Genomic DNA, 287134 nt, shown 5'->3' with positions numbered 1-287134 from the left:
TTCACAGACAAGATGGCATCCCCCACGAAGAGGGCCTCGGTCTGGTCAGCTGCCAGGCCCTTGAAGATCTTGGAAATGAGAATAGGCATCTTGTTCTCCCGGCCCCCTGCACAGGCACAGAAAGAGGAAGACACTGAGGCAGACACTCCAATGCTTGAGAGTACATGAAGGCAAAATTATTTCTGAAGGCCTGTCTCGGTGCCCAGCCCAGTACCAGGAGAGCAGGGATGAGAGAGGAAAGAGGATCTCAGAAATGAGTCTTAGGAGTCTGGAACACTAATAAGTGTTCTAAATTCATAATGGAGTTTGGTCACTGGATCTTTGGCTAAACGCTTTGGGTGTTCGTCCATATTTGAGCAACTTACAAGTGCTTCAGTCACTTTTTCTTAAATATTTTGTATTTTAGGCAACTTTCCCACAATGGGGGAACCCACTGATCCCTTTATCCTGGAGTAAAGATAGAAGTCCGTTATTGCAATGCCCCCCACCCAAGGATCTCTTCAGCAATTGGAAAGCTTTACAATCCAGAACCCAGCTGAAAATCAAGGCCTGAAAGTCTAGATTTCAAAAGCCTATCCAAATTGCATCTCTGATACAAAAAAAAAAAAAAAAAGCTAGTAGATCTTACTGAATCACTTTATTGCTAAGTGCTAAGCTCTTGAATATCCTTTTAAAATATGAAATAGACATAATAATTCGCATTAGTTTCATACACTAAGTGCCAAGCACCATGCTAAATGCTCTCAATGTCATCTCACTGTATCTTCACAACATCCCAATCATACAAGCATGCTCAGTCTCCTCTCAGGAAAAATGAAGTGCAGAGAGAAGCCCCTTGCCCAAGGTCATTCAGCTAGCTGGTGGCAGGAAAGCAGCATTTGAACCTAGGTCTCCTGGCTCCAGAACCAACACTCTTAACCCTATGCTTGACTGTAACTAAGGCTCTCAGATACCACATTACTGGTCGAACCCAGATTACTGAAGATGAGGAACTAGTGGTCCATAAAGAGGAGGTCATTATTTCAAGGTCACATAACAAACTGGTAGCAAAGGTCGGACTGGAACACCTCCCCTGGCCCCCACACAGGCCCAACTCACCGCACCACACAGGATTTGAAGCCTAGAAAGGAATGGGTTATTTCTCTCTCTCTCTCTTTTTTTTTAAGATTTTTATTTACTTATTTGAACAGAGCAAGAGAGGGAGAGAGAGCATAAGCAGGGAGAGGGGCAGAGAGAGAGGGAGTAGTAGGCTCTCCACTGAGCAGGGAGCCTAATGAGGGGTTCCATCCCTGGAACCTGAGATCATGACCTCTGTGGAAGGCAGACACTTAACCCACTGAGCCACCCTGGTGCCCCAGGGAATGGGTTTCTATTTATATCTGCTCTCTCCCATCAGAAACTAGGGACTTCAGTTCAGTTTGAAGCTATGATCATTCCAGGCTGCCTCAGCTGGGCTGGACCCTCAGAGGGCGGTCACCATGGAAACAAGAGCCCAGGCTTTATCCATGAAGAACAGAATGGAGCTGGTACTTCCCCTGACCCCTCGTAAAAGTACCTTCACTCCCAAATGGCAGTATGGAACTAAGGAGTAACTTTATGCGACCTTGGAAAGTCCGTCTCCTCTCCAAGTCTCAGCTTGTCCATCTGTAAAATGGAACTCTATATTAACTCTAAGTTCCTTTCTGCTTTAACACATTGAGTGTATAATTTCTGGATTGATCTGCTGCCCTCTCCCATTCTGGAGTTTAGGGGCGAGACTGGTGTCCATTCTCTGTCTTCCCCCTTTCTCCCTTTTCGATTCCTTTGGTCGGCTATCTGGGAATGTGCCCTTCCATGGGGAAGAACCAAATCCGTGGCTACTCTCTTAAGGCCTGATAATCGAGGTTGAAATCTCAGCACTGTCATTCACTGTTTGAGCCTGGGAAAATGGTTTTATTTTTCTGAGTTTCGGTTTTTCCACCTGCAAAATGGATATTATGCTCCCCACTTTTTACCACTTGTTGCCTGGATGAAATGGATCATAAGCCTAGAGCAACAGACACAGCATTCAGCACACAGTGGTGGCTCAGTCCTCACCATCCCTACCCTCTCACCCAGGCCAAAGGGTCTGGAGACACCAATGAATAGACGCAGCACTGGGGAGAGAGAAGAGTGCATATCCAAGGTGATACCAGAGCCGACGCCCTTTCCCAAGGCAGACAGCACCCCGAGAAGCAGATGGGTAGGCATGGTGAACCCAGCTGCTGGGAGTATACTGGGATTTTAAGCACTATGGTTAGTTGCTTTGGGAGTCTCTCCCGGCCTCCTTTTTTCCTCTCATCTAACAGCAACAATTAATCAAGCACCTACTGTGTGTTTGCAGGGTGAGTACTTCAGACTCCAGTTCTCACAGAAACCTTACAACTCTATCATTAGCCTCAACATACAGTGAGGAAACTCGAGTCCAGAGACGGGAAGTGATTTGTCTAAGTTCACACAGATCCAGGACTCAAACACAATCCTGGTGCTTCCTAAAGAAATCGCTCAGTATTGGGGGCTGAGATTTCTCAGAGAGGAGTAACAACTCTATGTGCACTCCTCTCAATTATGTGCAAGGTGATGATGGCCAGATCAGGAAATTCAAGCCCAGGACCCTTCACCTAAGTACACAGGGTCCTGGGTCCTCAGTACACAGGGTCCTGGGTCCTCAGATTTCTAGGTCCTTCCTGGACCCCTGTCTGTGAACCCAGCCTGTGCCTCTACCCAAGTCTCCAAACCTGGGCTCCCAACTCCAGGCCTTACCCCTCCCTTCCACCTTGGTTGTGTCTCAGGGACTTCCTCCTTCCTGCCCAGTAGCTTCCCAGGCCTCAATCCCCTTTCTCCATCCTTTGCTCTCCTACCTTCCCTCTTGTCCTTGATGTCCAGGCAACTCTGACATCTCAATGCCTCCTCACAGAACTTCCCACCCACCTGTCCTTGGTGCGCCCCCACCCGCTCCACCTGTGCCTTCGACTTAGGCCTCCCTCTCCCGAAACCCCTCCGACCTTGGTGCTCCCGGTGTCCTCAGTCCCTCTGTCCACTCAGACACCCTCCCTGACCCTAGACAGAAGTCTTCCAACTCCGCGTCCTCCGTAGGCTGCCAGGCTCCGCGACCCCTGCGCCCTCGGCGGCCCCACAGACACCGCGACCCCCATGCCCTCGGTGCCCCCCGCGCCCACCTTTGATGCTGATGCCCAGCCCGCCGGCGTCGGCCTTGCGCACCGTCACGCGGCGCCGCTGGAGCAGCAGAGCCTCGGGCAGCTGCGGGGGCGCCGCGCCAGGCTCGGCGGCGCCGTTGAGCTGCGCGGGCTCCGGCTCCCGCGAGGCGCCAGGCTCCGGGCCGATCTCGCCGTCGGCGGGGCTCACGGTCAGAGCGTCCTCCGCCAGACTGAGCAGCACCCGCTGCCACCGCTCGCCGCCAGCCCCCGAGCCAGCCCCGGCGCGGAGTTCCAGCAGCCCGGTGCGCGGGGAGCGTCTGCCTGACGCCATCTTCGCCTCCGAGCCCCCGGGCCGCCGCGCTCGCCCTGCCCCGCAGTACCCGGCCGGCTCCTACCAAGCGCCCAGGGCAGAGGGCAGCGGGGGCCCGACTGGGCCAGCGGCTACACTAACCCGGGCCGCTGGGGGTGGAGCCTCGGGGGCGGGGCTGTCCAGGGGGTGTGGCTACGGAGAGGGGCGGGGTCGCAGGCAAACTGTGGATGCGACGCCGCGGTGCCCAGGACCAGAAGGATGCATCGTGAGAGTACTTAGAGGTTGCGGGCGTTGTGGGTAGGAGGTAGGGGTCAAGAGATAAGGAGAGAGGCGGGTAAGTGAGGAGCTGGGCGGGGCCATAAAGGGGCGGGGCTTCGCATCGGAAGCAGGTTCCTGCGACAGAAACTCTGAGCTCCCAAGGCCGTCGAGGGCAGGGACCGTAGCTCACAGGCGTAGGAGCCCAGGAGAAAGAGAATCATGGATCCTGGTGCAAGGCTTTGGGCGTCGGGGCAGAGCTCTGTCTGGCGGAGAGCTGCCCTCCAGGGACGGGACTTGTGTAGATACCGGGCCCCCAGGGACTTCGCAGGCGGGGTTTGGAAGGAGCTGGTTTCCCGAGGTGGGGCCGAGCCTTGGGTCTGTGGGCGTGGCTTATCTAGGGGCGTGGCTTCTAAAGCGGACAGGTCCCGCCCACCAAGATGAGCACGCTACGAGCTGTTAAGGGCTTGGGGGTGGGTGGACACGGTCCTCACCTCGAAATTGGATGGGAGTTTAAGCAATTAACCACCTGTTCTGTTAACAGTCGAACAGAGAAAAGCCTGAAGTCCCATACTCTCAGGGAGAACTGGCTGAAGGAGAGCCCAGAGCTCCTGGTGTAAGGAAAGAGAACCGGAAGATGGGGCTCTGGGTTTGGGTGTCACTCTGTTACCCCCTTGTCGACCTTGATCCCATCACTTCACTTCTCTCGGCTTCAATTTCCTTACCTATGAAATGGGGATGGCAAGAATCGCTACCTCACAGGGTTTGTGTCAGGATTAAATCGTGAAAATACATTTTATGAGACTGACTTGTGCTGCCTACTGCGCTAAGAGGGCGGCTTGTGAAAATGCATTTTAAACTGTGACCCCTGTGCAATCAATATGTTGCTTTTATTTTTTTTTAAGATTTTATTTATTTATTTGACAGAGAGTGTGCACCAGCAGGGGGAGGAGTGGAGGGAGAGGGAGAAGCAGGCTCCCGGCTGGGGCTCCATCCCAGGACCCCTGGAACACGACCTGAGCCACCCAGGCACCCCTAGTCGCTTTTATTTATTGAATGCTTACTATTGGCCGGGACTAGATCTGAGGATGTCCCTGTTTTATCTTTTATCCTCGTGGAGTAGCTGCAGTTCACAACACTCCCATTATACAGTAGGGAAAACTTGGACTTAGAAGGTCGAATTGACCCATCACACATTTGTGAGTAGGACAGAGTGTGGACTCAAAACGAGTCTTGTTTGACCCCAGTGCCTAGGCATTGAACCACTTCCAGACGGCTGCCAAATACAAAATTGAGGTGGGATCATTACCAGAAAATTCCCACCAAATCGCACACTTCGCCCAGCCTTCATATCTGCCCCTCCTCTCCAGCTCCCACTCCTAGCAGGGATGTGTTAGGCAATAAATAGTTAGGACCACATCCCTATGTAGACTCCCTGCACCCTCAGGTAGAACAAGGGAAAAGGAAACTCATAGGAAAGCAGGTACATATACCAATTGTCCACAGCAAACTTAAGTTTGCAAATAACTAGAGACCAGCCCAACTATCCAACTGCAAGGGAACGACTCCACTCTATACCAGGGAAAATCCACTGAGGCCACATACAGAATACGTATGTATTACATACACATGTACATATAATACACAGATGCCATTTATTCAGCTTGCTATACGTTGGCACACGAGCTGGCGATTTACAGACATTGTCATTTAAACCTCACACACCCTGCACAGCCTATTATCCCCATTTTACAGATGGGGAAATTGAGACAGCACTAGTAAGAACCAACTTCTAACCTGGCTCTGTCTGGTTTCCAAGCCCATTCACTCCTACTCCTCCTTTCTGCAGCCCACCTAGCAGCAAAGGATGAGTTTGTAATTAATTCATTCAGCAATACGTATTAAATATCCCCTCTATGCCAGACACAGTGCTAGGTAGACAAGCACTAGGTTACAACAAGATAGTTGTAAACAAATAGTTGTAAACAAGATGGATGGGAGCTCACCTCACAGGACACACAGCCCACTGAGAGGCAGGATCCCCATGGTGGTTAAGAAGATGGGTTTTGTATCCTGATTTTCTGTGTTCAAATGCTCACTGTGCCCTTTCTTCCCACCGCCCCTACTGAGATGTAACTGACACATTACACTATGCCATTTTCTATCTCTGTGGTTCTGGGTGACTTATTTAACACCCTAAGCTTTCCATTTCACAATCAATAAAATGAGAATATTGAAATTACCATCCCTGGAATTATTATAAGAAATAAATAAAATAATGCTGGTAAACTGCTTGGCACAATTCCTGCACATAGTAAGCACTGAAAAAAAATACGAGTTATAATTATCTTGAAAAACAGGCATCAGTCAAATAGCTTTAATTTAGAGTGATAAGTATCAAAACAGAAAAGACACAACTAAAACACAAATACACAAACGGGGTCTGACGTGTATATATATATGATATTCAGTAAGTAAGAGAGAAAGAGACAGAAAGTGAGAGAGGAAGGAGGGAGGGGAAGAAGAAATATAGCATTATGCATTGACTTTTTTTTAAGGTGGTTTTTTGTTTGTTTGTTTGTTTGTTTGTTTAGCAATCTCTACACCCAATGCGGGGCTTGAACTCATAACCCTGAGATCAAGAGTCACATGCTCTTCTGACTGAACCAGCCAGGTGTCCCTATGCATTGATATTTTAAAAGTATGAGTTTTGGGACACCTGGGTGGCTCAGTTGTTAAGCATCTGCCTTCAGCTCAGGTCATGATCCCAGGACCCTAGGATTGAGCCCCACATCTGGCTCCCTACTCTGCTAGGAAGCCTACTTGTCTCTCTCGCTCTCCACCTGCTTGTGTTCCCTCTCTCGCTCTCTATCAAATAAATAAATAAAATCTTTATTAAAAAAAAAAGTATGAGTTTTATGCTCTAAAGATGGTAGAGCATGGGGTGCCTGGGTGGCTCAGTGGGTTAAGCCTCTGCCTTTGGCTCAGGTCATAGTCTCAGGGTCCTGGGATCAAGCCCGCATCCTGGCTCTCTGCTCAGCGGGGAGTCTGCTTCCCCCTCTCTCTCTGCCTGCCCCTCTGCCTACTTGTGATCTCTGTCTGTCAAGTAAATAAATAAGATCTTTAAAAAAAAAAAGATGGTAGAGCAAACCTGAGAAAAGTAAGGGTAAGCACTCGTGATAAATGAGAATTACATTCTGTTTGGCTTTTGCAAGCTTCATTCTAAAGGTAAAGAGGGAGGGCAGGAGGGATCGAGCAAGAGGCGAGAAACGAGGGGAGGGCAAGAGATCAGACTCCTTTCCCAGGACCAAAGCCTGGAGCCAGATCCTTAAAAGTCCCCCCACGTATTGCCCTGCTTAAAAAAGACTTAATGAGCCTAGACAAACTTGATGAGAAAGAGCCCTGATACAGAATTCCTCCCCTGGGGGACTGTTTTCTATGGTTATAATGGGAAGGGAGGAAGAAGAGAGGCGATGTGTGTGGAATAAGAGGAGGCTAGCAGAGAAGGGCAAAGGAGGTACAGCGAGAAAAGAAGAGTGATGTGTGCATATGTGTATGTACATGCGTATGTGTGCATATATATGAGTGTGGGTGTATTTTATGTGTGTGTTGGTGATCACACAGTATGGGCAATGCCCATCAGCTGTGCCCGTCAGCCCACCCCCAGGACCCCAGTAGCTGGTGGAACACTCTACCCCTCCACTGTGGTCAGCTGATGCGTCTCTGCTGTAGCTCAGGAATTGGCCTTCCAGACACACACACACACACACGCGCGCGCGCGCGCACGCACGCATGCACACACCTGGCTCCCCACCAAACCCCACAGCACAGCTCCCAGAGGAAACCAGTTCAGTCCCAAGGAATGAGAGGGGGAAGGGCAAAGGGAAGAGGAAAGGGAGCCACCCAGCTAACTATTCTCAAATTCCCACTGCAGGCCCGGCAGGCTCAACCCCTTGGACCTAGAGTCTGGTGCCCTAGTCAAAGGGGGAGCCCTCTAAGCACGGGCTCCAAGGCAGGAAGCAGAAATTCCTACATCCCTGGCCTCCCAGACCCAATGATGGCAGCCATAATGTGAGTTTACATGCTCCACTGCTTAACATAACTGCTTTCCAGAGGTCATCTCATTTACTCTTCAAGACAACCTAGGAAGCAGGTCCTGTTAATATCCCCATTAGACAGATGAGGAAACTGAGGCTCAGGGACATGAAGTGATAAGTCCAGTCAGTCTGGCACCAGGACTCACTGGGACATCATACTGCACTCCAGGAGAGGTTTGGAGCTTACTGTGGGTTTTCAAATTTTTTTTTAAAGATTTATTTATTTATGTGACACAGAGAGAGAGAGAGAGAGAGAGAGAGCGCACAACCAGGGGGAGTGACAGGCAGAGGGAGAAGGAGGCTCCCGCTGAGCAAGGAGCCTGATGTGGGGCTCGATCCCAGGACACTGGGATCATGATCTGAGCCAAAGGCAGACACTTAACTGACTGAGCCACCCAGGAGCCCCTGGATCTTATTGGAGGTTGACAGGCTTCCAAAGCCTAAGAGTCCATGGTGCCCTATGGGATTAGAAACCAAACCAAGTACTTCCCTTATGCAGCATCTTTCAATCTGCAGTGCAGCCTGATAAGGCAGGCTTTATCATCTCCATTTTGTGGATGAAGAAAACAAGGCTTAGAGAGGGAAAGGAATTTGTCCAAAGTCATACAGCTAATAAATGGCAGAGCCTGGATATGAACCAAGTTATTTCTGATTACAGCGCTTTGCCTACCTTAGCATCCTAGTCAAGGTCAGATTCACAGCATGTAGGCATGTGGAACTTAAAGGAATGTTAGTATCCTAAAGTCTTGGTGGTTAGAAGATGAACCCATTAAATATCACCAACTCCAAATCCCCACCCAACTCCAAGCAAGAAGCCCCTCTGTAGCATCCCTGAGAGCTCCCCCTCCAGCCTAAGCTTGGATGCCTCCAGTAACGGGGCTCTCACCTCTCCACAAGACAGCCCATTCCATTTAAGAGGCCACTCCCCACCTAATCCAAGGTGGGGAGAGGAAGTCACACTCACACTTTTTAATCTTGCTGTCCCGGTGCGGGGGATTCAGGCTGCCCCCTTTTTTTTTTTTTTAAGATTTTTTTATTTATTTAGCAGACAAACCATAAGAGACTCTTTTTTTTTTTTTTTTTTTTTAAGATTTTATTTATTTGACAGAGAGAGATCACAAGTAGACAGAGAGGCAGGCAGAGAGAGAGGGAGGGAAGCAGACTCCCCGCTGAGCAGAGAGCCCGACGCGGGACTCGATCCCAGGACCCTGAGACCATGACCCGAGCCGAAGGCAGCGACCTAACCCACTGAGCCACCCAGGCGCCCCCATAAGAGACTCTTAATCTTAGGAAACAAACTGAGGGCTGCTGGACAGAAGGGGGTTGGGGCGATAGGGTGACTGGGTGATGGACATTGGGGAGGGTATGTATTGTGGTGAGCACTGGGTGTTATGTAAGGCTGATGAATCACAGATCTGTATCCCTGAAACAAATAATACATTATATGTTAATTACAAATTAAAATAATTTTTTAAAAAGATTTTTATTTATTTATTTGAGAGAGAGAGCATGCAAACGGGGCGGGGGTTGGGGGAAGAGCAGAGGGAGAAGCAGGCTCCCCGCTGAGCAAGGAGACTGATGTGGGACTCCATCCCAGGACCCTGGGATCATGACGTGAGCCAAAGGCAGATGCTTAACCAACTGAGCCACCCAGATGCCCTCAGGCTGCCTCCTTAAAATTCTTGTTCAAATTGGGGCACCTGGGTGGCTCAGTAAGTTGAGCATCTGACCCTCGATGACTGATCCCCACATTAGACTGAGCTCAGCAGGGAGTCTGCTTGAGATTCTCTCTCTCTCCCTCTCCCTCTGCCACGCCATCCCTCACTCTCTCTCTCAAATAAATAAATACATCTTTAAAGAAAAAAAAGCTTGTTTAAATTAAAGTTGAGAAAAAATACATTCTCCCATGACCATCCTAAGCACTACCTTCACAGCACTCATCACAACTTGTACTTCATGCTTTCCATGTTTGTTTACCTATCACCTGTCTCCCCACTAGACAGGACACCCCCTGAGGGCAGGAACTCTATCTATCTAGCATAGTGCCTGGCATTAATGAATGAATGAATGAATAAGTGAATGAATGAATGCTTGCTGAGGGAGAGCAATAGGAGCTTAGGTCCCTGAAAGATTACCAGGGAGATGGTCTTCCAGGCTGAAGGCTGGGGGAGGGACTAAGCTCAGCACCTCATCCCTTCAGGCAGGACCCAGCACCCTCCCACTGTTAGGGCAGGCACTGTACTGCCCACTATTAAAGCCCTGCAATGAGACCTGGTAAACAGTAAAAGTCCAGTAATGTTTGATGAATGAGTGGTGAATAGCAGAAAAGGGTTCTGGTTTCCACTTAAAAGGATGCCGTCCATGGCTGCCATTCTTTTCTTCTTACTTTATTTAATAAATTTTGTTTAGTGGGGCTGGGATAGGTAGGGAAAATCACATCCTTTCTGATCAAACAGACACTTCCTGGGCCTCCTCTCTCAATCTGACATCAATTCATTTATTTATTCATTCAAAAATATTTGCTAAGGCCCAGCTCTGACGTAGACACTGTGGTATGTACCGGGGATAGACCTTGGACAGCTGTATACAGTACTGGGGTGCCTGGCTGGCTCAGTCGGTAGAGTATGGGACTCTTGATGTCAGGGTCACAAGTTCAAGCCTCACGCTGGATGTGGAGTCTACTTAAAAATGACTGAAGGAAGGAAGATGTATACAGTCCTGCCTTAATGGAATCTATAGTCTAATGGGGGAGTCTTTCTTAAACAAACAAACACACAAAAAAAACAATTAAAATAATTACCAAACCTAATGTGTGCCTGAAAAAAAAAAATGAATAGGCGACAATGATAGAGGACAACAAGGGCCAGGAGGACCTTCTGGACAGTGGTCAGGGAAGGACGTATATTCAACGTAAGACCTAAAAGTTAACAAGGAGCCAATTATGCCCAGAGGAAAGAGTCTGTGCAAAGCTCTTGAGGTGGGAAAGACCTTTGCTTCTTTGGATGGTTCTAGTTCAATGACCAAAGGAGAAGGTGCAGAGAGGTCAGAGGAGCCAGACAATGCTGATTCTTTGAGACAAGGAAATACACCCAGATTTTATTCCAAGCTGGAGGATACTGGCAGGGATTCAGCGGAGAACTGACATGGTTTGTTTGATAGGGTTACATTCAATTTTTATTAACTATTAAAAATATTTAAGGGGCAGGGGCGCCTGGGTGGCTCAGTCGGGTAAAGCCTCTGCCTTCGGCTCAGGTCATGACCCCAGGGTCCTGGGATCGAGCCCTGCATCAGACTCTCTGCTCAGCAGGGAGCCTGCTTCCTTTTCTCTCTCTCTCTGCCTGCCTCTCTGCCTACTTGTAATCTCTGTCAAGTAAAATAAATAAAATCTTAAAAAAAAATAAAAAATTTAAGGGGCACCGGGTTTGCTCAATTAAATGTTTGACTCTTGTTTTCGGCTCAGGTCTCAATCTCAGGGTTGTGAGTTCAAGCCCTACTTGGGCTCCACGCTGGGCTGGGAGCCCACATTCATATAAATGAAAATATATATATTATATATATTATATAATATAAATATAAATATAAATATAAATTCATATATATGAATATATATTATATATTATATATAATTCCATATTATATATAATTATACATATGATTATATATTATATATTTTATATATTATATATGCTTTATATATTATATATAATTATATATATTTTATATAAATATATATTTTATACATTCATATATTTATATACATTTATATAATATATAAATAATTATATATATCATATATAATTACACACACACACATAAAATAATTACAACATATAGGGGCACCTGGGTAGCTCAGTTGGCTAAGCATTTTCCTTTGGTTTAGGTCGAGATCCTGGGGTCCTGGAATCAAGCCCCACATTGGGCTCCCTGCTCAGCAGGGAGCTTGCTTCTCCCTCTCTTCCCCATTTGTGCTCTTTCTCACTATCTCTGTCTCTCTCTCAAACAAATAAAATATATTTTTTTAAATGTCTTACTACGGGTTGCCTGGGTGGCTCAGTCCTTAAGCGTCTGCCTTCAGCTCAGTTCCTGATCCCAGGATTCTGGGATCAAGCCCCGCATCGGGCTCCCTGCTCGGCAGGAAGCCTGCTTCTCCCTCTCCCACTCCCCCTGCTTGTGTTCCCTCTCTCGCGCTCTCTCTCTCTCTCTCTGTCAAATAAATTAAAAAAAAAATCTTTAAAAAGAAAAAAAAAAGGTCTTACCAGTGGTCACCTCCCTTCTCCAATTTGGAAGTTATGTTCTCTAATTGTATTAACTCTATTACCTTCAATTACTCTTTCCCAAATTATTTGCTCTCTTTATCTACTACTTTGGTGCTCATTGTTTTCCTAATCCCACAAATCAGATATCATCCTTGATTACACCGTGAATGTTCCCTCAGAGTTGCCTACATGTTTAATTTGCCCTTTGGTGTTTCTTGCATCTCAGAACTTTCTTCTGAGATTATTTTCCTTCTTGGAATTATATCCTCTAGAATTTCCCATGGTGAGTGAGGGTGCACTCATGGTAAACTCTCTGTGTTTCTTTCTTTCTTTCCACTTTGCCTTAAAGAATTTTCTTTCTTCCTCCAGATAGGAAGGAGGATACAAGTTAGAAATTTTACCAAAGATTCACAATAATCTTTGATTCTTCAAAAGGGGTGCAGGCCTCTAGACTGTCCTCAGGTTACACAAAAGCCTTGTGAGACTAATTCAATGAGAACTATTAAGTACCCTTTTTTTTTTTTAAGATTTTTATTTATTTGACAGACAGATCACAAGTAGGCAGAGAGGCAGGCAGAGAGAGAGGAGGAGGAGGAGGCAGGCTCCCTGCTGAGCAGAGAGCCCGATGTGAGGCTTGATCCCAGGACCCTGGGATCATGACCTGAGCCGAAGGCAGAGGCTTTAACCACTGAGCCACCCAGGTGCCCCTTAAGTACCCTTTCTTAGGAAAGCACAGGGACAATGGTTTTCAAGAAATCTTCTATTCCAGGGGCATCCAGGTGGTTCAGTCAGTTGAGGGATTGACTCCTGATTTTGGCTCATGTGATGATCTCTGGGTCCTGGGATGGAGCCCCACCCCCACCTCGTCGGGCTCCAAACTCATTGCAGAATCTGCTAGGGGATTCTTTCCCTTTCCTCTCCCTCTCCCCCACCCCTCTCATAAATAGATAAATCTTTTAGAAGAAGGAGGAGGAGGAAGAGGAGGTGGAGGGGGAGGAGGAGAAGGAGAAGAAGGAGGAGGAGGGGAAGAAAAAGGAGAAGAAGTCGCCTCATATTCCAACTCCATAGTTGAGAAACTCCTGTTACAGAACAGACTGAACCAAGCAGATCAAGCTACAATCTACTTACTGCCCTGTAGCTCACAGGGCTCTCAACCAACACCTTCCCACCCCTAGTCCACTTGAAGTCTGCTTTCTGCCACCTGTAAATCCTAAAGATCAAGAGACCCAAGGCTGTAGATGTCTACATAGCTTCTCTTGGAAGCCCAGCAGGGACGTCCTCCCCCAAGATCCACCCTGTACCCTCTGATTGTGCAAACCACACACAGGAGCAAACCCAGGTTCCCAGACCAGCCAACATCGGAATGAGGCACAGCCCGAGGGGAAGAGAAGAAAGGAAAGCGCCAAAGACACAAAAAATCTGTTTCTCTTTATCTGAAAATGTCTTAATTTTATGCTGTTCTTAAAAGATAATCTCACTGAGTGGAAATTCTAGGTTGGCAGGTTTTCCCTCAGCCTGTTCCCTTAGCCCTGTCTTCCGGCTTCCGCTGAAGCTATTGACAAGTTTGCTGTCACGCAAATACTCCTTCCTTTTGTAGATAATCTGTCTTTTGGTCTTTCTTTCAAAAACCTGTAACCCAAGTCTAATCATGAGAAAAAACATCAGACAAATCCCAACAGAGAGACATTCTACAAAATACCCAACCAGTTGCCAAAACTGTCAAAGTCATCAAAAATAAGGAAAGTTGGAGAAACTGTCACAGCCAAGAGGAGCCTAAAGGAGACATGATGACTAAATGAAATGTGGGGTGCCGCTGAGCTGGCTCAGTTGGTACAGCATCCAACTCTCAGTCGTGAGTTCGAGACCCACTTGGAGGCTACTTAAAATAAATAAACAAAATGTGGTGTCTTGGAGAATGATGAACAGGAAAAGGGAATTAGGCAAAAACTAAGGAAATCTGAAAAAGTGTGAACTTTTTTTTTAAGATTTTATTTATTTATTTGACAGAAAGAGACAACAAGAGAGGGAACACAAGCAGGGGGAGTGGTAGAGGGAGAAGCAGGCTTCTCACTGAGCAAGGAGCCCCATGTGGGGCTTGATCCCAGGGCCCTAGGATCATGACCTGAGCTGAAAGCAGACGCTCAACGACTGAGCTCCTAAAGTATGAACTTCAAGTAATAATAATATATCAATATTGGCTAATTGTGGCAAATGTACCATAATAATGTAGGAGATTAGTAATAAGGAAGACCTGATGTGGAATATGGAAACTTTCTGTACCATTCTCAAAATTTTTTGGTAAATCTAAAACTGTCTGGGGGCGCGTGGGTGGCTCAGTTAGGTGTCCAACTCCTGGTTTCAGCTCAGGTTGTGATCTGAGGGTTATGAGCTCAAGCCCCACGTCGGGCTCTGTGCTCAGTGCAGAATCTTTTTGTCCCTCTCCCTTTGCTCCTCCCCCTGCTCTCTTTCCCTCCCTCCAGTAAACAGGTAAAATCCTTTAAAAAAAATTTTTAACAAATTATTCTAGTTTTACAGTTAGACAGTTCCTTAAATGTTTTTCTTTTTAAGATTTTTATTTATTTATTTGACAGACAGAGATCACAAGTAGGCAGAGAGGTAAGCAGAGAGAGAGAGGAGGAAGCAGGCTCCCCTCTTGAGCAGAGAGCCCGATGCAGGGTTGGATCCCAGGACCCTGAAATCATGACCTGAGCGGAAGGCAGAGGCTTTAACCCACTGAGCCACCCAGGCGCCCCAACAGTTCCTTAAATGTTAAACATAGGATTATCATATGACCCAGCCGTGTATATACCTGAGAGAAATGAAAACACTGACCACACAAAAATTTGTACACAAATGTTCACATTATTATTATTATTGCCAAAACATGGAAACAACCCAAATGTCCATCAACTGATGAATAGATAACCAAAATGTGGTCTATCCATACAAAAGATTATTATTAAGTGAGAAAGAATGAAGTACTGAGTCATGCTACAACATGGGTAACCTCAAAACATGCTAAATGAAAGAGGTCAATCACAAAACACCACATTCTGTACGATTTCATTTATATGAAAGGAATAGGCAAATCTATAGAGACAGAAGATAGATCAGGGGTCACCCACGGCTAGAGTAGGAGGAGGATAGAAGGGCTGCCAAGGGGTAAAGGGTTTCTTTTAGGAGTGATAAAAATATAAAACGAGGGGCACTTGTTAGCTGCGCCCATGGATGATGTCACTCCTGATCTTGGGGTCATGAATTCAAGCCCCACATTGGAAGTAGACATTATTTAAAAATAAAGTCTTTTCAAAAAGAAAATAGGGGCACCTGGGTGGCTCAGTTGGTTAAGCATCTGCCTTCAGCTCAGTCGTGATTTCAGGGTCCTGGGATTGAGTCCTGCCTTGGGCTCCCTGCTCAGTGGGAAGCCTGCTTCTCCCTCTGCCCCCTCCCCCATCTCTATTTCTGCTCTCTCTCTCTCCATAAATAAATTTTAAAATATAAATAAATAAATAACCCCTGAAACAAATAATGCATTATATGTTAATAAGAAAGGAAGGGGGTACCTGGGTGGCTCAGAGGGTTAAGCCTTTGCCATCAGCTCAGGTCATGGTCCCAGGGTCCTGGGATTGAGCTCTGAGTCTAGCATTCTGCTCAGTGGGGAGCCTGCTTCCCCCTCTCTCTCTGCCTGCTTCTCTGCCTACTTGTGATCTCTCTCTGTCAAATAAATAAATAAAATCTTTAAAAAAAATAAAAAGGAAGGAAGGAGATAAAATGGAAATCTGACTGGATTATGGTGGTGGTCACACAACTCTATAAATATACTAAAACCACTGTATACTTTAAATGAATAAACTTGGGGGCACCTGGCTGGCTTAGTCAGTTAAGCATCTGCCTTTAGCTCTGGTCATGATCCTGGGGTCCTGGGATCGAGCCCTGCATCAGGCTCCCTGCTCAGCCGGAAGTCTGCTTCTCCCTCTCCCTCTGCCTGCCGCTCCCCCTAGCATGTTCTCTCTCTCTGACAAATAAATAAATAAATAAATAAATAAATAAATAAAATCTTAGGGGCGCCTGGGTGGCTCAATCAGTTGAGCGGCTGCCTTCAGTTCAGGTCATGATCCCAGAGTCCTGGGATGGAGCCCCTAATCAGGTTCCCAACTCAGCTGGGAGCCTGCTTCCCCCTCTCCCTCTACCTGCCACTCTGCCTCCTTGTGCTTGATCTCTCTGTCAAATAAATAAGTAAAATCTTTTTTTAAATAAATAAAGTCTTAAAACATAATAAATAAAATAAATGAGTAAACTTTATGGTACATGTATTATATTTCAACACAACAGCGTATTTATGTGACTCTGGTTTATTCCAATGAAAGAAAAATTTGCAACTTTAAGAACCAAAGATTCCATTGTCATACTTGACTCATGTCCCCAAATATGAGAGAGAGGATCTGGAATGGATGATAGTTACTCCTGTCCAGTGCGTTTGAGATTTACATGGGGCAAACCTTAGCAAAGTGGTAATTTCCTTTACTTCCATATTATAAGTTATATGATTCAGATGTTGCAGAAATACTTGTGTATCAAAATAGGCTTCACCATATCCATGGCACTCTTAGAAGCTCAGTTATGTATTTTTAGATTTTTATCCAGAACCTATAGGTTTTTTTGAGCAAGAGAGTTGTTCAGAGTATCTAATCCTCCAAATTGTTAACTGACTTATGTTTTTAAAAGATCCCTCTGTCCACCAAATAGAATATGGACAATGTGGGGGGGGGTGGGCTGGAAGCAAGGAGACTATTTAAAAGAGTATACAGGGGTGCCTAGGTGGCTCAGTCGGTTAAGTGTCTGCCTTTGGCTCAGGTCATGATCCCAGGTTCCTGGGATCCAGTCCTGCATCGGGCTCTCTGCTCAGCAGAGACCCTGCTTCTCCCTCTCCCTCTGCCTGCAGCTGCCCTTGCTTGTGCACTCTCTCTCTCTGTCAAATAAACAAATTAAATCTTAAAAAAAAAAAAAAAAGGAAGAGTATTCGGGTTATATATTACTGTGTAAAAAACAACCCCACTCAGGCTTAGCTCATCTCTGTCCCACATGGTATTAAATGCAATGGCTTGACTGGAAGATGAAGATCTGTTTTTCAAGCCAGCTCACTCATTTGCCTAGAAAACTGGCATGGGAACGAAGGTGAGACTGGGGACTGGGGGCTTCTGCTCCTGCCCGTGAGCTGCTGGGCTTCCCCACAGAATGGTGGCCGAAGCACAAGATCAAGTGTGCCAGGAAAGCAAGGTGGAAGGACACGGTGTGCTTACAATCTAGGCTGGGAAGTCACATAACATCATTTCTATTGTGCTCTGTGGATCAAGACAGTCACAAAAGTCCCCCCATATTCAAGAGGAGCAGAATGTTATTCCACCTCCTTGATGGAAGAATGAGAGGGTCCCAGAAGGTTATATGGAAGGGGAGCTATTGTTACGGACTTCTCTGGAAAATACAGCCTGCACAGAGGCTGTTGAAGTTGTCCATATGGCAGATGGTGGCCGGGACTAGGGAGTGGCTGTAGCGGGGATGGAGAGGAGTAAATATAATTAAGGGGTATGGAGGAGGGAAGATGGATAAGACTTGCTATAGGCTTGGGTGCAGAAGGTTCTGGAGAGTCAACAGCAGTTGGGAGACGTTGAAAGTGCGTGACCACCGAAGATAATCTAGGAAGAGTGCAGAGAAGGAAGAAAAATGAACCAAGGGCTGAGCCCTGGGGTAGAAGTCAAGCCAAAGGAAAGAGAGCAAGGCTAAACAACCATCTCAGGAAGCAGGACATTTGCTCCTGGGTGTTGAGCAAGGGTTTAAGAGAGGGTTTTTCTCTTTCAACCAATCATCCCAGGGCTCTGATTCTAACCCCTCAGCAAGAAAATAAACCTTGTGGGTGGATGCTACTGGTTCAGACTGGCTTTTGATAATGCTCAGGTAAGAAGCAAGAAGGTTTCAGAAGCTAGAAGTAAGGGGACAAGAGGCAGGGCAATGGATTTCCCTTTCTTCCTAGAGATAACAAGAAGCCAGAAAGGTGTCAACTTTGGCAGAGACAGATTCACATGGTCTAAAAGCTTTTGGTCCCAAATCCAACATTTCACAAAGGAGGAACAGAGGCCCTAGAGGGGACCAATATTGGTCCCCGCCCTCTCCCCTCCCTGTCCCCGCCCCAGCCCAATATTGGTCACTGGAAAAAGACACTGTAAATCAGTGGGAGACCAGTTTATGTCGCTGGGGCCATATGGTTTCCACAGCCTAGCGTCACCTCGGATGGCTGCCAGCAGAGGGCAGCAGAGAGCCAGAGCAGCAGGGTCCTAAGCTGGCAGGCCGCTCAGTCCTAGTGGAAGAAAGATGGGAGTCTAGAATGGGTGAGGCACTTTCTTCCCTTCCTCGTGTAAGAATTATACATCCACTTAGCAGATGGTGATAATAATAATAATGATTGTTACCATTAATATACCAGCCACCCTTTCGTGGGCCCATCCCATCTCTGCACCCCTACCACCCCGTCGCTGACTCAGCCAATGGAAAAAGAACCAGTTTGGGAGGGGGCGGGGGTCAGGCAGACTTGGCCTCACACCCCAGCTCTTTCACCAACACCATATGACCTCAAGCACATCACTTCTTCTCTGAGTCCTCCTTTCCTCATCTGTGAAATGGAGATAATATAACAAAAGGCTGAAGGGCTCTGAGAGAATTAAATGGCCTTATATGGAAGAAACCCCTTCAATTTTAATTCCTTCTTCTGGCTTCTACAGACTGTTCTGTTTAGACAAATGTTATTAATGTCACTTAACAGACATTCACTCTGTGCCTGCACCTATCCTGGGTGCTCGAGGACATAGGATGGGCACCTCAAATGGACAGGAAACCTGGAAAGCACCTCTGTGTAAGGGGGGTACCCACCAAGTCTAGGGTCTGCCTATCTGGATTAACAGCCAGGATTCCAAATTCCTGTTTCCTTTGAAATTTTACTTGCGCCCCTCACTGTGTGACCTTGGGCAGCTGACCCTGTTTTCTTTCTTTTTTTTTTTTTTTTCTTATTTAAAGGTTTTATTTATTCATTTGATAGAGACAGAGAGAAATAAGTAGGCATAGTGGCAGGCAGAGGGAGAGGGAGAAGCAAGCTTCTCACTAAGCAGGGACCCCAATGCTGGGCTCCATCCCAGGACCCTGGGATCATGACCCCAGCTCAAGACAAATGTTTAACTGACTGAGCCACCCAGGTGCCCATGACTCTGTTTTCTGAGCCTCAATTGCATCACCTATAAAATGGGGACAGTTGTAGAACCTAGAGGATCCAAGTGACATTTTTTTTCATGATTTCACTTATTTATTTGAGAGAGAGAGAGAATGAGAGAGAGAGAGCATGAGAGGAGAGAGGTCAGTGGGAGAAGCAGACTCTCTGCCAAGCAGGGAGCCTGATGTGGGACTAGATCCCGGGACTCCAGGATCATGATCTGAGCCCAAGGCAGTCGCTTAAGCAACTGAGCCACCCAGGTGCCCTAAGTGACATTTCTTTAAAGTTGTATTTATTTAAGTAATCTCTCCATCCTATGTGAGGCTTGCACTCACAACCCCAAGATCAAGAGTCAAATGCCCTTCTGACTGAGCCAGCCAGGCACCCCCAGAGTGACATTTAAAAGTGACAGAAAGGGGCACCTGCGTGGCTCAGTGGGTTAAGCCTCTGCCTTCAGCTCAAGTCATGGTCTCAGGGCTCTGGGATCGAGCCCCACATTGGGCTCTCCACTCAGTGGCAAGTCTGCCTCTCGATCTGCCTCTGTGATCTGTCTTGCTTATACTCTCTCCCAAATAAATAAATAAAATCTCCAAAGATAATAACAACAGGGTGCCTGGGTAGCTCAGTTGGTTAAGCATCTGCCTTTGGCTCGGGCCATGATCCCAAAGTCCTGCTCACTCAGGTCACCAACCACCTCAGATATACCAAAGGAGGCTGGTATCAGAGAGGAGGCAAAACCCCAGATCTGAAGATTGGCTCTGTGGGGCCTTAGGCATCTACCATTTCTGTTCTTCAGTTTCCTATCCAAAATATTGGGTCCACAGTCATTCCTACTTATGAGGGCTCCCGTAAGGTGAAATGAAGGTCATACTGAGAAAGTGCTTAGCACCGTGTCCCACTGAATGAGTACACAGCATAGATTTGCTGCTTCTTCTTACTTCTGTGACTACTATTACCATGCTGTCTCCCACATCCATCCTGCTGTCAGTTCCTACGGAGTCAATCTCCAAAAACTTTTCAAAGCGGGCTTCATGCCCCGTTTCCCAGGCCTGGCCCTGCCTTTCATGCCACACCTCTACTCTGGGCTGCTTCAAACACAGATTGCCAGGCCGCATCCGAGAGCTCGCCATTCAGCGGCTTGGCCAGTTCCTAGGTGATGACGATGTTGTGGTCCAAGAGTCACACGTTGCCACCCTCTGTTTCTAAGCTCTTCACAGCCTCTCTGACTCAGGGGACTTCCTTCTAACCCTACTCCGGGCAGGGGCTTGGAACTGGGGTGACTGCGGCAGGAGATCACTCACTCACAGAGGCAGAGGTTACAGGCTATCTGCGAGGGTAATTTTAGGGCCTAAAAATCCCACATGGCCCCCCCTCTCTGTTCCTCTCCCAAGCCCCACCCCAACACACAAACACCCTCCCACCCACAACCAGAGCAGCTCTGGGAGCTCTCCTCTCCTCACTCGTACTGCAGGAGGAGTCCCAAGTCATTGAGTGCAGAGGGAGCTCCCCCTGGGCCCAGAGCCTACCACCCTCATGCTGCTTCCAGAACTGTCCTTCGTCCTTTTCTCACAGATGTTTCACTCATCCTACTCTCTGCTCTGAAATTCTCTCAAAATCATTCACTAGTAATTTTTCCAAATCACAGTAATTACCTTATTAATTTGATATTAATAGACTTCACTTGGCATCAAGGAGCCAGTTGGAACATGCCTGGACCCAGTGTGTGGGGAGGGATTCCTGGAGGCAGCTGGGCATGAAGGCTGGTCTGGCTGCAGCTCCATGGCTAGCCCCCGTTGCCACCCCCCCCAGCCTCCCTCTCCATCCATCTTCCCTTCCTCATGCCCTAGCCCAGGTCAGAGAATCCTGGAACCAGCGGAGGTCATATCATCCACTCTCCAGAGGCCTCGAGTCACCCAGCAAAACAGAGGCAGCACCCAGAAGGGTACCCAGGACCCCTAGCCCCCCAGGGCAGCCTTTCCCCCTTCCTCCCCTTTGCTATGCCCCCAAGACAGATCTGACTCGGAGACCCTCCAAACCCTAGCCTGCATGAGGAGAGTCAAAAATGACTCCTTGCCTCCCAATAATAACTAATTCTGATTGACTATGGTCCATAAGCTCTCCAGGTAAAAACTGACTTAATCCTGGCAGATAGCCTCTCCTCTGCTGTCCTGCCTGTCGCTTCCTTGTGCTGTATTCAATAAACTTCTATCTCTTTTTTTTAAAAAGGGGCGGGGAGGGGCATCTGGGTGGCTGTCCTTTGAACCTCTCCCTTTGGCTCAGGTCATGATCCCAGGGTTCTGGGATGGAGCCCCACATCAGGCTTCCTGCTCAGTGGGGAGTCTGCTTCTCCCTCTCCTTCTGCCTCTCCCCCTGCTTGTGCGATCACTCTCTCTCTCTCTGTCAAATAAATAAATAAAATAAAATCTTTTTTTTTTTTAAACTGACTTAATCCTTACAGCCTCCTATCAGGTACCCGCTATCATTTAACCCATTTTACAGATGCGGAAACAGTCCCGGTCAAGAAGAAGGTTACATATGGTAACTTGGAAAGTCCTCCCGGTGGATCCTTGGCCTGAACCAGTCAACTACTAAAGCCCTAGGATCCTCCCCCCCTCGCTCTGAGGCTCTCCTGTCTCTAGCAGCACCTGCACCCTCTCTCTAGGTCCCAGGATAATAATGAGATGGAGCTCATATGTACTCGGGGCTAGCTCTGTACCAGATGCTTTCCAGGCATTATCTTACTTCTCCCTCAGGACTGTCTTCAGTGATAAAGATTTAATTAGCTCCATTTCAGATGAGGAATGAATGAGCGCTTAGGTGATCCCAAGAACTCAGTCTCAGTAGCAGATCTGGAATTCAGGTGGGCCGGACTCTCAAGTCTATTCCAACCTTGAGACTCCTGGGCCAGCGGCCTCCTCTCTGGGCTTCAGCATCTCCATTACAGTAATCGCAGGGACCACTGATGACGGCTCACCGAGTGCCAGGCACCAGTTTGCCACAATCCCCACCTGGCCCATTGCACTTGATCTTATCAGTGCATTTGAATCTATGACCCTTCTGAACCAACCGGGCGGCACTGCCTTGGTCGTACTTGCCCATTCTCAGGTGGAGGACAAGTGGGTTTCCAAGTCTCAGGCTCTCTAGGAACATTGCTTGGGGAAACTTCTCCCATAAATGGGATGGGGGAAGGGAACTTCTAGGCAGAAACGCTGCCCAGGGCAAGGCAGGCCAGGGCTGAGAGTGATTGGCAGTCAGACTAGGCCAGCCACGCCAGTCAGGGTGGGGGAGCAGTACAGAGGAGCCTTTGTCAGGCCCGAAGCTGCAAGGCCGCCCCATCCCCACCATCTGGCTCCAGCTCCAGCCCAGTGATGCATGATGGGGGAACGAGGGTGGGGGTCCTGGGGGCTGCCCACCTGCTCTGCCTCCTGGGATAAGCCAAACCAAGACCTCCCAGGCCCATCTGGCTGACATATCCCCAAGCCCTAACCACCCCCGGGGACTCCTTTCGACAGGCTGAAATTGGCCGGGAGTGTGGCCAGCCTGTCAGGGTCAGAGGTCACCGTTAATCTGCCAGAACAAGGGAAGGCGGGCGGGTAGGCAGGCAGCCGGCGTGGGCAAAGCCCTGGCAGTTCCTGCCGTCTGTTCTGGTGGCTGTGGAGGGAGATTTTCCTCTTCTGGGAGTCAGGGAGGGGGGCCAGTAAGAATACAGGGCCCCGGGAAAATTGCAGATACCCACATCTTGCTACCCAGCAATCGCGCTTCTCTGTGGGGACCCCAGGGAAGCTCTCACAATGTTGCAGTACTGGATATGATAGCAAAATACTGGCAATAACCTAAATGCCCATCAGTAGGGGACTGGATAAACATAACAACCTAGACAACCGTCTTCCGTGTTACCCAACCACCAGGCCTGAGAGGGGAGACCCCCCACCCCACCCCATGTCAACATGACTCGACTATCTGATCCAGGAAATTCTTGCCTGGAAAGACAGGACTGGAAACCAATAAATAACTTCACTATCGGGCACCTGGGTGGCTCAGTAGGTTAAGCCTCTGCCTTTGGCTCAGGTCATGATCTCAGGGTCCTAGGATCGAGCCCCGCATCAGGCTCTCTGCCCAGCGGGGAGCCTGCTTCCCCCTCTCTCTCTATGCCTACTTGCCTCTTTGCCTACTTGTGATCTCTGTCAAATAAATAAATAAATAAATAAATAATAACTTCACTATTTGCCCCAGGAAATTCTTGCAGACCAATTTGTTTGGGCAAACGTTTTGCTTACCTTGGCAGATACCTCTCTTTGACAATAAACAAATGAAATGTGGTCTATTCATACAGTGGAAAACTCTACAGCAGGGAAAGGGAATGAACTCAAAATGGATGCACCTTGGGCTGTCTGGGGGGCTCAGTGGGTTAAGCCGCTGCCTTTGGCTCAGGATCCCAGGGTCCTCAGATCAAGTACCATATCAGCTCCTTGCTTGGCAGGGAGCCCACTTCTCTCCCCGCCTCTGCCTGCTTGTGCGCTCGCTCGTGCGCTCTCTCTCTCTCTCTCTCTGACAAATAAATAAATAAAATATTTTTTTAAAAAATGGTTGCACCTTGAAAACATAAGGTGAAGTGGGAAAAAATCAAGTTGCAGAAAGATGTGGGGAAAATAGGAAGATACATGGGAACTTTTTAAAAAACACACAAATAATATCACGTGTGATTTTACTGCAATGGAAGCACATTTCTATCAACACAAGTCTGGGTGTAAAACCATGCATGCAATGTATGGAAACCCCAAACCTGAAGCCTTTATGGGAACCACCAAACCCCCCCGGATGGAGAGGGGGGAAGAGCAGTGGGGCAGAGGAAGAGTAAATAAAGGCTTTCACTTGAAGCTGTAACATTTTATCATTTTTTAAAAAGATTTTATTTATTTATTTGACAGAGAGAGATCACCAGTAGGGAGAGAGAGGTGGGGGGGGGGAAGCAGGCACCCCGCTGAGCAGAGAGCAGAGAGCAGAGATTCCTGGCTTGATCCCAGGACCCTGGGATCATGACCTGAGCTGAAAGCAGAGGCTTTAACCCACTGAGCCACCCAGGCACCCCTGTTTTGTTTTGTTTTTTAATTTCCTTTTTTGTTTGTTTCTTTGTTTTCATTTGTTTTTATTTTTTTTTTTAAGATTTCATTTATTTATTTGTCAGAGAGAGAGAGAGCACACAAGCAGGCAGAGGCAGAGAGAGAAGCAGGCTCCCTGCTGAGCAAGGAGCCCGATGGGGGACTCCATCCCAGGACTCTGGGATCATGACCTGAGCCAAAGGCAGGGCCCAACCAACTGAGCCACCAGGCATCCCTGTTTCTTTGTTTTTAAAGATTTATTTATTTATTTGACTGACAGAGCTTAAGCACCCCACCCATTGACCTCTGGCCAAATTTTTTTCTTTGTACACACATCTAAACAGTTGTTATTTCCTTAATTCTGGGAATGGGGTTACTCTTCCCTCTCCTTAGGTGGCAAAACTGGGGGCTCAAAGAGGTACAGAGACAGACAGACCTAACTCCCAGACCACTGACTTGAGTCTGACCAGCCCTTCTTCCTTTAGCCCTGGGAATGTTTTCTTTTTTTAAATACAGAAAACCAGGGCGCCTGGGTGGCTCAGTGGGTTAAGCCGCTGCCTTCGGCTCAGGTCATGATCCCAGGTCCTGGGTTCAAACCCCACATCGGGCTTTCTGCTCAGCAGGGAGCCTGCTTCCTCCTCTCTCTCTGCCTGTCTCTCTGCCTACTTGTGATTTCTCTCTGTCAAATAAATAAATAAAATCTTTTTAAATAAATAAATAAATAAATACAGAAAACCAAGGGCACCTGGGTGGCTCGGTCGTTAGGCATCTGTCTTCCACTTGGGTCATGATCTCAGGGTTCTGGGATGGAGCCCTGCATCAGGCTTCCTGCTCAGTAGGGAGCCGGCTTCTCCCTCTCCCTCTGCTGCTCCCCTGCTTGTGTTTCCTGTCTCTTTGTGTCTCTCTCTGTCAAATAAATAAAATATTTTAAAATAAATAAAAAATAAATGCAGAAAACCATATAAGATGATTTGCATTAAGGTATTTGCATTAAAAAAAATTTATTTTAAAAGCCCAGGGGTGCCTGGGTGGCTCAGTCCGGTCTATGGTCTATGGTCCATTAGTCAGTTGAGCCTCTGACTCTTGGTTTTGGTTCAAGTCTGTGATCTTGTGCATTGTGAGATCAAGCCCTGCATTCAGTGGGGGGTCTGCTTGAGATACCCTCTCTTCCTCTGCCCTACTCTCTGCTCCTGCACTCTCTTTCTCTCTCTCAGATAAATATTTTTTTTGAAGATTTTATTTATTTATTTGTCAGAGAGAGAGAGCACAAGCAGGGGGAGTGGCAGGCAGAGATAGAAGCAGGCTCCTCACTGAGCAGGGAGCCCAATGTGGGACTTGATCCTAGGACCCTGGGATCATGACCCCAGCTGAAGGCAGATGCTTAACCGATGAGCAACCCAGGCAACCTTCAAATAAATAAAACTTGGGAAAAAATTTTAAAAGCCCACTGCACATACCTATTATCTTGGCTTGGCTATTACCCAGAAAAACAGAGACTAACAAGAGTTGGTGAGGATGTGGAATAGAAACCCTTGAATACTGCTAAGGGGAATGGAAAATGGCGCTATGGAAAATGCTGTGGCAATTTCTTGAAAAATTCAACATAGAATTCCCATATGATCTAGAAATTTCACTTTTGGGTATATATTCAAAACAACTAAAGTAGGAACTCAGGGGTGCCTGTCTGGCTCAGTTGGTGACTCTGAATCTTGGGGTCATGAGTTTGAGCCCCATGTTGGGCACAGAGCTTACTTAAAAACAAACAAAGAGGGGCGCCTGGGTGGCTCAGTGGGTTGAAGCCTCTGCCTTCGGCTCAGGTCGTGTTCCCAGGGTCCTGGGATCGAGCCCCGCGTCGGGCTCTCTGCTCGGCGGGGAGCCTGCTTCCCCCTCTCTCTCTGCCTGCTTCTCTGTGATTTCCGTCTGTCAAATAAATAAATAAAATCTTTAAAAAAAAAAAAAAAACAAAAAAAAACAAACAAACAAAGAGAGGCACCTGGGTGGCTTAGTTGGTTAAGCCTCTGCCTTCGGCTCAGATCATGGTCCCGGGGTCGTGGGACCGAGCCCCACATCAGGCTCCCTGATCAGTAGAGAGCCTGCTTCTCCCTCTCCCTCTGCTGCTTCCCCTACTTGTGTGCTCACTCTCTCTCTCTCTCTGTCAAATAAGTAAATAAAATCTTGGGGGGGGGGGATTAAAAAGGTCAGTTGGTCAGCCTACAAAAAGTTGGGAAGCAGAAGCTGGGTGAAGAAAATGGGAGGCCCACTAACCCTCTAGCAAGGATCAGGCATTTCCAAACTTTAAAGGCCCTCCCCACTTTACAAAAAAGAAGTGGAGGCGCAGAGGGTAGGGGGACCTGCCCATAGGCACACGGGCAGAGATGAGATCTGATCCCAGAGCTGAAACTCTAAGCCCTACAATTCACTGCCTTGCCCGTGACCTTATGCCAATCTCAACAGTTCAATAGATTAGAGCCCCGCAGATCAGAAAGTCTGAGTAACTCGATGATAACAGTAACTAATATTTCATGAATATCTGCCATGCATCAGGCACCACGCTACACTCGGGCCCTCATACCCCAGTGAGCAGGTATATTCTTGCTCACTGATTGGGAAATGGAGTCTCACTCAGGGCTTTTGCCCAAAGTCACAAAGCCAATAATGCCAACCAAATAATGGCGTTTGTTCTGTGTGGCTACAGACTCAGAACTCCCCATCTATGAATGGAAAACACAGAATTCAAAACCAGAACACACCGGGACTCTACGCCCGTGCACATTCTTGGCCCCCTCTGCCTCCCAGGGAATAAAGGAATTCCTCAGACCACTTTTCTGCTGCCCTTCCTTGTGCCCCTTCTCCCTCCCAGCCGTGGGCACAGCTCATGTGACTTCCCATGGAATTTTGAGGCTGACCTGCCACAGGTCCTTGGCGGTCCATGAGCAGGAGCCTGCAGGGTTGTGGTTTCCTCTGCATCTCTGAACTTGGTCAGTGGCACCTTCCTCTCAGGCTGCAGATGCTTCTGCAGCTGTGTGAACTGCATCTTGTTTCCTGGGACCCCAAAGCCTCCTCCCAGGACCAGCTAGCTCTAAGCCAGGCTTGTGCTTTCTCTCTTACTCTTTCTCTATCAAATAAATAAATAAAATATTTAAAAAAAAAAAGAATTGTTGAAACACTATATTGTGTACTTGAAACTAATATAACACTGTACGTTAACTCTACTGGATTTAAAATTTTTAAAAAGGGGGGGCACCTGGCTGGCTCAGTCCATAGAATGTGCAACTCTTGATCTTGGGGTTACAAGATCAAGACCCATGTTGGGTATAGATATTACTTAAAAATAATAATAATTTTTTTAAAGATTTTATTTCTTTTGGGGGCACCTGGGTGGCTTAGTCGTTAAGTCATGGCTCAAGTCATGGTCCCAGGATCCTGGGTTTGAGCCCCGCATCTGTCTCCCTGCTCAAAGGGAAGCCTGCTTCTCCCTCTCCCACTTCCCCTGCTTGTGTTCCCTCTCTAGTTGTGTCTCTCTCTGTCAAATAAATAAAATCTTTAAAAAAAAAAAAAAAGGTTTTATTTATTTTTATTTGAGAGAGAGAGAGAGGAAGCATGAGGGGTGGCGGGGAGGGGCAGAGTGACAAGGAGACTCCCTGCTAAGTGGGGATCTTGAAGCTGGGCTCCATCCCAGGACCCTGAAATCATGACCTGGGCCAAAATCAGATGCTTAACCAACTGAGCCACCCAGGCACCCCTAAAAATAAAATCTTAAAAAAAGACAAAAAGAGGTAGCTTTGTATCATCTTCGCCTCTACTGCCAGCACTCCCTCCTGTGCCCTGCCTTTTATCACCACCTCCTTCCAGTACTCAGCTTAGACTTCTGACCTTCAGAGAGAAGAGTAGAAACCAGTTTCCCTTTTAGAATCAGGGCTCAGGCCACAAACTTTTTTTTTTTTTTTAATTAAGATTTTATTTGTTTATTTGACAGAGAGAGAGAGAGAGAGATCACAAGTAGGCAGAGAGGGAGAGGGAAGCAGGCCCCCACCAAGCAGAGAGCTGGATGTGGGGCTTGATCCGAGGACCCTGGGATCATGATCTGAACCAAAGGCAGAGGCTTAACCCACTGAGCCACTTAGGCTCCCCAGGGCATGCAATTCTTGATCTCAGGGTGGTGAGTTCAAGCCCCACATTGGGTGGGGAGCCTACTTATAAATAAATAGATAATTTTTTTAAAAAAGATTTTATTTAGTGGGGCACCTGGGTGGCTCAGTGGGTTAAGCCTCTGCCTTCAGCTCAGGTCATGATCTCAGGGTCCTGGGATAGAGCCCCACATCGGGCTCTCTGCTCAGCGGGGAGCCTGCTTCCCCCTCTCTCTCTGCCTGCCTCTCTGCCTCCTTGTGATCTCTGTCTGTCAAATAAATAAATAAAATCTTTAAAAAAAAAAAGATTTTATTTAGTTATTTGAGAAAGAGAGAGAATGAGAGTGAGCATGAGAGAGGGAAGGTCAGAGGGAGAAGCAGAACCCCCTGCTGAGCAGGGAGCTTGATGAGGACTCAATCCGGGGACTCTAGGATCAATGTCCTGAGCTGAAGGCAGTCGCTCAACCAACTGAGCCACCCAGGCGCCCAATAAATAAATAAATCTTTTTTTTTTTTTAAAGATTTTATTTATTTATTTGTCAGAGAGAGAGAGAGGGAGAGAGAGCAAGCACAGGCAGACAGAATGGCAGGCAGAGGCAGAGGGAGAAGCAGGCTCCCCGCTGAGCAAGGAGCCCGATGTGGGACTCGATCCCAGGACGCTGGGATCATGACCTGAGCCGAAGGCAGCTGCTTAACCAACTGAGCCACCCAGGCGTCCCTAAATAAATAAATCTTTAAAAAAAAAAAAAAAAAGGAAAAAGAAAAAATTAAATAAAGGCCGGGGAAAGAGACCGGGGCTGGAATAATTATGAATAATAATTATTATTATAGTTAAACTAATTACGGTACTGAGCAACAACAGCAATTGCTGACCTTGAGAGCTTATCAGTACGCTAAACACACATTTTCTCATTTAATCACTGAATTCTCTTAAGAATGCTGTGATGTGGGGCGCCTGGGTGGCTCAGTCATTAAGCGTCTACCTTCAGCCCAGGTCATGATCTTCAGGGTCCTGGGATCGAGACCCGCATCAGGCTCTCTGCTCACCGGGGAGCCTGCTGCTCTGCCTACTTGTGATCTCTCTCTCTCTCTCTGACAAATAAATTAAAAAAAAAAAATTCTGTGATGTAAGACTGATGTCTTTATATTTTGAAAAAGGGAAAACCAAGATCAGAGAGGTTAAAGAACTTGCCCAAGGTCACACAGCTGCCAGGTGTAGAACCTAAAGAGTGGGGAGACCTGGTAACCTAGACCTTACCCTGCCTGAGGCTTCCTGAGGGACTCTGGGAAAGTTAAACCCCTTCAGAGCCTCAGTTTGCACAGATGCAGAGGGGAGAAAAAGACAGAGGACAGATAGGAACCCAGAAGCATGGAGCTGAGGCTACGAAGGCCAGGACCCTGACTATCTTTCCACAATGTCAGATTCAATCATAAAGCAAGATCAACATAACTGTAAAGCACATTCAGAATTCCAAAGTCAATGACATCGCATGTAACTTGGCTTCATACCTGTCCCACAAAACAAAGTACAATACAAAGTCATGCAACAAACAAGATACCAGAAGGGTAAGACATTAACAAACCCAACCCAAAGTCAGTCTGTGAGCTCAAGATGGGGACCCTGCTCATTATGTTCAGGCCATGGAGGATCTCTGTTATGTTCAGAGATCATTTGGGCCTTGGGCAATTACCTTTCTAATGGGGTCCAACGTGGAAGAGTCAGCATCTGGAAAATGTGACAGTTTACTACAGAAATCCTCCCTTTCTAAAGGAATTCGATCAGTGTTTAGACCTTCCAGATCTCTTCTGGTTCCAGGGATTATCACTTCTTGGTTCTTCCAGATTCTCTTGGCTTTGCTAGTTAGTTATCAGGTCTGGGGGCTGCCAGTGTGTTCTGGTTCTAGCGATATCTATTCTCAGCTCATCACCCTTGGCTGCCTTCATGATTCATTACATCACTCCTTGGCATGAGGGACTGCTTGACATGAGTGACTCCATCTTGCTGTCTATAAGCAGCACAATTTTGTATGCAGTGGAAGCAGTATCCCAAGGACTGTAACTAAAATTTGATTAAGCCTAGAAGGTAGGAATCCTTAGTCCCATTTCACAGATGGAACTTGATGGCACAGAGAGGCTAAGTAACTTACCCAGTGCCACACAGCTTGTGGATACAGATTTGCATCCAGATCTATTAGACTCCAAAGCCCTCTCTTTGTGACTGTTAGCCCAGAGGTCAGTCAGCAATTTCACGGTCCAAAAACAAAGGCCTTGAGTGCTGTGTGAGGTTTGTACTTTTTCCTCTCTGGGTCTGCCACGATCTAATACAACAGCCACCAGCCACATGTAGTTATCTAAAATGACACTTAACAATTCAGTCTCCCTGTCACATTAATCACCTTTCAAGTGCTCAACCGCCACATGTAGCCAATGCCTGCCACAGCAGACAGGCAGATATAGAATGTCTCTATTATCTCAGAAACTTCTGCGGAAGGGTGCTAACCTACAGGCCAGCGAGGGAAAACACTGAAGGGTAGAAGCGCAGGAATAGGAAGAGGGCAGGTATTTGGGCTGGAACCAGCAGGGGAGGAAGATGTGGGTACCTGCTGAGTTAAAGCAAACAGATTATGGTAAAGAGACAGAACCCAGATGGCAGGTGAGGGAGCACAGAGGTGTGCCCAACATTTCAGCCTCCTGCTTCCGACAGACCTAGAATCCCCTCCTCGCCCCTTGCTATATCTGGACCTCAGTCCTACCTCTTGTCCTTATGAATATTAGCTATAATATGGTATCACCTAAGACTTCTCCCACCCCCCAGACTTCTCCCACCCCCCACCTTCAACCAGAAGGTGGAAATAATAAAAGTACCAGCTGCACAAGGCTTTTTGTGAGTTTTAAAGGGATAACCTGAATAAAGTGAGCTTTTCCCGCTCTCTGTGATGAGGGACAAGTTTACTGGGTGGTTGTTGTTTTTTCTTTCTCTCTCTCTCTCTCTCTCTTTTCTTTTCACTTTACTGTTTCCAGTCCACTGTGGACTTATACTTTTTGTTACATATGTGGAAAATGAAATGTTGGGAAAATAGTCACGTGCTGGATGTCCTGGCAATATCAAATTATCATAAAAGTTTCTTTTTTTTTTTTTTTGAAGATTTCATTTATTTATTCGGCAGACAGAGATCACAAGTAGCAGAGAGGCAGGCAGAGAGAGAGGGGAAAGCAGGCTCCCTGCAGAGCAGAGAGCTGGATGCTGGGCTCCATCCCAGGATCCTGAGATCATGACCTGAGCCTGAGGAAGAGGCTTTAACCCACTGGGTCACCCAGGTGCCCCATCACAGAAGTTTCTTTTTTCTTTTTTTTTTTTTTTTAAAGATTTTATTTATTTATTTGACAGACAGAGATCACAAGTAGGCAGAGAGGCAGACAGAGAGGAGAGAGGAGGAAGCAGGCTCTCTGCTGAGCAGAGAGCCCGAGAGCCCGATGCGGGGCTCGATCCCAGGACCCTGGGATCATGACCTGAGCTGAAGGCAGAGGCTTTAACCCACTGAGCCACCCAGGCGCCCTGCCATCACAGAAGTTTCTAAACACTCTCATTTCTTTCAAATTTTGTGGAGACAGTTTGGGAACAAGCACTATCCAGGAACCATACTTCGAGGAGCAATGATTGTAGATCACTTGGTTCCATGGCTGACACAGTCGGTAGTAGCCATTGCTATTATTCATAATGATATTGATGGAGGAATGAATAACAAATGTGGGGGGTGGGAGAAGTCTTAGGTGATACCATATTATAGCTGATATTCATAAGGACAAGAGGTAGGACTGAGGTCCAGATATAGTCATCCCAGAGTCCTCTGATTCAATGCAGGAGGAAGAGAGCTACATAGGCCATAGGTCTGATTGGAAGCAGACCTGGAATTGGGTCCTGACTAGCCCAGATGTGCCTCTATGCATATTATTATTATTATTATTTAAAGATGTATTCTTTACATAGGCAAGCAGGGGTGGGGGGAGGCAAGCAGAGAGGGAGAGAAGCACACTTCCTGCCGAGCAGGGAACCTGATACCGGGCTTGAGCTCAGGACCCCAAGATCATGACCTGAGCCAAAATTAAGAGTCATCAGATGCTTCACTTACTGAGCCACCCAGGTGCCCTAGGCATATTATTATTATTATTTTTTTAAGATTTTATTTATTTATTTGACAGAGAGAGATCACAAGTAGACAGAGAGGCAGGCAGAGAGAGAGAGAGAGAGGGAAGCAGGCTCCCTGCTGAGCAGAGAGCCCAATGCGGGACTCGATCCCAGGACCCTGAGATCATGACCTGAGCCGAAGGCAGAGGCTTTAACCCACTGAGCCACCCAGGCGCCCCGGCATATTATTTTTTTACCAACTTCTCTTCTGCTGAAACTCTGGTGTCATGGCTCAAAGGTAGAGAAACAGATCCTTCTGGAACAGTTTGTCTTACCAATGGAATGGCTGGGTAGAGGACAGGTTCCAGCTCCCAATCTTTCTACCCTCCTGCCACAGGACCATTGTACATGCCATTTGTACTCCTCTCCTGGGCATTATTCCTCCCTTCACTTAGTTAACTACTACTGATCACTGAGAAGTTTGCTCCTCACCTGCTTTCACATGTAGGTTTCCTGATTGATTGATTTTTAGGTAAGCCCTGCACCCAATATGGGGCTTGAACTCATGACCCTGGGCTCATGAGTCACATGCTCTACTGACAAAGCCAGCCAGGCGCCCTAAGGAGGTTTCCTGATTGATTAGAATTTCATGGCTCCAGGGCGCCTGGGTGGCTCAGTGGGTTAAGCCGCTGCCTTCGGCTCAGGTCATGATCTCAGGGTCCTGGGATCGAGTCCCGCATCGGGCTCTCTGCTCGGCAGGGAGCCTGCTTCCCTCTCTCTCTCTCTCTCTCTCTGCCTGCCTCTCTCTCTACTTGTGATCTCTCTCTGTCAAATAAATAAATAAAATCTTTAAAAAAAAAAAAAGAATTTCATGGCTTCAGAGTTTTTTTTTTTTAAAGATTTTATTTATTTATTTGACAGACGGAGATCACAAGTAGGCAGAGAAGCAGGCAGAGAGAGAGGAGGAAGCAGGCTCCATGCTGAGCAGAGAGCCTGATGTGGGGCTCGATCCCAGGACTCTGAGATCATGACCTGAGTTGAAGGCAGAGGCTTTAACCCACTGAGCCACCCAGGTGCCCTGGCTTCAGAGTTTTATTAGTTAGAATTTCACAACCAGAAAATTCTATAGATTAGAATTTTATGGCACCCGAGAAGTATTGATTAGCATTCCATAGCCCCAGAATTCTATTACTTAGAATTTCATGACTTAAGAATGCTATTGATTAGAATTTTACGGCGTCTTAGCATTCCATCAATGTATGCTTCCCCTCAGAAACCCACACAGCTCTCTGCCCGAACTGTTACCTTCTTCTTCTTCTTTTTTTTAATTTAAGATTTTATTTATTTATTTGTCAGAGAGAGAGAGCACAAGCAAGGGGAGGAGCAGGCAGAGGGAGAAGCAGGCTCCCTGGAGAGCAAGAAGCCCAAGATGGGACTGAATCTGATGACCCTGGGATCGTGACCTGAGCTGAAGGCAGATGCTTAACAGACTGAGCCACATCGGCATTCCCAAACTGTTATCTTTTCTTACCTCCCTATTTCAAAGGGTCTGTCTGCCACCTGCTCCTGTTTTATTTTCCTCCATAGTGGTGGTCACCACTTAACATATCCAATGCATTATTTACCACCTCCTGTACCAGAATGTGAGAAGCTCCACCAGGGTGGAGATATTTTTTCCTATCTTGTTCACTTGTATCCCCAAGGTCTAGAACAGTGCCTGGCACACAGTAGATGTTCTTGTTTTTGTTTTTGTTAAAGATTTTATTTATTTATTTGACAGACAGAGATCTCAAGTAGGCAGAGAGGCAGGCAGAGAGAGAGGAGGAAGCAGGCTCCCTGCTAAGCAGAGAGCCCAATGCAGGGCTCGATCCCAGCACCTGAGCTGAAGGCAGAGGCTTTAACCCACCGAGCCACCCAGGTGCCCCACAGTAGATGTTCAGTAAATATTTGCTCAATGTTTACAACTGAATCAATTGCATAATGAATAAACTGCTGTAATTACTACATAAAGGTACCATCCAATCTTTTTTTTTTTTTTTTGACAGGCAGAGATCACAAGTAGGCAGAGAGGCAGGCAGAGAGAGGAGAAAGCAGGCTCCCCTCTGAGCAGAGAGCCAGATGTGGGGCTTGATCCCAGGACTCTGGGATCATGACCTGAGCCAAGGCAGAGGCTTTAATCCACTGAGCCACCCAGGCACCCCAAATCCAGTCATTTTTTTAAGAGTGACTGCCAATTCATCCACCTACCTTCTGGGCCTGACTCAATGTTCCCACTCATGATGGGGAAGGGAATGCCTCTCTCTAGCTGTGTCCCTCACCCTAAGTCAGGGGTCTCATCTGTGTCAAGATCTAGGCTCCAAGGAGGGGAAAGGGAACTGAAATGGGGAAGTAAGTCTAAAAGGGGATACCTACGATTTGGAACCCTACTAATTTTTCAGACCTTGAATATTACCGTTAGCTGTGGAGGCGGAGAAAAGTCAAGGCCATCCCACCTCAGGTTTAGCCTTAGCATAAGTACCTTTTTCAGGAATTTCTCCCTGATGGCCAGATTAACTTGGCTCTCTTGTTAGATGCTCTCCAACTTCCACACAGCACTCTGTACTGTTTGTATTTAGAGATATGCTGAGTGACTACGGATATCCGTAGGTGAGGACCACATCTGCTTTGTCCCTTATGCCTAGACCAGTGCCTGGCACATAGCAGGCGCTCCAGAACTGTTTGTGGAATGAATGCATGAACCCGGTGGCACACTCCGGCTGGCAGGATGGAAAGGGATCTGCTAGGGTCAGTAGCAGCCAAGGGTCAGGGAATGTCAGGAGGAGGACCCTCAGGGGACTGTGAGCTTGGGTCCCCAGTCTCCCTATGGAGCCAGGGGTAGGGTAGGAGTGGGCAAGCCTTTCCTATAAATGGACAGTAAAACATAGGCTGCCCGCTGTTGTAGCAATTAGTCATAAACAATATGTAAACGATAAAGTTGGCTGCATTAAAAAAACCTGCACTTACAGACCTAAAATTTGAATTTAATGTAAGTATCACATCACAAACAACATTCTTACTTCCTCTCAGTAGTTAAGGTGTAAACACTTTATAAACAGTACAAAACAGTGGGGCAGGCGAGGGCTATCATTTGCAAAACCCAAAAATAAGACTTTAAGTAGAAAGTAAGTGTGGGAGACTAAGGTGAAGATGAGACGTTTTGTAAGCCGGAATTCCATGTGGGGCAAGTCTCTTAACCACTCGGAGCCTCAGGCTCCCGCTTTGGAAAAGGTAGAGAATAAAAGTCCTTGGTTCCCTAGGTGGTCCTGAGGATTAACTGAGATAACACCTTCCATTCCAGACAGGTGGGCTGAGCCACTGGGTTACTAATGTTAATAATAATCATTATTATTATTAACATCACCAGGGGGACTGTGGGAGGAGCAAGTGCAAGGACGTTTGCAAAGCGCTCACCCCTCCCCCCGCCCGGGGCAAAAAGTCTGGCACTAAGACCTCCACAAAAGCTCCTACCTTCCTGTTTTCCAGCCCCACCACCGCTCCCCCCTCACTCCTCTAGGTCATTCAAGATAGACCTCCTCCTAGTCCTGCACTGGGTCCACAGTTCTTCTGCATCCCAGGCCTTGCTCAAGACAGGAAAAGGTGCCCATGGCAGCTGGCCAGGGTAGGGGGGAGGACCGGGTGTGGAAGGAGGAGGTTTCTGACCAGGTCCCCCGCCCATTGTCTCAGACCTCCAGCCCGCCAGCCAGCTGATGTCCTGGGTCTCCGACACCAGCTGGCTTGCCCCACCCCCACCCCAACTCCCCCTCCTCCCAGCTCCCTCCGCGTCACTCAGCCTCCGCCCCCACTCACTCACAGCCCAGGACGATGCCGGGTGTGACCAGAGCTGAGCTTTGTCCCCCAAATTGTAGGCTGATTTGCATTCCTTTAGCAATTTGCACACTCCATTCATTTGCAGAGAGCTAGAAGTTGCAAAGCAACTTTGCTTTATTTTATCTGAGTCTCGTTTTGAAAATGGGATTTTGGGTGTTCCCTTTCAGCCTTCAGCGCTTCCTTATTGCGGAACGGTGACCAAACGAGTTTGCCACTCTGACCCTCAGTTTCCTCATCTGTAAAATGGGGACGATAACACCTTTCCTACAGAGTAGCATGGGGAGTAAGTAAGAGAACGTATGCAACGTACTTGGCACAAAGTGTGTGCGTAACAAATGTTAACTTGCTGTTATTTAAACATATTATCATCCTGATGTCCTCCAGGGCCAAATGTTAAACCTACGCTGGCCATCACTAGGGCACCTGGGTGGCTCAGTGGATTAAGCCTCTGCCTTCAGCTCAGGTCATGATCTCAGAGTTCTGGGATCGAGTCCCACATCGGGCTCTCTGCTTGGCGGGGAGCCTGCTTCCTCCTCTCTCTCTCCCTCTCTCTGTGTGCCTACTCGTGATCTCTCTCTGTCAAATAAATAAAATCTTAAAAAAAAAAAAAGGCAATCACTAGGCACAAGTGGCTATTTAAATTTAAATTAAATTGGAACTTTAGATCCTCAGTCACACCAGCCACACTTCAAGTGCTCTATAGCCACGTGCTCTTGCGGCGCAGATACAGAACATTCTCCTTACCTTATAAAGTTGTATTAAATGGGGCTGATGCAAACCCTCTCATTCCCCAGAGCTTTTCTCCCTTTCCCAGAGAGGTCTCTCTCTATTGCAGTCTTTCTCCCTGCCCCCCTCAAGGCAATGACCTTGGTGAGTGGGTGTTCTTTTGTTCTCTGCACCTGGGCAGGAGGGTGGAGAACAGGTGTGGAGCTGTGCCCTGGAGCACCGAGGGGGTGGGCGCAATCATCCACGTTGTAAAGCAAACAGCTGCACCCAGTTCTGCCCTCGCCACCAGCAGGAGCCTCCTTGGGCCCGGATGCGGATGAGGGAGGGGATACACTGGGAGTTTCGGGCCCTGTCCCCACCGCCTCCCATAGGCGGTTTAAGGTCACATAACTTGTCTGAGCCTGGGATGAGCAGTTTCCAGCACAGCTGACACCTGGGGAAGGTGCACCAGATGGGAGGCCCAGAGTGGAGGGGAGGAGAGGATTAGCAACCTCTCAATACCAAAGCTCGGCTGCACCAGAGGCTGAAAGGCGTAAATAGGTCATATGCAGGCTATTTCAAATGATATGCATCCGCTGTGGTCCCACCTCACTAATAGAGTTGAACAACCACAGCAAGCCATGTACACCCTCCATGTGACTGTCTACTGGCATCCCAAAGTTAACATCCTGGAACCAGAATCTTTGCTTTTGCTTCCAGGATGTGCCTGTTCGTCCCACAGCTGTCTCCACCTCATGGGATGGCTGCCCCATCGTTCCAATGGTCTGGCCCCAAATCTTAGAATATCCTTTACCCTTCTCTTTCCCACACCCTACAAAGAAGCCATTGGCAAATCCTACTGGCTCCATCCTAAATATATCTTGAGGGGTGCCTGTCTGGGTCAGTTGGTGGAGGGTGTTAACTCTTGATCTCTTGATCTCAGGGGTGTGAATTTGAGCCCCAAGTTGGGTGTAGAGATTACTTTAAAAAATTGGCGCGAGGGGTGGGGTAGCGCGCCTGTGTGGCTCAGTCAGTTAAATGTCTGCCTTCGGTTCAGGTCATGTTCTCAGGGTCCAGGGATTGAGCCCCACGTTGGTCTCCTTGCTCAGCAAGGGGGTCTGCTCGTCTCTCTTCCTCTGCCCCACCCTTGCTTGTATGCAAGAGCGCACTCTCTCAAATACATAAAATCTTTTTTAAAGACTTTTTTTTATTCTTAAAATCAATCAATCAATCAATCAATCAGTCTCGAATCTAGTCCCTCCTCATCATGGGCCTGCTGTCACCTTGGTCTGAGCCACCAATTGTCTCCCTCCAGGATCACTGTGGCAGCCTTTTACCATTGCCTCCTCCAGTATACTCTTCACCCTGGAGGCATGAAGATCATGTCACTCCTTTATTCCAAACTGTTTACTCACTCTGAAATTCACTCAGAACAAAGTCAATTTCCTTACTTCGGTCTATTGAGCCCCATTTATCTGGCTCTGGACTCCTTGCCCAGGACATACGTCCTTTCTGTGCGTGCACACACCTGCCTCAGGGCCTTTGCTCCTGCTACCCTCCACCAAGAGCCACTCCTAACTCACACAGCCTCTAGCAACTTTATTTTTTCCCTTCTTCTTACTAAGGTCTTAGGAATGGAAATACCCTTTTCAGAGAAGGCTTTCTTTTCCACCTTACATAAAATAGGACTCCCTGTGGTGCCTGGGCAGCTCAGTCCTTAAGTGCCTGCCATCAGCTCAGGGTAGTGATCCTGGGGTCTTGGGATCTAGCCCCTTGGGCTCCCTGCTCAGTTGGAAGCCTGCTTCTCCCTCTCCCACTCCTCCTGCTTGTATTCCCTCTCTATCTCTCTCTGTCAAATAAATAAAAATCTTTTTTTTCTTTTTTAGATTTTGTTTATTTATTTGACAGAGAGAGAGATCACAAGTAGGCAGAGAGAGAGAAAGGAGGAAGCAGGCGCCCCTCCAAGCAGAGAGCCCGATGCGGGACTCGATCCCAGGACCCCAAGATCATGACCTGAGCTGAAGGCAGAGGCCCAACCCAATGAGCCACCCAGGCACCCCAAATAAATAAAAATCTTAAAAACAAACAAACAAAAAACTCCCTGAGCTCCCATGCCTTTGTCTTATTTCTCCTCAGGGCACATATCACAGTATTTATTTACTTGCTGTCAGTCCATTGTCTGTGTCCCCTCACAAGAATGGCGGCTCCATAGCGCAGGGATTTTGGCCATCTTGTTCATTGCTTTATCCCCAGTACTCTGCACATAGTAGGTGCTCAGTAAAGGAAGGAACCACAAGCCTTGTGCCAGGAACCACACTTAGTACCTATTACCGTTATCTCATTGAATCCCCATGGCCGCTAAGGCAGGCTGCTATTATCTGACTTTGCAGATGGGGAAATGAGGCTCAAAAACACTGACTGGCCCCAAATTAGCAACAGAGTTAAAGTGTGTCTCTTATACCACTCCCCCACATGCAATCAGAATTGACAAGGAGCTGGAGGAGACTGAATTCTGAGAGCCCCAGGGCGTTCAGTCGCTTAAGCATGACGTCTGAGACCCTCTGGTCTAGGGGTGGGCAAATCTTACACATTCTCAGAGGAAACTCTAAATCTCTAGATTTCTCTTCTCTTTTAGTGTGGCTTGTGGCCAATTGTTTAAGGGGGGGAAAAAAAAAAGCAAATCAGAGCCCTGTAGGGAGTACTTTCTTTTCTTTTTTAAGATTTATTTATTTATTTGACAGACAGAGATCACAAGTAGGCAGAGGCAGGCAGAGAGAGAAGGGGAAGCAGGCTCCCCGCTGAGCAGAGAGCCTGATGCCATGGGGGCTCGAGCCCAGGACCCCAAGATCATGACCTGAGCCTAAGGCAGAGGCTTAACCCATTGAGCCACCCAGGCGCCCCTAGGGAGTACTTTCATATGCGTTCCCTTGCCTTGGACTGTCACATCCCTTCCCTAGGTCTCCAAGTGGCACCCCAGCCTCCCCGCCAAGCCGAGAGAGTAGTGTGACAGAGGGTCTGAAGAGCTCTGTGCGAGGGGCAGGTAGCAGGTAAAGAAGCCCCGAGAGGCCTGGGGGCAGTCTAAGAGATGGGTAGGGCCAGGCAATATGAGACTTTGTAGGCCCTGGTGGGCTGTTTGAATTTTATCTCAAGCACATTGAGGAGTCTTGGAAGTACTTGTTTTCTTTCGGTTTTGTGTTTGATTTTTGATTGAAGAAAAACATACAGAGCACAGATCTTTTTTTTTTTTTTAAGATTTTTTTTTTAATTTATTATTTATTTGACAGACAGAGATCACAAGTAGGCAGAGAGACAGGCAGAGAGAGAGGGGGAAGCAGGCTCCCCGCTGAGCAGAGAGGCCGATGCGGATGCGGGGCTCGGTAACCCACTGAGCCACCCCGGCGCCCCCAGAGCACAGATCTTAAGTGTGAATTTTCTCCGGCTGAACACACCTCCATGAAAGTGAGCCCCCAAATCAAGAATCAGAATTATCACCAGCCCCCCGCAGGCCAGCTGAGTCACTGTCCTTCCCCCATCCTAAGGGTCACCACTATCCTGATTCCTAAAAGCACAGATTAGAGTTACTTCATTTTGAAATTTTATATGTAAATGGAATCATATAGTATATGCTTTCTTGTGTCTGGCTTCTTTAACTCAACACTAGTGGGATTCATTTCTGTTGTCTGTATAGCCATAGTTTATTGACTGCCATTGCTATGCAGTATTCCATTGTGTAACTGTGTCACGATGTGTTTCTCCTCCTGTTGACAAACACTTGGGAACTTTCTTGTCTGGGCTCCGGTAAATACTGCTCTTGTAACTTGTGCGGGTGCACTCACACACACATGTAAGCATTCCTGGCCAGTAGCTCCCTACGAGTGAAAATGCGGCATGACGGGGCAGGCACACGTTCTGCTTTCGTCGATAAGGTTTTCCTAAGTGGTCATACCACTTACACTCCCGCCACCCGTGTAGGAGTGCTTGTGAGCGTTTTGGGTAGGGAGTGACACAGCACGTGTTCTAGTCCAGCATCTGTGGACTAGACGGCTCTGTCCTTGGCACTTTCTCATCAGACACCATCTGGGGCCCAAGGACCAGCCATAAACAAGAGAAGATCCCTGCCCCTGAGGAGTTCACAGCCTGTATGGAGGGTTTAAAACTGTGCTCCAGGGGAGTTTATGGGGTCTGTGTTCAGACCCCATATGGTCTGGAAGGACCATGCTACCTGGAGAAATGAATGGATGCAGAGGGACATGACAACAGTTAGGCAGGACTTTTTTTTTTTTTTTTTAAGATTTTATTTATTTATTTGAGAGAGGGAGAGAGAGAGAGGGAGCACAGGCAGAGGAAGAGGGAGAAGCAGGCTCTCCACTGAGCAAGAAGCCTGATGCAGGATTCAATCCCAGGACCCTGGGATCATAACCTGAGCCGAAGGCAGATAAGCTTAACAACTGAGCCACCCAGGCACCCTATTGTGAAGTGTCTCTTTGTGGCTGGAGGGGAAGGCAGAGGTAGGTGAGACTAGAGTGTGTACAGCCTCCAATATCCCAATATCGTGATGCATTTGAATAGATCCCTTCAGGCCAAGAAGAGCCAGTTAGGATTTAAAGGAGGCTGGAGAATGGGCAGGGAAACTAAATCCACAGGGAGCTGTGGTTAGATCCTCTGGCTGCAGAAACAGTGAAGGGAGAATCTTAGAGGCAGGAAAAGCAATTAGGAGACCTCTGCAGTAAACCATGTCCATGTCTGCAGGTGTGTCATATTCATAATAAAATGTCTAAAGGGAGACCAGAAAAATGAACTGATCAGAACGTCAGCCTGGACAGCAGAAGATGAGAAAGATACGGATTCTGCAAAGTCAAGGGGATGAAGAACAGTACAGAAGTGGACTGAAGCAAGCCTCTGGATCCTTGCCTGCAGGACAAGAGGTGCCGTGCTTTGGGGTGGCATCTGCTTCTCCTCTTGGACACTTCTGAGCCTCAGGAATTTACGTACCCATCAGGGAGCAATACTGCCCATTTGCACTGTATCACATTTTCAGCTATCAATTTGGAAATGTTCTTCAGTAATTTAAGATTTTACTTATTTATGTATTTGAGAGAGAGACCAAGCAAGAGAGAGAGAGAGAGAGAACGCACACAAGCAGAGGCGGAGGGAAAAGCTGCTCCCCACTGAGCAGGGAGCCGGACATGGGACTTGATCCCAGCTCCCTGGGAACATAACCTGCACCGAAGGCAGATGCTTGACCGATTGAGCCACCCGAGCCCCCCTCTACAATAATTTTAATAGCCACTCTTAGGGTGTTAGGAGATGAGCATGCTCAACCACTACAGATGGAAAGAGGGTTGGGTAAAACTGTAAATGTTGCTACTATTTTACCTAATGATTCCATTTTGAGAACTCTGTTCTGAGAATCAGAAAATTGGAAAGACTGATGCACACTGGTGTTCAGTAAGGCATTATTTATGATAGAAAAATAATTTAAAAAGCAGCAGCCCTAATGATTATACGAATCAGATTCCACCAAAAGTAGACTATTATGTGACCATCCATTAAAGTGACGTGACATTGATGAATAATTTTTAGCAACAAGGAGAAATGCTGTGTATATATTAGCAAAAAAAGTCAGGATGCGAAATGCATTAAGAGCATGATCTCAATTATGTACAAATACTCATGAATAGAAAGAAATTGAGGCTATCTAGTAAAATGGTGAGAGCATTTATTTCTCAGTGTTAAGAACTAAGAGTGAGGGTGCCAGGTGGCTCAGTTGTTAAGCGTCTGCCTGTGGCCCAGGTCCTGATTCCAGGGTCCTGGGATTGAGCCCCGCATCACATCGGGCTCCCTGCTCCGGGAAGCCTGCTTCTCCCTCTCCCACTCCCCCTGCTTGTGTTCCCTCTCTCCATGTGTCTCTCTGTCAAATACATAAACAAAATCTTAAAAAAAAAAAAAAAAAAAAGTGATTTACATTTTCTTTTTAAAAAATTTTTTAAATATATTTTTAAAGATTTTATTTATTCAAGTGAGAGAGAGTGAGAGAGAAAGCACAAGACTGGGAAGGGTCAGAGGGAGAGGCAGACTCCCGCTGAGCCGGAAGACTGATGTGGGACTGATTGGGGCTCATGATCCTGGGGCTCTGTGATCATGACACCTTTATTTATTTATTTATTTTTAAAGATTTTATTTATTTATTTGACAGACAGAGAGCACAGGTAGGCAGAGAGGCAGGCAGAGAGAGAGGAGGAAGCAGGCTTCCTGCTGAGCAGAGAGCCTGATGTGGGGCTCGATCCCAGGACCCTGGGATCATGACCTGAGCCGAAGGCAGAGGCTTAACTCACTGAGCCACCCAGGTGCCCCACGCCTTTAAAATTTTTTTAAAAAGGTTTTACTCAGGGTACTTGGGTAGCAGAGTCGGTTAAGCTTCTGCCTTCCGCTCAGGTCATAATCCCAGAGTCCTGGGATCAGGCTCCCGGCTCAGTCGGGAGCCTGCTTCTCCCTCTCTTCCCCACTCCTTTGTGCTCTCACTCACTATCTCTGTTGCTATCTCTGTCTCTCTCAAATAAATAAATAAAATCTTTAAAAAATATATTTTAGGGACGCCTGGGTGGCTTAGTTGGTTAAGCGGCTGCCTTTGGCTCAGGTCATGATCCCAGTGTCCTGGGATCGAGTCCCACATCGGGCTCCTTGCTCGACAGGGAACCTGCTTCTCCCTCTGCCTCTGCCTGCCTCTCTGTCTGCCTGTGCTCGCTCGCTCTCTCCCGCTCTGTCCCTGACAAATAAATAAATAAAATCTTTAAAAAAATAAAAAAAAATAATAAAAAATATATTTTATTTATTTGAGAGAGAGAGCATGCCAGAGAGCAAGAGCGAGGGGGAGGGGCTGAGGGAGAGGGAGAAACAGGCTTCCTGCTGAGCAGGGAGCCCCACAGACTTGGGGCTCAGTCCCAGGACTCATGACCTGAGCTGAATGCAGGTGCTTAACCGACGGAGCCACCCAAGCACCCCTGATTTTCATTTTCTTCCTAATTTTGCTGTATAGTACACAAACTCCTCACCACCAGTACCCTCACATTCCTCTCAGGTTCATAAACAATACTGAATCTTACTGTAACTCAGCTTGTTCATCGTTCCCTCTGGGGGCTCTGGGATCTTTAGCCTTCGATGGAGAGAAAACGTCCTGCTTATTAGAAAAGCTCCAGCCATGCCAAATAGTTCTCCAGGGTGCAGATAGGCTTTCTAAAGTGCCATGGACATTTCAGGCTCCTGTTTATCCAACAAGCATCATACACCTTTAAATCGCTTCCTCTCACTGCCTGTCATCTGGCCAGGCCTTGTGTTTGTTATACATCAGCAGAAGGGGCTTGGCCAGTGCAGATGGCAGGCAGCATGCGCTTCTCCCTGCTGCCCATCTTTATCCTCTTAGTCACTAGTTAAAGAAAAACAATCACTTGGTTTGGACAAGAAACAGCCAGGGCCACGAGCAATTTCCTCAGATCTATCACGTCTATAATTCTTTTAAAAGGTTGTGAGGGGCACTTGGGTGGCTCAGTTGGTTGGGCATCTGCCTTCAGCTCAGGTGATGATCTCAGGGTCTTGGGATGGAGCACCATGTCTGGCTCCCTGCTCAGCAGGGTTCCTGCTTCTCCTTCTCCCTCTGTCTTTCCACACTCCCCCACCACCTGTGCTCTTTGTCTTTCTCTCTATCTCTGTCAAATAAATAAATAAAATCTTAAAAAAAGAAGAAGAAGAAGAATGCATGCTGTATGAGTCCATTTGCATGCAATTCTAGAAAATGCAAGCCAATACATAGTGATAGAAAGTGGGAGCGCCTGGGTGGCTCAGTAAGTTAAGTGTCTGACTCTTGATTTTCACTCCAGTCATGATCTCAGGGTGATAAGATCAAGCCCCAAATCAGACTCGAGGCTGAGCACAGAATCTGCTGGAAATTCTTTCTGTCCCTCTGTCCCTCCCCCTGCTCATGCTCTTTCTCTAGCTCTCTCTGAAATAAACAAATAACATCTTTAAAAAATAGAAAGAGGGTGGGTGGCTCAGTCAGTTGAGCAGCTGCCTTCGGCTCAGGTCATGATCCCAGGGTCCTGGAATCGAGCCCTGCATCGGGCTCCCTGCTCAGTGGGGAGCCTGCTTCTCCCTCTCTTTCTGCCTGCCACTCTGTCTACTTGTATTCTCTATCTCTCTGTCAAATAAACAAATAAAATATTAAAAAAAGAAAAAGAAAGAAAGAAAGAAGTAGATCAGTGATTCCCTAGGTTTAAGTGCAGATGGAAGGATGGATTACAAAGGAACATGAGAAATTTTACAGGAGTGATGGAAATGTTCTTTCCCTTAATAGTGCTTGTTATGTCACAGGTATATACAATTGTCAAAATTCATCAAATTGAGCCCTTTAAATTGATGTGGCTCACTGTACATAAATGGTACACCTCAATAAAGTTTTTAGTTTTTTTTTTTTGTTTTTTTTTTTAAAGTAGGTTCCACAACCACCTGGGACTGGAATTCACGACCCTGAGATCATGGGTCACATGCTCTATGGACTGAGCCAGGCAGGCACCCCTCAATAAAGTTTTTTTTTTTCCTCAGTAAAGTTTTTAAAAAAGCAATCTGTGTGTGTGTGTGTGTGTGTGTGTGTGTGTGTGTGTGTGTGTGTCTGTGGGCACATGCACGTGTGCGCATGTGCACCTGGCTGGCTAGCTCAATGGGTAGAGCATAGGATGCTTGATCTGGGGGTTGTGGGTTCAAGTCCCACGTTGGGTATAGAGATTACTATAAATAAATAAATAAATGAGCTTGGAAAAAATTTAAGAAGCAATTATAAGAGCTGGGGATGGGACAGGATGGGGAATGACTGCCAATGAGCACGGGGTTTCTTTTTGGGATGATAAAGAAATGTTCTAAAGTGGGCGCCTGGGTGGCTCAGTGGGTTAAGCCGCTGCCTTCGGCTCAGGTCATGATCTCAGGGTCCTGGGATCGAGTCCCGCATCGGGCTCTCTGCTCGGCAGGGAGCCTGCTTCCCTCTCTCTCTCTCTCTCTCTGCCTGCCTCTCTCTCTACTTGTGATCTCTCTCTGTCAAATAAATAAATAAAATCTTTAAAAAAAAAAAAAAAAAAAAAAAAAAAAAAGAAATGTTCTAAAGTTAGATTCTGGGGCACCTGGGTGGCTCAGTGGGTTGGGCCTCTGCCTTTGACTCAGATCATGATCTCAGGGTCCTGGAATCGAGACCCGAATCAGGCTCTCTGCTCAGCAGGGAGCCTGCTTCCTCCTCTCTCTCTCTGCCTGCCTCTCTGACTACTTGTGATCTCTGTCAAATAAATAAATAAAAATCTTTTAAAAAAATAAAATAAATAAAGTTAGATTCTGCTGCTGATTGCCCAACTCTGTGACTATGTTGAAAACCATAGAATTGTACACTTTCAATACGTATATGTGTGGTATACGAGTCATATCTCAATAAAGCTGTTAAACAAAACCAATCGTATAGTGAAAGAAGTCAGAATAGTAGTAGGTAATCTTTGGATGGGGTACTGACCAGAAAGGGATCCTAGGGAGCCTTCTAGCGTGATGGAGAATGATGTAAGTGGTGTTAAGCCTGAAACTATTCTTTGAATTCTATGTTTCAGATTCGTGCATCTTGGTTTTTGTTTTTTTGAAGATTTTATTTATTTATTTGAGAAAGAGAGAGAGAATGAGAGGAGAGAGGTCAAAGGGAGAAGCAGATTCCCTGCTTAGCAAGGAGCCAATGTGTGACTGGATCCCGGGACTCCAGGATCATGACCTGAGCCAAAGGGAGATGCTTAACCAATTGAGCCACCCAGGTGCCCCAAGTGTCTGACTCTTGATTTGGGCTCAGGTCATGATCTCAGGTGTCCTGAGATAGAACCACAGGTTGGGCTCTGTACTCAGTGGGGAGTCTGTTTGAGATTTCTCTCTTCCTCTGTCTATCCCCCTGCTCTCTTGTGCTCTCTCTCTCTCTCTCTCCCCCTCTGAAATAAATAAATCTTTTTTTTTTTTAAGATTTTATTTATTTATTTGAGGGAGAAAAGGAGAGAACCATAGAGAAAGCACAAGCAGAGGGAGCAGCTGAGGAAAAGGGAGAAGCAGGCTCCCCATGGAGCAGGGAGCCTGACATGGGGCTTGATCCCGGGAAGCTGGGATCATGACCTGAGCTGAGGGCAGATGCTGAATTGACTGAGCCACCCAGGCACCCCAATAAATGAATCTTTTTTAAAAAATCCCATAAATGGAGTTGTAGAATATATAACCCTTTGAGTCTGGCTTCTTTGTTTTATTTTATCTTATTTTTTTTAAATAAGATCTACACCCAACATGAGGCTCGAACTCACAACTCCAAGATCAATGATCACATGTTCCAACAACTGAGCCAGTCAGGTGCCCCAGGTCTGCTTCTTCAAAATTCATCCATAGTATTTTGAGTATCAGAAATTTGTTCCTGGGGCCTGGGTGGCTCAGTTGTTATGCGTCTGCCTTCAGCTCCGGTCATGATCCCAGGGTCCTGGGATCAAGGCCCACATCGGGCTCCGTGCTTGACAGGAAGCCTGCTTCTCCCTCTCCCTCTGCCCCTGCTTATGTTCCCTCTCTCGCTGTGTCTCTCTCTGTCAAACAAATAAATAAAATTTATTTTATAAATTTTATAATTTTATAAAGGAAGGAAGGAAGGAAGGAAGAGAGAGAGAAAGAGAGAGAGAAAGAAAGAAAGAAATTTGTTCCTTAGGGGCACCTGGGTGGCTCAGTTGGTTAAGTGTCCAATTCTTGATTTCCACTCAGTCATGATTTCAGGGTCATGAGATCTGAGCCCCAAGTCTACCTTAGCAGGGTGTCTGCTTCTCTCCTTCTCCCCTGTCCCTCCCCAGGCTCATATGCAAGCACACACTCTCTCTAAAATAAATCAATAAATCTTTAAAAAAAGAAAGAAAGAACAAAAGAATGAAAGAAAGAAATGTGTTCCTTTTTTTTTTTTTTTTTTTAAGATTCCTATTTCTTGGGGCGCCTGGGTGGCTCAGTGGGTTAAGCCGCTGCCTTCGGCTCAGGTCAAGATCCCAGGTCCTGGGTTCAAGCCCCACATCGGGCTTTCTGCTCAGCAGGGTGCCTGCTTCCTCCTCTCTCTCTGCCTGCCTCTCTGCCTACTTGTGATTTCTCTCTGTCAAATAAATAAATAAAATCTTTTAAAAAAAAAAAAGATTCCTATTTCTTGGGGCGCCTGGGTGGCTCGGTCAGTTAAGCAGCTGCCTTTGGCTCAGCTCCATGATCGAGTCCCGCATGAGGCTCCTTGCTCTGTAGAGAGTCTGCTTCTCCCTCTCCCTCTGTACTTTCTCTTTCTCTCTCTCTCTCTAGCTCTGGTACTTGCTCTCTCTCAAGTAAATAAATAAAATCTTAAAAAAAAAAAAAAGCTTTCTATTTATTTATTTGAGAGTGTCAACAGGAGCCAGGTAATGGGGGGAGAAGCAGAGGGAGAAGCAGACTCCCCACTGATCAGGGAACCCAAAGCTGAACTCGATCCCAGGACTCCAGGATCATGACCTGAGCTGAAGGCAGATGCTCAACCAACTGAACCACCCAGGTGACCCAAATTTGTCCCTTTTTATCACTAAAGAGTGTTCATTTGTATGATGAACATAACACAGTTTATCCATTCACTAGTTGGGGGATATTTAGATTATTGCCACTTTTTGGTAATTTTGAATAAAGCTGTTGTAAAAGTCACATATAGGTTTTCGTGTAAATTTAAGTAAACATAAATGTAAGGGGCACTAGCCTGGTTCAGTCCGTAGAGCATGCAATTCTTGATCTCAGAGTTGTAAATTCAAGCCCCATGTTGGGTATAGAGATTACTTAAAAAGAAAGTATTTAAAACAAATAAATTCAAGTTTTTAAACCAGCTTTGCATTCCCAGAGTCATTCCAGTTTGACCATGATGCACTATGATTTTTACATATTGATTAATTCAATTTGTTAACATTTTGTTGAAGATTTTTGCTTGTGTATGTCTTCATGAGACATATTGGCCTCAAGTTTTGTTTTGTTTTCTTAAAGATTTTATTTATTTATTTGACAGAGATACAAGTAGGCAGAGAGGCAGGCAGAGAGAGAGAGGGAAGCAGGGTCCCTGCTGAGCAGAGAGCCCGATATGGGGCTCGGTCCCAGGACCCTGGGATCATGACCTGAGCCGAAGACAGAGGCTTTAACCCACTGAGCCACCCAGGCGCCCACAAGTTTTCTTTTCTTATAATATCTTAGTGTGGTGTTGCCATCAGGGTAATCTTGGCTTCATAAAATGAGTTGGAAATCTTTCCTCCTCTTTTATTATCTGGAAGTGACTATAAAATATGTAATATTTCTCCTTAAATATTCGGTAGAATTAGCAATTGAAGCCTTTTGGTTCTGGGGTTCTCTTGGCTAAAAGATTTTTTTTAAAGATTTGTTCATGGGCGCCTAGGTGGCTCAGTTGATTGAGCAACTGCCTTCCGCTCAGGTCATGATCCCGGACTTCCAGGATCGAGTCCCACATCAGGCTCCCAGCTCCTTGGGGAGTCTGCTTCTCCCTCTGACCTTCTCCTCTCTCATGCTCTCTCTCACTCATTCTCCCTCAAATAAATAAATAAAATCTTATAAAAAAAAAGATTTGTTCATTAAAAAAATAAAGATTTATTGGGGCGCCTGGGTGGCTCAGTGGGTTAAGCCACTGCCTTCGGCTCAGGTCATGATCTCGGGGTCCTGGGATCGAGTCCCGCATCGGCCTCTGTGCTCAGCGGGGAGCCAGCTTCCCTCTCTCTCTCTCTCTCTGCCTGCCTCTCTGTCTACTGTGATCTCTCTCTATCAAATAAATAAATAAAATTTAAAAAAATATTTATTTATTTATTTGAAAGAGAGAGAGAGTGTGAGTGAGGGGGAGATAGAAGGGGGGGGTTAAGAGAGAGAGAGAATCTCCAACAGACTTTCCGCTGAGCAAGGAGCCCAATATAAGGTTCTACCTAAGGACACTGAGATCATGGCCTGAGCCAAAAACAAGAGCTGGGAGCTTAACAGTTTGAGCCACCAAGGCACCCCTTGGTTAAAAGATTTTTTAACTATAAATTTAATATCTTTAATAAATATTGGATCTGGGTACCCCCACCCATCCCACCCAAAAAGAGAAAAAAAAGAAAAAAGAAAATAAATACTGGAATATTTATTTATTTATTTTTCTTTCTTTCTTTTTTTATTTTTTATTTTTTTTAATTTTTTAAATTTTTTTTTAAAAGATTTTATTTATTTATTTATTCGACAGACAGAGATCACAAGCAGGCAGAGAGGCAGGCAGAGAGAGAGGAGGAAGCAGGCTCCCTGCTGAGCAGAGAGCCCGATGCGGGTCTCGATCCCAGGACCCTGGGATCATGACCTGAGCTGAAGGCAGAGGCTTTAACCCACTGAGCCACCCAGGCACCCTCTTTCTTTCTTTTTTTAAAAGATTTTATTTATTTGACAGACAGAGATCACAAGTAGGCAGAGAGGCAGGCAGAGAGGAGGAAGCAGACTCCCCGCTGAGCAGAGAGCCCGGTATGGGGCTTGATCCCATGACTCAGGGATCATGACCTGAGGGGAAGGCAGAGGCTTTAACCCACTGAGCCACCCAGGCACCACAATACTGGAATATTTAGATTATCAACTTTGTTTTTTATTTTTTTATTTTTTAAGATTTTATTTATTTATTTGACAGACAGAGATCACAAGTAGGCAGAGAGGCAGGCAGAGAAAGAGGAGAGAGGAGGAAGCAGGCTCCCTGCTGAGCAGAGAGCCCGATGCGGGGGCTTGATCCCAGAACCCTGGGATCATGACCTGAGCCGAAGGCAGAGGCTTTAATCCACTGAGCCACCCAGGCGCCCCTCAACTTTGTTTTTTTTTTTTTTTTAATTTTTTTGACAGAGATCACAAGCAGGCAGAGTGGCAGGCAGAGAGAGAAGAGGAAGCAGGCTCCCCGCTGAGCAGAGAGCCCGATATGGGGCTCGATCCCAGGACCCTGGGACCCTGGGACCATGACCTGAGCCGAAGGCAGAGGCTTTAATCCACTGAGCCACCCAGGCGCCCTCAACTTTGTTTTTTAAAGATTTACTTATTTAGAGAGAGAGGGAGTGTGTACATGACGAGGAGCGGTAGAGGAAGAGGGAGAGAGAAACTCAAGTGGGCTCTGAGCTGCATGGAACCTGACATGGGGCTCAATCTCAGGACTCTTGAGATCAGACCTGAGCTGAAACCAAGAGTCAAATGTTTAACTGACTACACCACCTAGGCACCCCTCAGATTATCAACATTCTGAGTGAGTTTCAATAGGTTGTATCTTTTAAGAAATTGGTGAATCTCATCTGAGTTATCAAATTTATAGTCTTAAAATTGTTATTTATTACACTTTCACTATTGGTAAAGCCTATAGTTATGTTCCCTCTTTCATTCTTTTTTCCCCACTCTTTTATTCCTTTTTTTTTTTTTTTCCTAAGGATTTATTTATTTGACAGACAGAGCACAAGCAGGGGGAGGTGCTGGCAAAGGGAGAAGCAGGCTCCCTGCTGACCAAGAAGCCCAATGCTGGACTCGATCCCAGGATTCTGGGATCATGACTGGAGCAGAAGGCAGGCGTTTAACCCATTGAGCCACCCAGGCGCCCCTTGTTTTTAAGATTTTATTTTTTTAAGTAATCTCTACACCCAATGTGGGACTCTAATCTACAACTTGGGGCTCAAATTTATGACCCTGAGATCAAGAGTTGTATGCTCTACCAACCGAATCAGCCAGGCACCCTACCATTGGACATCTTAACCTTGAGCCTCCTAACCCTATCATCTATTCTTCACACAGCAGGCATAAGAATATTTTCTTTCTCTTTCCTTCTTTCTTTCTCTTTTTCTTCCTTCCTTCCTTCTTTCCTTTCTTCCTTTTCTTCCTTTTTTTTTTTTTTTTTTAAGATTTTATTTATTTATTTGACAGAGACAAAGTGAGAGGGGGAACACAAGCAGGGGGAGTAGGAGAGGGAGAAGCAGGCATCCCGCAGAGCGGGGAGCCCCACCCTGGGCTCAATCCCAGGACCCTGGGATCATGACCTAAGCCGAAGGCAGACTCTTAACGACTGAGCCACCCAGGCCCCCCAAAGAAGGGTATTTTCAATAAAATTCACATACTTTTTTTTTTTTTTAAAGATTTTATTTATTTATTTGACACACAGAGAGAGATCACAAGTAGGCAGAGAGGCAGGCAGATAGAGAGGAAGAAGCAGGCTCCCTGCTGAGCAGAGAGCCCGATGCGGGGCTCGATCCCAGGACCCTGGGATCATGACCTGAGCCGAAGGCAGAGGCTTTAACCCACTGAGCCACCCAGGCGCCCAAAATTCACATACTTTTTAATGGGTCCCAAAGCCCTGCAGTATCCGGTTCTGCCTCCCTTCCTGGCCTCATTTCTTACCATCCTTCCCCTCAACCACAAATCTCCAGGCATACTGATCACCTTGTGCCTTATGTTCAGGAAGTTTAGTTCCTACTCAGGGCCTTTGCACTTGCTGTTCTTCCTGCCTACAGCACAATGCTCTCAGATATTCCCATGGTCTGATACCTCATTTCACTAACGGTCTCAGTTTACATATCATTTCAGAGCAGACTTCCTGGCTATCACTGTGAAATGACAATCCTCATTCCTCTTGAACCATTTCTTTCTCCATTACTCTGTTTGGTTCTTACATTAAGTTCTACTTCCGCTTGTCTATTTCCACAGACTAAGCTACACGTGGGTAGCAACATTATCTTACTGGCACTATCTCCTAGCACAAGGCTTGGCACAAGATAGGTGCTAAATAAATATTTGTTCAATGAATGAATGAATTCTCTCCTTTCCTAAATATACTTCTATGACTTCCAGGGTTATGGGATGGGAGGGATCAAAGGTGAGACTAGAAATACTGTTATTTGCACTCCCATAGCCCCTTGTGTCTCCCTCTACTCTAATAGTTCCCTTATTTATTTAACAGATATTTATGGAGTACCAATTCTGTCCCAGGCACTGGAGATACAATGGTGAAAACCAGAATGCTTTTATGGAGCTCCTGGCCTACAGAGAAAGATGAATGGTAATCCAGAAATGGGGAAAATAAATGCCAAATAACAAATAGGTCATATGCCGTGAAGAAGAGGTGCATGGTATTATAGGAGTGATGTAAGGAGTTCTGGTAAGTCTGGAGGGTTCAAGAGGGCTTCCCTGAGGAAGTACCAGATGAATTGATGCCTTAAGAGTATGTAGGAGTGAAGTGAGGGTTAATTGTGTGGAAGGAGAACTATGGCTCCTAGTGTGAGGCCAGAGTTCTGCATGCACTGGGACTCCAGAGGCCTGCCTGGCCAGCATGAGGGTGATGGAGATGTGGTCATAGAAGTACGCCAGATCTGATTAGGCAAGACAGGAGAAGGGGAAGGCATTTTTCTTGTCCTCCACCTCCAGAGGGCAGCCCATTTGTGGCTCCAGGCTTGGAACCACAATGTTTCTGATCATCAGGAGTTTCTAAATCAGTTTCTTGCTTCAAAGATTTTGAGAACCACCGAATTAGGGGCCAGTTTCTCACTAAATGTTTGACAGATTAACTCATGCTTGTTGGGTTGAACAGGGTGGCAAAACATTTTTGGGCAGCCTCTGACTGGGCAACCGATTTATGGCATATGATCTTAGGCCCTTAACTATCTTCCCTCCTTCCTTCTTTCTCCCAGACTTAAGTCAGCAAGCATTTCTTTCTCTCTCTCTTTTTTAGATTTTTATTTTTTTTATTATTATTCTTTTTCAATTTATTTATTTTTAAAGATTTTATTCTTTTATTTGTCAGAGAGAGAGAAATGGAGAGACAGAGAGAGAGAGAGGGAGAGACAACACAAGCAGTGGGGAGCAGCAGGCAGAGGTGAAGCCGGCTCTCTGCTGAGCAAGGAGCCTCATGCGGGACTTAATCCCAGGACTCTGGGATCATGACCTGAGCTGAAGGCAGCTGCTTAACTGACTGAAACACCCAGGAGTTCCCAAGATTTTATCTATTCCTTTAGAGAGAGTGAGCAAGCAAGTGAGCAGGTCCAAGCAGGGAGAGGGGCAGAGGGGAAGGGGAGGAGGGAGGGAGGGAAGGAGGGAGAGAGAGAGAGAGAAAGAGAGAGAGAGACTCTTAAGCAGGCTCTGCACTTGGGTGCAAGTGAGGAGCCTGCTTTGCACCCAAGTGCAGAGCCTGTCTTGAGTCTCAATCCCAGGACCCTGAGATCATGACCTGAACTGAAATCAAGAGTAGGATGCTTAATCACCTGAGCCATCCAGGCACCCCCTAAGTTTATTTTTTTCAAAATAATCTCTACATGCAACGTGGGGCTTGAACTCACAATCCTGACATCAAGAGCTGCATGCTCTTATGACTGAGCCAGCCATGCACCCCAAGACTTTTTTTTAGAGGGTGGGAAGGGCAGAGGAGAGGGAGAAAATTCCAAGCAGGCTCCACAGACAGTGTGCAGAGCCAAACTCTGGACTTAAACCCACAACACCAAGATCAGGATCTGAGATAAAATCAAAAGTAGAATGCTTAATGGACTGAGCTACTCAGGCACCACCCCCCTTTCTAAAAGACTTTTTATTTTTAAGGAATCTCTATGTCCAACGTGGGGCTCGAACTCATGATCCAACGATCAGGAGTCATATGCTCCACTAAGCCAGCCAGGTGCTCCTCAGCAAGCATTAATTAAACATCTGTATCATAAAAATATTTAAAATGTTGCAGCTGGGGCACCTGGGTGGCTCAGTTGGTTAAGCATATGCCTTTAAAAAAAGCATCTGCCTTAGGCTCCACTCCTGATCCCAGGGTCCTGGGATCAAGCCCTGTGTCAGGCTCAGCTCAGAAGGGAGTCAGCTTTGCCTCTGCCCTTGCTCCTTCTCTCTCTCTCTCTGTCACCTGCTCTCTGTAATAAATAAAAAAATCTTTAAAAAAATAAAATAAGATGTTGCAGCCATTATATCCCAGACAGCCAAGTGCTAAGAGAAGGCAAGGCAGTACAGAGCAGGATTCAAATGGAAATGGAATTTCTATAAATTAAAAAAAAAATTTTTTTTTAAAGTAGGTTTCACGTGCAATGTGGGGCTTGAACTCAGGACCCAAAGATTAAGAGTCACATGCTCTACTGACTGAGTCAGTCAGGCACCCCAACAATGGAATTTTTTTTTTTAAAGATTTATTTATTTATTTGACAGACAGATCACAAGTAGGCAGAGAGAAAGGAGGAACAGGCTCCCCGCTGAGCAGAGAGCCCCATGCGGGACTCGATCCCAGCACCCCGAGACCATGACCCGAGCCGAACGCAGAGGCCTTAACCACTGAGCCACCCAGGCGCCCAACAATGGAATAATTTTTTGAGCACCTACTATGTACTAGCAACTTCTAGGCAGGAAGGGTAGAGGCTAGAGGGGATAGTGAATAGGAATAGAAATTAGAAGGGAAAAAAAGGAAGTGCATATAATAATTGCAACATTTTATTTTATTTTTTTTTAAAGATTTTATTTATTTATTTGACAGAGAGAGAGAGAGAGATCACAAGTAGGCAGAGAGGCAGGAAGAGAGAGGAGGAAGCAGGCTCACTGCTGAGCAGAGAGCCCGATGTGGGGCTCGATCCCAAGACCCCGAGATCATGACCTGAGCTGAAGGCAGAGGCTTAACCCACTGAGCCACCCAGGTGCCCCTAATTGTAACATTTTAAAAACATAGCAGGGGGGCACCTGGGTGGCTCAGTCGGTTGTGCATCCGACTCTTGATTTTGGCTCAGGTTATGATCTCAGGGTCCTGAGATCAAGCTCCCACATTGGGTTCCCACTTGCACTCAGCAGATAGTCTACCCCTTCCACCTCATGCTCTCTCTAATCAATAAGTAAACCTTAAAAAGAATGTAGCAGGTACTGTATTTTTCATGCAACAGTCTTGTGTGCTGGGTCCTATCATGAGCCATTTACTGAGCCTCAGAAAGATGAAATAAATGACTTGTCTGAGGCTATATAGCTGGTAAATGTGAAGCCATGGTGTATATCCAGCCTGTCTGGCTCTGGTGTGTGGGCTCTTGGATTTAACACCATTTTAGAGTGTACATAGTATGTACATGTTGAAAAATATCCAATTATCCAAAACTTGGAAGTAAAGCAAAAGAATAGCTTCATGGAACTCCAATTTGCTTTTCCAGTTCACAATATGCATTGGCAACCTTTTCTTTTTCTTTTTTTCTTTTTTTTAAAGATTTTATTTATTTATTTGACAGAGAGAGATCACAAGTAGAGAGAGAGGCAGAGAGAGAGGAGGAAGCAGGCTCCCCGCTGAGCAGAGAGCCCAATGTGGGGCTTGGTCCCAGGACCCTGGGATCATGACCTGAGCCGCAGGCAGAGGCTTTAACCCACTAAGCCACCCAGGCGCCCCTTGGCAACCTTCTCTTATTACCACAAGTATATCTACCTACTTTTCAAATATTGTATATTATTTTCTACAGTTTATTTCACTAGTTCTCCATTTAGGGCATTCAAGCCAATTTTGATTTTTCTTTTACAATTCTTATGTAAACTTCCTTCCTTCCTATGCATCTTTTTGTACACATAAGTAAATATTTCTTTGGGATGGAGACTCACAGGTGGGATTTCTCTCTTTTTTTTTTTTTTTTTTTTTTTTAAGATTTTTATTTATTTGACAGAGACAAAGCAAGAGAGGGAACACAAGGGGCACCTGGTGGCTCAGTGGGTTGGGGCCTCTGCCTCCGGCTCAGGTTGTCCCAGAGTCCTGGGATAGAGCCCCGCATCGGGCTCTCTGCTCGGTGGGGAGCCTGCTTCCCTCTCTCTCTCTGCCTACTTGTGATCTCTGTCAAATAAATAAATAAAATCTTAAAAAAAAGAGAGAGCGAGAGAGAGGAAACACAAGCCTGGAGAGTAGGAGAGGGAGAATCAGACTTCCCGCTGAGCCCAAGGCAGATGCTTAATGACTGAGACACCCAGGCGTCCCACAAGTGGAATTTCCAATCGAATGCATGAAATATGGCAACTCATTGCTTGTTTTCTTGATTATGAGAGAGGTTGAGCATCTATTTTTATTTTTAATTTATTTTAAAGGTTTTATTTTTTAATTTGACACAGAGAGACACAGCAAGAGAACGAACACAAGCAGGGGAACAGGGAGAGGGAGAAGCCAGGACTCCCACTGAGCAGGGAGCCCGATGTGGGGCTTGATCCCAGGATCCTGAGATCATGACCTGAGCTGAAGGCAGATGCCCAACAACTGAGTCATGCAAACACCCCGAGGTTGAGCATCTATTTTTTAATGTTTAGTAGCCATACAGCTTTTCTTTTCTATGCATTGTCTCCTCATCCTCTTTGTTCATCCTTTTCTTTCTTTCTTTTTTTTTTTAAGATTTTTATTTTTTTGTTTATCAGGAGGAAGAGCACAAGTGGAGGGGTTGGCAGGCAGAGGGAGAGGGAGAACCAGACTTCTCACTGAGCAGCGAGCCCACTGCCGGGCTTAATCCCAGGACCCTGGGACCACAATCTGAGCTGAAAATAGACGCTTAACTGACTGTGCCACCAAGGAGCCCTTGTCTATTTTTCTTTTTAATTTAATTTTAAGTAATCTCTATACCCAATGTGGGGTTCAAACTCAGGACCCTGAGATCAAGAGTTGCATGCTATACTGACTGAGCCAGCCAGGTGCCCCCATTCATTTTCTATTAAATTATCTTCTTCTTGGTGTATAGGAGTTGTTTATTTCGAATATTGATCCTTTGTTGAATATGTTGCAGACATTTTATCCCTGTCTTCTGCTTATAAAAGGAAGCAAAGTTAAAAGAACTTTGTTTATGGTGTTTTGTATATAGAGGAGTTTGGAATTTTTTTAAAATTTATTTTATTTTATTATTATTTTTTTTAATTTTATTTATTTATTTGTCAGAGAGAGTGAGCACAGGCAAACAGAGTGGCAGGCAGAGGCAGAGGGAGAAGCAGGCTCCCCGCTGAGCAAGGAGCCTGATGTGGGACTCGATCCCAGAATGCTGGGATCATGACCTGAGCCGAAGGCAGCCGCTTAACCAACTGAGCCACCCAGGAGTCCCTTATTTTATTTTTTTTAAATTTTATTTGACAGACAGAGATCACAAGTAGGCAGAGAGGCAGGCAGAGAGAGAGGAGGAAGCAGGCTCCCTGCTGAGCAGAGAGCCCAATGCGGGGCTCAATCCCACGACCCTGAGATCATGACCTGAGCCGAAGGCAGAGGCTTTAACCCACGGAGCCACCCAGGCGCCCCTTAGATTTATTTTTATTTATGTATTTATTTATTTAAAATAGGCTCCATGCCCAATGTGGGGCTTGGGACTCCTTACCATGAGAGCAAGGGTGCATGTTCTACCAACTGAGCCATCCTAATGCCCTGGAGTTTGTAATTTTTAATTTGTTTAAAAAATTTTTTTAAAGATTTTTCTTTATTTATTTGACAGAGAGAGTGAGAGAACACAAGTAGGGGAACAGTGGGGAGAGAAAGAGGGAGAAACCGACTCCCCGCCAACTGGGGAGCCTGATTATGTGGCTCCATCCTAGGACCCTGGGATCATGATGATCCCAGCCAAAGGCAGAAGCCTAACCATCTAAGCCACCCAGGCGCCCCTCGTTTTAATTTTAATTCCTATTTTTGAGTCGAGTTTTTGGGAGTCTGTTCAGAGTAGCTCAAAATACCGGGTCAGGGGCGCGTCTGGGTGGCTCAGTGGGTTAAGCCTCTGCCTTCGGCTCAGGTTATGATCTCAGGGTCCTAGGATCGAGCCCGGCATCGGGCTCTCTGCTCTGAAGGGGGCCTGCTTCCACTCTCTCTCTCTGCCTGCCTCTCTGCCTACTTGTGATCTCTCTCTCTCTGTTAAATAAATAAATAAAATCTTAAAAAACAAAACAAAAACAAACCAACCTACATTTAAAAATACCGGGTCAGAACTCCTTAGGTTTTAGGTTCTAGTTCCATCTCTGCTTTCTGCTAACAATAAGCAGTGGGCAAGCTGGTTGGTGAAAAAGGCCTTTTTTTCATGTATAGATAAGGGAAAGTAATTCCTCTCTCCCTCATTGTGAGGATTAAATGGATGAGCGTTTGAAAAACAGCACCAGAAGATGATAAAGAGCTCAGTAACAGAAATGATATCTAACGGTTATTAATATCATGATGGCGACATTTTAGACATTTGGCACAGAATAGGCCAAAACGAGGAAGTGACTTACCCAGGGACATGCTTCGCGCGACCAGGCCTTAACCTGGAGAACTCAGGTGCGACGCTGTCCCCTCCCCCCTAAGCCCCGCCCCCTAGGGCCTCGCCTCCTCCTCCTCTGCCCTGGCCACAGCCGGAAGCCCAGTGCTAGACGAGTGGGCCTGGCGCGTGATGGGCGCGCGTGACACAGGCGGGGCGGGTCTGAGAAGCTGGATGCGTAGGGATAGGGCGTCAGGTTCGCGCGGAAGGGGCGGGCAGGTCAGGGGGCGGGGCTTAGCTGGAACGGGCCTTGGGGCCGGGCTTCCGCGTGCTTAGGCCCGGCGGGCGAGGGTGAGCGGCGGGGGCGTGCCCAGCGGCCGGGGCGGAGCCAACCGGGGGGCGGGGCGGTGCGCGGCCTAACGGCGGCGTTGGCGGCGGCAGGAGCGGTGGTGCTCTGGCTGGCGGGCGTCGCGGCTTCTGGTTCCGCGGCGGCTCTGGCGAGCGACCCGGGCCGCGGGTGGAGGCGGGAGGCGAGCGGCGGAGGCGATTGGCGATGGTGGGCGTCCCTGGAGCGGCCGCCTTCCAGCGTAAGCAGGGCGGGAAGGCGGGAGGCTGAGGGGGGCGTGTGAGGGGCCTGCTGCTCCACAGGCTCGAGCTTCCGAGAGGCCCCCGGCGCGAGGCGGGGTTGGGGAAACTGAGGCCCGAAGCAGGGCCCTGGATCCAAGGTCACGCGGAAGGCCGGGCCTTCCCGGGTTTTCGAGACCGTCCGGGCGCTTCCTGCGCCCCTGGAGGGCTCGTGGCTCGGGATGTGAGCGAAGCTGTGGGGATCGGGGCCTCGGAGCCCAGGCCCGGCCGGCGTCCATCCGACTTACCGGCGGACAAGGATTGTTTTGTTCTCCCGGCGGTGGGGCCCCTAAGTCCGGCTCCTAGGGAAATATTACACGCGCCCAGTTTCAAGGGGTGTGTGGCGGATGGTGAAGGAGGCGAGGATGGCCTCTTTGAAAGGGGCCTGTTGAGTGCAGGCTCGGGTCAGATTGCCTGGGTTCACATTCTGGCTCTACCGCTTAGGGGATGTGACCTTGGATCTGCCTGAGCCTCAGTTCCTCCTTCTGCAAAATGGGGGTGTGAAGAGCATTTTCAACCCCCGTACCCGCCGCCAGGGTTTTTGGGTTTTGTGGGGCCAGTAGAATGCTTGGCACAGACTGGAACATACACAAGCGTGAAAACTGTTATTATTGTAGTCTCTGATAAACCGCATCCAGGGTGGACCTCCCTCGGAAAAGCCCGAAATTGGGCTCTGGTTGTATATTCGTTTAAAATGTCTTAGGATAGTCCTGCTTTGTGAGCCAGTTGTTTTTCTTACCTCCGTTTCTCTATTTTCCCCCATTTGTCTAGTGTTCCTCCTAGAATTTTGAGATCCTTGGGGGAGGGGTGGTATCTCAATAACAACAGTAACATTTTAATTGTTTCTTGTTACAATAGCAGTAGTCGTCAACATTTTTTGAGCCGTAGGCATTTTGCATTCTATTCATTCAGTATTTATTAAATCATTTATTAGGTAAAATACCATTCTCGGCCCTGGGAATATAGCAGAAAAAATGGATAGACCAAATTCAGTCTTTGAGTTTGGTTTTGGGAGGGAGGAGGGACACAAGGTAAATGAGGAAACATAAGATTGTTTTGCTTGTTAACCTTGTGTCCCCCCCCCCCCTTCCCAAAACATTTAATCCTGGTGATAGTGTAAATAAGAGTTAAGTATTCGGGGGCGCCTGGGTGGCTCAGTCGTTAAGGGTCCGCCTTTGACTCAGGTGGTTCTGGGATGGAACCTGGCGTGGGGTTCCCTGCTGCGGGGGAGCCGTGCTTCTCCCTCTCCTTTTCCCCCTGTTTGTTTTCTCTCTCTGGCTCTGTCAAATAAATATAAAATACAATCTTAAAAAAAAGTTAAGTATTTGAATATGCCCATTTTGCCGCAGATGAAACTGTCAAATTGTGATCTAGCTGCAGGACCCTCAGTCCATATAAAAGGGAGGCTTTACACCGCCTCTCTTCTTTGACACTCATTAAAAGTTGAAGAAATGCAAAGTAGGTGCATCCAGCATTGCTTCTTCGTATCAAGTCTGCAGTTGGCTGCTTTTCATAGTTTGATCCTTTCCTCTTGGAGGTTGTAACAAAAGAGAGGCTGAGGTGACTCTTTAGGTCCAAGATGCACCATCTCTATAAAGGAAAGGATTTTTAATCCAAACTCCAGTTTTTTACATCCACACCTGTTCATGCAATTTTTGGTTTAAAATATACCCCCAAAGTACAGTTTTTGGTTCTATTATGTAATGAAGATTTATTTACTTACTTATTTAGTTGTTCTTAATAGAATTCTATATTTCATTCTTAGCATGCTTAGTGCACTTTTTCTTTTAAAAGCATAGGTTTCACTAAAATACTGAGAGGATTTTTTCAGTGATGTTTCTCCACCATACAGTTAGATTCAGCATTGACCATCTGCCATGCACCAGGCCCTGTGCTATTGTAGGGCTTACAAAGATGAATAAAGCAGATTCTTGCCTCTTGGAACTTACCTATGGTCTTGATTGGCTAATGTGTTTAACTGAAGTGCTGGGCAGAGAATGTAGAGCTCAGAGTCCTTAGGGGAAGTAGTCTAGAGCATTGGCTTCAGATGATTTTAGTGTTCTGTCAGTAGATAGGGTTAAGTGTGCACACATGTGAATGTTTTAAGTTAACAATTACAGTGCTAACTGTAGTCTGTATTATGTACATTTTATAACACATGTGCAAAAATAGATATTTTTGCAAAGGATGAACTAAAACAAAAGTAGAAGTTCCAGTATCATCTTTTCATATCCTGGTGTGAATAATAACTATGGATCTTGGGGGTGGGGACCATTGGTCTTGTAGAGGGACCTTTTCAACCCATGAGGTCTATTGAAATTCACTTCTGGAGTTGTGCCTAGGTTGAAATTTTGGGGTCCAGTCCTATTTGAGACTTGGGGCACATTATTTAACCTTTCTGTGCACTTCATTTTCTTCATCTGTTACAATTGAGTTGATGAGGGGCGCCTGGGTGGCTTGGTTGGTTGGGTGGCTACCTTCAGCTCAGGTCACGATCCTAGTGTCTTGGGATTGAGCACCAAATTGGGCTCCCTGCTCAGTGGGAGCCTGCTTCTCCCTCTTCCTCTGCCTGCCCTTCTGTCTGCCCCTGTGCCTGCCTCTGCCTACATGTGCTCTTTCTCTGTCAATAAATAAAATCTTTTAAAAAAATTGAGTTGATGAGAGCTCCTGCCCCATTTACAGTTTTGTGATGATTGATAATCTAAATATGGTAATGTATATAGTAATATGTGTAGAGTACTTAAACTGTGCTCGACCCACCATTTTGGGTGCTGCTTGTGCCTGAGGATACAAGGAAGACTTAGGATCTCACAGTGTAGTAGGGGCCCTGCACCTGTGTATAGGTAATAAAGTGCTTTAAGTGCTCGAAGCATAGTCTCTTGGGAATACAGGGTAGGAATAACTAATTGTTCTTTGAGGGTCCAGGTAAGGTTTAGGAAAGGAGGTGACATTTGAACCAGGCCTAAGAAGGAGAGGGGCTTTTTCCAGCTGGAGGAATGGTGGACCTCTTTAGGCAATCAGCAGATACTTGGATACTCTTGAGGGCTTAGTGAGCAGTTGGGGAGATCTGGACCTTCAGGGAACCTGATTAAGCTTGTATATCTTGTTAATACGATAACAAACTGCGTTCTGGCTGGAGTTGTTCCTGTCAGGGTCCAGATGGCAAGGAAGCCTATTCCAGAACTTTTCACAGTACCACAGCTCTTTTCTCTCTGATGACACTTACCTCATTCAGCCTTCTTAGTAATCTAAGAATATGAACTCCTAAATGTAAGCTTCTTAAGAGTTATAGTATGTGCATTTTTTAAAAAAAGTTTTTATTTATTTGGGATAGTGAGAGGTCACAAGTAGGCAGAGAGTCAGGCAGAGAGAGAGGGGGAAGCAGACTCCCCAGGACCCTGAGATCATGACCTGAGCTGAAGGCAGAGGCTTAACCCACTGAGCCACCCAGGCACCCCCCAGTAATTATTATTATTATTATTTTTTACCTGACATTTGTCTATTAGCATGAAAGAAGAGATGTTAAAGTGTACCTGAAAGACTTCCTGGAGGGTTGAATTAGGTACCTTCCATATTGTCCTCTAGGTCTACTCTCCATCTGTTGCTTATTCTCTGCCCTCGGAGGCTGGCTTATTATATGAACTATATTGAGAGCTTCCTTGCCATCTAAGGTTAGGGAATTTTAATTTCTCTGCTTCCTTCCTATTGATACTGCCTCTGGCTGGTTATGTCACTTGATGAAGATTTGCCATTCCTCTAAAGGAGGTTCTCTCTACAACTCTACTCCTAGATTTGGAGTTTTTATTTCCTTTGTTCCTCCAGCTTAGAAGTGTGCTCTCTAATCCCAGGATACTACTCTCCCTTGTGATTATCACCTTTATAGTCCTGTTATTAAACCCTTCTTGATTTATCCTTACTCTGGAGTATGGCATCTTTCCTGCTGGGACCATGACTATGATTGAAGCTTGTATATCTTGGTAATAGCGTAACACCTCAAACTTTTACTCCGGGGTCACTCATATACTGCCCATTCTTCAAAGATACTTGTCTAAGCCCAGCTTATAAGCAGATTTACAAGTTTATTTATTTAAGTAATCTCTACATCCAACATGGGGCTCAGACTCATGACTTCTGACTGAGCCAGCAAGGCACTCCCTTAGCAGATTTTAGAAGCAACAAATCAGATGAAGAGGAAACCTACCCCAGGTAAGCATACTGACAATGAGAGGCAGGGTCTCTCTTTAGCCCTTACCTACTATGCCACACTGATGAATTTAGTCATTTTTCACCAAACTATTGGATATGGGAAAAAAAAAAACCTAACTCCTAGAAACACAGTAATCTGTGACTGCACAGTCCAGACCAGATAAATTGCAGTTAGTAGCCTATTTAAAAAGGCAGAGATACAGATGAGGCAGGTTGTTGATCATAATGAATTTGCAAACTTTGGGTTTGAGGCCCAGTTCTGGGAAGTTTTTCAACTTATGAGACTCTGTTTCTTTATATAAATGAGGATAATTCCTGCCTAATAATAACTAATAGTGAAAGTTTATTCTGGGCTAGATATCATGCATTTACCTTTTGCCTTTTAATCCTCCAATCTTTTAGGTAAGTATGTATCCCGATTTTACAACTTGTGAAATTGACTTAGGTGTTATAGAACTAATAAATGACAAAGCCCAGATTAAAATCTAGATCTTTCTGACAGCAGAGCCTGCTGAGCTCTTAACATTAAGGGAGCTGTTACTTAAAATGTGTTGACTGGGACGCCTGACTGGCGTGGTTGGTGGAGTATGTGACTCTCGATCTTAGGGTTGTAGGTTTGAGCCCCATGTTGGGTATAGAGATTACTTAAAAAAAAAATAATAAAATCTTTAACAAAAAGTTGACCTTGGGACACCTGGCTGGCTCAGTTGGTAGGGCTTGTGACTTGTGATCTCAGGATGTTGAGTTGACTCCACTTTGGGCGTAGAGATTACCTTTAAAAAAAAAGTGTTGACCTGGACCCCTGGGTGGCTCAGGTCATGATCCCAGGGTTTTGGGATCAAGTTTTGCATCGGGTTCCTTGCTTCTTCTTTTGCCTACCGCTCCCTCTGTTTGTACTCTCGCTTTCTCTGACAAAAAAATAAAATCTTTATTTTTTTATTTTATTTTATTTTTTTTAAAGATTTTATTTATTTATTTGACAGAGATCACAAGTAGATGGAGAGGCAGGCAGAGAGAGAGAGAGAGGGAAGCAGGCTCCCCGCTGAGCAGAGAGCCCGATGCGGGACTCGATTCCAGGACCCCGAGATCATGACCTGAGCTGAAGGCAGTGGCTTAACCCACTGAGCCACCCAGGCGCCCCCCAAAATAAAATCTTAAAAAAAAAAGGTCTTGACCATCAATGAATGGGAAAATCACACCCTCATTTCTATACTCTGACACTGAATTTCCTATACTTTAAAGGTCATCCAAGTTCTCAGAATACAGCATTTATAAGGGAAGGGAAGCAGTGCTTGTAGATATCTAAATATTACTGCACTACAGAACTTTTTCTGGTTATTTCTTCCCTTTTTAAGGGAGATGCTCAGAACCTTTGTTGCTTCGTGTTGTATGCACCCCACCGCGTTTCCCACCTCTACCCTGTGGCAGAGTAGTGTGAAATGAGCTGAAGGCTTTGAGAGTAATAATACTGCTACAGAACTTCACTTACTTATTAGTCACTTGCCGTCTGCATGTAAATTTAGAGTTGTTACTTCAGTGAGTCTTTGTGTAGAATTGGGCATACATTTTCCTACTAGTAACAAAGTTATGGGGGCGCCTGCCTGGGTCAGTCACTAGAGTGTGTGACCCTTAATCTCAGGGTCCTGATTTTAAGCCCCACTTTGGGCATGGAGCCTACTTTAAAACAAAACAAAACGAAGATATTCTTTGATTTTCAGTTGTTTGGAGGGTTATTGACTTGTTATTTTGAGAGTTGGGACTTATTAAATTGAATCATGTTTTAGGTACTTGTAATGATTTTTGTCTTGTCTTTGTTGAGTGCATTTGTGCTAGTTTGGAACCTGTTGGCTTTCCTCTCCATACAGATTGACTTTAAGCTTATTCTTGAGTATTAAGCCTGTTGTGGGACATGCAGATCGAGACTTTATAATTAGTTATTTGAATTCAGTGAATGCTTTTAGGCAGGAAAGGTCATTTAAAAGATAGTGTACAATAAATGAATGCAGCACTAGGACTAAGATGAGTTAATTCACTAAGTTCATACCTCTTCCAGGATAAGGAAAAAATGGGAGGAAAGCGGTGTGGAAAAAAAGATTTCTTATCTGCCAGTTTTATCCTCACTCCTTAGTTTTAGAGTATTGTTTTGAATCTCATATTATAGAAAGCAGTCACTGAATTGTAAAGATTCACTTCAAATTTGTGAAACCTGGAAGGCTTAATGAGGGACAGTCTCTTCCTGGTTATTGTTTCTGCTTTGGTAAGATTACCAAATTGGGCCTCACTGTTACTCTACTGACTGACCCCATGTGCAGTCTGAGCTAGTGTATGTACATGTGACAGATCCTCTCTCTGGGTTTTATTATGGCTGGTTAAGTAGCTTTTTGCCTTAGTCTCTGGTTTCTGTCTTCTGGCCCCTTGAAGGCCTTGAGGCTATCTGAAATTATAGGGCTTGGGGTACCATAAATTAAACTTGTGAAATGAGTGCATTGCAGATGTGTCAGCTGAATCAGACTTTTAAGTCCAGTTGAATTCTTTCTTTTTTTTTTAAACAAGTTAAATTAAACTAATTTTTTTAAAAAGGATTTTATTTATTTGACAGAGAGAGACATAGCAAGAGGGAACACGGGTGGGGGGAGGGAGTGGGTGAGGCAGAAGCAGGATTCCTGCTGAGCAGGGAGCCTGATGCAGGGCTCGATCCCAGGACCCGGGGATCATGACCTGAGTTGAAGGCAGGTGCTTAACGACTGAGCCTCCCAGGTGCCCCAGTTGAATTCTTTAAAAAGGGGTTCTTTGCTAGGTTTTCTGCTGGGTGTTGTTCATGTATGTCATCTCATGTAATTCTTGGAACAACCTTGGGAGGGAGTTAGTATCTCTGTTTTACTGATGAGGAAGTGAGGATCAGAGAACTTAAGTAAATTACCCAAGGTCACACAGTTAATCAGTAGCAGATGCACTATTCAAACTTGGTTCAGTCCTGGTGTCGAATTCATTCATTTTACATTGAGACCTGAGTCCAAAACCTACTGTTTTTACTATCTACACAACTACTTCTTTTTACTAACTAGACTGGAGGTTTTAGACGTGTGTGTTTCTTGGACCTTGGTGTTCCCTGAAGATACTTGATTTCCCATCATCTTTCTTCAGGAACTTTCTTTCTCTTATTTCTTTCTCTTATTTCTATCTCGTATTTTTAAAAAATGTCCTAGGAATTGGAATATGATTTAGAGTACACTACTGTGCTAGATCTTGGTCTTGTTCAGAGGTATCCTGAATTAGAGATGAATTAAAAAAAAAGGCAACAGAAACTCTCAGTATCCTTTACCAATTCATCCCATATGTTTCCTGATTTTAGCAGTGAAACAGATGATGGCAGTGAACATCAGAAGCTCATGAAATGTCCATATTAATTTTGCTTGGCTGCGTGAGGAGCTGTCAAATACGGATCATCCAATATAGTATATGGATTTACAAAGTGAACCTTTAGTTTGGAATGTGGCTCTAGAAGATTTGATTCTACTTTTCTATTTTGTATTGCCATAATTAAATGCAGAAAAAAGTAAAATTTAGAAAAACCCAGAGCCAGGTATCCTTCTGTCTGAATTTATAGCTTTGGAGTTGGCTAGACCTTTCAATTAAATTAGCTGATGGCGACAAATAATGTAATCTGACCTCTTCAGCAGCTCAAGTGAAATGTTAATACCAGGCATAGCACAGCTCCCTTGACACACTACCTTGACCTTTTCCTCTCTTACAAATGTTTCCCTTACTCCTTTGTTAACTTAGCCATCTCCATGCAGAGGTCATGCCTGCTTTTAATTTTTTGAAGCCACGTGAGAACAGACATTGAACGGCACAGATTTATTCATTTTTACCTTACATCCATAGGACTACAGTAATCATACAGTTATCTCTAATTCCCATGTATTTTTTATTTTTTATTTTTATTTTTTAAAAGATTTTATTTATTTGCCAGAGATAGAGTGAGAGAGTGCACAAGCTGGGGGGGGGGCGTGCAGCAGGCAGTGGGAGAAGCAGGCTTCCTGCTGAGCAAGGAGCCCAATGCAGGACTTGATCCCAAGGCCCTGGGGTTATGACCTGAGCCACAGACAGTCTCTTAACTGATTGAGCCACCCAGGCATCCCTCCCATGTATTTTTTTTGATAGTTTATATCCTAATCACTACCTGCCCTTTGCCTCTCCTTTCCATAAAATCTTAAATAGTAAGTGACATTTTTGTCCACCAGAAATGTGCCAAAGTTTTTTGGTCCTTAATATTGAGAAAGTGATTATGTCTTTGATTTTGTTTCCCTCTAGAGAAGTGGAGCCAGCCTTGCAGGGAGAAAAGGCAAGCATAAAGCAAGTCCTCTTTGTCATTGAGAATAAAGGTAGAGATGGTTTAGGAGAGGGAAGTTTTGAGTGGTGAGGGAGATGTAGAAGAGGTGATGTTGGTTTTAGTTCCTTCAGCATTCATTCTCCAGCTGTCTAGAGCAGCTTAGGTCAGCAGCTCCAGTTTTTTAAGTTTCACATTTATTTACTGGTCAGAGAGAGAGCATGAGCAGTGGGAGGGGCAGAGGAAAAAAAGCAGACTTCCCTCTGAGCAGGGGAGTGCAATGCCGGACTTATCCCAGGACCCTGAGATCATGATCTAAACCAAAGGCAGATGCTTAGCCGACTGAGCAGCCACCCAGGCATCCCTGACTAAGTATTTTTGTTTTTAATTAATGAAATTTCATTAATTTATTTTGAGATTTATTTATTTGCACTGTGTGCAGGAGTGGGGAATGGCAGAGAGAGAGAGAATTTTCAGACTCCGTACCTCATGTGGGGCTCAATCTCACGATCCATGAGATCATGACCTGAGCCGAAATCAAGAGTTGGATACTCAGGCGCCTCTGTTTATTTTAAGTAAACTCTATGCCCTATACAGGGCTTGAACTGAACAACCTTGAGTTCAAGAATCTCATACTGGGGGCGCTTGGGTGGCTCAGTCAGTTAAGCGTCTGACTTTGGCTCAGGTCATGATCCCAGAGTCTTCAGATGGAGCCCCACTTTGTCCTGCTTTCTGCTCAACGGGAAGCATGCTTCTCCCTGACTCTGCCTACTGCTCCCCCTGCTTGTGCACTCTAGCTCTCTGTCAAATAAGTAAATAGATCAGTCTTAAGGGGGAGGCCAGCTAGGTGCCCCTGGCTAAGTGGTTTTAACTATACTCTTTATCTGTTCTTAAATATGTTACATGGTATGTAAGTTCTAGAAAAACACAAATTCAAATATGGGATTTGCGTTATAAAAAGTTTTTGTACTTTTAAGTTTGTATTTTACCATAATTTTAAACTTAAGAAAAAGTCACAAGAGTAGTAATTCCTGTTTTTTCTTCATCTTGATTCTCCAGATGTCAACACTTTTTCTGTTTCTGTTTATATTGCATATTCCTTTTCTGAACTTTTTAGGTCTAAGTTACAGCTGTGATACCTCTTTACCCTTAGGACATTGTCTTGTATAACAATAATATACCTATCAAAATCCAGAAATAGTCTTGATATAGTATTATTTAATATGCAGGCTTCATTCAAATTTTGCCATTTGTTCCAATAATGTTCTTTATAGGAAAAATACTTTTTCTCTTAGTCTAGGATCCAGTCCCAGGATATATTATTATATTTAGTTTTTTGTCTCCTTCAGTTTGGAAGAATCCTTTGGTCTCATCTTTTGTGACTTTGACTTTTTTTTTAAAATTAACATAGGCTATTTATCTTTTTTTCTTTTTTTTAAGATTTTATTTATTTATTTGACAGAGAGAGATCACGAGTAGGCAGAGAGGCAGGCAGAGAGAGAGAGAGGGAAGCAGGCTCCCCGCTGAGCAGAGAGCCCGATGCGGGGCTCCATCCCAGGACCCTGAGATCATGACCTGAGCCGAAGGCAGAGGCTTAACCCACTGAGCCACCCAGGCGCCCCTAGGCTATTTATCTTGTAGAATGTCCCTCACTTTGAATTTTTTCCCTTATGAATTAGTTCAGATTATACATATTGGCAGGAGTGTCACAAAGTGAAGTTATGTGTTTTTCAGTGCATCGTATCAGGAGGCACATGATGTCCATTTGTCCTGGATTATTGATGTTAACTTCGATCACTTGCTCCAGGTGTTGTCTGCTAGTTTTCTCCACTGTAAAGTTATTATCTTTTCCTTTTTAATGAGTAAGAATCATGGGAGGAGATACTGAGTTTATTTAAATGTCTTGTTACCAAACTTTTGCCTCCTAGATTTAGCATCTGTTGATAATGTTTGCCTGAGTCAGTTGTTCCTATGATAGTTAGACTATGATTTTCTATTTCTTTCTTTCTTTTCAAAGATTTTATTTATTCATTTGACGGAGACACAGAGAGGGAAGACAAGGCAGAGGAAGTGGGAGAGGGAAAAGCAGGCTTCCTGAGGAGCAGGGATCCTAAATTGGGGCTTGATCCCTGGACCCTGGGATCATGACCTGAGCCAAAGGCAGGTGCTTAACGACTCAGCCACCCAGGCACCCCTCATTTTCTGTTTCTATTAGTTCTTCATTTACTATTTAATGATACTTTATAGAGCATTTTCTTAACCATATTTATTTATATAAATAATGGGTTCTTAATTTTAGTCAGTGGGTTATAATCTTCTGTTTATTTTTGTGGAAAAGTATTTTTTAATTTTTAAATATTTTTTTAGATTTTTATTTATTTGTTAGAGACAGAGCACGCAGAGGCAGGAGGAGCAGCAGGCAGAGGCAGACCAGACTTCCTGGAGAGCAGTGAGACCAATGCAGGACTTATCACAGGACCCTGTGATCACGACCTGAGCCGAAGGTGGCGACTGAGCCACCCGGGCATTCCAGTACTCTCTCTCTCTCTTTTTTTTTTTTTTTTTAAAGATTTTATTTATTTATTTGAGAGAGAGACAGTGAGAGAGAGCATGAGCGAGGAGAAGGTCAGAGGGAGAAGCAGACTCCCCATGGAGCTGGGAGCCCGATGTGGGACTCGATCCCGGGACCCCGGGATCATGACCTGAGCCGAAGACAGTCGTCCAACCAACTGAGCCACCCAGGCATCCCTACTCTCTCTTTTTTTGAAGAATTTATTTATTTTGAGAGAGAGAGAGAGAGAGAGAGAGAGAACACAAAAACGAGCTGGGGGAAGGGCAAAAGGAGAGGGAGAAGCAGACTCCCTGCTGAGGAGGGAGCCCAATGTGGACTCAGTCCCAGAACCCCAGAATCATGACCTGAGCTGAAGGGAGACACTTAATGGACTGAACCACCCAGGCGCCCCTCTAGGATACTCTTGATTTAAGATATTTATTTACTTTTACAGACATTTATTAAATCCCTAGTACCTGATGCTGGGGGATATGAAGAGAGTTCTAAGGTCCTGAATTTAGATGTAGTCCGGTAGAGGGGAGAGACTGATAATTTCAGTATCAAATGGTAAATAGTGATAGTAGCATGACAAGAACCACCAAAGTGAGGCATATGACCTAATGTGTGGACGCATTTGTGGATATATTTAAAAAAAAAAAGACAGGAAATGATGTTTGTCTTGAACCAAATCCGGTTTTCCTTTTCCAGATTTTTAAGAAATTAATTTCTGGACTGGCAGTGAATTTTTTTTTTAAAGATTTTTTATTTATTTTGAGAGCAAGAGAGAGTGTGCCTGAGCATTGCAGGGAAGAGGGGCAGAGGGAGAAGCAGGGAACCTGATGTAGGACTCAGTTGTAGGACCCTAGGATTATGACCTGAGCCGAAGGCAGACTCTTTTTTTAAAAAAAAAAATTAGTTTTTTTTTTTTTTTTAAGTTTTTGTTTATTTATTTGACAGAGATCACAAGGAGGCAGAGAGGCAGGCAGAGATAGAGGAAGGGAAGCAGGCTCCTTGCTGAGCAGAGAGCCCGATGTGGGCCTCTTTCCCAGGACCCTGGGATCATGACCTGAGCCGGAAGCAGAGGCTTTAACCCACTGAGCCACTACCCTTCCTCTATCTCTGCCTGCCTCTCTGCCTACTTGTGATCTCTGTCTGTCAAATAAATAAATAAAATCTTTTTTTTTTTAAAGATTTTATTTATTTATTTGACAGAGAGATCACAAGTAGGCAGAGAGACAGAGAGAGAGGAGGAAGCAGGCTCCCCGCCGAGCAGAGAGCCCGATGCGGGCCTCGATCCCAGGACCCTGGGACCATGACCTGAGCCGAAGGCAGAGGCTTTAACCCACTGAGCCACCCAGGCGCCCCAAATAAATAAAATCTTTAAAAAAAAAAAAAAAGGTTATGAAGACTGTTTAGTGAACAGTTATCCTCACTTCTGTGCTCTAGCTACTCTTGCCTTCCTTGATGGCAACTGGTATTACCAGTGTCTTCTGTATCTTTTCAGATATATTCCTGTAGGCCATACCATAATATGTATAAAAGACCTTCTTCATTTTGCATTGTATTTCATTTTCATTTTTTCCCCCTATAGTCCACTACAGATAGACATTTAGATACCAGTCTTTGTGTTAAAAACAATACTGCAAAATTTTGTTAAACATGTTATTTCATAAGTTTGTGGAATAAATTCCTAGAAGTAGAATTCTTGGGGTAAGGAAAATATGCTCTGTGTGATTTTGATAGATGTTACAAATTACTCTCTGGAGATGGTATATCAGTTTTTGTACTCTTACCAGCAAAACCTTGCAACCCTAATAAAGAAGGAGTAGGAGATGGGGGAAGTTAAGACTGGACTGGGTTTGGAGGGTACTAAAAGCAGTTACGTTATTGGAGTATAATGTACTACGGGAGGAGTGGCAGGAAATAAGAGAAGAGGCAGGGGTTATTGTTTTACTCTTGGATTTTATTCTACAGCTAATGGAGAGCAATAAAAAGGATGAGAGAATGACAAAGTTAAGATTCTTAAGTTTTGGAGTTTTCTGGTGGTCTTAATGAAGATGGATTCGAAGGGGCAAGACTGGAAACCACAAAATAATTAGGTTAATGCAATAGCCTTGTCAAACCTCGCATCTCTGTTTTGTTTGGAAACTAGCCCTTGTGACTCTCTCTCTCTATATATATATATTTATATAGATACAGATATTGATATCAATATCAATATCTATATATATCACTGAAGGTAGTAAGAAAGGCTTCACTAAATAATCACCTGTATTTTGATGGAGGTAGATCTTGGATTGGTAAATATAGAAAAATGGGATAAAGGAAATCATTTCAGGTCCTGAGAAATGGAGTAAGCTAGGAGTAGACAAACTTTCTATGAAGGGCCTAATAAATATGTTGGGCTTTGTGGGACACGAGGTCTCTGTCATATATCCTCCTCCCTTTTTTAATGTAAAAACTGTTAGCCTGCAGCCTTTACTGAAGCAGGCTGTGGGCAGGGTTCGAATGTGGTGAAGTGGGAGATGGCTTTAGTTGCCAGCTCTTGGAATAAGCAAAGGTTTCCAAGCTGGAAAGTGCAAGATTTAGTTAGTAAAATGGGATTGTAGGCAGGTTGAGGCAGAGCTGGAAAACTTTGAATGTTAGGCTAAAGAATTTGTTTCTAGGTTAGGGGCATTGAATGAAGAGTCACCTATTCTATTGATAGTAGTGACATCTTGCCTGGTACTGTAAACTTATTATATGAACAGCTATAAAAATTCTGGCTGGCAGAATTGCCTTGTGTAGATGGTCATATGGCACGTTAGTACCACTTACTGATTGCCATTAGCATGAAATACTGAGGTCTAACCTATTCGCTAGGCCATCGAGGGTTTTAGTGAATGGTTTAACTCAAAGAATCAAGTTAAGGAGGGGTGCCTGGCTTGTTCAGTCGGTAGGGCATGTGATAGCTTGATCTCAGGGTCCTGAGTTTGAGTCCCACATGGGGGTAGAAATACGTTTAAAAAAAAAAGAAAGAAGTAGAAGAATAGTATAGCTCAAAATCTTGGGAATTCTGTAGGTATTGCTTACATCTTTTTTCACTTAATTTTGAAGAATAGGAAATAAGGTATACAACAGTTCAGCTGATTGTTTTATTAAACAGCTTCCCCAACTGTATACTAGGAAGCTTTCCATTGTTTTAAGCCTCTGATTCTAGATGACTGGAAAACTGGTTTTCTTCTGGGGTGAGAGGATGGGCGGATCAGTGGTGTGTGATCACAATTACCTTGGGGAGTTACTAGAATGTCAGTGTGACACCCATATTATGATACATTGTGTGAGAGGATGTCTGGTATGTTTTTGGAAATAGCTCCCGGTGATTCTCTACCATGTCTTCCTGGTGAACAGCCATTGTTCAAAATAATTTCTGTCCTTTCCCTCCTGCTATCACCTTATATTCAGGGATGCTGGTAGAATTACACTCCTTTGTCTATCTTCTAGTGTGAAAGAAAAGTTGAGATGGAACTTTGTATCCTGTAAAGACTTCTAACATACAGTGCATCTTTTGGCAGCAAACATGTCTGACTCATACTGTCAACTTGCTGATCAGCTTTTCCTGAGGAACTCTGGTCTTATGTTATTTTCGGTTATTGTTGATTATAAACTTTGTGGTGTATTTTTTTTTTTAAAGATTTTATTTATTTATTTGACAGACAGAGATCACAAGTAGGCAGAGAGGCAGGCAGAGAGAGAGAGGGGGAAGCAGGCTCCCTGCTCAGGCTGAAGGCAGAGGCTTTAACCCACTGAGCCACCCAGGCGCCCCTGTGGTGTATTTTTTAATGAAGTTTTTTTTTAAATTTATTATTTGACAGAGATCACAAGTAGGCAGAGAGGCAAGTGGGGGGTGGGGGGGAACCAGGCTCCCTTTTGAGCAGAGAGCCCGATGCGGGGCTCAGTCCCAGGACCCTGGGATCATGATCTGAGCTGAAGGCAGAGGCTTTAACCCACTGAGCCACCCAGGTGCCCCCAACTTTATGGTGTATTAATAGAAGTCATCTTTCTTCTCATTTTTTTGAAACTGCCTTTAATCAGTACTAAAACGGGCGCCTGGGTGGCTCAGTGGGTTAAAGCCTCTGCTTTCGGCTCAGGTCATGATCCCAGAGTACTGGGATCGAGCCCCGCATCTGGCTCTCTGCTCGGCGGGGAACCTGCTTCCTCCTCTCTCTCTCTCTCTGCCTGCTTCTCTGCCTACTTGTGATCTCTCTGTCAAATGAATAAATAAAATCTTTAAAAAAAAAAATCAGTACTAAAACAGTGATTGAATGCTCTGCTTTAGCTGTCTGTGTCCTTGAACTCATTTTGAACACCTATTATGTCCATGTAGTGGATAAACAGATTTTTTGAGAAGGAATGCTCTAAATACAGGAAAGGAAATAAAGGATTTTTGAAGTCCTTCTCATTGCACAGTCTCTGGTTCCGTGAATTAAAAGACAATAAATCCTAAAGGACTCCTAAGAAAATCCTCAGACCAGATAGCATGGTACATGGTATCTAACAACCTTAGCAATTGCTTATTTGTTCGTTTTGGTGCCTGCAAATAAATAGGAGAATTGCAGATTGTTAGGACATGCAAAGTTTGGAGATAGCACTTAGATCAAATTTAGTTTATTAGTCTTTTTTTTTTAAAGATTTTATTTATTTGAGAGAGAGAAGGAGCACAAGTAGGGGGAGTGGCAGGCAGAGGAAGAAGCAGGCTTCCCTGCTGAGCAAGGGACCCAGTGTGGGCCTTGATGCCAGCACCCAGGGATCATGACCTGAGCCCAAGGTAGATGCTTAACCATTAGGACTCCCATCAGTCATCTTTTCTAATTAAGGCTACCATTTTCATTTTCAAAGCAATTGAAATTCTCCAATTTTGTTTTATTTTTGAGATTTATTTTTTTATTTTTTTATTTTAAGTAATCTCTACACCCAGTGTGGGGCTCTTAACTCATAACCTTGATGAGATCAGGAGTTGCATGCTTTTCCGACTGATATAGCCAGGCGCCCCAAATTTCCCAATTTTTTTTTTTTTTAAAGATTTTATTTATTTATTTGACAGAGAGAGATCACAAGTAGGCGGAGAGGCAGGCAGAGAGAGAGAGAGAGGTAAGCAGGCTCCCTGCTTTGCAGAGAGCCCGATGCGGGACTCGATCCCAAGACCCTGAGATCACGACCTGAGCCAAAGGCAGCGGCTTAACCCACTGAGCCACCCAGGCGCCCCCCAAATTTCCCAGTTTTTAAAAGCACATGTTGGTTGTGGCAGTGAGATATGCAGTAATCGAAGCTTTTTTTATTGTAGCACATGTTCATAAATGCCAATTTGGAACTCAGTGTGATGAGATTGTCTGGATGGTTGATAGGGATTTGTATAAACCAAGAGGGGTTTATTTAAACTTGTGTCAAAAATAGGAGATTAGGGGGCTCCTGGGTGGCTCAGTCGTTGGGCATCTGCCTTCGGCTCAGGTCGTGATCCCGGAGTGCTGGGATGGAGCTCTGCTCGGCAGGCAGCCTGCTTCTCCCTCTCCCCCTGCCTATGTTCCCTCTCTTACTGTTTCTTTCTCTGTCAGATAAATAAATAAAATCTTAAAAAAAGAAAAATAGGAGATTGGTATCCCATTAGGCCTTAATTGGTTGACTTCAGCTTTTGAGCTTGGAGGCTGCTGAAGAGTTAATTTATTGTGTGAGGGTTTAATTAGGCCAGTGTAGAGGACGGACTTGTTTTAGGAAAAGGATCTCTTCGGCTATTTATTCATTTGCCAAATCATTCCTATTTACATGTGAACCCTTTTCTTGATTCCAGGGAAAACAGGCAGACAATCCATGCCAATTAAATATTAGAACGTGACAGATTGATTTTGATCCCACAGATTAAGAAGGAAAAGAGGGGGTTCAGGTTTGTTTTATTAAGTTTACCCTGGTTGATGATTTTTTTTTTTAAAGATTTTATTTATTTATTTGACAGAGAGATCACAAGTAGGCAGAGAGGCAGGCAGAGAGAGAGGAAGGGAAGCAGGCTCCCTGCTGTACAGAGAGCCTGATGCGGGGCTCGATCCCAGGACCCTGGGATCATGACCTGAGCTGAAGGCAGCGGCTTAACCCACTGAGCCACCCAGGCGCCCCTGGTTGATGATATTTTAAGAAAGAAACTTGGGGTGCCTGGGTGGCTCAGTGGGTCGGGGCCTCTGCCTTTGGCTCGGGTCATGATCCCAGGGTCCTGGGATTGAGCCCCACATTGGGCTTTCTGCTCAGTGGGGAGCCTGCTTCCTCCTCTCTCTCTGCCTGCCTCTTTGCCTACCTGTGATCTCTATCTGTCAAATAAATAAAATCTTCAAAAAAAAAAAAAGAGAAACTTACGGGGGTGCCTGGGTGACTGAGTGTATTGGGGCCTCTGCCTTTGGCTCGGGTCATGGTCTCAGGGTCCTGGGATCGGGGCCCCTGCTCAGTGGGGAGCCTGCTTACCCTTCTCTCTCTGCCTGCCTCTGTGCCTACTTGTGATCTCTCTCTGTCAAAATAAATAAATAAAATCTTAAAAAAAAAAAACTTACGTGAAAAGATCTGTTAGTAACAGTTGAGTAAATTTTTCTTGTTTAAATAGGTTCTTGTATCTGGGTAGTATGGCATAGTGAGAAAGCATCTTTGGATTGGTTTTCTTCAACACTTGGATTCTAGTTTACAGGTGACTGAAGGTATGGCTTTATAATTCACTTAATCATGGATTTTATTTTATTATTTTTAATTTTTTTTAAAGATTTTATTTATTTATTTGACAGAGATCACAAGTAGGCAGAGAGGCAGGCAGAGAGAGAGGCGGAAGCAGGCTCCTTGTTAAGCAGAGAGCCCGATGTGGGGCTTGATCCCAGGACCCTGGGATCATGACCCGAGCCGAAGGCAGAGGCTTTAAACCACTAAGCCACCCGGGCGCCCCTATTTTATTATTTTTTTAAGATTTTATTTATTTATTTGACACAGAGAAAGGGGGGCACACACAAGCAGGGAGTAAGTGGCAGAGTGAGAGGGAGAACCAGGCTCCCTGCTGAGCAAGGAGCCTGAAGCAGGGTTCCATCTCCAGACTCAGATCATGACCTGAGCTGAAGGTAGAGGCTTAACTGACTGAGCCACCCAGGCTGCCCAGTCATGTATTTCATTTTATTTTTTTAAAGATTTTATTTATTTATTTGACAGAGAGATCACAGGTAGGCAGGCAGAGAGAGAGGGTGAAGCAGTCTCCCCGATGAGCAGAGAGCCCCACCGGGGCTCGATTCCAGGACCCCAAGATCATGACCAATCATGACCTGAGTCGGAGGCAGAAACGTAACGCACTGAGCCACGCAGGCACCCCCACGGATTTGATTTGATTTTATATTTATAATTTTTTTAAAAGAAAAGTATTTTATTTAATAAATAATTTATTTAATAAAAAAAGTATTTTTTAATTTATTTGATATACAGAGATCACAAGTAGACAGGCAGAGAGAGAGAGAGAGAGAGAGAGAGAGAGGAGGAGGAGGCAGGCTCCCTGCTGAGTAGAGAGCCCAATGTGGGGCTTGATCCCAGTACCCTGGGATCATGACCTGAGCCGAAGGCAGAGGCTTTAACCCACTGAGCCACCCAGGCGCCCCTATATTTATAATTTTTTTATTATTTTATTTTTTAAACCAGGGAGTCACTGGTCATCTTTGACACTCCCATCGTCTTTTTTTTTTTTTTTTTTTTTTTAAGATTTTATTTATTTATTTGACGGAGTTAAAGCAGGCGGAGTAGCAGGGAGAGCCTGATGTGGGACCTGATCACAGGACCCCAAGGATCATGACCTGAGCTGAAGGCAGTTGGTTAACCAACTGAAGCCACCCAGGCTCCCCATGGATTGATTATATTATTTATTTATGTATCCATCCATCCATCCCATGGATTATGTATACATGTATATATGTGTATATTTTTAAAGATTTTATTTATTTGACAGAGATCACAAGTAGGTAGAGAGGCAGGCAGAGACAGAGAGAGGGGGAAGCAGGCTCCCTGCTGAGCAGAGAGCCCCATTTGGGACTCGATCCTAGGACCCTGGGATCATGACCTGGGCCGAAGGCAGAGGCTTAACCCATTTAGCCACCCAGGCGCCCCTAATAAATAAAATCTTAAAAAAAAAAAAAAAAAAGTTTTTTTTTGTTTGTTTTTGTTTTGTTTTGTTTTTTTACTTATTTCAGAGCAAGAGTGTGTGTGAACACAAGTGGTGGGGGAGGGGCTGAGCCACCTAGGCGCCCCTCCTTTACCTTTTTTTTTTAAAGATTTTATTTATTTATTTGACAGACAGAGATCACAAGTAGGCAGAGAGGCAGGCAGAGAAAGAGAGGAGGAAGCAGGCTCCCTGCTGAGCAGAGAGCCCGATATGGGGCAGAGGCATTATCCCACTGAGCTACACAGGAGCCACCCAGGCGCCCCCTCCTTTACCTTTTAAAGAGATCACTGTCCTCTTGGGGAAAACATTCTTCATGGGGCAAGAGTGGAAGCAGGAATGTGAATTAAGAAATTACTACTGGGGCGCCTGGGTGGCTCAGTGGGTTAAGGCCTCTGCCTTCGGCTCAGGTCATGATCCCAGGGTCCTGGGATCGAGCCCCGCATCGGGCTCTCTGCTTGGCAGGCAGCCTGCTTCCTCCTTTCTCTCTCTGCCTGCCTCTCTGCCTACTTGTGATCTCTGTCAAATAAATAAATAAAATCTTTAAAAAAAAAAAAAAAAAAGAAATTACTCCTGTAGGACAAGAGAAAGTGGGTTGGTGCTTTGGACTAGAATGTTAACAGTAGGGGTAAGGAGAAATAGTTGGATTCAGGATATTTTGAAGGTATAGTTGATAGGATTTGCCTTAGTGGATTTGATATGAGAGGGAGGTTGTGTGCCAAGGAGGACTCTAAGAATATTGGCTTAAGTTGCTAATTTATTGATTTTAGAGAAGACTTGGGAGACATTAGGAACCCCAGATAGGTTTGGGATAGGAGGAGGTGAGCCAGGAATTTGACAGAGGACTTTTTATATGTGAGATGTCTGTCAAATATCCAACTAGAGATGTTGAGTAGGTAGGTAATAGAATATACAGATGACAAGGTGAATGAAAATGGAGGTTGGACCCAGCATGGCCTTTGGAGTGAAGTAGGGGGAGTATAGATCAATTCGCTTCATCATTTGAATACTTGTAAAGTTCCTCATTTAGAAATTAGATCATACAGACTTTTTCTTCTGTTTTTTGTGAAAGCTATTTGACAAGGAAGTAAAATATTAGGAATTTATTTATTGAGAACGTTCTTTGGGCCAGGTGCCTGGGTGGCTCAACAATTAAGGATCTGCCTTTGGCTCAGGTCATGATCCCAGAGTCTTGGGATCAAGCCCTGCATCAGGCTCCTTGCTGAGAGGAGAGCCTGCTTCTTCCTCTCCTTCTGCGGCACTCCCTGCGCGTGTTCCCTCTCTCACTGTCTCTCTGCCAAATAAATAAGTAAAATCTTAAGAAAAAAAAAGAAAGGGTTAGTTCTTGGGTACTTCTTTGAAAGATCTGTGGCTGAAATTTACTAGACTTTGTATAGATTTAGTCTAGTGTACCATAGTTTCTGTGTCTGTTACTCTGCGTAAAATGACCTTAGGCATTCATTATGACTTATAGTATTTTATACATAAACTATGTACAAAGTACCTTGTCAATATCTGAAGAGAGCTTTAACCATATAGTGTTTTGCATTGTATTTATTTTAATGCATATTTGTAATACATACATAGTTTGAAAAATAATAGTTTATTTGGGGATTTCACATGTATTATTTAGTGCTCAAAACAGTCTGGGAATTGAATAGTATTACCCCCTATACTCTACAGTTGAGGAAATCAGTTGCATGGATGATGAATTGACTCACTCAGGGCCTGTCTTCTCTGATTAGGCAGACGAGACAAGACCTGAACAGAAGTCCTAACTCCAAAGCAATATATAGACTGTGTTAGCTACCATGTTCCATTTCTCAGCCACGTTGAATGATCATTTATTTTATAGCATTCTGCTTTGACAGTAAAATTTTTGAAAAGTATTTTATAAAAGTAATTTAAGAATTCTTACCAAAAAACTGTAATAGAGTAAAAAGTAAATTTCCCTTTCACCTCATGACTTTTTGGATACCTTTACCTACATCTGTAGTGCACAAATGTATAGTGTTTTTTTAAGTGGAGTCATACTATACATAATATTTTGCAGAGTCTTTATAATTTCTGGTCAGATGGGAAGTCCACAAAAACTGTTCTGCCAGATCTTTGCTTTAAACAAGACCAAAGACATTTATCTCTACAGTTGTTTTAAGTACCTTGGAACCGATTTTATTAACAACAGCAACATTCAGTATTGATTTGTTCAGCGTTAGTAGTGAGATGCCTTTAAAGTGATCACACCTTTCATTTCAGAGAACTTTCCAAATGCTCTATAAAAAGGCAGATATATGATAGACTGCCTCATGAGGCTGCCAGGCACCTTTCAAATCTTTTTCCCTTTCTCAGAAAGTGCAAGGTCGTCCATTTTGGAGCAGTTGGCTCTTGCGGCTCCACCTGTTACCTGTGGTGGTAGGAGATGGTATTTCTCCATCTGTCTGATAGTAGAAAGAGGAATTAATGAGCCCATAACTGGGCAGAACTATACTGGAAATGAAAATAGGTCCCTTCTTCTATTGCTGACATAGAGGAATAAAAGTTTCAGGTGGCTCAAACTCTCTGGGCTTAAATTGTAGAAGCCTTGCCAGTTTTCAGCTCATTAATGCCACAAAGATATTTTGGTGTGGATTCCCCCCCCACCATTGTAAACTGATACATATGACAGATTATGCATTTTACTTTTGATATCTAACTTCCTGATGCATTAATCAAATTACAACCAAATCCCCTGCTGTTAATACTTTTCTCAGAAGGAAAAAGAAATCAAGCTGCCTTTGTGGGGTAAGTTCAACATTTGTATGAGATCTGCTTTGAGCCAGTCAGGCGACAGAGGAGACAAATGAGGGAGCTAATGAAGTAGACTGTTGGCTGGAGACAGGATGGACCAAACAGAAATGAATTTGTATTTGTTTCAGAATTCCAGAGTAATGAAGCTGAATAATGTCAAGTAACTGTTAAATGTAGGCTTATATTAAAATAATGATTAATGAGGGAAATTACTATATGCAGTGTATAGTTTGGTGTGCACCTCAAGCATCGGGGAAGCTTGTTAAATGTAGTTCCTGGGATTTCACCTCCTTAAATACTGGAGATTGGGGTAGGGCTCAGGAATCTGCATTTTCCTCAGGCTTCCTAAGTAGTTCTCTTTTTTTTTTTTTTTTTTTTAAGATTTTATTTATTTATTTGAGAGAGAGACAGTGAGAGAGAGCATGAGCAAGGAGAAGGTCAGAGGGAGAAGCAGACTCCCCATGGAGCTGGGAGCCTGATGCGGGACTCGATCCCCGGACTCCGGGATCATGACCTGAGCCGAAGGCAGTCCAACCAACTGAGCCACCCAGGCGTCCCCTAAGTAGTTCTCTTAAAGGTGGTCTAAAAACAGTTTTGGGAACCATTACCTTAGAGGGTGTAAGTCTGACAGAAAGATCATCTAAATCTTTTTTTTTTTTTTTTTAAAGATTTTATTTATTTATTTGACAGACAGAGATCACAAGTAGGCAGAGAAGCAGGCAGAGAGAGAGGAAGGGAAGCAGGCTCCCTGCCGAGCAGAGAGCCCGATGTGGGACTCGATCCTAGGACCCTGAAACCATGACCTGAGCCGAATGCAGCGGCTCAACCCACTGAGCCACCCAGGCGTCCTCATCTAAATCTTGATAGAGGAAGCATTACAGAGAAGAAAAACTTAGGGGACACTATGGCAAAAGTGATAAATGGAGATGTTTGAGAAAGTTTTAGGGAGAGAGACTGGTTAATGCTAACTGTGGTAGGGAGGAGGGACTGATTGATTTTATTTTTCTACCCAGGGCATATAACTTGAATTTGATTGCTTTTTATATATCAGATACTGCTGTGTTGTCTTTTGCTAACCAACCTCTCATTGTCTGTAGGTTACTGTATTCCTGGGCTATCCCTGATTTCCAGTATTTCACACCATTTTCTCCAGAAGCCATCAAATACTCTAAAAAGTATAACTTGGCAGTGTTCAAACTTAACTCATGGCCTATGGCAGGAAATCATGTATCCCCTCATGAGTATTTTTGGGTTTTTTTTTTTTGTACAGGAAATGATCACTGTTTTTAGTTTACCAATATTGATGTATCTTCTTCAGTGGGGAGGAAATTAGAAGTTAAGTTAATTGAAGATCACATAGGGAGAATAAAAAATTTCTCAGTTGTAAGACCTTAAGTGTAAAATTAGGAAGAAAGTCTCTCTTTTTTTTTTTTAAGATTTTATTTTTATTTATTTGAGAGAGAGAGAGAGAGAGAGAGAGATCACAAGTAGGCAGAGAGGCAGGCAGAGACAGGGGGAAGCAGGCTCACCGCCAAGCAGAGAGCCTGACGCGGGGCTCGATCCCAGGACCCTGAGATTATGACCTGAGCCGAAGGCAGAGGCTTAACCCACTGAGCCACCCAGGCGCCCCTAGGAAGTCTCATTTTTCACATGATTTTTATTTAGCAATATCCGTTCATTCAGCGCATTTACTCTACTGACACTACCATTCTTTTTTTTTTTAAGATTTCTATGTATTTATTTGACAGACAGAGACTACAAGTAGACAGAGAGGCCGGCAGAGACAGAGGAGGAAGCAGGCCCCACACTGAGCAGAGAGCACGACGTGGGGCTCAATCCCAGGACCCCGCATGACCCAAGCTGAAGGCAGAGGCTTTACCCACTGAGCCACCCAGGCGCCCCTGACCTACCATTCTTTTTTTTTTTTTTTTTTTTAAATATTCTATTTATTTATTTGCGAGAGAGGCAGTGAGCGAGAGCATGAGCGAGGAGAAGGTCAGAGGGAGAAGCAGACTCCCCGTGGAGCTGGGAGCCCGATGCGGGACTCCATCCCAGGACTCCGGGATCGTGACCTGAGCCGAAAGCAGTCGTCCAACCAACTGAGCCACCCAGGCGTCCCGACACTACCATTCTTTTTTTTTTTTTTTTTTTTTTAAGATTTTATTTATTTATCAGAGAGAGAGAGAGAGAGGGAGAGAGAGCAAGCACAGGCAGATAGAATAGCAGGCAGAGGGAGAAGCAGGCTCCCTGAGGAGCAAGGAGCCCGATGTGGGACTCGATCCCAGGACGCTGGGATCATGACCTGAGCCGAAGGCAGCTGCTTAACCAACTGAGCCACCCAGGCGTCCCCCGACACTACCATTCTTAATAAGAAGTACTGGCTGCTGGTGGTTGAGCTTATTTCACTAGGATTATCTCACTATAGGGGTGCCTGGGTGACTCAGTTGTTTAGCATCTGCCTTCGGCTCAGGTCGTGATCCCAGAATTCTGGGATCGAGCCCCGAATGGGGCTCTCCGCTCAGCAGGGAGCCTGCTTCCCCCTTCTCTCTGCCTGCCTCTCTGCCTACTTGTGATCTCTCTCTCTCTGTCAAATAAATAAATAAAATCTTTAAAAAGAAGGATTATCTTAACTATACATGTTCTAAATTAAGGAGTTTGGAAAGTGGTTAATGACAACCAAATTTGTAATCTAGGATTGTCACAATCTTTGTAACAATTCTTTGACATTATTATTTATTAACTCCTTTTTTAGTTCTTCAACATTATTGTAACTTTAACGTTGTTGTATTTGTGTTTGGGAATGAAAGGCATATTTAGCATCCTATAGTTGGCCGTAATCTGGGCAGTAAATGAAAACACTGACCCAGGCTTTTCTGATCTGCTAGTATTGTTCTAGCAAACTGCATGGAATGGATGTGCAGAACCAGGTGTTTTACTTAAGCTGCAGCTGTACCATCTGTGGGAGCAGGTGGGCAGATTCTGTGTCATCAGAAAAACACAGCTGGTGAGACTTAGGAGAAGAGCTAATTGATTGCTTTTCCTCAGCTACAGCTCTCCTGTCACATATACCAAAGCACACCTTTTTTTTTTCTTTTTAACTTTCTTACAGGTGTTGACTCTGGTCAGGTTAACAACAAAAGTGAAAAAAAAGGTATATATTTGGCTGTTTGTGTTTTTATTGGATTAGCACTGAGAAGATGATTTAAATGTTTTTTGAAAATTTTTATTTATTTTAAGTAATCTCTACACCAGGTATGGAGCTTGAACTCATGACCTCAAGTTTGAGAGTTACGTGCTCTTCCAACTGAGCCACTAGGTCCCCTGGGTTTTTTGTTGTTTTTTTTTTAAAGATTATTTTAATTAATTTTTAATTTAATTTAATTTTATTTATTTGATAGAGAGAGAGAGCAGGACCACACAAGGAGGGGGAGCTGCAGAGGGAAAGGGGGGAAAAAGGCTCCCTGCTGAGCCCAGGATGCTGGGATCATGACCTGAGCCAAAAGCAGTTGTTCAACCAACTGAGCCACTCAGGTGACCCTTGCCCTGAGTTGTTTTGTTTTGTTTTTGTTTTTTTTAAGACTTTATTTATTTATTTGACAGAGATCACAAGTAGGCAGAGAGAGAGAGAGAGAGAGGAGGAAGCAGGCTCCCTGCTGAGCAGAGAGCCCGACCTGGGGCTAGATCCCAGGACTCTGGGATCATGACCCAAGCCGAAGGCAGAGGCTTTAACTCACTGAGCCACCCAGGTGCCCCGCCCTGGGTTGTTTTAAAACTTAGTTTTGATTTTTGACTCTAGTTACTTCAGGATATTTCCAGCTCATTATATGAACTTCTCGGAGAGTTCCTTCTAAGGATAAATACATAGTAATGTTGGGGCACCTGGGTGGCTCAGTGGTTTAAGCATCTGCCTTCAGCTCAGGTCATGATCCCACGGTCTTGGGATTGAGTCCCACATTGGGCTCCCTGCTCTGTGGGGAGTCTGCTTGTCCCTCTCCTTCCCCCCTCTCATGCTTTCTCTCTCTCTTCCTCAAATAAATAAACTCTTAAAAAATATATATAGTCATGTATATATACTTTATGGCAGGCTCTTTGAAGTAAGCAAAGGGAAGTAAGCAAAAGGAATTTTCAGGCAAAAAAGAGCACAATGAAAGGTCATAGATCCTATATAGAATAAAAGGAAGAAGAGAGAAATACAGACTTTGGAGTCATAGATTCTTGCAAGTGAGACTAGAAAGCAGTCATGAGCTTTGTTTCTATTTACAGATGAGAAAAACTAAGATCTAGAGAAAATACTTACCAGTACCCTTAGAGGGGTTAAGATTCAAGCTAAGTTTAATTTTCAAATCCAGTGATATTTAACAGAGAAATAGCAAAATGAGTAAGCCATTTTATATCGGGGAACAACTGGTTATGTACATAATTTCATCTCCTCTGGGACGACAAACGCAAATGAGCTTGTATTACATTGTTTCAGAAACAGTTATCATGTCTTTGGACTGTGTGCAGGGAAAACTTAAGGTTTAACTTCATATTTATGTACTTCAGTTTAAGAGATATATGTGGCCAGCATTTGAGAGGGCTCAAGGAAGGTCCCCAGTTATGATAAGAAAAAAGCCAGTTTAGGGGCACCTGGGCGGTTCAGTCAGTTGAGTGTCCCAAGTCTAGGTTTTATCTCAGGGTCATGGGATTGAGGCCCAAAGATGGCTCCGTGCTTAATGCAGATTCTGCTTGAAATTCTTTCTCTTCCTCTGTCCCTCCCCCTGACACAGGCTCTATTCATACACACACTCTTCTAAAATAAATAAGTAAATCTTAAAAAAGAAAAAAAAAAAGGAAAAAAAACACAGTTGAAGGTTCAGGAAGCCATGCCTCCTGAACAGAAAGCGTAGAGGAATGATGAGCCTTCGAGGGTCATTTTGCGGCAGTCCACTATTTGCAGGTAAAGTGGGAAACACTATGAAAGCTATGGGTTATACCATATGTATAGCTTCCCTTTTTTGAGTGATGACCCCACACCAGCTCATCTTCCTGGCCATGAATTCTAAAATAAATCCATTACATTGGCCTTTAGACTTTGAACAACTATGGATTATTAGGAATTTTAAAGAAAATGGAGGAAAAATAAGTGCATGGTTGTTTATTTCTCCCTCTTATGTGCAAGTTTAAAATGAAAGTTTTATAAAAATTCTAATACAGGGAAGCCAGAGAAAAACATCTGATTATTTGACTTTATTCTCAAATATGATTTATTCACAGAACTCAAATATTTATTGAGTGCCTCCTATGTGCCAGGTACAGTTTTAAATTTTAGAGACCTTAGAGCAGTGATCGAAATGAACTCCTTGCTCTTGTAGGGTTCAGTCTAATGAGGAGACAGCTCATAACATGCAAACAAATATATATGGCACATGGAGTTGATACTTGGAGAATCTTCTTTTAAGAGCTGATTTATTTCACTAGTCTTTTTCCCCCTCCCTCCCATGTTATCGCCTGTCAGGTTTTGGAGCAGACTTCAGTTTTAAGGCCACAAAAATTATTATATAGGTATTTTTACTTTTTGATTCAGGGAATTAGGTGTAACTCAGTGCTTGCACATAGGTGGCCTTTAATAAAAATCGGAATGTTTTCCTAATAAATCTCAAGTAAGATCTTTTATTAAGAAAATCAAAACTAGGGGCTCTTGGGTGGCTCAATCAGTTGAGTGTCTGCCTTGGTCTCAGGTCATAATCCTGGATCCCTGGGATGGAGCCCCGCATCGGGCCTCCTGCTCAGTGGGGAGCCTGCTTTTCCCTCTCCTTCTGTCTCTCCCCTCCACTTGTTCTCTCAAATAAAAGAATGAAATTTTAAAAAACAGACAAACCCCAAGATTTATTTAAAAAAAAAAAAAAAATCCAAACTATCTTGCCGTGAGTCACACTGGCTGAATTCTTGTTTGGGTAAGATAGAAGGATATGCAACCTAGGTAGACTAGGTGACCTTTACATGACTTTTAAAATTTTTTTTCTTTTCTCTTTTTTATTATTGTGACTTTTGGATCTTTGAAAAAGTTGCTGGAATTCAGAATCTAAGAGTTGGAATAGAGAAATGCTTATGTAACCAGCTCTTAGATGGTATGACTTGAAAATAAGTAAAGGGTTTTCAGACTGTGGGTTCTTGAGTGATTGGTAACATTTCTCTCCCTTTTTGTTATTGTAGTTGTTTTCTTGTGGAAGTTGCCTAGATGGATATGCTGCAAACCTGCAAGTGTTCTTATATTCAAATAAAATAACTTTGTTACAAATTAATTTTTTTCCTATCAGATGTTCAGTTACATTCTTTTTTTTTTTTTTTTTTTTAAAGATTGATTTATTTGAGAGAGGAGCATGAGCAGGAGGGGCAGAGGGTGAGGGAGAGAGAAACTCAAGCCACTCTTTTGCTGAGTGTGGAGCCTGGTGAGGGGGTCATTCCCATGACCCTGAGATAACAACATGAGCTGAAACCAAGAGTCAGACACCCCACTGACTGTGCTACCCAGGTGTCCCTCAGTTACATTATTTGAAAAACCAAGATCAGTCTTAAGAGAGAACTGTGAGCTTGGAGGAGGGGTTAACTATATGCTTTCTCTGCTAGAAATGAGCTGGTTAAGTTACACCCACATAAGAGTGTGGTCAAGTATATATTTCGGGGGGTATTAATTTTGAAAAAGTCCTCTGTGTGATTGCTTTGCATAAGTCAGGAAATAATGTATAAGATAGAAGTTTTTTCATAAACTGCTTTATTAAGATAAAGTTCACATATCATGTGCTAATAAAGTGTACAGTTTAATGGGTTTTAGTATATATGTATGGTTGTGCAACCATCACCATTGTATACCAGAATATTTTCAGCATCCCTGAAAGAAACTCAATACACATTAATAATCAATCCCTATCTTCTCCTTTCCCAGCCCCTGGTCTGCTTTCTGTCTCTGGATTTCTCTGTTCTTGACATTTCATATAAAGTATTAGAAACATTCTTTGCTTGAATTATATTTAAACTCTCCTGAATTGTCATTTTTAAAAATTTTTTTTATTTATTTGAGAGAGAGAGAATGGGCACAGGAGGGGTGGAGGGAGAGGGAAAACAGACTCCCTGCTGAGCAAGAAGCCCAACATGGGGATCCATCCTAGGACCGCAGGAACATGACCTGAGCTGAAGGCAGATGCTTAACCAACTGAGCTACACAGGTGCCCCTAACTGTCGTTTAAAATTGGGGGAAAAATACAATATGTGGCCTTTTGTGCCTGACTTCTTTCACTTAATGTTTTGAGGTTTATCCATGTCGTAGCATGACTCAGTACTTCATTCCTTTTTATGGCTGAAGAATATTCATTGTATGATACACAATTGTTTATCATTATACTCAGAATCAGTTGATAGATTCTGTATTACAGGTTTGCCTGCTTGCTAAAATTTATATGTAATCCCCAAGTCAATGTATAGTGGTCACTGTGGATGTGATCAGAGCAGTGAAAATTTTGAGTCCCCTAATACATTCCCAGCTGAAGCTGAACAAGGTGACACTCTTTTGCTTCAGCTCTCATACTATAAACCAGTCTTTTTTATGAATACTTAGTGCCATGGTTTTCACATTTTTGTTCTTTTTGTTGGTGATTTTTCAGTTTAAAATGCCCAGAGTGGGGTGCCTGGGTTACTCACTTGTTTAAGCTGCCAACTCTTGATTTTGGCTCAGGTCATGATCTTAGGGTACTGGGCCGGGGGTCAGGGTCCTCACTCAGTGTGGAGTCCCCTTGAGGATTCCCTCTCTCCCTCTGCCCTTCTGCCCTGTGTCCTCTCTTTCTTTCTCCCTGTAAAAATAAATAAATAGATCTTTTTTTCTTTTTTAAGAAATTTTATTTTTATTTACTTATTTGAGAGAGAGAGAGCATGAAAGGGGAGAGGGATAGGGCAGAGGGAAAAGCAGACTCCCTGCTGAGCAGGGAGCCTGATGTGGACTGATCTTGGGACTCCAGGATCATGACCTAAGCGGAAGGCAGTTGCTTAACCAACTGAGCCACCCAGGCATCCCTAAATAAATCTTTAAAATAAAATAAAATGCCCCCACGTGTAGTGCTGAATGCTGTCTAGTGTTCCTGGCAGGGATGGGGAGATGGGGATAAAGAGAATCTTTTTTTTTTTTTAAACATTTTATTTACCTCTGAAACCAATAAGAGATTATTTGTTAATTTAACTTAAATATTTAAAAAAAGATAAAAATTAAAGATTTTACTTACTTGAGAGAGCTTGTGCATATCTGTGTAAAAGTGGGGAGAGGGGCAGAGGGAGAGAAACTTGAGCTGGCTCTGTGCTGTGTGAGGAGCCCAGTGTGGGCCTCTGTCCCATAACCCTGAGATCATGACCTGAGCCGAAATCAAGAGTCTGATGCTTAACCAACTGAGCTACTTGGGCACCCCACCTGAAACCTTTTCTTTCTTTTTTTAAGATTTTATTTATTTATTAGCAAGAGAGAGAACATGAGCTGGGGGGAGGGGCAGAGGGGGAGAGAGAGCGAGCGAGAAGCAGACTCCCCATTGAGCAGGAACCTGATGTAGGCTTTGAACCCAGGACCCAGAGATTATGACCTTAGCTGAAGGCAGACACTTAACTGAGCCACCCAGCTGCCCCCTGCCAGAAAGCTTTTTAATGAAACCAAAACCTCTGCTTGATGAACAGATTTATTTTATGGCAGAACTAAAAATGTGGTTTTTTTCCTTAAAGTTTTTATTTATTTAAGTAATCTTTATACCCAGTGTGGGGCTCAAATTCATGACCCAGAGATTGAGTCATATGCTTCTCTGAGTGAGCCAGCCAGGGACCCCTAAAAAGGGTTTTTAAGTGTCAAAATCCCAATTCGGAATTATAAATTAGCTTTAAAAAAAAAAAAGTAAATTGGCTTTTTAAAAAAGTTTTATATGAGTGATTTCTGCCACAACATGGGGCTCAAAGTCACAACCCCAAGATCAAGTCACATGTTCCTCTGATTGAGCCAGCCAGGTGCCCCATAAATTATCTTCTTATAGGATACTGATACATTGTGGGTACTCCTACCTTTTTTCAGTAAGGCCACATAAAAATTTTAAATTGATTTTAATAAAGGAAGTATGGGTGTAAGGCCTATTTCCATGTGGGGTGGACTGTTCTCTGAATACCACTTTGTGAGGAGTATATCCCAGTCTGCTTCTTTGTGGTCAGAAGGCTTTGAAAGGTCTCCTGTTTCTGCATCTTACTCATCAGGCTTGCATTGCAATATTTAGGGTAAGAGTTTGGGCACAAAGTCACATACTCAAGTGAGTGCAGGTGTGCATTTGAATGATGTGCTAAGCAGATCTCCACAACTGTCATCTGAGTGTGTAATCATTCCAGTGTTTCCTAATTTTACAGGATAAGTTGGCAGTACACTGCTTTTGTTCAAGTACTCAGCTATGTTACAAGATTTTTTTTTTGCGTTACCCCTCTCTGTATATATTTGGTAAAGTATGCTAAATCCTTACTAAAAATTGTTATTCTCTCCAATCTCCTAGGTACAATTATTATACACCATTTAATTTGTATGTATTTTATTTTATTTAATTTTTTTTTTTTAAAGATTTTTATTTATTCGACAGAGATAGATCACAAGTAGAGAGGCAGGCAGAGAGAGAGGGGGAAGCAGGCTCCCCGCTGAGCAGAGAGAACCCGATGCGGGGCTCGATCCCAGGACCCTGAGACCATGACCTGAGCCGAAGGCAGAGGCTTTAACCCACTGAGCCACCCAGGTGCCCCAATTTGTATGTATTTTATAATAAGTTTGTTTTATGGCTATTTATTTTTTAAAGGCTTTTATTTATTTGGGACTTAAACTCATGACCCCAATATCAAGAGTTACATGTTCTACCTGCTGAGCCAGCCCTAGAATATATTCATTTTTCACAAAAGGCAGAAAGTTAGGAATTCTGCATAAGACAAGTTTTCCAGATCTTAAGAAACTTGATAGCTTGTGAGAGGTGTATGGATTGTGCATTCCAGTAAGAACTCGAGACAAGTTAAGGTGAGGACATATGAAGGGAGTAAAGGAGATGATCAGTAAAGGTTTATGTGGAAAATGCCATCAGAGTTGGCCTTGAAGGGTAACTTTAAAGTGATGTAAAGAATAGCAGATCGTGACTGGAATCCCGACTCTTGTTTGGCTTGACTTGTTTGGTTGGCTACTTTTTCTCCCTTGAATCAGAGGCTTTGAGGCCTTTATCCACCTTTGACTCAACTGTAAGTTATATTTCTCCCCCCAGTTCTTGGATATGGAATCAAGGATATGAGTTATAAGTGATTTCTTAAGCTACTCTACACCTTTTTCCAGGGCGTGTATTTGACTATGTTCGACCTTCTTTAATATGTCCATTTTTGGGGGGCAAGAATCAAGCTTAATCTGCCCAAGAACCAACTTAATCTGTTCCACCAAATTCCAGGTCCTGGGCTCACGGTGCCACCAGTTGGCTGGTGTGAGGAAGTGTTTTAACCTTTCCCCTTGTACTGCTCACAGCTAAGTTATTTTCATGTTTTGACATCTTTTGTTCTTTTTAATAGCCTTCTGTTCCTCATTCAGCTCTAGTGTAACTAGTGTAGGACATCTTCCCATCTCTTGCCTCTTTACTTTGTTCTCTTTGTGAGTGGTGGAGAAGAAAAAAATGAGGCATAAGATTACTCCTAGTATCTTTGTATCAAGAAAGAAGAAAGCAGTAACACTTTAACAAGTTGTTTTGTTTTGTTTTGTTTTTTAAATAAAAATAGAGAAATATCACTTAGGCCTCTGTATAGAGGAGAATGTTAGCAAAGACTCAGAGGTGGGAAAGCAGGAGATAGTTTACAAAATAGCAAATAATGTCATTTAGGCTAGAGTATATCTCACATGCTGTTACTGTATATTCTCATCTTGTGTCTGGGGATTTTGAAAGTGCATTTTTGTTTTATTATTGACCCACTAGAAAAATTCTGATCTGTTGCAGTTCCACATTTGAAACTGCTTTCTTTTGGATTCCATATCCTTAGATCTTCCTAATAATTTCTGTGGTTACACTGGATCTGATCTGTCCCTGTGCTCAATGAAAGCTCACAATCACAAAATTGTGTAGGCATAAATGAGAGGCAGATGGGAGTGGTGTAAAAAGAACTCTGGGAGTCTTCATATGCCTGGGTGGGCGAGCTAAACTAATAGCTCCCAGCAGTTCTTCTGAATCAGACATTGTGGAGCCAAGAGTCTAGCATTTGGAATTCCACTGGTTGTGCAAAGGGTCTGTCTTTTATCCTCCAAACCACCATTTGTTAAATGGCTAATGACCCAATGGACCTGTTGACAACAAAAGCGGGAGGCTGGCAAAGATCAAGTTTAAAGGAAAAAGGAAAGAAAAGTTCAAAGGTAGGAAAGTAAGAACAAAGAGTTTGATCATATCTTCATCTACCTTTTATTGCTTTTTTAACAATTTATGTGGAGAATTGTGAATATACACAAAGTAGACAGAATGTTATGAACCCCCAAGTACCCATCTTCTAAGATCCAGTAAGCTGCAGTTTCCACACTTAATCAAGGGAAACCAGAACTCTGGTGAGCCTTGGGTTTGCTCTCAGTCTCTTTGGGTCTTGTCACCTTTGGCTTTATGCCGTCAAACTCTTCTTTTTTTTAAGATTTTGTTTATTTATTACAGAGAGCGAGCGAGCATGAGTGGAGGTGGGGGCATAGGGAGAGGAGCAAAGGGAGAGGGGGAAGCGAAATTCCTGCTGAGCAGGGAGACATGGGGCTCTGTCTCAGGGCCCTGAGATCATGACCTGAGCTGACAGCAGATACTGAGCCACCCAGACCTCCCCAAACTCTCCTCCTTTTTTTTGTTTTTGTTTTTGTTTTTGTTTTTGTTGTAGCACCTAATACGTACAGAACAGTGTGTTTAGGGTTTGTGATGAATAGGACATCTATTAACCTCTAATAGCTTAAGGAACTAAGTGCTGTTGTTCAAGGAGCAGAAAAGTGTAATTATTCTATCAAGGGAGCACGGTAAGTTAGGAAGTTAGGAAGCCTTTACTGAGAAGGTGGCATTTGAGTTTATTGCAGAAGGGTAGGGCAAGGGGCTAGGGACTGGATCCTTGATCCAGACAGCAGTGTAAGAGTTCTCTTAGCTCTTTTCACTGGGCTGTTTATTTAGAACATGACATTTTTGTTATTTTATGACACAAGAATACTTCGGATAAGCTGTATCTCCTTGCTTTAAGCAATTTAGAAATATAAGTTAGTTTCAGTATTTTCCACTAAACTATGTCTCCTTGAAATGCTTATTATCAAGATGAATTATATAAGGTGTGTAAGACTCTTTTGAGAAATACCATTTCAGAGCAAGCTGAGCCAAGTTCTATTGTCTGGACAGGACCCATGAGAGAATATGGGCTTTGTCTGGATCTCTTGTTTCAATTCTGTTTATCAGTGAAATAAGCCAGGAGAGCTATCTGACTTTTGCCTTTTGAAAAGCTGACTGGCCAAGGGGGAATGCGCCATAGTGTGTTATAGATTAATGAGGTATTGAGCTAACCTGGCACCTTCCTCTGCCTTGTGCTCTGTCCTCTGCTCTTTCTCAAGGAATGGTTTCTCTTTGTGTTTCATGGCCATGTTTCTCACTGCCTACAGATGATGTTTGGCTTATTTCACTATTTTCTCATATCCAGCTGTTTCAGACTGCATGGAATCCTCAGGGATCTCTCCACTCCCTCCTGGACAAACAGTGCTTCTTCCTGACTCTTCTTAAACTTTTATTACTTTTTCTCTATCTGTATACTTTGTTTTGTTCTTCAACTTTTTAAGAAATTGAAATTGAAATATAATGGACACATAATACATAGATTTAAAATGCACAGTTTGGGGGTGCCTGGGTGGCTCAGTTGGTTGAACATCTGCCTTAGGCTCAGGTCCTGATCTCAGGATCCTGGAATCAAGCCCTGCATCAGGCTCCCTACTGGATGGTGAATCTGCTCCTCCCTCTTCCACTCCCCCTGCTTGTGTTCCCTCTCTTGGTGTGTCTCTATCAAATAAATAAAGAAAATGCACAGTTTGACAAGTTTTTTTTTTTTTTTAAGATTTTTATTTGTTTGACAGAGATCACAAGTAGGCAGAGAGGTAGGCAGAGAGAGAGGAGGAAACAGTTCCCTGGCGAGCAGAGAGCCCGAGGTGGGGCTCGATCCCAGGACCCTGGGATCATGACCTGAGCCGAAGGCAGAGGCTTTAACCCACTGAGCCACCCAGGCACCCCTCCGTTTCTCTTTCTTAAAAAGTGAAAGAAGGCAGACACTTAATGACTGAGCCACCCAAGCAGGCGCTCCAGTAATTCTGATTGTGGTACTTCACTTAGCATTAACACCCTCTAGTTCCGTCATTATAGATGTAAGATTTCGTTTTTTGGGGGCACCTGGGTGGCTCAGTGGATTAAAGCCTCTGCCTTTGGCCCAGGTCATGATCTCAGGGTCCTGGGATCGAGCCCCACATCGGGCTCTCTGCTCGGCGGGGAGCCTGCTTCCCTTCCTCTCTCTCTGTCTGCCTCTCTGCCTACTTGTGATCTCTGTCTATCAAATAAATAAATAAAATCTTAAAAAAAAAAAAAAGATTTCGTTTTTTGGTGGCTGCATAATATTCGTGTGTGTGTGTGTGTGTGTGTACACACATATATATATACCACATCTTTTTTATCTTTCGTGTGTCAGTGGACATCTGGGCTGTTTCCATAGTTTGGCTATTGTGGACATTGCTGCTGTAAACATTGGGGTGCAGGTGTCCCTTTGGATCACTACATTTGTATCCTTGGGGGTAGATACCCAGTAGTGCAATTGCTGGGTCATAGGGTAGTTCTGTTTTCAACTTTTTGAGGAATCTCTATACTGCACCAACTTGCATTACCACCCATAGTGTAGAAGGGTTCCCCTTTCTTCACATCCTTGCCAACATCTATAATTTCCTGCCTTAAATTTTAGCCATTCTGACTGGTGTGGGGTGGTACTGCATTGTGATTTTGACTGTATTTCTCTGATGTCATGTGACATTGAGCACTTTTTCATGTGTCTATTGGCCATTTGCATATCTTCTTTGCAGAGATGTCTTTCATGTCTTCTGCTCGTTTTTTTTTTTTTTTTAAGATTTTATTTATTTATTTGTCAGAAGAGAGAGAGCGAGCGAGCACAGGCAGACAGAGTGGCAGGCAGAGGCAGAGGGAGAAGCAGGCTCCCCACAGAACAAGGAGCCCGATGTGGGACTCGATCCCAGGACGCTAGGATCATGACCTGAGCCGAAGGCAGCTGCTCAACCAACTGAGCCACCCAGGCGTCCCTTCTGCTCATTTCTTTTCTTTTTTTTTTTTTTTTTTTTTAAGATTTTGTTTATTTATTTGTCAGAGAGAGAGAGAGCGCGAGAGTGAGCACAAGCAGATAGAGTGGCAGGCAGAGGCAGAGGGAGAAGCAGGCTCCCTGCTGAGCAAGGAGCCCGATGTGGGACTCGATCCCAGGATGCTGGGATCGTGACCTGAGCCGAAGGCAGCGGCTTAACCCACTGAGCCACCCAGGCGTCCCTTCTGCTCGTTTCTTGATTGGGGTATTTGTTCCTTGGGTGTTGAGTTTGGTAAGTTCTTTATAGGTTTTGGATACTAGCTCCTGAAGGCAGATTCTTAACCAGCTGAGCCACCCAAGTGCTGCAACACTGATCTCCTTTTAGTTACTATAGATTAGTTTGCATTTTCTAGAATTTGATATATACATATTTATATTTTATATAAATGAAGTCATATTGACTGTATTCCCTTCTTCGCGCTCTTCTTTCTTCTAAGTTCTTTTCTTTCAACATAACTATCCTAAGATGTTACATGTATTAGTTGTTCATTTCATCTTATTATTGTAGTATTCCATTGTTTGAATATATTATATTTATTTTTTTATTTACCTGTTGATAGATGCTTAAATTGTTTCCATTTTTTGGTTACTACAAATAATGTTTGCCAATACATAGGAGTGGCATCACTGAATCATTTGATAGAGGCAGAATTATTTCAGCAGTTGCCAAACTAATTTTCCAAAATACTTCCAAGTGCTTATTTACCATCCATCTTCTCTGTTGAAATGTCTATTTAAATCTTTTGCCCATTAAAACAAACTTCGTTGTTTCCTTTCTTATTTAAGAGTTTTGAGAGTTCTTTATATACTCTGGGTATAAATTTTTCTTGTTTTTTAAAGATTGATTTTATTTTTGACAAAGAGAGCACAGGCAGGGGAGTGGTAGGCAGACGGAGAGGAAGAAGCATCCTCGCTGAGCAGAGAGCCCAATTACGGGCTTGATCCCAGGACCCTGGGATCATGATCCGAGCCAAAGGCAGATGCTTAACTGACTGAGCTACCCAGGAGTCCTGGGTATAAATCTTTTGTTGGGACATGGTTTGCAGAGATTTTCTCCCAATTTGTACTTTATCTTTTTATTCTCTTAGTAGTGTTTTTTGAAGAGTAGAAGCTTTTAAAAGTCTTTTGAAGTGGGACACCTGGGTGGCTCAGTCCATTAAGCACTGCCTTCCACTCAGGTCATGATCTCAGAGAACATGATCCTGGAATCAAGGTGGGCATCAGGCTTCTTGCTCAGCAGGATGCCTGCATCTCCCTCTGCCCGCCACTTGCCCTGCTTGGCTCCCCCTGCTTGTGCCTGCTCTCTCTCTCTGACAAATAACTAAATAAATCAAATCTTTTTAAAAAAAGTCTTTCAAAATACAATTTATCAGTTTTTTTTTCCTTTATGTGCTGGGCTTTGCTTTTGTTTTTGTATCTAAGAAATACTCGTCTAACCCAAGGTTACAAAGATTTTCTCTTACGCTCTCTTCTAGCAGTTGTATAGTTTTTGGTTTTACATTCATGACTATTGCCATTATAAGCTCATTTTACATACCATGGTGTCAGGTATTCATCAGAATTCTTTTTTTTTTTAATTTATAAGATTTTATTTATTTATTTAACAGAGACACAGCGAGAGAGGGAACACAAGCAGGAACAGGGAGAGGAAAAAGCAGGTATCCCACTGAGTAGGGAGCCTGATGGACCCCGGGACCATGACCCAAGTAAAAGACAGATGCTAGGAACTGAGCCACCCAGATGCCCCATAGTAGCAGTTTTTGAATATCTCTCTCTCTCTTTTTTTTTTTTTTTTAAAGAGAGAGAGAATCTTAAGTCGGCTTCGCTCCCAGTACAGAGCCCTACTAGGCGCTTGGTCTCAAGGCCCTGAGATCATGACCTGAGCTGTAATCAAGTCGGATACTTAACCAGTTGAGCCACCCAGGTGCCCCAACATCAGTTTTTGAAGACTGTCCTTTCTCCAGTGGATTGCCTTTATTTTATACTTTTGTCAAAAATTGGTCATCCAGGGGCACCTGGGTGGCTCAGTGGGTTAAAGCCTCTGCCTTTGGCTCAGGTCATGATCCCAGGTTCCTGGGAAGGGAGCCTGCTTCCTCCTCTCTCTCTGCTTGCCTCTCTGCCTACCTGTGATCTCTGTCTGTCAAATAAATAAATAAAATCTTTAAAAAAAAAAAAATTGGTCATCCATATATGTGTGGGTCTACTTCTACATCTTTTGATATGTTTGTCTTATTTTTATGCCTGTACTGCAGTGATTTACTGTAATTTTAAAATCAGGTAGTGTTATCCCTCCAGCTCTATTTTTTTTCAAAGTTGTTTTGCCTATTTTAGGTTCTTTGCATTTTCAAATAAATTTTAGAATCAGCTTGCTGATTTCTACAGGAAACACATGTTGGGATTTTGATTTTGATTTTCAAAAGCATTGAATCCTTTGGGGGGTAGAATTGACATCTTAACAATATTGAATCTTCCCATCTTTGAACTTAACATGTCTCTCCATTTGTTTAGTTCTTCGCCAGTATTTCCTAGCAAAGTTTTGGAGTACAGGTCTACACATCTTTGTCAAATTTATCTCTTAAATTATTTCACAATTTTGATACCACTGTAATTATTTTTATTTTTAATTTAAACTTGTTTGCTCATTGCTACTATGCAGGAATACAGTTTTAGTGTTTTTGTTTTTTTTAAAAATACAGTTGTTTTTTGCATATTGATCTTGCATCCTGCAACTTGGCTAAATTCATTGAAATAGCTTCTTTGTAGCTTCCATTGGATTATCTACACCATCTGTAAGTACAGACAGTTTTACCTCCTTAAAATTATCACTTTATTTTATTTTATTTATTTATTTGAGAGAGTGAGTGAGCAGGGGGAGAAGCAAAGGACAGGGACCAGGAGACTCAGCACTGAGCACGGAACCTGATGGGGGGGCTTGACCCCACAACCCTGAGATCATGACCTGAGCCAAAGTCAGGAATTGGTCGCTCAACCACCTGAGCCACCCAGGTGCCCCTTACTTACTTCTCACAGTGTCCTCTGTGTTCTCACTGCTTCAGAGATTCTGTCCTTTTCCATCCTTTCTTGTTACCTTCTACTTCCTAGGCATTATCATATCGTATCAAATCTTTTTGTTTGTTTTTAATCACTTAATGGCAAAGTCTCTCTAATACCAGACATTCTTCTCTCATATCTCTCTCACTAGCAGCTGTGGAAAGTTGCCTTCAGAAAACACTGGTTTCATTCTGTTCAAGGCCATATCATGGTTCCCAGGTGTCACTTACATGAAGTCCTAACATATTTATCCCTTCCCACTGGGATCTTTCCCTTCCTGCTAATAATTGATATCTGTGTTCTCCCGTCCAACTTATTCTAGTCTGCCCCCCACCCAAAAAACATTGGGTTAGGGGAGAGCATCAGAGTTGGGATTGAGAGATTGGGTTTGAATTCCTGTTTTGCCACTTAATATTCTTGTAATCTTGGGCAAAGTCTTTAAATTCGGGCTACTCAGTGATCATCTGGAGGAAGAGAATAACATGGGAGAAATTATTCACAATATGTTGTGAGGGTTAAAAGAAAGAACATAGTAATCCTAGCTAGCTGTATGCCTAGAATGCTGTGTGAGTAGTCAGTAAATACTTAGCCCGGCACTGTGCAAACACTGAATGAATGAATGAATGCTTGCTTATCTTATTTCTGTAATGTTATTTAAGCTGTTACTCCATCTTGATGTACCCTCTTTGCTTTTCAGGTCCTCAGCGTCCTTACTCATATTTCAGGATCAGTGGAGTCTACTTCAGTTTTTCATTTCCCTGCATTTTTTTTTTCTCTTTTTTTCTTCTTTCTCTGCATTCTTTACATCCCTGTTGAGTTGATATCTTACTAAACTTAAGGACTGGGACTTTTTGAACATCTTTGCATTCATCAGAAAACTTAACAGATGTGTCATGGGTACTAAAATAATTAGTTGATTCTCCAGTTAATTTACAAGCAGCACAACAAAATACTTTGTAAAGTGTGTTGTTTTTTTTTTTAGATGAGATTAAAATTTTAGGGGCAAATAGTTGAATTTTATATGACATAATGGAAATTTCTATCTGATTAAAGGTAGCTTTAGGGGCCCCGGCTGGCTCAGTTGGTTCAGCATGTGACACTTTATCTGAGCTGTGAGTTCAGGGCCCACGTGGGGCCTAAAGCTTACTTAAAAAGAAAAATTCCATCACAATAAATTGGAAGATAAAAATTTATAAAGAAAAGGTAGCTTTGAAAGAATAGTAATTGGGGCATCTGGGTGGCTCAGTGAGTTAGGCCTCTTGTCTTCGGCTCAGTTCATCATCTCAGGGTCCTGGGATCGAACCCCACATCGGGCTCTTTGCTCAGCAGGGAGCCTGCATCCCCACCCCCCCACCTGCCTCTCTGCCTACTTGTGATCTCTGTCTGTCAAATAAATAAATAAAATCTTAAAAAAATAAAAAAAGAATAGTAATTAACATAAAAGATTTTGATTTTAGCTATCAGGGTCATTCATGTAACAGGATGGAGGTCTGGTTAGCTAAATCATTTCTTCTCTCTGTGCCACTTTATAAACATTTTTATTTATTTACTTATTTAAAGATTTTATTTATTTGAGAGAGAGAGAATATGAGTGGGCGGAGGGGCAGAGGACGAAGCAGACTTCCTGCAGAGCAGGGAGCTGGATGTGGGACTTGATTCCAGATTCCTGAGATCATTAACTGAGCTAAGGCAGATGCTTAACCAAATGAGCCACTCAGGCACCCCTGTTCAGTACTTCTTTTTTTTTTTTTTTTTTTTTTTTTTTTAGATTTTATTTATTCATTTGACAGAGATTACAAGTAGGCAGAGAGAGGGGAAGGGAAGCAGGCTCCCTGCTAAGCAGAGAGCCTGACTCGGGGCTTGATTCCAGGACCCTGAGATCATGACCTGAGCCAAAGGCGGAGGCTTTAACCCACTGAGCCACCCAGACACCCCCCTGCTCAGTACTTCTTTAAGGGTACATACACACATATACATATATGCAGCTATCCATATATACAGGTTAAAAATGGTAATCTGATTAATATGCATGAAGAAACAGCCCTTATAGGCACCTGGGTGGCTCAGTGGATTAATAAGCCTTTGCCTTTGGCTCAGGTCATGATCTCAGGGTCCTGGGATTGAGTCCTAAATTGGGCTTTCTGCTCAGCAGGGAGCCTGCTTTCCCTCTCTGTCTGCCTGTCTTCTCTACCTACTTGTGATCTCTCTCTGTCTGTCAAATAAATAAAAATCTTAAAAAAAAAAAAAAAAAAAGACTTTTCAAGTTCCATTAAATACTTTGGTAAGGCCATGCTTATTAGAAAAAGATTTACTCGGCTTTTAGCATTGTAAGATAATGGGTTTTACTTTTTATTTTTAAAGATTATATTATTTATTTATTTATTTGACAGAGTGAGAGAGAGATCACAAGTAGGCAGAGAGGCAGGGACCAGGGTAGGGAGACAGGCTCCCTGCTGAGCAGAGAGCCGGATTCGGGGCTCGATCCCAGGACCTTGAAATCATGACCTGAGCCCAATGCAGAGGCTTAACCCACTGAACCACCCAGGTGCCCCAACATAATGGGTTTTATTTATTTATTTATTTATTTATTTATTTATTTAAGATTTTATTTATTTATTTGAGAGAGAGACAGTGAGAGAGAGCATGAGCGAGGAGAAGGTCAGAGGGAGAAGCAGACTCCCCATGGAGCTGGGAGCCCAACGTGGGACTCGATCCCGGCAGCCCGGGATCATGACCTGAGCCGAAGGCAGTTGTCCAATCAACTGAGCCACCTAGGCGTCCCCAAAATGGGTTTTAAAACCAGATGGATACAGGTTACTTTTGCTTGTCACGTTAAATATCCGCAGCAGTCATTCAGAGCTGTTAGAACTTTCCTTAGTGCTTGGAATATAAAGTATGTTAATAAAATCTTGACAACCAGGGTACTTGTGAAACACTTAATTGGCATATGGCTGGCTGGCCAGTAACTCCTGATCATCATTCACCTGGTATTCTGGAGCTGTGCTCTAGGGGGTGCCATTCACATAGAATATAATGTGGAAAGTAACCCTAAAGTTGTGCAAGTAGGAGGTACTGACTTCATGCCTTAAGCCCTAATAAGTCAGTAAAGCATTTTGAAAATTCCTGAGAGGAGAGTTTCAGATGCCCTGTGGGACACTGGAAAGAGATCTGTGTTCTAGAACCAGTACCGTCTGATACCTAGCCTTCCCCATGGAACCATGAGGAACTGTGATTAGATGTTTCTTTAATGGCTACTATTTTTTTGAATTTAGGTTATAGGTTAAGTCAAGAATGTGGTCCAGCACTGAGGATACTAAAGGTGACAGTCATCAGGTTGTTGAGAGGTCTAGTGATTAGAAGCAGTTTAGGCCCAAGTTAGAGTCATGATTTTGGTTTAGAATAGGAATGGAAATCCGTACACCTGCCCTATCTCCATTGGCTAGAGATTGGCTGGTCGTCATTCTTACATTATACTGGTACATGGAAGGGACTTGAAATTCATGATTCATGTAGCTGAGCAAGGAAAGAAGAGAAATAGTTCACTTCCTTATGTGGAGGCCTTTCTAGGGCTGAAGATGTGTTTCTGCTCCTGTCCAATGCTAAGTCGTGGCTTGATTATGGTGGACAGCATGGCTTATACATTCTAGCCTAGGCTGATGCTCTGCCACTTTGATATGTTCTCTGTATGAAATGGGGTTTGTGTTTTTTTCTTGTCTTAGTTCTTTCCATTTTCCTTGGTTATAGTAGGTACATTTCTCCCAACTCACCTGAACTCAGAACCCACCTGTCTTCTCCACAAAGCCTTTCTTGTTATTTGCTTAGCTGGAAGAGACTTACCCTGTCTTTTTGGAACTTTTTACTTTCTGTCTTAAATTATTGTATCTGGTGCTATGTGTACATTTATCTCCTACTATATTAACAATCATATCAAAGGCAGGGACTTTGTCTTAATTATCTTTGCATCTCTTGGTGCCATGATTTCTCAGATTTTAGTGTATAAAAGAAAATCTGAAGAACTTGTTAAAGTTTAGATTTCTGGATCCCGTCCTCGATATTCTGATTTGTGGGGTCTGATAAGGACCTGGGAATGTGCATTTTAACAAGTTCCTCAGGAGAGTTTCATCATGTGAGCTCTGGGCCCACATGGTTTAAAGCCCTGATTTATCTATTTACTTATTTAATTTTTAGAGATTGTGCATGTGAACAGGGGGAAGGGCAGAAGGAGAGAGAGAGGGAGAGAGAATCCCAAGCAGGTTCCACACTCAGCACAGAGCCCAAAATGGGGCTCCATCCCACGACTCTGCTCCCTGCTCAACGGGAAGCCTGCTTCTCCCTCTCCCGTTCCTCCTGCTTGTGTTCCCTCCCTCACTGTGTTGTGTCTTATCAGTCAAATAAATTAAAACAACAACAAAACCTGTACTACATTAAAAAAAAAAAAAAAAAGACAAATTCATAAAACAACTAAGAGAACATTCAAGGCAGTATGTGATGTAGGACCAAACAGAAGGTTTGTATATAGTAAAAGCAGATGATTATTGGAGTTCAGAGAAGAGAGAGATGAACAGAGACTAGAGAACCTGGGAAGTTCTCAAGGAGAAGGTAGTAGGAGCTGAATCTGAAGCTGAATTTGATCAGAGGAACAGGGCATTCCTTTTTTTTTTTTTTGGTTAAGATTTTACTTATTTTTTTGACACAGAGAGAGAGAGAGAGAGAGCGTGCGCGTGTGCCTGCGCACAAGCAAGGGGAGCGGCAGGCAGGCAGAGGGAGAGGGAGAAGCAGGCTCCCTGCTGAGCAAGGAGCCTGGTGTGGGGTTTGATACTCTGGGATCATGACCTGAGCCCAAAGCAGAAGCTTAACCAATTGAGCCACCCAGCGCCCCTCCTTAACTTTTAAAACAGTAGTTTCCCATTCTTCCCTTCCTCCCAGCCCCTGGCAACTTTAGATCTCAATGATTTTGACAATTCTAAGTACCCTGTATAAGTGTAACAGTGGAATCATACGGTATTTTGTCATTTTGCTCCTGACGTATTTTACTTAGGAAGATGTCCTCAAGGTTCATCATGTTGTGTAGCATATTACAGAATTGCCTTACATTTTAAGGCTGAAAAATACATCGTACATAAATAGCACATTTTATTCATTCATTCATCCATCATTGGACACTTAGCTTACTTCCACATTTAACTGTTGTAAATAATGCTTTCATGAACATGGGTGTACAAATACCTCATCAAGACCCTGCTTTGAATACTTTTGAGTATATAACCAGAGGTGCAGTTAATTGCTGGGATATATGGTGATTCTATTTTTAATTTTTTGAAGAACCTTCATGCTATATTCCACAGTGGCTATACCATTTACATTCTTGTCAACAGTGTACCAGGATTTTGTGTATCTTCTTAGGAGAAATGTCTATTTATGTCCTTGGCCCATTTTTTAATCTGATTGTTTTGTTGTTGTTGCGTTTTAGGAGTTCACTGTATATTCTGGATGTTAATCCTTTATTAGATACATGATCTGAAAGTATTCCATTCTGTGGGTTGCCTTTTTAACTCTGTGGATGGTTTCTTTTGATATACAGAGTTTAAAATTTTTCATTAAATCCAGTTTGTCTTTTTTTTTCTTTTAAAAATTTTATTTATTTACTTGACTGACACAATATCTATATGAAAATATTAATTTTTAAATTAGAAAACATAAAAATGCTTTCAAACTATTTCTTTTTTTTTTTTTTTTAGATTTTTTTTATTTATTTGACAGAGATCACAAGTAGGCAAAGAGGCAGGCGGGGGCGGGGTGGTGGGAAGCAGGCTTCCTACTTAGCAGAGAGCACAATGTGGGGTTCCATCCCAGGACCCTGTGATCATGACCTGAGCTGAAGACAGGCTCTAACCCACTGAGCCACCCAGGCGCCCCTGTCTATTTTTTTCTTTTTTCTTTCTTTTCCTTTTTTTTTTTTTTTAAAGATTTAATTTATTTATTTGACACAGAGATCACAAGTAGGCAGAGAGAGAGAGAGAGGAGGAAGTCCCTGTTGAGCAGAGAGCCTGATGTGGGACTGGATCCCAGGACCCTGGGATCATGACCTGAGCCGAAGGCAGAAGCTTAACCCACTGAGCCACCCAGGCGCCCTATTTTTTTCTTTTGTTACCTAGTCAGAAATCTTAGAGTTAACCTTGACCTTTTTTTTTTTTTTTCTTCATTACCCACTTCTAATTAGTCAGGAGATGCTGTTTGTTCCATCTTAGAATATATTCAGAATCTGAATAACATCTTAACTTCTCTCCTCCCATTGTGATCTAATACCTCTGACCTGGCTTATTGGAGCTGCATGTTAGTTGTATCCCTCCTTTGATTCTTACCCCACCATCTGTTTTGACCATAGTTGCAGAGTGGTCCAATTTTTTTTTACTTTATGTGATTTCATTTCGTTTCATTTTTTTCTCAGAGTGATCCAGTTTAGTTAGGTATTATAAATTCTCTACTTAGAACCAAGTTAATGACTCCCATTTTACTTAAAATAATGCCGAATGTTTTTTTTTTTCCGCAGTGACCTTCAAGGTTTCTATGATCTTCCACCCTCCCCCATCCCATCCCAAATCATACCCTATTACTTTCCCAGCTCTAGCCACATGGATCTCGTAGTTCCTTGAATACTCTAGTCCTTGATTTGTGTCAGGACTTCACCTAGACTTCTCTTTTCTCTCCTTATCTCAATCATTCCTTCCCTTCTTAGTGAGCCCAACCCAGCTACATATTTTAAAATGGCACCCCGGGGTGCCTGGTTGGCTTAGAAGAACATTAGACTCTTGATCTTGGGGTTGTAAGTTCGAGCCCCACATTGGGTATAGAGATTACTTAAAAATAAAGTCTTTTATAAATAAATGAATAAGTAAAATGGCACCCTGCCTTCCCCATTCCCCTTTATCAGCTCACTTCTTGATACATACCATATTTCAGGTACTTATTTTTTTTTTTAAGATTTTATTTATTTATTTGACAGAGAGAAATCACAGGTAGGCAGAGAGGCAGGCAGAGGGCGAGGGGGGAAGCAGGCTCCCTGCTGAGCAGAGAGCCCAGTGCAGCGCTCAATCCCAGGACCCTGAGACCATGACCTGAGCCCAAGGCAAAGGCTCAACCCACTGAGCTACCCAGGCGCCCCTTTCAGGTACTTACTTTGCTTATTTTCTGTCTCCCCTTGTTGGAATGATGTTCCAAAGGGGACAGATTTTTGTCTGTTTTGTTTAGTGATATATCTCCATTGCCCGGAATGTTGGACACGGTAGATACTTAATAAATATTTGTTTAATGAATGAATAAATGAATAGAATAGGAAGCAAGGTAAAGACACATGATCCCTGGTCTCATGAAGTGTACAGTTTGTGGTTTGCTTTCTACAAACAAATGAAGTTAACCATATTTTCCATATTTTTTGTTTGGTTTTAATACATGTAATTCAAAATCTTTGTGAAGTAGACATTTAAACTTTGGGAAACATTATTAAAAATAATGCTATCTTTTGTTGTGCTTTGAACCAAATAAAACTTAAAAAAACATTAAAATAGAAAAGCCATGTGCCAGAAAAGGTGATGACATGAATAATCTTTGAAAAATATTATTAGGTCACTTTGGATCTTCATTCCTTGCTGTGGAACAGTTTAATTACAAAAATGTTCTGTTTCCTTGAAATAAAAAGAAATGTTTTGATTTATAAGTCAGATTCACAAACCAAGTGATTTTAGCTCTCATTAGGGTTCTTTTATTTCTTTATCTTTTGTAGTTTACCATAAAACCTAAATTTCATTTAAACCCAAAATTCTGTGGGGGAAATCAAATATGGAAGAATTTTGAACAAATATCCAGTGTTGAAGGAAACGTAAATAGTAGATATCATATTGATGCCAACTGAGGAAATATGATTAGAGTTAGTCAATAAATAAATCTGTTAACATAATCTGCCATGTGCCAATTTAAATAATGAAAGCATTACTGTAGGAGGATGTTTTGTTAAATGTCCTACAAGGCCTGAGTCTTCTGTGCATATCTACCATGTGACAGACTCTTAATAATAATTGGAAAATGATAAGAGAACTTTCTGCCTCTTAAATTGTTTATCTGAGGGAGGAGATAGTTACTCATACATAAACCTTTAATGGGATGGCTAATACATCTTTATAGTCTATATTACTGACCCTTTCTTTCCTTTTTTTGAATATTTGCAGTGATATGATAGTACAAACTTTTTTTTTTTAAGATTTTATTTACTTATTTGACAGAGATCACAAGTAGGCAGAGAGGCAGGCAGAGAGCAAGAGGGGGAAGCAGGCTCGCTGCTGAGCCGAGAGCCCAACGCGGGGCTCAATCCCAGGACCCTGAGTTCATGACCTGAGCCAGAAGCAGAGGCTTAACCCACTGAGCTACCCAGGCGCCCCAGTAGAACAAACATTTCTGTAATGATTTTTATATTTAAAAAATGAGAATAATTAGTGCAGGTTAAAAAACTTGGCCTTAGTGGTCATGCTCTAAAAACTGAAGGAAAAGAAATTTTCACTTGATGTGATTTTGAGTTTTTTTACTCCAGAAAATTACTTTAGCTTACCAAGACTTGTTCGGATATATGTTCTTTGCAGTTAAATTTTACCGCTTGTAATAGCAAAGAAAAATAAATTAATATTCCCTCTCTGTTTCAGAGAATTTGTTGAAAGTGAAGTATCAGGCCTCATTTATTAAGATAATTTTGGGGGAATGTGGTAAAAGTGAAATTTTCTATGAAAATGTAGAGTAAGGGCTCTTGTGTGGCTCAGTCAGTTAAGCTCACTTGTGATTCCAGCTCAAGTCATGACCTCAGGGTTGTGAGAGAAACCCCTTGTAGGGACTTCACACTGGGTGTGGAACCTGTTAAGATTCTCTCTCCCGGGGCGCCTGGGTGGCTCAGTGGGTTAAGGCCTCTGCCTTCAGCTCAGGTCATGATCGCAGGGTCCTGGGATCGAGCCCCGCATCGAGCTCTCTGCTCGGCAGGAGCCTGCTTTCCTTCCTCTGTCTGCCTGCCTCTCTGCCTACTTGTGATCTCTGTCAAATAAATAAATAAATCTTTAAAAAAAAAAAAAAACAAACTCATCCATGAGTTTCTTCTAAAAAAAAAAAAGATTCTCCCTCTGCCTTTCCAGCCCCCTTTAAAAAAAAAAAAAAGAAAAAGAAAATGCAGAGGAATAATTACAGTGAACTAAAGAATTGATAGGGATTTTCCAGCAGGATTTATGAATTATATTTATCTGTAGGTTCTAAAGTTATTTTATAAAAGTAGAAAAATATTAACCTTAATAATTTGGTTTCTCCAACAGAGATGTTGACTGTGTGCTTAAAATACTGAATGGTTTAAATTTTCTTATGTCTCATTTTTCCTGTTCTTTTTTTTTTTTTTTTTTTTTAAAAGATTTTATTTATTTATTGGACAGAGAGAGATCACAAGTAGACAAGGAGGCAGGCGGAGAGGGAGAGAGGGAAGCAGGCTCCCTGCTGAGCAAAGAGCCCGATGCGGGACTCGATCCCAGGACCCTGAGATCACGACCTGAGCCGAAGGCAGCGGCTTAACCCACTGAGCCACCCAGGCACCCTCATTTTTCCTGTTCTATCAAACTACACGAAGTAGTCTGCTTGGCAGAATGTTAATTTAGGTCCATAAAGCACTCCATGTAGACACTCCCACTGTTTAAAGGAAGGAATTCCGACAGAGCTAGTTGTAGAAACTCTCTGGAGTGAATATTTTCTTACTAACGTTTGTTATAAAACCAGAAACACTTTACTGAAGAGTAAAAAGAGGAAATGATCCCAATATATAAAGTGGGAAATTTATAAGGAAGATTAGTATCTCTGGATCATTCTAGCTGTTGTATAAGTGCTAGGCCTGTTGTGTGTTTTAATCTTTACCTATAGATTTGCTATACCTTGAGAACTGGAAGTTTGGTGAGTCATGGTGTGTAGACTTCAGTTTCTTCTGGGTAACAGGCTTCAGCAGTAGGTAAACTACTCTTAATAAGTTACTTTAGGTATTTTAATCGCAAACTTTATATATCAAATTCTGTTTTGACTTAAGAATCAATTAGAAGAAGCAAATCATGAGAACATAGAAGAACATATGTAGGAATATGTTTTTATAATCTTTCTAAACAGACAAATTCCTGGTAAAAGCATAATCTCAAAATATCAGGAGAAATTACCGTTTAAATCAGCTTGGCTCTGGGAATGCAAGTTGGTACAGCCATTCTGGAAAGCAGTGTGAGGTTCATCAAAAAGTTGAAAGTAGGGGCGCCTGGGTGGCTCAGTGGGTTAAAGCCTCTGCCTTCGGCTCAGGTCATGATCTCAGGGTCCTGGGATCGAGCCCCGCGTTGGGCTCTCTGCTCGGTGGGGAGCCTGCTTCCTCCTCTCTCTCTCTGCCTGCCTCTCTGCCTCCTTGTGATCTCTCTCTCTCTGTCAAATAAATAAAAATAAAAATCTTTAAAAAAAAAAAAAAAAAGTTGAAAGTAGAGCTACCCCATGACCCAGCAATTGCACTACTGGGTATGTACCCCAAAGATATAAATGTAGTGATCTGAAGGGACACCTACACCCCAATGTTTATAGCAGCAATTTCTGCAATAGCCAAACTATGGAAAGAGGCCAGATGTCCATTGACAGATGAATGGATAAAGAAGATAACGGTGTATTAAACACACACACACACACACACACACACACACACACACACTCTCTCTCTCTCTCTCTCTCTCTCTCTCTCTCTCTCACACACACACAGGAATACTACTTAGCTATCAAAAAGGAAATCTTGTCATTGGTTTTAAGTTTATAAAATAGATTTCAAGAAGTATCTGACTTAAAATCTTATAAGAACTTGAACATCCACTTTTGTTCTTCACATAAAGCCTTCTGAAATATAGTAAGAGCTGTAGCTTCTAATAACTTGACAAGTTCAGTGCTTTATATAGTTCTTGCAAATAGGTAATATGCCCCTAGGGTGAATGGTGTCTTACTTGGGACAGAGCAGGAGTAGCAAAAATGGTCACAATGTTTGGCAAAAACATCTCTGGGCTAGTAATTTTTAATTATTATTAGCAAAGTAGTCTTGAAATTACTAAAAGTTTCTGCTGTTTCAAAAATAGGTCTTGGGATGCCTGGGTGGCTCAGTTGGTTAAGCAGCTGCCTTCGGCTCAGGTCATGATCCCAGCGTCCTGGGATTGAGTCCCACATCAGGCTCCTTGCTCAGCAGGGAGCCTGCTTCTCCCTCTGCCTCTGCCTGCCATTATGTCTGCCTGTGCTCGCTCGCTCTCCCTCTCTCTTTCTGACAAATAAATAAAATCTTAAAAAAAAAAAAGCAGGTCTTATAAAAATTCTTGAAGAGAACATAATTTGATTTGACTACATTATAACTAATAGAAATTTTATTCAGCTTTTTCAGACCTTATCCTTCCCTGTCCTATCTTAATTAATGGAGGAGCTAGATTCAGTTCTTTCTCTTTTTGTTTTAAAGATTTTATTTTTTGAGGGAGATAGAGCAAATGAGCACACAAGCGGGTTGGGGTGGAGGGAGAAGGAGGCTCCCCACTGAGCAGGGAGCCCTAGACCATAGCCATGCATAGTGCCAATCCCTACTGAGATCATGACCTGAGCTGAAATCAAGAGTCTGATGTTTGGGGCACCTGGGTGGCTCAGTGGGTTAAACCTCTGCCTTCGGCTCAGGTCATGATCCCAGGGTCCTGGGATGGAGCTCCAGATGGGGCTCTCTGCTCAGCGGGGAGCCTGCTTCCCCCTCTCTCTCTGCCTGCCTCTCTGCCTACTTGTTGTGATCTCTCTGTCAAATAAATAAATAAAATCTTTAAAAAAAAAAAAAAGTCTGATGCTTAACTGGCTGAGCCACCCAGGTGCCCTGAGATTCAGTTCTTTCTAAAGCTAATATCTGTGTTTTGTTCTTACTGAATTTGTGTTTCAAACAAATAGGATATTTTAGTTTATTTATCTAAGAAATAAGCATTAAATATGTTGATCAAGACGTACGCCTGCCCTCAGAATATTAATGGAGGAATAGGTCAACAAATAACTGAAAATGTTAAGTTCCAGTGTGGTATTATATACTGTCAGGCCTCATGGATAGTATTAGGTGGGGCCACTATGACCTCTCCCTGCTTACTGTGGAAATGGTCTCTCCCAAAGGGAAAACCCTTGAGATAAGTCTTTAAAAGATGAATCATTTTCCAGGTGTACAGAGAAGAGCTTATTTGATAGAAGTACTCATAGTGAAGGAAATTGGTTGGTAGTCTGATTCGGGTAGAGTAACGATACGATTCCTTATGCCTTAGAATATAGGATTATATGTTGATTTATTCCAGCAAATGAAAGTTTCTGCTTTATTTATTTTCTGTGCTTCTGATTCATCAACTTTTAAAAATCTGCTATCACAATTAAATTGAATTCTTGATTTTAAATGATGATCCACAGCTGCTGCTGTCTGACTTGTGTCCCATAAGGGCTGATGACTCAAACATCGAGAGAATTGTTTCTCAGTTTCGTTTTCAAGATCATTTGTGAATTTGATTGCTTCTCTGTTTTTTTTTTTTTTTAAGTTGACATAAAATTCCTCCAGGCTTTGTAATATTAAGTATGTAAAGCAAATACTCAGCAAATTATGAAGTTCTTGATAACTAATAAAACAAGAATCTATAGGTTGTCATGTAAATTGGAAAGTTAGAATATCTCACTTCTGGAGAGCCCCAAACCTCTGTTTTATTTTGGATTATTTAGTTTAATGATAATCTTACTACAGCACATGGGCAGTTTAAAGTAAGACAAAGAAACAAAGAAGCTTAAGCAAGAAAGAAAGCTGTAGGGGACTTCTTGTAACACCTAGTCCTGTCCTCTAATTTGACAGATCAGTGTGCTAATGATTTAGATAACTCATTTATATCTGAATCTGAACAGTTACCCAGGCGCTTTCTATTGAATGATGAGAGAAAATCAGTATCTCTTCAACTGTTTGCTGTAGATGACCTAAAAAGGAAGACACTCCATTTTCTGATCAGTTGTATACTTCAAACTTTAAGCATTCATTGTAAAAGCCTGTGGAACTGAAAGATGAGTGAGATAGCCTTTGACTTTGTAGGAGTTTGCAAGATTATCTGACGTATAGAAACTGAGACAAATTGGTATATCTTGTCTGCCTACTCAACCTTCAGTGGTGTTCTGTGTGGTCTGTCTCCTTATTTTTCATTCCTCTCCATCATCTTTCTACAGGTTTAATGCTACCTAGTCATGGTGACCTCCTTCCAGTTCCTTACTCTAGCCATGCCGCTTCCCATATCTTCTGTGCTCTCTGACTGAAATATTCTCCATTTAAAAAAAAAAAAAAAAAGGCCTAGCTCATTACTCCTCTGAGTTTCACTTCATCAAAATAATACTCTTACATAATACACCCTTCACTAACCCTCCCTCAGTCCCCTGATGTGAGGCCACAGTTCTCTTAATTATTTTCTTGAGGTTTTTTTTTTTCCATTCTAGCCTTTACTGTCTATTATACACTTATTTGTATGATAATTAGAGTCTTTTCTAACAGACTGCAGGCTACCTGTGGGCAAGGACTATATTTTTATTCATTGTGCTGTCTTCAGTGCCTAACATAGTGCCCTGATAGGTGTTTGAGTTGGTCCAAAGTTATGCTATTGGTATACATCAAAGTTCAACACAGGTTTTTGTAAAGGCCAGATAGTTAACATTTTTGGTTTTGTGGGCTACATAATATCTGTCCCAACTGCTCTTGTCATGGGAAAACAGTTACAGAAAGACAGTGTGTAAAGTAATGGGCATAGTCTTCTTCCCCCTGCCCCAAGAGATTTTATTTATTTATTTATTTATAGATTTTATTTATTTATTTGACAGAGATCACAAGTAGGCAGAGAGGCAGGTGGGGCGCGGGTGGGGACAGGTTTCCTGCTGAACAGAGAGCCGGATATGGTGCTCAATCCCAGGACCCTGAGAATATGACCTGAGCCAAAAAGCAGAGGCTTAACCCACTGAGCCACCCAGGCGCCCCTCCCCAAGAGATTTTATTTATTTAGAGAGAGGCAGAGGCGGAGGGAGAAGCAGGCTCTCCAAGGAGCAGAGAGCCCGATGCAAGACTCGATCCTAGGACCCCGGGATCATAACCTGAGCTGAAGGCAGATGCTTAACGGTCTGAGCCTCTTAGGCGCCCGCGATGGGCATAGTCTTATTCCAGTTAAACTTAATTTACCCAAACACTGAGCAGCCTATAGTTTGCTGATCTCTGTTGTAAATAATCATCTCTTAATGCTGTAAGTAATCATTTTGTTAGACTTGAAAACTCTCATTATGCAGTCTTGCAACTCTCTCAAAGGGTTTTTTAAAGATGATTTCATAATTTTTTTTTAAGATTTCATTTATTTGACAGAGCACACAAGCAGGGGGAGCACAAGGAGAGGGGCAGCAGGCAGAGAGAGGGAGAAGTAGGCTTCCTGCTGAGCTGAGAGCCTGACAGGGGGCGTGATTTCCAGGACCCTGATTTCATTTTTGTATTGTAGATTTTAAAGAGGTATTTGTTTTTTTGAGAGGGAGTGGGGAGAGGGACAGAGGGAGAGAGAGAATCTTAAGCAGGCTCCACACCTGGTGAGGAGCCCTACTGAGATATCAAGACCTGAGGTATAATCAAGAGTCAGCCCCATGGGGCACCTGGGTTGCTCATCAGTTAAGTGACTGCCTTCATTTTGGGTCATAATCCCAGCACTGGGACTGAGCACTGCATGGGGCTCCCTGCTCAGCAGGGAAATCTGCTTCTCCTCCTCTATCTGCTGCCTCTCCCAGCCTGTGCTCCCTCTCTCATGCATGTACTACCCCTCACAAATAAATAAATAACATCTTAAAAACAAAAACAAAAAACAAAGTCGGACGCTTAACCACCTGAGCCACTCAGGTGCCCCAAGAGGTGATTTTTAAAAATTTATTTATAAAGATTTTATTTATTTGTCTGAGAGGGAGGGAGAGAAAGTGCAAGTGGGGGGTGGGCAGGCGGAGAGGGAAAAGCAGACTCCCCACTGAACAGGGAGCCTGATGTGGGGCAGGATCCCAAGACCCTGAGATCATGACACCAATCAAAGGCAGATACTTAACCGACTGGTTCACACAGGCGCCCCAAAAGGTGATTTTTAAAAAGTGATTTTTATTCCAGTTAAAGTGATTTTTCATTTAAGATACAGTCTTTAAGATTGTTATAATTATTTTCTTACTATTTAATAATATTACATTTTTTACTTTCCCTAATTTAACCTGCTACACTTAACTTTTTTAATTTTATATTTCCGTTAAAACATGATTTTTTTTTTTTTTTTCCAGAAGGATCTTATTTTTAAGTAATGCCTACACCAGTGTGGGGCTTGAACTCATAACCCCCAAGATCAAGAGTTGGGTGCTCCGCTGACTCAGCCAGCCAGGTTCCCCAAAACATGATTCTTTATAAAAATAAAAAGATTGCTTTGGTTTTTGGGTATAGATTAAAATTTTATAGTGTTTATGTTTTCAAAAAACCAAGCTTTTTGTAATCTGATGCTTGAAATAATATATATGTGTATGTGAGATATCTATCTATCTATCTATCTATCTATATATATATCTAAATATTTATTTATTTTAGGGTGCCTGTGTGCCTCAGTTGGTTAAGCATCTGTCTTTGACTCAGTTCATGATCCCAGGGTCCTGGGATTGAGTCCTGCATCGGGCTCCTTGCTCAGTGGTGAGCCTGCTTCTCCCTCTGCCTGCCGCTCCCCCTGCTTGTGCACATACTCATTCTCTGATAAACAAACAAATAAACAAATAAATTCTTTAAAAAAAAAAGATTTAATGTAGAGAGAGGAAAGAACTTGCATGAGAGAGTGGGGGGAGGGACAGAGGGAGAGACTTTTTCGAGCAAACTCCCCATTGACTGGTACAGAGTCCCATGGAGGTGTTGGGCCCACGATCCATGAGATCATGACCTGACCTGAAACCAGGAGATGGTCGAGATGAGCCACCCCCGTGCCCCAATATTGTTTTGTTTTTAAATGACAAATTTAGAAGGATTCCAGGTATGCGTGTAAAGACTATCCACAGGTGTGCCTGGGTGGCTCAGGGGGTCAAGCCTCTGCCTTTGGCTCAGATCATGATCCCGGGGTCCTGGGATCAAGCCCTGCATCAGGCTCTCTGCTCAGCAGGGAGCCTGCCCCCCCCCCCCCCCCCCCCCCCCCCCCCCCCCCCCCCCCCCTCTTGCCATGTAATAAAAAAATAAAATCTTAAAAAAAAAAAAAGACTATCCACAGTGAAAAGCAAATTGACTATAAGCATCAGTGTTTCTTTTTCTTTTTTTTTTTTTTAAAGATTTTATTTATTTGAGAAAGAGAGAGCGTGAGCCGGGGGAGGAGCCCAGGGAGAGGGAGAAGCCACTTCCTTCTGAGCAGGGAGCGTGATGTGAGACTCAATCCCAGAACCCTGGGATCATGACCTGAGCTCGGAAGGCAGAGGCTTAACAGACTGAGCCCCTCAGGTACCCTATTTTTCTTTTTCTTTTGACATCACTGAAGATCTAGAATCCTCTTTATGTGCTAGATAGAGATTTGATTCAATGACTCCAACTCAAAGGTCTGGATATAAAGTGTATTTGTAGAATCGTTTTTGTTAATTAATATTTATTAAAATTTAATTTGCATTCTATATTTAAATTTCTTACGCTTTGTTTTTTTAGCAGTGGCTTATTATAGGTATAAAACGAACATTATGTGACTACAAATAACGATGTAAAATGACTCAATGTCTATAATCATCGTGGCAGTAGTGATTTTCTTTTTTTTAAAGATTTTATTTATTTATTTGACGAGAGAGAGAGAGACCACGAGAGAGGGAACATAAGCAGGGGGAGTAGGAGAGGGAAAACTAGGCTTCCTGCCGGGCAGGGAGCCGAGTGCAGTTCTGGACCCCAGGATCCCGGGATCATGATCTGAGCGGAAGGCAGATGCTCAACAACTGAGCCACCTAGGCACCCCACAGTAGTGATTTTCAAAGAAACCAAAAGAGAGATGGTTATAAGCATCTTTGTTAGAACTGCATGAACTACTGCACATGTTCTCTTGATACTAGCCAGGGGAGTTTTCACAATATTTTGTTGTGAATGGTGACTTTCCCCCCCTTTTTAGAAAAAAGATTTTATTTATTTGAGAGAGAGAGAGAGAGAGAGCACAAGCAGGGAGGAGGGGTAGAGGAAGACGCAGACTACCCGCCAAGCAGGGAGCCTGATGTGGGACTCAATCCCAGGACGCTGAGATCATGACCCAAGCTGAAGGCAGACGCTTAAGCTACTGAGCCCCCCAGGTGCCCCGGGGACTTTTTTCCTTTTTGATAAGTATTTTATTTTATGTAATCGAAAACTTGAAATTGCCAGAATCTTACGAGGAACTCTTATTCACCAGCTGTTTACACAAATCATAGAGGAACCCTTGCTCACTGTTAACACTTTGCATATTTGCTTTATCATTGTGCGTTATGTATATATAATTTTTTCCGAGTCACTCTGAGAATAAGTGGAAGTGTGCCCTTTTTGCCCCTAAATACTTAAATGTACGTTTCCTAAAAATAAATGCATTCTCAACTTAGCCACATTATCAAAATCATGAAATTTAATATTGATAACAATACTATTGCCTAATCACAACTGTATTCACATTCCATCAGTTAGTCATCCCAGTAATGCCTTTTATAGCCTGTGTACCCTAGTACAATCCAGTCTAATCTAGGACTGCACAGCATTTAATTGTCATCTCTGTTTAATTCTTATTCTGAAATAGTTCCTGTCTTTTTTTTTTTTTTTTTTTTTTTTTAATATATCCTCCTCTCCCCGCTCCCTATCTTTTCAGTCTTACTTGACCTTGGCAGTTTCAAAGAGTACAGAATGTACGGAATGTCCCTCAGTTGTCTGATGTTTCCTTGTGATTAGATTTGTATTATGGACTTTGGGCATGAATGCTATTTAAGTAATACTGTATTCTTAATGCTTTATTTAGGGAGGCACATGATGTCAGTTTGTCCCAATATTGGTGATTCATGATGTTAAATATTAGCCTTGTTCTTATTTAAGGGTGGTCTGCCAGGTTACTCTACTGCAAAGTAATTTTTTTCCTTTCTGTGATCAATAAGTAAGTAATTTGTATATTTTGAGACAATGTAGATAATTCTGTTTTTTAATACATTTTCTTTTTTTTTTTTTAAGAGTTTATTTATTTATTTATTTGACATACAGAGATCATAAGTAGGCAGAGAGGCAGGCAGTGGATGGGGAAGTAGGCTCCCCGCCGAGCAGAGAGCCCGATGCCGGGCTCGATCCCAGGACTCTGGGATCATGACCAGAGCTGAAGGCAGAGGCTTTAATCCACTGAGCCACCCAGCTGCGCCTAAATTTTCTGCTCATTAGTCAGTGAGTGGTGGTTTTCTATTTCGGTATTCCTGTTGTATTTGCAAGTTGGCATCCTCTAAGAAGGAATAAGCTTTCCTTTCTTCCTTGATTGATTATTATTATCATTATTATTATTACTATTTTATTTGACAGACAGAGATCACAAGTAGGCAGAAAGGCAGGCAGAGAGAGGAAGGGAAGCAGACTACCCGCTGAGCAGAGAGCCCAATGTGGGGCTCGATCCCAGGACCCCGGGACCATGACCTGAGCCGACGGCAGAGGCTTTAACCCACTGAGCCACCCAGGCGCCCCTATTATTATTATTTTTAAGTAGGATCCTTGCCCATGTGAGGGTTGAACTCAAGACCCTGAGATCAAGAGTTTTATGCTCGCATAAACAATCGTGGAATACTGAAAAAATAAAAAAGGTTTCATTCTCTACTGACTTAAGCCAGCTAGATGCCCCGAGTGATTTTTTTAAAATTCACTTTTTATTTTACATGTCATGCTTCAATCCAGTATTGTCATTTTTGTGATGCTCAAATTGTCCCATAGTTGGCCATGGCATCTCCTTTTAACTGACTTCAGTGCCCTTTTGACATAACCCCAACATTTCTGAGTAGTCCTTTACTTTCTTGTACAAAATACTGCATACTTAACTTGCACTCTCTCTGCCCCACCTGGTATCAGCCATTACTCTAAGGAGCCAGGGTTTAGTAGAAAATGTAGTTTAGAAATCAAGATCTGGATGTAAGATGTGTTCATTGTTAAAAGGTGTCATTGCTGCTGCTGGTGTTGTTTTTGTTTTTGTTTTTGTTTTTAAAGATTTTTCTTACTTATTTGTAAATAAGAGGGGTGGGGGGCAGAGAGAGAGAGGAGAGAGGGAGAAGCAGGCGCCCTGCTGAGTAGGGAGCCCGCCATGGGGCTGTGTCCCAGGACCCCAGGATCATGACCTGAGCCAAAGGCAGAAGCTTAACTGACTGAGCCACCCAGGCTCCCCAAGGTGCAATTGCTTCTAGACCCACTCAGCAAACAACTAGGAAGTGTATGAATGTGCTTGTGTTTCTATGTATATTTTTAATGTACAAATGTAAATATAACATAAAAATCATGAGTTCATATTGATACCTCTAGTGCAAATCCAGCATTCTAGATATATCACAGTTTCCCAATAGGAGGACATCAAAACAAAACAAAACTACTTTACAAATTCTGTTGTAAAGCAACCAACTTAGTAGTTGTATTCACTATTCTGGATATATTGCACCGTTGGCTTCTCATCTTTTTTATTTTTAACAGTTGACAATGTATAAAAAAAGTTGTCAGTGTATCAAAAAAAAAGTTGTCAGTGTATCAACTCAGGATGTGTGGTCAGTGAGGTAAATGAATATGTTGGTACCAGATTAAACCTCATGTCAGACTTAATTCCTCTTGTCGGAGTTACTTTAAAAAAATTGTCCCTGTCCATCTGCCAACCTCACCCATAATTTGGCATACTGCTTAAAGAAATCCAGTCTTTTTAAACTTTATATTGTGTTGATATCAAACAGCTCTAAATACGGACTTAAACATGCAGCTACAGTAATCATCAGCTCAGCTCCTCTTGAAGGAAATCCTAGATGGCATATAAACTTAATCAGTAAACATTTCTGAATGTAACTCTTAAAAATAAGGACTTTTCTTAAAAACAATCACAAATCTATTATTATAGCTAAGAAAAGTTTTTAAAAAATTAGAAGTTTTAATTTAATTCCTTAATATAATTAAATATGTAATGAGTTTTAAATGTTTCCCAGTTATCCCAGATTATTTTTTACAGTTGGTTCAGATCAGAATCCAAATAATGGTCACATATTGTGTGTAAGTCTTTTATTTCTCTTCTAATGTATAGCTTCTATTCTACTTCCTTCCCCCACTCCCTCTTTTCCTACAAATCTGGGTTGTTTGCAGTGTAGATTTTCTCTCATTCTGGACTTTTTCTGATTGCATTCTCATGCTGTCATTAGCATGTTCCTGTTTCCCCTCAGTGTTCTATAAACTGCTTTTGTGATCTAGAGGCTGAATCAGATTCAGATTTACCTGTTTTGTAAAGAATGCTTCACCAGTGATATACTTCCATTAGGCACATTAACGTCCATATATTTCTCATCTCATATTTGTGGCAATTGATCATTACCTAGATTAATGTTTTTCATTAGAGATTAGCAAAATGATTTTGCAAATACATGATTTTTTCATTTTAGTTGTTTTTTAAATTTTTTCAGTAGGGGTCAGTTTTTACCAACTCTGGATTTACTTAGAGGTATAGTTCATATAGAAAGATAAGTAAAATACTCAGTTCACTAGTTTCAGAGTAATGAATTGATTCTGTAGTATCCTCCAAAAAGTGATCAATTCATTTTTTATAAGAACCATTATGAACTCATGAATTCAAACATTTTGCTTTTTTTCTTTTATTTGGGGATTTATTTATTTTAGAGAGAGCATGAGTGGGAGGGGCTAAGGAAGTGGGAGAGGGAATCTCAAGCGACTCCATGCTGAGTGTAGAGCCTGACTCACGGATTGATTTCACAACCCTGAGGTTACAACCTGAGCTAAAACTGAGAGCTGGATGCTTAACCAGGTGCGCCTCTAGGCGCCCCCATTTTGCTGTGTTCTAATCCATTGCAATTACTGTGGTTTTTTTAATTTATTTATTTGACAGAGATCACAAGTAGGCAGAGAGGCAGGCAGAGAGAGAGAGAGAGAGAGAGAGAGAGAGGAGGAAGCAGGGTCCCTGCAGAACAGAGAGCCCGATGTGGGGCTCGATCCCAGAACCATGGGATCATGACCTGAGCCGAAGGCAGAGGCTTTAACCCACTGAGCCACCCAGGCACCCCTACTGTGTTTTTTTTGTTGCTCAGATTATCCCACTTTAGTGGGAGCCTTTTCAGGTTGGCTCCTGAGTCCCATGGACACAACTCCAAAAGTCTTTCATAGCTTAATTGCTTTCTGACATGACAAGTTTTTTTGTTTTTGTTTTTTGTTTGTTTTTTTTTTTTTTATTTGACAGAGAGAGAGATCACAAGTAGACGGAGAGGCAGGCAGAGAGAGAGAGAGAAGCAGGCTTCTTGCTGAGCAGAGAGCCCGATGTGGGACTCGATCCCAGGACCCTGAGATCATACCCGAGCCGAAGGCAGCGGCCTAACCCACTGAGCCACCCAGGCGCCCCTGACATCACCAGTTTTACGCATTTTCTGCCCGTCATACCTGGAGTCAACTATTTTTCTAAAGAGCCCAGCTTCCTTGTAGAGGGAAATGGTATTTAAGATCCATAATCTGGGAACCAGAAGCAAAAGTGAAAGAGCCATTTTAATTTTTTTAATTTTTTAAGATTTTTTTAATTCTTTGTGAGAGAGAAAGCACAAGCAGGGGGAGAGGCAGAGGGAGAAGCAGACTCTCCACTGAGCCAGGAGACTAATGTGGGGCTCGATCCCAGGACCTGGAGATAATGACCCCAGCTGAAGGCAGATGCCCAACCATCTGAGCCCCCCAACCCCCGCCTTGCTTTTTTAAAACAACAATAAATGCTTGCTCTCATGCAGTTACTGTGGGTCAGAATTCTGAGGCAGTTTAGCTGGGTGGTAGTGGCTAGGTATATGAGCAAGTTGATGCTGGCATTGGCAAGAGATTTCAGTTACTTATCATACAGACCTCTTCTTGCGGCTGCACAAGTGTCTTCATGACATGATGGCTGGTTTCTCCGAGAGCCAGTGATCCAGGATAGCCAGTACCATCCTTTGATTCATTTTCCTACTAGACAATAGAGTATATTGCTCTGGCTTTGGATCCAGACTACCTGGCTAACACTTCCTTGTCTGGGGGGTTAACTAAGTTATTTAACTCTTTGTTAAACTTTCTTTAGCTGACATTTTAAGATAATGATACTTACCTACCTTAAAGGCCCTGTAATTAGGGCCTTTGTGAAGAGTCTGACAATTAGAACAGTTTCTGACACTTAGCACTATTGGTAACCATTCAGCCCACTGCTGTTGCTGTTACTCCCACGACCACTGGAATGAACTAAAGACCCAAAACCTAGCCAGTAAGTTGCTCTTGACAGAAACAGTTTTTCTTCTGTTTACCAAAAATTGCCATGACAGAAAAATTGTTTACAGATTCCAGATCCCCAGAGTATGATAGAAGATTGAGGGTTAGAGAATTAATAGCCACACCTGTTTGATCATGTATATGGAGGATCTTTCATTCCTCTCTGTGTTCATGGAGATTTTTAGTGCAGGATATGTGTCCATATAATGTGACCCCAGGAATCAACCAAGTTCCCCCCACCCCCAAACCTTTTTATTTTAAAGTATGGATCCCTAGGAAGTTAGAAGGTCAGAGGGAGAAGCAGACTCCCCATGGAGCTGGGAGCCCAACGTGGGACTCGATCCCGGCAGCCCGGGATCATGACCTGAGCCGAAGGCAGTTGTCCAATCAACTGAGCCACCTAGGCGTCCCCAAAATGGGTTTTAAAACCAGATGGATACAGGTTACTTTTGCTTGTCACGTTAAATATCCGCAGCAGTCATTCAGAGCTGTTAGAACTTTCCTTAGTGCTTGGAATATAAAGTATGTTAATAAAATCTTGACAACCAGGGTACTTGTGAAACACTTAATTGGCATATGGCTGGCTGGCCAGTAACTCCTGATCATCATTCACCTGGTATTCTGGAGCTGTGCTCTAGGGGGTGCCATTCACATAGAATATAATGTGGAAAGTAACCCTAAAGTTGTGCAAGTAGGAGGTACTGACTTCATGCCTTAAGCCCTAATAAGTCAGTAAAGCATTTTGAAAATTCCTGAGAGGAGAGTTTCAGATGCCCTGTGGGACACTGGAAAGAGATCTGTGTTCTAGAACCAGTACCGTCTGATACCTAGCCTTCCCCATGGAACCATGAGGAACTGTGATTAGATGTTTCTTTAATGGCTACTATTTTTTTGAATTTAGGTTATAGGTTAAGTCAAGAATGTGGTCCAGCACTGAGGATACTAAAGGTGACAGTCATCAGGTTGTTGAGAGGTCTAGTGATTAGAAGCAGTTTAGGCCCAAGTTAGAGTCATGATTTTGGTTTAGAATAGGAATGGAAATCCGTACACCTGCCCTATCTCCATTGGCTAGAGATTGGCTGGTCGTCATTCTTACATTATACTGGTACATGGAAGGGACTTGAAATTCATGATTCATGTAGCTGAGCAAGGAAAGAAGAGAAATAGTTCACTTCCTTATGTGGAGGCCTTTCTAGGGCTGAAGATGTGTTTCTGCTCCTGTCCAATGCTAAGTCGTGGCTTGATTATGGTGGACAGCATGGCTTATACATTCTAGCCTAGGCTGATGCTCTGCCACTTTGATATGTTCTCTGTATGAAATGGGGTTTGTGTTTTTTTCTTGTCTTAGTTCTTTCCATTTTCCTTGGTTATAGTAGGTACATTTCTCCCAACTCACCTGAACTCAGAACCCACCTGTCTTCTCCACAAAGCCTTTCTTGTTATTTGCTTAGCTGGAAGAGACTTACCCTGTCTTTTTGGAACTTTTTACTTTCTGTCTTAAATTATTGTATCTGGTGCTATGTGTACATTTATCTCCTACTATATTAACAATCATATCAAAGGCAGGGACTTTGTCTTAATTATCTTTGCATCTCTTGGTGCCATGATTTCTCAGATTTTAGTGTATAAAAGAAAATCTGAAGAACTTGTTAAAGTTTAGATTTCTGGATCCCGTCCTCGATATTCTGATTTGTGGGGTCTGATAAGGACCTGGGAATGTGCATTTTAACAAGTTCCTCAGGAGAGTTTCATCATGTGAGCTCTGGGCCCACATGGTTTAAAGCCCTGATTTATCTATTTACTTATTTAATTTTTAGAGATTGTGCATGTGAACAGGGGGAAGGGCAGAAGGAGAGAGAGAGGGAGAGAGAATCCCAAGCAGGTTCCACACTCAGCACAGAGCCCAAAATGGGGCTCCATCCCACGACTCTGCTCCCTGCTCAACGGGAAGCCTGCTTCTCCCTCTCCCGTTCCTCCTGCTTGTGTTCCCTCCCTCACTGTGTTGTGTCTTATCAGTCAAATAAATTAAAACAACAACAAAACCTGTACTACATTAAAAAAAAAAAAAAAAGACAAATTCATAAAACAACTAAGAGAACATTCAAGGCAGTATGTGATGTAGGACCAAACAGAAGGTTTGTATATAGTAAAAGCAGATGATTATTGGAGTTCAGAGAAGAGAGAGATGAACAGAGACTAGAGAACCTGGGAAGTTCTCAAGGAGAAGGTAGTAGGAGCTGAATCTGAAGCTGAATTTGATCAGAGGAACAGGGCATTCCTTTTTTTTTTTTTGGTTAAGATTTTACTTATTTTTTTGACACAGAGAGAGAGAGAGAGAGAGAGAGCGTGCGCGTGTGCCTGCGCACAAGCAAGGGGAGCGGCAGGCAGGCAGAGGGAGAGGGAGAAGCAGGCTCCCTGCTGAGCAAGGAGCCTGGTGTGGGGTTTGATACTCTGGGATCATGACCTGAGCCCAAAGCAGAAGCTTAACCAATTGAGCCACCCAGCGCCCCTCCTTAACTTTTAAAACAGTAGTTTCCCATTCTTCCCTTCCTCCCAGCCCCTGGCAACTTTAGATCTCAATGATTTTGACAATTCTAAGTACCCTGTATAAGTGTAACAGTGGAATCATACGGTATTTTGTCATTTTGCTCCTGACGTATTTTACTTAGGAAGATGTCCTCAAGGTTCATCATGTTGTGTAGCATATTACAGAATTGCCTTACATTTTAAGGCTGAAAAATACATCGTACATAAATAGCACATTTTATTCATTCATTCATCCATCATTGGACACTTAGCTTACTTCCACATTTAACTGTTGTAAATAATGCTTTCATGAACATGGGTGTACAAATACCTCATCAAGACCCTGCTTTGAATACTTTTGAGTATATAACCAGAGGTGCAGTTAATTGCTGGGATATATGGTGATTCTATTTTTAATTTTTTGAAGAACCTTCATGCTATATTCCACAGTGGCTATACCATTTACATTCTTGTCAACAGTGTACCAGGATTTTGTGTATCTTCTTAGGAGAAATGTCTATTTATGTCCTTGGCCCATTTTTTAATCTGATTGTTTTGTTGTTGTTGCGTTTTAGGAGTTCACTGTATATTCTGGATGTTAATCCTTTATTAGATACATGATCTGAAAGTATTCCATTCTGTGGGTTGCCTTTTTAACTCTGTGGATGGTTTCTTTTGATATACAGAGTTTAAAATTTTTCATTAAATCCAGTTTGTCTTTTTTTTTCTTTTAAAAATTTTATTTATTTACTTGACTGACACAATATCTATATGAAAATATTAATTTTTAAATTAGAAAACATAAAAATGCTTTCAAACTATTTCTTTTTTTTTTTTTTTTTAGATTTTTTTTATTTATTTGACAGAGATCACAAGTAGGCAAAGAGGCAGGCGGGGGCGGGGTGGTGGGAAGCAGGCTTCCTACTTAGCAGAGAGCACAATGTGGGGTTCCATCCCAGGACCCTGTGATCATGACCTGAGCTGAAGACAGGCTCTAACCCACTGAGCCACCCAGGCGCCCCTGTCTATTTTTTTCTTTTTTCTTTCTTTTCCTTTTTTTTTTTTTTTAAAGATTTAATTTATTTATTTGACACAGAGATCACAAGTAGGCAGAGAGAGAGAGAGAGGAGGAAGTCCCTGTTGAGCAGAGAGCCTGATGTGGGACTGGATCCCAGGACCCTGGGATCATGACCTGAGCCGAAGGCAGAAGCTTAACCCACTGAGCCACCCAGGCGCCCTATTTTTTTCTTTTGTTACCTAGTCAGAAATCTTAGAGTTAACCTTGACCTTTTTTTTTTTTTTTCTTCATTACCCACTTCTAATTAGTCAGGAGATGCTGTTTGTTCCATCTTAGAATATATTCAGAATCTGAATAACATCTTAACTTCTCTCCTCCCATTGTGATCTAATACCTCTGACCTGGCTTATTGGAGCTGCATGTTAGTTGTATCCCTCCTTTGATTCTTACCCCACCATCTGTTTTGACCATAGTTGCAGAGTGGTCCAATTTTTTTTTACTTTATGTGATTTCATTTCGTTTCATTTTTTTCTCAGAGTGATCCAGTTTAGTTAGGTATTATAAATTCTCTACTTAGAACCAAGTTAATGACTCCCATTTTACTTAAAATAATGCCGAATGTTTTTTTTTTTCCGCAGTGACCTTCAAGGTTTCTATGATCTTCCACCCTCCCCCATCCCATCCCAAATCATACCCTATTACTTTCCCAGCTCTAGCCACATGGATCTCGTAGTTCCTTGAATACTCTAGTCCTTGATTTGTGTCAGGACTTCACCTAGACTTCTCTTTTCTCTCCTTATCTCAATCATTCCTTCCCTTCTTAGTGAGCCCAACCCAGCTACATATTTTAAAATGGCACCCCGGGGTGCCTGGTTGGCTTAGAAGAACATTAGACTCTTGATCTTGGGGTTGTAAGTTCGAGCCCCACATTGGGTATAGAGATTACTTAAAAATAAAGTCTTTTATAAATAAATGAATAAGTAAAATGGCACCCTGCCTTCCCCATTCCCCTTTATCAGCTCACTTCTTGATACATACCATATTTCAGGTACTTATTTTTTTTTTTAAGATTTTATTTATTTATTTGACAGAGAGAAATCACAGGTAGGCAGAGAGGCAGGCAGAGGGCGAGGGGGGAAGCAGGCTCCCTGCTGAGCAGAGAGCCCAGTGCAGCGCTCAATCCCAGGACCCTGAGACCATGACCTGAGCCCAAGGCAAAGGCTCAACCCACTGAGCTACCCAGGCGCCCCTTTCAGGTACTTACTTTGCTTATTTTCTGTCTCCCCTTGTTGGAATGATGTTCCAAAGGGGACAGATTTTTGTCTGTTTTGTTTAGTGATATATCTCCATTGCCCGGAATGTTGGACACGGTAGATACTTAATAAATATTTGTTTAATGAATGAATAAATGAATAGAATAGGAAGCAAGGTAAAGACACATGATCCCTGGTCTCATGAAGTGTACAGTTTGTGGTTTGCTTTCTACAAACAAATGAAGTTAACCATATTTTCCATATTTTTTGTTTGGTTTTAATACATGTAATTCAAAATCTTTGTGAAGTAGACATTTAAACTTTGGGAAACATTATTAAAAATAATGCTATCTTTTGTTGTGCTTTGAACCAAATAAAACTTAAAAAAACATTAAAATAGAAAAGCCATGTGCCAGAAAAGGTGATGACATGAATAATCTTTGAAAAATATTATTAGGTCACTTTGGATCTTCATTCCTTGCTGTGGAACAGTTTAATTACAAAAATGTTCTGTTTCCTTGAAATAAAAAGAAATGTTTTGATTTATAAGTCAGATTCACAAACCAAGTGATTTTAGCTCTCATTAGGGTTCTTTTATTTCTTTATCTTTTGTAGTTTACCATAAAACCTAAATTTCATTTAAACCCAAAATTCTGTGGGGGAAATCAAATATGGAAGAATTTTGAACAAATATCCAGTGTTGAAGGAAACGTAAATAGTAGATATCATATTGATGCCAACTGAGGAAATATGATTAGAGTTAGTCAATAAATAAATCTGTTAACATAATCTGCCATGTGCCAATTTAAATAATGAAAGCATTACTGTAGGAGGATGTTTTGTTAAATGTCCTACAAGGCCTGAGTCTTCTGTGCATATCTACCATGTGACAGACTCTTAATAATAATTGGAAAATGATAAGAGAACTTTCTGCCTCTTAAATTGTTTATCTGAGGGAGGAGATAGTTACTCATACATAAACCTTTAATGGGATGGCTAATACATCTTTATAGTCTATATTACTGACCCTTTCTTTCCTTTTTTTGAATATTTGCAGTGATATGATAGTACAAACTTTTTTTTTTTAAGATTTTATTTACTTATTTGACAGAGATCACAAGTAGGCAGAGAGGCAGGCAGAGAGCAAGAGGGGGAAGCAGGCTCGCTGCTGAGCCGAGAGCCCAACGCGGGGCTCAATCCCAGGACCCTGAGTTCATGACCTGAGCCAGAAGCAGAGGCTTAACCCACTGAGCTACCCAGGCGCCCCAGTAGAACAAACATTTCTGTAATGATTTTTATATTTAAAAAATGAGAATAATTAGTGCAGGTTAAAAAACTTGGCCTTAGTGGTCATGCTCTAAAAACTGAAGGAAAAGAAATTTTCACTTGATGTGATTTTGAGTTTTTTTACTCCAGAAAATTACTTTAGCTTACCAAGACTTGTTCGGATATATGTTCTTTGCAGTTAAATTTTACCGCTTGTAATAGCAAAGAAAAATAAATTAATATTCCCTCTCTGTTTCAGAGAATTTGTTGAAAGTGAAGTATCAGGCCTCATTTATTAAGATAATTTTGGGGGAATGTGGTAAAAGTGAAATTTTCTATGAAAATGTAGAGTAAGGGCTCTTGTGTGGCTCAGTCAGTTAAGCTCACTTGTGATTCCAGCTCAAGTCATGACCTCAGGGTTGTGAGAGAAACCCCTTGTAGGGACTTCACACTGGGTGTGGAACCTGTTAAGATTCTCTCTCCCGGGGCGCCTGGGTGGCTCAGTGGGTTAAGGCCTCTGCCTTCAGCTCAGGTCATGATCGCAGGGTCCTGGGATCGAGCCCCGCATCGAGCTCTCTGCTCGGCAGGAGCCTGCTTTCCTTCCTCTGTCTGCCTGCCTCTCTGCCTACTTGTGATCTCTGTCAAATAAATAAATAAATCTTTAAAAAAAAAAAAAAACAAACTCATCCATGAGTTTCTTCTAAAAAAAAAAAAGATTCTCCCTCTGCCTTTCCAGCCCCCTTTAAAAAAAAAAAAAAGAAAAAGAAAATGCAGAGGAATAATTACAGTGAACTAAAGAATTGATAGGGATTTTCCAGCAGGATTTATGAATTATATTTATCTGTAGGTTCTAAAGTTATTTTATAAAAGTAGAAAAATATTAACCTTAATAATTTGGTTTCTCCAACAGAGATGTTGACTGTGTGCTTAAAATACTGAATGGTTTAAATTTTCTTATGTCTCATTTTTCCTGTTCTTTTTTTTTTTTTTTTTTTTTAAAGATTTTATTTATTTATTGGACAGAGAGAGATCACAAGTAGACAAGGAGGCAGGCGGAGAGGGAGAGAGGGAAGCAGGCTCCCTGCTGAGCAAAGAGCCCGATGCGGGACTCGATCCCAGGACCCTGAGATCACGACCTGAGCCGAAGGCAGCGGCTTAACCCACTGAGCCACCCAGGCACCCTCATTTTTCCTGTTCTATCAAACTACACGAAGTAGTCTGCTTGGCAGAATGTTAATTTAGGTCCATAAAGCACTCCATGTAGACACTCCCACTGTTTAAAGGAAGGAATTCCGACAGAGCTAGTTGTAGAAACTCTCTGGAGTGAATATTTTCTTACTAACGTTTGTTATAAAACCAGAAACACTTTACTGAAGAGTAAAAAGAGGAAATGATCCCAATATATAAAGTGGGAAATTTATAAGGAAGATTAGTATCTCTGGATCATTCTAGCTGTTGTATAAGTGCTAGGCCTGTTGTGTGTTTTAATCTTTACCTATAGATTTGCTATACCTTGAGAACTGGAAGTTTGGTGAGTCATGGTGTGTAGACTTCAGTTTCTTCTGGGTAACAGGCTTCAGCAGTAGGTAAACTACTCTTAATAAGTTACTTTAGGTATTTTAATCGCAAACTTTATATATCAAATTCTGTTTTGACTTAAGAATCAATTAGAAGAAGCAAATCATGAGAACATAGAAGAACATATGTAGGAATATGTTTTTATAATCTTTCTAAACAGACAAATTCCTGGTAAAAGCATAATCTCAAAATATCAGGAGAAATTACCGTTTAAATCAGCTTGGCTCTGGGAATGCAAGTTGGTACAGCCATTCTGGAAAGCAGTGTGAGGTTCATCAAAAAGTTGAAAGTAGGGGCGCCTGGGTGGCTCAGTGGGTTAAAGCCTCTGCCTTCGGCTCAGGTCATGATCTCAGGGTCCTGGGATCGAGCCCCGCGTTGGGCTCTCTGCTCGGTGGGGAGCCTGCTTCCTCCTCTCTCTCTCTGCCTGCCTCTCTGCCTCCTTGTGATCTCTCTCTCTCTGTCAAATAAATAAAAATAAAAATCTTTAAAAAAAAAAAAAAAAGTTGAAAGTAGAGCTACCCCATGACCCAGCAATTGCACTACTGGGTATGTACCCCAAAGATATAAATGTAGTGATCTGAAGGGACACCTACACCCCAATGTTTATAGCAGCAATTTCTGCAATAGCCAAACTATGGAAAGAGGCCAGATGTCCATTGACAGATGAATGGATAAAGAAGATAACGGTGTATTAAACACACACACACACACACACACACACACACACTCTCTCTCTCTCTCTCTCTCTCTCTCTCTCTCACACACACACACAGGAATACTACTTAGCTATCAAAAAGGAAATCTTGTCATTGGTTTTAAGTTTATAAAATAGATTTCAAGAAGTATCTGACTTAAAATCTTATAAGAACTTGAACATCCACTTTTGTTCTTCACATAAAGCCTTCTGAAATATAGTAAGAGCTGTAGCTTCTAATAACTTGACAAGTTCAGTGCTTTATATAGTTCTTGCAAATAGGTAATATGCCCCTAGGGTGAATGGTGTCTTACTTGGGACAGAGCAGGAGTAGCAAAAATGGTCACAATGTTTGGCAAAAACATCTCTGGGCTAGTAATTTTTAATTATTATTAGCAAAGTAGTCTTGAAATTACTAAAAGTTTCTGCTGTTTCAAAAATAGGTCTTGGGATGCCTGGGTGGCTCAGTTGGTTAAGCAGCTGCCTTCGGCTCAGGTCATGATCCCAGCGTCCTGGGATTGAGTCCCACATCAGGCTCCTTGCTCAGCAGGGAGCCTGCTTCTCCCTCTGCCTCTGCCTGCCATTATGTCTGCCTGTGCTCGCTCGCTCTCCCTCTCTCTTTCTGACAAATAAATAAAATCTTAAAAAAAAAAAAGCAGGTCTTATAAAAATTCTTGAAGAGAACATAATTTGATTTGACTACATTATAACTAATAGAAATTTTATTCAGCTTTTTCAGACCTTATCCTTCCCTGTCCTATCTTAATTAATGGAGGAGCTAGATTCAGTTCTTTCTCTTTTTGTTTTAAAGATTTTATTTTTTGAGGGAGATAGAGCAAATGAGCACACAAGCGGGTTGGGGTGGAGGGAGAAGGAGGCTCCCCACTGAGCAGGGAGCCCTAGACCATAGCCATGCATAGTGCCAATCCCTACTGAGATCATGACCTGAGCTGAAATCAAGAGTCTGATGTTTGGGGCACCTGGGTGGCTCAGTGGGTTAAACCTCTGCCTTCGGCTCAGGTCATGATCCCAGGGTCCTGGGATGGAGCTCCAGATGGGGCTCTCTGCTCAGCGGGGAGCCTGCTTCCCCCTCTCTCTCTGCCTGCCTCTCTGCCTACTTGTTGTGATCTCTCTGTCAAATAAATAAATAAAATCTTTAAAAAAAAAAAAAAGTCTGATGCTTAACTGGCTGAGCCACCCAGGTGCCCTGAGATTCAGTTCTTTCTAAAGCTAATATCTGTGTTTTGTTCTTACTGAATTTGTGTTTCAAACAAATAGGATATTTTAGTTTATTTATCTAAGAAATAAGCATTAAATATGTTGATCAAGACGTACGCCTGCCCTCAGAATATTAATGGAGGAATAGGTCAACAAATAACTGAAAATGTTAAGTTCCAGTGTGGTATTATATACTGTCAGGCCTCATGGATAGTATTAGGTGGGGCCACTATGACCTCTCCCTGCTTACTGTGGAAATGGTCTCTCCCAAAGGGAAAACCCTTGAGATAAGTCTTTAAAAGATGAATCATTTTCCAGGTGTACAGAGAAGAGCTTATTTGATAGAAGTACTCATAGTGAAGGAAATTGGTTGGTAGTCTGATTCGGGTAGAGTAACGATACGATTCCTTATGCCTTAGAATATAGGATTATATGTTGATTTATTCCAGCAAATGAAAGTTTCTGCTTTATTTATTTTCTGTGCTTCTGATTCATCAACTTTTAAAAATCTGCTATCACAATTAAATTGAATTCTTGATTTTAAATGATGATCCACAGCTGCTGCTGTCTGACTTGTGTCCCATAAGGGCTGATGACTCAAACATCGAGAGAATTGTTTCTCAGTTTCGTTTTCAAGATCATTTGTGAATTTGATTGCTTCTCTGTTTTTTTTTTTTTTTAAGTTGACATAAAATTCCTCCAGGCTTTGTAATATTAAGTATGTAAAGCAAATACTCAGCAAATTATGAAGTTCTTGATAACTAATAAAACAAGAATCTATAGGTTGTCATGTAAATTGGAAAGTTAGAATATCTCACTTCTGGAGAGCCCCAAACCTCTGTTTTATTTTGGATTATTTAGTTTAATGATAATCTTACTACAGCACATGGGCAGTTTAAAGTAAGACAAAGAAACAAAGAAGCTTAAGCAAGAAAGAAAGCTGTAGGGGACTTCTTGTAACACCTAGTCCTGTCCTCTAATTTGACAGATCAGTGTGCTAATGATTTAGATAACTCATTTATATCTGAATCTGAACAGTTACCCAGGCGCTTTCTATTGAATGATGAGAGAAAATCAGTATCTCTTCAACTGTTTGCTGTAGATGACCTAAAAAGGAAGACACTCCATTTTCTGATCAGTTGTATACTTCAAACTTTAAGCATTCATTGTAAAAGCCTGTGGAACTGAAAGATGAGTGAGATAGCCTTTGACTTTGTAGGAGTTTGCAAGATTATCTGACGTATAGAAACTGAGACAAATTGGTATATCTTGTCTGCCTACTCAACCTTCAGTGGTGTTCTGTGTGGTCTGTCTCCTTATTTTTCATTCCTCTCCATCATCTTTCTACAGGTTTAATGCTACCTAGTCATGGTGACCTCCTTCCAGTTCCTTACTCTAGCCATGCCGCTTCCCATATCTTCTGTGCTCTCTGACTGAAATATTCTCCATTTAAAAAAAAAAAAAAAAGGCCTAGCTCATTACTCCTCTGAGTTTCACTTCATCAAAATAATACTCTTACATAATACACCCTTCACTAACCCTCCCTCAGTCCCCTGATGTGAGGCCACAGTTCTCTTAATTATTTTCTTGAGGTTTTTTTTTTTCCATTCTAGCCTTTACTGTCTATTATACACTTATTTGTATGATAATTAGAGTCTTTTCTAACAGACTGCAGGCTACCTGTGGGCAAGGACTATATTTTTATTCATTGTGCTGTCTTCAGTGCCTAACATAGTGCCCTGATAGGTGTTTGAGTTGGTCCAAAGTTATGCTATTGGTATACATCAAAGTTCAACACAGGTTTTTGTAAAGGCCAGATAGTTAACATTTTTGGTTTTGTGGGCTACATAATATCTGTCCCAACTGCTCTTGTCATGGGAAAACAGTTACAGAAAGACAGTGTGTAAAGTAATGGGCATAGTCTTCTTCCCCCTGCCCCAAGAGATTTTATTTATTTATTTATTTATAGATTTTATTTATTTATTTGACAGAGATCACAAGTAGGCAGAGAGGCAGGTGGGGCGCGGGTGGGGACAGGTTTCCTGCTGAACAGAGAGCCGGATATGGTGCTCAATCCCAGGACCCTGAGAATATGACCTGAGCCAAAAAGCAGAGGCTTAACCCACTGAGCCACCCAGGCGCCCCTCCCCAAGAGATTTTATTTATTTAGAGAGAGGCAGAGGCGGAGGGAGAAGCAGGCTCTCCAAGGAGCAGAGAGCCCGATGCAAGACTCGATCCTAGGACCCCGGGATCATAACCTGAGCTGAAGGCAGATGCTTAACGGTCTGAGCCTCTTAGGCGCCCGCGATGGGCATAGTCTTATTCCAGTTAAACTTAATTTACCCAAACACTGAGCAGCCTATAGTTTGCTGATCTCTGTTGTAAATAATCATCTCTTAATGCTGTAAGTAATCATTTTGTTAGACTTGAAAACTCTCATTATGCAGTCTTGCAACTCTCTCAAAGGGTTTTTTAAAGATGATTTCATAATTTTTTTTTAAGATTTCATTTATTTGACAGAGCACACAAGCAGGGGGAGCACAAGGAGAGGGGCAGCAGGCAGAGAGAGGGAGAAGTAGGCTTCCTGCTGAGCTGAGAGCCTGACAGGGGGCGTGATTTCCAGGACCCTGATTTCATTTTTGTATTGTAGATTTTAAAGAGGTATTTGTTTTTTTGAGAGGGAGTGGGGAGAGGGACAGAGGGAGAGAGAGAATCTTAAGCAGGCTCCACACCTGGTGAGGAGCCCTACTGAGATATCAAGACCTGAGGTATAATCAAGAGTCAGCCCCATGGGGCACCTGGGTTGCTCATCAGTTAAGTGACTGCCTTCATTTTGGGTCATAATCCCAGCACTGGGACTGAGCACTGCATGGGGCTCCCTGCTCAGCAGGGAAATCTGCTTCTCCTCCTCTATCTGCTGCCTCTCCCAGCCTGTGCTCCCTCTCTCATGCATGTACTACCCCTCACAAATAAATAAATAACATCTTAAAAACAAAAACAAAAAACAAAGTCGGACGCTTAACCACCTGAGCCACTCAGGTGCCCCAAGAGGTGATTTTTAAAAATTTATTTATAAAGATTTTATTTATTTGTCTGAGAGGGAGGGAGAGAAAGTGCAAGTGGGGGGTGGGCAGGCGGAGAGGGAAAAGCAGACTCCCCACTGAACAGGGAGCCTGATGTGGGGCAGGATCCCAAGACCCTGAGATCATGACACCAATCAAAGGCAGATACTTAACCGACTGGTTCACACAGGCGCCCCAAAAGGTGATTTTTAAAAAGTGATTTTTATTCCAGTTAAAGTGATTTTTCATTTAAGATACAGTCTTTAAGATTGTTATAATTATTTTCTTACTATTTAATAATATTACATTTTTTACTTTCCCTAATTTAACCTGCTACACTTAACTTTTTTAATTTTATATTTCCGTTAAAACATGATTTTTTTTTTTTTTTTCCAGAAGGATCTTATTTTTAAGTAATGCCTACACCAGTGTGGGGCTTGAACTCATAACCCCCAAGATCAAGAGTTGGGTGCTCCGCTGACTCAGCCAGCCAGGTTCCCCAAAACATGATTCTTTATAAAAATAAAAAGATTGCTTTGGTTTTTGGGTATAGATTAAAATTTTATAGTGTTTATGTTTTCAAAAAACCAAGCTTTTTGTAATCTGATGCTTGAAATAATATATATGTGTATGTGAGATATATATATATCTATCTATCTATCTATCTATCTATCTATATATATATCTAAATATTTATTTATTTTAGGGTGCCTGTGTGCCTCAGTTGGTTAAGCATCTGTCTTTGACTCAGTTCATGATCCCAGGGTCCTGGGATTGAGTCCTGCATCGGGCTCCTTGCTCAGTGGTGAGCCTGCTTCTCCCTCTGCCTGCCGCTCCCCCTGCTTGTGCACATACTCATTCTCTGATAAACAAACAAATAAACAAATAAATTCTTTAAAAAAAAAAGATTTAATGTAGAGAGAGGAAAGAACTTGCATGAGAGAGTGGGGGGAGGGACAGAGGGAGAGACTTTTTCGAGCAAACTCCCCATTGACTGGTACAGAGTCCCATGGAGGTGTTGGGCCCACGATCCATGAGATCATGACCTGACCTGAAACCAGGAGATGGTCGAGATGAGCCACCCCCGTGCCCCAATATTGTTTTGTTTTTAAATGACAAATTTAGAAGGATTCCAGGTATGCGTGTAAAGACTATCCACAGGTGTGCCTGGGTGGCTCAGGGGGTCAAGCCTCTGCCTTTGGCTCAGATCATGATCCCGGGGTCCTGGGATCAAGCCCTGCATCAGGCTCTCTGCTCAGCAGGGAGCCTGCCCCCCCCCCCCCCCCCCCCCCCCCCCCCCCCCCCCCCCCCCGCCGCCTGCCTCTCTGCCTACTTGTGATCTCTTGCCATGTAATAAATAAATAAAATCTTAAAAAAAAAAAAAGACTATCCACAGTGAAAAGCAAATTGACTATAAGCATCAGTGTTTCTTTTTCTTTTTTTTTTTTTTAAAGATTTTATTTATTTGAGAAAGAGAGAGCGTGAGCCGGGGGAGGAGCCCAGGGAGAGGGAGAAGCCACTTCCTTCTGAGCAGGGAGCGTGATGTGAGACTCAATCCCAGAACCCTGGGATCATGACCTGAGCTCGGAAGGCAGAGGCTTAACAGACTGAGCCCCTCAGGTACCCTATTTTTCTTTTTCTTTTGACATCACTGAAGATCTAGAATCCTCTTTATGTGCTAGATAGAGATTTGATTCAATGACTCCAACTCAAAGGTCTGGATATAAAGTGTATTTGTAGAATCGTTTTTGTTAATTAATATTTATTAAAATTTAATTTGCATTCTATATTTAAATTTCTTACGCTTTGTTTTTTTAGCAGTGGCTTATTATAGGTATAAAACGAACATTATGTGACTACAAATAACGATGTAAAATGACTCAATGTCTATAATCATCGTGGCAGTAGTGATTTTCTTTTTTTTAAAGATTTTATTTATTTATTTGACGAGAGAGAGAGAGACCACGAGAGAGGGAACATAAGCAGGGGGAGTAGGAGAGGGAAAACTAGGCTTCCTGCCGGGCAGGGAGCCGAGTGCAGTTCTGGACCCCAGGATCCCGGGATCATGATCTGAGCGGAAGGCAGATGCTCAACAACTGAGCCACCTAGGCACCCCACAGTAGTGATTTTCAAAGAAACCAAAAGAGAGATGGTTATAAGCATCTTTGTTAGAACTGCATGAACTACTGCACATGTTCTCTTGATACTAGCCAGGGGAGTTTTCACAATATTTTGTTGTGAATGGTGACTTTCCCCCCCTTTTTAGAAAAAAGATTTTATTTATTTGAGAGAGAGAGAGAGAGAGAGCACAAGCAGGGAGGAGGGGTAGAGGAAGACGCAGACTACCCGCCAAGCAGGGAGCCTGATGTGGGACTCAATCCCAGGACGCTGAGATCATGACCCAAGCTGAAGGCAGACGCTTAAGCTACTGAGCCCCCCAGGTGCCCCGGGGACTTTTTTCCTTTTTGATAAGTATTTTATTTTATGTAATCGAAAACTTGAAATTGCCAGAATCTTACGAGGAACTCTTATTCACCAGCTGTTTACACAAATCATAGAGGAACCCTTGCTCACTGTTAACACTTTGCATATTTGCTTTATCATTGTGCGTTATGTATATATAATTTTTTCCGAGTCACTCTGAGAATAAGTGGAAGTGTGCCCTTTTTGCCCCTAAATACTTAAATGTACGTTTCCTAAAAATAAATGCATTCTCAACTTAGCCACATTATCAAAATCATGAAATTTAATATTGATAACAATACTATTGCCTAATCACAACTGTATTCACATTCCATCAGTTAGTCATCCCAGTAATGCCTTTTATAGCCTGTGTACCCTAGTACAATCCAGTCTAATCTAGGACTGCACAGCATTTAATTGTCATCTCTGTTTAATTCTTATTCTGAAATAGTTCCTGTCTTTTTTTTTTTTTTTTTTTTTTTTTAATATATCCTCCTCTCCCCGCTCCCTATCTTTTCAGTCTTACTTGACCTTGGCAGTTTCAAAGAGTACAGAATGTACGGAATGTCCCTCAGTTGTCTGATGTTTCCTTGTGATTAGATTTGTATTATGGACTTTGGGCATGAATGCTATTTAAGTAATACTGTATTCTTAATGCTTTATTTAGGGAGGCACATGATGTCAGTTTGTCCCAATATTGGTGATTCATGATGTTAAATATTAGCCTTGTTCTTATTTAAGGGTGGTCTGCCAGGTTACTCTACTGCAAAGTAATTTTTTTCCTTTCTGTGATCAATAAGTAAGTAATTTGTATATTTTGAGACAATGTAGATAATTCTGTTTTTTAATACATTTTCTTTTTTTTTTTTTAAGAGTTTATTTATTTATTTATTTGACATACAGAGATCATAAGTAGGCAGAGAGGCAGGCAGTGGATGGGGAAGTAGGCTCCCCGCCGAGCAGAGAGCCCGATGCCGGGCTCGATCCCAGGACTCTGGGATCATGACCAGAGCTGAAGGCAGAGGCTTTAATCCACTGAGCCACCCAGCTGCGCCTAAATTTTCTGCTCATTAGTCAGTGAGTGGTGGTTTTCTATTTCGGTATTCCTGTTGTATTTGCAAGTTGGCATCCTCTAAGAAGGAATAAGCTTTCCTTTCTTCCTTGATTGATTATTATTATCATTATTATTATTACTATTTTATTTGACAGACAGAGATCACAAGTAGGCAGAAAGGCAGGCAGAGAGAGGAAGGGAAGCAGACTACCCGCTGAGCAGAGAGCCCAATGTGGGGCTCGATCCCAGGACCCCGGGACCATGACCTGAGCCGACGGCAGAGGCTTTAACCCACTGAGCCACCCAGGCGCCCCTATTATTATTATTTTTAAGTAGGATCCTTGCCCATGTGAGGGTTGAACTCAAGACCCTGAGATCAAGAGTTTTATGCTCGCATAAACAATCGTGGAATACTGAAAAAATAAAAAAGGTTTCATTCTCTACTGACTTAAGCCAGCTAGATGCCCCGAGTGATTTTTTTAAAATTCACTTTTTATTTTACATGTCATGCTTCAATCCAGTATTGTCATTTTTGTGATGCTCAAATTGTCCCATAGTTGGCCATGGCATCTCCTTTTAACTGACTTCAGTGCCCTTTTGACATAACCCCAACATTTCTGAGTAGTCCTTTACTTTCTTGTACAAAATACTGCATACTTAACTTGCACTCTCTCTGCCCCACCTGGTATCAGCCATTACTCTAAGGAGCCAGGGTTTAGTAGAAAATGTAGTTTAGAAATCAAGATCTGGATGTAAGATGTGTTCATTGTTAAAAGGTGTCATTGCTGCTGCTGGTGTTGTTTTTGTTTTTGTTTTTGTTTTTAAAGATTTTTCTTACTTATTTGTAAATAAGAGGGGTGGGGGGCAGAGAGAGAGAGGAGAGAGGGAGAAGCAGGCGCCCTGCTGAGTAGGGAGCCCGCCATGGGGCTGTGTCCCAGGACCCCAGGATCATGACCTGAGCCAAAGGCAGAAGCTTAACTGACTGAGCCACCCAGGCTCCCCAAGGTGCAATTGCTTCTAGACCCACTCAGCAAACAACTAGGAAGTGTATGAATGTGCTTGTGTTTCTATGTATATTTTTAATGTACAAATGTAAATATAACATAAAAATCATGAGTTCATATTGATACCTCTAGTGCAAATCCAGCATTCTAGATATATCACAGTTTCCCAATAGGAGGACATCAAAACAAAACAAAACTACTTTACAAATTCTGTTGTAAAGCAACCAACTTAGTAGTTGTATTCACTATTCTGGATATATTGCACCGTTGGCTTCTCATCTTTTTTATTTTTAACAGTTGACAATGTATAAAAAAAGTTGTCAGTGTATCAAAAAAAAAGTTGTCAGTGTATCAACTCAGGATGTGTGGTCAGTGAGGTAAATGAATATGTTGGTACCAGATTAAACCTCATGTCAGACTTAATTCCTCTTGTCGGAGTTACTTTAAAAAAATTGTCCCTGTCCATCTGCCAACCTCACCCATAATTTGGCATACTGCTTAAAGAAATCCAGTCTTTTTAAACTTTATATTGTGTTGATATCAAACAGCTCTAAATACGGACTTAAACATGCAGCTACAGTAATCATCAGCTCAGCTCCTCTTGAAGGAAATCCTAGATGGCATATAAACTTAATCAGTAAACATTTCTGAATGTAACTCTTAAAAATAAGGACTTTTCTTAAAAACAATCACAAATCTATTATTATAGCTAAGAAAAGTTTTTAAAAAATTAGAAGTTTTAATTTAATTCCTTAATATAATTAAATATGTAATGAGTTTTAAATGTTTCCCAGTTATCCCAGATTATTTTTTACAGTTGGTTCAGATCAGAATCCAAATAATGGTCACATATTGTGTGTAAGTCTTTTATTTCTCTTCTAATGTATAGCTTCTATTCTACTTCCTTCCCCCACTCCCTCTTTTCCTACAAATCTGGGTTGTTTGCAGTGTAGATTTTCTCTCATTCTGGACTTTTTCTGATTGCATTCTCATGCTGTCATTAGCATGTTCCTGTTTCCCCTCAGTGTTCTATAAACTGCTTTTGTGATCTAGAGGCTGAATCAGATTCAGATTTACCTGTTTTGTAAAGAATGCTTCACCAGTGATATACTTCCATTAGGCACATTAACGTCCATATATTTCTCATCTCATATTTGTGGCAATTGATCATTACCTAGATTAATGTTTTTCATTAGAGATTAGCAAAATGATTTTGCAAATACATGATTTTTTCATTTTAGTTGTTTTTTAAATTTTTTCAGTAGGGGTCAGTTTTTACCAACTCTGGATTTACTTAGAGGTATAGTTCATATAGAAAGATAAGTAAAATACTCAGTTCACTAGTTTCAGAGTAATGAATTGATTCTGTAGTATCCTCCAAAAAGTGATCAATTCATTTTTTATAAGAACCATTATGAACTCATGAATTCAAACATTTTGCTTTTTTTCTTTTATTTGGGGATTTATTTATTTTAGAGAGAGCATGAGTGGGAGGGGCTAAGGAAGTGGGAGAGGGAATCTCAAGCGACTCCATGCTGAGTGTAGAGCCTGACTCACGGATTGATTTCACAACCCTGAGGTTACAACCTGAGCTAAAACTGAGAGCTGGATGCTTAACCAGGTGCGCCTCTAGGCGCCCCCATTTTGCTGTGTTCTAATCCATTGCAATTACTGTGGTTTTTTTTATTTATTTATTTGACAGAGATCACAAGTAGGCAGAGAGGCAGGCAGAGAGAGAGAGAGAGAGAGAGAGAGAGAGAGAGGAGGAAGCAGGGTCCCTGCAGAACAGAGAGCCCGATGTGGGGCTCGATCCCAGAACCATGGGATCATGACCTGAGCCGAAGGCAGAGGCTTTAACCCACTGAGCCACCCAGGCACCCCTACTGTGTTTTTTTTGTTGCTCAGATTATCCCACTTTAGTGGGAGCCTTTTCAGGTTGGCTCCTGAGTCCCATGGACACAACTCCAAAAGTCTTTCATAGCTTAATTGCTTTCTGACATGACAAGTTTTTTTGTTTTTGTTTTTTGTTTGTTTTTTTTTTTTTTATTTGACAGAGAGAGAGATCACAAGTAGACGGAGAGGCAGGCAGAGAGAGAGAGAGAAGCAGGCTTCTTGCTGAGCAGAGAGCCCGATGTGGGACTCGATCCCAGGACCCTGAGATCATACCCGAGCCGAAGGCAGCGGCCTAACCCACTGAGCCACCCAGGCGCCCCTGACATCACCAGTTTTACGCATTTTCTGCCCGTCATACCTGGAGTCAACTATTTTTCTAAAGAGCCCAGCTTCCTTGTAGAGGGAAATGGTATTTAAGATCCATAATCTGGGAACCAGAAGCAAAAGTGAAAGAGCCATTTTAATTTTTTTAATTTTTTAAGATTTTTTAAATTCTTTGTGAGAGAGAAAGCACAAGCAGGGGGAGAGGCAGAGGGAGAAGCAGACTCTCCACTGAGCCAGGAGACTAATGTGGGGCTCGATCCCAGGACCTGGAGATAATGACCCCAGCTGAAGGCAGATGCCCAACCATCTGAGCCCCCCAACCCCCGCCTTGCTTTTTTAAAACAACAATAAATGCTTGCTCTCATGCAGTTACTGTGGGTCAGAATTCTGAGGCAGTTTAGCTGGGTGGTAGTGGCTAGGTATATGAGCAAGTTGATGCTGGCATTGGCAAGAGATTTCAGTTACTTATCATACAGACCTCTTCTTGCGGCTGCACAAGTGTCTTCATGACATGATGGCTGGTTTCTCCGAGAGCCAGTGATCCAGGATAGCCAGTACCATCCTTTGATTCATTTTCCTACTAGACAATAGAGTATATTGCTCTGGCTTTGGATCCAGACTACCTGGCTAACACTTCCTTGTCTGGGGGGTTAACTAAGTTATTTAACTCTTTGTTAAACTTTCTTTAGCTGACATTTTAAGATAATGATACTTACCTACCTTAAAGGCCCTGTAATTAGGGCCTTTGTGAAGAGTCTGACAATTAGAACAGTTTCTGACACTTAGCACTATTGGTAACCATTCAGCCCACTGCTGTTGCTGTTACTCCCACGACCACTGGAATGAACTAAAGACCCAAAACCTAGCCAGTAAGTTGCTCTTGACAGAAACAGTTTTTCTTCTGTTTACCAAAAATTGCCATGACAGAAAAATTGTTTACAGATTCCAGATCCCCAGAGTATGATAGAAGATTGAGGGTTAGAGAATTAATAGCCACACCTGTTTGATCATGTATATGGAGGATCTTTCATTCCTCTCTGTGTTCATGGAGATTTTTAGTGCAGGATATGTGTCCATATAATGTGACCCCAGGAATCAACCAAGTTCCCCCCACCCCCAAACCTTTTTATTTTAAAGTATGGATCCCTAGGAAGTTACACACACACACACACACACACACACACACACACACACACACACACACAAACGTACAGGAGGGTCCAGTGGACCCTTCACCCAGTTTATACCCAATGGCAACTATTGTTGTAACTAATACAGTATCGATTTTCACTAATGAATTTTCATTCACTAGAAATTGAACAGCTCGTACATGCTAGGTTTTTGAAGGCATAAGTGATTAAAACTGACCTTGAACAGTTCAGTCCTTCTCTCTGGGTTGTCATTGTTTTATTTAAAAAAAAAAATTTTTTTTTTTTTTTTTTTTTTTTTTGCTCTTCATTGTTGGAACTTGCATTAGCAGTTTCTTTAATGCGAAATATTGTTATTTCTCACACTCATATTTGCCTTGTTTTATAATTTTTGCATTGTGTCCCCATCTTTCATTTATAATCTTTACAGCATCAGAACCATGTTGCCTGCATTGTCTTATTTTAATCACGTGCCAGTTTTGCAGTGCTACCAAGTCTGGATCTGAGAGGCAGCTTGTGTGAATCATTTACATACATTCCTGTTTATATTCCCCAGATTAATTTGCAACTTTACATTTTTTATCCAATTGCATGTTTAAATCAGAGTTTTAATAATTCATTTTAAGGAATTTGTCATAAGTAGGATTTAAAATGGGCTCAGAGAGCAGAAGCTATTAAACAATAGCAGAAACCAGACAATATGTAGGACTTTAAATAGTAATTGTTAAGCATTTGAATGTTCCCAAAAATATGAGTCTGTGTATCTATGTGTGTCTCTACATGTTATTTCACTAGGGACTTGCACAGATAGGTTTTGCACAATATCCTTGCTGTTATTGTCAGCCATAAACAAATTACACGTATTTAACAAGTTAATGTCAGATTGGCCAGGAGCCACTGGGAGGTGTGTACTTAGTGACATCAGCTGGCAAAGAGCCCTAGTAACAGGGAGGGTTGGAAGGGTAGTGGAGGGAGAGGGAGCAGTAGGGAGGAAGAAAAAGAGAGAGAGAGACAGAGAGACTGACTGTATCTGGGGATTCTGGCAAGGTGAAGAGCTGGTCTGTTTGGCAGGACCTTCCCATCTGGGATCCATCTGTGTTTCCCTGGAATGGGACAGGCAGCTCTAGTCAGTGAGAAATCGCAGATGTGAGAGAGCTGACACATGTCCAGCTAATGAAAGAAGGAGGAAGGCTGGTCTCAGATTGGGCTTTGAAGATTAGGAGGAGGAAAAGAGGAGCCTTTTTATATTTATTTTGAATAAATTTGGTATATTAAGTATCTGGATTGTTATAATCTGGGCATTTGAGGTAAGTACATTTTGATTTAGTTTTAGGGGCTAAAGTGGGCAGTTGTCTGCCTTTCAAAGCTTTTTATTTCAGGTTATGGTCATAGGAATTTTTTTACATTTGATGTGAGTTTAGCTTTTAGCTACTCTTTGTTGATTTGATGCTTCATTTTGTTCATAGTTCTGTATCATTTTTTAGTTGCCACCTTTATATTTGAATGCCATGCTTTTTTTAATAGAAACTTGAATGAGATTTAACAGGAATTCTGTGGCTAGGGAAGTAGTCTCACAAATACTGTTGTAAGGTATTCCGCATAGAGTCGATGATATTTTGAGGGTAATTTTTTTCTCCCTTAGTATGCATGCTACAAATAGGCAGTGTTAAAAAGATGGCTCATAGAATACTCTTCCTTATTGTCAGATTTTATTTCAGTGTATTCAGGTAAATTAAAACCAGAGTGAATTACAGTAAAACTAACAGTATCTTTTAATTTTAATATAGTCAGCTCTTTTTTCCTTCATTACATTTTACCCCTATGCTGTTTTCTTCTGTTCACTTCCTATATACAAAGTAAACAAATAACATCACAAATATGACTTGAATTGTGAGTTTGTAGTAGTTTTGTCGTAAAATAAATTTGTGGGTACATAGCTACTGTATTATAGTCCTTGTTATTTGTGGAGTATAATTTAGCTTCTTTGCTATTCCTGTACATTGTATTCATGTCTTCAGGCCTCCAAATCCAGATACCTAAGGGAGAAGCATGGGTTTGGGAGTTACGCATGTTATACAGCCATTTTTCACTGGTTTTCTGATTTCAAGCATGCTGCTTACCTTCTTGAGTTTTTATTTTGTGCAATTCCTGCCTGTTGTCATTATTGGGAAAATTTGTCTGGGACATAGAAGACATTCAAGTTAGTTTCAGAAGTTTCTGGATGTTTATTATTTTGTTATAATTGGTTCCGAAACCCTTTGCATTTTTTTTTTTAAGATTTTATTTATTTATTTGATAGAGATCACAAGTAGGCAGAGAGTCAGGCAGAGAAAGAGGGGGAAGCAGGCATCCCGCTGAGCAGGGAGCCCGACGCGGGGCTCGATCCCAGGACCCCGAGATCATGACCCGAGCCGAAGGCAGAGGCTTTAACCCACTGAGCCACCCAGGCGCCCCAACCCTTTGCATTTTTAAAAAGATCTTATTTTTTAAGTAATCTCCACATACAATGTGTGACTTGAACTCAAAACCCCCAGATCAAAAGTTGGACAGTCCACCTACTGAGCCAGCCAGGTGCCCCATAAACTCTTGGCATTTTTTTTTTTTTTTTTTTTTTTTTAAAAACCTCTTGGCATTTTTAACTCTCAGGCTAAAAATGGATCTTTTCTAGAACCTTCCTCTCACTGTACCTACCTCCTAGATATCTGTATCTGTTATAAATGTTACATGCTTTCTTTGTTATGCCTTGCTATGATTATAAATGATTTGGAAAGCATTTTAAGTATTGTAATGTAAATGAGCCTGGTATAGCAGAGCAGAACTTCTGAAAAAGTCAACAGGAGTGAGATACTGAATTATACTACTTTGTTACATTGTTTAAATTTTTTGTTGTTTTTGAAAACTACTAGTTCTCAAATAGGAATTTAAAATATATTTATTTCTTAAAGTTCTTCAACCTTCACTTACATCAGTTGGGTAATTCAGTTTTTCTTTCAGTGTTGCAGTCAGATTTCTTGAGGTGGGGGGAGACTTTTTAAAAGAATTCTATTTTAGGGCGCCTGGGTGGCTCAGTGGGTTAAGCCACTGCCTTCGGCTCAGGTCATGATCCCAGGGTCCTGGGATCGAGTCCCGCATGGGGCTCTCTGCTCAGCAGGGAGCCTGCTTCCTCCTCTCTCTCTGCCTGCCTCTGTCTGCTGTGATCTCTCTTTGTCAAATAAATAAATAAAATCTTTAAAAAAAAAAGAAAAAGAATTCTATTTTACCAGATTGGCTAAATGATGCAGTGTGAACTTTGGGGTTTCTGGGGTTTTGTTTGTTTGTTTGGGGGGTTTGGGGATGTTTTTCTTTGAGTTTCTGTTTTGGTAGGGAACAGTTAGCATCTTTAGGGACTTGTCTGAATATTTGAGAAGGCGTATGGAATTTACATGATACTCCTTCAGTGAGCAAGCACTAATTGCACCCTGGGAGATAAGCTCCTAGGTTGAGTAGAGTATAGGGTAGACTGTGTCCACTGTGAAAGCTTTAGGGATTTGCATATACTGTATGCCCATACTAGGAGCACTTTTGATGCTAGAGTTTCTAGAAGCATTAAAAAATGGTAAATGATACTGTTTTAATATGTGAAGATCCACTGACTGCAACTAAAGGTGGTTGATTAGAAGTCGTAGTAGAACCACACAGTTCAGGAGACTAGTTTGTTACTAAGATATTAAGGTAATCTTTGAGTTGAATACTAAAGAAAATCATAGTATTTTCTGAAGACTGAAAGCATTGTGAGTTTTACTGCTATGCAAAGAAGAATCTTTCTTTCTTTTTTTCTTTCTTTCTTTCTAAGTAGGCTCCTCCCCCAGTGTGGGGCTCAAACTCATAACTCTGAGATCAGGAGTCTCATGCTCTACTGACTGAGCCAGCCCGGTGCCCCAGAAACCTAAACTGGTTTCCAGGAGTGACCCAGCCATTTAAATTACGTCTTTGGAATATCAGGGAAGGACGATGAGTTCGAATAAACATCTTTTATATACAGCTCGAAGAATTCAGGTGAATCTGAAAGATTGGTTGGATCAGTTCACTGAAGGTTATTTTAAGTCCACTTGTGCTAGAAGTGCTCATAAGACCCCATTGATGACCTATGAAAGATGTTAGGATTGAACAAGATCTTAAGGACAGCCTAATGAAATAAATTATTTTATAGATAAGGAAAATTGAGGGAAGGGTAGTGGAGTGGTAAAAGGTCTGCTTGGCCTAGAGTTTAATTATCCTAGTTGGTGGTTGAACTTAGACTATAATTGTCTTCTGAACTTTCAGGACATTCATTTTGCAAACATTTTTTGATTGCTGGTTGTTTGTGATGATATAGTAAGGTATACAAAAGTCACAAAGAGGCGATAAAATGTAAATGAATGCACAAAAGTGGGTAAGTCCTGGAAATTACTGCCAACTCAGGCAATCATGATTGCACCTTTATGAGGCACAGTCTTTTTTTTTTTTTTTTTTAAGATTTTTATTTATTTATTTGACAGAGAGAGATTACAAGTAGGCAGAGAGGCAGGCAGAGAGAGAGGAAGGGAAGCAGGCTCCCTGCTGAGCAGAGAGCCCGATGTGGGGCTCCATCCCAGGACCCCAGGATCACGACCTGAGCCGAAGGCAGAGGCCCAACCCACTGAGCCACCCAGGTGCCCCGATGAGGCACAGTCTTTGAGCAGAACTTAGGACAGAAGGATTTAGACTCCTTGTCCAAAGAAGCATGGTTGGGTGGATGGAAAGGTTCAGTTTCCATTAGACTGCAGTGCCTTAAACCAGTCTTTGTCATATGCATAGCTACACAGTGTTCATTTCTACAGTGCTTTCGATTATGCCTGGCTGCTGTTACCTTTCCAAATCCAGGAGTAACTGTGTGCTTCTGAGATAGAGAGAGAGAGAGAGAGAGAGAGTGATTCCCCCACCCTTTCTTTAAGCATCAAGATCTTATTTAAAAGGTTTCTACTATGGTCTCTGTAGGTTAATTTTCCCTCCAACTTCAAGTCAGTAAATACAGGAATTAGTGATGACTCTATCTAGGAGAAAAATAACCCACTATAACTGGCTTTTATATTCTCTCTGGTTGATGGGCTTTCCAAACAGTGTTTAACTTTTAAGACTTAGGTGGCGTCACATTTATGCTGGGAAACTTAAAACGCATATGGATTTACTTTTCTAAAGCATGCCTAAACCTGCAAATGAAACTTTTTGTGCTTTGTTTAAAGCAACAGCTAGTGGAAATCCTGTTATCATTCAATCCTGAGCAGCTTGTTAGGGATACCTAGCAAGTTAATTCTGTATAGAATGTATATGTATGTGTGTGTAGTTGCTTCTCATAGCTGGAGTTCTCAAGTAAATAGAATATGTATTTTCATTTGGCTGTGATAGTTATGACTCGTGGAGGAAAGGCAGTGAAAAGATTATGTATAGACTTTGGCATTAGTAACCTTGAGCTGACTTAACCTTCACCTCTAAGCCCCATTTTGCTCACTTGTAAAATAGGAGTAAAAATAGATGTTACTGTGGGTTCTAAGAATTAAAGTAGAAAGTAACAAGCATGATGCTTCCTGCACGAACACTAAATAAGATTTATCTTTCCATATGATTTTTCTTAGTTCCCCTTAAACATCAAAGTCCCAGTAAGCCAACAGACTTAGTTAAAATGTGTTTCTTGCATATTTTCAGGAAGTCTCCAAACTGACAGGGAACCAACCCTGTTTCCTTAACTAATTCTTAGTCATGGGAGAAGGGTACGTGTAGAGAATGCAGCAGCCTTAAAAACTCAAACCTGTTGCTGTGTGGCAAGCTGTTAATGTTTAGGGACCTTGCATTACTTACCCTGCTGGAAGAGCTGGGGGATGGGCCACTTGGAGGGTGACAGATGTGCCCTCTGCTGCCGGCGGGCGCGTGCCGGCTCTGTCCCTCTGCTCCCAGCACCAGGTGCAGCCATTGTTCTGGCTGGTCTCTCTTCATCCGGCCTCGTCTGTTACTCTGCTCTTTCTAGCTCATTGTTTCTGTAGGAAATTAGCATTAAAAACCCATCTGAAACCCCCATGTCCCTCAACTGCAGGTGACTGTTATTGGCCCCAGCTGCCACCCTTGCGCTTGATTACTTCCATATGGGTCTGTGCAAAGAAGTAGTAGCCATTTATTGATTTCCACCACAACCCCCACCTCTATTACTCAAACTATAATACCCTGAAATCTATTAGACCCCCAATAGGCTGTATAGCTCAGTTGGCACTACAACTGTGATGAACGTTTTACAAGCAAAACTAATTACACCCTCTCCCCCTTTACCACCTCCTACCTAAATATTAAATGTAAAAAGACCAGAGTGTCATAAGTGGAATAGTAGATCTTTTTAAATGTCTAGAGATGAATCTGTTTCTGAGTGGTAAAGCTTTTTAGACTTTGGATGGGCTTCTATGGAAAATTTTAGTCATTGGTTTAAATATTTCATACCACACCCATAACATTCAAGCAAACCCATGCCCAGTAAGCTGCTAAGGTGGGGGTGGGGGACACAGAAATACTGGCCATTTGCTTTTCAGTTTGTTAAATTTAATTGGGGTGGGCAGTATGTTAGGAAAGGGGCCTAGTTGAAAATGATAATATGTTTTGTGGGAAAACTGCAAGCAATTAGAATTAGTTAAATCCTTTAATTTTGCATTTTGTTGTTTGACTTGTGTGTTTGCACAAATGGTTTTCCCGGTTTATTTATTAGGGTAAATACCATAGTGAGGAATTGGGTGTCCTAGACTTCTTTCTTCCTTCATCCATAAACAGATTTAAGTGTTCTCTTTTGGTTATTGGTCTAGATCAAGACTGTAATCTCAACCAGGTTACCAGGCTTAAAACCGTAATTCAAAATTCTTTTTGGCTTCTGTTTGTGACCTTGACAAAGTCACTACTCCTATCAATGGAGAGAATCTTCTACTGGTAGCCTTTACAAGTAAATAGCCCGGAAAATCACGGGGGAGGTAATTGACTAAGATCTTTTGACTGCTCAGTGTTAAGCTGTGCCACATATAAGTAAAATCTTGAGTTTATAACTTCTCAAATTAAGGTTTTTAACAATTCTGGTATTTAAAGCAACAACTTCAGTGTTTTAAACTTAGCTATGTGGTACTTATATCATAAATAATTACAGAATTTAAGGCCGTTTCCCTTGGGAAAATGTCTTTTTGTTCCTTTTTGTTCCTCCTTCTCCTCCTCCTCTTTCTCTTTCCTTCCTTGCTTCTTTGCTCCCTCCCTTCTCTTCCTTCCTTTTTTCTTCTTTCTTTTTTCTTTTTCTCTATCTTCTGGAATTTGGAGTTTTAAAAGGTCTTAGAATTTGAAGAGACCCTGGCAGCCAGCATTTTACCTGACAGCTCCTATGAAGGCAAGCCTCCAATTAAAGTGCTGTGATTGCATTTAGAACAGGTTAGGATGTGTACAGTCTTCTATGAGCTTTTAAATTTGCTGCCTCATTTAAGCGGTGGAAATGATGGATATTTAAAGAGGTCAGGAGAGGGGAGAGTTGAGATTTGAAAGTTTCCTGTCACCAGAGTAAGTACCTTCTTTTGGAAGTTTGGAGCTAGTAAACGTCCGGACTGATTGTGCACATGATAATGCATCAGGTATTATTGTCTTGAGTCTTGAGGTGTGTGCAGGTGTTCTTTTTTTTTTTAAAGATACTTGTTTATTTATTTGACAGACAGAGATCACAAGTAGGCAGAGAGGCAGGCAGAGAGAGAGAGAGAGAGAGGAGGGGAGGAAGCAGGCTCCCTGCAGAGCAGAGAGCCTGATTTGGAGCTCAATCTCAGGACCCTGGGATCATGACCTGAGCCGAAGGCAGAGGTTTTAAAACACTGAGCCACCCAGGCGCCGCATGTGCAGGTGTTCTTAAAAGTTTTTGTTCTTGTGTATGAAGAATGGGGTTTTCCTTCAGTGGCCTGACTGAAGAGAAGTATAGTTCTTTTATTCTTTGAAAGGAAAAGGAGTGTGAAGTACAGTATGAGACTGATTTTCTTTTCATCCCTTTTAATGTGATGAGTTGTCCATACCATTCCTGGGTCTAAAGCGATGAAGAAGCCGAGAGTAGCTTTTTTTGTTTTTGAACGGGAACTGTGTTTTCAAATGTAAAACACTTCTGTTGCCCCAAATAACCATGGCAAATAGTCATGTGTGCTTTGATTGCCCAAAGAACATTAATAGTAGAGATTCTTCAACAGAGCTGGTACTGGAGTGAGGCAAATGAGGTACCTCAGCAAAAAATTGTGGCCTCACCCACAAGTTGGCTCTGCACTTAAATTTTGGGTGGTAGGTACATCATTTCCACCTTCCCATCCTGGCCTTGCTCTTCAGTAATGTCTAAAATGGGAGGAAGATGGCAGATTTGGTAAATGATACAGAAATGTTGTTTTCTGGGTGCCTGGGGGGCTCAGTGGGATGAAGCCTCTGCCTTCAGCTCAGGTCATGATCCCAACGTCCTGGGATCGAGCCCCAAATCAGGCTCTCTGCTCAGCAGGGAGCCTGCTTCCTCCTCTCTCTGCCTACTTGTGATCTCTGTCTGTCAAATAAAAATAAATAAAATCTTAAAAAAAAAAAAAGAAATATTTTCTATTCTTTATTTTGGAAAGTGAATAAAATTAAAGTATTTACCCTGTCTTACTAACCCACTGTTCTTTGAACAGTGTGTCTGGAGGAGGGGCAGGAGAACCATTGACTTGTCTTGGGAATTTTGTTTTCTGGAGTCAATTTCAAACACTTCAGTACAAGTATTTGAAGGTCCTTTAACTTTTCAGTTTCTTTTTACTGTGCCACTTTATTCTGTTTTCTCATATTTTGCTTATACAAATCAGTATATACACTTAACTGGACAAATGAAAATAGTGGATGAGGTTTTTTAAAACTTTTTTTTTTTAAAGGATTTTATTTATTTATTTGACAGAGACACAGTGAGAGAGGGAGCACAAGCAGGGGGAATGGGAGAGGGAGAAGTGGGCTTCCTGCATAGAGGGGAGCCTGATGTGGGAGTTGATACCAGAACTCTGGGATCATGACCTGAGCCGAAGGTATAGACTCTTGAGACTGAACCATCCAGGCCCCCGAAGCTTATTTACAATAAGCTTCGATATATTTTGATACTAATACTTGCTACTCCATTTGCCTTTTTTCATCATTTTTTGGTAACCTTTCAGCATTGCTAGGGTTTAGACATGAATCTTATGAATATCAAGTACTTGGATTTTGCTTGAGTTCAATCTAGAAATATTCTTTTTTTTTTAATTTTTTTTTTAAAGATTTTATTTATTTATTTGACAGACAGAGATCACAAGTAGGCAGAGAGGCAGGCAGAGAGAGAGAGGGAAGCAGGCTCCCTGCTGAGCAGAGAGCCTGATGTGGGACTCGATCCCAGGACCCTGAGATCATGACCTGAGCCGAAGGCAGCGGCTTAACCCACTGAGCCACCCAGGCACCCTAGAAATATTCTTTTACTTGATAACTAGTTTATTTATGTTCAGTGGGTTACTGCTATATTTAGACTCACTGGTATCACTTTAGGTTTTTTATTTTCCTTTTAATTCCTTTCTTTTCTCTTCTTGGAGATTGAAAAATGTTTTCTATATTTCTTTTTGTTTGGCTATTCCATTTCCATTATTTTGATGGTTATTCTAGAATTTTAATATATATATAATACTTAAAGTCTAAAATGTTAGTTAACATACTCATTTTTTTTACAGCGATCTTAGACCATTTCATGATTCAGCAGCTTCTTAGCATATTAACGCTGTCTAGGATTTGATTTTCACTTTGTTTTATACTCAACCCTAGTTAAGAGAATAATTACTGTTACTATTTTTATAGCTAACATTAATTTAGGTTTATTATCAAATTATCTGCTCATATTATTTCATGTTTATTATAATTTTTCTTTTAGGTTAATTTTCTTTCTTGCCAAACAGCCTTAATCTTAGAGAAACAGTTATGAATGGACAGTTCTTTTTTTTTGGGTCTGAAAATATATTTCACTTTAATTGAATGATGGTTAGTGGAGGTTAAAGGGTAAACACTGACAGGTATTTTCTGTCAGAACTTCAGTGGTGATTTGTGTTGTTCTGGAGATGTGAAGTCTGCATCCAGTCAGGTTGGTTTTTGTTCCTTTGTTGGGTTTAATATTCCTCTGTGGTGTTTTTTTTTTTTTTTAAGGATTTTATTTATTTGTTTGACAGACAGAGATCACAAGTAGGCACAGAGGCAGGCAGAGAGGGGAGGAAGCAGGCTCCATGCTGAGCAGAGAGTCCAATGAGGGGTTCAATCCCAGGACCCTGAGATGATGACCTGAGCCAAAGGCAGAGGCTTTAACCCACTGAGCCACCCAGGTGCCCCTCTCTGTGGTTATTTGTAAGATTTTCTTCTTTGGCTTTGGTATTTTGCAGTTGTACTATGGTGAGGTAAGTTGTGGATTTACTTGTGGTACTCAGAACTTAGTGTACTCCTTTTTAATCTGAGGATTCAGGTCTTCAGTTCTGGAAAATTCTTATCTATGATCTCTTTGAATAGTGTCTTCTTTCTCTACTCTCATTTGCTCTTTTATCTCCTAGAATTCTGCTAGTTATATGTTGGATCTTCTTACGCTATTCTGTTTCCTGTCTTTAGTATTTCTTAACCTTATGTCTCTGTGTACTGCATTCTAGGTGATTTTTTTTTTTTTTTCAGCTCTATCTTCTAATGCTCTTCTTTTAAACTCTGATATGTGCTTCAAAATGTTCATTGTGCCTTTCCTTTCTAGAAATTTATTTAATTATTTAACAAATATGCTTTAAAGAAACCCATATCCAGTTCTCCTTATATTCTTTTTTTTTTTTTTTTTTTTAAAGATTTTATTTATTTGACAGAGAGAGAGAGAGATCACAAGTAGGCAGAGAGGCAGGCAGAGAGAGAGGGGGAAGCAAGCTCCCCGCTGAGCAGAGAGCCCGATGTGGGGCTCGATCCCAGGACTCCGAGACCATGACCCGAGTCGAAGGCAGAGGCTTTAACCCACTGAGCCACCCAGGCGCCCCAGTTCTCATTATATTCTTGATCTCCTTAGTGACTTTTTAAAGGGTTGAGATGTTACTTATATGCAGTAAAATTCATTCTTTTAAATTAAAAGTGTATAGTTTTATGAATTCTGACAGTGTGGATAATAACTTAGCCACTACCAAAGTCAAGGTAAAGAATATTTCCATCACCCTCAAAAAATTCACTTGTGGGGCGCCTGGGTGGCTCAGTGGGTTAAAGCCTCTGCCTTCAGCTCAGGTCATGATCCCAGGGTCCTGGGATCCAGTCCCACATCAGGCTCTCTGCTCAGCAGGGAGCCTGCGTCCTCCTCTCTCTCCCTCTCTCTGCCTACTTGTGATCTCTCTGTCAAATAAATACATTAAATCTTTAAAAAAAAAAAAAAAAAAATCACTTGTGCCCCTTTGTTCTCAGTCCCTTCCAGTAACTACCCTCTAACCTCTGGCAGACACTTAACCTATTCTCTGTCCTTGTAAGTTTTTCCTTTACCAGAATGTTGTATAAATGGAATTGTATGTGGCCTTTTATATCTGGTTTCTTTCACTTAGCATAATGCATTTAAGATTCATCCATGTTACTTCTTGTATCAGTAGTTTGTTTTTATGGCTGAGTAGTAATTCTTTATGTAATAAAGTGGCTAACCATTCCACCTTGTCCTGATCCTCAGACACCCCTCAGTTTTTGTTTTTCCATTTCAATTTTAGAGTAAGGTCTGTAGATTAGATAGTGCTGTGTTGTTAATGTCAATTATTTTGGTATTGTACTGTGGCTTTACAAGTGAGTATTCTAGCTCTTAGCAGTTACACCCTGAAATAGTTAAGGGTAGGGGGTATGATGCTGTTGTTAGTGCTTACTCTCAAGCAGTTTACACAAAAAAAATAGGTAGGTAGGTAGAATGAGCAGATGGTTAGATAGTAGGTAGATAGTGAAAACAAATAGGTCAGATGATTAGTGAATTTAGGTGAATTAGGTGAATTTAGGTAAATGGTATCAAGGGAATTCTTCATACCGTTAGTGAAAGTTTAAGGGTTTTGTTTTTGTTTTTAGGAATATTTCTGAATTGAGATAAAGGAGATGAGTACTGAGCAATAAATACCATTAACAAAAAAAGAGAGTACTGATAGTGAATGATGAGTTTAGGCCTGCTGGAAGAAGTAAACTGACCTGTTGTCTGAATGACAGTAAACAAGTTAGCCTGGGGATAGCAGATGAAAGAATATTCCAGACAGAGAAAAGACGTGCAGAGGTCTTACGGTGGTAATGAGCATGATATCAGTGCCTAGAATAAGGGCCAGTTTAGCTATAGTGTAGTACATGAAGAGAAGAGTACAGAGAAGAAAATTGGAGATAGCTCCTGTAGACATTTGTAAGCCAGCATGAGGAATTTTGATTTTATTCTATAAGAGTCATGGGTATCCATTGAAGGGGAAGTAACATGACCTCATTTATATTTTATAAAGATCACTCTTCCTTTGGTAAAGAGAAAGAATTATAAGTGGCATGGCTTAAAACAACAAAACCAGAAGTAAGAAATGGTAAGTTTGAATTAGGTTTTTGGTAGTGGAAGATAGATGATTTTGGTATGTTTTTGTGGTAGGTTGAGTTTTCCAAACTTGCTGATGAATTGAATATTGAGGAAGGGAGAAGCGTACTTTTAAATAATTAGAGCACATCTGCCGTCATTGTTATTCATCCATTTACTTAAATACTACTAAGTGCTCACTCTGGGGGAGACAGACAGTAGATGATTAATAAGTGATATATAAGTAGTCTACAATATATATGTTTTGTATATTTTTAAAATGCTTGATATGTTTACAAAAATGAGAAATGTGGGGCACCTGGGTGGCTCATTGGGTTAAAGCCTCTGCCTTCGGCTCAGGTCATGATCCCAGGGTCCTGGGATCGAGCCCTACATCGGGCTCTATGCTTAGCGGGGAGCCTGCTTCCCTTCCTCTCTCTCTGCCTGCCTGTCTGCCGATTTGTGATCTCTCTCAAATAAATAAATAAAATCTTTAAAAAAAAAATGAGAAATGCTGGGGCACCTGGGTGGCTCAGTTGGTTGGGTGTCTGCCTTGGGCTTAGTTCATGATCCAAGGGTCCTGGGATCGAGCCCCAAGTCGGGCACCCTGCTCATTGGGGAGGGAGTCTGCTTCTTTTCCCTCTCCCCCTGCATGTACATTCTCTCTCTCAAATAAATCTTTTTTAAAAATGAGGAATGCTAAGGAGAGAAGAAAGGGCTTAAATCCAGGTTGAGGAAAGGATAGAAAGGGTGAGGATGGTCTCACCTAAAAAGGTGGTTGGGCGCCTGAGTGGCTCAGTTGGTGAAGCTACTGCCTTCGGCTCAGATAATGATCCTGGAGTCCTGGGATTGAGTCTGGCATCTTCTCCCTCTGACCCTCCCTCTTCTCATTCTCTCCTTCTCTCTCTCAAATGAATAAGATCTTTAAAGGACAAAAATTTATAAAAATAAAAAGGTGGTGATTTTGAGCATGCAAAAGAGAATGGGTTTAAAACCTTCAGGACTTCATGTGACACACCTTTTGAGTACATATCATGATGAAGGTTGGGGATGATAGTTCCTTGTGGGATACAATCTTGACGCTACCTGTGATGTTGCATATATCTTTTTGAGCATAGGTAGGAAATAACAAATGAATGGCTAAAGAATTTGGAGTAAGGTTTAAAGAATAGCTCTCAGTGAGGCATGGAAAGGTACATTTGAAACGTTCATATGTAGTAGAGGACTTTAATAATGAAAATCTGTTCTTCTCTACAAATAATTTGCAAGGTCTTTTTTACTTGTATCCAGATAGATTTTGAGGTGACATATGATAAAAGGTTTAAAAAGCCCTTAAAACCAGCAGAGGATCAAGAGCCAAGGAATTTGAAGAAGGATCCTAAGTGAAATGAAGCTAATGCCCCTCATCCTTATGCTAACTTTTTAGCTAAAACAAGAAGTAAAAACCTTGTGCTTTTACTTTGTTCTCATCATCTGGTTAGAGAACACTTTCTACCTAGAAAAGTCTTTTATCCTAGCCTAGAGAATCGGGAACGGGTATGCACTGAAGAGGTGTTAGCCAGGTCAGCTGTTCATGTATGAATAAAAGTTAGCCTGGCAAAGATTAAGAGAAGAGTTCCTGTAAAATAGGAGGTCAGAGTAGAGGATCTTAAGCTTAGAAAGGTAGTTGGTGTCTTGGTTATACAGCATATTCTGTGCTATGCTCAGGAGCATTGACAACTCAGAATTTGTTATCTTTGTTTTTGTTTTTTTTTTAATCAGAGAGATGTGACTTGATTGGTATTTGGGGGATGGAGGCTTCTGGGCAAAAGGTGAATTTTGTAGGGGCAGTCTTAGAATCAGGGAGACCATTTTGAGATGAATAATCTAGGCAAGAGATAGTGACAGTCAGAATTTTGTCTTGTTGTAGGTTGAATAAAGAGGGCCAGAGGGTTTGAACTGGATTGGGAGGAGGGTGTGATGCAAAGTTACGATTGGTTTTAAAATACAAATGAAAATGAAAAGACCGAGCTGATGAGTTGTTGGTTTTAATGTGTCCTCTAAAGGGTTTTTGTGCTTTCAGAGGGGGGGTTTAAAAAGGATGAACAAGCTGGGGTGCTATATGTATTTTATTAGACAATTGGGGGTGACAAAATAATTTCTGGAATATTTCTAGCAACTTTATTTTCATTTTCTTAATCTGCAGGATGAAAAAGTAAATTCTGGGGTTCTTTTTGATTAAATTAGCAAACCATATGGTGTTTACACAGACTGCTATGCGAGGCGGCTGTGTTATTTTTCTCTTTCAGGATATCATGCTTTACCTGATGCCAGTGTTCTGAAGCATTTATTTTTCTAGTGAACAGTATGTGAAACAATTATTCTAGTCATATTCTTTATTTCAGGTATTTTAAAAATTTTAATTCAGTGTAGTTAACATACAGTGTATGTTTGTTTCAGGTGTGCAGTATAGTGATTCTATAACTCCATATATTACTCAGTGTTTCTCAAGATAAGTATACCTTAATATCCTTTACCTATTTCACCACCACTCCCCATCTCCTCTTTGGTAACCATCTGTTTGTTGTCTATAGCTGAAGTCTGTTTTTGGGTTTGCCCCCCCCCCAGCCCTTGTTCATTTGTTTTGTTTCTTAAATTCCACATGTGAGTGAAATCATATGGTATTTGTCTTTCTCTGACTGGCTTATTTCACTTAGCATGACACTCGATAGATCGTCCATGTTGCAAATGGCAAGATCTCATTCTTTTTTTATGGCCAAATAATAGTCCATCATATGTGCGCATGCACGCACATGTCTTCTTTATCTGCTCATCTATTGATGGACACTTGGACTGCTTCCACAATTTGGGTATTGTAAATAATGCTGCAATAAACATAGGGGTGCATATATCCCTTTCATCGCTACATTCCCTTAGTGTTTTCGTATTCTTTGGGTAAATACCCAGTAATGTGATTACTGGATTATAGGGTAGTTCTGTTTTTTAATTTTTTGAGGAACTGCTATACTGTCTTCCACAGTGGCTGCACCAGTTGGCATTCATACCAACAGTGCATGAGGATTCTTATTTCTTGACATCCTCACCAACATTTATTGTTTCCCGTGTTTTTAATTTTAGCCATTCTGAGCTGTGTGAGGTGATACCTCATGCAGTTTTGATTTGCATTTCCTGGATGATGAACATCTTTTCGTGTATCTGTTGGCTATTTGTATGTCTTCGTTGGAGAGATGTCTCTTCATGTCTTCTGCCCATTTTGAATTGGATGATTTGGGGCTTTTTATGTCGAGTTCTTTATAAATTTTTGTTTTGTTTTGTTTTTGGAAAGATTTTATTTATTTATTTGAGAGGGATAAGGTGGGGGGGAGAAGCAGGCTCCCTGCTGAGTGGGGAGCCCTATGTGGACTCGATCCCAGGACTCTGAGATCATGATCTGAGCCAGAGCCAGACACTTAACTGACTGAGCCACCCAGGCACCCATTTTTATTTTGTTTTGTTTTTAAGTAATCTCTATATCCAGCATGAGGCTTGAACTCACTGCCCCAAGATCAAGAGTCTCATATTCTACCAACTGAACCAGCCAGGTGCCCCATCTTTACATGTTTTGGATATTAACCGTTTATCAAAACGTCATTTACCAACATCTTCTCCCATTCCTTAGGTTGTATTTTAGTTTTGTTGGTTGTTAGCTTTTTATTTTGATGTAGTCCCAATACTTTATTTTGCTGTTATTTCCCTTACCTCAGGAGACATACTTAGAGAGATGTTATGGCCAGTGTCAGAAAAGTTACTGCTGGGGCACCTGGGTGGCTCAGTGAGTTAAAGCTTCTGCCTTTGGCTCAGGTCATCATCTCAGGGTCCTGGGATCGAGCCCCACATCGGGCTCTCTGCTCAGTGGGGAGCCTGCTTCTCCCTATCCCCCTCTCTTTGCCTGCCTCTCTGAACTACTTGTGATCTCTCTCTGTCAAATAAAATCTTAAAAGAAATTAAAAAAAAGATGAAAAAGAAAAGTTACTGCCTATGCTTTCTTCTAGGATTTTTACGGTTTCAGGTCTCACATTTAGGTCTTTAATCCATTTTGAGTTTATTTTTGTGTATGGTGAAAAAGTGGTTCAATTTCATTCTTGGCATTTTGCTATCCAGTTTTCCCAGCACCATTTGTTGAAGAGACTCTGAACGCCTCAATTGATGTCACCATTTGTGTAGTGTTTAACTACTTTTCTATTAGTTTAATATTAAAAAAAAAAAACCTAAATCTTTACTACACATTTATATAGTGCTTTCCAACCTTTTCACATCGTAGCACACAGAGAAATGGGTTAAGTTCTGATTGGTCATCCCAGGTTGAGGAACTCAGTATGTCAGTACACCCTGTCATTCATACCTCTTCATTGTTTCTTGGCATACAGCTTGGGAAGTTCTGCTTTAATAGAAAAGGTATAGAAACCTTTCTGTATTGCATTTTAGTTAACTGGAACTAGAAAAAGTGTTATAGGCTGCACTGTGTATCATACATGCTAGGTAGTTCCTATGGTTATAAAAGGGAAGAGCTCTAGGAACTCCATGAGCTAGCGGAAAGAGACAGGCGCAAACAAATGGTGGTACAGTATGACCAATGACATTGTGCAGGTGGTTGGAGGGTAGGTGTGGGAAAGTTTAATTCTGTCAGTGCAGTTGAGGAGTCTCTGGGTGGGCTAATGAGGTGAGGTTTGAGTTGGGCCTTAAAGTAAAAGTTTCCAAAGTGACTGAGTCAAGGAAGTCAGGCAGATTGTGGAGAGGAAGCAGTCTGTTCTGTGGGCTCTGTGCCTGTTTAATTTCTATTGGAGTTCTCCTCTTAATATATAAGTAGATATTGGAACTTAGAAATTTGCTGTGATGGCAGACGTGGTTGTTTGCCCTGCCAAAGCACCCATCTACCTTCCATTTATGTTTGGATTCAATCCGCACTATATTAATAGCCTCATATTTGCATTGTGCTTTTAATTTTCAAAGCTTTTTATCTTCATTATAGCCCTCCAGGGATGGGAAAATAAAAACCAGGTGGTAGTATTTTTATTTCCGCGGAGGAGAAAACTGAGACGTTGTCATCATATCAGCATTTTTTCTTCCCAGGCTTGGTCTTTAAGAGATAAGAATATAAAATCTTGAAGAGAAATTTCTGTGATGGCTATCAGTTCCCAGATAATTTCTTTTTCCTTTGCTGGATTGCAAATGGTGCTAACAGGAAGAACCTCTCCCAGTTCTCTGGGCACAGCCATAGTGCTGACTGATGGGACAGTGACCAGGAGGGAGTCCGCAGCACAGGGAGTATGGTTGCTGATCACAGAGCTAACAGCCTGACATCTGCAAGGTGCAGCTGTAGCCTTTTGCTGTGGCATATTCGCATTTCTGGTCCTAACTTGCTGAGGAAGCACAGGGTTTGGAAGAAGAACGCAAGATAAATCATTCCCAACCTCTAGGACTTACCTTCTGTATTGGGTGAAGCTGTCCATAAGATCCCAGAGTTGGGGGGCGCCTGGGTGGCTCAGTGGGTTAAGCCGCTGCCTTCGGCTCAGGTCATGATCTCAGGGTCCTGGGATCGAGTCCCTCATCGGGCTCTCTGCTCAGCAGGGAGCCTGCTTCCCTCCCTCTCTCTCTGCCTGCCTCTCTGTCTACTTGTGATCTCTCTCTGTCAAAGAAATAAAAAAAAAAAAATCTAAAAAAAAAAAAAAAAAAAAAAAAATCCCAGAGTTGGTACTTTTCCCGGTTCACTTATGGCCATGTTGATTGTGTCTTCCCCCATATCAATTTTAGTTTAATGCCAAAATAAGATTCAGCTATCTTAACAGATGAATTGAGTAGGTGCTAATTGCGTCACTAAAATGTTTGCCAAAGAGATCTTATTTTCTAGCTGGTTTTGACCTGTTTCCATCCTGCAGCCTCCCTTGGAAAACACAGTAGAAATACCTGGTTCTGTTTTAGGGTGGCATTGTTAAAATAGTAGTTTTTATGAGCAGTGATGGCTATTGAACCTTTGTATTTGTGCCTATATGTCGTATTTACCCCCTTTTCTTTCAGAAATAGGGATTTTGGAAATACTGAAGGAAAGAACTTTCTTTAGATAATTAATTTTTTTTTTTTAAAGATTTTATGTATTTATTTGACAGATCACAAGTAGGCAGAGAGGCAGGCAGAGAGAGGGGGGGTGGGGAAGCAGGCTCCCCGCTGAGCAGAGAGCCCGACTCGGGGCCTGATCCCAGAACCCTGGGATCATGACCTGAATCAAAGGCAGAGGCTTTAACCCACTGAGCCACCCAGGCGCCCCTAGATAATTAATTTTGAGAATGTGTACTGGGAAGAAAAGGATGATCTTGATATGAAGTCAACATTTTCAAAATGATGGTTTAATTTTTCTTACTCTCCAAGGCCATTCATTTGATGGAGTGGGCCTACCTTGTCAGAAGCCTCTCTGATTGTCAGTTGAGGACGTAATGGGTTCCTACGTAATAGCTTCTACTTTGCAGTGTTCTAACTTCCCCTGGGCCCTCTTCAACTGCAGACTCTACATTTACCTTCACATATTTGTGAAGAAAGAAACTGTAGAGAAATAAGAAGTCTCTTTGCACTAAGATCAATGTCCATGTCTTTTATTAAATCCTTGGTCACAACATACAAACATGACTGAGTCCTAATCCTGTAGTAATTTGCTCTTTCAGCATCATTCAGTGTAATTTATTTTGCTATATAATTACAGGCTCTGAAGTCCAACAGAGCTGTCCCACCTTCTTAACTATATGACCTTGAGTGTAATTTAACTTACCTGAGCCTTATTTTCTGGCTGAGTAAAATGTTAATCACGATGGTACTTTCCATTATTTTGGTGTTGTATAAATAAAATATTGATAGAGTGCTTAGCACCTTTCCTTGCACGTAATAAATAAATGTTATTATTTGCAGATGAATAAATGGAAGTGGGAGTAATATTAGCTATTACTATTACTGTAGTTGCTTCTTGACTTCGTTTATCCTTCTATGCAAGAAAGTTGCTCTACTCGGATCTTAAGTAAATTGGAAACCTGCTTTATTAGTATGGGTTAAGAAAAGGTCTGTTGTGTTCATGAGTATCTGAAGAAAGGCTTTTTGTTTTTTTAAATAAGATAATAAATAAGATTTTATTTATTTATTTGACAAAGACACAGCAAGAGAGAGGACACAAGCAGGAGGAGTGGGAGAGGGAGAAGCAGGGAGCCTGATGCAGGGCTTGACCCCAGGATCCTGGGGTCCCAAGCCAAAGGCAGATGCTTAATGACTGAGCCACCGAGGTTCCCCTGAAGAAAGGCTTTTAAATCAGTTTTTCTTTATCAGTTCACTTTTTTTTTTTTTTAAGGATTTTTTTTCCACTTATTTGACAGAGAGAGAGACATAACAAGTAGGCAGAGAAGCAGGCAGAGAGGCAGGCAGAGGCGGGGGGGAAAGCAGGCACCCCAATTGTTCACTTTTTAATGCTCTAGAATAAATGGCTGCATGAAACAAATAACATCAAGATGTCACAACTTAACATAAGTATATTATAAACTGTTTCAGGAACAGTGGAAGACCAAAAATTAATGGCCTCCTGCCAACACACACACACACACACCTTTTTTTTCCTTTATAACTGACTACCTTGGTGTTCGTACATGAATTCAGATTTTGTAAATTTCAAAATTTTTCCACATTTCTCAAATTTTGTAGTGCTTTCTAATGCGGTTTATAGGATTGAATTGATTTACATTGAGTGTTAGATGCCTTGGGAGTATTAGTTTGTTTATTTAAAGATTTTATTTATTTATGCCACCCAGGTGCCCCCCAAGAGAATTTTTTTTTAAGATTTTATTTATTTATTTGACAGAGATCACAAGTAGGCAGAGAGGCAGGTGGGGGGGGGGAGCAGGCTCCCCACTGAGCAGAGAGCCCGACGCGGGGCTCGATCTCAGGACCCTGAGATCCTGACCTGAGCCGAAGGCAGAGGCTCAACCCACTGAGCCACCCAGGTGCCCCCAAGAGAATTTTTTTAAATGAACTTGTGCTTGCACCCATTTGCTACTATTTTCACGTCAATCAGGTCTTTGCAGTTTGTCCATATTACCAGGTTGTGGAGTTACTATACTCTTCAGTGTCCCATGAAGCTGGCACAGCAACCTTCTGCTTGCAGTGCCTACAGCAAATCATCCAGAGGGGCCAAACACATGGCTTTGTTGTGTATTTCCAGATGTCACTCTGTTTGGATGACTTAGAGCTTAAGAAGGGTGTTTGCTTTAGAATAGGAGAAAAATTGTTACTTTGGCATAAGGCCCACCCTGGCACCATTCCCACATCTGTTATTGATTAGAAGTGAATGCTGGTCAGTTAGGATGCAAGAGTGTGGGTCTGATTATCAAGCTTACCCTTCAAGTATGAAAAACTGCAGGAAATTGGAAGGATGGCATTAGCTGGCTGTACAGAAAAGCTGAAAGAAGATCCTTTCATAGCTATTGTACAAAGATCTGATGTACAGATAGCCTGAGTGATTTCTACATGCCCAAAAGATGTTATACCACGAGAAGCTTCCCGTAGAGCAGGGCAGCAGAATAGACGGAATCCTTTCAAGCTGTTTTTAAAAAAATATATGTAATTCAGATAAAATGCACAGATACTGAGTTCAGTCTAATATGTTTTTTTATAGTTGTCTACTCTTGTATAACCATAGTCTTAAATAAAATTTAAAACACTTAAATTTACCAGAAAAGCCCTACTTACCTCCTGTAACCAGTATCTCATTTCATGTAAATGGAGTCATATAGTATGTATTCTTTGGTGTCTGGCTTTGTGTTCTTCAACGTAATTATATGAATTAATGGCTTCCCCCACCCCTTTAAAAGATTTTATTTATTTATTTGTCGGAGAGAGCAGAAGCAGGGCGAGCTGCTGGCAGAACAGGCAGAGCAGGCAGAGGGAGAAGCAGGCTCCCCACTGAACAAGGAACCCTATGTGAGACTTGATCCCAGAATCCCTGGGATCATGACCTGAGCTGAAGGCAGGCACGTAACTGACTGAGCCACCCAGGCATCGCAGGCTTGTTCCTTTTTCAGATTGTAGTATTCCATTGTATGGATGTACATCAGTTTATCCATTTACCTGTTGGTAGACATTTGGGTTGTTCCCAGTTTTTTGCTGTTATGAGTAAGACTGCTGTAAACATTTTTGTAGTTTTTGTGAATGTTTGTGAATGTAAGGTTAATTTCTCTTGGGGTAGAATTACTCATCATTGGATAGACGTATGTTTAACTTTATAGAAGACTGCTAAGTAGTTCTGCAACAGTCCAAAATAGTTGTACCTTTTACATTCCCAACAGTTAATGTATGCGAATTCCATATGGTCTGTATCCTACTTAACATTTTTTTTTTTTTAAGATTTTATTTGTCAGAGAGAGTACAGACAAGGGGGAGTGGCAGGTTGAGGGAGAAGCAGGCTCCCCGCTGAGCAAGGAGCCGGTGTGGGACTTTGTCCCAGGACCCCAGGATCATGAACCAAGCCAAAGGTAGACGCTTAACCAACTGAGCCATCTAGGCATCCCTTAACGTATTTTATTTTAGTATTTTAGTGAGTATGTGGTCATAGCTCATTTCGTTATGATTTTAATGTGCATTTCCTTGATGATTAGTGATGTTGGCTACCTCTATGTATTGGACATTGCTGTGTCTTCCTTTCTGAAGATATATTGATCTGTTCCATCTATACATTGTTCAAATCTCACTTTCAGAAATTATTATTTGTGTTTTTATTGTTGATTGTCAGAATTCTATATACATTTTAGATAAGATCATTTGTTAGATATATGAGCTGTGAGTAATTTTTTTAAATCTATGCTCCATCTGTCCATGTTCTTGATGGTATCTGTTGATGAGCAGAAAGCCTTATTTTTCATGAAGTCTAATTTATCAGTTGAAGAAAAATTTATGGTTTGTGCTTCTTTTGCGACCTGGCCAGGAATTCTTTGCTTACCATAAGGTCGTGAAGACACCCTTCTGTTCTTTCTCTAGAAGCTTTCTGGGTGTTAGTCTATAATCCATGCTGAAATAGTTTTTGATAGATGGAATGACAGGATTGAGATTAATTTTTTTTTCTACTTGACTATCCAGCTTTAGCAATATTTGTTAATTTTCTTTTCCTCATTGAATTGATTTGGCACCTTTACTAAAAATCACTTGTTGAGTAGTTTGTCCTCTAACTTTGTTCTTTTTTGAGGTTGTTTTGACTTTTCTGTATCCTTAATATTATCACACAAATAACTTCTTGGTGTGTTCATCCCTCTTGTCTTTTTTGCTTTTTAATGCAGAGATAGTCTGGAATTTCTGAAACTTTTACAAATTTGGAAATTTTATGTAATTTTAGTTAAAAGTTACAGAGTAATATTAGTACACAGTATAATTTCTCTATTGCATTTAAAATAAAGTATATGTTTATGTAAAAGCATGGAAGAAAGTATTAAAAGAGTGCTTTGGGTTATCCCCTATTGGAAGCAAAGCCATTTACTTTGCTTTTATTTGGATCTAAATCAAGATTGAAGTTTTGGTCCTAATTTCCCATTCAGATTGTTTGTTTATTTTATCCTGATTGTTTTTTAACCTAATAGTCTTACTATTAAGGAAACATGTATAGCCCATTAAGAAATATCTAAGAGTTGACTTGAACAAATTTTAAAAAATTAAATAAACTTGGGCACCTGGGTGGCTCAGTTGTTAAGGGTCTGCCAGGTCATACCTGAGCATCAGCTCATATCATGATCCCAGGATCCTGGGTTCAAGCCCCATATTGGGCTCCCTGCTCAGAGGGAAACCTGCTTCTCTCCCTTCCACTCTCCCTGCTTGTGTTCCCTTTCTCACTGTCATATAAATAAATAAAATATTTTTTAAAATAACATATTTTTTAAAACCTTGAAAAAAATTAAATAAAACCAAGTGTGGGGGTGCCTGGGTGGCTCAGTGAGTTAAGCCTCTGCCTTCGGCTTGGGTCATGATCCCAGGGTCATGGGATCGAGCCCTGTATTGGGCTCTTAGCTCGGCAGGGAGCCTGCTTCCTCCTCTTTTTCTGCCTGCTCCTCTGCCTGCTTGTGGTCTCTGTCTATCAAATAAATAAAATCTTCAAAACAAGAAGCAACGGAGCCATCGAGGCATCCCTTAACGTATTTTATTTTAGTATTTTAGTGAGTATGTGGTCATAGCTCATTTCGTTATGATTTTAATGTGCATTTCCTTGATGATTAGTGATGTTGGCTACCTCTGTGTATTGGACATTGCTGTGTCTTCCTTTCTGAAGATATATTGATCTGTTCCATCTATACATTGTCTGTTCAAATCTCACTTTCAGAAATTAGGTTATTTGTGTTTTTATTGTTGATTGTCAGAATTCTATATACATTGTAGATAAGATCATTTGTTAGATATATGAGCTGTGAGTAATTTTTTTAAATCTATGCTCCATCTGATTGGATGGAGCCACCGCCTTGCACTGGAATACAGCAGTGATCAAGACTGACATGGCTCCGAATCTCAAAGGGCTTATGACATGAGAGGCAGAGGCCAGCCTCTTCTGAAACAGAAATGAACAGTTATGCATTTGTGGTCTTGTGATGCGAATGAACATTTATTTATATTCTTCATTATGCAGTAGCTGATAGACATGTCAGAAGTACAATGGAATGGCACGCCTGGGTGGGGTGGCTCAGTCAGTTACGCATCTGACTCTTGATTTTGGCTCAGGTCGTGAGATCTAGCCCTGCGTCCAGCTCTGTGTTCAGCATGGAGTCTGCTTGAAATTCTTTCTCTTCCTTTGCCCCTCCCCCTGCTCATACTCTCTCAAAATAAATAAATAAAATCTTTAAAAAAAAATTATCACCCAAGAAAGTGATACATCTTACCATTTGGTTAGGACTCATCTGCAGCATACAGATAACACTGCTATTTTTGGGTTTTGTTTTTTAATGAAAATATGTTGTGAAGCCTAAGTGTACAGTATGAACATTGGGATGAGTGAGTATGGTTTGGTTTTGTCAGTTACTTAATTTTCTGTGTATTACCTTCTAAAATCCTCTTTGCAAAGATTAGTTTTGTGCCTGTGTTTGGTATTGTAACTCAGGTTCTTCCCCCTCCCCTCCCTCAGATAAGGAGGGGTTGGTGGTTTTGTTTTAATCCTGAGGAACCAGAGGTGTTAGTCTATGTTTTAAAACTCACATTTGATAGTGATACAAACAGCTGTCACACGGAATAATTGTCAAGTCATTATGAGGGTTTCCGTTGCTCACTAATCTGTAGGTATAAATCTGGGTTTTTAACCAGATGTGGTTGGTAAAAATTAGTTCTTGGGAGAGTTTATGCTGTGTAGGCCATCTGTTCCCTGTGCCCAAACAGAATGAAAAGTTAGCCTTAAAATTTGTAAGCCAGTGAACTAAGATGTTATGTTAAGAAGGTGGGCAAGTGTTTAGAGGAGACACCCCTGGATTTGGTTGTAGAAGCTGTAGTGTATGTGGACGTACTCTTTATCTGATCGACGGGAGTCTTTGTTTTCAGCTGCTTCTCCACAGTGACCATCAACCTGTTTTTAATCATCTAATATGATCCATTTTGATTGTTTTTATAAGATTCAGCTAAATCTTGCCTTTTTTTCTGTGTCTCCACTTCCAGTCTACTTGAGGTCCCCTCTTTTAATTCTTTTTCTTTTTTTTTTTTTAAGATTTTATTTATTTGACACAGAGAGAGCACAAGTAGGCAGAGAGGAGGAAGCAGGCTCCCTGCTGAGCAGAGAGCCTGATGCGGGGCTTGATCCCAGGACCCTGACATGACCTGAGCTGAAGGCAGAGGCTTAACCCACTGAGCCACCCAGGTACCTCCATCTTTTAATTCTTACCATCTAGGTATACCATGAACTGCTTGAGGGCTGGAATTAATAGCTTCATATGAGTTTGTATTCCACGCACTTAGTGCAGTGCTTGGGTCATGTTAGTCTTTCAGTAATGATTGATAAAATGAGTCATCATGGCAACTTCTTGCTTTAACTTTCATTGCACTACCTTTTATTAAAACCAGCTTCTTGTGGCACCAGGGTCACTTAGTAGGTTAAGTGTCCAATTCTTGATTTTGGCTTGTGTTAGACTCCGTGTGGGGCTCCATGCTGGGTGTGGAGCCTACTTTAAAAACAAGCAAAACAGAACAAAACCAAAGAACCAACTTCTTAGTTTTTTCCATGTTCCCTTTCAGATTTGCCTATGAATGTGTATGCTTTTTTTTTTTAAGATTTTATTTATTTATTTGACAGAGAGAGATCACAAGCAGGCAGAGAATGGAAGGGAAGCAGTCTCCCCGCTGAGCAGAGAGGCCGATGTGGGATTCGATCCCAGGATGCTGAGATCATGACCTGAGCCCAAGGCAGCGGCTTAACCCGCTGAGCCACCCAGGCGCCCCGCTTTTTTTTTTTTTTTTAAACATGTTATTTTGGTGAAATTAGTATCTCCTCTTTTTCCCCTGTATATTATATCAAGGCCTTTTCTGTGTTGCTGTCTATTTATCTCTCATTATTTCAGTGGAGAAGTACACCCAGAATGTGCATTGTTTTAATCATGTAACATTTACAATTAGATTGTAAATTCTTTTATAATTCGTAATTAGATTGTAGATTAATTAGATTGTGTTGTCATCTACCAATCCTTTATACAAGAGCAGTGTTATATTCGAGGAATCTGTTGTTTCAGTTTAGCTGTTACTGTAAAGTTGTTCCAGCTGCATGGTAATGGGGCTTTTCCCAGGGCCACAGCCCAAGCCCCTTATCCTTTTCTGGTCTCATTTTCTTTGTCTGGACAGACTAACTATATGGTTTTCTTCAGCTGGTTGGGGAGATACAATTATTTTTCTGAACCAATACTGTGAATATAATGTTTGATTGGGTTTACAGGTGTGTCTTTCTGAGTTCAGTATGTTTATATGAAAGGTCTTAGCATTTTATATTAAGTAAATTGTATTAGGAAATATTTTAAAATCATTCTGAAAAGGATAAAATTACACACAATTGAGAATGAATTATTTCTTGAATTCAAATAATAAATTATAGTGGGATGTTGATTAAATATACTTAAGTCCCAAGTCACCTTGTTTGGATTTAGGTGGTGACCATTTCCTCAGTTGTTTTTCTTCTGCAGGGAGTGCTGTTGTAGTGTGCATTCATTTTTCAGTACTTTTGCTACCAGACGACAAGTGTTTGAAAATGCTAGAAGTGTTTTCCTGTACCCCGTTTTCTACCAGCTCTACCATGCATTTAATTGTGGACTTGCTCTCTATTTTCCTTCTTGATTGCGTACTCTCATCTTTGTCATTAGGTTTAAGTGACATTTTGGTTTAGATTTTTCCCTCAGCCCATTCAGTAAACTCTAGCTAGCTTCTAGAGCTGGCTTCTTAGTAGATGCAGCAGAGGTAATAATAATAATAGTGGGTGATAGTGGTGGTGGTATGTTTCATGAAATGGTTTGCAGTTTAGAACAGGATTATTAACTTTATTTTCTGATAACTGAACAAGTTGAACATAGAGGCCGACTTAACTGCCTATTTTACAGAGATTGTGAACCACCATCTTAGATGTTTTTATTTGTTTAAACATACACTGTATACCAAAAAACGGTATCTTTTAAACTCACGGTGAGATTTTGACAGGTTAACGGACATGCCTTTGGTCATACAACCGAGTTCCTGGGGTTGTATCCTAGGGCAGTTGGTCTAAATTAAGAGCATGTTTTTACTTACCTGTTCCTCTCAGGTGGAGTAGGACTGGCATTCTGGGGCTTCGGACTTTCAAATTTTGGTTTTTCTTTCACGCGTCCTATTGCAAATAATCTGTGCCATTGTTCCTAACCCTAACTACTTGTCAAAATTTTGGTTTCAAAAAATGAGGTTACTGTTACTAGATCATACTGCTTCTATGTGAACAAAACTTAACATGTTAGGAATGCTTGGCAGCCCAGTGGATATCTTAAATTCTTCTGTAGAAAAGGAAGTGTAGTGAGAGAGCAAATGAGATTATTTTATAAGCAGTGCTCCAAAAGGATTTGAGGAAATTGATGTTCACCTATTATTCCCACAGGTCTTCAATTCCATTTTTGTGTTCCTTTCCATACTATGACCGTATGTATCTGTTCTTTAATAAATAATTACAGTTATATGGTATAGATCATTTTAGTAGGAGGTCTCCCCTCACCGTTTTGTACTGTATGCATTTCCCCAAGTGTTGAATGATTTTCATAATTACAATTTTTAATGCCTTTACAGTTCACATTGACATGCACGTCCACCAATTAATTAACCATTTCTCTGTGGTATAAATTGCTTTTTCCCTTGAGTTGTTTTCTAAGGACAAATTCCCAGGAGTGAGGTCACGCAGTCAAACTGTATGAAACATTTTTCTGGGAGAGGAATCATTTTTTAGCCACACTAATTGAATGTCGGTACTTCAACATACATTTATTTCTGTGCCTTTTCTTCCTACTACATTAGTAATTGGATACTGTAACTAATGGAAAATAAGAAGCATATACATAAAGCCTTACAGTTTGAGTTGAAAGTACATCATTATTCTCTCTAAAAATTCACTATCCCATTTTGTTATGTGAGTGGCAGAGTGATGGAGGACTGGCTTAGGGAATGTGGAGAAATTAATATTAAAACCTTGGCCATGGTAAATTGAAAGTAATCTTTAGGAGGAAGGCTTAACGATTGAAGAAAAGCATGATTACTCTTTGTGATTGGCTATTGAAATATGAGTTCAGTTTTTTCTCTTTGCACACCAGTCTCAATTTGATATTTGCCCACTCTCCTAAAAAGGCAGCTAATTAATGGGTATTATACTTTATGTTGTGAAAGAAATGCCAGTACATGCTCATGTAATCCTATCAATGTTGCAATTAATTAATATCCTTCCCCCCTTCTTTTATTTATTTTTAATTTTTAATTTTTTAATTTTTTTAAGGTTTTATTTATTTGACAGAGAAATCACAAGTAGGCAAAGAGGCAGGCAGAGAGGGGGGTGGAAGCAGACTCCCTGCCGAGCAGAGAGCCCGACACGGGGCTCGATCCTAGGACCCTGAGATCATGACCTGAGCCGAAGGCAGAGTCTTTAACCCACTAAGCCACCCAGGTGCCCCTATTTATTTTTTAAAAAGATTTTTATTTATTTATTTGTGAGAGAGAGAGAGCGCGAGCATGCAAACTCAGGCAGAGTGGCAGGCAGAAGCAGAGAGAGAAGCAGGCTCCCCGCTGAGCAAGGAGCCTGATGTGGGACTCGATCCTAGGACTCTGGGATCATGACCTGAGCTGAAGGCAGCGGCTTAACCGGCTGAGCCACCCAGGCGTCCTCCCCCCTTATTTTAAAGATGAGTAAACAGAGATTGCTCCTAATGTTGCTTCTTTACCCAAAACACTGGAACTTGCTCATCCTATCCTCTCTGAAGGTTTTTTTTTTTTAAGATTTTATTTATTTATTTGTCAGAGAGAGAGAGAGAGCGAGAGTGAGCACAAGCAGATAGAGTGGCAGGCAGAGGCAGAGGGAGAAGCAGGCTCCCTGCTGAGCAAGGAGCCCGATGTGGGACTCGATCCCAGGACGCTGGATCATGACCCGAGCTGAAGGCAGCGGTCTAACCCACTGAGCCACCCAGGCATCCCCTCTCTGAAGGTTTTAAGCAGAGATGGGATTCATGAAAGCCATTCATATTCTATAACATTCTCGCCTTGAGTAGGAGTTAAAAATAGATTAAAAAAAAAAAAACACTTAAGATCTGTCACAGGAGTTTTTAAATAATAAAAAGTACTTTGTGGAGCATGGAAGGCCAGGAGGGCTTGTAAGAGAGAAGTAAAGACAAAAAGGCAGCTCTGAATCAGGAAAAAGTCCTCTTATCCTACAGAGGTATATATTTTGACTGTTAATTTTTTTTTCCTTAGAAGACTCATAATTGGAGTGCCAGGGTGGCTCAGTTGTTAAGCATCTGCCTTCGGCTCAGGTCATGATCCCAGGGTCCTGGGATTGAACCCCGAGGTGGGTTCTCTGCTCAGCAGGGAGCCTGCTTCCTCCCCTCTCTTTCTGCCTACCTCTCTGCCTACTTGTGATCTCTGTCTGTCAAATAAATAAAATCTTTAAAAAAAAAAACAAAAAACTGAAGACCTTTATTTATTTATTTTTAAAGATTTTATTTATTTATTTATTTATTTGACAGAGATCACAAGTAGGCAGAGAGGCAGGCAGAGGGAGAGAGAGAAGCAGGCTTCCTGCTGAGCAGAGAGCCCGATGCGGGGCTCCATCCCAGGACCCTGAGATCATGACCTGAGCCAAAGGCAGAGGCTTTAACCCACTGAGCCACCGAGGCGCCCCTGAATACCTATTTTTAATAAAAACAGGTAAAAAGCAAGTTTCTAGTGGATGGAAAATTCAAGGGTATAAATACAAAACATATGGTTTAAATTAGAGTTGAACCTTGAAGATGGTAAAGCTTAGTAGAGGTTGGTTTGGTGCTGTGGGAGATGCACAAATGAGTGAATCTGACCTAGAGCTTTGGGGTTGGAAGTCTTGCCAAGCACAAAGAACACAAGGAGGCTGAGGAGACACCTCCTCTTTTGCAGAGATAATATCTGATCCCGCTTCTCGCAGAGTCATTGTAATAAATATACATAATGCATCTTTACATTCTTCAAAGATTGAGACCCATAAAATGATGATGCGTTAATTGAATTCTCTTTTTAGCTTTCAGTCTGAACAGGAAGAATAAATCCAAACTGTCCTACTTCTAATTGTCCAGTCTTAATTGTGTGAGGTCATCATTGTCCAGATTTCCCTTGAAATGACAAAATGATGAATTTGTTCCTGTGGCTTGCACTCTGTTTTAGGTTATTCTGTTTTTTATTTGATTTGATTGTCAACAATAACCTGGCAGCTAGACAGTATTGACTGCATATTATACGTGAGAAACCGAGACTTTGAGTAGCTATTCCTACTGTCATAGAGCCAGAAAAGTAGTAGAGCCCCAGTTTCAACAATCTGTCTGAATCCAGAGACCATTTTTTTTTTCTATCACTGTATCTTACTCCTTTGTAAGAGCTGTCCAGCTGAAATATAATGCAAACCACAAGTAGGGGCTACATACCTAAATTTTTCTAGTAGCTCTAATTAAAAGGTACAAATGTCTTTAGTAATTTAAATAGTACACAATTTAAAAGGTATAAAAGTCTTTAATAATACATATTATTATATGCCTAAAATATCATTTCAGGGGCTCCTGGGTGGCTTAGATGGTTCAGAGTCTGCCTTCAGCTCAGTCATGATCTCCGGGTCCTGGGATTGAGCCACATGTCAGGCTCCAACTTCAGCAGGGAGTCTGCTTCTCCTTCTCCCTCTGCCCATCACCTTGTTTGTGCTCTGTCTCTGTGTGTCTCTCTCTCAGATGAATAAATAAAATATTTTTTTGAATAAAATATTTTTTAAAAATAATAAAATATAATTTCAGAGGCACCTGGGTGGATCATTTGGTTGGATGTCTGACTTGACTCTGGTCATGATCCCAGGGTCTTGGGATGGAGCCCCATTTCAGGCTCCCTGATCAGCGGGGAGTCTGCTTCTCTCTCCCTCTCCTCTGCTTGTGTTTTTTCTCAAATAAATCTTTTTAAAAACGAAATATATTTTCAACATAATTATTATTTAAACTATTGAGTTGTTTTTTTTTTAAGATTTTGTTTATTTATTTGACAGAGATCACAAGTAGCCAGAGAGGCAAGCAGAGAGAGAGAGGAAAAGAAGCAGGTTCCCCACTGAGCAGAGAGCCCGATGCGGGGCTCGATCCCAGGTCCCTGGGACCATAACCTGAGCCAAAGGCAGAGGCTTTAACCCACTGAGCCACCCAGGTGCCCCTTGAGATATTTTATATTCCCTTTTTTTAGTACTAAATCTTGAAACTCTGTATTATTTTACCTAAGGCATATCTCAGTCTAGAGTAGCCACATTTCAGGTGCTTATTAGCCGCCTGTGGCTAATGGCCACCATATGGAGCAGTGTAGTGCTGTATTATGAAATCCTGTGCAATATCTATATTTAGAAAATGTAAATTTGGGGCGCCTGTGTGGCTCAGTTGGCTAAGCACCTGCCTTCGACTCAGGTCATGATCCTGGAGTCCCGGGATGGAGTCCTGCATCTGGCTCCCTGCTCAGCAGGGAGTCTGCTTCTGCCTCTGACCCTCTCCCCTCTCATGCTCTTTCTCTCATTTTATCTCTCTCTCTCTCAAATAAATAAATCTTTTTTAAAATGTGAATTCATGTTAATTTATGTAATGTTATATAAAGAATCTTTGTATCACATGGATTTGTGAGAAGCTTTTCTCTGAATAACCAGAATTTAGAGAATATTTGTTGACAGGACTCAGGAGCACATCTACTCATAAACTCAAAAATGTCTATAATCTCATTGTCCTGCCCACGGAGAGCTTCCAGAAAGTAGTTAAAAGAAACCATCAAACCCTCAGCTGGATTTTGTTATTCTTTAAAGTCCACGTTTCTCCAGAAAGAGGGTTTACTAAGTAAATGCTAGAAACTGGATTGAATCAAACACATAGACCTTCTTTCCCCCCCTCCCCCCTTCATCCTGTGGCTGTGTGCAGCAGGAGTATGTAGTTTGGTGGGTTTGCACAATCACTTGTCTTTTATTACTCACGGTAAGATAGTTTTCTTCAAATACTTGACAGTGAGTGTTAAGACACTGCGAGACAGAACTATTAGTGACCATTGCCCAGAACCACTTCCTAGTTATCCAGCAGTGGCATGTGCTGTCTTTGCAGTAAGGCAAACCCATCAGTACCCAGAATTAACACAAGCTGGGTATCAGCCATTCTGGGACAATGTCCAGGAGCTTCCAATTTGATCTTTGGTCTCTGATAGTCCTGAGTCTGTAGTTCTTTTTTTGTGGTTATCTACCCTAAGGCCAAAACTAACAGGCTTGATGGTGGTTCTTCAGAGTGGAGGAACATTTGAACCAGTTCTTCAAATATTAAGGGGATGTGGAACCAAGTTGGAATCATAGCATCGGCAAGCTTTTTGTAAAGTTTGAAGAATATGTACAGAGAAGACAAACGTTGGTAATTTGCAAGTTAACTTAGCATGGTGTAATGTGTTTTAGAAAAATGGGTTTTTTAAGTCAGAATTAATTTGATGGTTACCTTACCAGTATTAGATAGATAGGGCTGGGCACATACGCCTTTGCATTGGACAAACATTTTTACTTAAATACAGGTAAAATAGCAAAAACAAAAACAAAACCTAAAACAGCAAAAGTTAACAGCCTTTAATATTTAATATTTTCAGTCTGAAAGAGTAACAGCTGTGTGTGTGTGTGTGTGTGTGTGTGTGTGTGTGTTTATACATAGAGGAGGATGGATCTAGGTAAATACAGCATCTTTGGGATGGAAAAGCCTATTCAGAGAGTTAATATGAACAAAAAATTTGGTATCTGTGATATTCCCCAGCATTTTAAAAACATAGGTATTCAGCTTCTTTATTGTTAACAGGATTAATTGCTTCATGATTTAGATGACATTATACTCTTTATTGTATGTGTGTTGATGTATTAGTAATGCGTGTATTGTTTTTTTTAATGTGTTAAGGTGGGTTTTTATTGCTCTGGAGTGTCCATCCAGGTGAATGAGTTAACTAGAGGTATTTTAAAATTCAGGGTCAGAGGAAACACATTTTTAACATTGTGGCAAAATACACATAACGTAAAATTCAAAATTTCTAGGTGTTCAGTTTGGAAGCATTAAGTACATTCACAGTGTAGTAGTACATGTATTTTTGAGGGGTGATTTTTAAGTGGTGCTGATGGAACCATATAATTTTATCTTCATACTTTGCCTATTGTCAAGTAAAATTGTATGAGGTTTTGAGATTAATGGGACAGTCTGTGGCCTAGAATTAAAGTAAGTGTAACCTGTTTATATTGTGCTATGGATATTAACAACATGATTCTACATAGCATAATAACCTTTTATGTCTTTTTTTTTTTCCTTGTTCATCAACTAGCAGTTGTTATCAAACTACTCTTTTTGAGCTTGTAATGTCCTAGGCATAATGACAGAAGATGAAAGTAGGACCAACAAATTGGAACAACAGTGTTGGGGAAGATTTAAATGTATCTAGATAAAGGGAGTAGGAAGAAGTACTGGGAAGTGGAGATGGTATGACCAGAGAGTGACCATGACTTACAGGAGACCCACCTAATCGGAATGTAGAACTGTTCGTGAGGACAGTTGTGGCCCGAATTGGAGTTTAGGAACTGAGAACCATGAAGGCCAGTCTAAGGAAAAAAAGATAGAGGGATTCTTCATGAAATGACTTCTGGTAGGATAGTGCATAATAGTTTGAATCCCAGAGAGAGTCCAATTAGATAGATGAGGGACTAATCTAAGGCAGTGGCTCTGAGAAAAAAAAAGGGGTTGAGGATGATTCTGATGAGGTAGAAATGACTAGTTTATACTGATTCATAGAAAATGAGGAGGTGTGAAGAGGTGCCTGGGTGGCTCAGTCAGTTACACGTCCAACTCTTGATTTCAGTTCAGGTCATGATCTCAGGGTTGTGAGATCGAGCCTCATGTCGTGGTCAGTGCTGTCCATGGAGCCTGCTTAAGATTCTCCCTCTCTCTCTCTTTCTCTCTCCAGTGCCCCACCTGGGTGGTTCAGTGGGTTAAATAAAGCCTCTGCCTTCGGCTCAGGTTATGATCCCAGGGTCCTGGGATCGAGCCCTGCATCAGGCTCTCTGCTCAGCAGGGAGCGTGCTTCCCTCCCTCCCTCTCTGACTTCCTCTCGGCCTACTTATGATCTCTGTCTGTCAAATAAATAAAATCTTTAAAAAAAGAAAGAAAGAAAGAAAATGGGGGAGAGAGAAAAGGTAATTGATGTCCAGCCAAACTTTGGGGATGTGCCACTTTCGATCATTGTGATTCAGTGTTGCCTAATACAAGTGCTGAGGGTATTGTAGAGAAACAGACAAAAGCCTTTATTTCCCCAAAGATGGGCATCAGTCAAGCAAACAAGTGCTTGCTTGACTGGTACAATGATAATGAATGCAATAAAGAGAATAAACAAGGATATGGGATAGTCTGGTAGGGAGAATGGATAGATGCTTCAGTTAGGGAGGCTGCCCTGAGAAAGTGATGTTTGTCTTGACATCTGAGTGATAAGGACTCAGCCATGCAACAACTTGGGGGAAGCCAGTTCTAGGCCAGAGGAGTAGCCTGAGTTAAGGTCCTGAAGTGGAAGTTCTCTTGGTATATTTGAGAAGTAGAAAGGAGGCCAGCATACCTAATGCAGAGTAAAGGTAGGACAGCTAGGATATGAGATTGGAAAGATACACATGGGCTTGGTCACCAGTTCTCAAGTTCTTTTGTTTCAGAATCTCTTTGCACACTTTAGAATTTTCTTTTGAGGTTTTTATTTGTTTATTCTTCAGAGAGAGAGAGAGAGAGAGAGAGAGAGAGAGAGAGAGCACAAGCAGGGGGAGTGGCAGAGACAGAGGGAGAAGCAGGATCCCTGCTGAGCAGGAGCCTGATGTGGGACTCAACCCTGGGACCATGACCTCAGCCCAAGGCAGACACCCAGTTGTCCTCCACACTTAAGAATTACTAAGGGGGGGGACGCCTGGGTGGCTCAGTTGGTTAAGCAGCTGCCTTCGGCTCAGGTCATGATCCTAGCATCCTGGGATCGAGTCCCACATCGGGCTCCTTGCTCGGCGGGGAGCCTGCTTCTCCCTCTGCCTCTGCCTGCCTTTCTGTCTGCCTGTGCTTGCTCTCTCTCCCTCTCTCTCTCTCTGACAAATAAATAAATAAGGTCTTTAAAAAAAAAAAGTGCTATCGATTTAAAAAAAAAAAAAAAAAGAATTATTAAGGACCCCAAAGAACATTTTTGATGGGAGACACACACATACTCCCATCAGAAATTAAAATAGATTCTAAAAATATTCCTTTGAAATCTATTACATGTTGTTATGAATAATGTTTTTATGAAAAATGATTTTCAAAGAAAACAGTTAATACAAGTGGTACTGTTAATACGAGTGGCACTGTTTTACAGTTTTGCAAATCTCTTTGGCTTTTTTTTTTTTTTTTAAGATTTTTAAGAATTTATTTATTTGAGAGAGAGCACCAGTAGGGGGAGCAGCAAGCAGAGAGAAAAGCAGGCTCCCCGTTGAGCAAGGAGCCGGGTGTGGGACTCCATCCGGGGACCCTGGAGATCATGACCTGAGGGGAAGGCAGATGCATAACCGACTAAGCCACTCAGGCGTCATCCCTTCTTTGACTGGCTTAATAGAAGATAACTGGATTCTCATTTGCTTCTGCGTGGAGTCTCTTCTGCGGTCATTCATTGTGTAGTCACTGGAAAAGACTACTGCACACTCATGAAAGAGTAAGAGTAAAGAAATCAGACAACGTATTATGAAAATTGTCCCCCCCACACACACACCCAAACACACCCCAAAGGTTCTAGAATCCCCAGGAGTTCCCAGACCACATTTTGAGAACTGCTGAATAAACCATTGCATTTAAGCCAAAGTAGAGTTTGTGTTTTATTATAAGAGCATTTGGAAGCCATTACAGCAGTTTAAATAGATCTGTAAAAAGAGCTACTTGAGGATTTTTAAATTTTTAAAAATCTTTTATTTAATATTTTAAAAATTTTAAGTAAGTTTTGTGCCCAACATGGGGCTTAAACTCATGACTCTGAAATCAAGAGTCCATGCTTGTCTGGTGAGCCAACCAGGCACCCCAGTTGAGGTTTTTAATTCAACACTTTGGCTGCTACATGCAGAATGGCTTGGAAAGGACAAGAGCAAAAGCAGGAAGAATAGTTAGGCAGTTGGAGTAGTACAGGTGAGAGAGGACAGTGGCTTGAGCTAAAGTGAAACAGTGGAGATGGGATGACTGATATAAAGTGATATATTTTAGAGCTGACCTGTCAGGATTTACTGATGGATTATTCTAGAAGGTTCTGTGCTCCAGAGAAATTGTACCACAGATGCATTGGTAGATGGAACCAGAGAGACCAGGGTTTAATTCTTAGGAAAGCCATTAACTAGCTGTGTGAGAAATTGTTACTGTTTTTCCTTGTCTCCAGTAAAACACTTAAGAACGATTTCATTTAACCAGGACTACAGTTAGCTTATCCTCTGACAGTCTCCGATCTCTGAGTTACCGACTTGGGCTATATGTGTTTGGCCAGAGCAGTAATGCTGCACAATATTCAGAGGCTGATATTCAGTAGATTAAGGTTGTGATAGGGGTAACCTCCATGGGAAGACAAGATGCTAATCAAATGTAGTTTTAAGTCATTTCTGTTCATGTGAGAAATATTAACTTCGTGGAGACTTGAAACAGATGGTGTGCAGTTGGAGTAGATAACTGTATTATTCCAAATAAACATTTGCTGGAGCTGGGAAGCAGAAATCCGTATTTCACTTTTCCCTATTTACATTATCAAGTCAGCTCTGTTGCTGCTGCTTTTAACTTGCATTAAGGTTATCAACAGGGTCTTGATGTTGGCAGGCAATTACAACATATCTTTAAATATTAAAGTCATTAGCACTGGAGGAGAGCCGTTAGTTACTTTCAACATATAGTGGCATAGTGATCGTTAATACATTACTGATGGATAGCGTCTAATAATATCTCCTATTTCAATAGTGTAATAGAGCACTTTCTCACTGGTTACTTTATGGCTTTTCCACATCTCTCTTTCTTCCATATTACAGAGGAGGAAAGCAGGACTCTAGAGTGACTTGTCCAGGGTTCCACAGCTGATAAATTGGAAGAAAAATCAGAATTCAAAGTTGTATCTTCCAGTTTTACTCCAGTCGTCTTTCCTCTCCATCTGAGGCATCATCAAAGCAATTGTGTACAAAACTGAACTCATCATCTCTCCCTTCCTGTATACTCTCCTACTGGTCTCTGTCTTGGTCACTTGTCTTAACTTCAACATCTAATCAACCAACAAATCCTATTTATTCTAACTCTAAATATCTTTGAAATCCATCCCCCTCTTTCCCATTTCTATGCTACTCCAGTGTCAGGCCACAATCATCTCTCACTGAAACCATAGGAATAGTCTCCTCTTTTAGTATGATCTTACCATTTTCCTCATTGCAGCCAGTTATTTTTACTTCTTATGAAATATTTTAAGCTTACAAAATAGAAAAAAACACAGCATAGCAAATACTTAAGCACCCACCCTTAGCTCTATGAAAATTTAGTGGTTTGTCTTTTATTTTGCTTCAGATATGTCAAAGAAGTAAACATTAGAACTATAATTGGTAACTACCTGATTCAGTTAATTTTGTTCCCTTTGCAGTAGTCATTATCCTAAATTTGATGTTTATTATTCCCATGTTTTAAAAAAATTTTAGGGCACCTGGGTGGCTCAGTGGGTTAAGCCGCTGCCTTCGGCTCAGGTCATGATCTCAGGGTCCTGGGATCGAGTCCCGCATCGGGCTCTCTGCTCAGCAGGGAGCCTGCTTCCCTCTCTCTCTCTCTCTGCCTGCCTCTCTGCCTACTTGTGATCTCTTTCTGTCAAATAAATAAAATCTTTAAAAAATAAAAATTAAAAAAAAATTTTACTACGTATGCATAGTAAGCATACCATATGTAGATTGATCCCTTACCATATGTAGATTTTTGTGGTTTTAGACTTTTTTAAAAGTATTGCACTGTCCATCTTTCTCTTGCAACATTTTTTTTTTTACCCAGTATTACTACATTGTTTTAGGATTTATCCTTTCAGTATATAGAGCTCTTGTTGACTTATTTCAGTAGTACTGACTATTTCATTTGTGAATATGCTACAGCTTAATTTTGTGTTCTTTTGTTGCTGGACATTTAACATGTTAACTTTTGAACCTGAATTTTAGTATTTGCTCATCAAGTTACACTGAAAATCTTGCTGGCATGTAATAAGAATTGCACTGAATTTATATATTAAAATGAAGAGAAAAATATTGGTGACAATTTTCCCATCCATAAACATGATAGCTCTTTCTGTTTAAATCTCTTTTATGTCTTTTCAGTCTACTTACATTCTTCGTAAAGGTCTTATATATTTTGTGTTAAGCTTATTTGTAGATGGTTTATCATTTTTTTTTTTTAATTTATTTATTTGACAGAGATCACAAGTAGGCAGAGAGGCAGGCAGAGAGAGGAGGAAGCAGGCTCCCTGCCGAGCAGAGAGCCTGATGCGGGACTCGATCCCAGGATGCCGGGATCATGATCCGAGCAGAAGGCAGAGGCTTTAACCCACTGAGCCACCCAGGTGCCCCGGTTTATCATTTTTGTTGTAATTCATACCTTTTTGAAATTAGTGTTTGCTTGCCAGGATATAGGAATACAATTAATTTTTAAAATACTGAACTTCTGTCTAACAATCTTGCTGAACCTGCATAATCTGATAATAAATAGGTGGTAGATTCTTTTGGCTTTCTGTACAGAAAATCATCTGGTGTGTATAGAAGGACAGTTTCATTTCTTCCTTTCAGATCCTTAATACCCATTCTTTCTTATTTCTTCTTAACTGTTCTGCTGCTTTGGCTTGACTCTTGAATAAATGTTGAATAGGAGTATTGATTTATCTCCATTCTGAGCTGAAAGGCATTGTTTATATAAGATTTCACCAATATGTATGACATTTTGTATGGGTTTTTGGAAGATACCCTTTATCAAGTTAAGGAATTGATCTTCTGTTTCTAGTTTTGTTCATGATTAGAAATTGGGTCTTAATCAAATGCTTTTTCTGTAATTATTGAGGTGATTTTAAGGGGTTTCTTTTAATCTTTTAGTATGATGGATTATATTGGATTTTATTTTATTTTTTTATTTTTTTTATTTTTTTTAAAGATTTTATTTATTTATTTGTCAGAGAGAGAGAGGGAGAGAGAGCGAGCACAGGCAGACAGAATGGCAGGCAGAGGCAGAGGGAGAAGCAGGCTCCCTGATGAGCAAGGAGCCCGATGTGGGACTCGATCCCAGGACGCTGGGATCATGACCTGAGCCGAAGGCAGCTGCTCAACCAACTGAGCCACCCAGGCGTCCCTATATTGGATTTTAAATACTTAAAATTATCCTTGCTTTCTTGCATAAGCTGACCTTGATTGTGATTATAAAAAAAAAATTTGTTGTTTTGGTTTACTAATTTTTTCTCACCTTTAGTGTGGTATAATTCAGATAGAATAAAATTTACTCATTTCATGTTTATAGTTTGAGTTTTAACTATTGTATATAGTTGTGTCAGCATCATTACAGTCAGGATATAGACTGTTTCCATCACCATAAAAAGATTTATCGTGCCCCCCTAACATGCCCCTTTGTAGTCCATTTCTTTCCATCGGTCCCAGTCAGCTACTCCTCTGCTTTTTGTTTTTGTTTTTTAAAGATTTTATTTATTTATTTGACAGAGAGACATAGTGAGAGAGGAACACAAGGTGGGGGGAGTGGGAGAGGGAGAAGCAGGCTTCCCGCTGAGCAGGGAGCCCAATGCGGATGCTGATGCCGATGCATGGTGCTATCCCAGGATTCTGGGATCATGGTGTGAGCTGAAGACAGACTCCTAACAACTGAGCCACTCAGGCACCCCCACTCATCTGCTTTTTGTTACTAATTTTGTCTCAAGTTTTATATAAATAGGATAATATGGTATGTAGTTTTGTTGTGTGTCTGGCATCTTTCACTTAGCCTAATGCTTTTGACATTCATCCATATTGTTGGATATAAGTTACCAGTAGTATGTTCCTTTTCGTTGTGGTATTTATTTGTATTTATTTGTGGTATTTGTGTTTCTTTGGTAACTAGTACACTAAGCATCTTTTTATGTCCTTATCAGCCATTTGTGAATTTTCTTTTGGGAATTGTCTCTTTAAATGCCCCTTGCTCATTCTGTGTTTGTTGTTACCAAGTTATTAGAGTTATTTATATACTCTGCATGTTTGTGTCTGGAATCAGATGGCACTGGTAGAAGATAGAGAATAGAGAGATGCCTAGGGAGGAAATTAGCATCATCATGAAACAAGTGATCCTTCACAGTTTGCTAGTCATCTTTGAGGTTCTTTTAGGTCTCTCTGATTTTTGGAAGAACATCAGATAACTAGCCTTACCTTTGCCACTCCTCAGCTAGCTCTGACTCCATGTTAGTGTTCTATCTTTAAATAATATTTTTTAAAAAAATAATTTTGTCATTTTCCTTGGAGGTCATAAGTAAATTTTCTTAAATCTAGTCTCTCTCTCTTTTTTTTTTTATAAGATTTTATATTTATTTGAGAGAGAGTGCGCACGGGAGGCAGAGGGATATGCAGGCTCCCCACTGAGCAGAGAACCTGACACAGGGCTCCCGTCCCTGACCCTGGGATCATGACCTGAGCTGAAAGCAGACGTTTAACCAGCTGAGCCATCCAGGAGTCCCTATACCTAATCTTAAGAGAATAAAAATGTTATTCAGATAAACCACTTCAATGGGTGCTATAAAATAGGCATATAAATAAACTAAGAATTAGAAATTTATTTTTCCCAGTTTTTTAATCAACCAATGCTGGTCAGTAAACTATGGCCCACTGCCTATTTTGTAAATAAAGTTTTATTGGAACACAGCCAAGCCCATTCCTTTGTGGATTGTCTAGAATATGCTATAACAGTAGAGTTGAATAGTTGTGACAGAGACCATATGGTCCACAAAGACAAAAGTATTTACTCTTGCTCTTAGAAGAAAGTCTGCTGATCCTGATCTATGAGAATATATTTATAAATTAATTTTCTTTATGTGTTTATAAATGTAGAATGAAAAAATTTGTTTTTGCAATCCCTATTGTTTGTATGAAGTAAAGCATTGATTTTGTTTTAATGCAGCTGTGTCTTCAAGGTGCCTTAGAAAACATTTTCTGGTAGTTTCTCTACTTGAGTCCTTATGCCTCAATTTTTGTTGAATGATAAATTATCTGTCATCGTAAACAGTTACTCCTGGCTGTCTCTGCATATGAAGCCTGCATGTTATTAGAAAATTGGATGTGTTGCCGGGCTCGTGGTAGAGCTACACGGATGGGAAATGCTCATCCTTAAGCAGGTGCTATGCCCACACTCAGCTTAGCCAGCCTTACAAGCCTACAAGTGCAACAGTAATTTCGATGTTCTTTCCTCTAACTTTAGCAGATTAGAATTGTCAATCTTGGAAATGTTTCTCATATGACAGTAACACATTCAGAGCATTTCCTTATCCTTGGCAATGGTTGAAGAGAGATGGTGGGCAAAGAAGTCCTCTTTGATTTTTACCTTGGTTCTGATCCCAACTTTAGGGGCACTGTTTATACTATATGTTTCATGCTTTTGTCCTTATGTGCTACCTGGCAAGTTCATGTAGCCTTTCCACTGAAGTACTTAATTCTCCGTAAAGATGTCCTTGGCCTTCATACATGGTAATGTCTCTACTACTTTATTTTCTTAGTACTTTGAAGACATTTCAGTATATGTGTTTCCCATAACTCAGGGCCCTGTCCTCCTCTTCTTCCTCCTCTTCTTCTTCTTTTAAGATTGATTGATTGATTTGACAGAGAGAGAGCACAAGTAGGCAAAGCGGCAGGCAGAGGGAGAGGGAGAAGCAGACTCTCCACTGAGCAGGGAGCCTAATGTGGGGCTTGATCCCAGGACTCTGGGATCATGACCTGAGCCGATGGCAGCCGCTTAACCGACTGAGCCACCCAGGTGCCCCAAGGGTCCTGTCTTCTTTGATCTCTTCCCCAAAGCTTGGCAAATAACAATGCAGTCACTAGCAAGGGATCTAGAGAGCCTCAAAATTAGCTGCAAATGTCAGTAGGGGATTGTTTAAATAAACTATGGTATGTCCACATGGTGGAATATCATGCATCTGTTAACGAAAAAAGGTTATGGAATTTAACTTCCAGGACATACAAACAAAACAGAAGAACAACTGAAAAAAAAAAAAAAAAAACTGAGGAGTACAGTTTGTGATATTGATCTGTTCATTGCCTAGTAGACTCTTGCTGTATAACAAACCACATTAAAACTTGGTGGCCTAAAACGGTTTAAGTTCTTTATTTTTTTTTTTTTTGCTTATGCCTGTGGGTCAGACAGTTGTTCTGCTCTTGGTTGTTCGTATTCATATGTCTGCAGTCAGCTAGCTGCAGCAGACTCACTAGGCTAGGCTCTCACGGTTTTAGGGATCAGCTGGCCTTAGCTGTTACAACTCATCTCTTCCCCATGTGGTCTCATCCTGCAGCCCATGAGTCTGGATGCTTTCATAGCAGGGTCAGGGTTCCAAGAGAGGCTCAGAACTGGCACTCTGTTACTTCTGTCACATTACATTGGTCAAAGCAAGTCAGAGGGCCTGGCCAGATTAAGGGGTTAGGGAAATAGATCCCACTTCTGATGCATTGCAAAAGGCGTGGCTGCAGAGAGGCCATTATTGGGGACATTCAGCTTAATATCATTATACTTTCTTTGTATAAATGGTGGTGGGATAGGATTTTACATTTGTGTTTGCTTTTTGTACACAGAGAAAGAATGGAAGGATTTACAAGAAACCAGTTAAAATGGCTACCTATGAGGTGGGGTTGTGGGGGACAGGAGCAAGGAATATTTCTTTTTATATTATATTGATTTCTGAACCATATAAATACATACTTAACATATGCCGAAATGAAAATCATCTGTTTTTGCCTCTGCCCCCAAAGATAATTATGTCTAAACCTTCTCAATTGTTTCTTAGTTAGGAGTCTGATTATTATTTTACTTTGTTTTAATTAATTAAAGATTTTTATTTGTTTGACAGAGAGAGAGAGAGAGTAGAAGGAGGCTTAGCAGCAGAGGTAGAGGGAGAAAAGAGGTTGTGGGATTCAGTCTCAGGACCCTGGGATCATGACCTGAGCTGGAGGCAGACCTTTAACGGACTGAGCCACCCAGGTGCTCCTGATTTTTTTTTTTTTTTTAAAGAAATAGATGTGATGGCTTCCTTAGTCAGCATGTTTAGAATGATTAGTAATTCTGTTGTGTTCATGTGAAAGATCTGTATTCATCCCATTTTTTCTCAGTGATGATAATCAGGAGCGCTGACCATATCTTTTTCCTCCCAAAGCATAGCATAGATAAACATCTCAATGGCCAAATGAAATTCTTAATTTTAGTAGATTTTTAATCTAATTCAAGCAGACATGGAAGAGTGTCTACTGTGTACTGGCCATTATTATATATATTATGGTACCGCACATAGTAACCTTGTGTTGGAAGTGTCCTAGGGACAGATGAGGAAAACCATTATCATAGAAGACTAGTAAGTGATAAAGCATTTTCACATCAGGTTCATTTTTTACCTAAACACGCTTTCTCCTTGCAGTCCTGGGAGTTGCTCTTTCCAGTTGTCTGGAAAGTCCTCCTCACATAATTGCATCTTACTTATCTCATATTTATGCCTTTTCTATTTATAGTTCCATTGTCAGCCTCAAAGTAATTTTTTAAAACTTGAAAGGCAGTTTATAAAGATTTGTAAATACTCTCATTTGTGGGCTATTTAGCATGTGGGATTCTTCTAATAATGTTTGTCTGGGATTTATGTTTATGTTCAGTACTTTTTCTCTTAGAGCTATAGAAGACTTCCACTTCGTAGTTTCATGTCTGATTGTTCACATTCCTGTGTAGGGAGAAAAGAAGCACTGCTGTCACACAGAGAGCTGTTTATTACTGTGTTCTGTTTTTCATTGGTTTTGTGTTTTTATGATCTGCATAGCCTATTGCATGATGAAGAAGTAAACATTATTCAGACATACTTTTCCATGTTTGCTCCTCCTCTCTAGCTCAAATTGTTTGTCTCTACAGGGTTAGGTGTTAAAGCATCAGTGATCTTGGATATGCATGTGGTCATATGTTCGGATTTTATTTTTTTAAGCCATATATATGCAAATCTTCAAAATAACCAAAGCACAAACTCATGAGTGACTAAATTACTAGTTACTTTAAATCTTAAAATCTGTAGGTTTTTTTTTTTTTTTTTAGGATTTTGTTTATTTGACACAGAGGGAGAGTGAAAGAGCGTAAGCAGTGGGAGCAAGAGAAGGAGAAGTAGGCTCCCCACTGAGCAGGGAGCCTGATCTGGGGCCTGATTCCAAGACCCCAGGATCATGACCCCAGCCGAAGGCAGACACTCAACCACACAGGCACCCCCAAATCTATGTTTAGAATCAAGTTGAACCTTTATGACAGAACTAAGGATTATTATGAGGTTCTAGTTTTGAAGACCTTATTTCTCTTTGATAATCCAAGTAGTGGTGTTTATGGGCTCAAAGACCCCCTTGAGAGAAAGGAATTTCTTGTCTTTGAAGAGTATCTAAGGTTCTCTGGAATTGAAAAAAGCTCAAGGTATGGTTGGTTCATTTAAGGAATTCAGTTAGAATATAAAATACTAGTATCCATTCCATAAAAATGTAGAAATGAAGTCACTGTAACAGTGATAACATATGGGCATGACACCCATCACCAAGCACAGGGTGCCTACTTTATAACATACCTCTTATCCACTTTCTGAGCAGCTGTTGACTTTGTCAGGTTTATAAACCACTTAGATATATCTCTCACATCACGAAGGGCCTCATGCCACCCAGCCTCCAACAAAATACCACCTTACGTTGTACCTGATGCTTCTGCAGCTGTTTCATTCCATGTAATATTGATGAGGTTAGATAGATTAACTGTTAATAGTATACCCTTTTTCCATGGAAATCAACTGTTAATATTAACTTGGACATGGTCAGATGGCTAGTTAGGTGTGAAATGCAGAACTTGACACTAGGCTCCCTATTTTCTAATCATTTTTCTTTTCTGCGTACCTTCTCTTTAACTCAGCACTAGTCTAGGCATTATCTCTTACCCTTACATCTTTCCTACCAGGTCAGATTTACTATCTCTTACTTTACATTTGTTGAAAATGACCCAGAAATGTGAAATGATTTGATAAAGCCATGTTGTTTATAAATAAGAATTCACACTGAGTGTCTTCAGTCTCCAGACCATGCTTTTTATATTAGACGATGTTACTAAAACATGAGGAATTACACTAGCATTGCAGGTTTGTGAGTAGTGATGTGAACAAGAGATACGGGTAGTTTTCATCTGTAAACAGTACTCCGGGGGCTGGGTTTTGCCCAGTATCCAAGCTTTCAGTTGGTATATAATTCAGTGTTCTGCAGTTGGGCCCAGGCTCCTCTCTGTTTTTCATTCTGCCAAGTGCTGAATGTTAAAACACATCTTGTTGTTAAGTTCTCCTCAGGCCTTTGGCGCCCTTGCTGTAAAGGCAGGTGGTCTGAAGAAAGACTCCCTCTAGGTTGGTGCACACTGTACACGACACGTTACAGTGCGAGACAACTGTCAGTTCCTTCCTTCCCTTTTCCCCCCACCCTCCAGAAAGCTGGGCCCCAGATGGAAGAGCTGGAAACGTGTCAACCATTCTTTGAAGGGCATTGAGAAAAATACTGTCAAGAAGAAAAAGGCAAACGCAACAGCTCATTAGTCCACTAATCAGACAGGACGACCATCAATTTCACAAAGAAAATGTCCTGGACGGAGAGATGGGAAGAGCTGGCAGAGTGTTGCCCACATGGCTCTCAGACAGTTGCACATTTTGTTAGGGGTTTTGTAACTTTAGGGCATTACTTCCTTGATGGACTTTATGGATTCATTATATCTCTTCCCAAAATATGCCACTGCAAACTGAAACATAAAAATAATATTTAGTGATATTTTCCTCATTAGAACATGCTTATGAATGTGTGAAGATGTGCGCCTTGTTGACAGTGTCATGAATGTATTTTGTCTATAGCTGTGATCTCACAGAAAGAAAGAAATCTTTGTTTAACATTCTCATTTGAACCTTTGGTGTGTCCATTTCTTGTGCTTTGAATTCACCGTTATTGGAGAATAAATTCATAGTACTTAAGTGAAAGGCTTGGAGTTAACTGTTAGGAACATAGTTCAATTTAAAGGTGATTATGGTGACCCTGGCCCAGTTATTAACCACATATGTAACATGTTCTCTTTAGTGGGGAAAAAACAACCGTGAAGGTATTAGAATGTTACGCCTCAGTACCAGGTCCTATTGAGAAATTTTATACTTTTTTTTTTTTTTTTTTAAGATTTTACTTATTTATTTATTTGAGAGAGAGATCACAAGTAGGCAGAGAGGCAGGCACAGAGAGGGTGAAGGCTCCCTGCTGAGCAGAGAGTCTGATGCGGGGCTCGATCCCAGGACCCTGAGATCAAGACCTGAGCTGAAGACAGAGGCTTAACCCCTGAGCCACCCAGGCGCCCCAGAGACCTTTTTTTTTTTTTGTTTAAAAAAAGCTCAGTGCAGTGCTTAAATCCCCAACCCTGAGATCAAGACCTGAGCTGAGATCAGAAGTTGGATGTTTTTTTTTTTGTTGTTTTTTTTAAAGATTTTATTTATTTATTTGACAGAGAGAGATCACAGGTACACAGAGAGGCAGGCAGAGAGGCAGGCAGAGAGAGAGGGGGAAGCAGGCTCCCCGCTGAGCACGGGGCTCTATCCCAGGACCCTGAGATCATGACCTGAGCCGAAAGCAGAGGCTTTAACCCACTGAGCCACCCAGGCGCCCCAGAAGTTGGATGCTTAACTAACTGAGCCACCCAGGTACTCCAGCCTAAACCTATTTATAATGTCATTAAGTCTAATCTGTGTGATTTCTCTTTCTTAAATTTGTTGTCCACTGTTAATCAAATAGCTGCTTATCAATTGTCCCCATGGTGAAGTAGCTTGTGCCTAGTTTAGATTCAGCTCTACTTTTCATCTTTTGAGATAACTATATATCATAAATGATATTTACATTGCTATTGTCAAGGATGTTGACTCCATCTTTTTTCCCCTACCTACTGTAGTTGATATATGTAAAAATTTAGTACTTTATCATTTATTTATATATAACTGATTATGATTCTATTTCCATAGCCATGCCATTGAATCCTACTGGTCTAGATAGTCCCTCGTTCCCCCACCCACCCCCGTCAATTTGATTGATTTGTAAAGAGAAGTAAAAAAAGAATGCAGCTGACATTAGCTGATCTTGTAACCTGGTTTCTTCCTTTCTCAGCTACTATCCTCAATATTAACTTTTAGGTCATGTTACCCCTTGACCTTGCTGGCTTGTTTTAGTTTCCTTTGATTGCCATAATAAAGTTCCACAAATTCGGTAGTTTAAGACAACAATAATCTCTCACTTTTCAGGAGGCCAGAAGGCCACAGTCAGGGTGTAAGTAGAGTTGATTCCTCCTTGGAACCTCTGAGGAAAAATCTAGTCCATACCTGTCCCCGAGCTTCTGGTTGTTGCTAATAGTCCTTGACATTTCTTGGCTTTATAGATGGTACCGCTCCGGTCTCTGCCATCATTGTCCCGTCACATTCTCATTGTGCAGCCATGTCTTCTTTGGGTAGTCTTCCCCTGTGAATGTTTCTTTTCAACTCTTCTTTTAAGCATTTGTTCATAATGGATTTAGAGCCCACCTACATGCTCTTTTCCTCTCAAGATCCTTAAGTACATCTTCAAAGACCCTTTTTCCAAATAAGCAAATGTTCCCAGTTGAAAGGATTAAGAGGTATAGTAGACCCCCACCCCCATCCCTTATCCCTAGGGAATACATAGATCCCAGGGGATAGCTGAAACTGCAGATAGTACCAAACCATATCTATATATAATATTTTTTCCTATATACTTGTAATAAAGCTTAATTTATAAATTAGGCACAGTAAGAGGTTAAGGTTAACAACAGTAAGTAATAATAAAATAAGACAGTTGTAACCATGCAGTGTAATAAAGGTTATGTGAATGTTGTTTCTCTTTCATTGTCTCTCTCCCTCTATCACAGTGTCTTATTGTACCACACTTACCCTTCTTATTGTGATGGTGTGAGATAATAAAATGCCTGTGTGATATGACATAGGCGTTATGGTCTAGTATTAGGCTGCTGTTGATCTTCTGACTGTACATCAGAAGGAGACTCGTCTGTTTCCAGACCATGGTTGCCATGACTGCAGATAACTGGAAGTGTGGAAAGTGAAACTTGGCTAAAAGGGAACTACAGTTGATACCTTGTGTGGGCTACCATTCAGCCTGTTAAAATAAGCATCTTCTTCACTTCTCAGTCTCTAGGAAAATGTTTATATTTGAAATTATTGTCACGATTTTTATTATCTTATAGAAGACTCTGACCTCCATTACTTTTATTCTCTGTAGTTGGTCCTGAGAAAAGAGTGCCAGCAATGCCTGGATCTCCTGTGGAAGTGAAGATACAGTCAAGATCCTCACCTCCCACCATGCCACCCCTGCCACCAGTAAATCCTGGAGGACCCAGGCCAGTGTCATTTACTCCTACAGCATGTGAGATCTCTTCATGTACTTGGGTTTGTGGTTCAGACTGACATTTAGATCTAAGTGACTGTTTGCTGTTAAGCCTTCTGTGTATACTATTCAACATTTTCAAAATAAATGTTAAGATATTTTATATAGGGCACCTGGGTGGCTCACTTGGTTAAGCTACTACCTTTGGCTCAGGTCATGATACCAGAGTCCCGGGATCGAGTCCTGCATCAGGCTCCCAGCTTCGTGGGGAGTCTGCTTCTCCTTCTGACTTTCTCCCCTCTCTTGCTCTCTCTTACTCTTTTTCTCTCTCTCTCAAATAAATAAAATCATTTAAAAAAAAAAAAGATACTTTATATATATAAACACACATGTACATAGACATACACATATGGTTATTTCTTTTAGAAATTTGCTTTTGCCCTCTGAGAACAGTGCTTCGCTAATTTAGGCATTTGGAAATTTAGTGATCTAAATATTGTTTTCATACTTTGGCTGGTATGTAGCTATTTTAATTTCTTGGCTCTAAAATGAATTTAAATTATTATATTGAGAGGTGCCTATGTGGCTCAGTTGGTTAAGTTTCTGACTCTTGATTTCTACTCAGGTCTTGATCTCACATTGGTGAGTTCAGGCCCCAATAGCCTACTTGAAAAAACAAATTATTATATTGATTTATAGGAGTCAAAGTAACTTTCATATAATTACCAAACAACTTCTAAAAGTATGCTTGGGCTATCATGGTAAGGCTTTTTTAATTTTTAAGGAAGGGGTAAGGAGGGGATGGACAGAGGGAGAGGGAGAGAGAGAATCTTAAGACGGCTCCGTGCCCAGCATAGGGCTTGACCTCACAACCCTGAGAACATGACCTTTGCCAAAATCAAGAGTCAGAGGCTTAACCAACTGAGCCACCCAGGTGCCCTGGTAAGGCTCTTTACAAAAGAGAATGAGTATTGTGTTAAGTTTGCCGGGGTTGCCATAACAAAATACCATAGACTGGATGGCTTAAACAACAGAAATTTTTTTTTTTTTTTCACAGTTCTGGAGTCAAGAAGTCCAAGATCAAGGTGTCAGTAGGCTTGATTTCTTCTGAGGCCTCTCTCCTTGGCTTGCAGATAGCTACACTTCTACTGTGTCTTCCCATGACCTTGCCTCTGCACATGTATACCAGCTGTCCTTTCCTCGTCTTATAAGGACAGTAGTCATACTGGATCAGGGACCACCCACATGACCTCATTTAACCTTTAAAAACTCTTGTCTCCAAATACAGTCACTGGGGATTAGAACTACAACATAGGAATTTGTGGGGGACATAATTGGGTCCCTAAGAATTATATTAACCAGTAAATACATAATAGATGTTCAGCTTTACTAGTCATCAAGGAAATGCAAACTAAAACCCAATATAATACTGTCTTCATCTGAAAGAATGTTCAAAATAGAAAAGAATACCAAGTTTTGGTGAGCATATGTGGCATTACCTGAACACTTCATACATTGTTTGAGTATGAGAAAATTATTTGGTAGTATTTAACAAAGTTGAATCTTCAGAAACCCTTTAACTCCGCAGTTAGTCCTACACGTGTGTATACTTAAACAAACAAAAATCAGAAGAAAACCCGGTGTAGAATCTAAACATACGTATATACATGTCTCAATTTTAATCTGAGTTTTTCTGCCTTTCCATGTCCATACCTCCAGTGCCTCATGACTCTGTTACAGATACTTTGCCTCATAAAGCAGAAGACACTTGCTATTTGTGGAGTGCCCACAGTGCGTCAGAGTACTGTGCTAGGTGCTGTATGCATTTTCTTTTTTAAATGCCGTTACATAAGTTTACACAATTATTTTTGCTCACACATTTGTGGGGTTTGCTTTTGTTATTTTAAAAGACAAGAATCTAGGAAGTACAGCTTTAACAGAATCTTTGATTATTATATTTCCAAAACATTTGAAATTGAGTGCGTGGCAACTACAGCAGTCTGAGCCAGAGAGAATGAAATAAAGTTTTATATCCTTTTAAAAATTCTGTTTATATCTTTAAGTTATACGTCCTTAGATAAAGTTACTGTCTTGAAATGAACAGTTAAACCTAGACTACCATTCACATTTCAAAATAACAGACAGTAGGAATATGTATATGCAAACTCAGCCCTTTTTAACCTCCATATTTGACTGCTTGGTGGTAGATCTGTTTTATTTTGGAAAATGTGCTTATACACTTGAACAAAAGAGACTGAAAAAGCCTGTCTGGTTGTCAGAGTGGCTAAAAAGCACAGTCATGTATTATTTTTATGGGTTTCTTTCAAGGGGGCAGTTCTTCAATGGCACTTGAACTTTCTGTGAACACAGAGAAATAGCAGATCATTGCAACTAATTTTCTGGATTGCTGAGGTTGAGTGTTAAGCTTTCCCTTCCGCTAGTTCTAGTGATCTCTCTTAATGGAAGGTAAAGAAGAAAATGCAACCTCGCTTTCTTAGCCTGTTGTTGTTTCATGAAGTGGATCATTCAACAGTTTTTCCCTCAATACTTATACTTCGCTAGCTAATGAACAAAACCCATGTATATATGGCATAGGCAGTTTACAAAACTTGACTAATTACACTATATACAGATTTATAACACAGTATTCATCAAGAAGTACACAGTCTGTTAAGACAGTGCAAATATAGAGAGAGATAATAACATAGTGGAAGCATCTATAGGTAACACAGAGAAGAGTTAAAAAATCTACCAGGGTTTACCTTAATGTGCAGCAACAGAAGCTGTTAAAGAATGTTTCTTTCTTTCTCTCTCTCTCTCTCTCTCTCTCTCTCTCTTTTTTTTTTAGATTTTATTTATTTTTTTGAGAGAGAGCATGAGCAGGGTAGGGGGTGGGGAAGGAGAGGGAGAAGCAGACTCCCTGCAGAACAGGGAGTCTGATGTGGGACCCTCGGATAAGGATAATGATAATGATAATCCCAGGACCCTGGGATTATGACCTGAGCTGAAGGCACACCCTTAATTAAGCAACTGAACCACCCAGGTGCCCAAGAATATTTCTTAATACAGGTGATCTCTGAGCATACATAACATGAGGAAGAGTTTGCCAGATCAAATTTGAATCAGGGTCAGTCAAAAAGTAGGAGCAATAGGGCTGGCTGACCAACTATGACTGGCATGGAGGAAGAAGGGAAGTGGAAGATTTTTCATGATTAAAGACTTGTCATTGAGCCCAATATAAGTGTAAATGTCAGTTCTAAGTTGGGTAAAGATTAAATAATTGGGCTCTTTAAATTTGGCTTAAGTCTTGACTTAAATTGTTTTTGTTTTTAGACAATGTTTTAGTTTTACCTTCTAGACTTTCAAGCCTGTATATGATTAAGTGAAAATCTACTGACACTTAGGCACCAGGTAATTTTATTTCACTGTTCAGTGAAGGAGAAATTTACTTAATACCTCCAAGAACTTAGCTTTAAGGTGGTGTTCCAAATTAAAATCTAGCAACAAATGACTGAGAACAATGGGAAAATGGAATGTTGGTGTCCTGTGTAGTGTCTGTAACATGCTTTATTGAGTGACCAAGAATTTGGCAACATTTATATAGCACTGCTGGGGCACAGAGAAACTGCTGGGCATGAATATTCTGAATGGTCCATGAAATACATATCTCAGTGCAGGAATAGGTCATTAAATCTATAGCCTAGAAAACCGTTTCTCCAAAAACAAACAAACAAACAAACACCACATTTTTCACTTAAACAGAACTCTGGTTTCTGTTCGCATGCTACATTGTAACTGACAATGTAGCATGTATTGTAATGTACAATGTAACTGACTCCTTAACTTCTTTAGAACCCTAACAGTAGGAAGGAGATGGAACATAAAAGATGTGTGCATGTGTCCAGTCAAAGGAAATATGTGTTGTACCAGATCAATCTCATGCAATACCTGTTGCAGGAAATCTTAACACTACCTACCCCTGCCCATAGCAACTGTAGTTAGATATCCATTCTCTGTATTCATAAAACACTCCATACTCTATTTTAACACGTTTTGTTATTCTGTTACCATTTTTTGCCTGGTAGTCTGTCTCACTATGTAGTAGTCTCATTGAAGGCAGAAACCGTTCTTATATACTCTTAATATGTGCTTTACAAAATTCAGATGAATAAACGACAGTTAATGCAAACAAGAAGAAATTCACAAAGGTCCATGTGATTTGCACTTACACAGTCTTTCATTTTGGCTTTCTTTTACAGTAAGCAATGGCATCAACCATTCTCCTCCTACCCTGAATGGTGCCCCATCACCACCACAGAGATTCAGCAATGGTCCTGCCTCTTCCACATCATCTGCACTAACAAATCAACAATTGCCAGCCACTTGTGGTGCTCGGCAGCTCAGCAAATTGAAACGCTTCCTTACCACTCTGCAACAGTTTGGCAATGACATCTCACCTGAGATTGGGGAGAAGGTGCGGACTCTTGTTCTAGCACTGGTGGTAAGTATAGTGTTGCTGTCCACAGCTACTTAAGTATGTGGCTCTGATCCCCAGCTAGCAAACCTGTAACCACATGGCAAAATCTATAGACTAATACAGTTATGTAACTTGTATGGAAGTATAGAACTGTGGGTTTCAATTATGGATAACAGTGTTTATTCAAGAAACAAATCTAGAATGTTTACCTTATTTCTTAGGGTGTTGATTTAATTCCAATAAGTAGCTTTGAATTTGTCTAAAGACTGAGTTTCAACAGGCCACTGAGGTTCAACCAAGTTAATATAAGGTTTTGTAACTTCATATATTTGTCATATATTCAGGGTCCAGCATATTGTTTCCAAACCTAAGAGAAAAGAAAAGCAGGGAGTTTAATTTTCAGAACAGTAATTTGTAAAATTATAAGTCTCATAGTCTAAATAGTATCAAAGGCATGACATTCTTCATCTCCTCAGCAAATGGACTTTTCTTTAGAATTTTCAGTGTACACATAATTTTTCTTACTATAGTGAGTGAGGTAATGATGTTCTAACATAGACATCTGGGTGGGGTTTGACTCTTAGTGTATATAAGGAAAGTACTGACAGTTCAGTATTTTTGTAAATTGAATTCTTCAAGATATACCTCTTGAAAAAGTACCCTGTGGTCGTGCATGTTGACCTTTACAAGTCACAGTACTAAGCCTTAACGTTGTAGTTCTCAGTGTAATCAGGGACTCCTGGGATTTCCCCAGACCTCTCCAGGAAGTCCAGGAGGTCAAAATTATTTTCTTCCCCCCACTCTTTTTTTAAGATTTACTTATTTATTTTAGAGAGCCTGAGTGGGAGGGACAGAGGGAGAGGGAGGGAGAATCTGAAGAAGACTCTGCTGATCCCCAAACCCAGTGTAGGGCTCAATTTCACAACCTTGAGATCAGGACCTGAGCCAAAACTGAGAGTCAGATGCTCAACCAACTGTGCCATCCAGGTGCCCTTGTTTTCATAATAATACTAAGATGTGGATCAACCTGGTGCACAGTCAGTTAAGCATCTGACTCTTGATCTCGCCCTGCATTAGGCTCCTCACTGGGCATGCAGCCTACCTAAAAAAATAAAGTAATAGTACTAAGATGTTACTTGTCTTTTCATTCTTACTTTATCCTGAGCATATCGTGGAATTTTCTAGAAGCTGCATAATATAGGTTGATGCAGTGGATTAAATGCAGAAGTAAATAGCAGAACACAGGTGTCTTTTCATAACCTAGATATTAAAAAAACTTGCAAAACTGTAATGACAGTGCCGTTCTTACTACATTTTTGCGAAAATAAATTATTTTGAAATGGGTTAGTAAAAGATAGTTTTCAAGTACTCAACTTTAAATTTTTAATATTGGGATTACTGATATATATAACCCACATGAATTAGAGGGAGTTTGAGGTTTAGAAGTGGAAGAACTGCTAACCTTGGGGGCACCTGGGTGGCTTAGTCAGTTAAGCATATGCCTTTGGCTCAGGTCATGATCCCAGTGTCCTGGGATTGGGTTCCCTGCTCAGTGGGAGGCCTGCTTCTCCCTCTCTTGCTTCCACTCCCCCTGCTTGTGCTGTCTCTCTGTGTCAAATAAATAAATAAAATCTTAAAAAAAAAAAAAAACTTAAAAATAAAGAGAATTGTCACCTTAAAAGATTTCTCAGTCTTAGTTTAGAAGAGACAACTTTCATACAAGGCAAAATACAATAAATTACTTTTTCATCATTTCAGATTCGATCCCTTTTGTATTTTAGAGCTGAGGTTGTTCGTTTTCATAGGTATTTTATTACAGGAATATGCCACAGTTTGTACTTTTTGCTCTTGATGCACATTGGAGTTTGAGTTTTGATACAGTGTCAGGACCTCAGAACCACTCAGGTTCTGAGATTTGTTAAATGAATTCATAGGACTTCGCATATAGTTGTACTCACAACTAATATTTATTACATTATGTAAGCGTAAATTTACACAGCTGGATTATACAGGAGATCCGGGAATCCATAAAGGAGATTCCATACTGATGGAATCTGGAGAAATCTATCTGCAGGTTTCCTTATGCTTTTTCTCTTAAATGAATGATCACACAGCTCACTCTTCCCCCAGCAATGAAAATGCAGCAACATATGTGTGATGTTTTTGCCTAGGGAAACCTATTAGAGACTTAGTGTCCAAGGTTTTTACTAGTATCTGGGTACATAGGCACTGTTTGCCAGCACCTACTGAAATTTCAGATTTCCAGAAGGAAAATCCGTATTCAGCAGAAACCACATTGTTTGCAAAAACAGTCTCTGCATAGTCAGCCACCTTTATCAGTTAGGAAAGCTTTTTTTTGGGGGGGGGGTTGGTTTTTTGTTTTGTTTTGGGGGAAAAATTGTTTCTGGTCCAATTTTACACTAATGAATCTAGAGTAACAAAATTGGACTTAATTATCAAAGTGAGTTTGAACGTAATTGGAAGCAAAGTCTTACACATCAGAATGTCATACTATTCTAGCAACAGATTACTTTAAGTGAGCCTATGGTTGAAGGTAATTTAAGAGTAGAAGGAAAAAATGATAAGGGCACCTGTGTGGCTCAGTTGGTTAAGCAGCTGCTTTCAGTTCAGGTCATAATCCTAGGGTTCTGGGTTCGAGTTTTGCGTTGGGCCCTCTGCTCATTGGAGAGCCAGCTTCTCCCGCTCCCTCTGTGATCTCTCTCATTTTCACTCTCTCAAATAAATAAATCTTTAAAAAACAAAAAAGATGGACCTCATTTGCAAAAATAAAAAAATTTAGTACAGAAATATTTATATGTAGGCGTAGCCAATTATCTACTTTAAATGGCCATGCTTGGGTTATTTTTCTCATGGTGTCATTAGTAGGTGGTAAAAATCCATGTAAAAAATTTTACCAACTTACCCATTTTTAAGTGTGCAATTCAGTGATATGAGTGTATCCATGTTTGTGCAAACATCACTACTATCCACCTCAAGAACTCTTAATCAAACAAAACTGAAATTTCATGCCATTAAATAATAACTCCCTATTCTTTCCTCCTTAATTCCCATCAACCATCATTATACTTGACTACTCTAGATACGTCATTTAAGTAGAATCATACAGTATTTGTCTTTTTATAGCTGACTTACTTCACCAAGCATAGTGTCCTCAGGGTTCATCCATGTTGGGGCACCTGGGTGGCTCAGTCATTTAAGTGGCTGCCTTTGGCCCAGGTCCTGATCCCAGAGTCCTGAGATAGAGTCCCGAATTGAGCTTTCTGCTTATCGGGGAGTCTTTTAGGGGAGTCTGCTTCTCCCTCTGTTTTCTCCCTGCTTGTGCTGTCTCTTTCTCTCTGACAAATAAATAAAATAAAATCTTTAAAAAAAAAAAAGTTTCATCCATGTTGTAGTGTTTGTCAGATGTTTCTACTTTCTTATGGCTGAAAATACTCCATTGCGTGCATGTGCCATATTTTGCTTGTCCATTCGTCTTCTGTTGCATCCCTCTGATACTTCTAACTTTTTGGTTAGGGATGCTTTTATATCCATATGGGAAACTGTTTATCAGCCGAGTTATAGGTGCCAGCCAGTGACCCAGTCTTAGAAGCACCCTTTTTTTAGGTTATCAGTTTTAAACCTGCTGTATTAACTCTTTTCTGTATAGCACCATTGCAGATATTGTTGCTGTAAGCATTCTTACATTGCAGTGCAAGCATCTCACTGATCAATGGAATTGGGATTTCATAAGTTATGCCTATATACCAATTCAGTATATAAGGCCATTGGTTTTCCTATGTGTTATACTAATTTATACTCTCATATACTGGCATTTTTATAAAGATTAGTGACCCAGTCTGTTCAGGCTGTTAGATACCAAACACGGGGTGAGTTATAAACAACAGTCATTTACCTTATAGTTCTGGAGGTTGGTAAGTGGTGCCATAGATTTTGTATTCAGTGAGAGCCTACTCCTAACTCTTAGGTGGCAGTCTTGTAAGTGTGTCCTCACAGGGCCAAAGGAGCAAGGGAGATCTCTCAAGCTCCATCTCTTAAAAAAAAAACAAAAAAACAAAAAACAATTTCCTTTATTTATTTGACAGAGTGAATACAAGCAGGGGGAGTGGGAGAGGGAGATGTAGGCTTCCCGCTGAGCAGGGAGCCTGATGCAGGCTTGATCCCAGGACCTTGGGAATCATGACCTGAGCCAAAGGCAGATGCTTAATCAACTGAGCCACCCAGGTGCCCTTCAGGGTCTCTTTTGTAAGGGCACAAATGCCATTCCTATGAGCTCTGCCCTTGTGACCTAATCATCTACCAAAGGCTCCACCTCTAAATATGAACACATTGGAGAATTACAGGTTTCAACCTACAGATTTTGAGGGGTCACAAATACTCAGAATGTCTAGAGCAATTGTTATTGAAACTATAAATTTATTTGGAGAAGATGCAGAAAAAGAAATGTTCATTAAAATAATACCCATTCGGGGCGCCTTCGTGGCTCAGTGGGTTAAAGCCTCTGCCTTCAGCTCGGGTCGTGATCCCAGGGTCCTGGGATCGAGCCCCACATTGGGCTCTCTGCTTGGCAGGGAGCCTGCTTCCCCACCCCCCTTCTCTCTCTGCCTGGCTCTCTGCCTACTTGTGATCTCTGTCAAATAAATAAATAAAAATCTTTAAAAAGTATGGTTAAGATTTAGGCAGGCAGATGTAAATGGAACAGTTGTTCCATGTGGAGGAGACTTCATTCGGCAAGTAAGAAAAGACTACAGTTAGGTACCTGGAGTATAGTTCACCTGTGTGAATTTCATATTTCTGGTACGTAACAGGTAGTGTGCTGGTAGTCCCTAACTGTACCAGGAGGCAAACATGCTCAAATTTCTAATGCAAGATAGAGGAGAATGTTCCATATTCCACGAAGACTACACATTCTGGAGGGCAGTTTGGCAAATTCCAGGTACCTTAAACTAGGTAGTTCCTCTGACTAAGTATTTTCTCACTATGAAATTCATCCTAAGAAGATAATCATTGTAGGGGCACCTGGGTGGCTCAGTGGGTTAAGCCTCTGCCTTCTGCTCAGGTCATGATCTCAGGGTCCTGGGATCAAGCCCTGTGTCAGGCTCACTGCTCAGCAGGGAGCCTGCTCCCCACCCCCACTCCCCCACCCCCACCTACTTGTGATCTCTCTTTCTCTGTCAAATAAATAAATAAAATCTTAAAAAAAAGAAAATAATCATTGTACACCAAGATTATTGGTTCCAGTATTTATAATGACCAAAAAAAAAAAAAAAAAGAAAGAGTAAAAAAATCAAAAACAGCTAAATGTTCTGTAAAATCCTATGTAAATTGCAGTACATCAGTTCAGACGGATATCACATGGTCATGAAATATCAAGGCACAACTTGAAGGTATAGTTCTTCATATTCCTCCTGACAAATAGAGCAAGAAATCTTGAACATTATATATAAAACAAAAATAATGAATATTCTGAAAGGTAGCAGATATGCTAGTGACCTTGTGACCCAAGGTAGTACGTAGCAGTGAGTTCTCTAAGTTCCCTGTTTTCATCATACATCCAGAACTGTGGTCTGTAAAAGCTAGTAACACAGAAACACTTAAGAGCACAAACTACAACAATAACGAAAACCCTTTTTTCTGCCAGAGGATCAAGAAAGGAGCAACCAGATAAGATAAAAATCTTACAGACAATATGTGCACTATGGCAGCCAATACCTTAGGAAGAACTGCAGTAATGGATATAGCCTTCCCTTTCCCATCAGAGACCCATTGGGGAACCCAAACTCCTACCCCTTGCCAGCAATAATGTATCCTTCTTCACCTCTCCAAATCAATAGAGGTTGAGTGGGGAACCTGGGATTATACCCTAAAAAGGATTCTCCTTTTTCCAGTGGTGCAAGTATCAGAGGAGGATTCCAAAACCGAAATCAGAGATAAGATCCAGAGTCTTATAACATAGAACCCAAAATGTCCAGGATACAATAGAAAATGACTTATCATACAAAGAACCAGGACCATCTCAACTGGAATAAAGGAAAAAAAAAAAACAAAAACAGTCAATCAACAGATATCAACTAAGCTGACACAGATGTTTGCACAGCATCATAAAATGCTCCAGTGAGAATTATGAACACAAATGAAAAAATACAAAGGCTCTGCAGATTAAAAAAAAGAAGATAGAAAAAAGTAAGTGGAAATTTTAGAACAAAAATAAGATAAAAATAGCAGTGGACTCAATGGTAAGAAGGAGAGGTAAAACAATGGAAAATAATTACTATTCTATGCAATAGAGTGAAAAGGACTTAAAACAAAATGAACAAAACCTCAGGGACCTAAAAGAATAAAGCAGAAGATCTGAGTCACAGTAGGACAGAAGAAAGTATGGGGCTGAAATAATGACTGAATTTGCTGAAATTTGACAAAAGACCTAAATCTACAGATTGAAAAAAGCAAACAGACCTCAAATAAGACCCCCCCCCCCGAAGACAAAATCTTGAAAGCAGCAAGAAGGAAACTCTTACCTATAAAAGAAAAAGTCTAGTGACAGTGGCATTTTTCAAATGCTGAAAGAAAAGAACTGTCAACCCACAATACTACATACATCAAAAATACACTTCTGGAGTGATCAAAATATTCTCTTAGTTGAAGTAAAACTAAGAAATTGTTTCTAAGCAGACCTCCCCAAAAAGAGTGGCTTAAAGAAGATCCTGAAATAGAAAATGAGAAAAGAAGCAATCTTTTTTTTTTTTTTTTTGGTTTTTAAAATTTATTTGTGAGAGAGCACAAGTCAGGGGAGTGACAGGCAGAGGCAGAGAGAGAAGCAGGCTCCATGCTGAGCAAGGAGTCCAATGTGGTACTCGAATCCAGGACCCTGGTATCATGACCTGAGCAGAAGGCAGCAGCTTAACTGAGCCACCCAGGCTCCCGAAAAGAAGCAATCTTCAAATATCACAGTAGATGAAGGAAAAGTGGAAAGAGCAGAAACAAAAGTCAGTACAGTAGATTTTCCTTCTTGAGTTTCCTAAACTGTGGTGGTTGAAGCAAATTTACGACATTATCTGTGATATGGTTTTGTGTGTGTGTGTGTGTGTGTGTGTGTGTGTGTATAAAGGAAATATTAAGACAATTATATTCTAAACCAGAAAGCATAAAGGCAGACAAGGTTTCTACACTTCCGTATCTTTTTAGGTAATTATTTATTTGAGAGAAAGTGAGTGAGAGCATAAGCAGGGGAGCAGGAGGAGTAGCAGAGGGAAAGGGAGAAGCAGACTCCCTGCTAAGCAGAGAGCCAGATGACGGGCTCAGTCCCAGGACACTGGGATCACGACCTGAGCCGAAGGCAGACACTTAGCCAGTTGAGCCACTCAGGCACCTCTCTGCATTTCTGTATCTTGACTGCCATGATGATGACATGGAATATACAACGTGCACTAAAGTGGCAGAGAATTATATACACATTCCACCAGTGTTTTTCCCTCAGTGATAATCCATTGCAGTTACAGAAAATGTAACCAGTGGGGGAACCTCTCTGTTGTTTTTACAACTTCCTGTGGTGGGATTTATCTCAGAATTTTAAAAGATAAATGTTATTCAGTGGCCTATGTATACCCGTTGTCTTCTAAGACCACCTTAGGTCTTGCCCTTGTGATCCAGAGACCAGATTCCCTGACATTCTACATTCTTTTCTCTGTGAGAAGCATCTTTTCCAAGGCTACATTTTCACTTCTTAGGGTGGACACTTCTGTAAAGCCTTCCTTGTTCCCCTCTGATTCAAGCATGTCTTCTCTGTGTGCCAGTAGTCTTCTGATCACATATGTATCAATCAATCTGTAATGAATAGCTTGCTTGTCTGTTTTCCTTCTACACTGTGAGTTTAAAAAAAAAAAAAACCATGCTGGGATGCCTGGATGACGCAGTCGGTTAAGCATCGGCCTTTGACTCAGGTCATGATCCCAGGGTCCTGGGATTGAGTCCTGCGCTGGGCACCTTGCTCAGTGAGGAGCCTGCTTCTCCCTCTCCCTCTACCTACCACCCTGCCTACTTGTGCTCTCTTTCTCTATCAAATAAAATCTTAAAAAAATACAAGAAAAACCATGCTCTTATAAATTAAATGACTGAAGGAGAGGGAAAGATAATGGAACAGTGGCTTACCATTCTTCGCAGAGGACTGCCCTGCATCTACTGTATGTATAGTCCTGAGTCAGTTTCTGTGGCCCACGTCACTGTTTACCTGACCACACAGCTCATTCTTTCCCTTTGCCCATCCACAAGAAATTTTAAAAATCAGTCATACAACCTTTTTCATATATTTACTCTATTCGTGTCTACTTTTAGCGGCCTGATTGCACTCAATGCAGTAGGAAAAGAATGTATTTTTATTCCTGATTAGCCGTACCTTTGGTTGCATTGTAGAAATGTCATGGACTTAAAACAGAATGAGTTAAATTTTAAAAGAATCTTGGTGTGTGGCAGGCACCTGAGTGGCTCAGTCTGTTAAGCTTCCAACCCTTTGTGCTCAGGTCATGATGTCAGAGTTGTGAAATCCATCTGCACCGTGCTCTGCACTCAGTGGGGAGTCTGCTTCCCCTCTCCCTCTGCCCCACTGCCCCCCAGTTCACACACTCTTTCTCTCTCTCTCTCATAAATAAGTCTTCTAAAAAATAAATTCTCTTAGTGTCGAATGAAGTACACTTCAAGTATTTTCATTTAGCATGGTTAAATTGATTTTTATTTTTTACTGAATATTAATATATTTGGGTAGTCCAACATAATTTCATATCCAGAAATAATTGCTGTTGTAATTGTCTTTCCAGGCACTTTAAAGCCCATATAGGGGCGCCTGGGTGGCACAGTCAGTTGCGTATCTGCCTTCAGTGAGGACATGATCCTGTGGTCCTGGGATCGAGCCCCACGTTGGGCTCCCTGCTCAGTGGGGAGCCTGCGTCTCCCTCTCTCTCTCCCTGCCACTCCTGCTTGTACTCTCTCTTGTCAAGTAAAATTAAATAGCCTTTAAAAAACAACATATACGTGTGTGTGTTATTTTCATAAATGGCTTATAGGAAAGCATATTGTTCTTTTTCTGGTTTTTCATTTAACAGTATGTTATGGACACCTTTCCTTATTAATGCATACAAATCTGTCCCCCCTTCCTTAATGTTCTGATATATGACTGTACATAATTTTTTTTTTTGTTAAGATTGATCTATTTTAAAAGGAGAGTCTTAAGCAGACTCCATGCTGAGTGCAACACAGGGCTTGATGCCATGACTCCCAAGATCATGACCCTAGCTGAAACCAAGAGTCAGATGCTTAACTGACTATACCACCCAGGCACTCCTGTACCATAATTTTTTAAATGCAGTTTACTGGTAGTTGACCTATATGCTTTCTACTCCTTATTGTTAAGAAGCAGTATTGTACTGATAAATAATTTATGTGGTTCTTACTGCATCTTTGAACTTTTCAATAATTTTATAAAAATAAATCCCTAGAGGGTGCCTGGGTGGCTCAGTGGGTTAAAGCCTCTGCCTTCGGCTCAGGTCATGATCTCAGGGTCCTGGGATCCGAGCCCCACATTGGGCTTTGCTCAGCAGGGAGCCTGCTTCCCCCTTCTTTCTGCCTGCCTCTCTGCCCACTTGTGACCCCTCTCTCTGTCAAATAAATAAATAAAAATCTTAAAAAAAAAAAAAAATCCCTACAGTTGCTTGTTGTTTTTTCGGGGAAGCAAGAATTTAGATTAATGCTCAGTTTTGTTTTGTTTTTAACTTGTTATTATACTGTATTTTAAGGAATTCAGATTAAAATATTTAGTGAACTTCAGTGAAAGTATTTTTATTTGTACATTCCCTGTAGCAAAGGAGCTGAGAATCTTTTTTTTTTTTTTTTTTTTTTAAGATTTTATTTATTTATTTATTTATTTGACACAGAGACAGGAAGAGAGGGAACACAAGCAGGGGAAGCCGGGGAGGGAGAGGCAGGCTTCCCACTGAGCAGGGAGCCAACATGGGGCCCTACCTGGGATCATGACCTGAGTCAAAGGCAGATGCCCAACGACTGAGTCACCCAGGTGCCCCTGAGAATCTTATTTAAAGCTAGACTTTTGTTGGGGCGCAGGGGTGGTTTAGTTAAGTGTCCGGCTCTTGATCTCTGCATTTAGTCTTGATCTCTGTGTTGTGAGTTCAGGCGCCACACTGGGCATGGACCCTACTTAAAAAAACAAAAAAAACAAAACTACACTTTTGAAAAATTACAGGGGAAGTGCAGTAACTTTACTGGAAACTAAAATCTTCCCAGTATGGAGTTTGTCTGTTTTGGTGTACTCTAATATGTAAGCAGATCGTTTGAAGGTATAAGGTACCTATTGTTCTTCTTTGTTTGGTTCTTTTAAGTTTCCTATTTAGAGAATTTAGGAAACTGATGCTAGCAGGAGGGCAGAACCAATGAAGAAGTGAACTTCGTAAGAAGTTGATACCCTAGATTCATTCAGAATTGTTCCATCTGGGATCTTTGTAGGGTTAGTTTTTTGGACCTGAAGTGACTTGCCCTGAACTCCTCAATTAAAGGGACCTGAGTGCCTCTCTTCATGCAGGAATAGTGAGGAGGGGAATACCCTGTTCTGCCCCCTGGGCTGCTGCTGAGTGCAGAGGAGAATTTAGTTTTGGGGTACTGGAGAAAATTAACGAGGCCAGATTTCTTCATAAAGGAGACAGAATTTGATTAACCTTTGGGAAGGATCTGAGTTTACAGTAGTGTTCTTGGAATTACCCATTTCCTTGATTTAAAATGGTTTAGCATAATTAGATTTATACTGGGGGGACAGTATCCAGTTTTAGAAGTTGACAATGTGATTTATCTTTTCAGAATTCAACAGTAACAATTGAAGAATTCCATTGCAAGCTCCAAGAGGCAACAAACTTTCCTCTTCGTCCTTTTGTGATTCCATTCCTCAAGGTAATTGTTATGAGATAATTACTGAATGTAATTTATGTTTAGCTTTTTCTCAGGATCTGCTGCTGATTCCAGTTCTGTGATCTCAGGTTGGCTTACTGTATTTTCCTATCTTTATTTCGGTCTGCTAGAGAAATGTGAGTGGTTTGTAGATAATAAGCCTTACGTACACGTGGTGAGATGAGACTTGCAAAAGCCTTTAGCTTTTAGTGGTCCATATGTGGCCACTGCTGGTAACACAGGAATAGGAGGGGGTAGTAAATGATGGGGCTGGAGGTGAGTGTGGGGATGCTATGGAAACTGGGCTCTTAGCAGAGAAAGTAACTGGATACTAAATCTTCTGTTTGTGGCCAGAGGTTGAAGCGTGTGTATTTTCTGAGAGGAGGCTATCAGACAAGGAGACGACTTAGAGTTCCCACTTGACCTGAGGACAGAAGAGCATGTGGGAAGGCAGTGTTGTTGTCTCCCCAACCGCAATTAAACTAGCTTCTGATCACATCCTCTAGAATTTGTGTTCCCTAGAACATGAGTTTTGGGAGACATTGTTCAGACTTGTTATATCTCTCTGACAAATAAGGCAGTATTAAATTTATATCTAGGGGCACCTGGGTGGCTCAGTGGATTAAAGCCTCTGCCTTCAGCTCAGGTCATGATCCCAGGGTCCCAGGATCAAGTCCCATATTGGGCTCTCTGCTCGGCGGGGAGCCTGCTTCCCTTCCTCTCTCTCTGCCTACTTGTGATCTCTGTCTGTCAAATAAATAAAATCTTCAAAAAGAAAATAAAATAAATCTGTTTCTTTAAATATTTTTAATGTTTGTTTATTTATTAGAGAAAGAGCGGCAGAGAGCTCAAGGGTGGGGTGGGGGTGGCTGCAGAAGGGAAAGGGAGAAGCAGACTCCCTGTTGAGCAGGGAGCCCAATGCAGGGCTCAGTCCGAGGACCCTGAGATCATGACCTGAACTGAAACAGCTGAGCCACCCTGGTGCCCTCCAGGTCAGGATTATTAATATGAATGTGCAAACAGAAGCAAAACTGGCTTCTATAGAGTGGGCAAAGGAAGTCAGTTTAATCTCTACTGGACATAATATTATGCATGTCCATAGATACCAAGTATTTTGCACTCCTATCAATAATTTGCCAAGATACAAAGTAACTAAAAGGCAGTGAAAGACAAGAGTCAAATACCAGTGTGCTCTAGACCAAGCATAGTTTGGAAACATGTGACCCAAATCCAGCTCACTGCATATAGCTCCGGAGAGGAGAATTGTTTTTAAACTCTGTGTCCAATGTAGAACTTAAACTCACCATCCTGAGATCAAGATCAAATGGTCTAGTGACTGAGCCAGCCACGTGCCCTAAGAAGAATAGTTTTAGTAGGGCGCCTGGGTGGCTCAGTGGGTTAAGCCTCTGTCTTTACGGCTCAGGTCATGATCTCAGGGTCCTGGGATTGAACTCCGCATTGGGCTTTCTGCCCAGTGGGGAGCCTGCTTCCCCCTGTCTCTCTCGGCCTGACTCTCTGCCTACTTGGGATCGCTCTCTTTCTGTCAAATAAATAAATAAAATCTTTAAAAAAAAAAAAAAAAGAATAGTTTTAATAGATGAACATTTATAATCAATTTGTGATAGGGAACACAACTCTGAGCCCCAGTTAACGTAAATGTTTTATCTTCAACCCCCCAACAAAATGAATTCCATTCTTTTTAGTAGCAGTAGACTAATGTTACAAAAATTACATTCTGTGGTTTATGTTGTTCAACTTTTGTCAACACAGTGTAGAAATTTGTTTTCTCTCTTATATATGAGTTACCCACATAATATCTTCAGTTTTGCCTCTTGATTCAACACCTAAAACATCTGGCCATATAAATATACCCCTTTTACCTGCTTTTACCTTCTCTTCCTAAAAAAATATAATAGCATAGGGGCACCTGGCTGGTTCCGTTGGGGGATCATGCAGCTCTGGATCTTGAGGTTGTGGGTTCAAGCCCTATGTTTTGGGTGTAGAGATTACTTAAAATCTTTTAAAAATATATAACAGTAGGGCACTTGGGAGGTTCAGTCAGTTAAGCATCTACCCTTTGGATCAGGTCGTGATCTCGGGCTGGGGTTGAGCCCTTCGTCGGGCTCCCTGCTCAGCAGGGAGTCTGCTTCTCCCTCTCCTTCCTACCCTCTACCCTACTCATGCTCGCTCGCTCGCTCTCTCTCAAATCAAAAAATTTTAAAGAAAAACCGTGTTTGTGTGTGGGGGGGTTATATATGATGTGTGTGTATATGTATATACATATGCATCAAAAAGATGCGTCATGTTACTAAAGTATTGATGGTTAGTTTCTTAAATCTTTTTAAAAAATATTTAAAATACTATTATTTCATAAAGATTTTATTTATTTATTTGCCAGAGAGAGTACACGCAAGGGGAGCGGCAGGACAAGGGAGAAGCAGGCTCCCTGCTGAGCAAAGAGCTCAACGCTCCCAGGACCCTGGGATCTTGACCCAAGCTGAAGGCAGACGCTCAACCAACTGAACCACCTAGGCATCCCTAAATCTTTTAAAATTAGATTAGGGGTGCCTGGGTGGCTCAGTCAATAGAACGACTCTTGATTTCAGCTCAGGTTTTGATGTTGGGGTCCTGAGATCAAGCCCCATATTGGGTTCACCACTCAAAAGGGAGTCTGCTTCTTTTCCTCTTCCTTTGTTTCTCCCCCTGCTTGCACGCTGTCTCTCTCTCTCTCTCTCTCTCTCTCTCTCTCTCACCAAAAAAAAAAAAAAAAAAAAAAATTTAAAATTAGAGTGTAGCAAACAAACAGGAAAATTCGTAGGTGTCAGGTACCCAGGCTGTGTGTGCCTCTGTTCTGATAGGATTGAAGCCTTGCCTCTCAGAGCAGTCTGTAGTGCCGCCCTAAAACAGCTGTGCTGGTTCTATCTTGGTCTCTTTGCTCTGTGTCAGAGCTAATAGACAATTATCCCCATTATCCCCCTTAAGACTACAGAACCAAGAAAGATATGTGAAATTTTTGTTAATAGGAAATAATTAGGGGCGCCTGGGTGGCTCAGTGGATTAAGCCTCTTCCTTAGCCTTCGGCTCATGATCGCAGGTTATGATCTCAGGGTTGTGGGATTGAGCCCTGCATCCGGCTCTCTGCTCAGGAGGGAGCCTGCTTCCCTCTCTGCCTGCTTGGGATCTCTCTCTCTCTGTCAAATAAATAAATAAAAGTCTTAAAAAAAAAAAAAAGGATTTAACATTTTAAAAAATTCATCAAAGGGCACATGTTACCGATACAAAGATCTGACATGGTATTTTTTTTTTTTTATATAGTTGCTACAAGATTGAGGTTATAGAACAGACTTAAAAAGTGTTTTATATTGTCAAATTCCCTATTCTTAACTCTGTTATTTTGGAAAACAGCATGAGGTAGGTTGTTATGGCAGCTCTTTGGCTAACATTTGGATTTTGTCAATTTATTTCTGCTTTAAAACAGTGACTAATTATGTTGCCTGCTAAATTAACCCTTGGTAAAGGAGTGACTACTTGCATCTATTAAAATTCTCCTTTTATTTGTTCATCTGTTTCCATTGAGATGAAGACTTCTGTTATGGGCTCAGTCTGAGCTATTACTAAATTTGGGGAGAAAATTTAATTATTATAATATATAATATAATTTTATTTTAATAAAAGGAATATAGGAAAAGTACATTTTACATATGAAGGACTTAGGGTGAAGTTTATAGATGTATAGGGTTTTTTTTTTTTTTTAAAGATTTTATTTATTTATTTGACAGAGAGAGATCACATGTAGATGGAGAGGCAGGCAGAGAGAGAGAGAGAGAGAGAGAGGGAAGCAGGCTCCCCGCTGAGCAGAGAGCCCGATGCGGGACTCGATCCCAGGACCCTGAGATCATGACCTGAGTCGAAGGCAGCGGCTTAACCCACTGAGCCACCCAGGCGCCCCAGATGTATAGAATTTTTAATATGATTTGTCCCCATTAAAGGTTTTCTAAGTTTGAGAAGAAAGTATAATCAGTATATAGTTAATTATCCTTTTACAAAATAAGAAAACATACCCACCTAGGGTGCCACACTAAGAAATAGATTTTGCCCATGGGTCACCTGTGCATTCTCAGGGTCTAGTCTAATGCTTATTGCCTCCATTTCCATCACTCTCAATACTTCTTTAAAATACCATTTCCTACCATGCCAGAATAATTACTGCTTCCAGAGTTCCCTGATAGCTGTCATAGAGAACATGAAAGGAAGGTTGGCCGGTGCTATCAGAGTTGGGTTGGACTTCGAAAGAGAGAAACCAGGACTTAGTGATAGAGGAAAGAGAGAATTCCTCCTACCCCTGTGTAGATAGTACTAATTCTCTGACCTCTTCAGAAATACGTATTTAAACTTTTTTTTTTTTTTTTTTTTTTAATTTTAAGTTGGTTCCACATCCAACATCAGTCTTGAACTCTTGACCCTGAGATCAGGAATTGCATGCTCTACCAACCGAGTCAGCCAGTTGCCCCCCAAATGTATAAATTTTTAACTTAACTCTGTCCAACAAACCTTCATTGAGCTTTGATTCTGTACTAGGTCACAAAGGTAAACAAAGCCCAGTTTTCCCCTTTAGGGGCTTTACACCTTGTGGGGGAAAAAGAGACAAGTTAACCAATAGTTCAAGTTAAGTATTATAGACGTCACTTTATTCCTAGAGAGGTATATAAAAATCAGGCTGACAAGGAGAGAAGAAGGGGTTTTGTCTTGTTTTATCTTACTTGTTAAAGCCTTTTCAGGTGCTGAGCCCTGTGGTGTAGGGCCCAACACCTGGAAAACTGCCTTCCAGCCCCTGCCTCTTCTTTTCAAGGCCAATCTGCCCCTGCTGCAGCGGGAACTGCTGCACTGCGCCCGAGCCGCCAAGCAGACCCCATCCCAGTACCTGGCTCAGCATGAACACCTTCTGCTCAACACAAGTATTGCGTCGCCTGCTGATTCTTCTGAGCTGCTCATGGAAGTGCATGGAAACGGAAAGAGGCCCAGTCCAGAAAGGTGAGCAGAGAAGTGCTTTGTTGTCCTTGCTTTTCTAGAATTACGCTGAGCTTCTCCTTTGCTTGCAAAAGAAAGAGAATTTGATTACTGCTATTATGTGTAGGTATGGATGCAGAATTTCTAGGGTTAGTTTTGCTTTGTCCCAACATCTGATAGCAGAATGTTTCTCAAATCTGTAGGTGTAGCTTCCAGACACAAGTATTTTTCAAAAACTCTTCAGATGACTATGTATACCCTGGCTGAGAGACTCCACTCTAGGGCATTCTATGGGTCCACTGCTCCAGAACCATAAGAAATACAGTCTGGGTCCCCTGAGGGGGCTCAGTCGGTTGAGCGGCTACCTTCGGCTCAGATCATGATCCCAGGGTCTTGGGATCCATCCCTGCCTCAGGCTTCTTGCCCAGCAGGGAGCCTGCTTCTCCCTCTCCCTCCGCCTGCTGCTCCTGCAGCTCCTGCTCTCTCTCTCGCTATCTCTCTGTGTAAAATGAATAAATAAAATCTTTAAGAAAAAAGAAAGAAAAAAAAAAGACCAAGGCATTTTTTCTGATGTGTGAAATCTAATAATAAAGTATAACAATTAATAATTGATGCTTGCTAATGAATCCCTTTTATTTTGATGATTGAAATTGTATTAATTTATTCTGGAAATTCCAGTATGAGTGTCTGAAAGTGTTATTCAAGGAAGTAATATTTTAACACAGTGGAAAATTAAATGCAGTGTGAAAATTGAAGCAAAATGACTGGAAACTGTACTGATTCACAAGTGTATTATGTGAACCGTTTTCCTCCCATGTGAAGAATTGTTTCTTTCCAAAAATGGATGTCCAGAGCAGCAAATTTGACCTCAAAATGTTTCTGAATATAGTTGAGCTCATAATCCTCTGTATCCTGCCACATAAGAAAATGCTATAATCTCTCCTTTGCTTCATGAGGTTGAGGTGTTTCTGCCTGATTGTGGATAGATTTAACCTCTCTTTTCATGCTGGAATAAATCGCAGTTTATCTGCCTGGCCCCTGGAGAAATTTCCATTCATGCCTTAGGTCACACGTTTCTTTATTATCTTCCTGTTTGTGAAATTGCATAGCACTATACATAACAAAGATCGGTGCTTAAGACATTTTTGCATGAACAGTTGTTGATGGGCTCAGATATGTACTTTTCGGTTCTTCTACAGGAGGGAAGAGAACAGTTTTGAAAGAGACACAATTCCTCCCGAGCCTCCCGCCAAGAGAGTATGCACCATCAGCCCTGCTCCCCGGCACAGTCCTGCCCTCCCTGTGCCCCTCATGAATCCTGGGGGCCAGTTCCATCCTACTCCTCCACCTCTCCAGCACTACACCTTAGAAGATATCGCAACTTCACACCTGTATCGTGAGCCCAACAAGATGTTAGAACACCGCGAAGTTCGTGAGAGACACCACAGTCTTAGTAAGTGACATGAGCAGCGTGGTAATGCTTTAAATTCAAATTGAATCTTTGGGTTTCTATCCTACTCACAGTTATAAAGCAAAATGATACAATCATTGCTTTTTTCCACTGAAAAGATAAAACAGTATTGTACATAAAAAAGAATATTAGAGTGGTTGTGACCTTGTTGCTATTATCCTTAATGGTAGAACTGGGATTAAATGCATTTTAGGAAATACATAATGAAATACTTAAGAATAAAAAGGTATCATTTATTCTCAGGGTGCAAAAAAAACTAGAGAATGTTGAAACAAATGAGCTAAAATATTAGCGTTTTGGAAATCTGGATGAAGGATGTATGAGAATTTGTTATACTGTTTTTGCAGTTTGTCTGTAAATCTGGATTTATTTCAGAGTAAAGTGTTCTTAAAATTAAACAAAGATACGAAATATGTGGTCTTGAAAGTGAGAGTGCAATGGATGGTTAGGTCAGAAGGTGAGGCATATCTCAATTTAAATCTTGGGTCTGCGTCCTGGTTGGCTGTGTGATCTTACGCAAGTTGCTTAGGTTCTCTGAGCCTCGGGTTATTAGTTTCTAAAATGGAGATGATACTGCCACTTGTGCTGGGTCATTGTTACATTTGGAATGCCTGGCATATGCATTCTCAGCAACCATTAAATTTAGGAAGAAGCAAAAAACAAACATTACCCAAGATCAATTTTGAACAAAGCTTATTGTCCTGTCCTCATATAAGTTTACTATAGAAGGTTTCCTTGGAGTAACTGCTGAACAGGTGTCAGAGCAGAGAACTAAAGGGCTGCTAACTTCTGGAGCTTTCCCTGCATTTCGTTTGTGGGGTACCCCGTGGAGTAAAAAAATTGCAGCACATTTGCTTGTCCCCATTCGGACTTAGGCTCAGTTCAGCTTGCTAGCACCTTTCAGAGGCGTGTATCCTCTGTATCCTATCGTAGTAGGACTCTGGCTTCATGCAGTGGTAGCTGAATGGCGAGGACCATGACAACAGTGTCAGCTACCAGCATTTCTAGGTACTGCTTAGATTATATGCCCATCATATGGACCTTATCTCGTGCAATCCTCACAGTCCCATGCAGTTGTTATCCCTTTTTTAGAGATGAGAGGTAAAGGAACTGTGGCCAAAATCTCAGAGCTAGAGTGAGTGCTAGAGACAAGATTCTGACCCAGCTCTCTGATGCCCAAAGCTTGGCAACGTTGCTGATACGCTTCGGCGCCTCCCTTTGCAGCTGTTCTGTATGGTCCAATCCCTTTTCTCCTATGTCCCTCTTTCTGTTAAAAACAGGGCTTGCTGTTGATTTCTTCTGTATTCATACATACTTTTAATTAGTTTGATCCATTACTTTTTGAGAAAGAAATGTGCTGAAATCTAGCTGTAACTGCATTGTGGTCAGATTTCCCTTTAATTTCTAACAATTCTAGAACTTTTTTTTTTTTTAAATCTTGAAATGTTCTATGTGAAAGATCTTCAGTACTCTTCTTCGTGGTTTGTTTTAGGTTTAACCATTTGTCTTCTGGGCTGGTTACAGATTCCTTCATTTTCCCTAGTCCTCTTCAACTCATATGCCCTAGTTCTCAATTCTTACCAAGCCATTTACTCCCGCCCCTTTTTAAACAGATACATCGCAGCCCCTTCCCTTTGCTCTCCTGAAATGAAAGTTAGAGATACTGTATCCTGTCTTAGACCCATGAGGATAATATATAAGAAATTATTAAAATATGTTAGTGCTTAGGCATGACTTCACAAGAAGATATAATAAAATATATATATATATACATATATGTATATATATATATATGCAGGTGCTTACAGAGATACTGGATCACTATCAATACAACACCTGCAAATTTAGACTGTAACAGCTGTGTTATACTAATGATTTCAAGACTTTGAGCAGTGATGTCATATGTGACAGGATTTTTCAAAATAGTGGACAGCTCTTAATTGAGTATACCCTTGATCCACACAGTCATTCCATTCTTGCAAATTTCATTATAAATTAAAACCATACAAAAAATATTTTGTGGGAGGTGCCTGGCTGGCTTAGTCGGTAGAACATGCAGCTTTTAATCCTCAGGGCTGTGAATTCAAGCGCTGTGCTAAGCATAGAGCTTACTTAAAAATATACATATTTTTTGGTAATACAAAGTTGTTTCCAAGTGTTAGTACTGTACCCATTCTAATTAAGGTTAAGTATTTATTTGCATTGTGCTGCATCCTTGCCAACATTTAGTATTACCTGACAATTTAATTTTTTTCAGTATATGGATATGGAATGCTATCTTAGTGACGATTTTATTTGCACTGTGACTGCTTATAACTTTGAAGTCTTCACATTGTTTATGGGCCATCTGTGTTTTTCTGTCTGTGGTTTACGTGTTTCTTTTGCCTGTTTTTCTTTTGGGCTGTTTGTCTTTCATAATTGATTGTCAGATTTTTTATATATTCTAAATGTGATTTTTTGTTGTTAATGGTGGTTTTATGTCATTTTGTGGGTCCCACACACCATTGTAAATCATTGCCCTAGTAGTGTGCTCATAGTTGGCATGGATGTGTGTGTATTACTTGGTAGAATTTTGTTTATTGAATTCTTCCCTCTATCATCAAATTTAATCTCTAATTTCTAATAGGTCTAAATGGAGGCTATCAAGATGAGTTGGTAGACCACCGTTTGACAGAAAGAGAATGGGCTGATGAATGGAAACATCTTGATCATGTACGACTCTTAACGGTGTATAATTTCCTATTACATTTAATTCTTAATATTACCAATAATAATGGAGTAGTGTATAAGCCTGAAGTGAACTTAACCAGAGCCACAGTGTCTCTGCAGTAAAAAGTTGATTTATCAGGGTGCCTGGCTTGCTCAGTCAGTAGAGCATGCTACTCGATTTCAGGGTTGTGAGTTCAAGCCCTTCAAGTCCCATGTTGGGTGTAGAGCTTATTTAAAAAATAACAATAATAAAATAAAATAAACTTGATTTATCTGGTACTCCCCTAGCTAGAGAGCTAAGAGTAACTCCTAAACCTTTGTAGTGGGGTAATCACTTCAGGATATGACCAAGCGAAATCATAAAGGATAATGATTAAAAACAGGTTTGTGAGTTCAGGTCCCAGCGTTGCCACTTCCTACCTTTGCGTGATGGGCAAGTTGTTTTTACAGTTTCTAGCCTTAATTTTTATATCTTAAAAAAAAGAATACTGTACTACTTAAATTCACAACAGGGACATCTGGATGGCTTAGCTGTTAAGCACCTGCTTTAGCTTGGGTCATGATTCCAGAGTCCTGGGATTGAGCCCCATGTCGGGCTTCCTGCTCAGCAGGGAGCCTGCTTCTCCCTCTCCTGCGTCCCCTGCTTGTGTTCCCTCTCTCACTGTCCCTCTCTGTCAAATAAATACAATCTTTAAAAAATAATAATAAATTCACAGCAGGATGGTTATAATATGTAAGGTGCTTATCACAGGATCTATTGTGTATGCAAATAAATGGTGCTTCTCCAAAAACAAATGAGAGGGTGGTTTCACCATAGTGTTGAAAGGACTATATTATGGTGAAAGACTCTGGCTCCTTCATCCTGGAAGAATCCAAAAAGTGTTACTAAGACTTTTATTTATTTGACAGAGAGACAGACAGAAAGGGAACAGAAGCTGTTTAAAAAGCTGTTAAGGGGTGCAGGGGTGACTCCAGTCAGTTAAGTGTCCCTCTCTTGATTTTGATTTTGGCTCTGGTCATGATCTCAGGGTTGTGATACTGAGCCTCGGGCTGGGGCTGTGCTGGGCATGGAGCCTGCTTAGGATTCTCCCCGCCCCCCGATTAAATAAATAAGTAAAAAGAAGCTGTTAAGCATGGCTTTCATATGTAGGCTTGATACTGCTAGATCTGTAAGATACTGAAGCCTTCATTCTTTATAGATTACCAGTCCTTAATTTTCAGTATTGGTTATTTGAAAGTCCTAATCTTACTTCTATTTGATTTCCTCTCTGGCTTAGGCTCTGAATTGCATTATGGAAATGGTAGAGAAGACAAGGCGCTCCATGGCCGTTCTGCGGCGCTGTCAGGAAGCTGATCGCGAAGAACTCAACTACTGGAAAAGACGGTGTAACGAAAACACAGAGATGAGGAAGACAGGGAGCGAGTTGGTCTCCAGGCAGCACAGTCCTGGGAGCGCAGATTCTCTCAGCAATGGTAAGGGGGAGAGTCTCACTTAAGACGGTAGGGAAGGTTGGCTGCCCAGGTAGCTCAGTGGTTAATTGCCTGTCTTTGGCTCAGGTCATGATCCCAGGCTCCTGGGATCAAGTCCCACATTGGGCTCCTTGCTCAGCCAGGGGAGCCTGCTTCTCCCTTGCCTGTTCTCTGTCTGCTGCTTCCCCTGCTTGTGCTCGCTTGCTCTCTCTGACAAATAAATAAAATCTTTATTAAAAAAAAAAAAAAAAAAGACGGCAGGGAAGGCTTTTTGTATTTTCCTTCAAAGGAAGTTGGTGCTACATTGTAAAGTTAGAAAGACCCAGGTGATGATAAAGAGTAAATAATTAAATATGTCAAGGATTCGGTACCTGGCATGTTCAAAAAATACTGTCTAACTCGTGGATGATGAGAATATTTGTGATTTTGTTGTTTTTAACTCTCTCTCTCTCTCTCTCTCTCTATGTGCTAAATGATCAAAGAAAGGTTGTTAAAAGTCACCCTGGCTGAATGACCTAGGTACTCTCATGTACATCACATTTATTCTCAGTGGTAGCCCTGAAAATCTAAAAATGTTCTCCTTACCTTCCTTTTCCTCCCACTCCCCATCCTGGAAAATACCATTTCTTGACCTCTGTCTGGAGGCCTGTAGTTTGTTTTGTTTTTAAGATTCTATTTATTTGAGAGAGAGCCCAAGTATGGTGGGAGGAAGGGCAGAGGGAGAGGGAGAAGCAGGCTCCCCACTGAGCAGGGAGCCTGGCCTAGGCCTCAATCGCAGGACCGTGGGATCATGAACTGAGCCAAAGGCAGTTACTTAACTGTCTGAGCCACCCTGGTGCCCCTGGAGGCCTTTATCAAAAGTTTTACTATACCAAGCTAGGTTGTCCCATCTTGCCTCTTCTCAGCCTGAAGCAGCAGAGATAAAAACAACTATTCTCTCAATCCAGGGTACATGCAGGATGCCACAGCTTTTTCCTCATAAGTGCTCTATCACATTCATCTAGTAACTGAAAATGTCGCCCTCTCCAAAGACAGCTATATGAGGGGCCATCTGTGATTAGACTTTTTTTTCACCCACCCACTATAAGCTCCCTCTTTTCACAAGGAAGAGTGAATCTCTTATTATGGCAGATCTAGCATGTTCCACAGACAACAGCTGTTAGTCTAAAAAAGACTTTAAAAGACAAAGACTTCGATAACCCAAGGACCACACTCTGCACCCCTTCCACAAATCTTTAAAAAAAAAAAAAGAGAGAGAGAGAGAGACCCTCTCCATCTGAACCCTCACAAATAGTCCCCATCACAACTTGAGGAAGCATCTATAATTTACCATCCAAATCCAAACCTTGCCCCAGGCAGTCTGCATGTGTTTAGGTGAGCAGCATAGAGGACAGGGTGAGCTGTGGTCCTGAGCTAGCTCTTCTCTAGCCCCCGTGGCAGGTCTTCCTGGGGGCTCTGTGTTACCCTCTGTTCATCTGTTTCAGTATCTTCATTTATGCATAGTATACATATTTTGTATTTTTTTTAAAGATTTTATTTATTTATTTGACAGAGATCGCAAGTAGGCACAGAGGCAGGCAGAGAGAGAGGAAGGGGAGCAGGCTCCCTGCTGACCAGAGAGCCTGTTTCGGAGCTTGATCCCAGGACCCTGAGATCATGACCTGAGCTGAAGGCAGAGGCCCAACCCACTGAGCCACCCAGGCGCCCCATATTTTGTATTTTTATGTTACTTTTTATTTCTCTTCTATCGTGTTCATTGCAGTGTAGACAGAAGGCATCGTTCATATCCTCAATAATCATGCAGTTCAAAATGTGGACTAGAGCCATTCCAAAAACAATTTGTTACTGGACCATGATCCTACAAGGGGCCTGCCACAGCATGTACTGGGTGCTGTTTACTTACTTTGGCAAGAGCCCTCTACCTTAAGCAGTGTGCTTAGAGACATGGTGGTTGTGCAGTCTGGCCTAAGTTCACTGTCTCTTTATGGGACCTTTGCGGTTTGTAGAGTAGCATTTGGAACAGCACTGTTCTACACTTGGTAGTGTTCTTGGCATAGCACACAGACATACCAGTGACTTTTAAATAATTAGATAATTCGTGGTTTATGGGTGTTTTTAGCTTTTTTTGGTAATTCATGTTTTAAATGTTTGGGTTATGCAGAAACCGCTTGTGGATTATTTAAGTGTTTAGTATTTAAGTATATTGGTGATTTTCAGAGAAATGGACTAGAGACTGGATAGCATTATTACTTTCCCCATTTAAAATAATAAAATAAAGTTTCCCTGTATCTGAACATTGGTGATTTACAATATTTTCAGGGTTAAATTTGGTTCAGACAACAAGGGATGTATTTTGGAATTTTATTTAAGGATGCATAAATAAGTAGGAAAAGCAGAAGGAAACAGAAGAAAGTGATCATCATAGAGATCAAGAGAATGGTTTTCTCTGGGTATTTGGGGTGGAGGCTGTGGGTGATGGAGAGTACAGAGTGAGTGCTCATTGTCTTTACCAGCTCTTCTGAGGACAGGATTGTAGGTCTGACTAGCATCCTTTGAACAGCACTGTGGCTTAACTATTACTCATCTCTTGGGGATTTGGAGTTGCTGGAAGTGTCTGTCTCGACCAAAAGGTTTATGGATGTTCACTTTATAGTTTTTTCAGCAAACCATGCATTAGTATTTTTATGAACTTGTTAGTCATCTAATCCAAATCCAATGAGTTTCAGAAACCATGAGCAGACAGTGAAGGTAGTGTAGTTACTGAAAAAGTAAAAAAATTTATCCAGAACTGAAAGGCAGTATTCCAACTTGAACCAGTCTACGAATTAAAACAACACTGTGGAAGAAACAAATATCAGTATCATGAAAGTTAGAAGACAACTCTGAAGGAAAGTCATTTTTACTTCGAATTCTGTGTTAGACCTGGGGCTCCTGGGCGTTGCAGTCAGTTGAACATCCGACTCCGCTTGGCTGGGCTGGGTCTCAGTCATGGTATCAAGCCCCACTGTGGGGCTCTACACTGGGCGTGGAATCTTGAGATTCTCCTCCTCCCCCCTCTGCCACTCCTTCCCAGTTTCAAGGACACACTCTGTTTCTGTCTCTAAAATAATTGAATAGATCTTTTAAAAAAAATTCTGTACTAGACCAAAACCATTAAATGTTTGATTAACAAACTGCAGTTTTGTTTTTTTTTTAAAGATTTTATTTATTTATTTGACACACAGAGAGAGATCACAAGTAGGCAGAGAGGCAGGCAGAGAGAGAGGAAGAAGCAGGCTCCCCGCTGAGCAGAGAGCCCGACGCGGGGCTCGATCCCAGGACCCTGGGATCATGACCTGAGCCGAAGGCAGAGGCTTTAACCCACTGAGCCACCCAGGCGCCCCCAAACTGCAGTTTTTTTGTACTCCGTTTCAAAAAATGTACTCAGTCATCAAAATGATGACTCAGTTGGTTAGGCATCGGGCTCTTGATTTAATCTCAGGTCATGATCTCATGGCCCCAGAGATTGAGCCCCATGTCGGGCTTTGTGCTCAGTGGAGAGTCGGCTTGATGGTTCTCTCCCTCTGCCCCTCTACCCACTAGTGTGCACTTGCTCTCTCTAAGTAAATGTTTTTTAAAAATGTACCTCTGTATTGCCCTTTATCATGGTATCTACCATAGTTGAGTAGGATATACCCTAAAAGAGGGAAGTAAATCAGAGTGAAAGACATGGAATTTATTAAACAGGACCCATCTTAAGATCAGAATGAGGGGTACCTGCCTGGCTCAGTTGGTTAAGCAGCTGCCTCCGGCTGAGGTCATGATCTCAGGGTCCTGGGATGGAATCCCAAGTCTGGCTCCCTGATCAGCAGTTAGTCTGCTTCTCCCTCTCCCTCTGTGGTCTCTTGCTCTCTCTTTCAAATAAATAACAAATCATTTAAAAAAAAAGAGAGAGAGAACAGAAGGAAATCCCTAACCTGGTGAGGGAGGGTCATAAGCCTCAGGGTTTAGGAAACCTAGAAAGCATTTAAGATTGGAATAGCCTGAAAGCTTGCTGGAGATTTCAAGAAAATGAAATTTAAAAATATTTATACAATAGAAAGAGAAGTTGAGGTTGAATGAGAAATAATTACATGAGAAATTTAGCACCTGACTAAACAAGGCAGTTACTAACTCTAAAAAAGGGTGGCGGGGGCTGGGCGCCTGGGTGGCTCAGTTGGTTGAGCGACTGCCTTCAGCTCAGGTCATGATCCATGAGTCCCAGGATTGAGTCCCGCATCGGGCTCCCAGCTCCATGGGGAGTCTGCTTCTCCCTCTGACCTTCTCCCCTCTCATGCGTGCACGTGCTCTCTCTCTCTCTCTCAAATAAATATATAAAATCTAAAAAAAAAAAAAATTAATAAAAAATAAAAATGGGATCAGGAAGATACAAAGATTCACAGAATCTGAACCACATGACTCAGCTGTGATAAGCATTTACATTCAGTACTGTGAATGTTGACTACTAGTGTAACACAATTTGAGTATCTCTGTCTGAGGGAGTGGAAGGGGAAGAAATTGTGAATGTATCTGGGGTGACGTGGGGGTGGCAGTTAAAAGAGTGAAATGGCTGGTCAGTCAGTAATGCCCACAGTGGAAAAATCTGGATGTAGCAATACTGGAAGAAAGAAAGTTTACCAATGTTACAATAGAGAATACATAAGATCAACAGAGAGGTGGTCCTCCCAGTATGGTTTTGAAGACTTCACTTATGAACCCTAGATTCTAAATCAGGCACTTTTCTTGAGTGGTTAGTCCTGGGTGCCTGTTAGATTCCATGCCCTGGCCCCATGTCAAGATTCTGATTTAATTGAACTGAGATGGGAACTGGGCTTCCAGAGTTGAGACCATTGCTTTATATATCCCAAAACAGTCTCATGGGATCATCATCATCATTTTTAGTTGAAATTACATGGCTCATTGTAGAAAATACAGAAACTTAGAAAGAAATTTCTTAGAAAGAAATTTATTAGCTCCTCATCCCACCCTGAAGAATTTTGAAATATATCTGAGAATCCTGTTACAGCTTTGTATTATTTCTTAGAAAATGTAAGTTCATATTAAGCCTGTTCTCTCATCATTAAAGATTTTACAAATATAATTTCAATAACTGTACAACGTTCTACCTTGTAAATATAATTTCTTTATTCCATTTTTGCTGTTGAACATTATCTTTTTTTTGCTTGTTTTTGTTCTTCAGTGAGTAAAGCAGTATTTAAAATCTTTATATGTAACAATTTTTCAAACGTCTTGCATCTTTCCCTTAGGATATATATTCTTAGCTATAAAATTAATAGGTTGTGAATATAGTCATTTTTGTTCATTTGATCTTGGTTTGATTTTTTGTTTGTTTGTTTTTTCCCCCATCCCATCTTGGTTTGTTTTGATGGATGAGATAGCTAATATTTATGGAATTAAATCCATCACTTCCTTTTATAGTTTGTTTCTTGACCTTGATCCCCATCCAGTGTACAACAGATACATCTGTATTATATTCAAGACTTTGTGTTTGGGTATTAGCTATCTAACTTAAAATTTCCCAACTTGTTTAAAGTTTCCTACCAGCAAATAATGAATACCCATCCTTTAGATAGTGAAATGATATAATTATCTGATACTCCATTTTGTTAAATACTCCAGTTTTCTTCATTGATCTTTCCGACTATATTAGTTAATAAGTTTAGTAATAATAATTTATCTGGGCTCTTAACTGTGTTCTAGCCAGTGTTAAACCTTTCACATGTGCTTTCAAAGCTGTTGAGTTATAAGAACTGCTATTACATTCTTTGATAGATGGCAAAACTGAGGCTTAAATAAATTAAAAAGTTGGCCAAAAGTGGTCTCATTATTAGTAAATCAGGATTGTTAAGTATGGCGTTCCAGAACCAGCACACACTTTTTAAGCCACTAGGTTCTACCACTTACCAGTGCCATATCAAACTTTTAATTATTACAGCTTTAGTATGTGTTTTAATATCTGGTCATGTTAGACCCACTTTTTTTTCCTTGGGTATTTTAATTTGTTCTCTAAAATAAGATTCTTTTGTAAAAACGGCGAGCAATTTGGAAACCTATAAATAGTGAAAATCCTGCTGCCACTGCACCTTTTCTTTCCTGCTCCCCTAGGCTCACTTATTAGCAAATTAGTCTATTCTTACAGAATTTTCTGTACATATACTTAAAGAACATTTTTCCCAATTTTTTATTTTGAAGATTATCAGGCACATAAAAATGTTAAAAGAGCACACATTTTGTACTGTACCTAGATTCACCTTGTTTTTCACATTTTGCCCTGTTTGCTTTACCCCATTATAGATGGGTAGCTAGGTAGGTACACTCTCCCCCAAACCATTATGACACTCATCTGTAAATGTTTTATTCTATTTCTCCTAAGAACCAGAGCATTCTGCTATATAACCACAGTACCATTTCATAGCCCATTTCTAACCAGTTATTTGCATTATCTGTCTTGCCTTTGATTACAGTAGCCTCTGAGACTCTATTTTTCTTATTGAACCAGCTAAAAATCCTAATTTCTGTTCCTTTCTGGATTAAAGGTATAAAAACAGTTATTCTGGCTTCTGGAAATACCATGAAAATGTCTCTAGTTTCCAGCTGTGTTCTGAGTAAGTGGAGAAATTCCTTTAGGGTCAGATACCTCTTACCTTATACATCTGTCAGTGAAATAAAATACTGGGGACTGCGCAGATGCAGAAGATACAACCAAGGCATGTGATAACTGAAACGAAGTAGTTTTTTCTTGGTTGGTCAGACATGACTTCCCCCACATCCCCACAAGTAAACAAGTGTTTCTTCTGTCATTTAATACCAATGGTAGCTTGTCTACACGCTCAAACCTTTTTTCTCATTGGTTTTCCTAACTTAAGATTCCACTGAAATTGATCCACTACCTTCTTTAGCTTCTGTCACACTGATTCTTCTGATTCTAGATTTTTCCCTATATTTATTTCATGAGTCTCATCCTTGAGTCTCTAGGTGTTAGACAAATGGCTCCATGAATCAGGAACCTCACCCTCGTTGAAGAGAGCCCTTCTCTTTGCCTTTTATTGACAGTAGTAGTGCTTCCTAGAGAGCCCAGTGTCACAAAAAGTATTAGTATTATCAGTATTTTAAACCTATGGGGTTCTTTCTTGGGTTGATGAAAATGTTCCCAAGAACTAGATGGTGAGGATGGTTGTACAATATTGTGAATGTACTAAATGTCAATGAGTTACACACTTTAAAATGGTAATTTTAGGGGCGCCTGGGTGGCTCAGTGGGTTAAAAGCCTCTGCCTTCCGCTCAGGTCATGATCTCCAGATCCTAGGATCAAGCCCCGCATCCAGCTCTCTGCTCAGCAGGGAGCCTGCTTCCTCCTCTCTCTCTCTGCCTGCCTCTGCCTACTTGTGATCTCTCTTTGTCAAATAAATAAATAAAATTTTTTAAAAATTAAAAAAAATAATAAAATGGTAATTTTATTTGTATCTTACATGATTTTAAAAAGCCTCATTTTCCCCTCCTAGCTCTCCAGGGAATATAGAAGTGGGTTCTTTGTGCTGATAGCTCCTGGAATACGAGAGATTCCCTCCCTTTCCCAGACCAGTTTAAATCCAGTTGCCAGGCATTCTCAGGAGTAGCCATTTTATAAAGCTCCTCTAGCAAACATTTCATGCCAGGCTGCCCTCTCCTCCCATACTGACTGTTCCCCTGATTCCTCTTTGCACCATGGATGGTGAGTATCGAGAGCATAAAATCTGCTTTTCAGATCAGAATGAGGAAGTCTACTGGGATTGACTCATTAAAAAAAAAAAACTCGACCCACTTCTTATAAAGTATTATATCTTAAAATCACAATAAACGTGTGTGTGTATGTGTGCGCGCGTGTGCGTGCGTGTGTGTGTGTGCGTGTAAAACCCGTCACCCTTACGCCCTTCCCAACAACCCTCAGGGGTGCCTCTTTGGGGTATACTTGAAATGCACTGTTCCAGATCAGAGTAGTTTCTTTACTACTTCGCTTTTTATTTGTTTATAAGCATTTTAAGAAGTTTTAAAAGAAGCCTCCTTAAATCACATGCAAAAGCTCAGAGTTGCCCCACCCAAAAAAATCCAGAGTTGCTAAGAAACAAAAGCTACGTTCTCTGACATGTCTTCAGAACAGTTGATGGAGACCTGTACATGATGGGGTGGTTAAATTGGATAGGGATACCCACACATATCTGTTCACTTAAGTACCTGTCTGTAGCTGTATTTACATTTTAGGGAGTATCTTAAAAATACATACATGGTTATAGGGAAACAATAAGGACATACAGATAAAAGAAGAAAGTGAAGATCACTTTTAATCTCACTTTTTTGAATTGAAATACTGTTACTGTTTGAGGTGGGCGTGTGTGTGTGTGTTTTAGAACTAAACATTAACTGTACTTTTTATAATCTTGGTTTTATTCCTTATCAGAATGTTCGTTGCACTAAATGAAGATACATCTTTGAATCTTTCTAAGAGGCGAGAGAGAGGTTTTAACTCCTAGTAGATTTTTCATTAAAATTTTCCATAAAAATAAAGCATGTTGGTTATAGACCGCTTCTGACCCTATTCTATTTATTCCTTCTGTAGATTCGCAGCGGGAATTCAACAGTAGGCCAGGAACAGGATACGTACCTGTGGAGTTTTGGAAAAAAACTGGTACGTATTTGTCTGCTTCTAGGTCGCACGTACTCACTAATTTGTGTGAACATGGAGTGCATGTTTTGGGGAAACGTGGTTGGCTCATAACTTTCTCCTCAAAACTCTAGGCTCCTGCCACTCCCCTTCCAACTTTCGCATACACCTATACTATGTCTCATGTCACTTTGCAGGTCAAGAGTTAGGTGGACTAAGTCCCTTGCATACTCTTCTGCTGGGTCATCAGTAGGCGTTAAATAACCAACTTTTCCTTCCCTATTTATATGCCTTATTTCTGAGCATGTAGCTCGGTTCATTTCTGCCTGTTATCTTCACTTGAATCTACACACATTCTGTTCACACACGATCACATTTGGTTCATTCTGGCCTTGGAACAGCCGTCCACTCTTCCTTTCACCCTCATTGTTCCCAGCTTTGTCAAGACTGTTCTGCATGGGCCTCATTTTCTAGAAGACTAAAAGGAGAGTGGGTCTGCCTCTTGGGTGAAACTAACATCATGTTCCTAATTCTGTCCTTGTCCAGACACGACTTCTTTACCTTCTAGACTCCCTTTTCCAGGATCTTTTTTTTGTAGTCCAGTATAGTTATTTTCTTAAGATAAAATTTACTTATGCAAAAGTTAATGCTTGTCCTTCATAAAGACTCTTTAGGGAGCATCAAGATCATTATAAACAAATGGACAAAAGGTATGAACAAATTGTGAGAAATACAAATAAGCATACTGCAGAATGTTTATTTGACTGGCAGTGTAGGAAAATGTAAGATAAAGCAGCCCTGATCGATTAGGCCCCAGAGTCTTTATTGACGTATATTTGTTGACCTATTTTTAGGAGACCTTGCTGATGACTCTGAATAATTCATTAGTGATTTATATATGAAAGTATTAGGTGTATTAGGTGCGACCAACCTTGAGTATGTGCAGAACTTTTTAAGATTTTATTTTACTTTTTATTAAAGATTTTATTCATTCATTAGAGAGAGTACAAGAGAGAGCATGTGCTAGAGGGTAGAGGGAGAAGCAGGCTCCCCACTAAGCTGGAAGCCTGACGTGGGGCTCAGTCCCAGAACCCTGGGACCATGACCTGAGCCACCTAGGTGCTCCAGGATTTTATTTTTAGCTTGGGGCTCGAATTTACAACCCTAAGGTCAAGAGTTCACAGCCTATTGACTGAGCCAAGGTAGATGCAAATTCTTACAATCTTTCTTATTTCATGCCTTTGAATTCTTCCTCTCAAAAGCATATAATCCAGACTTAGCCACACAAATTGTTGAAAAAAACAAAGATATGTATAAAGATAACCATTTTTAGTATATTCTGTGTGAATTTATAGGGTGACACCACAAAGTATTATTTTGCCATTAAAAATAATTTGGAGGGCTCTTTCCGCCATCTTTCCTTGCCGCCATTGTGGTGCGCATGAATGTCCTGGCAGATGCTCTTAAGAGCATTAACAGTGCTGAAAAGAGAGGCAGATGCCAGGTTCTTACTAGGCCATGCTCCAAAGTCATAGTCTGGTTTCTTACTGTGATGATGAGGCACGGTTACATTGGTGAATTTGAAATCATTGATGATCACAGAGTGGGGAAAATTGTTGTGAACCTCACAGGCAGGTTGAACAAGTGTGGAGTGATCAGCCCCAGATTTGATGGTACAACTGAAAGATCTAGAAAAATGGCAGAATAACCTGCTCCTGTCCCGCCAGTTTGGTGTGATTGTACTGACAACGTCAGCCGGCGTCATGGACCGTGAAGAAGAAAGACGAAAACACACAGGAGGGAAAATCCTGGGATTCTTTTTCGAGGGATGTAATACATACATGCAAATAAAACGCCTCAATGGAAAAATAATAATAATAATAATTTGGAGGTACCTGGATGTCTCACTTGGTTAAGTGTCCGACTTTCGGTTTCATCTCAGGTCATGATCTCATGGGTTGTGGGATCAAGCCCTGAGACAAGCTACACACTCAGTGGGGAGCCTGCTTGAAGATTCTTTCCCTCTGCCCCTCTCCCTCTTCACGCTGTCTCTCTTTAAATAAGCCTTAAGGGGCGCCTGGGTGGCTCAGTGGGTTAAGTCGCTGCCTTCGGCTCAGGTCATGATCTCAGGGTCCTGGGATCGAGTCCCGCATCGGGCTCTCTGCTCAGCAGGGAGCCTGCTTCCCTCTCTCTCTCTCTGCCTGCCTCTCTGCCTACTTGTGATCTCTGTCTGTCAAATAAATAAATAAATAATCTTTAAATAAATAAATAAATAAGCCTTAAAAAATAATAATTTGGGAAACTATATAGCAGCTTGGAAAAATCTTTGTAGTTGGAAATGAGGAAAGCTTTATTATCAAGAAGTGGAATAGGATTACGGGAAATGAAGAAAGCAGTTGTTAAGGTAGAGAGAAATACTACCATGCATAAGATTCCTTGATAACTAGTGATTTCCTACTTGGGAGGTACCATTGGTTAACTATGGTTAAGAGCTAAACTTTGGTGTTGAACTGGCTGGATTTGAGTCCTTCCTCTGCTGTGGTGTTGTCTGTGACCTTCGGTGACTTTAGCAAGGTAGTTATTCAAACTGTGACTCTTGCTGATTGACCCTTAATTTGAGAGGATAAAATATACATCAGGGAGTTATTATGTTGATCAAGACACCTCTCTGGAAAATAATGAGAGTTTTATGAAGGGTAGCAATGGTGGGTCACAGTGAACCTGTGTAGGTACCAAGAGTAAAGTAAGCATGGAGTTCACTGTCAAGTCAGCTCAGCATCATCCTTGTCCTTTGAAGTGAAAAACAGCTTTTCTTAAAGGCTGGAGTGATAAGATGGAAAGATGTAGGATGGCATCCTAGAATACTTTATTTAGATCTTCTTTGAGCCTGGGCCATGTGAAAGAACCAAGCCATAAAGGAGGCTTAGGCTTTTGGGTTTTCTAGTCTTGTGGGCCCAAAAAGGTGGTCACTCATATTAGGTCTTGGAGATGAGACTAAACGCATAGTGTATGCCATTTGGAGTGTCCATTCTGTGGAAACCAAGCAGGATGGTGGTGATGGGAGGAAGTGATCAGGAACCAAGTGGGGTAATATCAATTGTGGACAGAGCTTTGGAAGCCCAGGCTCCTGGCATGCCCAGATCTGTACCCCACGTTGCTCTGCTGTTCAGTCTTCTATACCTAACTGCCTCCTGGCCATTTGTACCTGCATGTCCCAGAGGCACTTCAGTCTTCTCACTTGCCTCCACATGGCATTTTGCTTAGTACCTGTTTTGTTTCATAGCACTGTCATTCTTCACCTTCACCTCCAGACCCTTAGGTGCTGCAAGCCTCATCCTGCCTCATCCTTTCCTCCGTGCCACTTGCACCTATCTGAATTCAGAGTCGCTTCTGTCAGCTGGATTTCTACTGCCCCAGTGTCTTGCAGGCCGTCTGCCTTCAGGCCTTCCTCCGTACATAGAACCCTTCAGGAGTTCATGTTTTCTTTAGAAGAAAAGCCAAAGTCCCTAGCATGGGTTGTAGGACTTTGCAGATACCATTTCCACTTACCATCTCAACCAAGACGCATTTTCTTGATCTCCCCTGCCACTTGTAGAGCTGACCACTTTTCTCCTTGGAACTCTATCTCTTGTACTGACATATATTATGGATCCCAGGACACCTGTGTACTTTGATCACAAGCAGGTGAAAAGGACTACGTCCTAGTCCCCTCAGTATCCCTAGCCCTTAGCATAGTGCCTCCCACCATCTACACACCCAACAAATGAGTACATAAACAGACAAGTGAGTATAAGAACAAAAGTGAGTGTGTATGTCATATGTTAAACCTTCTGTATTTTTGGAAAAGTCCTCTTGTTTCAGCTCTGTGCCTTCTTGCAAGTGGTAGGGAGTGGGAGGGAAAAGATTTCTCGGCCAGTTGATTTTACTGTCACTTTCTTCTAGAAGAAGCTGTGAATAAGGTGAAAATTCAGGCCATGTCAGAAGTACAGAAAGCCGTTGCTGAGGCAGAGCAAAAAGCCTTTGAAGTGATTGCAACGGAGAGAGCTCGGATGGAGCAAACCATAGCGGACGTCAAACGACAGGCTGCAGAAGATGCCTTCCTCGTCATAAATGAGCAGGAAGAGTCAACAGAGGTCAGAGTTCTGTTACCCCTGGGGGCCGGGGAATCGGGCAGGGGGGTGGTGCGGTGGTGGCCGGGGCTGAGGCAGCTGCAGTCACCTAGCCCGCTGTTTCCTTAAGTGCTAGGCAGTACGACAAAAAGGGCAGCTCTTGAACGAGATGACATCATTTTATCTATCAAGTACCAGAAGAATTTTGTTTCTTAGTTGTTATATTCTTATATAAAGTAGGTCATTGTGTCAGTTTCCATTTTGAAAACACCCTGAAGACAGAGTTTGTGGATTTACATAATTTTGATGACCACCTTTGACTAGTGGGCTCTCCATGAGGAGGAGACACAGAGTTAAGTGCATGTTGCCTCTTTGATCTTCACAGTGATCCTATGAGGTAGGTATTGTTGGGTTCCAACTTTACAAAGAGGAAACTGTGGCTTAAGGAATTTCACTGATGGAATCCCTTAGTGCTGAAGCCAGGGTAGGGGTAAGGAGATGCAGGGCCCTATAGCATTTGGTCTGTTTATGGGTCTTTTAGGGATTGAACTGACAGATCAGGCAGACATGCCCACCTAGCCAAGACCCAGGGCCCAGCACACAGTTTGTTTCTACGCAGGACACTTGTACCAGTGAGGACGAAAGTAAAACTGAAAAGAAAAAAGCAGATGACAAAAACATCGTTAACAGTCCTTTGGAATATAATAAAGTTTTTCTGTAATTTTCCTTTCAGTCATTTTCCGGCTTTGAGATAAACTTTATGTCCTGAAACAAGCCTGTTTCTGAAAGTAGGCAGATCCATGTACCAATTAAGACATAAAGAACTTGGGGTTTTTTGTTGGTTCTGTTTAAACAGCAGAAATGTTGCTGTCTCACTCTGTGTAAATGACACCTTGCGGTATAGTAGTGCCAGGCCTAGCAGGTGAAGAGGAACGTGCCTAAGTATCACGTGGCCCTCACCGAGGATGTGGGAAAGTTCCTCATTGTAGCACCCCAACAAGGACTCTGAATTGTGGGAAAATAGTTCTATTGACCCTCTTCTTGTCCTCCTCTCCTACTTTTCCTTTGGAATTGTTTTTGAGCAGTGACCTCCCTGTTTCTGTTGTGCATATTTAATTCTCTGTCTGTAGCCATCTGCGTCTACATCAGTATCCATTCATATTTACCTGTTTTTATATCTGTTTATCTTCAACTGCATCTGCCTCCAAAAAAGGAGGGGAACGTTTTGGCTAAGAGCATGAGTTCTGGATCTAGATTGTGAGGTTTAAATCCCAGCTCTCCAGGGGCGCCTGGGTGGCTCAGTGGGTTAAAGCCTCTGCCTTCAGCTCAGGTCATGATCCCAGGGTCCTGGGATCGAGTCCTGCATCGGGCTCTCTGCTCAGCAGGGAGCCTGCTTCCTCCTCTCTCTCTGCCTGCTTCTCTGCCTACTTGTGATCTCTGTCAAATAAATAAATAAAATCTTAAAAAAAAAAAAAAATCCCAGCTCTCCATTTATAGCATTGTGCTGTGAAGGTCCTATCATTTTTAACAGTGGACAAAGTGACCTGCCAGTGAGGCTCACACCAGCACCCATCCCAGCAAACTCTTTCCACAGTGGGGGAGGGATAGAAGCTATGGGTTAGTTTGCATTGGGCCAGAAGGGATGAATTCGCTTTATTTTCATCCAGAAAGTTCTGCATGAAGTCCAGCAGGCATTTCTGGGGTTTCTTCTGAGAAGTGGTGGGATATAATGGCGGGAGCCCAGAACGGGAGGTTAGGAGCCCTGAGTTTTAGTCCCGCTTCCCCCCACACTGGCAGCATTCCCTAAGGACTCCCGTTTCCTTCTCTGTATAGCGAGTGTGTAGCAGCCCCTGTCCTGCTGGTCTCATAGTTTTTACAAAATATAATGAGATCGAGATTGTGGTTGTGGAAGTGTTTTTAAATGGCATTGTACTGTGTAGACAAAGGATTTTGTTACGGTGTAAAACCATATGTATATAAGCTGGGGCAGCTCCTGCTCTTGACAGACCGCGGCGGCCTCTGAGGCCAGACTCCACGAGTCTCCCCTGTAGTGCCTCAGGCAGAGGGATGGAGTGAGGGGTCCCCTCATCTCTGCCACGGGGCACCTGATGCTCTGAGCCTGGATTTCCTTGCCAACCTAATGGGCTAGCAGTTGATTATAAGATGGAGAGTCATTTCTCCTTTGGGCCAGCTTCACAATAAGGTCAAGGGGGACTGGGAAGGGTCCCAGGGATTTTGACAAGTCCCAGGCCATTTTGATACAGGTAATCCCCAAGCCACACTTACTTACAGAGTACAGGTATCCCTCACTTTTTTTTTTTTTTTTAAGATTTTATTAATTTATTTGACAGAGAGAGAGAGAGAGCACAGATAGGCAGAATGCAAGGAGAGGGAGAAATAGACTTCCCGCGAGTAGGGAGCCTGATGCGGGACTCAGTCCCAGGATCCTGGCATCATGACCTGAGCCAGAGGGCAACTGCTCAACTGACTGAACCACCCAGGCGCCCCATCCCTCACTTTTTGAAAGTTCACATTATGCCTTTGCTTTTACAAGAGGCCTGTGTTAGTATCTATTCTCACTTGCTGAAAGAAATCTGAAGAGGCTTTCACTTTAATGAGAAAAGGCAAAAAGCAAAAATAGCATTCAGCATTTGCTATGCGGAGAGCCCAGCACATGCCCTGATCAGCAAGACTGGCCCCGCCAAGCTCCTTCCCCAGGAACTCCACTCCCTGCGGCCATCTGTGAGAGCCTTGAACTGGGCCTGTGAGCATCTGTGTTCTGTCTCAATTTATTTTATGCATCCATTAGCAAAATGTGTCTTAAGGAAAAGCCTAAGAGAAATTATTTTTTGGGTCTGGGAACACTCAAAATTTTTCCATATAAATTAATGCTAATTGTTTCTCCACTTCACACCATTTCAGCTTATGAAAGGTTTCATAGCAAGGCTCCACTTCCAGATAGCAGGGGAACCTGTAATAATGGCAGGGACTGATGATCTGTGCTTAACAGAGGAAATTCTAGAATCCCCATTGTGACTTCCCTAGCCAGTAAACTCAGAAGGTTTATAACCTTCTCCTGCTAGCTACAGAGGACTGTTTGGCCATAAGTGTTGTTCCAGCCTTGCAAAGTGCTGGTCTGAAGCATGACCACAACAATAATATACCTTTTGCCTTATATCTTGGCAAAAACCTCATGGCTGTCGGGGGAAAAAAAGACAACAGGAAAAATAATTATTATAAATGTATAATGGCAGCCAAGGTGAGAGCACTCGTGGTTTACTACTCTGTCCTGGTTTGAGATGCTCTTGCAGGCTTGGACAGAGAGGGAGCAGAGGCTCTCCCATTCGGCTGGGGCTGACCACAGGGCTGACACATTGGCCTGTGTGTCCACGGCGGCCGCATGTAGGCAGTAACCACCTGATTTCTTCCCCACAATGTTCTGCCAAAGCATCATTTGGATTCAGCCTATCAGACTGAAAGGTATGACATTCTCTGGAGTGTAGTTTGCGTGAGGATCCATAAATGCATCCTGGGAAAGATAACTGCTCTCTATTCTGGTCCACTGGTGTTGGTGCTGGGCAAGTTTGGGCAGTCCCTAGACTATAATTCCTGAGAACTCTGTTGTGTTAGAAGAGTCTGCGATCCTTTGTAACTCTTCAGAGCTAAACAAGTACCTTAAGTGGAGTAGAGTCGGGGGGTTCAGCTGCCCTGCTTTGCATAGCCTTGCAGTCATTTTTACAGCATTAGCTACATCCCTGCCTTCTGGCTCTCAGTATCCCATCTGCAAAAGGTGGGCTAGATGGCCCCAAGCATCTGTCTCCTGTTTTATACTTGAGCAAGTGTCCAGATTTCATTGGGGACAGTGTCTTTCTTCCCTGAGGGGATTTTGGAGTGATCGGGCCAGGCTTCTGATGGGCTTCTGCCATTCTGGAGATGCTATGGTGGGGGCGGGAGGCCAGCTGGTGCTCCGGTCCTTCCTGACACCTCAGGAAACCCCGTCTCTTCCTGGTAGTTTCATCTGGCCAGTACCAGAGGCTTTTTCTCTACTGAGTGGCTCCTGGGGACCTCAGGTGCAGGCTCTCGTGGCGTCCTCGGGAGCCTATGGAAGGAGACTTCCAGGGGGCAGGTGCTGGGAGCTGCACCGAGTGGCAGCCTCCTTCATGCTGCTGTCCTAGTTGACTGGGGGAAGCACAGGGCTCTCGGTTTACAACCGGCCTGCTGCTGCTTTCACAGGACTGCTCCTCGATGCTCACCCAAGTCTCACTGGCGCCCACCTTCTGTCACAGTCAGTGCTTTTCCCGTCGATGCTCTCCCTGCCTCACCCGCTGGCCCTCCAAGTTTCTGCTAAAGCCCAGCAGTACCTACCCCTTCCTTGGCGAGTGCAAAGAGTAGCAGCAGAACTTCCAGGGCACTGAGTTCTGAGGTGCTGGGGGGCTCCCTTAAACAAGCCCAAGTGGTCCTCTGACTCCCAGTCCACCTGTGATGAGACATGACTGAAAGGAGAATGGGTACAGAAGTTGCACAACTGCCTGCACCCCTGGTCCCCTGACAGGGTGACCTTTTTAAAGGATCGGTGTTGTCGGTGGAAGCAGTCAAGATCATTCCTCTATTGAAATCAGCAAGAGAGAAAACATGATCAAACACACGTGTGCATGTGTTGTGTCAGGGACCCTGGGACAGAGTTTGATTTGGTCACTGAGGGTTAAATAGGAGTCAAAACAAAGAGTAGGTGCCTTTGGCAGGAGGGGAGACCTACCACCGCCCTTCCCTGGCACTCTTCGTCTTGCCGTCCTGCCAACCCATGGCAGGCAGTTTGCCTCTTTTTACCAACGAAGGAAATTCAGAGAAGGGTGTGTGTCTGCCACGCATCGGCAAAGAGCAGTTGAAGTCGGACAAGCCCAGATATATGTAGTTCCAAATGCCACGCTCTCCCCACACAAGATCCAAGCAACTAACCCTTGCCTGTGTCTTGCAGAACTGCTGGAACTGTGGCCGCAAAGCCAGTGAGACCTGCAGCGGCTGCAACATCGCACGCTACTGCGGCTCTTTCTGCCAGCACAAGGACTGGGAGCGGCACCACCGCCTCTGTGGCCAGAACCTGCACGGCCAGAGTCCCCACAGCCAGGGCCGGCCACTGCTTCCTGGAGGGAGGGGCTCATCAGCCCGGTCCGCCGACTGCAGTGTGCCCAGCCCGGCTCTGGAAAAGACCTCGGCCACCACCTCCCGCTCCTCAACACCCGCCTCTGTGACAGCCATCGACACCAACGGACTCTGAGCCCAGACTTCCTCCCTCTGATGACCTCACGGCGCAGCAGAACATGGCACAGGGGTCCTGGCCGTTTGAACCAGTGCAATTAGCTGTCGGGTCATCAGCAAAAAGTGAAGTGGAGGCAGGAAGAGTGCAAGCCCAGCAGACACTGCTCCACGGCCTCTCCAGACACTTAACCCCAGTTTCCTGTCTGCGTCCTCGGGGAAGCTAGCGTGCCGTTCTCTCTGCACACGGGCAGCTGGCCAGAGCTGCTGCCTCCTTCCTGGGCTTCCGGGTTGGTTCCTGTCCCAGCTGAAACTGGCATGGCCGGCCCCTTTTCAGAGTAGACCACCAGCTCCCTTGCCTGCCTCTTGAGGCAGCAGAGACTGTCACATGTGCTCCACCAGGCTGGAGGCAGCTCACCCCATGCACTGCCTCCCTGCCCACCACCCTGCAGCAGAGGCCTGGAGGCTGACAGCAGGCGGCAGAGGAGATCCCCTCTCTCGGGGTAGCTCCTTTAGCCCCATTTCCACCCTCAGCAGATGCCACTGACGGGCCCCACTAGGACTTGGGCCAACAAAAGCAGCACTCAGGACTCTCCTCGACCCTGCTGTTCAGACTTGTTAAGATGATCAGAAATCACAGGAAAAAAAGTCAACCATTTCACTAAAAGCACCCATAATAATGAAAAACAAGTAAAACTTCCTTCAAGCATCACAGATCATTTTGGACAAGATTTTCCAACCTGGCTTGCTACTTTAGTTTGGGACCCATTTGTTTCCTCTCTCACTTGATTTTGCTTATGCAGAAAATAGTTTCCAGCGCATGGATTGGTCTGCGGGAGAATGAGACTCAATTGTGGATAGTCTGTTCTCTCTGAGCATGTTGGCCAAACTAGTATCGTCAAATCATTGAATGGATGATCTGTTGGAAATGCAGAACCTTTTTGTCACCGCTTGGCTGTTTGCGCAGTCGTCTTGTTCTGTGTCCCTTTATCTGAGGCCACGCGTGTCCAGATCACTGTGTGGATTTTCTTCTCATGGTCTGTGGGTGGCCCCTTGGAAGCTATGGTTGTCCCATAGGATATGATTTGTTATGGCTAGGGCTTGCCTCAGCAGTCAAGGCCTGGTCACATCTCAGCAGCCTTCCTGGACCTAAAAGAACTTTTCAAACCTCATCCATAATGCATATTACGTCAATTTATTATTAGGCATACAATCTCAGTTATCTATTTGATAACTTCCCTCTTTGAGCTAAGAAAAGTTCTGTAAAAGGTGACAGCCATTTTGAGAGAGGCTCACCAATTTTTCTTCCCATCATCAGGGAGTTTCCCAGATGTTTACCACCTGTACCCCTCCTAAAATATTAGGAACCGCCACACATTTTTCCCTGTCATTTGCGTTTTATTGGCAGCCCAGTGACCCTGATGCTCTCTCTGTTCATGTCCAGGCCTCCAGCACCCCCTTGCCCCAAGGAATCAGTTGGGGTGAGTTGGTTGGCCCTGCTCCGGCTGGCCCATGAAGACTGGCTTTAGGTGGCTCCCTCCTGTGTGCTGACCAGGGTGAAATCAAACGTCTCCGTCTCATCAACGAAAAGGGATTGGCATAGTAGCGTTGTCCTCACATACACCTGTAGCTTACTGCGAGAACTTTTAAGTCCCTATTTACTTTTACCTAAAGATTTTCTGTCTTACAGAGAAACTCACGCAAGGCACCTTTAAAATACCTGGATTTCCATTGCATAAAGTAAGATATACCCAGAGAATGAATGATGTTACTTTATTGTAGAATTCCTTAAAGTGCAGCAATGGGTGGGGCATCCTGACTTCCAACAGGAATGAAATGAGGACCCCAGGCAGGACTTGTCTGTGTTTTCTTTCCATTAAGACCTGGATGTCCCATGAGAAGGTGACGGAGCCTGTAAATCAGAGCAGGAGGTCTTCTCGTGGTGCCCGCTGGATCTGCCCCCAGTTCTCTGTCTTCAGTGGCAAGATGCATACCTGCGCAGGTTCTTTACATCGTCAGTGGCCACAAGACTACCCGGGCTAGCTCACGTTTTTCCTGGATGGAATAAAGAGCCGAAACCAATAGCCTCTTCATGAGGGCTCAGTGTCAATTCCTCTAGCCAGGGTTTCACTTCGGTGTGCAGCTCCTAGCCGACCACTGGGGGCTGCGGCTGTAACGACCGCAGGGTCGCAGGGTTCCTGTTGTGCTGTTCTGGACTCCTTTGCTCATGCACTGCCCAGAGGCCAAGCTGACGGGCTGGGCAGTAGCCCACACTGTAGTGCAGTCCTCAGACTTCCTGCTATTAAGTTTTGGTCACTTTCACATGTAGGTTGTTAGGGCATCTCCATAGATGTAAAGAATCCCGTTCTTCATCCTCCTCCTCTCTGAAGTTTTCCTGTTCTCTGGTTGGGAAGAGGAGGGGCACTGTCTTGGGGCGGAGCAGGAGGAGGGTTGAAGGGGTGGCAGCGAGTCTAGCTTCCCACTTGGTTTGCACTGTTGTTCATCCCAGCTCCCAGGTTCGGAGTACAGGTTCAGGCTTCCCACTTTCGTGTCGTTAGACTTCAAATGTCTTGATATAATCAGGCTGCTTAGAGGACCAGCCTTGATAGGTAATATTTGGGGTGGGGTGCAGACAAAAGACCAAGAAGATCAAGACTGAAGGTCTCATCAGGGCAGCCCCAGGCTCTTTGATATTACTGTAAAAATGAAAAGCAAATGTGACACGTGCCTGCCCACCCATCAGAGCACGTCTGGAGATCGAGGCCCGTGCTCAGCACTGCCCACTGAGGGACACTGAGGAGTGATGGGACTTGACTGTCCTCTGTGTGCAAGGAATGGTTGCAGAAACCAGAGGAGGCTGAGGTGGCCAAACTGGGAGCCATCTTTAAATGTTCTGAGGGATACTTGAGGTCTGGAACTTCATACCCTCCGCCCTCCTTTGGGTCCCCACCACCTGCATCACGCCTGACTCCGTTCAGTGGTGAAAATGGACTCTGGAAGAAGTTGGTTAATTACACCCGCTCAGGAATAGGCAGCCCATCCTATGAGTTGTGTGCATGGGACTTGCACTTTGGAGGGTGCTTGTAGCTCCGGGGGTGGACATCTAGCAGCTGTGCTCAAGTACAGTCCTGTGACCCTGAGGTCTCAGAGCCCATGGATCTTGGACAGTGCTGAGTCCTACATATCTTAGTGGATCTGAGTCTGGAAACCAGACGCGTCTACCCAGCGCAGGTCAGTGCCGTGCTGGCTGCAGTGCGGACATCCTTTCCCAGTCTGGGCCTGTTCGTCCACCAGGAGCTCCTCACTTCCTGGTGTCAGCATGTGCATCTTCAGCCTCTAGACAGAAAATCTACACTGTACTCTGTGTGGCCTTGTTCCAAAGTCAGATTGATCCCCAGGGCTGCCATCTGCTTGCAGAGGGTGTCGACCTTGTTCTGGTAGTCGAAGCAAGTGAAAGTGAAGGTTCAGCAGCACTATTGGAATTACTCGGTAGTGAGCTCTTCAGAATGAAAGTATAAATAATGACCAGGTAGCTATTTGTCCTGGAAACTGTAGAAGGGATTACAGATTGAATAAATCATTGAATATAGAATACATCTTCAAAGCTGCCTTCAGAACTGGTGTCAGAACCAGGTCAGTAGACCAAGCCAACTTAGATCTGGGGGGGTGGGGATTTGGTTTGGTTTTCGTTGGGTTTTGGTTTTGGGGGGTTTTTTAAGCTATTTGCAGAGAACTGGGTGGTGGCGTGTTTGAACCAAATGTAAGAAAAGCCAGAGGGACCTTGACTGTTCCAGCATGGACCAGAGGGCCGGCTTGGCGGGGGGGAGGGGCTGGGTAAGCTGCTGAATGGGGTCCTTCCAGCTCTGAGTGTCTAGTTCTTGTGAAACCAAAACATTGATTGATTACCTGCCTCTGCCCATGTGCATCGACATGCTCATTTCCAAAGATGATGGTGCAGGTGACCTTTTCCATCGCGAGCCAGGAGAAGGTTAGGAGGCCTGAGGGTGGACCCTGCATCCCCCTTGCCCTCACGGCCCCAGAAATGGCACTTCCCCTGGAGACCCCATCTGGTCCGGCCCACAACTGCCCAGTGTACACTCATGGATGCTTATACCAAATAGGGTGGGTGCGGCTGGCGGCCGGCAGAGGCAGCCCCGTCCCTCATTGCAGTTGGCGGAGACAAGCAGCAATAAGCATTAGGCGGATGATTGAAAGTGCTCTTTGGCTCAGCAGCCTTCCGTCCACTTTCACGGCTTTCCAAGTTCCTGATGAAGCTAGAAAAGCTCCATCCATAGAAGAAAGCCAGTAATGTAAATAAACAGAAAACTATGCCTCCGAGCATGGTTTTAAGGGGGGTTGATGAATGTGCAAGCACCCACAGGATGCGGGAGTCTGGTTTCTCTGTGCTTTGTCATTTTACTCAGATAGGAATTTTTGTTACTTAACTCTGTGCATAACTTATTTAATGTACTGTATAAATGAACCAAAACTGTTAAATATGTATTTAGTTCTACTTAAAAGTAGTCAATAAAAAGGCTATATTCCTTTTCTGACTCGGGCTGGAACGGGACGGGGAGGGAAGGGGGCATGCACACTGGGTATCATCGTGCCAGCAGGCTTCCACGTCCGCCCCTCCTCTTGGGGTGGTGCCTCCAGGAGTTCATGCCACGGCCTAAAGAGCACCCAGGCGAGTGGAAGCTGGAGGTACTGCTGAGGAGCTGGTTCCAGCTGCTAGGCCTCTGGGAAGCCAGCGGGGAGCCCAGGCCAGTCAGGCTGGCTGCCCACTCTGGGCCTGCAGTCAAGGCCAGCAGCAGCTTCCAGACACTCCTACTACTTCTCTTCACTGTTAAGTGATCTTCCAATACAGAAAATAAACCACAGAAAGTGCAAAATAGGGTAGTGGACTTGTAGATACTTTTTTCCTAGTAGCTCTTATGTATTTCCTTAGAAATTTTAACATACCTGGACTTGCGATTATTCATTCCTGTTCTTTTACACTGGTGTTAAGTCACATGAGTTCACCGTTGCCTGCACGTTTACTTAGTGGTTGTATGGTTTAATTGAGGCTATAATTTTAACTCTTCACCTCCTGTCAGGCAGTTGGATTGCTTTCAAGTTTTCCCTGTCCAACATACTGAAGTGAACATCTTTCTTGGGGATAATTTTCCAAGGTGGGAGTTCTAGAATTGAACATTTTTTGGATCCGTGGAGCATGTGTTCTAACTGCTTTCCCTGAACGCCCACCAGCTTGCGGTGACTCCAGCAGACCCTGTGTAGTACCAAACATGGCTCTGAGGTGGTCCTAACCGGCTGTGACGTGACCCAGACTCCTGCGGGCACACCCAGGTACACCTGTATGTATGGAGTCCTAGGCTTTCAGTCCAGTTTCCTGGTCAGTGACCTGAGGACTCCTTTCCCAAGGCCCTGGCCCCATCCTCACTCCTGTCACCTGAACACCCATCTCTGGCCACTGCCCTAGACCTACTTTTTTAAGATTTTATTTACATAGTGTGAGTTGGGGAGGAGCAGAGGGAGAGGGACAAGAGGACTCTGTGCTGAGTACAGAGGCCAACGCAGGGCTCCATCCCACGACTCTGAGACCATGACCTGAGCCAAAATCAAGAGTCAGATGCTTTTGGGCTCCTGGGTGGCTCAGTGGGTTAAGGCCTCTGCCTTCTGATCAGGTCGTGATCCCAGGGTCCTGGGATCGAGCCTCGCATGGGGCTCTCTGCTTGGTGGGGAGCCTGCTTCCTCCTCTCTGCCTGCCTCTCTCTACCTACTTGTGATCTCTGTCAGATAAATAAAATCTTTAAAAAAAAAAAAGCTTTACCAACTGAGCCACCCAGGTGCCCCAGCCCTAGACCTACTTCTAAGCAGCCTTACCCTAGAGCCTCCTTAGCACCACCAGCTTCACAGCCCTCCAGAATGCAAGGGGGTGATCTCAGGGAAGGGAGGGAGGGTTGGGATGTGGCCACGGCCCCAGAAGGCAAGGTGGGGCTTTGCTGTATGATCTTCCATGCAGATGGTGCCAACTGCCGGCCTCTTGGCAGCTGCCCAGCGCCACAATCCACCACCTAGAACAATAGCAGGATCTCAGCCCTGTGACCGTCAGCCATTTGGTAGACAAGTCAGCAATCCAGTCTGCCTTAGCTCTGAAAAGAAGATACTGGGGACTCAAGCGATAATACAGTATAAAATTGGGGCACCTGGGTGGCTCAGTCGCTAAGAGTCTGTCTTCCGCTCAGGTCATGATCCTAAAGTCCTGGGATCCCTGCTCAGTGGGAGGCCTGCTTCTTACTCTCCCCCTCCCCCTGCTTGTGTTCCCTTTCTAGCTGTCTCTGTGAAGTAAATAAAATCGTGTGTATGTGTGTATTATAAAATATTTGTTACAGAAATCTCAGGCCAAAATATTTGCCATTACTGTAAAAAAAAAGTGCTAGATAAATTCTAATGAATGTACTTTTAACCTCATTGCTGAAGTCACAGATGAGAAAGTATAGGAAATCCCCAAAGACCAGGAAAAAATTAGGAGTACAGTAAACCAGCACCACAGAGGTGGTTGAACACAAAGGAGGAAACCGTACTGCCTGGGATCCAGGAGAAATTTCAAGAAGTTGGAGTGTGAGGGATTTACCGTGATTTGGGGGCAGCATAAGCCTCTACAAAATAGAGAAGCAAATCTGGGACCTTTCCATGAAACCAGGTCACTGGCTTTGGCCTCAGTGAAAAGGCAAGCAGGGTAAAATCTGTGTGCAAAGAGGACTGAGCAGAAAACCCTGCCCCTCTGAAGAACAAGAATCTGGAGACTCTCCTCACACCTGCCTTCTCCTGGGGCTGAGGAATTAAGATGACTCTAGGCTTGCATGCAGTATCTCCTGGTGTCTGGCAGAAACAAAAATGCAAATCCTCTAGAGGAAAATCAAACCCTCAAAAATATTGATAAATCAATTATAAAGTGTCCCCCCAAATTACTAAAGATCCAAGGAAATGAGCCACTATGAGCAAGAGTCAGCAGAAACAGGGAACAATTGATTTAGATTGATTGATGCTAATATCAGATACACAATGTAACTATGAAACCTAGAGATGGTGCTGGAAAAAGGTAAGCAAACAGAGACTAACCAGGCAGATTGGAAAATTGAATTCTGGAGAGGACAACCATTGACATTCTCCGTGCACTGCTGACCAGCATAGCAGACTACATCTGAAAACGAGTGATGCATAGACAGGGAGGTGGAAAATAGAAAATAGGGAAGAGTTGTTCCTTCTGGAAGGTAGGTTTGAAGTGAAGAGCCCTTTCAAATTTTACCAAGTATGGAAACAAGGAGCCTACTGACTTGTTTCTCAGTATAAAGGTACAATAATTGGCCTGAGATGACAGTATAGTCTCAAAATGAAGAAACGCTTCGAAAGCCCTCGATCTGAAATCTTGCCGGTCTCTGCTTCTTACTGTTGAAATTTCAGGGTCTTGAGTTGGGTGTACCCCCTCCTCAGCTGTCCCTCCCTAGAAGGTTGGGGGAACCCACAACCACCCACCTACCCTTCCCCCAAGTCCCCAGGAAAGCGTCATTGCCTTGTGTCGGGCGCCCTCTTGTGGAAAGAGCCAGACTTGCTCCCTCTGGTGCCTCCAGCCCACAAGCCAGATTCCTATCCAGGCTGCACACCCCAGCAACTTTCCCTTTCCCCTTTGCACCAACCTTTTCCAATGCTGCCTTTCTGCCCCAGGAGTTCAGCTAACATCTGGGTCCCTCCTGGGGATTTCCAGAAATGAAAAGGACTCGGCCCCACGGCCGCCTACCTTCTGATGGCTGGGCCCTGGATAGCCCACACCATCACCCTCCACCTCTGTGCTTCCCCATCCTGAAGCCCCAAGGTTTGGCTCCCATTGCTAGAGGATGCCCGAGATCTCCCTAGGCATTGTTCATGCTTGACAGCAAGCAGCTATTGGTGCCAGGGAGTTGGTGCAGCTTTGTGACTTGGAGCAAGGTACTTGCTCGCTGAGCTTGTTTGTTCATCTGTAAATTGGGGGTGCTAATGATGCCTACGCCATTGGGTGGTTGTGAGGTGAAATTTGAGCATATGGGAGTTGTCCCAACACAAGGCCTGGTGCTCAGGAAGCCTTTGTAAATGGCCTGCTTCTCCCTCTGCCAATATGTGATTTCCTTGCAGATTCATCTTTTGTCTCGCATCTTGCCTGGACCATGGTGTCTTGCGTACATATTTGTTTTGAGAATTAAGTTCCCAGGGCACCTGGTTGGCTCATTTGGTAGACCTGTGACTCTTGTTCTCAGGGTTATGAGATCAAGCCCCATGTTGGGTGGAGGGCTTTAAGAAAGTATATATAGGGGCGCGTGAGTGGCTCAGTTAAGTGTCTGCCTTTGGATCGGGTCATGATCTCAAGGTCTTGGAATTGAGTCCCGCGTTGGGTTCCCTGCTCAGCAGTGAGTCTGCTGCCCCCTCTCCCTCTGCCCCTCCCTGCTGCTCGCGACACTCTCAGAAATTTTTTTTTTAAGTGTATATATAGAGAGAGAATAACTTGATGAAGGCCCACTTAATTCTGTCCCTTAGTTTTGACCCATCAGAGGCGGTGTTAAGGGGATTTTGTGTCTGTGTTGCCCTTCAAGAATTAGAGCGCAATGACAGCCATTTAGATGGTATACACCTGGCCCGGCACTGGGCCAGTCCCCAGAACAGGTTTAAATGTGTGCAGGTGAGTCATTGGCACAGGTGGGAAGGAAGTGAAGAGGCAGGTGCAGGGAGTGGGTAAGAGAGTGGGGGCTGGTAGCTGCCAGCCTATGGGCAGGACCTATGAGCTCTTTCAGCATCCATACTCTGCCTGCCCTTGACCTGGGTGCTGTTACCAGCTCAGGACATTTCACCATCCCCAGCACCTGCCATAAAGCAGGTGCCCAGTGGCTCCTGAAATGAGCTGAAGAGCCACCAAAAGTAGGGCATGGAGGGCAAGGCCTGGGAAGGTGACCTAGACCCGATGGCAGCTCAAAGGAGGGGGGCGCCTGGGTGGCTCAGTGGGTTAAAGCCTCTGCCTTTGGCTCAGGTTGTGATCTCGGGGTCTTGGGATCGAGCCCCGAGTTGGGCTCTCTGCTCAGCGGGGAGCCTGCTTTCCCCCTCTGTGTCTCTGCCTGCCTCTCTGCCTACTTGTGATCTCTGTCAAAAAAAAAAAAAAAAAAATCTTCAAAGGCTCTAAGGAGGCATTCTGCAGTGGACTGGGGTGGTGGGGGGCGGGAGGCATGAGGAAGGTCAAGAGGGAGTGACTGAGGCTGCCCATGGACTGGGGTGGTGGGGGGCGGGAGGCATGAGGAAGGTCAAGAGGGAGTGACTGAGGCTGCCCATAGCCCAGCTCAGCTGGTGTGTGTTTTAGGAAGAGGAGGCTGCACATACCGGAAGTGGGGCTGATTGCTAAGGGCCTTGAATGCCAATTCAAGAACTCAGACTTGATCTTGATGCTAAAGGCAGTGTGGTGCCATTGAAGGGTTTTAGCAGACCCCTGTGGTCCCCGTGGCAGTGTTTTGATAAGCCCCTTGTCTGTTCCCTTATGGGGAATGGAATGTGGGGGGCAGGGGGGTGGACTAGAGACGGGAAGCCCAATGAAGAGGCTGCCACAGTCTCCTAGGCCAGAGGTGATGGTGGCCACAAGATGGGGCTTAGGGTGACCAAAAGATGGAGATGAGGGTAGAGTTCAGTGAAGACAATGTAGAGGCCTGGCTGCCGCCTCTGTGGCCTCACAGCTCCACTGAAAACTTCGCTTAAACCCTAACCCTAGCTGTAGCTCCAGCCACCAGGTCTGTAGTCCACCCCCACCCCCAGCACTCCCCGGACAGCTTCATGACTCCCCATTACCTGCACACATCATGCAAATTCCCTCCGGCCTGGCCTCCTGGCTCATCTCCAATCCCTTACACTCCAGGAAAAAAAAAAAAAAACAAACCCTTAACTTTCCAACTCTGTGGTAGGCTGGGTGGTAGGTAGGGCAGTGGGCGGTACGGCAGGTGGTAGGGCGCTAGGGCAGTGGGCAGTAGGGCTGGGTGGTAGATAGGGTGTGACGGTACAGTGAGGCAGGCGAGGGAACAAATACCCAAGAGGCGTCCCCTTATGAGGTGTCAGCTTGGGTATTTCGGCATCTTTGCTCAAAGATACCAATGGGAAATTTTTTAGTTTTGAGGGTTTGCTCTCACTTTACGGAGGAAACAGAAACAATCAGAACCCAGGACAGAAAGCAGGATTGTTTCCTCCTGGAAGGGCTTGGTCTCTAACCAGGACACTGAACTCCCCTTGCTGCTGCCCAGAGCTGTGTGGCAGCTACCGGCAGTCTGGGGAGAGCGGCGGTGGCAGGAAGGCAGCCCAGCACTGTGCTAGCCAGCAAGTCACCAGGGAGCCCTGTGCTGGTTCTCTGGCTGGTGGCCAGGCCACTGGGAGCAGCTTTGTGACCCCCTCCCCAAGTCTGAACTCTGGTGGAGGTCACTAGGGAGAAATCGCAGAGAGGACCCTGCCCAGAGTCCCAGACCAGGACGTCCACCCTGAACTGGCACCATCTGGGTCATCGTCTTGGCACCACCAGGGCATTCAGGAATGTTGGCGAACTGTCACTTAGCCCACTGGCTGGTCACTCCTGGCTTAAAACCCATCATAGCCTCCTCAGGATGAAGCACCTGCAAGGCCCTGCTGCCGCCCCACCCTCGCCCCAGCCCACTGCTAGGCTCCCTTCAGTTCCACAAGGCAAGCTTTCCTCCCCTTCAGAAGCTGAGCGTGTGTTTTCCTGCCTTAAAAACTCCCAACCCTGACACCTTCCAGACCAGGACAGAGGCCATCCTGTGCCCTTGTGGTACCATGTGCCTCCCCGTTAGAGCCACGTAGGTCATTCCTCTCTCTCCATGTCCCCCAATTCCTTCCCTCCAGATGGCTCAAAGTAGGGCCCCCCAGTGCCTGGACGCACAACATTGGCCATTCCGCACCTTGTTCTGTCACCCATTGGTGGTGACAAATGGTGACAAAGCCGGTCTGCAAGGGACTGGGGAAGGCAGGTTTTGTCAGGGGACGGGATCAGAGGCATCCAGCCACACTATCCAGAACCCTGAGAAGGCTCTGTGCCCCCAACTTCAGGTCACAGCTTGTTGGCAAGGAGGATGAAGCTAGAATAGCCAGCCAACTTTCAGGGAGCTGAGAGAGAGACCCGACCCAGTTCGATTCCTTTCCCAGGCAAGGCCCCAGAACCACGGTTTGTGGCCTTGAGTACAGGAAACAGGTCAGCTGTGAGGAAGTTCCCACCAGCTGTAGGCGCAGGAGCCCAAAATGGGAAGAAAGAAAGGTTACCCGCCCTGAGTGACTGAGATACAAACCAACCACAGAGCCTGGCCTTCTTGCTGACGGAGAGAGAGAACACAGCACCAGAGGGGACCACTTCCTTTATTGCCTCTGGGCTGGGGTCCTGGACTGGAATTCCGAGGTATCTTGGGGTGGTGGGGGAACAGGTGACACTGGGCCCAAATTATTGCTACTTGGCAAGGTCACCTTGGGACTTCCCATAGTGCCCTGAGTATGGGTGGGCATGAGCATGCAAATGATATGCAGATGACATGCAAACCAACCCAGGATCCTGCAGAGGGCTCTGGTTCAGCAGAGGATACTGGAAGAGTTGGGAGCCTGCCAGCCCCGGAGGGTGATGGGGACACCCAGGTCCTTACCCCACAATGCAGACGGATCCAGCCCAGCCTCAGGGCTCGAGGTTTGGTGGGGGGGTGGTGTCCCTGAGCATCAGCCCTGGTTCTGCTGCTGGTTGAGGAAGAGCAGAAGCCTGGCCCCAAGACAGCAGGAAGAAAGCAGGGTACCCGCTAGGCAGCCAGACAGCCCAAGGCCCACCCTGAGAGGGAAGCGACCTGCTCTGTGTCACACAAGGCTGGGACAGGGGACCAGAATCCAAGCCTCCTGAGCCAGGTAGAGGCCAGAGTGCCTCAGAGGCCAAAGCTACAAACAATAAAATACACTGATTAAATAAACAGAAAGCAAGCAGCCTAGTCCCTGATCCCTGGGCTGAGAGACTCTCCACCAGCTGGGTCTGGGGGTATGCCTCTGAGGGCCCATCCCCAGCTCTAAGAGTGGCCGTGTCCTTGGTCTCGGTGCTGAGTTGACCAGTCCAGAAGTTCCAGGATGAGGCAGGTGGGGCCCCAGGGCCTTGGCTTATGCAGGTCAGGCTCAGTTATTATTCATAATCCACCAGGAGGCTAGGGGTCAGAGGTTGAGGGTCAGAGGCCACCAGGGGCCCACTGCCACTCCACAGGACTGTAGAGAGGGTTGGGGGGCCATAGCATACCTGGGAAGAACACAGTGGTGAGAGTGTCCGGAGCTCGAAGGTGGTCAATGAGGATGCGCTGGAAGGCCTTACTACAGGCAGAATGCTGGTGCCTGGGGAGGGTCACGAAGGGACCTGAGGCTGGATCTGGTCCCCCCAAAGAGCAGGCTGAGAGCTCCCACTCCCACCCATCCTGCTGTCTGGGTTCAGATCCCAGTCCTGCCTCACACTGGCTCTGAACCTCGGTTCCCTCAGTGAAGTGGGGACAGCAGTGCCTACTGTAGGGCACTGGGAGGGGTTATGTCATGTTATGTTATGTTAAGCAACACCTGGGGGCCTGGCCTAGAGCGTGGCGCAGTTCCCTGAGCACCTGCTGTCTGCCATGCCCCTGACGGCCTGTTCAGCTCTTCATCCGCCATCTCATTTGGCTCATGGGAGGGTGAACCTCTTACCACTCCCATTCTGGACAGGACACTGCTTGGGCTCAGAGGAGATAAGGAACCCTCCCGAAGTCACACAGCCAGGGCATAATAGCAGATGATTTGAACCCAGGTTCATGCTCAATAAATCATGACTTTCAGACACCATACCTTCTCCAGGAGGCCTCATCCTGCCAGAACTCATATAGGGTGAAAGAGGCATTGTCCAGCATCTTCTGGGCAGACACACTGTGGGGCCAAAGAGATGGCCAGGCCAGGCCCAGACTACCACCACCACCGCCCACCCAGCCCCAGTGCCTAAATGAGAGCCACGGCCCAGGATGCCCTGTTCACCGCCATCCCCCCACCCCGGGCCTTGGCCAGCCCACTAGCCGGCTGGGGACTCACTGCAGGCAATGGCTCTGGGCCCCTGTGAAGTCCACGTAGCAGCACAGCGCGCGGTGGAAATCCTGCAGGGCTTCCTCTGCCACCTGCACCTGCCTCTGGGCCACGAGGATGTGCTGGCAAGAGAGGCTGCCTGGTTAGCTGGAGTAAGGCAGTGCATGGGCGAGAGACTGGATGTGGTCTTCAGGAGGACCCTTGTCCTTCCTGACTTGCACCAGCCCCGGCCTGCCGTGCAGTCTAACTCCTGCCCAGCCCAGCTCCTGACATGCCTGACTCCATCCTCCTGTCCCCATGGCCAAGGTCACTGCCTCGATCCAGCGACTGTCTCTCTCTCCTGCAATATGCCACCATTTCCCCCTCCAACCTCTATCCACACTGCCCAGACCCAGTTTTCAGGAATGCAGATGAGGGAAACTAATGCCCAGAGAGGGACCATGATTTCTACAGGGTCATACAGCAAGGGCCCAAAGCCAGCACCTGCCTCCCAGGCTTGGGGGATGAGGGCTGGGCCAAACCTGGGGAAAGGGCATCTGTATAACACAAAGGCCAAGCGGGCAGCAGGCCCACAACCCCCTCACTTAAGGAGCACCTCCTCCTGGCACAGCACCCAGTTGCTTGTCTCTTTCCTGGACTCACCGATTCAGGCCCCTGGGTAGGCTCTTCTTCATGCAGAGGTTCTAGCCTGGGGGCCTGTGAGGGACATAGAGTGTGGGCAGGGCTCCCGGCGTGTGCCTGGCTCAGATGGATTCCAGGAAGATCCTCCCCCTTGGGGCACTGGCCATGTGATCGCTCACCTTACACTCGAGCTGGTCTATGAGCTCCTGGAGACGGTTGACTTGGAGCCGCCACTGCATCTCGGCTTCTGAGCTCTGCCCTGGGGCGGGGTAGGGGGTACCCATGGCGGGGAAGTCCAGCATGGGGCCCCACACATGGGGAAACCTCTCAGGATGAACCAAGGGGTAGTGGAGGAATGGGCACTGAATCCACCCTGGACCCTCCTCGGCCAGGCCTCCCCCACCCTGCTGCAGGCCCACCTGTGTCCGAGGAGGAGGAGCCGGGAGACCAGGTGGGTGACCGCACAACACTCCGCAGGGCCCTGCGTCCCGCCCGCCGGCTGCCATGGGACCTGCTCTGCACCTCCACACTGTGTTCGTCTGACCTAGGGAAGTGGAAGGTCAACCCGCTGCTCCCAGACCCACAGGCGAAGGACTGGAGCCCCAGAACAGGGCTAAGCCTGGGTGGGGCAAAACAGGCTTCCTGGACATTGAGACCCAGCCTCAAAGCCAGCCACCCCTTCTCACCCCTTCTCGGCCTCCCTGCCCAAGCACGAGAATGTGGGCTCTGGGATCCTAGAGCTATGGAATGTGATGGAAGCCAAGGGCTCTGGAACGGGTCACAATGAATAGCAGGGCACCTCACATACCGTGGGCCCCGGGCCTGGGCCTCCAGGGTGTCTGATGCCCCTTCTAGTGAGCTCTGCAGGGCTTGCAGCTGGCTCACCGTCTCCCGCAGGAGGAAGCGGGTCACGAACTGGTCCATCTTGGAGGCCCGCTCATACTCCTGGGGGCAGAGGAGACATGTCAGCATTTCCTGGTTTCAAGCATATATTTCTAAACAGGGAGCCACTACCCTCCTCCCCTACCCTCACCCTTCAAAGCAACAGAGGCAGCATGAAGCGCAGAGAGCAAGCACCCTGAGCAGGACAGTGCTGGGAGCGGGAGCAGGGCCTGGACCCTCCTCGGCTGGGCCTGGCCTTGCCTTCCTGGAAGGTGTTGGGCCAACTGACAGGTGACAGGGAGGCACCTGCCATTTTCTGGGCTATAGGCCTCTTCCCCGTTGGAACCACCACCTTCAGCCAGTGTGGCCCCAGGCACAGCTAGGCGGGTCGGGGGTATGGCAGGTCCCAGGGCATCCAAAGGCCAGTTTTGACACATGAGGCAAAATGATGGTGTGATGTAGCCCCATATTCAGCAGCTGGCCCAACACTCGTAATCTATGCGTGCATTCATTCACTCATCCACGCAACAAACATTTACCTTTCCTAGGAGCCGCAGGTACAAGACAGCCAGCCAGGTCACTGTCCTTACACACACCAGCACTGATCCCTACATCACTAGCCTCCACTCAGCCCCTCCCAACGTGGGCAGAGAGATAAGGCCAGGGGCAACTGGGTGGCTCAGTGAGTTAAGCCTCTGCCTTCGGCTTGGGTCATGATCTCAGGGTCCTGGGATCCAGCCCCGCATCGGGCTCTCTGCTCAGCGGGGAGCCTGCTTCCTCCCTCTCTCTCTGCCTGCTTCTGATCTCTGTCTGTCAAAATAATAAAACTTTAAAAAAAAAAAAGAAAGAAAGATAAGGCCAACATGTGCCAGGCCCTATGCTGCTCATGTGGGATGCTCAGAGACTCTCTAACTACCTTCTCCTCCTTGTGCCTCAGTTTCCTCACCTAAAAAACAGGGATGATAACAGCCATCTCACTGAGCTGCTGAAAAACTTCAGTGAGCTAATTCCTACAAAGGACACAGACCAGGATGGGAGTCCGGAGGAGCCATGGTCTGGCCAGGCAGGGGCATGCCTACCCTCCAGGAGGGGCTCCAGAGGCACCATCCATGGGGGGCTGCTTCTATCCAGGACCTGCTTTAGCTCAGTCATCAGATGAGCCCTGCTGGGTCAGGCTTATGAGCTGGGAGGCAGGAACAGAATGGGAGCTGAGGCCTCTCACTCTTAGGCCAATGGCTTCTATCCTGTCTCTCCAAGCCTGGTCTGTAGACTTCAGCCATGCTCTGAGCTCCCTGAAATCCTTCCAATAAATTCCCTTTTAAGCACTTAAGATGATTGATCAGTCTCTGTTACTTGCAGCCATAAAACCCGGCTACCATAACAGTACCCACTCTCTCCAGGCCCCGTTCCAAGCAGAATTTCATTTAATCCTCATAGTAACTTAACAGGAACCATCATTGACCCCATTTTGCAGATGAGAAGACTAAGGCCTAGCACAGTTGATTACCTTGGCTAAGATCAGACAACTGATCATGGGAGAGTCAGAATGCAAACCAGGCCACGAAAATTCCTCTCTACTCAACACCAAGCACCTCACAAGCATTGCCTCATTTGTGATTATTAGCCCAGTTTTACAGCTGAGAAACCAAAGCCACAAATCACAGACTGAACAGAGCCAAGATGTGGGTTCTGGGAGGAGGAGCTTAGAGTCCAGAGCTGGTGAGGTTGACCCATGAGGTCACAATGTGGTCTCCACGGGACAGAGCAGGGGCAGGGTCCCCCTCCCAGCCAGAAGGCAGCGCAGAAGCAGCATGGGCTGTGGCCCCCAGTGGTGACCAGCCCTGCCATGGGAAACAACAGTTCTCACAAGAGGACCAAAGTGCCCAAGCAGGCCCGTAAGGAGAGGCCGCCCGACATGGACAAGGCTGGGCGGAAACAGCAGCTCTTCAGCCACCTCAAGCAGAATAAGCCAAGTGTGAGTGCCAGGGTGCCGGGGGTAGGTGGGAGTCAGGGGTACTTGAACTGGTGGGAATGTTGGGAGTCTAGGCCTTGTGGGTGTTAAGTCCAAGGGCTTGGATAACCCCTCCTGAGGACAGACATGGGTGTGGTGGGGTCCTAAAAGCCCAGAAGGGAGGGCAAAGGATTCAAGAAACCAGGAGACTTGGGAGTCCAGGAGGGTGGTCAGGAAGGGATTCTCCCAACCCCAACAGATGGGCGGAGGGCTCGGCATGGGGCATCAGCCCTAGTTGGTACCGCAGAGGCTATGGGCACAGGGTGTCTCTTATGCCCTCTTTCCAGCTCCCAGCCTCAAAACGTGCTATTTTTCTGAGGTGGGTTAGAGTAAACGTCGATGGTGCAAGGTCTCGGGAGGTCAGCCTCCGGTGGGTAAGGGTTTCCAGAGGGAAGGTGGAGGTCCTGGGCGATGGGACAAGGGTGAGAGCCGGGACGGAAGTCCTGGAAACGTAAAGGGAACAGAGTCCTGGGAGACAGGACCTGGTGGGTGAGGATCCTGAGCAAGCCGACACCGTGCGTGCTTCCCCCTCACGCTCCCACCCCACCCCCCAGGCCAAGATCGTGCTGCTTTTCCCCTTGGACAAGCGGCAGCAGCTAGCCGAGGTGGTGGCGGGCCCGGGCGCACGGCCTCGGCGGCCAGGCGAAGATGCGACGGGCGCCCCGGTGGGCTCCCCCGCGGCGGCGGCTGCGCCCATGCTGCGAGGAGCGGGCGACGGCGTTGATCGGCGCGAGGGCGCAAGGGCGAGAGAGATGAAGAAGATCTTGGTCCTGCTGCTGTTGCTGGACGCGCGGCTGCAGGAGGAGGGGCGCTGCGCGGCTGGCGCGCCCGGGGGCGGGGCCGGAGCAGGGGGCGGAGCCAAGGCGGCACAGGGCTGGCAGCGGCTGTATGCGCGTCTACTGACCGAGAGCGAGGTGGACCGCGAGGCCAAGCCCACCGAGGAGCAGCCGCGCAAGCGGCGCCGCTGCCCTCGCCCGCGACCCTGAGTGCCCGGCCCGGCCCCCGGCCCCTGGCCCAATAAAGAGCACATAGCAACCCTGACGCCAGCTAGCTCTGTCCTAGGTGGCGCGACACGGAGCTGGGAAACTGAGGCTCAGAGTGAGACAGGGATGAAACAGAAGTACTGGTGGCTGAGCAAAGGCCACGGCCTGGAGCCAAACTGTGCCTTCTCCTTGTGACCCAAGCTCCAGGCCCTGGTCAGACCCTTCCAGGTCTGAGGCCCAAGGGAGGTGAGTGTGGGCAAACCCCGGCTTGGCCAAGCTAGGAGGAAGGACCTGCTTCCCACAGAACCCTAACATCTCCATCCTCAACCTTCACAAGTCCTTCTTAAGCACGGGGAGGAGTCCAGGCGAACAGCCACCACCCTGGAAAGAACTGTGAAGGCCCCACAATCAGCAGGGCTGGGGCCTGGGACTCACAGTCTGCCTGTGAGAGCACTCAGGAGGAGAGGCTGGGGTCTGTGGGCCTCTAATCCCTCAATCCCACCCCACTTCGCTTGGTAGTAACCCTCAAATCACCTCAGTCACTTGTCTCCCAGCCTATCCTGTGCCATCCCTTTGCCCACACTGCAGCCAGAGACTTATTCCAAACCACTTAGCTAGCTGTAGCACAGTTCATGCTCCTCATAAACTCCCACTGATTCTCCATGGCCCACGGGGAAATGTCCAAACTTACTGATGTCATATGCAGGCCCAGCCCACCCAGCCTCAGTCTCTCCTGCTAGAGCTTCTCAGTGACTCCTATCCTCACCACTGCTCTGGCCATGTTGCCACTGTGGTCTCCAATGCAAGGTTACCTCCCTATTCACTCAGGAGAGGCCTGGCATACTTTCTGAGAAACACCCAGCTGTTTGTTCTCATTCTCCTGGGTCCGAAACCCAGCTCCAGAGCTGAGTGCTGCCCCAGCTCTATCGAACCTGTAGCCAGTCTTCCACTCAGGACCACCTCAGAAGGTTCCAAAGGGGGCAGAGGCAGCCGGGGTGAAGGTCCCACCTTATTGCAGACATAGGCCCAGCTTTTGCTCAAGATGCACTTTCGTTAGTGTCAACACAATCAACATCCCTTTCTTATCCCCTCCATCAGGCTGGAGGTTGCATACCCACAGCGACCCATAGCGTCTCTCCAAAGCCTTGTTAAAACAGACCCTTTCCTACCACCCATGTGGTTACAATCATGGTAACCATGTTCCTCAATGTGGCCACACACCCTGGGCCATATATGATTGGCTCAGGCTGGTCCTATCAGCTTCTTCCCTGGGACTGTAACTCAGGAACTGTGAGAGATGTTCGTACATCACCATGCATGGGCTTAAGCCAGTCTTAAGAATAAAAAAAAAAACAATGCAGAGACGGTACACATCCTGCAGTCAGGCCCTACTTCGTCTGTTCCTGAAACCTGATTTCATCTTTGCAGTACCCATAAGACATACAGGATCCTTGTAATAAAATCCCTATTTTAGCTTAAGTTCTCCTGAGTAGGTCTTCTACTTGCCACCAAAAGGGCCCTAAAGAGAACAGACTCTGCAGAGATAAGATGTGGCCTTTTCCTGTGGGAGAATTAGAACTACCATTTGGTGGAATAATTTGAGCCCAGAGGGAGATGAGGACTTGCTCAGGGGCACACAATGAGTCATCAGAACTGAATCACAAACTCAGGTCCACAAGAGTCCACACATGGATGCCTCTGAAGGTAGGGTCCCCATGTGGGCTGCCTGGACCCCCCCCAGGGCTGAGCGCATTGAGGTCCTCAGAGTGACTGTACATCTGTGATTAAGAGCTTTCTCATCAGATTGGTTGTGCTGAGCAGCTGAGGCCAGATCCCCCAATCTCAAAATCACTGCTCTTTGCCTTGTCCCAGGAGAGTGGATGTGTCCAGGCAGTTGTCATGGGTGGAGGGCTGGGGAAGCACATCAGGTGCTGAGGACTGAGGTCACAATGAGTCCAAGTTCTTTTCCCCCCTCCTCTGACCACCCCCTCCCACCTCCACAACCAGGAAAGACTTAAGTCAAGGCCAAGAGAGGCGCGCCAGGAGACCACCTGGGGCTCAAGGACTGGGCTGGTCTCCTGGGTCCCCAAGGCAGGATTATATGTCCGGGGAACATTGCCACAAGGCCCCTTCACTGTTAGAGTTCTGTGGCTCCCGGTGGCGGCGGCCTATTTAGGATTCGATGTTTCCCTCTCATCATCCACCTCTGCCAGGGCTGAGTGAGCTGTCCGCGTAGCAGAGGTGAGTCCTCAGAGAGGTGAGTCTGGTGCAAGCTGGAGCCTGAAGCCACGGAGGGCAAAGGTGGTCCGAAGGGGGCCGAAGCCCGGCGAGAGCGGAGACTGACCCTCGAACCAGAGGCGGGGCCTTGGGCCTGTGGGTGGAGCCAAGAGCTGAAAAAGGACGTCCAGTCTAGCCGGAAGAGTGGAAGCTCAGGACCAGAGGCTGCAGCCGGGAACTGAGAGCGCTGATTCTGCAGCCAAAACGGTGGGGACTTACGCCTGCGGCCGGAGCGAAGAGCTGAAAGACCGGTGTCCAGTGAGGCCGGCAGAGGCGGAGCCTCAGGCAGGGGGCGGGACTGAGCCTCCAGGGGCGGGGCCTCTGACCAAGGGTGGGGCCGAGCCCGGAAAGCCACGGTGGCGTCGGTGGCATCGGCGTCCGGAAGCAGGCGGGTCCGTCGGCCGCCCTCGCTGGGCCGCGTGGCGGTGGTGATAGACCCGGGCTCGGGCTTCATCAAGGCGGGCTTCGCGGGTGAGCACCAGCCGCGCCTGGTGCTGAAGAGCTCCAGCTGGGACCGGCCCTTGCTGCCCGCTGTGCTGGGCTGCGAGTGGATGGGTGGTGTGACGCGGGCGCACCCCATCAAGCACGGCTTGGTAGTGGACTGGGAGGCGCTGGAGGGGCTTTGGGAGCGCCTGCTGGTGGGTGGCCTGCGGGTGTGCCCAGAGCAGTGGCCCGTGCTAGTGAGTGATTCGCCGTCAGCGCCGCCCGTGGGCCGCGAGAGGATAGCCGAGCTGCTGTTCGAGGCCTTGGCAGTGCCCGCGTGCCACATGGCCAGCACAGCATTGCTGGCGCTCTGCTCCACCGGCGCGTTCAGCGGGCTGGCGGTGGAGGCAGGCGCGGGCGTGTGCCACGCCACACCCATCTATGCTGGACACTCTTGGCACGAGGCCACGTTCCGGCTGGACGTGGCAGGCAGCACCCTGTCACGCTACTTGCGGGACCTGCTGGAGGCAGCATGCCCCCACCTACAGCTGCGGTCCCTGCCCCGAAAGGCCATCACACAGCTCAAGAAACGCTGCTGTTATGTGTCGCTGGACTTTGAGGGTGACCTTCGTAACCAAGACCGCCAGCATCCGGTCAGTGTCTGCTTAGGCAACGGCTCCTGTGTCTGTCTCAGCAGCGAGCGCTTCCGCTGCCCAGAGCCCATTTTCCAGCCAAGTCTACTAGGCCAGGCCAAGCCAGGACTGCCTGCACTGGTCTTCCGGGCGCTGCAGAAGGTTCCCATAACACTACGGAAGCGGCTGGCTGATACCGTGGTGCTGGCCGGTGGCTCCACACTTTTCCCTGGCTTCACTGAGCGCCTGGAAATGGAGCTGGAGGCGCAGTGCCGGAGGCACGGCTATGGGGCCCTGAGGCCTTGCTTGGTGGCCAAGCCTGGGCGTGGCACAGCAGTATGGACCGGTGGCTCCATGGTAGCCTCTTTGCACTCCTTCCAATGTCGCTGGATAACCCGGGCCATGTACCAGGAGTGTGGCTCCAGGCTGGTGCACAAAGTGTTCAACTGAGTCACTGGAGGGGAGGTGCCACATGAGGGGCAGCAGGGGCAGAGGCTTGGCGGGCTGAGCTATCAGAGGCATTGAGTTCCAGATTAAAGTCTCAAGTGATCGGAGCTGGCAGAGTCATCATGTGCTGACGGGTCGCCCCTAATCCCTACTGAGCCAGCAGGAGGTGGTCTGGACCCCTAGGATCCTCACTTCAACCTGCAGTTTCAACCCTAACCAGTGCCAGTTCAGGGAATACCCATCAGGTGCCTACTCCCAGGGCACGGTTTCCATGGCAACAGGAAGGCAACACTCCCACCTGTGTCCAGGCCACAGATACGGAAATTATTACAAGTCAACCCCTCACCCTGTACCATTTGGATTCCCATCCTATGCCAAGCCTCAAGGGGTGACCCTTTGAAAACTGACAAAATCCCATGTGGAAGCAACCAGAAAAGGAAGCCCTGTCTTCAGCTGATCATTGACTCACTGAGGGCCTCAGTTTCCCCTTCTGTAAAAAGTGGGGTCAAGCACAATCCTGGATCTTCTCCATCTTCCCTCCCTGCCTTGTAATTAGGAGCCACAGGACAAAGGGGGTGGAGACATTTCTTAAAGGAAACACACAAAGGGAGGGGTGGTTTGTGTTTTCAAAGTCACTACCCAAGAGCTGAGAGCCCCGGCTGTGAGCACTGTTAGTGCTTATACGCACATGTGGCCACACATGCAAACAGATACACATGCACACCTGGGTGCACACATGCCAGCCTTACCCGTGTCCTTGGGTCAGGCCCTGCCCCCTCCCCAGGTTCCACACACCAGCACGGCCCGTGACCGTATGCGCACATGCCCCACTTCCCACCCCATCCCTGCTGGGTGCTGGGCTCAATACCCCCACAGCGGTGGGTCTCGCCTGTGACCGAAACAGCGGCAGCAGCTCTGGGTATTAAGCGGCTGCTGTGTGTCAGGCACAGTTCTGGGTGCTGGCAACAGAGTAGACAATGAGAAAGACAAAAATCCCTGCCTTCCCTCTCATTTCATTGTCCCACCAAATGCATGGAGGTAAGCTCTCTTACGATCCCCAATCTATAGATAAGAAAACTTGGGCCCAGAGAGATACAGATACACAGCTAGAGAGTGAGAGAGGCACGATTTGAACCCAAGCCTCCAGCTTCACAGCCCGGAGCCGTGACCGTGGAGGCTGGCCCAGCACAGCAGACATGCCTGCCCTCATTCCCAGCCTTCCAGCGTCAAGCCCTCCACTCACCAGCTTGGTGCTGTCCATGGCAGTGAGCACCGCACAGTTCAGCGACTCCAGGGCAGCCAGCACGGGCCGGTAGACCCCCAGGTGTTCTGAGAAATAGTCTGCGGGCAGAGGAGGTGCTCAAGGGTTCCCGGACCACCCCCCACCTGCTCCGTGACCTCATTTACCCAGCCTGGAATTCCTCCACAGCCAACCAGGCCTCGTATCCTGAGCCAAGCCCATCCTGTTCCATTAGGAGAGGAGGCGGCCTCTCCTCACGCCCACCTGCCCAGGGGTCCCAGGAGACCGGAGCTCCCGTGGGCCTACTCACCACACAGTGTCTCTGTTTCCAAATTGCTGTGGGAAAAAGAGAAGGCACACTTCAGTCCCACAGACGTAAGCCTGTGACCTGGGACTTGGAAGCCAGCGTTCCTCCCACTGCCCGCCCAGCTCAGCCTGATGGGGAGGGGACTTCTGCCTCTACCCCAGGTGAAGCTGCTCAGTGCACTGAGAGGGACAACAGGGCTACTACTGAGGACAAAAACTCAGACCCACTCTTGGCTTCCAAGGGGCTTTCAGGCCCAGGGAAAGAAATGTGGACACAGGCCAGAGAGGAAGGGTCAGAGCCGGGAAGGGGAAGCCAGGTCTGAGGAAGTCCGGAGAAAACAACGGGGTATTACTTGGTAGGTCAGGGAGGGCTTCCAGGAGAAAGCTACTTTAGTTAGGCCTTGAAGGACAAGCAATTTGACTGAAGCTTCTGGTGGTGGGGAGGTAGTGACAATGCAGACCAAGTTCAGGCCCAGCTCAGGCTTTAGGCTAGGGAAGGGCATGGCAGCCTTGAAGCCTGATCCAGAGTCTGGAATTTATTCTAAGGAGATGTGGGGGGAGAGGGAGGGACAGCTGTGCATCCAGGTGCTCGCCTGTAAGGCAGCACGGGGAGGATAGCGTGCCACTGCTACTAAGGCCTGCAGATGTGGGAACATGGGGAGGTAAGTGCGGGCTCGTGCCCTTGCATCCATGGGTGGAAGCTGGCAGGGCCCAGCTAGCCTCAGGCACCCTCTGATCCCTGTAGGAAGAGGGAATGGGGTGGGGGGGGACACCTGTGGGCTGAACCACGGGTGGTGACTCAGACCTGGCTATTTTGGGGTCCCAGCTGGAAAGAGTGTGATGGACAAGACTGGAGCCAGGGAGGGGGGGTGAGTGGGCGGGTAAAGTTGGCATCGGGCCCTGGCACCTCTCTCCCTACGCAACCCCCCATCCTCCATAAGGAATGAAGGCAGCAGGGGACACAGTGGGGCTGGGATAACCTAGCCTCACATCTACCCACAGCTCACCCACCCCCGCTCGTACATACTTGGTGGAGTGCCCGTCGATGCCGTTGAACAGCTCCCGCAGCTCCCCAGGGCTGAGAACCCCATCAGCAAAGTAATTCTGGAATTCCTCAAATGAGAGCTTACCATCATCTGGGGGGGGGGTGGCAGGGAGCAGAGCTGGTATCCCTGACCCCTGCCACCAGATTCAGACCCCCCACCCAAGGACTACTCAGCCAGGTGGAATGGAATTCTGAGCTTGGCCAGGGGACCCGGCTGTTGGAGACAAAAAGGTCCTCGGAGGTGCCCACTCAAGGCAACAGGGCCCACACTGCAGGCACCCAAGGGACAGGGCAGCACACATGTGGCATTACAAAGGGACTCAATACATGTTTGCCAAACGGAGAACCAAATGAACAGCCAGATCATGGGGGCAGGACCTGGACATCACTGGGAGGAGTTGGGGGCTGAGTCTGCTCTGGACCCACGCCCTTCACAGAGAAGCCACTGGGAGGCAGATGAGATCTTCCTGAGAGCGGGAGCCCCTGCCGGTGGCAGCCGCAGCTTAGAAGGGAAGGACCCCTCTCTGCAGGGGCCACGTCACAGTCTAAGTGCACCAGGGGGATGGCCAGAGACCCTGGGGATCTGGCCTGTAAGGTCTGTAAGCAGATGGAGCTGGGGGAGCAGAGTGGGGGGACGGTCCGAGCCTCCCCAGACGGAATGCTGTGAGCCAAATGAGACCAAGCGTCCTGATCAGTAGGTTGGGACACGATCCTCTCTCTAGGAGGCATAAACACAAAGGGTCTGAAGCCCCCAGACGGAAGTGAGGCCGAGGCTGACTGGCTTCCTCGGCTCAGACGCTCAGCTGGCCAGTCAGGGCATAGCGGGCTGCTCCAAGTCACCTGTGGGCAGCGACTTGCTTGCGGGTTCCCTTGAGGGCTCCTGCTTTAGCTTTCAAGGTTTTCCCAGACATGGGTCTGAGACAACCCAAGACCCAGGGCAGGGGAAGCTGATTCCTTGGACCCAGCACCATCCTGTGCCAGCCTTCCCTGGGTCCAGGTGGTTGGTCACACAGAAATTTCCTGAGCCCTCTAAAGATTTAGGGCCTCCTCTCCATCACCCCACCTTTCCAAGCCCCTTACACAGGGAGCCTGGGATGAAGCATCACACAGACCCGGGTTCAGGGCCCACCACTTAAAAGGCTGTGTGACTTTAGGCAACCCGCTTCACCTCTCTGGGCTTCTGCTCCTTCATCTGTGAAGTGGGGTGAACAACTCCCAGCTAGCTGGCAATTGTGAGGACAACATGAAGTCACACGGAAGAGTTACCCATAATTGTGCCAGGGCAGTGTGTGAGAGTACGCCCCCCACCTCCAGCCTCTGAAGAAACCGCATTCCCTCCACTCTCCACACTGCCAAGCTCAACTCCAAACAACCGTCCCTCTGGGAAGGATGCCTTGAGTGGTTTTCCTAATTTGGGTTCCCCAAGATTGTTCTCCATTCTAGACTGTTCCCCCAAGCCCCACATTTCCCTAAGCCCCCCTGATGTCTCCCACCTCTGTGGACCCAGGGGAAGCCACACTCACCATTCTTATCTGCTCTGCGGAAAACCTAGAGGACAAAGGGGCAGAGAAGGGAACTCTAAGCGCTGTCTGGGAGGAGAGAGGCCCCCGCCCAACTCATCAGAGCCCCAGCTGGCCAGGCTGCCCCCACCTCGCCTTTCCTCCTGCCCAGATGAGCCCTGCAGGAGGTTTTCCAACAAGGGGGGCACAGGAAGATCACACAGCCGGACCCACCACTTGCTCACTTCTCCTTCGGGGGCTGGCCTCATGGCGGGTGCTCCAGGCGAGTTTCCGGCACCCCCACCTCCCACACCTAGAGTCTATGCTGGATTCTGTCTGATGCACCAGCCCTTGGCACGGTCCCCTTGAGGAAGGAGGGGAGATGGGCCAAGTTCCTGGGCCCTTGTCCCTGATCTGAACCTCCCTCCACAACTCTGCAGCATGGCCACGATCCATCCCAGACTCTGCCTACTCAAGGCTGTTTCCCTGGGTGCCTGTTTAAGACCCTGATACGTGGGCAGTGGCTAGTCCTTTCTTTGTGGGTGCCTGGGGCTAACCCTTCCAGGGCTGGGGCTTCCTATGAGTCTGACTCAGTGTGAAGGCCTTGGGTAGGCATGCGTATATGTGCAGGCGTGCCTGTGTGTGTACGCACGTGTGCAGGGGGGAGTGAATGGCAGAAAGCAAGGGTAGACAGATCGTATTTACAGAGAAGCAGAGATGAAGGGCAACAGACGCAGACAGGAGCAGAGTCAAGACATGTTCAGGGACCAGAGACTCCCAAGTCACCCAAAGCAGCCCAGCAAATAGACTGGCACACCTGGCAAGGAGGGGCAGGGAAAGTCTGGACAGAGAACCCCTGTCAAGTCCAGGTCCTGAATGCCAGTCCTCTCCAGCCATTTTCTCTGGGTCAGTGAAGGACGGGCATGACTCTAACCCCCCGGCCAGAAACCTGACTCACACAAAGCCTGCCACTGGCTCAGGGTCACACAGCGCCCAGGGTGGCCTGACTGGGGCAGATGGAGATGGTGGGGCGGAGTGCGACACTGAGGACATCTGGGGCCACACCCTAGCATGCATCTGCCTCCCTGTGTGATCGTGGACATATTCCTAACTCCTCAGGCCTTAGTTTTTCCATCTGGGAAGCGGGACAGACAGGTCCCTTCCACCCAGGAAGACTGTGGTCATGGTGCTGAGTCACTAGGGACAGCAGGGAAGGGACACGAGTACAGTCTTCCCCACAGGCAGAGACCTCTTAAAGTCAGGGCATGAGTGCGCCCAGATGGGGCTGAGCACTAGGGTGAAAGGGGGATATGGGGCTCAGTGCTGGGACCCAGGCTGGCGGGGCTCCTCCATGTTGGTGCCCCCAGGGGGCTGCAGACCCACCTGCCACCCACTGGAGGGATGTAAAACCGCTGTGGGAAATCCTGACCCACCGTGGGACCCCACAGCCCCCGGGGTCAGATCTGAGGGACTCGGGATCAGCACTAGGTCAGAAGTCAGGACGCTGTTTATTCTTCCAGGCTCCCCTTCCTGGGTCAGCCCAGCCCAGGGTTGCCACAGAGGGGACTGCTCCTGTGATCAAGTGTTGACCGTCCCCACTGCATCAGACACACGGATGGGGTGGACTTGGGTGTGGTGTGGGGGCAACAGGGGCTGTGACACTGAACCAGGAGACAAGGAGAGATGAGGAGAGAAACAGAACAGACACAATGGAAACAATGAGGGAGAACGGAGACAGCGGGGTCAGAGAGAGACAGCGAGAAGCAGAGACAGAAGAAGGGGCCCAAACAGCAGGGAAGGAGAGAAACGCACAGAGACGCAGAGCAGGGGGCTGCGGGGGGCGGGGGGGACGACGACATAGAGAGCCAGCGAGACACGGGGGGAGAGGGGACAGAGCTGGAGAGACGATGACAAGCCCAGGGCCAGAAGGCCCGCGCCCCACTCACGTCCTGGAAGAGCGCGTGTCCGGTGGGCCCGGCGGAGGCAGGGGGCGCCGGGGGCCGCCGGGGCTCGGGCGCGGGCGGCCGGATCAGGCACACGGTGAGCAGCCCCGCGCACGCCATAGCGCCGCCACCCACTCGCTCCGGCTCGGGCTCGGCTGCGGCTCCCGTTTCTGGACGCTGCCGCCGCCGCCGCCGCCGCCTTGGACTTGGGGGGCCGCCCGCCCATTGGCGCCGGCGCGGACGCCGAGGGCCCCGCCCCCCCCCGCCCCCCCCCCCCCCCCCCGCTTTCCCTACTGGAAAAGCCAACTCCAGTCTTCAGGAGGGCAAGAGCCACACGCACGTAGTAGTGTAACTCCCAAACTCCCAACACCGCTCCCCTCGGCGGTTGTTACCAGAGCCTCCAGGAGGGTGGGCAACTGCAGAGTCTGGAACCACCCAAGGGGTTATTCCCAGCTTGGACTGGTCATGGGTGCGCCTGGCGGCTTGGGAGTACTACACAGCTGGGAACAGAAGGGCGGGGGTCACACCACGTGCCCACTAAGGGCAGGTCCCAGCCACTGTAGGGTCAGCAGAGTAAACTGCGGTACAATGGAGTGACACCCTGCGGGTGAGATCTGAAAGGGACTTCACTTCTGGGCGTCTCTATCGTTTTCTGCACAATGGGGGTAAATCATAGAGGCCATAAGGGATTATTGTGGGGACTCACCTACTGACTGTAAAGGGCTTAAAATAGGAACTGGCTCAGAGAAAGCTCACCTAGGGGCTAAACAGGTCAGTGTGGACTGGCTCCCAACCCCCCCTCCCCTCCGCTTTCAAACTCAGTTCAGCCATCTTTCCCCTCCCCTCTGCCATTCTGGCCCTTCTTCATCTTCCACACAGCCCCCAAAGGGAACTTTCAAAATAAAAAAACAGGATTATGTCATTGCTATCTCAGACTCACCAGTGAGTCTGAACTTCTCTCCACTCTGGCCCTCACCCCAGGACTCCAAACAGGCTTCTCTCAGGTCCTCTGTTCCCTGCTCCCTCCTGCCCCAGGGCCTTTGCCCACACTGCCCTGTCTGCTAGGTGTGTTCATATTTTCCTCCTCCGTTAACTCTATCCCACAGCTCTCAGCTCAAGCACCACCCCTTACAGGAAGCCCTCTGATTTTCTCATTTGTCTAATAAGTCTCCTCCGGCCAAGGCTGAGAGCCCCAGGAGAGAACATGTGTACTCAGAACCTAAAAGAACCTGACACAGAATCGTGCTGTTGTAATTGTTTGTTGCAGGTTTACAAATGCCCAGAAACATCTGGAAGGAACACAGCATTCAGAGTGGCCTCTCTGGCCACTTTGGGAGAGGAGAGGAGTTCACTTACTACTGCACTGAATCAGTTTTTAAGTTAGGACAAAAATAGTGAGGAAGCCTACCTTTCTTGTGGCTAGGAGGCTCAAATTAAGTGACACCAACCAGGGGCTGGGAGAGGGGAAGTAGACAAGGGGCATTTCCCCAGCAACCCAGACCTCTCCCACCCCCACGTCTGCTCCCAGTACATAGTCCCAAAACCCAGCCCAAACACCATCAAAATATTTATTAAAACCAAAGCAGGAGGGAACAGAGCGGTTAGGAAGGCAAATCAAAGTGCAGATTGGAGGGGGGGGGCAGAGCAACAAGTGGGGCAGAGGGGCCCCTGTGGTCTGGGCTAATGGCACCCTTCACCCACCCCTTCTGCCCACCCTGTCAGTGAAGGTCCCCCACTCACCCTTCCCATCTCACATCCATCCTGGGGGGAAGGTGGGGCCCTGCAGTGACCCCCTGGGGAGGGACCACCCCCTTGATCCACCCATGGCTGTCAGTCAGTCAGTCTGTCTCCCTCCCTCACTTTCCCAATAAATAAACCGCTCGGGCCTCAGCTCCTTCGGAGTAGGGCAAAGAACAGCTCAGGGACCCCTGCCCCGTTCAGGGGTATAAGGAGTTGGGGCATCGGTCCCACATCCCTCCTACCCTTTGCTGGTGCCCCAAGCTTGCCAAAGAGGCCTTGATAAATAAATAACGCTCCATTAAAGCTTCAATCAGAAAAACCTTTAAGACGACAGAAGTGCTCTTGCTGTCCTGCAAACAAGCAAGCCAAGGCCTCGCCACCTGGCCTGGTCAGCACGCAGGATTCTGGGGGCAGGTGGCCACCCTGGGCCTCGTGGGGCCCCTGGAGCAAGGAGACCAAAAGTGCAGTTAGAGCCCCCACCACGCGCACACATGGACTCATGCACACACACGTGGACACACTGGGGCGTGTTTTCAGTGCACGCACAGATGTGTTCACCTTCATTCCCCGGTACACGCACACACACATGCTCACACACCACTCACCCCGTGGACACACATGTTGGGTGCCGGGTGCATGCACATACACACCACAAACAGAATCCTTCCCTTCCTGGCTTGCTCAGCCTCCTGGCAGTAGCCAGACTCCAGAGCTAGAAGCTTCTGGAGATAGGGGAGAGGGGTATAAATTAAACGTTTCCAATCGGGATGGGAGGACGGCCAGGGGCAGGGGGCTCCAGGACTGCAAAGACAGGGTGGGCATCTCCGGAGGCCCTGGTCCCCCCGAGCCCCGTCAGAAATCCAGAGGGGTAAGGTCCCCAAAGTCACAGTCGAAGAGGTCTCTGATGCCCTCACCCTCCTCAAGGCCAAAGTGGTAGTCGAGGGCCTCATGGGGGGGGGACAGGCTGATGAACTCCTCAGGGAGGAGGCCGGAGAAGTCCTCCCGCACATGTTCCAGGAGAGAGTCGGCCGCCACCAGCGGGGACAGGCGGTCCTCGTCCACAGGGGCCCGCAGGCCGCCCATCCGGGAAAGCAGAGGTTCTGGGGAGATGGGGGAGCATCACAGGCCGGGGACGGCCCGCAGGGAGGGCAGAGGGGGCTATCGTGCCTGCCCACCCCACTGGGAGGGGGACACTGACCCACCGCACCCACCCACCCTTCACCCACCTTGCTCCAGGCTGAGCAGGGACTGGCTGGGATCCGCAGCAGGGGACGAGGGGGGAGATGATGGCGGTGGCACTGTGGTGGCAGGGTCAACTGCCCTGTCCTCCTCCCCAGAGGCTGTCCCCTGGGATGGGGTCTTCCCAGGGCTGATCCCGCCTGCACTCTCCTCAGGGCACAGGAAAACATCAATGGGGCCTTGTTTGCTCTTAAGGGAGATCTGAAAGGTCTGGGTGGAGGCAGCAGGCAGGGTGAATGGAGGCTCAGCGGACCACCAACCCCGCCCAGCCTGTCCTGGGCAGGTCTGGAGTCCTGGGTCTCACCTCTGAGGAGTCTACGGCTTGGAGCTGGGTCTCAGGAGGGGCCTTGATCACCATGACCATCTGCTCTGCAGGGTCTGCAATACTACGAAGGTCCTGGCAGGTCACGTAGGCCAGGGTTGGTGGAGTCAAGGACCACATGACCTTTGACCTCTGGCTCACCCACCCAGAGAGTTCGTAAGAACCCATACCTATTTAGTCTGTCCTGTCCTCTTCATACCCCACCCCAGGGCCTGGCACACAGTTGGTGCTTGAGTCTGTCTCACACCCTTGAGCCTCAGTTTCCACATCTGTACAATGACATCATTCCACCCACCTAATCCCAAGGTAATGATGACTGCCTGCAATAATTTGATGTAGGTTACTTAACACAACTCCACGCCTGCTGCTGAGCATTTATTCTGACCCACGATCTTGGTGTCACTTGGTGGTTGTCTCTAAAACTGATAAACAGAATTTGCGGGGTGCCTAGATGGCTCAGTCAGTTAAGCCTCTGCCTTCGGCCCAGGTCATGATCTCTGGATCCTGGGATCGAGCCCCATATCGGACTCCCTGCTCAGCGGGGAGTCTGCTTTTCCCTCCCCCTGCTCTCATCCCCTCTCATGCAGATGAAGCTGAGGCTCAGAGGGGCTCTGTAACTCATCCAGCCTAACACCAAGGAAGCACTCAGCCCAGAACTGGCAACCAAAGCCAGAGCCCCTCCTGAACTCAGGGCCCAGGGCCGCACCCAACGGTCCTGCCCAGCCCCCGGCAGCTCCCCTGACAGTCCAAGGATATCGCTGGCTGTCAGCGTCCTCAGAGAGCAGCCGCAGTTGGGTGGTGCAGAGATGGATCAGATGGTCCAGCTGCCGCTCGCTCTCCTGGAGCTGCCGCAGGTCTTGGGTCAGGCCCTCCAGCCGCCCGCCGATCCCCACTGCCGCGTGGCTGCCTCTGCAGGTGGCAAAGGGAGGGTCTGCAGCTCCCAACCCGGGAGCCCTAACCCTCAGCACCCGGTCTGCTGCTGCCCATCCTGGGAGGCCCAAGCAAGCCTTCATCCCTCTCTGGGTCTGGCACCTCGGCTGGGAAACAGCAGAGAGCGGAAGCTGGCCTCCAAGTCAGCCTAGCAGGGGTCTGAATTTGGGCCTGGACGGCTGTAAATACCGACATGTCCCTTCCAGGGGGCAGGAGAGGTAGATGATGACATAGGCATGCCACGGAAAACTGTAAGAGCATATAAAAGGACGAGAACGTATCAGATGTACAGACACGGACGCACTTCCAGGACGTGTCAAGTAAAAAGAAAAGAAAAATGATGCAGAAGGGAATGATCCACCAAAAACTAAAAAAGATGTGTTCCAGAGAGGGGACTAGCACGGCCAGGGAAGGGGGTGAGGGGGGAAAAACAAAACAAGAATTAACAAGAACCAAACAGTTGTGTTAGACAATCCCACTGACGGCAAGAGAAGGCAGAACGGCCATCACCTAGGGTAGGAGGGGTGGGCAACACTGGGAAGGAGCCCAGGGAACTTTCTGTGGTGCTGGACATGTTCTTCATCCTGATCTGGACGGTGGCTCGCCAGGCGAAGAAATACAGGACGGCGCACGGGGCTGCAGGTGTAGCATCTGCGGACTTTCCTCAGGGAAGCCACCTCCCCCCCAAGCTGTGGTTTCCCCAGCTAGACACGAGGATGCGAGGATGCGGACAGCCACGGTGGTGATTGCCATCAGCTCCTGTACGCTGGCCCGGCCCCGGGCCCCAGCCTCCGCCTGCCCTCCCGAGTGGCTGGTACCTACAGCCACTGGATGTGGTTCTTGGACTTCTTGGCAATGAGCTGGATGCCCTCGAGGACATTGGTGATGTCATAGATGCGCCGTTTCTGCACCTTCAGCACCTCGGCGGCCCAGTTCAGATCAACAACGCCATCGGCTGAGCGGCTCAGCAGCTCCAGGAAGCGCTTCGTGGTCAGATTCAGCGAGGTCTCATAGCGTGACTTCTCCCCTGGGGATTTCACACCTGGGGGTCCAGGACGGAGGGCGCCCTCAGCACCACCCCCACACCCAGCCAGCGAGCCTTCCAGGCAGGGCAGGAAGATGCGGGGGATGGGCAGATGGCACCTTCCCCTTGGCGAAGCCAACAGGGAGGGCCTGGGGCTGCTGCCTGCCAACCACACAACATTCCTCTTCTGGCTGGGGAACTCCCCACCCCCCAGGGCCTGCAGAAGCCATGACAGGTGGCCACTCCAGCTGCCCCTCGGGGGCCCCCAGACCTGGCTCAGGGCCAGGCCTCACAGACCGGAGCTTACTTTGCTAGAGTGTTTGTCCGTCCACACCCCCAACTTGGGCCCTGTCAGAGGGCCTGCTGCAGCCCAAGCTCTGTGGGTACCTTTTCCTGGGTGGCGACCTCTGCCCCGGGCCGGCCCGCTGCTCTCAGCCAGGTACTGATGGTCTGTTTCCAGGTCCAACCTCCGCTTTACCTGCAGCAGAAACAATGGGAAGATGCCCAAGAATCAGGAGTGAGGCCTCAGGAGACCTGGCTCAGGGCTTGGTGCTCCTGGGCCACCTGTGCCCCACCGTGTATAGTAGGCTGCCTCAGTGTGTGAGGGTCGGGGAGATCCCAGGGGACACAATCCTACCACACGGAACAGGTCACTCAACAGGAGTTCTAGCTCTGCCACTACTTCCCTGGTGCCTGTGGTGGTTTTATTTTTTTTAAGATTTTATTTATTTATTTGAGAGAGAGAGAATGAGAGAGAAAGGGCATGAGATAGGGGAGGGTCAGAGGGAGAAGCAGACTCCCCGCCGAGCAGGGAGCCGGATGTGGGACTCGATCCTGGGAACTCCAGCACCATGACCTGAGCTAAAGGCAGTTGCCCAGCCAACTGAGCTCAGTTGGCCCCTTGTGGTAGTTTTAAAAGAGGTTTGTAGGGGCACCTGGGTGGCTCAGGCGTTAAGCGTCTGCCTTGGGTTCAGGTCATGATCCCAGGGTCCTGGGATCGAGCTCCCTGCTCAGCAGGAAGCCTGCTTCTCCCTCTCCCTCTCCCTCTGCTTGTGTTCTCTCTCTCGCTTTGTCTCTCTCTGTCAAATAAATAAAAATCTTAAAATAAAAGAGGTCAACAAATTTCTTGATACTCTTCTTTTCAAAAAAATGGGGCCTAATTCTTTTCGCCTTAAGTATGGGCCAGATCTGGTAACTTGCTTCCAAGGAGCAGTGTGATGGGGGTGATGACAAGTCGCCTCTTGGACTGGGTCAGAGACGCGCTGGAGCTTCCTTCTTCCTTCCTACATTGGACCACTCGCCCTGGGGAGAGCCGCGGCCATGTCCCACAGGCCCAAGTGGCAAGGCACTGAGGCCTCCTCCAGCAGCAGTGTGAGTCTTAGAAACAAGTCCTCCAACCTCAGATCCTGAGCCAGAAGCACTAAGCTAAGCCTCCTCTGAATTCCTGCCCCACCAAGTCTGTATGATAATGAATGTTTGTTACTGGGGTGTTTTTTAATTAAGTTTTTAATTTCAATTGTAGTATCATTAACACACAGTGTTGTATTAGTTAAGTGCTTGTTGTTTTAAGTCATCTGGCTCCAGGTCCCTTGGGCAAGTCACCTCCTCTCTGGTTTCTGTGAACATGGTGGCCGTTAGCGCTCACCACATGATTTGCACATGTTAATTCATTCTGTCCTATGGATCAGCAGCACAATAATGGCTCTGTTTCGGGGCGCCTGGGTGCCTCAGTCGGTTGGGCATTTGCCTTCAGCTTAGGTCATGATCTCAGGGTCCTGGGATAGAGCCCCGCATCGGGCTCCCTGCTCAGGGGGCGTCTGCTTCTCCCTCTCCCTCTGCTGCTCCCCCTGCTTGTGCACTCTGGTGCTCTCTCTCTGTCAAATAAATACATAAAATCTTTAAAAATAATAATAATCATGATTCCATTTTACAAATAAAGTAACTGAAGTCCAGAAAGGCCCAAGGCCAGATGGCCAGGTAGCGGCTGAGCCAGGATTCCCATCCAGAACGCTCTCGGATTTAGTCACATACACTGGAGGATGGAGATTGCCCCCAAGTCCCACAGGGATCTCAGGCCCATCCTGACTCACACCAGCCAAACCTACCCCTCCCTCACCCACAGGGTTTCCTGAGCTAGAACCTCATTAAGGCGGCCATGCCCTCATCACATCTGGATGCCAAGAAATCTCATCACCACAGTCAGTCTCCTCCCCACCTCCATCTGTCCCTTTCCAGCCTAGTACCCTCCTGCCACTTCTCCGCGTGAACTTCTGCTGAGATGAGTTTTCTCACAAACCTCTGCCTCCAAGCCTTAGCCCACGGGGCTTCCCTCCCAGAAGAGCCCTCACCTCCCTCCCTCCTCTTCACACGGATTCTTTCCACCTCTGTGGGCAAGCACCTCACCCATTACTTCGGTCCTTCTGATGCCGCAATGACCGGGCCTCTTCTCCTGCCAAAGTGTGTCAAACCCAAGCTTTGCCCACATTATCTCTTCCTACAAATTTCCGGAGACGCGTCTGTCTCACCCGGAAGACAGTGACCCCTCAGAGGCAGGCGCTGGGCCTGAATCCTCACCGTCCGCTGTGGGGCCTGGTGCTAACTAGCGTGTTTGCACGCTCGTGGGTGCCCTCGGGCATCCCGGGGGGTAGAAGCACTCACACAGGCCAAGTGCCTCTTGTGCACTGAGCTCCGCTAAAGAACAGCGTTCCCTGCTTTCAGTCATCAAACCCTCTGTCCAGACCTTGCAACAGATGCCGTGATGACCTCCCCTTCCCCGGGGGTCTGCACCTCAGAAAAATCGTTTGGTGAGAGCAAGGGCCAGGAGGTGAGCCCTAACAGGCTGGCACAGAGCCCACGTTCCTATCTGCCACGTGCCCTGCCTCCCTGCTGTCTAGTCCAGAAGCCAGCCCCCGAATGCCAGCCTTGTCCCTTGGGCCTGAACCTAGTGTGCACCTGCCAACAGCACCCCTCCTCTTCTCCCTGTTCCTCAGACCCCTGCCCACCCTGAAGCCAGGTCAGTGCCACACCCTGAAGCAAGGGCTCAAGCAGATGTCCATTTCTGCCACTGCTCTCTAGACAGCTTGGCACAGGAGCCTAAAAAGGCAGCGCTGAACTGCCTTCTCGTGATCTCTGTCAAAAAAATAAAATCTTTAAAAAAAAAAAAGAAAGGCAAAGCTGAAGACACACAGAATCCTGGCGAAAAAATCTGGACCACTCCACCAACCATCTGTGGAAGGGGAGCCCCAAAAAAGTGTGGCTCGTCTGGCCCCTGGAATACCATGTAGCTGTCAAGGCCTGAGAGAGGGTGACATAGAATCCACTCAAAGACAATGACAAGAAAAACATTGTTAGAGGGCCATGCATTGATCGGATCCCTTTTTAGATTAAAAAAAATCTCATGAAACATCTTTCTCTGGTTTAGTTTCCCATATTTCAGAATCCATTCTAGGAGTAAACTCCGGAAGGTGTGTGGGTGGGGACCACCATGGGGACTGTTATGGTATCTTATCAAGGTGGATGACCCACTGTTTATACATAGAAATAAAGGGAAAACTACAATTTCTAAAACTTAAGAAAAAGAAAACTGTCACAACCACCTAAAAAAAAAAAAAAAACAGGCTTAGGAAAAGAAAGTAGAAGGAAAAATGGATGGGTTGGCATCTAACTTTTTGGTCTCTTAACTCTTTTTGTATAGTAAATGTCTATAATATTTAACTTGTTTTTTTTTTTTTTTAAAGATTTTTTATTTATTTGACAGACAGAGATCACAAGTAGGCAGAGAGGCAGGCAGAGAGAGAGGAAGGGAAGCAGGCTTCCCGCTGAGCAGAGAGCTGGATGCGGGGCTTGATCCCAGCACCCTGGGATTCTGACCTGAGCAGAAGGCAGAGGCTTTAACCCACTGAGCCACCCAGGTGCCCCTACTTAACTTATTTTTTAACAGCCATGACAACAGGAAAGAAGTGGATGGGAAGGGCCAGAAAAAACAGCTGAATTGTATAGAAACTTGTGTATGCAAGAGGTGCTCAATGAATGCTCACTGATGCTGAAGCTGAACCTGTGGCTGGCTTCAAAGACTGCCCCAAACCAATGCCAGTGCAGAAGGTCAGAGGAGGTCACAGCTGAATTGGCCAGTGGCTACCCAGAGGTACAAGAGGGGGCAGTGGTGGAGGGCCAGTGCTAGGCCCATGTTTCTGGACTTCAGCTCCAGCATGGTGCCAGCCCTCACCACCCGCACCCCCCGCAGAAAATGGCTACTAGTGCTTCAGTGCTGTGAGGGCAGAGGCTCCTTAAGTGCCTGTGTCTAGTACCTCTTGGGCGTTCACTAACTCAACAACAGTTGAATGAATGGAATGCTCGGGCCTACAGGGCAGCAGCCCCTGACACCGCTGAGGGTGGGGTGGAGCACGTGTCCTCAGCCCAGTCTCTGGCAGTCCCTCAGAACCTGGAGCTCAGCCTCTACAGCCCTGGGGGTCTGCTAAGTACTCAGTTTGCAGGTCCAGGTCCCAGGCTGGCACCTGCATAGAAAGGCCACGGGGATATAGGTGACCTGCCCCTTGGTACAATCCTCTTCCCTTCACCCATCAGAAGGGTCCCTGAACTTCCTTCAACCTCTATTAGCATCTCCAGGGGGCAAAGCATCCCTGTGGCTAATTGGTTAACTGCTCAGGAAGTCTGGAATGGTCCCTCCATTTCACTAGCTGAACGACCTACCATTCCTGGGTCTCAGCTTCCCTCTCTGTAAAAGGGGATGGATGTTGAGAGTTAACTGGATGAAGTGCTTGGCACACAGCCTGACACACAAAACAGTCTCAAAACAATGGTGGCTCCTATTGTTATTAACATCTTGGTGATTCCGGAAGGAAGGCAGCACTGGGCGAGGGGCCAAGGGAGTTAGGAGAGACTTGCCGGGATGCCTCAGGGACCAGCTGCCACCCAGGCCCCCATAAGCAGTTGGACAGCTTCCACCTCCTTGCCCTGGCTCTGCCTCACCCCTCCCACTCGCTCCAAGCCCCCTGCTGAGACCCCATCCTGCCTGGCTGGCCTGGGCCCCCTGCCCCCTGCCAGCCTTCCATGCCCCACCTTCACCCACAGGCTCTGCCAGTCAAACTGGTCTCCACACCCAGTCCTGCAGCCCACGGGTCCAAGCTTCAGGCCTCTGCACCCTTCTCCCCTGTAATTCAGCAACCTCTTTTTGGGCTCCCCCGCTCCCCAGTCCAAATTGCTCTTGAGCCTCTTGCTGCTCAGGGAACACTTTATCAAGCCATCTCCCTGGGATGTTTACTCTCTCCTGGCACTGGGGGCCTCCATTCCAGCTCCCAGAGGCTCAGCCCACCCAGTACTTCCCTGGGGGCCTAGGGGTCTGCCTGCCTGATTAATGAGGCTCCATGGCAACCAGGGCCTGTGAGGGTGGAGGGTGGCAGATGGAAGGACAGGCAGAGGGAGGGGATCAGCAGCTGGCCCAGCCACCCCGCCCCTGCAGAGAAGGCCTCCCAGCCAGGAGGCCTGTCCCCAGAGGCCCAGAGGCCCAGGCCTGCACCTGGCAGTGGAGGCTCTAGGGAGGAAGGAGGGTCTCCTCAATGACTCAACAGTCTGGCCCCAGGACACCCCCTCTTCACCTCCCCAAGGAGCCATCCCCACTACCCTGCCACGAGTTCTGGTCTGGAGCCAGCAGGCTTCAGTTCAAATCCCAGCCCCACCACTTGCAGCCGTATGACCGGGGGCAAGTCACTTCCCCTCTCTGGGCCTCAGTTCAGATGGGCACAGTGACAACACTGAGCTCACAGCATGGTTGTGAGTTTTAGCTGGCTCAAAGTCTGCCAGAGACCTGGCATGCATGCAACGCCAACTTAATACACGTGGGCCATTATTACCACTGATTCTGACCCTCAAGCGGCTCTGGGAAGCTGAGGCCCGCAGCAGAGGAGCAAACAGGGACTGGCCCGAGGTCACCCCGCACCCTGGGGCGGGGCCTTGAGGCCCCACCCAGGCTCGGTCCCGCCCAGCCCGGGAGCTTCGGCCCACCCCCCCTCCCCCGCCCCTGTTGCCTCCGGGCCAAAAAGCGCGCCCCGCCCGGGTCTGCAAGGGGGTCCCGACGCGCACACGGCCCGAGGTCCCTGCTGTCCGTACCGGCGGGCGGCCGAGCGCAGGGCGCGGCGCGCTGGGTGTGGGCCGGGGCGCCTGCGGCGTGGCGAAGAGCAGCAGGTCGGGGTCGCGGGGGCCGGCAGCGGGCGCGGCGGGGGCCGGCGGGGCGCTGGCGTCCTGCGCGGTGGAGATGATGACGATCTGCGAGGAGTCGAGCAGCCGCAGCGCGCCGGCCCCGAGCAGGGCCTCCAGTGCCGGCGCGCATGGGCCGCCTGCGGGGGCCACGGCCATGGCGCTCACGGCCCGCGCGGCCCGGGTGGCAGGCGGCGGCGGCGGCGCGGGCCCATGGCGGCAGGCCGCGGCGAGGGCTCGATCCCGCTCCGCCCCCGGCCGCCGCTGCCTGCAAAGTCCCGGCCACTTTTACGCGCCAAATCCTTTTTGCCGCGAAAGAGCCACGAGCCGCCGAGCGCTCTCACCATTGGCTGTCCAGACTGTGACGTAGGGGACGGCGACGGGGCCCATTGGCTGCAGCGCGCCGGACCGGCGGCAGTGGGCGGGTCGGGGCGTCGGCGCGAGGAGGCGCGGCCAATCGCGGCACCGGGCGCGCGCAGGCTTTGTCGGGGCGGTGCCGGGCGATTTCGCACTCCCCGCCCCCAGCCGGGACTGTCCCTACCCGAGGCGTGGTGGCCCCGCTCCCACCCCGACGCACCGCATCCTGCTGATATGTGGAGACCTTTAGGGCAGAGGGTCCATTCTGCACTTCACACCATACGCAGACCTCACGTGACCCCTAGACTCCGCCACCTGTAGCCCCAACAACCTCAGTTCGGATCGCTAGAAACTGCCCTTCCTCTTTTCTAAGTCCAGCCCCACCTCCAAAGCCCCAGCTGCGGCTCACATCCTCAACTTGCCCCACCTATACCGTTTACTTTCAAATCCTGCACCTGCCTTGTCCCTCTGCCCCTGAGCCTGAGCAGAAGGGGACTGCTAGGAAGTGGGGAGGGACATCTGGCCCAATACAGCGTGGGGCTTTCCTGTAAGCCCCCTTTTAGCCGGAATCTCTTCAATAGTCAATGCACAGCATCTGCTTGAACTCATTCATTTCACCCATTTATTCAGCAAACGTTTTGAGAGCCTGCTCTGTGCCCCATTCTTAATTCAGACCTTGAAGAGCTCGGTTTAGTGAAAAGAGGAACAGAGATAACAAATGTTTGGAATATGATGAGGAATTTCCACCATTAACTCCATGTTAGAACTCACAAAGGGAAGAGGTGAGGGTGCTGAGCATGAAAATGCATTTAATCCAGAGGCCCTGGGACCTCTCCATCAGCCATTTCTCATTGCTCAGGTCAGCTGATTTGACCAATATTGTCCTCTCTGTGCCAGGCCTTGTGCCAGCTCTGAGGGCAGAGATGTGAGACTTGATCATTTCTATGAACTTGCCTGCCATCTGGTGGGGATGATCCAAAGGGAAAAAAATAAAAAAATAAAGAAAAAGAAGCTAATACACAAACAAGGATCATATCCCTAGGGCAAGAATAAACACGACTTCCTCCAGAGAGCCCTCCAGGGTTGTAATTACTCACTTCCTCCATTGCTCAAGGCTGCCTCTGTTCCAACACTGACCACACATTCAGTTGCTCCATCTGCCTCTCCTATCAGACTGGGAGCTCCAACAGGGCCTCCTCCCGACACTGGTCTGGCCCAGAACAGGTGCTGAGAAAGGTTAGGAAAGGAACAGACTACTGGCTGAGGCTACACAGAGTACAGCATGGAGGCCCTGGGTCTCTAAAAGGAGTCCTCAGCACCCGGCTTCAGAATCACCTGGGCACTGGTTAACTTTGGGTCCACCCAGCCTTGCCAATTTAGAATTTCTAAGTGCTCAGGAATCTCTATTTTCACCATCAGTCCCCTACCCACCCCGCCCCCCAATGCTAGATGATTTTTATGCAGGTTCACATTTGAGAACAAACAGTATACCAGTATAACCAAAATGTGTAGTGTAGCCTTGAATTATAGTCCCTTGAGGACAATTCTCAGCTCCAGTTTCCTCATCTGTAAAATGGGCACATTGCCCTGGCCCTTCCTTGGTTGCCATCAGGATAAAAAAAAAAACATAGGGGATCTACTATAAGTGTTCCCTAAACTATGAGGTGATTTAGGAAAGCAGCAGGAGTTTCCAAAGCAGTTTTTGAAATTACTCATTGTAGGAGGCACCTGGGTGGCTCAGTTGGTTAAACATCTGACTCTTGATTTCAGTTCAGGTCATGATCTCAGGGTCGTGCGTGAGATCTAGCCCTGTGTCGGGCTCTGCACTGGGCATGAAGCCTGCTTGGGATTCTCTCTCTCCCTCTCCCTCTGCCCCTCCCCATCCTGAGCTCTTTCTCTGAAGAAAAGAAAGAAAGAAATTTCTTGTTGTAAATCCTAGGCTGTCAGCACTAGAAGGGACCAGAGAGACTGTAAGCCTCTTGCTATAGAGATGGGAAAATTGAGGCCCATTCAAAAGTAGGGACCTGTGAGGTTAACCAGTGATAGAATCTGGCCTACACTGGATACTCAGGCATGGGGCTAGCCTGTCCCTCTTCTCCCCAGATAGAGAAGCCACCATTATTAGAATGGTAGGTCTCATTTGAAATAATCAAGCCAGACTCTGAAGGAGAATAGAGAAGCCAGCAACATTCCCATTCCAGGTGGAGCTTCCTTTCTCTGTATCTTCCCAAAGGGTCTCAATAATGCTAACATTTGCTTCGTAAAGTACTCTCAGACCCCATAGTCATTCAACAAACAAGTTATTGAGCACCTGTCTTCTGCCAAGCACTGTACTGGTTGCTGGAGAAGGAAGATAGATATGGCTGTTATTGCCCCATTGATGAGAAAGCTGAGGCCCAAAGGGCATGAGCTTACCTAGCAGATGAAAAGACTATTATTCATGCTTGCTGGAAGTCAGAGCTAGGGGTTTACCAAAGCCCTGGCCTCCCCAAAATATTCAGGTACCCAGCCTCCCAGGTAGAAGCAGGTGCCTTTCTTCCCACAATCCCTCCTGTCCTGCTGCAGCAGAAAGGAGTGAAGACCAGAATTCCCAGTGTGAAATCAAGAAAGAGATAAGAGCCTTCTGTATCTATTAATACCCACTTGAAAGCAGCAAAGGCCTGAAAGATGGGGCCCCTTGGCCTCAAGCCTGGGAGATACTGATAAGGCTGTTCTCAACATCAACAGTGCTCTTCAGGCTGGTAGGCTTCCAAAAACTCCACAGTTACTGGGCAGCCACTTCCAGGGATAATCTCTTTTCAACCATTAATCCCCTAGGTGAAGATTGTTTATCCACATGGTGCAGGAAGAAGGGGGGCACTTGCAGCTTAAGGTCAGAGGGCAGAAAGGAGATGGGAACTTAGCCGGTTCCACTGCCAAGCCCTAGTGCCTGCCCTTCATACCTCATCACTCCCTGTAAATACCCCAAGAGCCAGGCTCAGGGCTGTCAAGATTATAATGTGTGGTTCCCAAAAGCTAATATGATGGATAGCGGCTTAATTGGTAGGTGTTCACCCCATCACCACTTCCACCAACATCTAACTCTAGAGGAGGAGTCCGAAGCGGTGGAAGCTCCTGGGGCTACCACCATCCTCAGTGTGGAGATATCTTTCCCTTGAATTATTCCCAGAAGCAGGATTGTGTGGAACTGATAGGAAGAGCTTCTGAATTAGATGGCTCTAAATGGGAACCTCGGTCTGTGTGACCTTGGACAAGTCAATTCATTTCTTGAATCTCATTCAATCCACAGATATTTATTAATTGTGTCAGACATTGTGCTGGGTGCTGGGGAGACAGCTGGATGCAAAACAGACCCCCTCTCTGATACCTGCAGCTCACAGTCCAGCGGGAGAGTCAGAATTATTTACATGAACCTGCACAATAGGCTCATTAAGAATTTTGACCAAGGGTTACCTGGGTGGCTCAGCCATTAAGCATCTGCCTTTGGCTCAGGTCATAATCCCAGGGTCTTGGGAGCATCTGCCTTCAGGTCATGATCCTGGGGTCCTGGGATCGAGCCTCACATCGGGCTCCCTGCTCAGCGAGAAGCCTGCTTCTCCCTCTCCCATTCCCCCTGCTTGTGTTTCCTCTCTCATTGTGTCTCTTTCTGTCAAATAAATAAAATCTTAAAAAAAAAAAAAGTTTGACCTTCCCCCCTAAAAAATGTTAGACAGACGACACAAATAATTCAAGCTTATTTTTTCCACATATACCACCTTGATGAAGCATACATTCTTACATCTAAAAAAAAATTTAAAAAAAAATCTCCAAACATGAACATCCCATCATTATAAAGACTGCATCATTGGAAGAAATGATTCTGTGGTGACTTAATTTTATTAAGGGGCACAGCAACATCCACTGTTGCGTTCTGGCAGAGGGAGGCAGGGAGTTTTATGTCTGCAGCGTGGCATTGGTCTCAAATGGTCCTCATTGCTACACTGAATTCTCTGACTGACACTTCGCTGCCCCTGGAGATGTCCTGTCACTGTGCCAGTTCTGGCTATGTCTTCACATTGGTCTCTTACCCATCTGAGAGGCCATCAAACAGGAGCAAGCTTGGGAATCGGGCTGACCCCAGCTCTGTGCTTTGGCTAGATGACCTTGAGTAGGGGATTCACACTCTTGAAGGGCTTGGCTTACCCCATCTGTACAAAGGTCAAAGTCTCCTTTATAGGATGTGTGTCAGGCTAAAATGAGAAAACAAGATTTGCAAACTGTCCCGCAGGTATGATTTCATTTGCCCACGAAGGTTTGTTTTTTTTTTCCCTGAATTGTGAACTAGCTTAAAATTTTCTTAAATTGGGAAATGTTATATAAAATTTTGAATATTTAGCTTTCCTTTAAAACAGCACTAGCCAGGCCATCGTGGTGCTGAACGGTTGCTGTCCCCCACTGAGCCAGTGGCCCTCAGTGGCCTTCCTTGTCCTGCTACTCCAGGGATCTAAGTTCATGATCCCTGATGCCTGTGCCTGGCACAGAGTAAGCACCCTTTAAATGTTAACTATTACTAGTGATATTCTTACTGCTGAGGAACCAACCAGCACCTGCGCAGCTCCTCCGTTTTGCAGGCAACTAAAGAGAGGACGTGAGCAAGGAAGAGTAGAAAAAGTGGGGCTTTCGTGGTGAAACAGGAGACATGGGGCTTGGTGCCAGCTAACAGCTGCCTTGCTGTGTGGCCTTGGCTAAGTCCTTGGCCATCAATCGGTCCACGTGGTTAGTAGGGTATGGGCCGGAGGGTCCAGGGTATGGCCTCAGTTACAGGTCTCAGATCCACAAGCCATCCTCCCTTCCCCCAAACCCCATTACCCACTGAACTCATGCTCTGGGGGCCTCTCTTTTCTCCAAGGCTCACCCAGTGCCACTTCCATTCTCTGCATCACCCAACCTCTGAGAAGGGATTCTGCTTTTCCAAGGAGAGGAGGAGAACCAGAGATAGTAGCCGTGCTCGCCCAGAGCATGGCTGCAGAGCCAGCAAGGGAGCCTTAGAGCAGAGGGGCTCTGTGCTTTACAGAGGGGCTCTGTAAAAGGAGAATGATAAAAAGAGCTTATTGAGTTTATTTAAACCAAAAAGAGTTTATTGGATAGGGTGGTTGGGACATTAAAGTGCTTAGGACAGTAGCTGGAGCAGGGAGCGTGCTCAGTAAATGTCAGCTGCTGTTAGGAATCAAAGAGGAATCACAAAAGCAGCTTGCTTACATCTCCTCTTGAGGTGGCAAGGAGGCAAAGAAAACTGCTCTAGAGAGGCTGCAGAATCGGAGAATTTTCATGAAGCAATCTCTGCATACCCTCCCCCTCCCCCTCCCCAGGAGGCACAGGTGGGCGCAAAGATAAGGAGAAAAATACATTCAAAGGGCAATGGAGTGTATAGATGAGGCGATCCCCTATTCCATAGATTCTAGACTTTTCCCCCCATATTTTAATATCTCTGAAATTGAGGTACATTGTACAATCAATAGCATGTCCTGAACTGTAGTTGGTAGCTCTTTTCTTTCTCAGGGGGTCCCAACAATGTCGGAGCTCCTCTTCCATGGAGCCTTCGGAGTAATGAGATCTAATGTACAAAGCGCGCTGGGCACAAGCTCTCAGATTACTCTCATCATCTTCAGCATCACCAGCACATTCGAGGCTGGCCACGGCGGAACAAGCGGCTTTTCTTCCTTTTTCTCGTTTTCTCGCTGACACCTGCTGACCTGCATTTGGTCCTGGGGTTGACAGGCACATGGCAAATGCAGTTAGGGAGGGCCGTAGGGAGGGCTCAGGATAGGAAGAGAAAGGCTTTTCATAATATATTAAGATATTCAGAGAGGAGGAGCCAGGGATTTTTTTTTTAACAACAACAAAAAATCCCTGCTGGAAGCCAGAGTTCTATATATGCCAAACAGGCCAGGAAACCCAGCAGGCCTCCTGGAGCTGGCAATGAACCGAATCAGGGGCATTGTGTCCAAGCCACTGGCTGGCTGAGGGGGCATTGTTAGGGCCTGGCCCTGTCTGGGAAGAGGGGGCTGGAGGGGGCAGGGGGAGTGTGTTCCCATGACTCCCTGGGGAGTAATAACAATTGGAGCCAGCTGGGAAGCCCGCATGCCAGGGGCCCCAGGCCTGCAGGGGGCTGAAGACGCAAGGGGGGAGCAAGTCAGGGCTTCCCTTTCTCAGGTGGGGGGGCAGGGCCTAAGGAGGGGGAACATGGGGGTCATTCGCTATACCCCTCTTTCTCACCCCCCACAGCCCCGGGCCACAGAGTCTCTCCAAATTACACCCCATATGTGCCCACTTCTCTCCACCTCACAGGCCCACCCTGGTCCAGACCGCCATAACCTCTCCCCCAGACCCCTGGGTGCCTTCCTCACGGGGTCCTCGCTGCCGGCCTGGCTGCCTACACTCTTCTCCATGTGTTGCGAGAAGAATCTTCCTAAGAGTTAAATCACATCACATCACTCCCCAGCTGAAACCTGCCAAAGGCTGCCCATAACACTTAGAAGGAAACCCAAACCAATTAGTCTGGCCTACAACACCCGCCTGCTAGGCCCGGCCTGCTTCTCAGCCTCCATCCCCGGCACTCCAGCACACCCCCGCCCTGCGCTCTGTCCCAGCCTCGAGGGCTTCCTGCCAGGCCCTGGAATGCTTTCAGCTGGTTCCCTCCTCTGCACACTTTGCAGATCCTGCGCTGGGAACACCCTTCCTCTGGATCTTTGCATGGCTCTCTGCTCATCATGAGTCTCAGGCCTTCCCTGGAAAATAGACCCTTTTTGTTCTCCCCTTCCAGGTCATTCTATGACACTGCCCTGTGCTACTGACTTCTAGCACCCGCTGCTCTCCAAAATGATCGACTTCGTGCCAGCCTTCCCTCCCCCAGACTGTAAGCTTCTGGTGGGCAGGACCTGGCCCTTCATTGTTGAGTCCTAGCGTCCAGTGTCACTAGGTACTTGGTACTTAGTAAGGACCAGGCCAACATCAGCCAGTATATTTGTTTATTTATTGGACAGGGAGAGACACAGCGAGAGAGGGAACACAAGCAGGGGGAGTGGGAGAGGGAGAAGCAGGCTTCGCGCTGAGCAGGGAGCCCGATGTGGGACTCGATCCCAGGACCCCAGGATCATGACCTGAGCCAAAGGCAGACTTACCCAACGATTGAGCCACCCAGGTGCCCCCAGCCAGTATTTTTCTTATTCCCGTGCTCAGGGCTTGGTGAAGGACACCTGCCATGTGGTCAGGCTGGGAAGGTCACTCTCAAGCAAAAGTTCTGAATCTCCTCCATGAGCCCCAGTTCTAGGAAACTTGTACAGAAACAAAATCACGTCTGCGTATTCACCAGCCTCTGACTGCAATGCAGCGCCTTGCGTTCCATGCAGGCAACAGACCAGGGGCCTATTAGCAGCACCAGGACTTCGTCAGTGACAGAAACCACAGCTACGCCCGTGCCATGTTCCAGCTGTGCCAGGGTCTTGAGGTACTGTGGACACCTGAGGCACCTGGGACATCAAGACACTTCTAGACCTGCCACGATTTATTTCTTTAGTGGGTTAAAAAAAGGAAAAAAGCATATATTATTAAATTACAAATTTAAAAAATATTTTGATAATTATCTCAAGTCAATATAATTCTTGTCTTTTGTAAACCTGTGTATTTTATTTATTTATTTAGAGAGTGAGATCACGAACACATGAGCCGTGGGGGAGGGGGAGGGGCAGAGGAGAGAGAGAGAAACTTAAGCAGTTTCCATGCCCAGGACTCGGGGTGGGGGGGCTCAATCTCACCACCCTGAGATCATGACCTGAGCTGAGATTAAGAGTCAGACCCTTGACCAACTGAGCCACCCTGGTGCCCCCTACGTATTTTATTTAATGAGGTTTTAAAAAAATATTTTATTGATTTATTTAGCAGAGAGAGAGAGAGAGCATAAGCAGGGGGAGCGGGAGAAGCAAAATCCCCACTGGGCAAGAAGCCCGATACGGGACTTGATCCCAGGACCCTGGGATCATGACCTGAGCCGAAGGCAGACGCCTAACTGACTGAACCACCCAGGCGCCCCATTTAATGGGTTTTAAAAACAGCATTCTGAGAGGGATCCACAGGCTTCACCAGATGCCAAAGGGGTTCACGACACAGACTAAAAAGACCCCCTAAAAAGGAGAGTCTTCAAAGAGCTGATGTGGTCTGGCTGTGGTCCTTCTCTCAACGGACAATTAGCCCACCAGGAGAGCCTGCAGAAGCCTGGAAAAGCAGTGGGAACGAAGCAGAGACCCCATGATCTATGTTTCCAGTTTGCCTCGTTTCCTGCATTGTTTATGAAATCATGACATCAACAAAGCTCTGGGCGCAGAGGCCTGGTACAGGAGGCGGAGCCCTCTGTTAGGAAGCCCTCTCCAAAAGCAATACTCCAAAGACAGTCCTGCTTTCCCTCTGTCCTCCAGCTGGCCCGGGAGGCCTGTAGCTCACTAGAGTGACTCATGCGGGAGACCCTCTGGTTCAAATGAAACCCCTCTCACCTAACATACTGTTCAGGGCTGAAGCAAGACAAACTCTCTCCCTATCCATCTGGAACATGACGAGGGGAGGAAAAAAAAATAATGTTTCTTTTTATAAATACCCCCTAATTTGTTAAAGCAAGCCATCTGAAGTCACAGAATGCAGTGATGCGGGTTTGCTCTGGGAGGTGGAGCCCAGTAAAATGTTCTGGTTTAGGAGGGTGTCAGGTTCGAAGCCTGATTCTCATAAACCCAAGTGAACAATGGAGAAAGAAATGCCATCTCCAGGATTCTTTCGGGGCCTGCGATGTGAAAGGCGGGAGCAGGGAGCATCAGGGGAGGCCTTTTCTTGGCGTCTCTGCCTGTGAATCACTGCTCTCACATGGGCTCATTGAATGGTCTCTAATTTGGGAGCGGAGCAGCGGAAGGGGCCCAGATCAACCTCAGTTTTGTCCTTTCCATTTCACTTGGGGCTATGTGGGCCTGAACATTTGGTATCAGCAACGGTAAGGCTCCGGAGATGTAGGGCAGTTCAGCTCATACACTGATCGCAGTGAGGACCGGCCTGAGATTTTTGGGGAGTCCGGGGGTGGACTGGGGTGGGAATCAGCTCAAAGAAAGGACTCCCTTTCACATTAGGTTACTGATCAGAGAGAAGCCACAACACAGGGCAAGGAAAACATGCTGAGGACTTGTGGGGATGACAACGCGATGTCAACATTTCTCAGAAGACAGGAGCATTTTGCCGGCTCAGTCAGTAGTGTGTGCGAGTCCTGATCTGGGGATTATGAGTTTGAGCCCCACATGAGGTGTACAGATTACTTAAAAATAAGATCTTTAGGGGTGCCTGGGTGGCTCAGTGGGTTAAGCCACTGCCTTCAGCTCAGGTCATGATCTCAGGGTCCTGGGATCAAGCCCCACATCCGGCTCTCTGCTCAGCGGGGAGCCTGCTTCCACCTCTCTCTCTGCCTGCCTCTCTGCCTACTTGTGATCTCTCTCTCTGTCAAATGAAAACAAATAAAATAAAATAAATTTAAAATAAAAAAAATAATAAAAAATAAAATCTTTAGGGGCCCAATTGGGTGGCACAGTTGGTTAGGTGCCCAGCTCTTGATTTCAGCTAGGGTCGTGATCTCAGGGGCGTGGGATCGAGCCCCATGTTGGACTCTACACTCAGCGGGGAGTCTGCTCGAGATTCTCTCTCTCCTTCTCTCTGAGATAAATAAATCTTAAAAAAGATGAAATCAAGTATTTAAGGGCATGTGGGTGACTCAGTTGGTTAAGCATCCAACTCTTGATCTCAGGTCTTGATCTCAGGGTTGTGAGTTCAAGCCCCTATTGGGCTCCATGCTGGGCATGGAGCCTACTTAAGGGGGAAAAAAATTAAAAATGAAATAAAATCCTCTAAAAAAGTCTCTCATAAGACAAGGATAGGTGGCTGTGCACAGACTATCTGGGAAAGGCCATACTAGAAAGTGCTAACAGTTGAGTGCCTCTGGCAAATGAGGGGGTTTGGGGGTGGAACTTGGGTGCAGGAAGGAGCCTAACCTTTCCTTGTGATACACCTTTTGTATCATGTAAGTTCTGTACTATGAGCATGGGCTATGGATGGAAAATTATTTTTTATAGTCTTGCAGATCAGAAGACTTCGTAGGAATGTGGCCAGTGCTTAATAAACACGTAAATTGTCGTACTATTTCAGGAACTAGCACTTAGAGTGCCTACTGTGTTCCAAGGGCCCTTTGGCAATGCCCGTTTTACAGATCTTAGGAAATAGAAGCTCAGCTAGGAGGGAGCCAACGGGGACTCCTCCCAGGTCTGCTGGAAGCCAGAGCTCTGCTCTTCAGCAAGGACCACACAGCCTCGCTCCCTGGAGTGAGCAGTTGGGGGAACCAGATGCTCTGGCAGGATCCGGAGAGATGCCATCTGTGAGGGAAACCTATTCTTAGAGAGCAGAGACAGTCGGCGGTGCAGCCGGCCAGCCCCCCGCAGCAGTGGGGGGATGCTGGGCAGGCAGGGAGCCAAGGCTCTACCTTCAGTTGGGGGGGGTAGGAGAGGCTAAGAGCAGGGGCTACTCAGTTCTTAGGACCACGTTTCCGCCTCCCTTTGGATGCTATAGTGGACATTACAGCAAACATTCACGGAGTGCTTACTTTAGACTCATCATGTTGTTTAATCCTCCAGATCGTGCTGTGAGGCCACTGAAATTAGCACGCCTCTCTTACAGATGAAGAAACAGGTACAGAACGGTGAAGTCCCTTGCCCGAGAAAACAGGGCCAAGCCCCGGCACTCTTCCTCCGAATTCTCTGTCCAAACCTCCACTGGCTTTCAGCTCGCTGCACCAGAGGCCAGCTTTAGTTCCGGTTTCCTCAACAGCAGAGCCCGAGACAAGGATTTCAGTGCAAGTGGTTCCTTTGGGAAGTGATCCTACGTTAGGGATGGAGGAGACAGGGAAGGGCGGGCGTGGGCACAGTTATCAAGCAAGTGATCAAGCAAGTGGGCAGCCAGAGTTCAGTCCGGCCGGGGATCTCTGGAAGCCACTGCGGGGTGTCCACCTTGGAGAGTGATCGCCCGTGTTAATCCTCCAGACCTGCTGTGGGTGGCAGAGCAGGTGCCAGTGGCAAACGAGAGCCCTCAGGCAGAAAGACACAGCGGTGGCAGTTGGAAGAGTTGGCTGGTGTGCGGTGAGGTGTGAAGTTGGAGGGGACTGAGCAGAGCCCCCCAGCATCTGCTTGCTGATGGCCTCTCCCTTCCTCTCCTGACCTCCGGATCTCATTCAGCCTCCACACAGGGAATGCGGGACCTTCCAGATCACCTTCTCCAAGTGTGTAGTACGTCAGGACTGAGAGCACTGCTGTCAGAAGCAGGCCTAATCCCACCATGATTACTTAACAGCTCTGTGACTCGGCTTCCTCCTTTGGGCTGGCTGCGCATGATTCCCTACTACTCGAGGTTGTTACTCGAGGTTCGGCTCCATCCAGCAGCACCAACGGCAGCACCTGGAAGCCTGTGAGAAAGGCAGACTTTCTGGCCCCACCCCAAACTCACTGAGTCAGAATCTGCATTTTAATAAGATCACCAGTGACTCATGTGCACATTTCTACTAGTAATTTCTAAAAAGAGACTGGAGTATTCCTACTAGACCAAGGGTCTCACATTGGAAGCTCATGGACCACATCTTCCTGGAGACCTGGTTTGGTTTGTCCAGCACCAGTGATTTTAAAAATCGGACTGGCACATAAGTCTCCAGTTCCCCAGGTTACCATCACTCCCAAGTGCACAACGTTTTCATTTATACCCCTTGCCAGACACCTCTGGGCATTTGAGTTTGCACGATGTTCTGGACTCCATTCTAGAACTAGTTAACATTTGCATAGCATAGATTAGGTTTCTAAATTTAACATAAGGCACTGAAAAACAACAACAACAACAACAACACGGGTATTGAACTCAGACAGCTCTGGGTTCAAACCCTGATTTGGCTATCATACTGGTTG

The 287134-nt window shown here is 44.3% G+C and overlaps 6 protein-coding genes and 1 pseudogene across 11 annotated transcripts in view; 4 read left to right on the top strand and 3 right to left on the bottom strand.

Annotated features, from left to right (window-relative positions):
• LOC111141636 (syntrophin alpha 1) overlaps positions 1 to 3571 on the bottom strand; it is a 29187-nt gene extending 25616 nt beyond the window's left edge. The window contains exons 1-2 of the mRNA XM_022494358.1: positions 3198 to 3571; positions 1 to 106 (exon numbers count right to left, since the gene is read on the bottom strand). The exon at positions 1 to 106 is cut by the window's left edge and continues 80 nt beyond it. Of these exons, the coding sequence (XP_022350066.1) occupies positions 1 to 106; positions 3198 to 3507 (416 nt within the window). The 5' untranslated portion in view covers positions 3508 to 3571. The remainder of the gene's footprint in view (positions 107 to 3197) is intronic.
• Positions 3572 to 60058: 56487 nt separating this feature from the next.
• Positions 60059 to 240420, top strand: LOC111141619 (CBFA2/RUNX1 translocation partner 2). Of its 6 annotated transcripts, XM_022494316.1 has the most exons (12): positions 60059 to 60098; positions 191637 to 191780; positions 196001 to 196242; positions 207094 to 207183; positions 212030 to 212211; positions 213387 to 213640; positions 216285 to 216370; positions 217645 to 217840; positions 224413 to 224481; positions 226470 to 226538; positions 230457 to 230647; positions 235599 to 239552. In XM_022494316.1, the coding sequence occupies exons 1-12, from the start codon at positions 60065 to 60067 to the stop codon at positions 235896 to 235898; spliced, it is 1857 nt and encodes a 618-aa protein (XP_022350024.1). In that variant the 5' UTR covers positions 60059 to 60064; the 3' UTR covers positions 235899 to 239552. The 6 variants fall into 6 exon arrangements, with proteins under 6 accessions (XP_022350024.1, XP_022350029.1, XP_022350028.1 ...); XM_022494321.1 differs by lacking the exon at positions 224413 to 224481 and having other exon boundaries at positions 230460 to 230647; XM_022494320.1 differs by lacking the exon at positions 224413 to 224481.
• On the top strand, positions 227941 to 228430 carry LOC111141463 (annotated as a pseudogene).
• A 6859-nt stretch (positions 240421 to 247279) lies between the features above and the next one.
• On the bottom strand, positions 247280 to 263427 carry LOC111141501 (N-terminal EF-hand calcium binding protein 3). The gene is made up of 13 exons (XM_022494106.1): positions 263311 to 263427; positions 261389 to 261413; positions 259848 to 259956; positions 258825 to 258850; positions 258518 to 258615; positions 250428 to 250564; positions 250039 to 250163; positions 249799 to 249878; positions 249641 to 249694; positions 249008 to 249120; positions 248771 to 248848; positions 248202 to 248293; positions 247280 to 248112 (listed from the first exon to the last, which is right to left on the bottom strand). The coding sequence occupies exons 1-13, from the start codon at positions 263425 to 263427 to the stop codon at positions 248084 to 248086; spliced, it is 1083 nt and encodes a 360-aa protein (XP_022349814.1). The 3' UTR covers positions 247280 to 248083.
• Positions 252234 to 253498, top strand: LOC111141503 (chromosome unknown C20orf144 homolog). The gene is made up of 2 exons (XM_022494107.1): positions 252234 to 252476; positions 253067 to 253498. Exons 1-2 carry the CDS (start codon positions 252234 to 252236, stop codon positions 253496 to 253498), a joined length of 675 nt encoding a protein of 224 aa, XP_022349815.1.
• On the top strand, positions 255184 to 257277 carry LOC111141462 (actin like 10). The gene is made up of 2 exons (XM_022494042.1): positions 255184 to 255199; positions 256103 to 257277. Exons 1-2 carry the CDS (start codon positions 255184 to 255186, stop codon positions 257275 to 257277), a joined length of 1191 nt encoding a protein of 396 aa, XP_022349750.1.
• A 1432-nt stretch (positions 263428 to 264859) lies between the features above and the next one.
• On the bottom strand, positions 264860 to 274954 carry LOC111141556 (E2F transcription factor 1). Its single transcript, XM_022494183.1, has 8 exons — positions 274689 to 274954; positions 268950 to 269040; positions 268361 to 268580; positions 267365 to 267517; positions 266591 to 266705; positions 266274 to 266496; positions 265962 to 266147; positions 264860 to 265488 (listed from the first exon to the last, which is right to left on the bottom strand). Exons 1-8 carry the CDS (start codon positions 274932 to 274934, stop codon positions 265370 to 265372), a joined length of 1353 nt encoding a protein of 450 aa, XP_022349891.1. The 5' UTR covers positions 274935 to 274954; the 3' UTR covers positions 264860 to 265369.
• Between the last annotated feature and the right edge of the window lie 12180 nt (positions 274955 to 287134).

This window comes from Enhydra lutris, unplaced genomic scaffold (assembly GCF_002288905.1).
Source record: "Enhydra lutris kenyoni isolate GAN:26980312 unplaced genomic scaffold, ASM228890v2 scaffoldscaffold6, whole genome shotgun sequence".
Taxonomy (NCBI): Eukaryota; Metazoa; Chordata; class Mammalia; order Carnivora; family Mustelidae; genus Enhydra; species Enhydra lutris.
Note: the sequence above shows the minus strand (reverse complement) of the source record. Positions and strands in the feature narration are given on the sequence as shown.

What these genes read in the sequence shown, in the direction of transcription:
- LOC111141503 (XM_022494107.1), top strand. Translation starts at nt 252,234, where the DNA reads ATGAGGTCACAATGTGGTCTCCACGGGACAGAGCAGGGGCAGGGTCCC. An exon ending in TCAAGCAGAATAAGCCAAGT is followed by an intron (nt 252,477 to 253,066) that starts GTGAGTGCCAGG and finishes CCCACCCCCCAG; the next exon opens with GCCAAGATCGTGCTGCTTTT.
- LOC111141619 (XM_022494316.1), top strand. Translation starts at nt 60,065, where the DNA reads ATGGTGGGCGTCCCTGGAGCGGCCGCCTTCCAGC. An exon ending in CTCTTGTTCTAGCACTGGTG is followed by an intron (nt 196,243 to 207,093) that starts GTAAGTATAGTG and finishes TTATCTTTTCAG; the next exon opens with AATTCAACAGTAACAATTGA. An exon ending in AGCAGGAAGAGTCAACAGAG is followed by an intron (nt 230,648 to 235,598) that starts GTCAGAGTTCTG and finishes TGTGTCTTGCAG; the next exon opens with AACTGCTGGAACTGTGGCCG.
- LOC111141556 (XM_022494183.1), bottom strand. Translation starts at nt 274,934, where the DNA reads ATGGCCGTGGCCCCCGCAGGCGGCCCATGCGCGCCGGCACTGGAGGCC. An exon ending in CTGCGCTCGGCCGCCCGCCG is followed by an intron (nt 269,041 to 274,688) that starts GTACGGACAGCA and finishes TTTCTGCTGCAG; the next exon opens with GTAAAGCGGAGGTTGGACCT. An exon ending in AGGTCGCCACCCAGGAAAAG is followed by an intron (nt 268,581 to 268,949) that starts GTACCCACAGAG and finishes CTGGACCCCCAG; the next exon opens with GTGTGAAATCCCCAGGGGAG.
- LOC111141501 (XM_022494106.1), bottom strand. Translation starts at nt 263,427, where the DNA reads ATGGCGTGCGCGGGGCTGCTCACCGTGTGCCTGATCCGGCCGCCCGCG. An exon ending in GACACGCGCTCTTCCAGGAC is followed by an intron (nt 261,414 to 263,310) that starts GTGAGTGGGGCG and finishes TTTGTCCTCTAG; the next exon opens with GTTTTCCGCAGAGCAGATAA. An exon ending in CCGCAGAGCAGATAAGAATG is followed by an intron (nt 259,957 to 261,388) that starts GTGAGTGTGGCT and finishes CCCCCCCCCCAG; the next exon opens with ATGATGGTAAGCTCTCATTT.